This window comes from Cavia porcellus, unplaced genomic scaffold (assembly GCF_034190915.1).
Source record: "Cavia porcellus strain 051 isolate PalLab524CR breed Dunkin Hartley unplaced genomic scaffold, mCavPor4.1 scaffold_8, whole genome shotgun sequence".
Taxonomy (NCBI): domain Eukaryota; kingdom Metazoa; phylum Chordata; class Mammalia; order Rodentia; family Caviidae; genus Cavia; species Cavia porcellus.
Window position 1 is genome coordinate 82806446 of NW_026947491.1, and position 288358 is coordinate 83094803.

Here is a 288358-nt window from a genome sequence, read left to right on the forward strand (position 1 = left end):
TTTTAATGCTGCATGCATTAGAAAAATCCACCTAGGCACCAAATAAACGTTCTGTGGGCATACTGATCTAATGAGAATGCTGGTAGATACAAGTGCATTTCCATTTGCATTTTAATTATATGAACATTCCTGCTGCTCACAAATTCGTTTCGCTAATAAGCTGATCGTTTCCTGTATTATGCAGTGCTGATCAAAGCATCCCATTCATAAAATGTTTGAATATGTAAAGAAAGTAAGGTCCTAAGGAATTATTCTCACAGATATAGAGGTAATAAGCAGGAGGGAAATGTCAAATGGCTCCAGGAACTATCAGTGATGAGTTCTGAACATTAAGGGCAAATAAAAAGTCTTATTTGCATGATTTCTATATCGGAGTGGCCATTGTTCAGTAAAAGCAAATCACCTGGCTTTTTCTTGAGCAATCTTAGATTTTTGAACTGACTTCCTTTTAGGCTTTTTCATAAACAAATAACTCGAAAAGTCTCTAAGGAGGGTAGAGGCCAGTTCCTCATTTCAGGTCTATGTAGGAGCTTACACCAGCAAGAAGGGTTCCTTGCTAAGGGTGTGGAAACTGCTCTCAGCCCTCACCTGGCAGCTGGCTCTGTGGCTCTGCAGACCCCGTGGGTGGTCAGGACCCATCTGGACAATGTCGCTCTCAGAGGCAGACCATTCTACAGGTATTAAAGAGGTTCACCTGCTTTCTGGACTTCCCTCTTGCTCTTTTGGTTTGTTTAGATCCTGTTGCTACCAGTTTTGCTTGGTCCTGTTCAGCTGGTCTTTCCAGGTCTGATTAGAATTCGTGAATCATTAATCTATGTGGTTTAATTCCTCATACACTGAGATCCTTCCCCAACAGCGGGGGTGGGGGATTACTGGATTCTAAAAGTTTGGGAGATAGAAGGCTGGTGATTCTTTTCTGTAATGATCTCATATTGATCTAACCCCAGTCTTTTAGAGAATTCACAGAAGATTTGGCATGGACACATTTACTTAACTTTGGAGTTTTCACCAGATCCACGAGCCTCCCGGGAGCCAGCCACTCAGAGTTCCTAAAAGAAACCTGTGAGTGTTTTATAAGTGCTGCATGGTGGCAGAGGGAGGACAAATGGCTCACATAGCAATTGAGCCTGGAAAAGAAACTACATCTATTTACTCCAAAGCTTAAGCCCTTCCTACTTCTTTGCAGACAAGCTCCCAAAGCCCTGCTGCATTTAGATTTTCTCTCCGGTTCAGCGGTGAGTCATGTTGGCAGTTACTATTACCTTGGCTTGGCTGTAGTTATTATTGTCATGGTTTCAGTATCCCAAACACTGGCCAGTAAATAACACTTACTGACCTTTAAGTCCTGTCAACCATAAATAACCTCCTACCAGTGGTCAGATGCCTGGGTCGGGATGACTGACCAGAACACCAAAAGCTGTATCCCAACCCCACACAGGAGGAGGAAGGAGGCCAAAAGGACAGAAAAGAAACCAAGGACTGAGAATTCTCATGCAACTATTATGCATGAGCTTATTGAATTGCTTTAACATTGTCACTGCCTAGAACTTGGATAATTCTCTAATGCAGAAACACAATAGAATTCTTGGGTGTGTACAGGTGTGAAAGTACCTGTAACTCTGGTCCTCTGCTCAGTCATTTGTTTGTTAAGGGAATGAGGAACTGGCACCACCAGAAGCAGCCAGAGGTTCAGAACCTGGAGAGATCGAATGGGCCTGCACTAATCAGTGGTCAGAATGGGACTTTTCGTTTTCCGGGAAAACTGGTACCAGTCTGTGTAACAGCAACCAGAAATCACCAATCTCAAAATAAACCTGGTTACTGCCTCGCTTTCACCTAATTGGCTTAAGAGCCACTCCAGAGGTCAGAAAGCCTACTTTTAGGAGTCATTGGGTGAACCATGCAGGTGTGACCTTGCTCCTTGGTCCCCTGATCCATTCCTCTCTGGTACTTTTCCTTTGCTCTGCTTCCTGGTCAGCATGAACCTAGCAGCTTTGCCCCACCACGCTCTCCTGCCATGTCGATGTCATTTCAGATGCAACCAACCATGGACAGAATCCTCTGAAACCATTAGCCAAAGAAACCTCTTCAGGGTTAATTTGCAGACATCATGCCATTTATCCCAGTGACTGGAAAACTGACTGTAATCAGTGCCTCTTTTCTCCAACCCCTGAAAATGTATTTCATGTGTTCTAGTTTGGCCTGTAAAGCTCTTTGATGCTTGGGTCCTCAGCTCAAAATGCTAAGGCAAAGGCAACATTAAGGACTTCAGAATTCTTCTGGAAATAAGAACTGAATTGACTTCTATTGGTCTCTAAGTAATTCCTTAAACAACTGTCTGGTCTAAACTCCAGTGCTTTTCATCTCATTTGACCATAAAACAAGGTGAGAGTCAAGGAGAAATATAAGAGATTGTGTAGTTTCCAAAATCAATATCACAACAATGTTTTAATAATGCTAGAACATTGTATTTCTCTTCTTACACATAAGGGTATACCTGACAGACTATGAATTGTTTCTGCACAAAACTGTTGGACTTCTATGTCTGAAACAGAAATGAATAAACAATTAAAAAGGAGAATGCAAGCAAATGCACAAAAGATAATGAGAAGTAATACACCAATTACCACATTCTCCATAGAATTAAAATAAACATAGTATAAGCTCTGTATTCAGCACAGCACTATAAAGGATGACAATGATGTCAGGTCATGAGGAAAGCATTTGTTAGTTATCAGCATTTGCTATTATCATGTTGAAGAAATCAACAATGCATTGTAGAACACATTCTATTAAAAAAGTATGCCAATGCAATCCAAATAATGTGCACTAAAAAAGAATCCTGTTGCTATCATTAAATTTCAATTATCCAAATATATTTATTGCTATGTTGGTCAGCTTTTCAGTGCTGGGACCTAACTTAGAGGAGGAAGGGTTTGTTTTTGCTCATGGTTTCAGAGGGTTCAGTCCATGGTAAGCTGGCTCCAAAGGGAAACATCATGGCTGCAGGAATGCTGTTCAGCTCATGGTGATCAGAAGCAGAGTTTATGGGAACAAATGCGTACACTATCCCTGACCCTCCAACTGGACCCCAACTTTATAGCAGTACGTTAAACTATGAACATCAGTCAGTTAGCCCACAGATGAGGATAGCATGATTCTATCACCTTTCCCAGGGCATCTTAATTCAATCAAGTTGATGATTGACTCACAATTCTCAAAAGGTTCTAGATTGCTGTATTTTACTTTGGAATGATAGCCTTGCTAAAACTGTTATTGGAGGTCCCAGAACATGTGATCAACTGCTTGTTTGTCATCCACAAACAAGGGTCTAAAATGCCTTCCCCATGGCCCATGGCGGTGGGAGACAGTTATGCGGTCCATTCCACAGTTCTGCCCTCATCTATAAATAATCAGGTGTTGCCTCTCATGCAATAATTGATGTGATGCATAAGGATTTATATTCCCACACATAAATAGCTTGTTCATGTAGGAAACTAAAAAATAAAAGAATTACCATCAGTCATTTCCATCAATCAAACTGTTGGATGGTAGACTCAACTTTGCTTGAGCATGAGAAGGGCTTAGTTGGGAGGTAACTGTCTATGTGTTAATTCCAGAAAACACCCCAAGTCTTGAGAGGCAGGAAGATGAGGAGATTTTGATCTCTTTAAACACAAAAATCATTTTTTTCTAATATATGTAGAGATTGATATTCTCTAAAATGTCTTTTGCCAAATACTTCAACTATCTTAGAAGGCATGTCTTGATTATAATTTAAACTTTCAGAGAAGAGGCTTTGTTTTCTTTCTTCATGCATCTCTGGAATGTATCAAAGTACTTCAGCATGTTCCTAAAACAGAGTATAATAAATACTTGATGCATACTTGATCATTTTAAAGGGAATAATCAAAATATGGTTAAGGAATGTCACTTCCAAGAAGTCTCTTAAGTCACTAAGTTTTAAATCTTTTTTGTTTGGGGCTGGAAGGGTTATGAAGTAGATAGCAAATATATCTCAGTGTGCTATTTTAGATGGGAAGGCTGGAATCGTGTATAGTAATTATTTTCAAAATATAAAGGATGGCAATGAAAGTTGGGCTCTACCTATCTCCCCTGAAGAGCTACAAGTTTTTCTTTAAAATTTCAGATACCTTTTCCTCATCTCTGTCCCCTTTACTTTGAATTTCACAGGCTGCTGCTCCTCACTGAAGATGCAGCGACCTGTTTGTCATTCTCCTTTGGGAAAAGACAGAGAAGTGCCGGAAGAAGAACAGCTCTGCCGTGCTGAAGATGACCAACCTCAGCACGGGCCACAGGACAGCAACTCAGACGGGGTCTCCTGCAAGCTTCTCGAAATGGATCCTCTTAGCCCTGTGCAGAAGGCAGTGTCTGACCCACAGGGGCAGACCCAAGGCTGTGGGTCTCCCCAGCAACCTCTGAGCCTGTCCAAGAACCAGGGAACCCTCCTGCAGTTTGACCGGCAGGCCCCTGGCCGCATTTCCACCTCTCCCACGCTGCGGAGGTTAAGGGGCAGTGGCCGGGGGACTTCGTCTTCACTTCCTCAGCGAGAGGCCTTGCTGGAGCCCATCTGGGGAAGCGGGAGAGTCCTTGCAGGCTCCCCAGGTCACCTGCCCAAGAGTCCACTGGGAAACCCAAATGAATGTCCACACACTCTCTATTCCTTGAAACCCCCTTCAGGACCACCTGCAGACCTTAAAGGGGCCCTCAACACAGCCAACTCCGTGGAGCTCCAAACCAAGTCCCCTGATGAGGACCCCCTTTCGGTACCTCAACACATCAGTGAGACATCTCTTTGCCAGCCCTCTCTTCCACGACAAGAAGGCCACAGACTTCCCAGCCCCATCTCACAGCACCCAAGAGCTCAGGTAACCTACCCTACGACTCTTATCTTGCATTTGGTGGACTACAAAGTAAGTAGGTCTCAAGGTTTCCCCCTTCCGCTAAAGGCCATGGGGTCCTTTAGATATAAGATGGCACAGAATGACACATCTGAGGGGACACACCCTTCCCTTAGGAAGTACAGACTCTCGGATAAAGGAAATTCACCATTTGGGGGAAGGAAAATGGGGGTCTCACTTAACTGTGGGTTTCCCTTTATTCAGAAAAAAGTCTAGAACATTTTAGATAGAAGAGTTCATTGTTCCCACTTTCAAAATACCTGCTTTATAATTGTGGTGGCTTTGAGCAAGACTAAAACAAATATTTTTAAATTTTATTTCAGGGAGAAGAATCACATGGCTCCAGGTATGTTTGTATGCACAGATAATCTCCGATTTGATGACATACATTGACCATTTACACCTTTATTTGTGTTCTGATAAAGCACATCTGATGGAGTATTAATCGGTACTATTTGTTCAACAGCACCCAAGTCACTCTTCCCTCTCATGGGTGTGAGAGTCATTTCAGGTGTCTCCTTTCAGAGCACAGCACTTTGCCAGGCCTTTGGGGACAGGCAACAACAGTCAACTGCTTTTATGGTTTTCATTCTGAATTGTCAATGCTTTGGTCCTGTGGCCTGATTAACATCCATTTAGTAATAAGTTTTGTCTGATAAAGATAATGGGTAGGCTAGAACACTTCAATAGCTTTTCAAACAGAAATTCAAAGGGCAATGATAAAAGGAACAAGATGTCCTATTGGAATTACGCCTGACCTTTAAAATGTCTTTCATGGTAGCCTGTGCCCTTATCTAGCAATTAGTGGATTGTGCCATGTTGGAAACCAGCTCTTTCTGCACAGCCCTCTAGCTGAGACAGCAGATTTGCCTTGTCTCCTAGGAAGGAAGTGTTTCTATGGCATAAACGGAAAAATCCTTGTCCAGTTGCATCCATCTGATTTGTAGGATTGTTGAGAAAGCCCTAATTTCATTTGAATATTCACAGAAGAATCCTAGGAAAATGGTCACTCTTTATTAGTGGAACTCGATCCTCAAGCCACAGTTTGCTCTTTGCAATAATATGGTGATATCTGCTCATGCAGTCTTGTTGATTTTAACTCTGCTTCACTTAAATGTATGAACAAAGGTAGAGAATATTGCAGAGCCATCAGAAAATGCAAATTATTTTGTATCAGTTAGATATTGCTGTATAACAAACATTCCCAAGCTCTTGAAGTAGCAACCAGCTATTGCTTTTTATAAGACTGTGTGTTCCCTCACACTAACTCAAGCTAGGGCTCAGCTGGGTAGTTCTCACCGTCTCCTTTATGGTTTTCCTGGGGCCAAAAGGCTGCCCAGTGCCTCAGAAGAACCAAGATTCAAAAGCACAGGTGAACACATGAGTGATCACCTGGAGCCTGGGTTCTGTGTCTGGTCCTGAGTTTTATAAATAAAAGCAAGCCACATAGTAGAACTCAGGGTCAGGGAATTATGTGTCAACAACAGTTTGGGAGCATTTTTATGTGGCAAACGATGGGGACACAAGCTTGGTAGAGTGTGGAACTACTGGAACCAAACTTCCATAGGTGTGGGGTGGAATGAAACTCTAAAATAGGTGTGTAAGAAGATGTGTTAGACAAAGAGCAACAGAGTAGCTGAGAGATGATGTTATTGATTAGAGTCAGATCATGCAGGTTGAATAGGATTTTTAGGATTTCTTTTCCTTTCTCTAGTAGCACGCATCATGAAGGCACTGAGTGGATGAATAGGGTCCGATGAATGCCATGGGCTTCAGATGGCAGTAGGGTTGGCAGGTTAGGCTGTGATGAAGGTGGTGGAGTTAAAAAGCGACATATCAGCATAATGTGCATTCAGGAGGGACAGTCACCTGGGTCTGGTTGTGAGGTGAAGGGAAGGACATTGAAAAGAATGATCACACAGCTAAGGTGAGCAACGCGTCTATTCTTTAACCTGGTGAGAGGTGGGGGAAGAACCCTTTGTCCTGCTGTCATTCCCTCTCCCTCTATAGTATGTGCACGAACTGTACTCCAAATGTTCCTCTCCTCTACGCTAAAATATGCCCTTGGGGAAGAACAATCTTTACAATGCATTATTAGTAAAGTGTGAAGGACTTTCGACCTCAGCAATGTGTACTCTGTTCTTTTGAAGTAGAGCCCTACTGTTCTATCTTTTGGGTTTCCCTGCACCTTGTGAGGCCCCACCATATGTAAAATAGTACATTGTGTTCTTTTTCATTCATTCATCTGCTCCTAGAATCAAAACCTTCCCAAGGACAGAGGTTACTTATTTACCTTTGAAACTCCAGCTCTAGAAACCTATCTAGACTCTACTTCAAAAAATATTTATTGATGCAAAAGATGGATGGACAAAGAAAGATACAGACCTGGCAGAATGCTTAGACTACAATGTCCTCTAACCGTGCCCGGTGCATTTGCATTTTGCACAAGGAGAAGGCTAGTGGCCAAGCAGAAAAGCTGTGTTGCTGGATTTTAAGCATCAGAAAGTAAGTGAGAGAGATTTTATGGGTAGTAAGGTCTTCCCAGCGCATACTAAAACTACTTTCCCAGAAAGCTGCTTCCTTCCCTGGCAGTTCAACTGGGAAGCTAAGAAGGGAAATATACATACTAACCTTTAGTTCTCAAAAGGAAATAGGAAGAACATTAACTATATCCAAATTAGCAAGTGAGGCAGCATTAGGGTGAAAACCAAATGACAATGTATCTAAGAGTCTCTTTTAAGAAAGAAACCAAATAAAAATATCAATGAAACCTCCCAGGAAGTCAGATCCACCCAGGTGACCATTTGTGGGCAGCACAGCATGGACATAAAACCTGCTGGAGCCAAACAGCTGGGTTTGAATTCAGTGTCCACTTCCTGGCAATTATGGTCTCAGGCAATTCCCTGAATGGCTAGAAATGTGTGTTTTCATCCAAGAAGTGAAGATACAAATAGCATTCATCTCATTAATCTTCTGTACTGTTTAAGCCGTGAAGTGCAAATAGTATCTATTATTTTTTTTTTAGAGATACTATTCAAACATCCATTCACTGATTCAGCACTTCCCCTATGCAGTCAGTGATTTCTAAGATACTCAGAGTTAAATGCTTGATTCCAGGAAACTCATCTGATTATGTCCCAACATTAAGCTGAATACAATTTTCTGCCTTCCATGGGTTTTTACTTAAAACCTGTGATGTACTAAGCACTGGATAAAAACTCCAGAAAATACTAGAAAGGGAGAAGATTCTCTACAAAGTTTTTAAAAACTTACTGGGAAAGTATTAAGTCGAAACTGATAGACATAGCCCTAATTACTCCAAAGAGAAAGCTACAGCCTCTGAGAACCCAGCTGGAGCGGGCACAGCTGGAGGAATAGAGTAAAAGTTGGAGGGAAGCTGAAGTTTTCATCAGTGTGTGCATGTTCATTAAGGAATTTCCACTGTCTAGCACAGTGTCTGGCACATATTAGGTGATCAATGAATGTCTAAAGAACAAACAACAAAAATGAACCAGACATGGTGGTGCACGCACTCTGGTTATACTCTGGTTATACTAGCACTCAGGAGGACAGAAGTCTGAGCCCAGCCTGGGCAACTTAGTGAAATACTATCTCAAAATTAAAAAAGACAGTGGATGGATCTTAGTGCAAAAAGTCTGGATTCAATCCCCAGTATCACACACACAAAACAAAGAAAAATAGTTTGGTTGGCTAAGTTGAGACACGTCTTGTAGGAAAAACTCTGATTTGCACAACTCCTGCCCCTTTTGTAAAAAATATTTTCTCCTCGAGATACTTATGTGTCACCTTCCAGCTTTTATCTTTCTTACTGTCTGATGCTTATCTCTTGAATATACCTGGGATCTGTGGAGATTCACTGTTGTGGAACCCCGTTAAGTAATATTTTGACTCCTGTCCAAAAGACATAGTAACCTAGAAAGAGGGTGGAGCTCTGTGCTTTGGACACAAGTATCTTCAAAGTCCAATAAGTCGCAGCACAAGGTATTTGCACACATGGGTGAGACCCGCTGAATTCCAACGGGTGCAGGAGGCACGCAGGTCCCACCGGTTTGCATATCCAGTAGCCACCAGGTGTGAGGTTCCAGGCTGTAACAGGGAAGGAGCTCCTCACCTTTTCTGCTAGGTTTCCATCAAATGGAACATTATGGTCAGAAGCTGGACTAGAAATGATAGCCAATCACACAGAAGTATGTTGCTCTCAATCTTCTGAGACTCCCGAGACAAAGATATATTCCAAAGTTAACCAAAAAAGCTATAGTTTCATGATTGATATTAAAGTTGTCATTTCTCTGTTACTAACAAGAACATTTTTAAAAGCTTGTTATTGATTCTTAATTCGTTCCCCCTAAGTAATCAACTCATCATTAAAAGCAAACATTTAAAAGTGCACTATATTGCTTGCATAAGTTACAACCTGAGTCTTAAAATAGAATGCCTACTTTTCCTGGTCACCCAGTTGCTGACAAGTGTCTGCTAGAAAAGGCCACATTCTATGAGCTTTCACTCTCAGTCGAGAATTACAGTTTCCGAGGAATAAGTTGGGGAAAAAATATTGGGCAACATCTACAGCTGAAGGAAGACAAATTTCCAGATTATGGTGGACTTGATGTCATTTTTATTCCATTAAGACCACGTGTCACCTCAGGGAAGTTGCTACTGACCTCCTATATTCACTAATAGTTTTCACTGTTGTCCCTTAAAAAATATACCTGGTAATTTAAGGTCAGTGGTTCACAGTTTAAATCAGCTATAGCCAAAAAGTCTTTCAAGATGCAAATGGTCTATGAGTCATATTTCTAAAGGGGAAACTCAAGCCGGGTGTGGTGGCCCACTTCTGAGCCAAGAGGATCCTTACAAGTTGGAGACCAGTCTGAGTTACAAAGTGAGCTCGAGGCCTTGTAGTGGCCTTGATCTGCATAGTGAGACCTTGTCTCAAAAAGACCTAAATAAATAAATAAAGGGGGAGTTATTCATCGTCAAGTATTTGTGCCAAGTAAGCTATCACCACATAACCCCCATACCACCCCCTGGCCACTGAAGGAGGAAACGAGAGTGGTCCTCCATCAGGATCCTGCATTCGCAGGGATGGAAAAGGTCTCACCCATCACACTCATTTGCCACCTAGGGAAACAGGAATCCAAGGAGGCAAAATGCCAAGGCCCCTGGTGATGAAGGTCACAGGTGGGAATCTAGTCCCTTTGCCACTCCGTAGAATGACCTCAGGATTAGCTCCCTGTGGCTACCATAATTAATTGCTGAGCCACATCTCTGAGGGGTCTAGGGAGGGCCTTCCTAGCTTCTTCATCCAGGCATCACATGGTTTGTGGCTGTGTCACCTCAGTCTGTCTCTCTGTCTTCACGTGGCCTTCTGTCTTCTCTAAGTCTCTGCTCCAGCTATCTCTTCTCAAGACCTCCATCCCTGAACCTCTTCTCCTCCTGGTCCTTAATCTCATTACATCCCCTAAGGACAGTTTTACAAATAAAACTCCAGGGATTAGATGTGAGCATTACCTTTTGGGGGGCAGCCTTTCAACTCATCATACCTCCCTTTTAATAAAGTAGACTCCAATTTGGAGAAGAAACAGTGATTTAGAACCAACATTGTACCTTGCAGTGATGGCCAGTAAGTACCTTTTGCTTTCTCCTGTTCACAAATCTTTCTAGAGTCAGACCCGCCTATTGAATTCTGAATTGTCTTTCTGACACTCACTAAACCAACAGGCCCTTAGAAGACCTCCTCACTCATCTTTTGAAGCCTCAGCGTCCTTTGATCTAAACAGAGTAGGAATTTCCACTTTCTACAGTGGTGATAATGTATGAAAGATGCTTAACAGCATATGGCAGAAAACTCAGAGCCCAGTGAAGAAGGTCAGCTAATTTTAAATTAGATTAAGATTCACCAAGGCCAATCTATAGTTTACGAAACCTGTGCATTTGGTGTCCACTGGGGGACACATTTCCAACAGCCCGTGACTCCTCCTCCAACACCAACACATAGGAGCAGCCTCATTGCTAAGTGTTGAGTCATGGGTGCAGGGCCCCCTGGGGAGGGAGGGGAATTCCCCAGATTCTCTGAATTGTTGCTGACCCAGCCCACACAATGGTTCTGCCAGTCTGCAGCACAGGATGGAATACAGAGCCATTCTGGTACCAGAAGGGAGACAGAGTTATCCTAGCAACCATGGGACCAGTCCCTTCGGATTTGACCGGCTTGGGGCCTCGCACCTCAGGGTTAGTGTATGTGTGGCTTGTATTGTGGTTTCTGAGAGGGGCTGGGGGTAGGCCAGGGCAAGGGAGTGGGCTCCGGCGGGCTGCAAAGTGTGGGTACCTCCTGGGTCCAGAAATTTGTCCTAATGCAAAATGTTAATAACCAAGGATCAAGCAAAGAAAAAAAAAGTGAATGCATTTCTGAAAAATATTTGTTTTTCCAAACAAATGAAGGACCGTATAGTTCTATGGTCACTCTACTGACACAGCAACACTGGCTGCCAGCAACACTCCAAATGTTTTGCACTTATTATGTGCTTATTTCCTTATAAGGGCATCAGATATGTGAACATGCTATTTCCTGCCCTTTTTCACTCCATGCAGACACCACCTTATCGTTGTCCATCATGAATTCATTGTGGTCACTTTCAGTGCATGATCAACCCAGAACTGAACATGTGATCCAGCACACATGCCACATTTTAGAAGAAGCAACCCTAATATTTAGAACAGCATACACAAAACACCAACATGGAATCAACACACACACACACACACACACACACACACACACACACACACCTAGGACACCTAAAGTCAAAGGCACAGAGAGCTCATTACAACTATTTGGGTTAGTATTGCTAGTCCAGTGTTTGATCAACTCCACGAGGCAGACCCGGGTGCTTTTCAGAGTGCCCAGAAATCCAATTGCTGCAGGCATGATGCTGTAAGGCTATATTTTCTGTTCCAGTCCCTTTCTCTTCATGTTACTGGGTATAGATACTGTTTCTCATTGCTTTCGTGGGTGTCTATAGGGTTACAACTGTGATTCTTCATAACTTTATTAACCCGTGCTGCTTTTTGATGAATAAAAACATTTCATGCCCACAGAGATCCTTTTATGCCCTCCTGGGGGCATTCCTACCTCCCCATAATGACCATCACTAGATTTTGACCATCAAGGACAAAAGTCAAGGTCATGGCTCAGCCTTCGTGCAATCGGGGTGTCTTCTCTCCTCTCCATACGTGCAAAGGCAACTCCAGTCCCGACCGTGTCATCCCAAATGGATACCTTATGTTGGAAGCCATCCCAGACAAGGCAGCAATGGGTCTGATAATTTAACCACCTATAGTGCAAGAGAGGAAAGGCGGGTGGACCAAGTTGTATTCTGTTTTTTTGTATGCATATAACTATTCATTTGTGATCCAAAATGTAGAATCAATTCACTTGGGGACCATCAGTATTTTATTCTATAGATCAACATGTCTATTCATTCAACAAATTTATGAATACCTGCACTATGTTAGATTCTGTGCTAAGTGATTAGATCCTGTAATATACAAGACCCAAGAGGTACCTTGAATGAAGTCATTATAAGAGAAGAGGTAAGGGAGATGAGGAGAGGAAAAAGGGTTAACCTTTCATTAATGGATCAGAAAAGAACATCTAGGCTGGACTTTAGTGATAAATCAATGTGCCCAGCAGACTAAGCAGAGCAGAGGAGGCAGATGGGATCTACCTGAACCAGGGCACGGAAGTGTGACGTGCAGAGCGGTTACAGAACAGCATGCAGCTCACTACTGCTGGAGCACACATTCTGCAGGAGAGCTTGTCAGGGAATGGTGGTGATCACTCAAAGCTTGTGTAGGTTTGGTTAGGGTTCCATTTACTTCACAAATGTTTGCTGAGTGCCCACTAAATGGAGATTTAGATCAGAAGCTAGGAGTTTAGGATCCTAGAGGAAATAAGGCTTATAAAATCAATCACTTTCCGGAAAGGAGGATAATATCAGAGAACTATTTCATTCATTCATGTTCGTCAGTTAACAACAGATTGAAAGAACCAGAGAAAGGAAAGGTAAAACATGATAAAAGCACACAGGACAGAGAACTGAATGCAACTGAACCCAGTTTTACTTTTCTCCTTGTATTTCTTTTGAAGCTACTTAAGATAGATGCCCAGGGGCCTGGGTCTCATGGACAAGTAGGAGAGTAGGCTGGCAGGGCTAGGAAGGGGCAAAGTATCGCCAGTTAGGGAAACTACATGCAAAGCACTGCTTTGTGCAGAGAACTGCAATCCAATCCCGACTTCTGGAGAATAAACTGCAAAGTAAAAACTATCAGGAAGACCAATAAGGCTAGACCACAGCAGGCATGAGTATATTGATCTTGCTGAGGATGAAGAGCCACTGAAGTGTCTTAAGCACCAGGAAAGCAAGGTCAGACTTAAATTTTGAATAACTTAGTGCTCTTCCTTGTACAAGATGAGATTGAGCAGATAGAGCTGAAGGTGAAGAATTAAATTAAGAGGTGATTGTACTGGTACAGACAAGAGGTGCAGGCAGTTAGCAGCCACGTCCGTGGGACCCAGGGAAGGAGGAGGACCTGCTAAACCCCTACTCTGACCTCTCTCCTTTCCTCATGAGCACAGATTCTATGAGCACAGGCGGAGTTCCGTGGTGTTGAACTTACCTGGACTAGAGGTGTTCCCCGGGGACCTCCTGGTGTCCGATGGAGCTGCTGATTACCTGTGTCATCCACTTCTGCTGCTGAATTCAGGTCCGTTCATTTGGCCTATGTTCATTATATGTCTGCTATGGTCATCACTAGTCATAAGCAAGAGCAATTCTCCAGATATTTAATGACTAAGCGACCGCCACACTGATGTGTTAGGACCAATGCCTTAGCAATTGGAACAGGCACAAGGCATGAATCATCTGAGCCAGCTGACTACTTACCAACCTCAGTGGCTTTCCGTTTACAGAGATGGATAAGGAATGGGTATCGCCTGAATGATCCCTTGTAAAAGTATTTATCCCAGGCCCAGGACCTTGCATAGGTGCTCCATGATGGTCACTGTTTTGATCAGAGTGCCTTTGCTGGCTGGTGGGCAGCTTTTCTATAATCATTGTGTGTCTCATCTTTCACACACTCCTGGTCTGCAGTCTCACACTGATGCCTTCAGCCAAGACGGCAACATGTGGAGGAGGCTGAGGGGGGACATGAGTGTCTGTCGGAGAAGTAACCCCAGGCTGGGCTCTCCACTGAAAAAGGGCAGTGTTGGTGTTCACGAGCTTTCATGCTGAGGGTAGCTGAATTGAAGATTTTGAGACCCAAACGAAAACACAAATATTATCCATATTGTTGGTTTTTAAACCGATTGTTCTTGGTGGGGTCCATTTTATAAAAGAATCCTTATTCAGAAATTCGGTAAGACCCATGTTTAGGGCACCTTTAAAAACTTCGGACACCTGAAAAAACCATCAAGCCCATTTCCTATCCACCTGTGTGCCAAGTGAGGCCAAGGAAAAAACGATCTAGTGTCAGCCACTTGTCTCAGAGGTGTGCAATCTTAATTCTTGACTAATAGCACGCCGTCCATCTCCCCAGCCTGAATCCATCCCTCACAGAAATCAGAGCTAGTTACAAGCTCAGGGTAAACCTAGTGTAGGTGTAGGGGGGTGTCTTCTAGCCAATTTTATAACAAGCCCTTTGAGGTGATTGATGCCAGCTGAAGTTTAATAAGTGCTGTTCTGAGAATAAGGTCATACTGCAGGGTGACATTTCTACATTATACCAGCTGGCTTTTGAGCTGGGCACGTAGCATCATGGTAGACACCACTGAGCCCTCTGTGCCTTCTTCTCAAGGCATTTAGAACAGAGGTCTGATGGTCCCAATGCAGTGATGTGTCTGCTCTTTTCTGTGTGTATGAGACTCCTGCAGATATTGTTGAAATAGAGATTTTGATTTAGCAAACATATTTAAAACAGATAATGAATGGCTGTCGATTTTATAAAGACTCATTTAAATCTTCTTCAGAATACTTGTAGAGCATTCTCCAGGCTCCAAAATTGTCCTCAAAGTAAGAAAAACAGGAGGAAGAAACTTGCCAAGGACAAGACAAGTTTGATTAGATGTGATAATTTACTACTGATCATTTGATGGCTAAGGGTGGCGAATGTGATTGGTCCCGCAGGGAGAGTTCCCCTTTATAAAACTCAATAATGTGGTCAAAGCAAACAACAGGATAACCACTTAGGCTGATTAGGATGGGTCCCAGACTGCAGTAGAAAAAGTCCTTAAACACATTCTTTGCATTCAGTGCTGCCCAAGTAATTACTTCTGTCTGATTGAAGCATTACAGACAGTCTCAGGAAATGTGACAGACAGAGACTTCCAGGACATCGATTTATACAGTGAGTGGCCAGAGTTTCCCATATAACCTAAGAGCTTTTTTTTTTTTTTTTTTTTTTTGTAACATAAAAAATACATAATTTAAAAAAGAATTTAATCTCTTTATTACTAGGTATGACTGAGTAATGACTTCCTTCTCAACTCAAAGCAGCTCCTGAGGTCTAAGCAGTACAGTAGCAGTGAACACATGTTGTGGCCCCTTATTTCAGGAGTCTGTGAACCAAATCTGGACTGGGTTGATACAAGCTCCAAGTCTAAGTGTGGTCACTCTGCTGACATTGCATGTGAGGGATAGTTTACGGTAGAACAAAGCAAAAATAAGGAACCAGTCCTTTCATCCCAAAGTGATTTGACTCTGTCTTAAGCAGATTACTCAACATCATTGTTATTTATAGATTTTTCTCCAGGAAGTGAGGAAAAGAAGGCTACTACTACCCCCATAGAGAAACAGAACAGGATCACCTTCAGGCAGCAGAAGATACACAGCCTTCAGGTTACCACCTGGTGCCATTCACTCATCTGCAAAAATATACTCATTCTGTGCATTAAAGTGGGGGAGGGGCGGTTATTGCTTGGCTTATTTGCAGAAAAGGAGACTTCATAAATCACTGCAATGATCTATCACCAGTTACTCTTAGGGTCTTGATTACTTTTCTTTCATGGCTAAGACAAAATACCTGACACCCAAAATGAAGGAAGGGAAAGTTTATGTAGCTCTCAGTTTTTGGAGATTTCAATCCATATTCAGTAGGCTCCAAGCACAGTGACATGGCTCAGAGGCAAATGTTCATGCTCATGGTGGCTGTAGCAGGTATGAGAAGCGACCAGAGCAAAGTGTGCAAAAGGGTAAAGCACGCCTCCTTCCTTCCTTGTATTGTACACCAGCTACCTGCCTGTGGGCAGGTCACACCACCAATCCCAACTCAAACAATGAGTCAATCACAAATGCTGGACTCAGCTGCCTTCAAAAGGCCCACTCGCCATGACCACATGAGGCTTTGGGGGGACACCTAGACCTAAACCATAGCACTAAGTAGCATTATATTTTGTTTCACCCACCAGAATCCAAAAAACCAAGATGGCCTTTCTCCAAGAAAGGAGTGGTAAGTGTTACACATTGCAATTTTTCTCGTAATTAGGACTTCTATGGCTAAGAAAGTAAGACGTAGCTGAAGAGCCTCTTCATTCAGCTTCATCTTTTCAGATACCACGTGAAGTATAAGCGACATCATCACATAGTATTGACTACGGAACGTGCCAAATGGTGCCATTTGATGTAGCAAAACAGCTAATTGCCAGTGGCTAGTGAGTTCTGCAAAACAAACAAAGCAATTCTAACAAAGTTATGCGTTTATAACTTACTGAAGCTCACTGAGCAGCTCACACATGGAGGAAAACTTGAACAAGTGTGCGTTCCAAATTGCAGGCAATGCCATGTATATTAGGGATGTTGAAAAATTAATGAGATGTTACAGAAAGAGATTCTACAAATACGCATCCACTTCTGGGAAAGTCAGTTGGATTAGTTCTGGTAGGTTTTTAAAATTCATTCTCGGTTCCATCAATTATTGAAGAGTATTGAATCTAAAGCAGGGGTCCTCGAGTCTTTGCTATCTAGGACTAGGGTGGTCTATCCTGAACCGAGCCTTTTCTGTGGGCTTGCTAAATGCAGAGGAGGGAATGTTCACAGTCACAGTCGGCTCTGCACTCCCATTTCCTAGAAGAACTGATTCCTGTTCTCCCAGCAGGACAATTATGATTCCTCCACACTGTGGCCAGCAGGGGCAGCAGAGCCCTGTGGGAAGCTATTGTCCCTGGGTCTCAAAATCTGGCCCCCATGGCCTCTTCAATCAGTTCACTGACAATTGTAATGGCTCTATGGACAGAGATATCTCAAAAATTTGAGTAGCTAAATTAAAAGTCCTGCAAGGTTCCAACCCTAGCTGCTTGGCTTCTGCTTCATGACCTTGGCCAGATGAATCCACTCCATCAAGTCCAGAATTTTTCCTGTCGAGGGTGAGAAATCATCATGGCAGCCTCACAGGAAGTTGTGATGACTACATCGTAGTACATATGAAGCTTCCCCCAGACCTTGGCCCTGGGAAACATTCAATTATATTAGCAGTAATACTGCTAGTGTTTTTTAAATTGGGGTTTGATAAAACTACTGATTCTCATAGCTACGCATAGGACTGACTTTCACATATTTTTTCAAAAGTAAAAAGTTGGTGTGGAACACAATCTAAACAATATGAACTCTGAATCATTAGTTGTTAGTAACATGGTAACATCGCCACAAGGTCTGTTGCCCATCAGGCATTCAGAGACCTACCATGATTTTGCACTGGGGGGCCTCAGATGGGGCAGCCCCTCCTGGGCACCTTCCTCCTCAGAAGGTTTGATCCTGCACTAGTCTTGCCTGAGAACCCTGGTGGCGGTCTTTCTTCCCCGACTCTCTCCCGTAAGCTCCTCCAGGGGTGGGGAGCTGTAGAGCTGCAAAGGGAAGGATTTAGCAGGCAAGGCGAAGGACTTAGCCAAGGGAGGAGTAGCCAACGGGAGTAGCCAGGGGAGGAACAGCTTACAAGTTGTCAGTAGCAGTCTATTTTTTCCCCACAAACAACCAACTTGCTCTTTTGTGGTGGAAACACACAAGGGAAGAACATTCCAGAGCCTTATAGAAAATGATGTGCGCAGAGTAGATGCATCCTCCTTATCATCGTGCTAGTCATAATACAGAGCACCATGTCAGCACCTGCGTAAATGGTTTTCCTACTGTACTGTTTAGGGAAAAATGACAAGGAAAAAAATTTGTTGATGTTCAGCAGAGACATAATTATTTTTGACTATATTTGATCTGTTGTAGGTTGAATCCATGAGTTGAAATCTGGATACAGAGGGTTGACTCTAGTAAATGACAAAACATTTTCAGCAAATGTTCAGAGCAAAAGGAAGGAAAATCCATTTCTTTAAGCCCCATTTTCTTAGGGATGTGGTATCTGGTTCCTTTAAAAGGGATACATTTACTTTCCTTACCTTCTTAGCCTTACTTATAAAGTAATTACTTATAAAGTAATTCATATTTTTAATTCACTTCTAAGTTGTATTTTCCCAATCTACTATAGATTTTTCCTTTTTGTGTCTTCCTTGCCTTTCCTTTCTTGCAAATGAGCAATATTAGTAACAAAGGTTCTGTGCATGAGTGTGTGTGTGTGTGTGTGTGTGTGTGTGTGTGTGTGTGTACGCACGTGTGTATGGCCACAGTACTGGGCACCATCTCTGTTTACAGTGTTTACATGTGTCCTCCTTTGTATGTGATGACTTACACACTGATGAACAAATTCTTGCCCTCTAACAAGGTCACATTAACCCCATTTAACCTACAGGGAAATGGGTTCAGAGACGCAGAATCATTTACCTGCAATCACATGGCTTATGAGCAACAGTGGACAGGGATTTGTCCCCAGCAGTCTCTGGCAGTCTGGCTGCGAGTCAGTCTGCACTAGCCCAGACCTTGTGCCACTCCACTGTCCCCATAACCAGACCGGATATTCCTCCCTCCTTTCCGACATCAGAACCCCAGAAGATCTCATCTCCTGTCACCTATTCAGTAGCATAGCTTTGTCACCTGATCCAAATTACGTCTACATAGCCAGAGCCTGCAGCTTCACTGCAGTGCGAGTCACCAGTTCCCCCTGCAGTGCCATCGCACTTGCCTCCTCCTTAATGGAACCAGCCATGGCTCCTCACTTTTCCTCATTCCCTCCCATACACTCGCAGGTTCCCTTCAAATACTCTCATTGCCTTTTCTGATCAATGGCACCACAGTGGAAGCAACAGGGTCCTAATGCATCTGTCCTCTGAGGAGTTAATGTGACCCCTGGCAAACCAGCAGGCAGGTTCAATCTGGGGAAAGCCACCGGAGCGCCCTCCAGAGGATGGTACTGGCAGCCACCTTCCCACCATTCCAACTCCCCTTCCTTTGTCCTGGCTTGTGGCTTTTCAAAGTGGCTTCTGGGTTTTTATTGCCACAACACGCAGTCACTATGGTTTCAGACATCCACAAAAGGCATATGTCCCAGTTACCGTAGGAGGTCTCCAGCCGGCTCCAAGATTCCTTTACTACTGTGGAGGCTAAGAGTCTATGAAAGGTCGCCTCTGTCTGTGCCACAAGCAACCAGGGACTGGCACATTGGGAAGCCCAGAAAGGGTCTCACTGGGGCTCACTGGGGTCCTGCCCCAGGATCGCACAGTCTGCTCCTTCTTCTGCTCATTAACAAAATACTGGTTAACTTGCCCCAAACCCTGTGGATTCTCACCAGCATCACCCTCCCTCATGCAACAGAGCAAGCTGAAAGGTCATTTGTGATAAACGTTCCACTGAGATGCAGCCAAGGTGACCTTTAGGAAGCCTGACCCATTGTTACAGGATAGCTTGTTCCTGGTATCTTTGTTAACTTGAACTCCAAATGGGTGTTTTCAGGACATGCAGTAGAACACTAATGAATCCACCCCAAACTGCTCACAATACGTTACATTTAGAAAGCTAGTCACAGGAGGATATATCAATGTGATAGCATTTAAAAATGAATTACAAATATGATTAGAGAAATGTTTGCAATGGGTTGCCTGAGGTTCAGGATTAGGAGTGGCTTTCATTTTTGCTATTTTTGTTTGTTTCTCAATATCCTGTAATAACTGTATAACATGTCATACAATTTTTAAAACCCATGTTATTAAGAATAAAGACTATAATGGAAATAAATGGATGGTTCCATAAAAAAGCTAGAATTTCTGGAATATTCTGGCACTTTTTAGCAGAGAATTGCTATGTTGGGCAAGTCTCATTAGCACTGTGGGTTTTACTTAGTCAGCTGCTCAGAGGTTGAACTAGTCATTGAGTCATTTTCTTGTGTTAATGTTCTGGGATCCACAGTTTGGAAAAGTTAAAGCTGCTGAGGAGGTAACTGCTTCTCAGGGTGGATACTAGAGGTGGAGTCCATCTATTTGCTCTATGTCCAGTCTGTGCCTTGGGCTTGCTTGTCTATCTGCTTTTAGTAAGATGAGAGGTTTGGGCTAGAACACCCCCATGATCCTCTGTTTCTGCCATGCTCTGGTCCCGGGGGTGGGACTGTAATGTGGAATGGTCTTGGAACAGCTTGTGGCATAGTGGTTGAGTCTGTTAGTGGTTTGGTCTCTTTTTTATGCACGTCAGAGAATCCACAGAAGATGCTGCTACAACTGTGTCTCTAAAGAACTCATGCCATTTCTTAACCATCTTTAAGCAGGGCAAAGACAAACACAAGTACATAACCGATCTGGAAAACTGCCTGTCTTCAGTGAAGATTGCAGACTTCCGGGACTATGACTTCTGCAGCCTGAAGGTACCACATAGTTTACTAGGTGATCTATTCACGGTGGAAGAGAGCTTTCCTGTGCTTCTTGTTTTGCTTATTTGTCCCTATGGGTCCTTATTTTAAATTGCCCTATTACTGTCTACTTCATAATCACAGCCAGGTGCAGGGAAAGATCTCTGCCAGGGCTGGGCAGGACACGGGGCCCTGGAAAAGCCACCATATGTGAAATGAGGTGATGACTGTGAGTGTGTGTTGTAGGTCACAAAGCCCTCTAAACATATTAATACCGTCAAGAGCACACAGTGACATTCACACCCCTAACAATCCACACTGATGGTGATCTCTTAAAACGATACGGCCAGGTGACATCGTAATTATAGTTTGTGTAAGTTCCCACCATGTTGGTCACACAACTATGAAATCAGCCAGTGGTGTGTATCTCAGACCACGTCCTCATGGTTACGGGACAAATGAGTATATTCACCAGCCCTCGATTTCCTTACCTAAAAAGGAAGTCATTTTGGATAAAATAATGTCTGAGGGTATTGTGATATATTAGTAATTAATTTCAACAAGCTTTTGACACAGGACCCTGGTATCAGACTTTCCTGTTCTAGATGTAAAGTTCCTTCAGCCCGAAGATAGATTAAAAAGACCCACATGATTGTCAAGCATGATTCCCTGTAACATGGGTTTGAGTTTCTATTGATTTTAAACTCTCATGCTTTGCACCCGGAGGAGCTGGCATTCCTGAGCCACAAGGGCGGTGGTTTGGGCAACTGTGGGGAGGGGTGACGCCAACAGGGAGCCCGGGATTCCTGCCAGGCTGTGAGCCAAAGCAAACAGTAGATAGGTCAAGCCACTGAAGTGGAAATGTTTTGTGCTCTCTTTTCTCCTCGTGTGCAGGATAAGACCTGGAATGAAGTCATGGAAACACATCAGAAAGTCCCCACTGATCAATTAGACTCGAGAAAGCAGCAAGAGGCTGTGTGGGAACTTTTCACGAGTGAATGCACTTATTTCTTGGACCATTTATTAGTTCTTAAAATGGTAATGCTGGTTTTCATTTTTATGCAGCATGAAAAAAATAGCAATTTAGTTCTTTAAGGACTTCTTTTTCTCTTCCAAGTCAGAAAAGAATCTTTCTCTCCTTTAAGAGGATCTTGAAGAAATTTTCATTTATTACCTATTTTGTGGTTTCTTGCTATTATTTGTCTCTTCATTCTTTTTCTTAAACATAGCCTCCCAGGACTAAATGAGATCTTACAGTCCTGATGAGCTCCTCTGCTTCATGTCTGCTGTCCAAACCTCTTCTGTCTCCCTCTCGCCTGTATTTCTAAGCTCCTACATCAGGGCCACCCTCATGGCAGCCCATTCCATCTTGGCCACTTCCCCTGCTGGACTTCTTGGTCCCTCATCAACAAAGCCAGGTGAATGCTTAGTAACAGCGGCCTCAAGTTTCTGGGGCTGCCACGCTTACTTAATGCATTACCTTCTGATCGCACAGGGGTAGATTAGTGACGCCCTCCATATTCATAGGGCTCTGCCCCTTGATTCTTTAGAGAATTCCTTATACAGTAACCACAGTGCAAGGGAAGGAAGGCAGCAGCTTCCTTCTTAGAATGCAGGACAACATTGCCATGTGTTCCTAAAATTGCCCAAAACCCTTTTGTTTTTTAATTTTAATTTGTATTTTGATTAGTATATGTTTGCAATATGTAGTGATTATACTCATCAGAGGGAGTTGATTCATGTACACAAAGTATCTTAAGTCTCTTTTCATTCCCCTTCCTTCCTTGCATTTCTTGGTCCCCTTCCAATTTAAGAAAGATCTATCTCTTTATTTCCTATTATCTATCCTTTATTTGGTTCTTTAAAGAAGCCATATGATATTAAGCTTATGTGTCTGATTTATTTCATTCAAAACATTATGATCACAAGGTCCTTTTGTATCCAAGATATTCACAGCTAAAATTCATTGTTCGGGAAGACCTGGCTCCAAGCCCTAGATCTGCCACTGACTTGTTTGTGGCTTTTACAAAGTCGTCTGCCATATCCTAAACAGACAAGGGGTTGGCCAACATTTCCTGCTAGGGTCCATGTTTTAGTCTGTTTTGTATTGCAGTAAGGCAATACCCCAGACTTTGTAAAGAAAAGAGATTTGCTTCATGGTTCCGAAGGCTGAGAAGTTCAAGAGAAGGTGAAATTAGTAGCTAATTTCAACAAGCTTTTCTCACAGGTGAGAACCTTCCTGTTGCATCGTAAGGCTATGGAAGGCATCATATGCAAAAGAGGTCCCCAAAAGAGTGACATGTTATAACAAGCCTCGTTTTAAGATCATGAACCCACTCATGGCCTCATCGTCTCCCAGGAGGCACTCCCTCTACCCACCCTTTAACCCTGTTGCTTTGGGAACTGAGTTCCTAACTCATGCATCTTGATAGGACACAGCCAAGCCACTGCAATGTGGATAGTAAATAGTTTAGGCTTTGTAGACTGTATGTCTTTGTTGCAGTTACTCAACTCTACCATTGTAGTACAAAACAGCCATAGATAATCCATAAAGGGACGTGCATTACTTTGTCACCATATAACATAAGTTATAAAAATAGGTAGCTGTGAAGATACACAGCCCACAGGCTGTAGCTTGACAATCCCTGTACTAAACCATAAGAAGGGGAATGATAATACCATCTCTGGCTATCTTCTTTAATCATTGTGATGATCAAATAAATTTTCTTTGCTCTCTATTGAATGTCATGCAAGTGTTACTTGCTGTAGGATTTATTGTCTGACACTAGGTACTAAGTACCTTGCTTAGCTAAAGTTAGAGCATGGAGACAGCCTATGAAAAAATTGAAAGTCTCTATCAGTTAGGATGCTTATAAGAACATCCCAACTGATTTCTTATAACAGAAAACTAACTTAAATAATACAGGACTTCATGGGGCCCATGTGACCCGAAAGTCCAGTGGTGGGGAGAACTCATGTGATTTCATCAAGGGGCTCAAACTCAAGGAGAAAATTTCTTTCTGTGTTTCATCCCTGGCTTCTGTGCATTAGCCTCATCTTGCAACCAGGTGGCTACTGCTCTTAACCTCATAGAGAGAAAGGAGAGGGAAGACAGAGACACAACAGAGAAAAGAAGATCTTACTTAGCAAAGTAGCTTAGTTCCTCTGGACCACATACTCCAGCTCGCTGAGGGAAGAACAGCAACTGGCTTAAGGCCAGCAAGGCACAGCCCTGGGGCAAAATCCCCTTGACCCATGAGACAGATGCTACCCAGGGAGGCGGAGATACTGAGGGAGAAGCCAGGCTGTGGTTAGGATGTAAGAGTCCTGAAGCTGGTGTTCACGAATGAATGAGCCCCCCGGAGCACTGAGCTGTACTGTCTCCCTCATCCCCCAAAATGGTCACTGAACTCTCCGCCCACTGTGAGCTGCCTCGGTTTTTCAAACTAACATTTTCTGTTTCCGAACAGCCCAAATTGAATTTATTCCCTCATACTCCTGCTGTGTGCCTGCACAGCTCTGGATGTTCCCTGGGTGGGAGGTCAGAAGGTGAGAGGATGGGAAAATAAAGAGATGAAAGCTGAGCTCGAGTAGAGCCCTCTCTCCTGATGGGAGAAAAGGAACAGCTCACCACTGCAGCATGTTTAGTTATACACTCAAGGAGGACGTCAATTTCAACCCTTCTGCCTAGCAACCTGTTTGCCTAGCTGGCTTGGGCACCTTGCCTTCTGTGAACTGCAACAGCTTGTTTATGTGGCTGGCTTTGGGCTCTCTGTGTTCTCAGAGATGGTCTTGCTTTAGCCCCACATGTGTGTTTGATCTCCAGCTTCAGCCACTCCCCACACACCCCTAGAGTATTTAATAACATATGCACCTTCCACGGCACAAGCAATAGGAGTCTCCCAAAGTTGCTTGTGAATCCAAAACTCATAAGTCACATAGTAAAATAAATATATATGTAGACTCAGTAATTTTTTTAAAAACATAAGCAAAGAATTTCTACATAGCCATGAATTTCACAGGGAAAAGAATATTTCTCTTAAATTGTCCCAGGTGAGCTGTTACAATGAGTTCTGGTTTTCTTTACAATTAACTACTTCAAATGGTTGGATTTGAATGACAGATTCTCAGATGCCCAAGACTGTGTAGATTTGGGAAGCTCTAAGTCAGTGATACTCAACACATAGCTTCAGACCAGCCAACCTGGAGCCACTATGCACAACCTGAAAGGCTCCCTCCCAGACTGACTGGGAGTGATCACATATGTGGGGCTAGAGCAACCCTGAGATGATGCAGCACCAGAGGTGAACCCTGTGAACAAGTCGTTGGGACTAAAGCAAAGCCAGTCCAGCAGGCACCTGACCTTGGTGCTCCTCTCTGCTTCCCACAGAGAGCTCTGAGACTGTTTTGCTTTCAGTGTTCTCAGCAAAACACCGAGACCTTGCGCTTTTGGCCCTTCACATGCTTCCCACCTTTTTGCTGTGTACAAGATCAGACCGTGCTGGGTTGTTGCTGCCTCTCCATCAGAAAGGTCAGGTCCCGCCTGGTCCCAGCTTTCCTTTTAATATGTGTGTAGTTTATCTCCCATTGCCCCCTCTCAGGACCTCAGTGGCTGCACAGGTTGAGCCAGCTTGTGGAATCACAAACTCTGGAGTCAGACCCAGCAAGCCTTGCTTTAAACAAGGCCCCCTGAAGACACTGATTCATGTTTCAGCGCCATTCATGGCACCAATTAAATAATGTAGGAGTGGGAGTTGGAGGTCGGTGGTCTAAAGTCCACCTAAAATCCTTGGAATAGTTGGTTCCTTAGTCCCTTCAAATGCTTCTATCTTATACAGTAGTACTTTGGTTCATGAATGACTGTTTGCAAAAAACTCTATGTGAGAAACTATACACTGGATGACAAACATGACTATGTCATCTTCCCCGGAATCATGGAACAAATTACGTTTGTGAACTGAGGTGCCACTACATATACAAAGTATTTGCTTTTCAATTCATTACTGTCTCTTCAGTTTATAGAAATGAGGAGCAGGTTGTTTGTATAAATTGCAGTTCTTTCTTGACTTGCTTTGTAGTAGTTCCCCTGATGTGTGAAAGCATCAGATCAAGGAATAATAACCAAGACTCCCTCAGTGTTTTCACTGATATTTAACACCTTTATCTGAATGGAATCTTATTATCAGTTATGAGATGTTAACTCACTAATTTCTACTTTTAACTCCCTGAAAGTCAAGGCCATTTGGGTTTTTGCAGAGGGAGAAATAAATGAGAACATAGCATGAGGATGTTTTTGCTGTCAAGCTGGTGCTCTTGGCTAAGAGAGAATCTTTGGGGTCTCCCCAGCCCCATGAAGCCCAGAATGCCCATTTGGACAAATTAATTTCAGCAGGAATGCTGCTAGGACTCACATAACAACACCTTTGTGCTAACGAGCACATTTCCAGTGTGTTCTGTGAAACTTAAATGTCAGATTTGTACTGACTGCTACATTATTTTGTAAAGTTATACCCAGGAAGTTTATGTCTAATGTCTTTGCACAGGGCGTGCTTCAGAACTTAAAAACAAAAAATAATGTGTGTTTATTTTTTTAAAGATTTTTATGAATACACTAAAATATCTGCAAATTCACGAGTATCTTCTGGATGTAGATTTATGGAGACTCTTTGCCAACTTGGAGGAGCTAACTCAGGTGAGCTAAAATAGGAAGATCCTGGCAATCGTGTTTCAAAATTTGAGGATCATGAAAACTGATGCTGGGTGTTACCTGAGACTGTGTCCATATTGGAGTATAGGATATAACTTGCTCCATGCTGTGTCTGACGTTACCTTATGATCAGGAGTTCAGGTTTATAAGGAGAGCACCTGAGCACCTATTGATATCTTCCCAGGATATTACAGATATTAGCTAACCCTCATTTTTAATTTTCCATGGGTATTTAAGGAAGATGTATTCCCCAGAACTGTCTTCATAAATGCTTATTTTTAAATGAATGTTCTTTTTTTTACGTATATTATAAATAAGCTTATCTTTGTTCTCAAAAGGAAGGAAGAAAGGTAACATAATTTGTTTATGAAAGTATTATGCAAAATACATACTGGAGAGTGGAGGGAAATAATCTTTGAATTTTGCTAGCAGATACTTTGAAGTGGGAAGTGTCTGTAAGACTGGCATTTGAGGCCATCAAATGTTTCTTCCCTGGCCATGAGTGTGTACCCACTCCTTCTCTCTTTCTCTCTGGTCCTAGACAAGCCTTGGCTTCGTGAACAGTCTTTTCAGCATCATCAAGGGCTATGTAGACACATCTGAGTCCTCGCCACTGATGGATTTTATTTCTGTGCTCACAAAGGTAAAACCCTTCTGGCGGAGCTCAGCTTCATGCTTTGAATCCACCTTCCCCCAAGATGCTCCTTGATAGCTACTTGATTTCCTAGTTGTTGTTGTTGTTGTTACTGTCTTTGTGGTTTCTCCCAGGAAATTTCTACCTCCACCCTCCCACCCAGGAACCTTCCTTTTCACCAGTCAACATTTTGAAAGCTAACTTGCAGATTCTGTTTTCCCACTGTCACATCTCCTGTAGACTGTCAGCACAGAAATCTGCATGCATGGAAAAGCCATTTCCAAGCCTGTTTTTCAAATGAGTTCAATTTAAAGCAATATTCATGGCAATCGCTCAGCATTCACTAATTACATGGTTCAGTTGTTTTAAAGAAAGGTGTCGTCTCTCACAAAGGGGCAAAATACACTTTCAAATCCACCTGTGCCTTTGATAATATTTCTGTTCATTAAATGAAAAGTGGAAAATCTAAAGCCCTGGTTTGATAAATGCTACTTTTCTCTTGAGTAGATATTTGGATGTCCTCCTCTACCTTTTTTTTTTTTAACTTTTTCAATTCAATCTCTGTCTAGTCTCATTTAGCAAGAGTTGAATTTTTATACTACATTTTTAAAAAGCCTAGATTGATATTTATTGAGCATTTCAATGGACAAAATCAGACAAGACCCTGCCATTGAGGGATTTTCAACTTATTGAAATTAAGTTGAAATTAAGGGATTAATACAATAATGAGACTAATGATTGGCTCATTATTAATAATATTAATTCATATATGAATATAATATTCATAATAATGAAATTGAGAAGAATACCGCAGGGAAAAAAAGAACATAGATCCTATAAACACACAACAAACAAGAGCTCCCAGGCTGAGCGGAAGGCGAGGAGTCACTGGCAGGAAAGGTGTCCCTGGACAATGTTCCCCAAGTGCGTTATGAAGAAGCAGAAGCTTCATGCAAAACTTAGCATGGAATTGGGTGGGAAGCTGAGAAGTCCCTTAGTGAACTTTACAAACATGTATAAACTTTAAAAGCTTTGGAAAACAAGAAAAAGAATGTAACGTTTGGGAAATTGCTAAAATCTCAGAAAATACTTAAATTCAGGGTTGAGTATTGTACAGGAGAAGTCCACCACCCAGACCATAAAAGCAGAGGCCCAGAGAAGCAAAGCCCAGCACTTCAACTTCCACAGTGTTCATTCCCATTTCAGCGATTAACAGAAGTTACCTGGCCAAGCTGACCTGCAGAGGAGGGGGACATGTAACTTTCTGCAGGAAGGGGAGACACAGGAACAGCAAACAGGCCACCGCAGTGCCACCCGCTCAAAGAATGGGATCTCCCACAGTCACACACGAGCTGTGTGTGGACGTCCCAGCAAATGCAACTGAGGCTTGGAGAGGTCACATGATGTGGCAGAGGTCCGACAGCTCATGGGTGCTGGAAATAGATTTCTAAACCAGACCATCAGTTACTCGGCTCTGGCCTCTCAGCAGTGGGCCCCTAGGGATGGCGTGTCTCAGGCACTGCAGGGCTCTGAGGGAGCAAGCTCTTTCCACCTTTAAGTTCTCCTCTCTGCCCAGCTTTCAACTCACACCCTCCAAAATAAACTCGTATCATCTTCTTTCAAATTACTTCTTCAGGAAGCCAAAAATTCAGTGTTCTCAGAGGTCCTATAATAACATATTTTTCTAGGTTTGTGTTACATCTGATTTCTTTACTGTCTTATCCTTTAGTGGCCTTTTAGGCTGGCTCTGCTTCCTCTGCTCACTGTTACTCTAATATTCCAGTAAGTGTGCTTCCTCCTCTGATTCTATCTCATCATGATACAACTGGAAATTCCTTCATGGGACCTATGACATTCGATTAACCAATAAGTCGATAGACTTGTGGGTACAGGGCTTAGTAACATGGTAGACACTGGGATCCTAAAGAAAGTGTCTGCCACTACTGAGCTAGAAGTGCTGTTGGGGAGGACAGAACAACCACCCTTCCCCCTCAAAAAATTTCACTGAATTGGGAGCATGTTGTACAATGTGCCATTTGATCATTAAATGTATTAATATATACAGAAAAAATGACAAGTGGTCTTATTTTAAAAGGAATTTGAGGCAACTTCCAAATGTGTAGTCATCATGACAACTTCAATAAGAATACTGAAGAAAGGAATGTAGATTGGGGAAGACTACTAAAGAAAAGGCACGCCACCAAACACAGAACTCTTCACTGAATTTGGAACAGTCCTATATTTGTAAGCAGGCAGAACAATCAAGATTACCTGTTTACAGCCACCACCATAGCTCCTGCATGGTCACGGTGGCTCCTCCATTTTTCTTTCAGTGATGAACATGAAGGGAAAGAGGAAGGCAGTCAGGGCTCTCTGCTTCCCCTAACTTCTGTCCGTTTGTCTCTCTGCAGTATTTCCGTGGAAGCCTCTGCCAGAGCCACCAGATGTACTGCCTGAACTACTCTGCTGCTCTGTTTTATCTGGAGACCCTGAGGCAGAGAGAGGACTTTGGCATTTACTTAAAAGTAAAGTACCAGTTTATTCTCTTTTGTAGTTTTCCTAACACTCTTTGGGTGCAACAGATACTGAGAATTCTTAGGCCCAAATGAAATTGGAAGAAGAAAAGTAATGACTGATAATGCATTTTTAACTATAACATTGAATTTTCTCATATACACACCTTCCACTGCAGTCGGGAATTTTGATTGGTGCACATCTTCTATGGTAAAGCAGCCGAATCCCACTCCAGGAACACACACTGTGGGGTGGACACAATGGGTTTTTAAAGGAAGCAGAAGTGGCACTTTACCCAGTGGACCGGAGCAAGGTGCCGGTGGAGCAGAAGAAGCATTTTTTATGGGTTGTAAGAGGAGTCGGTGGAGGGAAGGGGGTCAGACAGATGTGTCTTCTTTTGATTGGTTGGTGGGTCTCATTGCTGGGCTGTGGGCCGGTTGCCACTTGGGGGGGTTTTCATTTTGCCTCGTTACTTTTGATTATTGTTTGTGCTCAACGGAGCATACATCTCTCCTGGTAAGAAATTTTTACTTTCTCAGTTTTGGGCCTCTTCCTCTTTCAGGGAGGGGAGGAGAGGCCTTATCATCACAAACTATTTGTTATTGTATATACATAAGTATGGGATTAGAGGGGGGTGAAAATAGGGTGGGGTGGTTTCGTCTGGCTGCTTCTTGCTGAACAGGGTGACGGTGGGGTCTCATGTTGAGGGGCAGGTTGATAAGTTAGTCTTTCTGTAAGAAACATAAGATTAAAATTTCAGGTAGTTAGTTTTTGAACAAGTTTTTGTGCGAATGACATTAGACATGGGGCCACCAGCAAAACAAGCCCTATGATTATCCAGGGGCTTAGAAAGGGAATTAACCATGGGCTCAGGGAGTTCTAGAAGCTAACTGGAGGGTGATTTGTTTGCCCCCCGGAATCAACTCATTCTTAGAGTTGGTGGATTTTTTTCCTGGATGAGTTCCAATTGCTTAACATAATAACAACAATCTTCCTGTAGGAATAGGCAGGTACCTCCCCTCTCAGCAATTAAATAGTCTATGGCCCTACAGTTTTGTAGGGTGACACAAGCTAACTGTTGAGGTTGTCTATTTAATGCCTGGATAGCCTCAGCAATGTGGGCAAAATCGCCCTTTAGTTTATTATTCATGGTGTAGGGGATCCTTAGGGATGTTCTTAGGCCTGCACCTCCCAGAGCAGCTCCAAAAAGGGCTGTACGTTGCATGAATGCAGCATGTATCACTCGGACAGGTCTGAGGTTGCTATGAGAGAAAAAAGAGGCTTGGAACTCATTGCCAGTGAAGATTTTGAAGTTAGGTGCCAGCTGAACAGAAGCACTTGGTTGGTGTTGTGGAAAACAGTGGTAAATGGATTGGCCACAGGGGAGGAGGTTGGTTTGAGCATAGTCATTTGAACAGGACTCACGGGTAGGGTCACAGTATGATTGCAAGGAGGGCCTGCAGTGGTGTGATCAGGAGTGGCCTTTACCCATGAGAGGTTAAAATCAAAGGGGAGACTTAGCAGTTGAACATCTGGGATATCGGGGCGGGGGGGGGGGGATGTTGTCCATGAAGGAACATTTGCAGAGAACTGAGAAGTTATCAGTTGGGAAAGCCACCACTGGGGACTCCTAGAGTGAGAGGCACATCCAGCAGTTGAGTTCTGAGTGGCTGACACTCGACCTGAGTGTTTACAGGGTGGAAGTTGTCAGGGTGGTGAGGCTCAGTGAGGAGGAATGATGTGGGAGAGGGAGGAGTGGGCATCTCTGGTGGCCCTGGTGAGATGTATGAAACCATCCCAACAGCTATGGTGGCTCCAGACAGCTAGGGTAATCTGCTGTTCCCAGGCTTGTGACTCTGGATTTATAATAGTTAGGCTGAGGGGATTGGTATTGGGGGCACTATGGGGGAGGCTGGAGTTTAGATACAGTAATGATCGCTTTATAAGTTTTGGCAGTGTCACATGGTAAGTAGACATAAAAATTTGTAGGTGTGGTGTTAGGATTATTTGATGACCAAAGGAGTATGATTGATTTATGCATTGGTATGTTTATCATAGAGATTGGCAAATTGTAAGGAGAAAAATCACTGTAAGAATGTAATCTCTGTTGGGGACTAGAAATTTGGGTCTTGTAGGAGTTGGTCCAAATCCTATTGCATTAACCAGGAGTGCCATCTTTATTGTATCCTGTGTGAATGGTGCCCCCTGGAACTAATGGAACATAATGTAGGTGGTGCCCCTGAATTATACAACAGGAGGCTCAGGGTCCCAAAAGCACTAGAGCAAGGAATTTCTGCTGGGGTCCTTTGTATTTGCAAATGAGCAAAGCAGTTACCATTTTTCCCTTATTTTTTCAGCTCCTTTGACTTGCCTCTCCCTCTGGACCGTTCTTTAGTGTGAACCGTATCATTTCAGTACTGTCCTTTTGAATGACCCAGGGAAAATGGCCCAAGCCTTCCCAGAAACCTGGCTCTTTCCTGCATTTCCAGAAACCCCTGCCAGAGCTTCTCCTCAGAGACTTGAAAGCAAAGTCTCATTGGTTCCTGTGATTCAGCTGGGACTCCAGAGGCCTTTGCTGGGGCCATGATGTGTCTGGAAGCCCTGGTGGGTGTGGTGGGGATAAGCAAAGAGGAATGGGAGGGAAAAAGCCAGACCCTGCTTCTGCAGCGTCAGCCTCCCAAAGTCCTCTTTGCTACTCACACTGAATCCAGAAAGCTCATGAGATTTCCACACACACAGAATAATCACATGGCAAATGTTCTCCTTGGAAGCTGAGAGGTAAGAGTCTCAGCTAAGCCCCAAACCAGAGAGAATAAGGTACATTTCTCTCCCTTCCAAGCTTAGAGATTAATTTAACAAGGTCCAGCCATCATTTTCAAACGACTGTGGAAAATCCTCCTTAAAATAGGCTGATACAGAAGGTGGTTTATCCATATATGAAACATGCATAGTTTCCAAGGCCTTGATAAAGGATGCAAGGCTATTGGGACGACAGCATGATACTCCCGATGTTTTTAATGCCCAGTGATTTATAACACACTTCATCAAACATCTCTGCATTCTTAGCGCAGAGCTATGAAGTTGACTATATTGTTTCCATATGTCCCTGAAGCTCAGAAAGGTTATATGACATTTTCCAGGCCACGTAACCAATAAATGGTAAACATAGAACCAAATAAAGGTCTCTAGGCAAAGATAGATATGTTTAGCCCTTTTAAAACTACCATGTGTAAATATGTATTGAAAAATCACATGGTACCCCATAAATATGTATAGTTTTATGCATCAGTTAAAATTAATTTTAAAAATATTTTAAGCCCAGTACTCTTTACAGCAACACTGCTTGCAAATCCTCAGAGCTGCCTCCCATTGCCAGGCAATTGTTGGCCTCATGAAGCCACAGAGAGGGGTGAGGGGGTGACTTGGGAGGAGGCGAATAGGAATCTGATTTCCACATCCCCACCGCAGGGAACAAAAGCATCCTCACAAGCACTAAGCAGCTGAATGTTAAGTCCTCCCAGTGAGCCAGACACTGTGTTCCAGGTTGGACATCTGTGATCTCTTTGTCACCACAAAAACTATGAAGCAATATGATCCCCATTTTCTAGGCTCTTCAACAAATTAGGCAACTTGCTATAAAATGGTTGCTCTGAGGCATAGGAAAAGTTCAAATTCAGGCCTCCCTGAAGCTGATATTGAGTCTCCATCTATACCTTGCTATAAATACCTTTCGTGGAGATCTTAGACTGTGTCAAGTTATGGGCTGCCAAACATGAGACTTTTAATACACTGGAATGAATTTGCTTCCACATTGTGGGAAGCTGGGTGTTATGAATGTAGAGGAATCGCCCTGGTGAATCTTGCTGGAAGTAAGATTCTTCCCACTAATTTACAATCTATGAGAGGGATACAGAAGGAGAGACTGAGGATTTTGTACCAGGACTCAGTGCAGCTCAACTAAATAGTAGCTAAGAATGCTAAAACTCCGACTTGGTGTTTGAGATGCCCCAGTCAGTCCTATGAACTTGGTGTGGGTTATCTCATTAAAATTTCTCATCAATACAGTGGAGTAGTAATTCTTATTGTCTACATTTGGCAGATAAGCTTTGGAGAGGTTAAGTAAATTTCCCAAGATTCTCAGCATACTGGCTTCTCAGTCAAATGTTGTGTTCCAGCAAGACAGATTTATTAGCAGAACATTTATTTGTACCCCTAACTCCCCTTAAGCATACTGGGTATTTATTATAAAATAAATGTAGCCTTCATTGATCTGGACCCATCACTGAAAAGGCCTTTTATGTCTAGTCTCTCTGTTCAAGTTGTTCTTTGATTTCTCTAATGGAGCTGAAAAAATGAAGCCAATTGAAAGATGAAAGAAAAATGTACAGCTTTGCCTTTGTAGTTATCAGCCAATTTTTTCCAGTTTTCTAAGGCTTCCAAGGCACTAAAATCTTCTGATATTATCCCCTGAATCCTTATGCAAATTATTTACCACTGATGGATGGTTGCATGATTGATATCTAAAGAATTTGGGTATTTTTAATGTCACCCTGACTACCAATGAGTGGTAGAAGTCAGAGCTCTTCCTTCCAACTGTGAATTTGGGACAGGGGCCTGGGACTGTGTGTTTTGAGGGGATCCCTAACTGCTATTGAGAAATCAGTTCCAGACGCTCCCCAGCCATCCCAGAGGATCCGAGGCGGCCTAGAAATCAGCCAGTGAAGCCCTCCCCCTCCCCACTCGCACTTCTTCCCACCTTCACCATCCAGCCTCCCCAGCTGTAGCTCCTGCTTCCGTCTCCATCAACTCCCCTGAAGATGCAAGACAACATGGAGGTCCTCTAGTGCCCGCCACCACTTCACTGAAGAGGAGTCTGGGATCCAGAGGAGAGACGGTGGCCCATGCAGCCAGGCTCCTGAGCTCCATGCACCATGCCTCTGGGCTCACTGGCGTGACCCACTCTGTGTGTGTAGGGAGTGGAGAAGAGTGTACTTAGCAGAATCCCTGTGAACAAGAGCCCTGAATGTTTTCAAAAGAAACATTCTGGTAAAGCTGTTAGGGTGGTAGGGTTAGATATCCTATCCACTTACCTCTGGACGCAGTCAGCTGTGAAAGACAAGTGTATATAGTTAAGCAGAAGGCTAGGAGGAAAAAGACTGGGTTTGCAGAGGGAAAAGAGAGAGAGAAAGAACTGCCAGCAAGGTTGGGTTCTGTGCGGGCACTTCACTGGGTTGTTGACTACCACTTTCTTGTATCCTCACGCGGTGGAAACCGCTAGAGTTCTTTGAGCTCTGTTTTCCCAAAGAAGAGAACGGAGCCAGCAAATCAGGGGGAGGGATGTTGAACCCATTCCTGTAACCTCAGATCTTCACAATGAATATATACATTCACAAAACATTTGGCAGTCAAGGGTTTACAGTGGAAACTAACACAGGAAACAAACCAAGGTTTGAACCAAAATTCATGTTGAAATGTAATCCTCAGTGTCAGATATTTGAGGTGCGCCCAGATGGGACTGGTTCAGGATGGGACTGGCTCAGGATGGGACTGCCTCATGATGGGACTGGCTCAGGATGGGACTGGCTCATGATGGGACTGGCTCAGGATGGGACTGGCTCAGGATGGCACTGGCTCAGGATGGGACTGGCTCAGGATGGGACTGGCTTATGATGGGACTGGTTCAGGATGGGACTGGCTCAGGATGGCACTGGCTCAGGATGGGACTGCCTCATGATGGACTGGCTCGGGACAGGACTGGCTCAGGATGGGACTGGCTCATGATGGGATTGGCTCATGATGGGATTGGCTCATGATGGGACTGGCTCATGATGGGACTGGCTCGGGACAGGACTGGCTCAGGATGGGATTGGCTCAGGAATGCTCTACGTGAAGGAATGAATCCACATACAGGTTAACGGATTAATGGGCTGTCACAAGAGTGGCACTGCTATAAAAGCGAGCCTTCTTTGACTTGCCTGCTCTGTGTCACCGTGGGATGCCCTACACTACTTTTGAACTCTAAGGAGAGCCCTCACCTCTAAGAAAGTTGTTGCTATGTTAAGCAGGGTCAGTCACAAAGAAAATTATTGAAATAAATAATAAATGAGAAATTCTCATGGAATGCAGATCAAAAAGCCAAAGGAACATGAAAAGAGAAGAAAAAGAGAGACAGACGTAAAGGACCTGTCCAGGAGATACAATCTACACATAAACACAGTAATGTCTCGGTTCGTGCACACTTCCATTCAGTTTGCGAATAGAAGCATCCAGCAAAATTTTACTTCAGTTCACAAACTCTGCTTTAGGTAGTGAACGTGACCTGGATCATACTCGCCAAGGTACTACTGAGCCTAAACAGAGGACAAAGCAAATAAAACTGAAGCAATAATTAAGGAATGAATTGAAGAAAATTTCCAGAGTTGGGGAATGAAGGAGGCTTGCAAATGAAAATGATTTACATGCTACCTTCACGCTTTAATGAGAAGAAAGCAACACTTAGGCATGTCCTGATGACTGAGCTCAGGTTTTGCTCTTGCAATTCTCAATGCCAATGGAAAAACATCTACAGAGTTTTAAGGGAAAATAATTTTAAACCAGGAATTATATACTCTGTCAAGTTAGTATGGAAGACATTCTCAGATACTAAGGAGTTAAGAATATATATTAACCAAGAACCTTCTCTGAGAATTTTGCTAAGTCATTTTCTTAAATCAGCAGAAAAAGTTAAAAGTAGGGAGACAATTATATAACACATTTTATGTTAATCATTAAAACTAGTTAAAAAGCATGACATCTAAAATTTTTACATATAGGATAATAAATCTAAATACAAAATAGATTTATAAGATAGTTCTAAAAATATTAGTTTATTTAGTTTTAAAATGTGATAGTGCATGCCAAATAGTCAATGCATTGGACAGATAAATACTGTTTTATTTTTGCCATGTTAAAAAAGATAAAAGATACACGCTGTTAAGTCAAATGTATGTTACATAGATAAAATTGTTTTGTCACTGTGGACAGGAAAAAGACAGTAAAGACACTCTGTTAATCTGACAAAACTGGAAAATGGTACAGTTTTGTTTCCCTCAAAAAAGAAGAGTAGCAAGTTTGTAATATTAATGTTGATAATGTAAGGAGAAATTTTCCAAAGCACTGATTGGACAGGGCTGGGTATGTTTGAAATACTAAATAGGGAAAACCATATGAGTCAGTTCATCATGCAGTTGTGGACAAAAATAAAATATAGACATTCCAGTTTCCTGAACTGAAAAGAAGTGGAAAACCTAAGAAAAGGTAGAAAAAGAAAAACATCAAGGAAGCATTAAAATTTCCATAAAAGTGCTGACAGAAATACAGGTGAATTAAACTCATAAGCTGGTTAAATTCCCAATTAATAAGCTCCAGATTGAATTTAAAAATCAATCTCTGATCTGAAATAGTCACAGTCGTGGAAAACAGAGATTAAAAAGGTTTAAAGATCATAGAAACTCTTTAGGTCACAGGAATGGAGAGCAACATTTCTTTTAGCAGAAATAATATTACAAGGTATTTCACATTTAAGAGACTACGTGACCCTCATATGTAAGATTTTTGTTCAGTATCTTGATGTGGGTGACATTTTTACTGCTGTAAATGATAGACATATATATATATATATTTTAAAACTCATTTAAAATTTGTGCATTGTATTTAAAATCCTTCAAATAAAGGGAACACTGAAAAACTGTTTCTCTCTTCTTTCCTATTTGTTGTATATCACTTACACTGACTCATCTCCTTCAACTTCTATTTTCTGTTCTCTTTTCTTTTTTCATTTGATCATTACCCTGATTCTTTGCAGCAAAGCAGTGTCAATGAGCGAACTCACCCACAAAACTTTTGCCTTTTCCCTTCAACATGCCCTGCACTTATTCTCACAGCTCCTAAATGTATCAGAACTAGGGCAGCAGCAAAGCTGGGGAGAACAGTAACCTCCCTCTAGAGCCAGGGTAAACAGGCTGGACCTCACAGTCAGACATCTTTCACTACCATGCAGGGAACACACACTGGGGAAGCACAGTTGAATGAGTTACTCCTGCACATCTAAATTTTGATGTGTTTCCCCCTTCAGGAGGGCTGAGTTGTCGTGTTACAAGGCAAAACATCTGAGAAAAGATTTTGCAATTCCATTAATTGAAAAAATTCAATCATACTTCTTAGTTACGTCTAAGAACCCAGTGTCAGACCCTGAATTTGGCACTGGTAGATAGATTTGCTAAAAAAGTTTAACATGGAATTTTCAAAAATCAAAGGTTATTTCATAGCTGATGAGTGATCCCAGCGAGCTCACAGGTGCATCCTGTTGTTACTGAGTAAAATCTAAGAAATTCTCAAGTCCCCCTTCTTAGTGCTAGATAAGAGAGGTGCTGTGCTGACCTGTCTGCTTCCTCTTTCCCCAGTGGTGTGAGCAAAATGAGCAGTGCCGACGGCTTCACCTGCCTGAGCTCCTGGTGGCCCCACTGCACAGGCTTACCCGGTATCCCTTGCTGCTGAAGAACATCTGGAAAAGGAGTACAGACTCTACTGAGAAAATCATGATCTACTCCATCAAGGAGAAGGTGGAGAAGTCTCTTCGTAAGTCCCTGATACGTGAGCTTAGCTAGAAAGTCGGGGAGCCCTGTAGTTCCCCTCTAGGCTTCCACTGTAGAAGGTAATTCCATTGACTTGAGGTCATGACCTGGAAATAGGATCTATATCCGAGTTCATTATAAACCAAACACACATAAAACAATGGGTTCCAATAACATCCTGGCAAATGATGGTAACTCTAATATCAAGTTTACACAGGACGTGGCTCTGTCTCAAGGGTTTCAAAAGTGAGTTCAGACAGGAAAGGTCCTGCTTCCCAGATGATTGACGTTGCTTTTTTTGTTGACTTCTATTCTGAACCCACACACAAGGGAAATGGGAGTAAACACCATGGAAAGCCTATCCAGAGGATCAATTACCATTCATCATTTTTCACTGAAATCCAGGTCTAATGTTATGCCAATTGCAAACTTTAAAACTGAATTGTGAGAAAGAAAACTGAGCAAACCCTATGATGACTTAAGTTACTTGTGTAGCTCTGTATAACTGAAATTCGAATGAAGAAGTCCATGATACCTGTCCACAAGGTAAGCTTTCTGGTGGCCATCAAGGGGCACAGCTCAAAATGGTAGTTTTCAGCTGTACAGAAAGTATTGGTGTTTCTTTGCAGACTTAGAAGTTAAATAACAATGTCCTGTGGGAGTATTTCCTCTTTTTCTACTTTTTATTCAAATTCCTAAGAATGACCAAAGAGATTAAAATTAACTTTATCAAGTGAATAAGAACCAAATTCAATTACAGACCAACTTTTTGAAATTTCTAAAATAATTCTCAGGATTGTTTTAGAACTCATTTAGATGTTTGTGAAGAAGACAAAAGCAAGTCCTCTTGAGACTTCTAGATAAAAGATGGATTCTCACTGTGGAAGGAGGATACCTAAGTGGCCTTTCTTTAAGTCTGCTTTCTTAAAGATGACAAATTCTCAGAAGTTCAACTAGATATATGGTTTCATAGGGCTGTTTTCAAAATTCATTTCAAAACCTCAGCAGTAACCTGCTACCGGGAAGTGAACGAAAATCTTCCAAGGACAGTCTGAATTCTTACCAAAAATAAACAATTATTGTTACATGAAAATAGTGCATGCTATATGATCAGGAAAAGAAACCAATGTTTTTCCTTTCTCTACTAAAAGGCTCTGTGAGGCATATAATATAAAAAATTAAAGCTGAACACTTCATTAGTATTTTTTCTCTGCAAGAAAAAAAACTACAAGAAATTGATTTCAAATTAGTGAGTTTTCTCAGATATTACACAGAGAGCAATATGTCAAATGAACTATAATTATGGTTCATCTCCAGGGACCGTCAGTATCTTTAAATGATTATTGTGGATGTTGCTTAAATTTATACCGCAGTGTTACATGCATTTAAAACCGTGTTGGACATGTCTTATTTTTCAGGGGATCTTGAAGGAAAAGTGAAATGGTTGGACAATTTCCAAAAATTTAGACATCTACAGGAGATTATAGTGTGGCCTCCACTCTGGGACAGAGATAAAAGGTTTTTCATTCCAGAGGTATGAAAAAGATCAATGAGATTTATGTCCTTTTCTGGAAGCGGGCATCAGGTAGAAATATAATAATCTTAGGAAGTCCCCAGCTGTCCACTTGAGGAATAAATCTAGTTTTATGAGCAGGAGGAAAAGCCTCGTGCATATGGCTCTGTGTGTGGGGAGGCTGAGGTTCTGATCCCGTTTTTACGATGGTCCATTTGAGAGGTTTGCCCTCTTTTTCCCAATCCTATGTCTATTTTCTAGGACAGTGTTTCTAAATATCTTGAAATTTCTAGTTGCTGTTGACTGCCCCAGCTCCTTGCAAATGCTGTTTTCAATCACTAACATCATCTCTTACTTTCTCCCTTGTTTTGCAAGTATCTGAGACACATTTTTAAAGAACACATGGCAGAAACCATCCTGTCACCAACCAACAGGCACCTTCTCTATGAAGGGAAACTAACTCTTGCAGGTAAATAATGGCTTGCTTAAAAAAAATACCAGTGTCTTTGCTACCTTATAACTTGTTCAAATGCTGCTACTTGAAGGGCAGAAGGAATTGTGTTCACTTAGGTGCAAGGTGATAGGACACGTGAACCAGAGAGCCTCCAGCTGAAGAGATTCACAGTGTAGCCATGTGCCCTCCAACTTCTCTCTGTAAAATGGAGAGGCAGCTCATAAAACTATTGCTAAAGCAAAATGGTGTACCTGAAGAACTTAGCTCAAAGTCTCGTGTGTAGTAAACACCCACTGACACCTGTTGAATGACACAATCTGTATTGGTCAAAGGCCAGCAAAGAGGAGACATGCACAATAGAGCAACAAATCAAGTTTGAAAGTGGTGGGACTTGCACTTAGGAGAGCTGGGTATGAATTTGATGGGGCAGGGTTGATAGTGTTAGAAGAAATATGATGTGGGAAAATCCCCAAGCCGAGGCAGAGAGCTGAGGGGTATGGTTCAGGGGTAGAGCTCCTGCTTAGCACGTGCCAGGGCTTGGGTTCAATGCCCAACACACACAGAAACAAACCAAAAGCAAAACAACAACAGGAGGGGTCTATAGCCAACGTGGGCTTTGGGACATTAAGTTTGAATTCCCTTAATTTCCTCTCTAAATGCTGTGACGATGATGACGAAGCCTTACATATGTGATGTTTCCAGACTTCTGCTGATGTTAAACACCACACTGTTTTAATCAAATAAGCATATTTTCCCATTCCCTGAAGGAGCTATTTTCATAACTTTTGGAATTCAGGATGCATACCCTTCACAAATACACGGCTCTCTGAGGACTGGTGTGTGTCAGTGTCACAGTGAGTAGGGTGTAGACAGACAGGATGACCCCACAGCTGTGATACCTAACGGTCACCCACTGCTCAAGCCACTGCCGTGGTAAAATACAGCAGTATCGTGCTCCATGCTGCATGCGGTGCAGGGCCCAGGAACAAAGACTAAGCAGAGATAAATCCACACAAACGTATGCAGGGCAGTCTGTGTGGCCCTTATTGGATCCTAATTCCAGACTCAGTGGCCATTAGTAAAGCAGAATGGAATCGCCTGGTGAAAGCTTCCCACTGGGCTGTGTAGTCGCAGGCTAGCGGGAAAGTAAGTGTGATTTTCAGCTTTCACTCTTCCTCCGCAGTCACTGCGTTTGAGAATACCCTATTTCTTTTCTCTGCCACTATCAGTTTCTACCTCTACCTTATTTTAAATCTCGTTTACTATTGACTACGCACCTGCTCCCCCTAGAATCAAAGCTTTTTAAAAGTAGAAAAACCATCTTAACATTCAATGTGCAGCAGATCTCACTGCCGATTGCTTGGTGGAACACTTGGACCTTCCTAAATGGTGACTAAAATAATCATCCTTTCCCAGAATAAAGTCACAAGGAAGGTGCTGGTAGCCTGTATGTTAAAAATGAAACACTTGAAATTAACAAATGAACTAAGAACTACTTCATTTTGACAACAATCATTAAGCTGTACAAGTAGCAGGGGGTGGCAAAATAAATGTAACAGGTTTTGAAGGTTGCTGTGGACTGAATGGTCACCATCAGCCTATTCTCATATCGAACAGCCCACCCCAGTGTGGCTGTATTAGTAGTAAGGAAATTATTGGGGTAAAACAAGGTCATAAAGTGGTCTAATTCGTTTGTGTCCTCATAAAACAAAATAGCAGAACTGACCAAATGCCTTTTATCTGATAAATGTGTAGATGAGTCAAGAGGCAAAATCCTGCAAGTTCTGTTACCTGATGGATTTTTAACTCAGCCTGGTTGAAAACAAAACACCTGATCTGAAGTCACTTAAATTTAACCATTATTTTTCCAATTTCAGAGAAAGAAAATGAGGAAATAGATACCTTACCTAATATTTGATTTCTCTCCTGCTACTTGTTTTCTTTCTTAAGGACATTTTTCTTTCTTTTCTTAGTTGCTGAAGTAACTAGCAAAAGAAGTATCAGAAAACTTTGTAAACCCCAAGGCCCATGGAGAATATTTAAACATTTGCAGATGCATTGTAAGACATAAGAAATAAGTAGCCTGCCTGACTGTTTTGGTCAACTATTGCCGCTAACCAAAATACAATGAGTTGGGTGGTTCAAAGAGCAGACATTATTTCTCACAGAAGGGAGGCAAGAAATCTCAAATTGGGGTCCTGTTGGTTTCTGGCAAGGGCTCCTTTCCTTACGTACAGGTATTACTCACCTCTGTCCTGACATAACAGAATGACTCATGGTGACATTTCCCACAAGGGCACTAATCCTGTTGGATTGGGCTCGTGCCCATTACCTTGTTGTACCTTATCTGCTTTCTTTCTCTAAATATTGCCATACTGGGGATTAGGGCCTCAACATATGAACTGAGAACATACAGTTTAGCCTAAGAAATTGCCAGAGGCCTTTTCTCTGATGAATGTGTAAATGAGTCAAGTTCTGTTACCTGATGCATTTGTCCTCAGCTCAGTTGAAAGTGCTATAAATACCATGTGAGCTACCGTAGATCCACTAGAAATCCATCACAAATACAAAGTCTTTCAAGTTGGATGCTTGAACTCTAACCAAGCCTGTGCTTTAGGAAAAAATCAATTCAACCTTGACACAGTTTTTCTTACCCACCACTTAGGGATTCCTTGTTTTGTTTTCTAAAGGATCTTTACTCTATAAAATGAAAGATCAGTTTACCTTGGAAGACCCTGTTTTACCTTCTCCTTCTTTCCTATTTCCTTTCTTTCCAGAAAGCACAAGATTTCTAGATGTTTATCTGTTTCTCTTTGATGACTTCCTCTTAGTTACAAAAACCAAGCGCAACAGAAAGGTAAGATGCTGTTGTTTCTCGAAGTTTCTCAATGAGTTTGACTGTACTTCTAAACAAGCTCTGTTAACACTATGAACATCTTTATAGTACTTCCAAATGGATCTCACAGTCTAAAAATGAAACAAAATAAATAACAAGCAAATTATATTTCTCAAGCATACCAAGGGAGATGTATATTTTTAAAACTAGTCTATGTGTCTTCAAGGTGAGTCCAAGAAACAATGGCCTTTATGCCTCACTTGCCTACACAAAGAACCCCCAAAATGTCTTTGTCCATATTGACTCTTCCAACTTGGTCAGCACAAGGAGTGGCCAGTGTCACACCCACACCACAAGGTGGTCTCCATCGCTCACACTGATCTGAGACATGGTGACTTGGGGGCAGAGCTGGAGGAAGCCCTGATTGTTCAGTGTCCAGCTGCATAAGGACCTCAAGAGCCTGACAAATGCACAGCTCATATCACAGACAAAGTGAGTCAGTTTTGTGACTAGAGTCACAAAACCTCTGCAAGGATTAGGGGTTTTTCATTAAAATTAAGTATTATCATTACCATTATTATTGTTGTTTTGTTTTTAAGAGCACATTAAGCCATTGGTCTGACAGTCCACATGAGGCTCTCTTTCTACTCTCTGATTGGGAGTCTGCTCTGGTGGTAATTGAGAGTAGTAATCAGCAGGCTCACACGCCTGCCCTTGCTGGTGGGAGGAGGAACTACAGTTGCTCTTAAGCCTTCAGAGATACCTGATATTATTTTATTCCTTTGTTTTTTTTATCAAATAACTAGCCTTACACAGATAACATCATCAGTTAAGTGCCTTATATCTTTTAATAAGCTAAGATTTTAGATGAAAAATTGGTTAGTTGAGATAAATAATGTTTTAAAAAGCTCTTAGCAATAAAATAAACACTTATTAATCTATGAATAGCTAGCTGATGAGTGGTCTGGGAGCGAGTGGGTGTTGCAGAATATAGAAAGTCATCATTACAGGATTTGCATGGTCTCCCGTTTTAAATTACTCAGACTTCCATGTTTTAATAAGACAAACTCTGAGAAATCTTTACCTCCTTTGAAAACCTTGATGCCAGCACAACCCACCTCCACTTCAAAAGCAGTGCAACCCAGAGCCCGTGGGTTGATGACAGCCCATATTGATTGCATAATCAGGTAACATTCTGGTTTCCTGCTTCACAACTTGATTTCCAAGTAAGGAATGCCATCAATTTGCATTCCTCTTTGCTATTTGGTGTACAATACCATGCAAGTCACAATATTCTACACCGTTTTCAAATAACTCTGGTCTTCTATACTCAAAACAATTTCAATTATTTACTAGTTATAGAGTATAGATTCTATGTACAGATTCATATGAGATCCCACACAGAGAATGGGCCAAAATAAGGCTCCTTTTTCTCATTCATCCAGCTCAGTACTAGAGTGGAATTAAGACACCAGGGATGAGGATCTTCCCAATAATCTGATAGTGGTTAAAATATTTTCCAATTATGGATGCCAGTCATTCTTTATTCAAGTAATTAGAATTAGAGATCCCAAACACTTTGCCTTAAATCACTATACTTTGAGGACACGCATTGCAATATCCCAAAAGAATAGTGAGCTGGACATCAAGAGACTTGTTTCTGAGAACCCATTTGCTTAAGGATGCACTTGGGGTTTATGCACCAGCTTTATTTTCCTGTACTGCATTATTTTCCTCTTTGATTTCAGAAACCTGGAGGCTCTGACACTGGCTTACTGTGTCCTTCACTTACTCCTGAGCTGCAAACCATAATAAAAGAGGGTGGTTCTTGTACAGTACTTGATCAACCCATTCCACTAGATAGATTGGTAGTCAAAAGCATTGACCCACTCCACGTGTCAGGTATGTGTCTGCTTCCATCACTCAGATCCTCTGTTGGTCATCACAGTTTTACACTGAGATTTTTTTTTTTTTGGTAGAAGGACATAAATCCAATGTAATGCCTTCATGAAAGACAAGTCTGTGTTTTCGTGTGTTACGTATCATTCACTCTGAATTAGTTATGGTACCCAGCACTTGGATTACCCCATTCTGTCATCCCTTGCTATGTCACTTTAGGCTCAGGCATAACAATAAGTGTTCAGTGAATTTTCATAAGAAGTAAATGAAGTAGTACAAATGATAGCTGTTATTAGTATTTTTATTCTACTAGCATTATTAGTACTATTGTTGTTGGTAAAGCATGATACATTATGAACATATAAGATTCTTCATTACAATCACACTATAGGAAGGAATATGCCAGAAACAAATAGGTACACATAGATGGACCCAGACATATTAAAGCAGTTTAAGTAATGAGTAACTAAATGAATATACAAATAAAGAGCAAACACCTATATAGTTATGTTATATACCCAAGTAATGGATGCAGCTTCTCTCCCTTGAAGCAGAGGGAGTCCACTAAGGGAAGCCTGTGCTCAGAGACAGTTTCTGTTCTGTCTACTTTCAGTACGATTTGCTGAAGGGTTACACAGGCAGGTAGGCTGTAGTCTTTTGTGTCTGATTTGGCCAGGATCAACTACAGTCTAGAGAGGCTGTATAAGTAAGTTTTCCATCATTATAACTAAAGCCCTGAAGTACTTGACTTATGAAGAGAAAAAGTATGTTTTGGCTCACAATTTTGGAGCTTGTGGTCTCTAATGGGCTGGCCCAGTTGTTTTAATCCTGTGGTTAGGCAGAACCTCAGGGAAGGAGTACCTGGTAGAAGCAAAACTGCTCACCTCATTGTCAGGAAAGAGACAGACAGACAGACAGACACATAGACAGATAGAGACAGAGTCCCATAATCTTTTTTAAAGGCGTATCCTCTGCAACCTAAATATTTCCACCAGGCTCCACCTCCTCCAACCTGGAGACCAAACCTTTACTACCTGGGTCTTTAGAGGACATTCAACATCCAAATATTGCATAGGCCAAGGCCTGAGTAGTTTTAGAATCAAGACTAAAACGAGTTTTTTCCTAGGCTTTTCTAGCCTGTGTACCCACTTACAGTGCGAGCTTACTCCCTGCTTGGGAGATGGACAAGTAGTGTCAGAAAGTAAGGGCTCGGGCTTGGGCTCGGGGCTAGGGATTTAGCTCAGCGGCATAAGCGCCTTGATCCCTGGTACTGATAAAAACAAAAAAGACATAAAAAAAGAAGGGCTCTGTAGGTGGAGGCTTGGAACCACTTCCATGCTGTGATTTGCCTACTTTTTCATGAGGGAAGATTATGTCAGAGGGCACTCCATGCTAGGGGTGTACTATCCCACTACAGAAGCTTTGAAGATTCTGGCATCAGGAGTAGAAGTTGCCCTAACTCCACTAGGAGAGGGCCAGCAGCTTGGCTGAGGGATTGGTTTAGTCATAGCCCTGTCACCTCAAGAACTGGACCTTATGGAAAATCTGACATCACTGGATTACCTTGGGGGACCTTTGTTTCTTCCCTGTTCCTTTTCTAAAAATCAATGAAAATATCTTTCCAAAAAACTACACTTTCACTGTATTTTCTGATTTGTAGCTAGAATGTCTTGTTCCTTTTTAGGAAATGGTTTTCTTGTTCCCTGGGTCTGTCAACTGTTTGCATGTAGTGTATGACGCAAAATAGCAATAAAGTGGCAAAGAGAAGGTGGGGACAAAAAGAGGCCAAGCATTGGAAAGACTGAGCCCTAATCCCAGACCGTGGCCAAGTCACATGCAAATTCCATCTGGTTCCTAGTTCTCTATTTGTAAGCAGGAATTAGTTGACCTATCTCATATGATTGCTATGTGGCTTAAATGACACAAAACAGAAATTAAAAAAAAAAAAAAACCAGCCTGGAGCCCAGTACCTAGTAAAAGCCTTAAAAATTAGCAACTATATTAGAAAGTCAGAAGAAAAAAACCCAGTTATTCCCATTTTTATTATTTCCTTATAGTACTTTACAGAGCTGACCATGCCAGGTCATTTGTTTATGGAGTCCCTTATGCCCATTTTATAATCCTAACAAGTGAGCGCCAAGCAGAACCCCAGATTCAACGTTTGAGGAAAATGGATCCAAACACCAGCCAAGAACAACATGATCTTTAAAGCCTTGTGTGCTGTAGGAGGTTTATACGAGAAAAAACTCAGGGAGTAAAACAAAACCCAGCCAGCTTTTTCCCAAACTCATTTTGATAGGTTTAGTCTTTTATCCCAGGAAACTGGACAGTGTTTTATGATTTGACATGGACTAACCTGTTGTAGTAGAATTTAGGAATTATGAAGTTCAAACTCTTTCGAGTATAACCTGTGATATTAATAATGTGCAGTTAATAAAGTCTTACATTCACTTTGATTCTGAAATGCAGCCTGATCTGCCTCGAATCAGAGTTAAATTCACAAACTCCAACAAAACAATGACTGCAGAAGCACCAGGAATAAAAGGCATTCGCTGTCTCTCTTCTCCCCGGGCTTGGTTTGGTTTTTTTTGGTTTGTCTGTTTGATTCTGAACATTAAGAATTTCAGAAAGACTATTGGCTGCAGAATTTTATTTCTTGTATGAATAAATCAAGACAGTTACTTCATTTTTAGAATTCCTGTTTTAAAAAAAAGGAATCCACTCCCTAGTACTCCTGTCATTTCTGAGATCAGCCAGAAACCAAAAGAGCAGATTTGTTTCTTTTGTAAACACAGAAACCATGCATTTCTTTCTGTTTTGTTTTGCTACACAGTTCACATAATTTGGAGAGTAATGCATTTTATTTCATAATTGTATTTCCTAGCTTTCCTTGGCCTATTCAGGTGATTTTGAATTTTTTTTTTTTTTTTTTTTTTTTTTTTGGTACTGGGGATCAAACTCACGACTTCATGTTTGCCAAGCAGGCACTTGTGCCACTGAGCTAAACCCCCAGCCCTGATTTTTACCACCCTTTTTTAATCACCCTTTAATTATATAAGCATTCTTTTGATGTAATTTTCACTTAAATACAAAAATGAACATTTAAAGAGTAGTGGAGACCAAAAAAAAGAATGCATTGTCATCCTTATTTTCATTTTTAATTACCTTTTCACACGTATACACACAACTACCCAGCCATGCCTAGACTGTGTTGTGTGGAGCCCATTTTCCATCACTTGAACTGCATTTCGTCAGCTACCAGAAGTCACTTGTAGGAGAGAGGGTTTTTGTATGAAAGGGGGCTGTTTGGACACAGGGGCAGAATCAGCCTTGGAGTCAGAACCCACCTAGGTGATCTAGGTAAACCGCTCACCCTCGTTAACGACAGCCACCTAAATAGGGTTCTTGTGCTATGATACTCGTGGAATTTCCTATTAAATAATCTGGCTTTTTGTCTGTGTAATATCTTTGTCTAGCCTTTGGACTGAGAAATGCGTTTCTTCTACAACATGAAAACAGATACCGACAGTGTATAGCGGCATTCTTACTACAAGCCCAGACAGAAAACATCAAAGTATGTATCTTAATTTTGTAGATCTCTGATTCTTCAGAGTTTACTTACAGAGGGAAAAATTCCAAGCTTCTCAAATAACGGTGTAGTATTAGGAGATTTAATGTAAGTCCTGACCCGCTTTAGGAAGGAGTGCAACTGGTCGGTAGCGAAGGGTGCTCTCGCCCACCCATGCTCAGAAATCTCAGGGGTGACAGTTTCCTCACGCTTGCCCAGTTGCACAGCCTTTCCCACTTCTTCCTGGTGCAGAAAGTCAAGAGCTGCCTCTGAGTTCCACAGTTTCTGTAGGAAAAAGGGAAAGAATTGCTTAGGATTACATGATTCACTTTTAAGGTTAGCCACTCATTTCCCAGCATGGAAATAACGTGCCACCCGCACGACTGATACCAGGCAATGAGCTTGTGGACGACGCCAAGTCCGCTCTTCAAGTCTGGAGAATATGCCATTGTTTTCACAGCTATGGACTTGAAAGAGCAGCTGCCTGGCTCTGGCTACTCTATTTAGCAGTTTCTGTTTTTGTCTTTCCCCTTGTCGTCTTCTATCCCAGCAACAATATGGCCAGAGAATAAACGCATTGTTCCGTTACTCTTAAGAACTCAATTTCCTGGGTCATCTCCCTTGGAATCTGTTTTTCAAATTATACCACCGGTCAAGAATTTCTGTTTCTTAATGTGAATTCAAGAAATCCAGCTTTCAAACTGATTATCAGTGTTCATTTTTCTAATTAGTTATTGACTACTATGACCGTTTAGCCAACTGACACACTACTCACATCTAATCTGTTTACATTTTCCTAGCTGTGAGTCACCAGAAAGAAAATGAGAAACATATGCAAATGTTTTCCTAGTCTTTAGTTTTAGAGAGCAAGCCAAAAAGCATAATGGGAAATTAATTCAAATGAGAAATTATCAGTTTAACATTCTATTTACACATTTTTCTTTTCTAACAGAAAGCATGGATAGCACAAATAACGGCAGCAATCTCTTGCTTCACCAAGAATCAGGAAACCAAGAAAATATCTTTATTCACATTGCCTGCAGAATCTTCTGAAATTTAGGAACTTAAAACAAGTGGCATACCTTTTTAAGAGGTTTGAGTTTAAAGCATTTTCATTTAAATTCGTGATAAACTTGAAATGTGCTTTTTAAAGGCATTCCAGAATTTGAGAATTTGAGCTAGTGAAGCCCTTAGTACAGCGGAATGATGACGGCAACAAATTTGAGCTCCGAGGATTTCTTTACAAGCACGGACTGATATCCAACACGGTCTTCTACCGCTTCAGACTTGTATGGAGCACAAGTGAAGAACGGTGCTGTCATAATTTGTAAATAGTGAATGGCTGAAAAGCAGAGTACCAGAAAGATTGGGCAGTGCTTGCGTCCAATATGAATTCTAGCATTTTACTCTGTAAGTATCTATCAAATAATGAAACTGACTTTTCTACATTGCTTATAACGCAATCTTACTGCTGTATAGACCTACCTCAAACACAGTAAGTTTTGATATACAAAGTTTGTGGCTCTTTTAACCTATTAATAAATAAGGTCATTTTAATAGCAGTTTTAGAATTTCTATTTTCAATGTTTATATATCTTAGATATATTTATAATAATCTAATTTGCATAAGATTAGATTTCAGTTTTTAAGAGAACAATATTTTTCCAGATTTACCAGTTAATAGTTTAACATGGAGCTGTTCATAAGAACAGTATAATCATTTTATCTGACAGAACTTAAAGCATCATTAAACTCTATCAAGATAAGCTACCTGTTATCAATGCAACTGAAGAATCTGTGCTTACGGTTAAACTTTATTCAGTGGAAACCCACAAATGTCCAAGTCATAGTGCTTTCTGCAGTTTCCACAGTGCAAGGAACAAGTTTATCGAATTTGGCTGCAAGACAACTGAAATTTTAAATGGTTTCTTTAATTAAGTTGAAGAACTAGACAGAGAGGATGAAGGTTGGGGAAGCCAGCTGTACAGTAAGTTTTTTAAAGTGGGCACAAATTTCACCATGTGAACAAGGCATATGGGCAAGTGCAGTAGAAAAGACAGGGAGACACTCCTAGCATGGAGAGCAGTCTCTGGACAGTAGTGTCAGGCACGTCTTAGGGGTAAGTAAAAGAAAAGGTGAATCTGGAAAGTACTAACTACTGTTCACAGCTAAGAATAAATGTCAGGGGAGGGAGGCACAAAAGAAGAGAACAGAGTTCAAGTGAGTTCCTATAGACAGTATCTGGAGAGAACTGAAAGCAGTTATGTCTAGGACAAGGCACAGAGATGTTTGTAAAAGATTTCTAACGAAATTTTGGTTAACATCAATATTTTCAGGAAAAAAAAGTTAACAATCATCTTGCAGGGTCTTTGAGCTACGAATCAACCTGGGAGGAAGGCAGTGACTAGCACTAGGTGATTGCTCAACTAAAGATTCCTTTAGCTCCATGAGTCTAGTAATCACATATTTATACATATAAGGATCTAGTGTCACTCTTACATCTTATTAAATAGACAAAAAGAACTTAAGGGATGTAAAATGTTCAAGAATAGGTCACCAACTGGAATACTGGAAGGCTCATAAAATAGCGTAGCTGATACACAATGTTTACTACATGTTTGGGGATATGCATAATAACTTTTCAGTGGGAAAGAAATTAGAATGAAATATGGGAGGAAATTCTGGGACTCTAGTGCCCAAGGAGACGGGGGGGGGGATAAAAGAACAATGGTATACTGGCTTTCAAAAAGTATCAAGTAGATATATGGGGATTAAACTTACACAGTGAAAAGAGGGACTAATTTGATAGCTTTAATACTTTTTTAAAGTTTACAATATTGCATACAGTGAAAAGAGAATGAATGTGTGAAGCAAAATGGTGGTAATAATTTCTTAAGATCATGAATAATAAGTATCCTAAACTGAAGAACATGAAAACATAATCATTGTCTATATCCAAATGCAAAGTTCTAATATTCTATAAATTAAGTCATGGAAAATGGTTAAGATCTTGTCTCTTTTTCAAGTAGCCAAAATAATTTGTTCACAGAACACATCTATTAGAAAGAACTGTTTTAATATCATCTTTAACATTAAAAAACAAATGAAACAATTCAGTAAGGATCCTTCCATTGTTCTTTATACAGATTTAAATGCTGTCAGGTAATTTGTCATATTTATAATCAATAACCTTCTAATCATTGAGGTTAGAAATTACAGTATTTACTGAGCTAAACTCTCACAAAGTAAGGCACAACTACATGATCACACATAGTAAACACAATACAAACAACGAACCCAAAAACTAAATGAAAAAATACTCATGCAAAAGTATATACAGAAGCTATGACCTCATGATCCAGTTTGAAGAAGTACAGGATGCCATACAAATGACTGCATCATGTCACAGTAAGCTCACTTCTACATGAAAAGAACTTAGTGATTTCCAATTCCATTATACAATTTTACATAAATTTAGTAAGTGTATGCACAATATTCACATCTGCAACAATAACAAACTGATCATTAAAATTCAGGCAAAGGGCAATTAAGACATGGTAATGTGTGGCACATTATAATTACAGAATATCATTCATCAAGCTCATGTCTCGGAATAGTAAATGGATGGTGCATTTAAATCTTATGGATCAAATCATCCACCATTTTATAGCCAAAGTGCATTAAAAAAAAAACTGCTATAGTCAAACAGGTCGTGAATATCAAAATATATAATCAGAATTTGCTTTCCACTTAAAAGCTAAATATTTTTATGCAAATGCAAGGTTAAAAAAAAGTGACTTTAAAGATCTCAAAACTATATAAAATAATCATAAACACTTTTTAAAGAGATGGGAAAATAACAAATTTGGCAGTTACTATTTAACATTACTGTAAGGAAACTATTAAAGTAGCTAATTCCACTTTAAGAGGTAGTTGAACAAAATGTTATTTGTATACTGTATTGAGGTTTTGTGTTTGTTTCCTGCTTTCTTTCTTTCTTCAAAAGAAACAAATCCTATGCCAGCAGCATTGTCTTCTTTCTGTTAAAAATACTTTATTGTACACTAACCAGCAAGACTGGATTTTTAACTCACATTTCTATGCTGAGGTTTGCAGTTCACTAAGACTTGATGCCAATGTTCCGCACCAGAACTAAGAACTGCCAGCTCTGTCTCACTGACAAAATGATAGTACCAGCAAACACCTAAAATGTAGAGCCAATAGGAACCCAAAAGAGGACTATTTAATCAGAGGGGAAAACAACACCAAGGTTCAGTTTCAAAACACATTCAGCTGGTAAGTTACTAGCAAAACTGTTTGGTTTCACTTATTTTATCCATATAGTAGCCAATGGTAGATAGACTATTTGCAATCTATGAAACGAGATGAGACAAAAATGAGAAAAATAGCTCAACCATGGTTTTATTTATTTTCTTCACAATGTTTTTGTGAATGTGTGTAGGAACTGGGGTAGGGGGCAGAATACAGTGCATCCCAGGAGAAGAAGCAAAGAAACATTCTCACCCAGAATTCTCCTAAAGTTCTACTGCCTTAAAACTAACAAAAAAATGGTGGTGCTGTGGGTTTTGCTAACAAGTTCATTAAGTTACTTGAATGTAAAAGTATAAACTTAATACTATTTGAAAGCACTTATGATATAAAAATCCATGAATAGCTCTGTTTATATTACCCAAGTATTATTTTGATAGAAATTGCATTTATTTATTACATATGCTCAAAGATGTATGTTTATCTAAGTCCAGAAATTTAATTAATGTCCTTAACAGCTACTGCCAACAGGGTTTACTTTTAAAATAATTAAACCAGTATGTGGCAATCATTTTACCTATGTTCTAGATATTATGTAAATGTGACTGTTTCATTTCAGTGTGATATTTGAAAGCAAGTGTATATTATGTTATTATAAATGAAATATTAACTCTCATCCTCTGCTATTAAGTGAATGCAGTGAATGAATGTATTACTTTAAAGTTTCTTTTCTAGAAAGATAAATTAAAATTAATAAATGCTGCTTTTAGATGTTTTCCAGTTTTCAAAGTAATAAGACTATGAAATATTAAAATTCAATTTCACTGTTCACCATACGAGTAGGTTCTTAATTATCCTTAAGGTGCTTGGCAAATCTGTTTCAGTGTTCACTGTAACATGAGGGCTCCTAAATACATCTTTCTTAGGTGATACACTAGTCTCTAGCTGTTACTTAAAGATAATGTCAAGCATATTTTTTGCAGATAACATTTCCAGTTAATATAGAACTCTAACCTAGAACCATTTTAAGAGTAAGTCATTTTTAACAATTTTCTAAAATTCTTTGCTGTTAGGTAAAATTAAAATATAAAATAGAATATTTTATCTTTTCTATCACTTTACATTTTGTTTTCAAGGATAAGACTATAGCAATGTCTAACTTTAAGACCCATATTGATAAAAACAATTACAGTGAAGCTGAGCTATGCTTGGGAAGATCAAACCAAGTAAAAGAAAAGAGGCAGATCTTTTAAAAATACAAACTCAGATTCCTGGAGATGCAGACAAAGGTAAGAGTATTAAGGTTATAACATGAAGGCTAATCTCAGAAGATTTCTCATTAACAAGAAAGTAAGAATTAGACCACTATACAATTTCTATTCTTCCTCCTCCAACTGAGAAAGTAAGAGGTTTTAAAGGAATTTTAATGGACAGTATGTGGAAGTTTAAAACTGAGATAAAAGAGACACAAAGAAAAAGAAAAATTAACCCTAATCTTTGAAACATAACCCTGGGGTTCCCACAAAGTAAGCAAACTGATTTTATAGAGGGTTTTATAAAATGTACTGAGGAATTTAATCAATACTGTTAAAACAAAAGCCATATTTGAACTGATGATTAATATATACTTTAACATAAACTATATTTAGAACACCCAAGTAGTAAATTTGTAACAAAACAGTATAATTGAGCTACACACCTATATAGAAAAGAAAAAGAAAGTGTTACAGTCCTGTGCATGATTCCACAGAGAGAATATTTAATATAACTAATGTTATTGTGCAACAAAAGCAAGTGATAACATCATTCATGTTCACTTTTGTACATACAATTTGGGAGAAAGAAGTAAGCTATGGAATTGTATTCATCATTTGTGAACAATGAAATTATATTTAAAAAAATACATTGCTATTTTCTGTCCAAAGTTTATTTACATTTCATTGACTAAGTCGGAGTTGGCATGAAAGCTATCTCAGGGGTTAAATGGAAAAAGGTAATGAAGATGAATCCAAGCCTCACAAAAATAGAAGACTTTTACTTGATATTGATAACATTCCAAAATATACGAACTCTAATTTGGTCTAGAATTGCAGCCGAAGTCCAAATCAAACAGTCCCAAGACCTCTCCTAAGCACACGTGTTGAAAATCTGGCGTAGCGTAACACAGTTGTATGCCATGGCGACCCGTTACCCTTGCAAGTCATTGAAACATGAATCACAGACGCGCACGGGCTTCTTGGAGGAAGGCGTTAAGGCATTCTTGGCTGAACACTCAGCACAGAAGATGTTTCCACACTGTCGGCAATGATGCTACAGATGACAAAAATCAAACAATTTCAAGCTTAAAAACTGTACCAAAAGCATCACAGAATTAGATGAATATTACAAACTAAACAGTATACTAGTAGTATACAGGTACGCCAACTTTCCAGTGGTTACTCTAATATTTAATGACACAATATTTCAAGACATAAACTTCAACCTCTTGTTGCATTCGATTTGAACACTCCCTATATATAAATATCATGCTAAACATTTTATGTGACTCTTACCATGAAATTCTCAAGGATCCAAGAAGGCACTGTGAAGTGTTAAAGCATCCCTAGCAAATGTGAAACTATTCTAATTTACCAACGATCTCAGGGATGCCTTCAGCCGGAATTTTAAAATGATGGTATTATTTAAAATAGATTTCTTGAATACTCTCTGCCTTTTTCTTCCTTCCAAAGCACCTAAAGTTGACTAAAACACATGAGTTTATTATCTACACACTGGTTCAGAAAACAGCTGTCCCCGAATAGGAAAAGTCATTTACAGAAAAGAAACGACTGAGTTGAAAACACATATGCTAACTAGGAACTAGACTGCATGAAGTTTACTTCTTATACATAGATGGAAACTAAAATTTACCTCTAAGTAGAAATTTTTTTTTAAAAACCTGTCAAATGCAGAACAATTTTGCCAGTTAAAGACTGGTGACTGAGGAATCAGAAACGCAACCTGGGAACAGAACCACTCACCCGTCTCACTGTGACTGAAAAGCACTTCCCGCAGGCCATGCAGTTTTGTACTTCGTTGTCCTCAGCCCATTTTCTATTCAGTGCTTGTGTGTGCTTGATCTGTTTAAAAAAAAAAGTTTCAACAAATTACACAACATTTTAAAGAATAATGGATTTCTACTAAGATGTCAGATATTTATAAAATTTTACCTAGATGCAACACTGAATAAAAATTTAAAACACAGAAATATCGTAACTTGTTCAATTTCCATTTGTCAAAAATAGTAGCATTTATAAATCTCAATAACAAAGGAAAGCTAACTAAGATTTAATTCCTAAGATGTGTTAGTAATTTCTAGCCTTTGATGATTTCCCCTCCATTCTAACTCTAAGAAGTGTTTCTCCCGGATTCTGAGAACACAGACTGCTGCTTCTTCCAACGCACACTGACTTGGTATTCTTGAAATTTCTAATTCTTTCCCTGTACAGACAGCTTATGAATGACATGGCTCTCAAACTAATCTCTGTGACCCTGAAACAAACGAGAGGCTCTGTTGGTTTTATTTTACTGTTTTTGATTTGCAGTTGCATAATGAAGAACTTTGCAGATGCCAGGCAATGGCTCTTTAACTACACCACTATCCCTGGAGGTTTTCCTTAAAAGGTGAAAATATGCTTTTTACTAAGAGGTCAGTTTTAGAGTATGAAACCGCCTTGAGTCACCAGGGGACTGACCTGCAGGGACTGGTTCTCCCTGCCCAGCTCCTGCACCGCTGCAGTCGTGTTATCCAGCTTTCTTTGCAACTCTAACACTTTGGTCTGAAGTTTTTCTATTTCACCTTCTCCTTTAAGACATCTGGAATAAACAGTGAAAAAATTCATTTTTAAATAAATCATAAAGACCCTCTGGGAAACAACTAAATGAACATTAGTAATTTTAAATATACATTAATTTCCATACATTACTTTAAGGGTCAAATTTGAGATGGTTATTTAAATATGCACTGAAATTACCTATTTTCTCTTCTAAAAATGTGGAGTATGACAAATCTTTATCCCTTATAACAAAAATAAACTGACTTTACTAAACAATTACCTTTCTAGCAGTGCTCTCCTTTCATCCTGATTATTCTGAACCGTGGCTTCTAAGACTGCAATTTCACCCCGTAAGTCATCCGTTTGCTTCTCAAGTTCGCTAACTCTCCGTTGACTGGACTGCCACTCCTTCTTTACAGTGCCCAAGTTTTCATTCAATGCTGTAATCTGCATGGTAAGTTTGGCCTCATTTTCTTCATGTTTCTTCATTCCTGCTTCCTTTTCTTTTATTTCCGAATGCTGAGAAAAGAAAGAGTAGAAAGAAAACCTATTACAAAAGTAGTGTGAAATAAATGAGTTAATTATTGAATTTGAAATATCAGAATATCAGAATAATTATTGAACTTAAAATATCAGAATATACTGCTTCTTTAAGAAAAGAGACAGGGAAATGTTTCATTGTGCCCTAATAAAACCAGTTCCTCACGAGCTGTCTAATTTGAATGGGCACCAATACATCGCTTCAATAACACTGAAGTGATGGTCCGGGGATTGCAGGATACCCTAGAGATAAAACTGGCATTTCTTATGTCTTTCACTACATTCTTTAATCTCTCTATGAAGCTGCTGAAGAACAATACAAGGCCTTTGAGTCACTGAACTAAAAAAGGGAAGTTTTCAACTAAAACATTCAGCCATCAAGTTATCTGGGACTATTTGGAGTTAATTCAATAAAGGAAAGCCAGATGCTTCCCCCTTGGCATACACAACTCAGGGAAGGAAAAGCAGACTTTTGTTGCTGTAATTCCAAACTGAAATTTCCATTCCCCTTCACCAGCATTCACTTGGACCAAACAAATGAGCTTAACATGATTAGATTTTATGTGATTTATCTCAGTCTATCTGATCATGGGTTTATTTGGGTCCAGCAATAAAAATGTTTTAAAATTATATTTTAATTGAATCTTCACTTGTGTAAGTCAAAATACGATTACAGAATACTTCTCATCACACTTCAGCTATTTAAGCAAATCAGGTTTTCTTTCTTTAGAATTAAAATGTTAAAAAAGCATTCCAGCTGTAACTTCTAGGTAGAAAAAAGCTTTCTGATTTAAAGAAGACTGATTTAAACCGCTGTTATGAAACCCTGCACTGACCATTTGAGCTTCCTTCTCACTAAACTCCTTCTTGAGGTCATCTTCTTCCTTCTTCAGCTGCTCTTTCAGCGTCTGCTGGTTTCTCTTCTCCTGCTCAAGAGTCGCCTTCAGGGAATCTACTTTCCCTTGAAGTTCTAACTTCTGTTGAATCAAAAGCTGTTTGGAATCCTTGAGATTTGTTATCTCCTATTGAAAAGGCCAAGATACAAATTATCCTTAATGGTAAATATTTCAAAAAGTAGCTGAAGTTCATGCAATTTACACATCAAAGAATTCGATCCTTGTGTGAGTCTCCAAATTCAGGAAACAAGAGGTTAAAAAGTACATCTATTTATTTCCCGCTCGGTTAGCATTTAATCCCAGTGATATGTGGGGTGCACATGTTTTGATTCTACTAACAATATATGGAAAAAAATCTCTACTCCCTTCTTTTCCCTTTCTCCCTTAACAAGCATTCGGCAGTCATCATTTTGGTATCAGACACTGTGTTATGTACTGAGGATATAGGGCATATGTGTGTGTGTATTCGCTGCTCTCAGGAACTCACATTCCAGAGGAACAGAAGGACAGGACATAATAAATTATGATGCAAAATGTTAGGTACAATGATAGATATAAAAGGTCTGAGCACTTTCAAGAGAGAATCTAGTTTTTTTTCTGAGAAAATAACATTTTTTAAAGCAAATGATAAAAAGTCTTCAATTGATGTCTTATAATTGATACAGTACAAAAATATTGAAAAAAGCAGAATATCTTTAAAATGTTAAATTTTTACATACCTACAGGCATAATTTTCTAAAGAACATCAATCTTTATTACCATTTTGATGAAATCTAAACTCTTACTTTGCTTTATTTAGTAATCTGAAAACAAAAGTAGCATTGCTTCAATGTGCGTATAGATACGTCGAATAGTATTCTGGCAAAACTATTCGTTAAAAACAATTGGCCTAGCATAGAGCATGTTCCCTATCAATCTCTTCACAATATATGTTTAAAGGACAATGATACAGCATAAAAGGGAAGAAAATGATTTATCTTAACATACCTTTATACTTTCTTGTTTGTGGGACTTCAGTTCTTCAGTTAATTTAGTGATTTCTTTTTCTTGTCTACACTTAATTTCCTCTATCTCTGCCAATTTAGATTTTTCGTTCAGTAGTTCTTTTTCTTTCATTGACTGTGGAGAAATAATGACTTATTAAACAATAATTTTAAAGCTGTTGAAAATAAAAGCAATGCACATACTAACTAAGTGCTTTGACCTGATGATCTTTAAGTCTGGCACTCTAAAACTCAGAATTTAAATCAGAAAAACAAACACACCTTTTCTTTTTGCGTATCTTGTAATGCTTTACTCTGTTCTTTCAACTGTTGCTCTTTCTTTGCCGACTCCTGCTCCCAAGCAGCTTTGGCAGTCTTTAGTTCTTGAATCAATTTATTTTGGTTTCCAATTTGATTTCTGTTTGAAATCAAGTCTTCTTGTGCTAGAGAAAGCTTCTCTTCTACAGACTTAAAAAAAATTCCTAATTACTCTATGTCATTTTAAGCAAATTTCAACAAAAAACCCAGCTAATATAAGTATTACAGAAAGTAAGACACCGTAACGTATCATTTAACAATGAGGACAAGTGCCAGGCATCGCCGTTTGCTCGTTTTGTCATCTGAACATCACACAGTGAACTTACCCAAAGCCAGATGGCCCATCTACTCCACACCTGCTGCAGACCTGTGCAGCGTATTACTGTACTGAATACTATTGGGAGCTATAAGACAATGCTAAGTACTGCGGTCAACACACCTAAACATACAAAAGGTCCAGGAAAAATCTAGGAAACTGGAGTTGCTCACTTCCATGATAATTTTTGAGACCACTATTGCCTATGCAGTCTGTCACCAACTGAAACATGTGGCACATAACTGTATTATATAAAGACAGTACGTTATGCCTTTCAGTAACTCATGCAGAAAAATGCTGGAACAATAACTCCTATGCCTATGTAGAAATATTAATGATACAAAATATTTAGAAATATTAATTCTAAAACTTCTAGAGGTAATCTAAAACTTTATTGAGTGCTCATCACACTTTTAACACTAGCAAGGTGTTGCGAGGAATGTTATATCAGTATAAGCCATATCTGATACACTCTGAAAACATATGGAGAAAAGAGATCAGGAGATATAAAACAAAACAATTCTAAAAGAGACACAGTAAAAAATAAATAAAAGACACAATATATGTGTGTGTATATGCATATATACATATAGCATGCTCTATGATATGCCTTGTCATGCTACAACTTTAAAAAATAAGTTTATTCCTTACCAGTAACTCAATTTAGAATTATTTCTGATATAAATTAAATTTTTAAATGGCTATCAGTAGAACACTAAACCCCTTCAAGCTTATTTTTTTTTTCACCTAAAGTTATCTAGTTCGTTATCAACCAGACAACTGTTTACTGTGTACACTGCTAAGGCATAACAGGAGAGTATAAGATGGCCCTTAACCTACAGGAGTAAGCTCAGTAAGCTACAAACCAGGATAATCATGTAAACAGAAACTGCACAGGTGGTAGAATACCTATGTGCCAAATGCACAGGAAACAATGAGTGCAGTACCCTCTGTGGAGTATGGTTTACAGAAGGCTCCAGAATACCTGAGAACTGACCTGTGTGTCACAAAGGGTGAGAGCAATTTTACATGAACAGAGTAACACTTGCGAAGCCTGGTTGTTACCGTTTAAATATGAAGGTTCTCATAAGGACTATGCACTAAAGGCTGGCTGCCAGCTGACAAGCTCTTGAAAACGGACTGCATCATGAGCGTTCCAACCCCATCAGTGGATTGGCCCACTGACAGATCCATACTGTGCAGGCATTACTGCGAGATGACGGAAACAGGAGACGGGGCCAACTTGAAGGGACCAGGTCACAGGACATGACCGTGGGGTCTGTATTGTGTTCTCAGTGCCTTCTTCTAGGTCTTTCCCCATCTCTGCTGACTGCCTACCGTTAGATAAAGAGACTTCCTCTACCACACCTTTTAACTATGATATTTCTGTTTTGTCACTCACCTAAAAAGAATGGAGTCAGCTGACCCTGAATTGGAACCTCTCAAACTTGAGCCAAAGTAAATCTTTCCCCCTTTAAATTGTTATCTCAGGTGCTTTGTCAGAGCAATGAAATGCTGAATAACACATTAATTAGTCTATTGGTCTATGGCAACCACTGCTAGTTTAACTGTGGTCCTAATCTAATATTAAAGAATACCAAGGCTTACTACAGCCTTAGTATCCTAATACTAAACAATAGTATCCTAATATTCCACAATAATTCTAAATGGTCCAAAAAAACATGGTTTATAAATTTTTAAACTCACAGCCTATATGATTAGTTCTTAATGGTCAAACTTAAATTGGACTGCTTCATGAAGTCCTTCTCGAAGCTGACTGCAGGAACTGCTCTTTCTTGCCTCTGAACACCCATCTATGCTGTCCATGGTGCACTGCCATGCATTTTAGGTGTTCTTTTTATATTTCTTACTATAGACTGCTGCTTTACCTTTCTTGTTGTAGATGCTAACTTTGTTCAGCGTTATCTTCCTTTGGGTAACCTCCCTCTTCTAGCCCATGCTTTTGCTGGAATTACCATTAAAGTATTCATTCCCATTGCAATAGAAGTGTATCCCTGAGTGAACTACCAACTTTGACACCGATTTCTCCCATCACATTACAGCACTCCAGCAAAAGAGAAGTTTCACAGTGTTTTGGGTTAGCCATCATTTTTTGTCTATTCAGCAAGCATTCTCATTCTTCTTTCAAAATAAAACCTCTAAAATTTTAGTTATTACTTTTTCTTGATGTCTGATAAAATGGCATGAGATGTGGTATTAGACTATAAAGATTTATATTTAGTTCCAACTTACTACCCTAGAATTTTCACATCACTGAGTATAAAATCTGGGGACCGGGGGTGTAGCTCAGAAGCACAAATGCCTGCCTGGCAGGCTCAAGGTCATGAGTTCAATCCCCGACATCAAAAACAAACAAACAAACAAAAAAACAAAAAACCAAACAAACAATCTGACTTGTACCTTTTCTTAACAACAAAGACCAGCACAGAATATAACAAACATGGAATATTCAGTCAATAAAGTATTTCATAAATGCTCCAGCAGATGGGGCTAAAGCACAGAGCAGATAGGCTGCCTTCCATCTCACTAGTGTCCAAGTGTAAGCTCAATGTCCATCCAGAGCAGGCAGGCTTGGCTTAGTAGGCATCAGTTTAGAGACGCTTCTCAATCTCTGCTTCTCTTTTATAAGTAACATATAACGTCACTGCCACTAAAGAAAAATAATGGTTGATGACTATCTCTTATTTTGGTCTATAAATGCCATTTAAACTTCTTAGAATTTAGACTTTTTAAAAAAATTAATTTACTAAGTAGCTCATAGACATCTCATTTTAGAAGCATTAATACAGAATTTATAAAAAGTTTATTTTGTAAAAAAAAATCATCTAGTGGACTGGTGGTGAATGAAAGTACAGAAGGCTCTAAATAAGAACAAAGATCTAACCATGGTTCTATTATTGGATAGCACTGGGTCTATCCTCACCTGTCAAAGTTGGCTGTCAAATTATGGTAGCCATTGTTGATTTCCTATTGTCTGGTTTTGAAGACTCACAATGATTTCATTCTTTTGTTTTTATTGATTTACACTATTTTTTTTATTGCATGTAAAGGTATGGACAACTATTTTGAGGAAAACAAGAGACATTATGTTAGCCACTATTGATTTCCTCTTGTCTTGTTTTGAAATCTTGAGTTTACATTGTTCTGTTCTGATCTGCTTTGCTCTGCATTGTTTTATTTTATTCTCTTTGGAAAAAAAGCAAGCAAGCAAGCAGGCTGCCAAAAACAGGGCTTACCTGAGGCCTCTTGGTTATAAAATGCTACGCCAACCTGTCCCTCTGCTTTCTCTTCTTGTTCATGTTTACATTTGAATTATTTTTTCATGTATGAAATTATTAGTGTACAATAGAACTAAAGGTGAAAAATTATTGTTGACTTAGTGAAAGTTCACTTAAGAACTGTAAGTCCTATTTCTAGCTTAAACTTTGGGTAAATGATGTATCAGTATGAAAAGAGTGATTTCTAGAGGACCATTACCATCAATCAGTACAATTCAGCTTTTCTATCATGAAAATATCCTTCAAATTTACCCATGTTTTGCAATCCTTACTGTTATTACCAGCCCAAACCATCACCATTTTGCACCTGGACTACATAAAGTGTCCTCTACATTCTTCCATGTGCCCACACACCACTGCTTCCTCCAGAGCCAGCCCTTTGCCTGAAATACAAATCTCAGGAGCACCCTTCCATGGTTCCTCACTGCCTTTCGGTTAAGTCCAGATTCCTCCACAAGTGTGAAGGAAATGATAATTTAACACCACTTAAATGCTGAGTGTATTTCTTATAAATATGGTTTCCTATTTTTCCTGCTAATTTTAACCTTCTTTTATCTCTCTGTACAGTATGTTACAGTGTACACTACTATTGGCACTATGAAACTGTTTACCCAATTTTCATACTTCTTTGTCAAATTATCATTAACTCCCTCGCTTCCCTTGCAGCTTACTATGCATTCGGCCCCTTTATTTGACCTCTGTCCCTCATTAATCTCTTCTTTCCATGTTCTTTAACGTTAATCCTAGTGCTAACCAAATGAATCAGATTCTGATTACTCAAATTTATGAAGAGAGATTATGTCTTAACTAATCTCCTCCTCCTCCTCAATCCAAGCTTCTTTACACCACTCTAGGTGGTTTCCTAAGAGTTTTCTTCCTTTTGTCTCTCTGGCAAGACTCTTCACTTTTTCCTCAAATATAAAATTCAGCTGCCTTTACTCCTGCAGCCTAACTTCCATACAGAGACCAGCATCCACCAAGGCCACTGTGCCCTCTTTTGCCCACTCCCATGGAGGCAACTTTTCTCCAAAGCGCCCCAGAGCAAAATGATCTTGCTTGATACGCTCTGCACAAACTGCACACATGCTTCAGGACCTTGGCAAGTACTATATCCTTCATAAAACCATCCCTGAAAGAGCCTATGAAAAAAATACATACATTGTGTTTATAAAACATTTTAATATTGTGATTCTCAGTAGAATTCATCAATAGTATACCTTACAATAAACAAAAATCCCAAACACAAGAAAGAGACAGAAAGCATGGTATTTCACCTCTGCGAGGCGGGCAGGGAAGGGGGCAAGGACTGGCTGGATCTTTTGTGAGAAAACATCAATATTCCATTGCCTTAAAGAATGGATACCTTAATGTTATATTAACAATAGCTTAACCTTTTTCCATACCCATCATTTAATGTGATGGTTTATCTAATCAATAGTGTAACCCAAAGCAAAATTTCTATACATTGTTAGATAATTAAAGTTAACTGAATTTCAGATATAATCTCCTAATTTTAATCAGCAGGCCTTCCAGGAATGTTGGGAAGTTGACATATTTTGAAAACTAAGTCAGTACTGTCTGACAAGTCACAATACGTGGTTTATTTAAAACTCCTTAATTCTAACAATTGCCCAATTTTGAGATTATTTTCAAATAAAGACATCAAAATCCCTTGATAAGTTAATGATGTAACAATTAACACATGCACCAAATTACAGAGATAACATTTGCCCAAATTTTTGTACATCAGTATTTTCTTACAATAAAAAACACTTTTTTAAAAAAAATATGCTAATCCAAAAGTAACAATTTAGTACTAAAAATATCATACATCACAAAAATACCATTCCCTTGTCCATAAGGGCACAAACAAATCATTTAAGGAATGTCTACAAACAACTTGCTGAGTTTATGTGACATAGTACAGCTTACTTTACCTTAAGATCTTGCCTTGTGGCTAAAAGTTCAGATTCCTTCCCGTAGAAGTCAGATTGAAGCTGTTTTAGATTCTCCTGGGATGTCTCACAGGTATTCTGTAACTCTGCTATCTTCTCTTTCTCTGCTGCGAGCTCCTGGGCTGCTTGCACTGACTGCTGCTGTAGTTTATTCTCAAGCTCTGCCTGAAACATATATTGTTTATTTAAAACAACATGCATATAAAAACCCAGTTACAGATACAAAATGAAATTCACACAACTAAGAAGATTCTGAAAACAAGCTGAAGTACTTTTATGCCCTAAAATTCCACTTTGATAGTTACTTGCTTTATACTTAAAGTGAAAGAATTACAAAATTCAACACACCTCAATTTTAACTATAAAATGCAAAACCAAGTGAAGAAAATAAAAAGCTCTTCTCTGGAAAGTGCCAGGTACAAAGTTTCAGGAGATAGACGCTAACGATAGTCTGATGGCAGATGAAGCATTGGGTGTCTCAGAAGACATATTTTAAGCCTAAACTAAGAGAAACTTCATGAAAGAAATTAAGACGTCATTAGTATGTTGTGTTGACATAGACAGCTTGTACTCTTGGAAGTTTAAGAATACCCCATGAAGTTTATTAATAACAAGATAAGCAAAAAGTCTCACAAAGGTCCAAACTTTTCTACATTCTACATTTCCTTAGTTTTCAAGATTTGGAAGACACATAGACATTATGATATAGTTAAAATATATGAAAAACAAGCAGGCAATGTGGTGGCACTTGGGAGGCTGAGGCAAGAGGACTGCCATGAATTTGACACCAGCCTGGACTACGTAGTGAGTTTCAAAGCCAGTCTAGACTACATAGTAAGACCTTGTCTCAAAACAAATCAAGAGAGAGAGAGACAGAGAGAGAGAGACAGAGACAGAGAGAGAGAGAGAGAGAGAGAGAGAGACAGAGCAGAGAGAGAGAGAGAGAGAGAGAGACAGAGAGAGAGAGAGAGAAGCACAGCATAGCACAGCACTTACATGGGCTTTAAACTAAACACACTACCTGTCACAGAAGTGGAGAGTAGAATAATGGCCACCAGAGTTAGGAAGGGTAAGGATATAACGGGTAAAAACAGGCTGGATAAGGGAAGCAAACTACAACTAGACAGGAGGAATAAATTCCAGCGCTTCATAATACCACAGAGGGACTCTAGTTTACAATAGTTTATTATATATTTTATAAAAAACTAGAGGAGTTTGAAATTTCCCAACATGAAGACATGACAAATGTTTAAGCAGACAGGAATGCTAATTGCTCTGTGATCATTAAATCTTGCATACATGTGCACAATTACTACACTATACCTCATCTATACTGTATTATAATTACTGTATCAATTAAAACTTTTAAAAATGAAATAAACACTAGTCCAGTGAAACTGCTATTGAGTTTCAAATACTTTGTTACTGAGTTTCAAATCTTATATTGTACACACACTCCTTCAAAGATCTCAACTAGGGCCAGTTTTAAGCATTTCTTACAAACAGTTCTAAAATTTATCTCTAGTTGAACAATAAACCGATACCTATTTCAAGCAGAACACTTAAATTTCTGGCAGCAACCCTATACATTAAAGAGCTGCTACTTTTGCCAATAAATGACATCACCAACTATCTACATGCTTTGCACAGGGTGGCTACATCTTGGCTAGGCTGGAATCTTCACCAGTGATCTATCGAATGTTTGCTAATACTGACACAGATTCTGGTGCTGTCTCCCTGGGAAAGCAGCATGGCTTTGTCACACTGGGAACAACAGTGTCTCCAGACCTAAGCTGAGTGAGCACCTGAGCTCATGTGAGACTTCTCTTCTGATCATGGCTTTCCCTTTTTCTGAATTTCACTGGCCCAGTCTTTCCGTTCAGAGGTTAGTCTGGTAGCTAGCATCTCGGTCACCTCTTAGGAGGGCATGCAAGCTGACCTCAGTGAGTGCCACAAAGCTCTCCAGGAAGGCTGCATCTTCACACTTCCAGTTTCCATTCTGTTTTCATACTTGTTTTCTCATTTAGTTATAAGCTATTTGAGATTAGGAAGTCATATCCTACAACAGGGCAATCCCAGAAAATACTGACTATGGACCCAACACTTCCGAACACTGTCCTCAGTGTCAAGAAGTATGCCCCTGATTTTGGCACCTAGGTACTTGTACAAAAATGAACTACCAACAAGAACACTGTCTCTAAATCTCCATTCTTTGAGAATCACCTACTAAACCTGAATGAAATCTTAATTTTAATGACTATTATAATGTCAAGGGAAAGTGCAATAGTTATATATTTTTTAGTTAAATTATGATGCTATAAAAATGAATTTCTTCATAAACACATGGAAATTAAGTAACACTCTGCTGACCAATGAATGGGTCACAGAAGAAATCAGACAATTTTTACAACACAACAATACAATGTGCCAGAACTTACTTAACAGAATAAAAGCAGTCTTAAGAGGAAAATTTGTAGTAGTAAATACCCATGTCAGGAAAACAGAGCAGATGTATATAAATAACTTAATATCGAACCTCAAACTTCTAGAAAAAGAAGAGCAGGCTAAGCCAAAAGCTCATACGAGGGAGGAAATGATAAAGATCGGAGCAGAAATTAACATATAGGAGACTAAAAACAACACAAAAAAATCAGTGAATCAGAGTTGGTTCTTTGAAAGATTAAATAAAATTGACAAGCCCTTAGCCAACTTTATCAAGAAAAAAAAAGAAATAACTCAAACACACTCAATTAGGAATGAAAAGAGTAAAATTACAACAGACCCTGCATAAATTCAGATCATCTACAGCTACTTTGAAAACCTGAACTCTAATAAAATGGAAAATACAGAAAAAATGGACAAATTCCTAGATACATACAAAATACCAAACTTGAATCAAGAAGATATAAAAATCCTAAGTAATCCAATGTCAAAACATGAAATTGAAAATGTAAATAAAAACCTGTCAGCAAGGAACAGCCCAGACCCTGATGGATTCACTGTTGAATTCTACAAGAAATTTAGAGAAGACCTAACCCTACTTCTCAAACTCTTTAATGAAACTGAAAGGGAAGCAATACTCCCAGATTCATTCCTTGAAGCAAGCATTCTCCTGATACCAAAACCAGAGGAGAACTCAACTAAGAAAGACAATTACAGGCCAATTTCCCTAATAAATGTAGATGCATTTAGTGGAGTTTTGGGGGTCTTCTATGTAGTATGTCATGTCATTAGATCAATAAGCTACCAGCAAGCTCAACACTGCAAATCATCAAGATTATACACCATGAGCAAGTGGGATTCATCCCAGGGATGCAGGGATCGTTTACCATATGTAAATCAGTAAGTGCAACACACATTAACAGAGTCAAGGACAAAAATCACTTGATCATCTCAATAGATGCTGAAAAATGACAAGTCAAAAATCCATCCATGATAAAAACTCTACAGAAAATTGGAATAGATGGTCTTAATCTCAATCTGATAAAAGCCATCTATGACAAACCAACAGCCAACATTATACTAAATGGACAAAAGCTGAAAGCTTTGTCTCTAAAATCAGGAACAAGACAAGGACGTCTACTGTTTCCACTCTTACTCAACATAGTGCTGGAAACTTTAGCCAGAGCCATTAGACAAGAGAAAGAAATAAAGAAAGGAAAGGAAGAAGTTAAACTATTGTTAGTTGCAGATGACATGACACTACATAGAAGACCCCAAAAACTCCTCTACCAATTTTTTTGGTAGAGTTAAAAAGCAAATTCAATAGCACAGCTGGATACAAAGTCTACACTCAAAAATCAATAGCCTTCCTGTATACAAATAATAAACTCACTGAGAGAGAAATTAGGGAAACAACAATTTTCACAAAAGCATCCAAAAAATGAAATACATAGGAATCAATCTAATGAAGAATGTAAGACTTCTATATTGAAAACTACAGTATTCTGAAAAAGGAGACTGAAGACAATATTAGAAAATGAAGAGGTATCCTGTGCTCTTGGGTAGGAAGCATCAACATTGTGAAAACGGCCATACTCTGAAAACTATTATACAGATTCAATGCAATCTCAATCAAAATTTCAATAGTATATCCCACAGAATTAGAGAAAACAATCCTAAAAGTCATCTGGAATCAGAAGGGACCTAAAATAGCAAGGGCAATTCTGGGCAACAAAGACAAGATAGGAGCATCACAATCCCTGACTTGAAATTACCCTACAAAGCTACTGTAATAAAAACAGTACTAGAAAAAAATATCCAAACATCAGTGGAACAGATTAGAAGAAGCAGAAACAACTTCAGACACAATGAGCCACCTTATCTTTGACAAAGATGCCAAACACATTCACTGGAAGAAAGATAGCCTCTTCAATAACCTTGTGCTGGAAAAACTGGCTCTATACATGCCAAAAATTAAAACTAGACCCATATCTTTCACCATGCACTAAGCTAAAATCAGAATGGATCAAAGATCTTAACTTAAAACTGAACATTAAATGTGCTGGAAGACAGAGTGGGTAAAACTCTTGAAGAGATTGGTGTAGGCAAAGACCCTGATTGCACAGGAATTATCACAAAGAATCAAAAACTGGGATCTCAACCTACTGAAAAGCCTTTGCACAGCAAGAGAAACCAACCACAGAGTGAAGAGACAACCCATAATGTGGGAGAAAATGTTTTCCAGCTGTTCCTCAAAGGATTAGTATCAAGAACATATAAAGAACTCGAAAAAAAGACAGTCTTCCCAGATTTAAAGACCCAGCCCAAAAATGGACATCTGAGATGAACACACACTTCTCAAGTGAAGAAATACAAACAGCAAATAAATTTGTGAAAAAATGTTCAACATCACTGGTGACTTGAGAGATGCAAATTAAAACAACACTAAGATTCCATCTCACCTCAGAAAGAACAGCTATCATAAAGAAATCAACCAATAACAAATGCTGGAAGAGCTATAGGGAAAAAAGAATCTTTTTCCACTGTTGGTGGGAGTGTAGACTGGTACAACACTATAGATATCAGTGTGGAGATTTCTCAAAAAACTAAGACTAGAGATCCTATTCAACCAAGCTATTCCTCTTCCAAGTAAAAAAAAAAAAAAAAAAAAAAAAAAACACCACACCACAGTGATATATGTGCACCCATATTTACAGCAGCACAGTTTGTAATAGCTAGATCTTGGAAACAACCTAAATGCCTATTGACCGAGGACTGGATAAAACATGGTATTTTAATGCAATAGAGTACTACTCAGCTATAAACAAGGATAAACTGGAGACTTTTATAGGTAAATGCATGCAACTTAAGATCTTACGCATAAGCAAAATAAGTAAGGCACACCTGTAAACATTGTCTCAGTAATTGAGAAGCTGAAATATGTATATGTGCATGAGTATACTGATATGCAGATACATATATATGTATATAAAAAAGATAGTTAAGATAGTTACACTGCTTTCTCCAAGTTCACTGAAGAGAAAGATTTGTGCTGATATTGTTCAAACAATTGAATGCAGATGTCTTGTGCTCTGGGTGAATGATTTGCAGGCAACAATGAGCAATACATGTACCACTGCTGCCCCCCAACTGACATGTTTGAAATTTCAGGGTTTTTTTTTTTTCTTTTTTTCTCTTTGAAATAAAATGGATTTGAAAAAAAAATGAAGTTCTTGGAAATATTTGTATGTGAAGATATCAAAGTGTGTGACATAATACGCATTATGATAATTACATCCTGGTTTTTTATTATACATAACACACAGTCAATTCTTGCTTATGTTATTAGGAAACTATGCCTTTGTAATACAGAATAATAGTTATAAAACACTGATCAACATACAAGGTGTACTGATGTTTTTCTAATTTGAATTTCTTTTACTCTAGTAGTTTGAATAAATTATGCATTTAATAGATTAGAAACCATTCTGATGCAGCTAAAAATATCAAATACAGTAAAAGCAATGTGACTCTACTAGTGGCCGTGATAGTGTATGCCTATAAACCTAGCAGTCAGATGCTGAGGCAGAAGGACTGTTACAGGCTTGAGGCCAGCCTGGATTATACAGTGAGTTCAAAATCAGCCCAAACTATTTAGGGAGGCCCTGTTGAATGAGTGAGAGAGAGAGAGAGAGAGAGAGAGAGGAGAGAGGAGAGAGAGGAGAGAGAGAGGAGAGAGAGAGAGAGAGAGAGAGAGAGAGAGAGAGAGAGGAGAGAGGAGAGAGAGGAGAGAAAGAGAGTGAAACAGAGAAATCTGACACTACTGAATTTTTAAAATATATACTACTTTGTGATGTTTGTTATTTTTCCCTTAATAAGAATCATTTGTTTTGAATTCCTTTAAAATTTTTCTAGTACACTACATATACTGCTTGAATAACTGCCTTAACATGAAATATTATTTAAATGTTATTTCATGAAAATGTACTTTCATTTTATTATACAAACCATTAGTACCATAAATTTAAGAGTTCCCCGACAACAAAGTTGTGGTGGAGAGAAATTCAGGTTTGCGAAGACTGCAGATCGGTAAGTAGCAAGTTAAACAACCTCTCTGAGAAAAACAGCTCAGATGCTAGAATTTACCACATCGGAGAAGACTGGATAAAAGGAGAGGGATTCTCATGACCCAGGAAGAAACTAAGGGAAAAAAAAAGAATGAAAAAGAAAAACATGGACCAAGGCTGGAACCAGACACTCTCTGACCCAAGCCAGTCCAACTCACGGTCGTGGCACTCTCACTGGAGCCGGTCAGAATCACGGTCATGGCACCCTCACTGGAGCTGAGGTTGCCCTCAAGTCGGGTGTTGGTGAGTGCAACAGAGAACAGAGCCAGTGTGGAGACCTGCACTAACCCGCAGTGACTGTTTGGAATTTGGTTCTCCCGTGAGACGGGGGTGACCGAATGGATGACATACTGGAATCAGGCAGGACAGGCCTGAACAAGGAACGGCAGTGACTTCAGTTGGCTGCTTCCTGCCCAGAGCAGATTGGTGGGATCTGGTTGGGCTGGGTCATGCCCCTGGCCAGGACCCAATTGCCAGGAACGAAATTTTCTCCAAAGATGTCCCGAACTGATTACATCTGCACAGCACACACTGAAGGCCCCCACTGGTTGACTGGCTCAGAGGGGAGGGGCCGGCTACACTGCTCCTGCTTGCACCTCAGTGACCAACAGCAAACTGGAAAGGGCAGAGATCCCAAGCCAACATGGTTCAGAAGAACCATAACCAATAGGGAAAGGGGCTGGGAGCTCCACCATATACCTGTATGGAAGAAACCAGAAACATGACAAGACAAAGAAACAACAAAAAGCCTGCAGCCCCCAACCCAGGGAAAATATGTCCAGGAGAGGTAAATACAGAAGATATCAAGAGCAGCAAACATGCAATATCAGACACAGCATCAACTGACATAAAGAAATATCTTTGTGACATTATAGACGAACTCAAAGCTGAAATTCTAATACAAGTAAAGCAAGATATAAGAAGATCAATAAAATAAATGCTAAGCACCTCTCAACAAGACACAGATGGAAGAAAGGAGGAACACAGAAAAAGGAAAGAAACCTTTGATGAAGAATATAAAAAAATAGAATACATGCAACAGATTCAAAGAGATTACTAGGAAATTAAAAACTCCATTGTAAGCTGGCAAAACTGCCTGAAAGAAACTAAAGATAGATTAATAAAACTTGAAGATAGGTTTGCATTGCGTGATCATGAAAAGAAAGATTTCTTAAAAATAACAAGGAACCAGAAAGCAACAATACAAAGGCTAGAAGAAGACAAGAGAATCTATAACTTAATAACAAATGTGAGTGAAGAATCAGGGGTAAACACAAAGGAAATACAAAGACTATTTGCAGAAATAATTAAGGAAAACTCCCCAAGCATAGGAAAAGGAAATGATATTCAGATGTATGAGACATACAGAACTTCAGCCAGCTACAACCAAAACAGATTTATACCCAGACATATAATAATCAAGATCCCAGAAATCCATCACAAGACAGAATATTAAAAGCCATCAAAGAAAAGAAACAGATCACCTATAAAGGAAAACCCATCAAAATCACAACAGACTTTTCAACACAAACCATCAAATCAAGAAGAGCTTGGAGCAAAGTATTCCAAGCCCTAAAAGAAAATAACCTCCAACTCAAGATTGATGTACCCTGTAAAATTAATAGAGAAACAAGATGCTTCCATAACAAAGAGGAACCGTGGGAGTTAGTAACCACCAATCCAACCCTACAAAAAATACTGAAGGACATTCTAGAGAAAGGAAAAAAAAAAAAAAAAAAAAAAAACACCAGGATTTCAGGAATAGTAGCAGAGAGGCATTGGAATGAAGGAGAAAAGTAGAAAACCAATGGCAGAAAAATAGCATAGCAGAAATGAAGCAGAGAAGGTTGACTATAATCTCTAACATAGATGGCTTTGATACACTAACAAAAAGAAACACAGGCAGAGTAGATCAGAAGATAGGGTCCATGGAGATGCTCTGTATAGGAAACATAATTAACCTGAAAGAGGATTTATGGACCAAAACTCAAATATGAGAAAACAATACTCTATGCAACAGAGAACCAGAGAGAAATAGGGGCAGCTCGTCCAGCAGCTGCAGACAGATTGGAAAGACATGACACTTTTGTGCAGTGAAGAATCACTCAGCTATAAGGAAGGAAAACCTTGAGGCTTTAGTAGGTAAATGAATACAACTTAAGATCAAGCCGAGGGGTAAAAAAGCTCAGAACCACTTAGCTAAATAGCGAGTTGCCCCCCTAATCTAAAAACTAAAGGAACTAGTGGGACCTAACATGTACAATACACCCTATGAAAGCGAAAGGGGAGGAACTGTCTACAAAGGAAGGCAGAGGACATTGTTAATAGTGTATCAGGATTTAAAATCCACATTATTCTCATCGCTCTGTTTAGTTTGATTGTATTCTGTCAGTCTGTCTACTTGTATTAGATTTGAGGGCACAGACAGCTATTCCAAAAATAGCAGGATATATTACAGTAACCATCTTTAATTTTCTTTTTTCATTTCGTGTTTTTCTAGGAATTTGTTTTGTCCTGTTTTGTTTCTCCCTCTAACTTAATTTGATACTTACACTGTCTTATTATGACTGATCTTATTTGCATCTGGTTTATTAGATTGCTGTTTTGTCTTGACTGATTTTATTTGAATCTGTTATGATTGATAATATCAAGTCTGAGAGTATAGGCAACTACACTGAAGATGACAAGATTCACTAGGATACCCAATCTGCTTTGACTATTACCTACTTTTGAAGTCTTATAATGCCTCCAACGTTTTGTTTTTATTAATACTGTTATGTACTGACTGATATGTTCAATTTTACTATGCCTGATGATATAGACAGTTCTACTGAAGATAACAAGAAACATCATAGTAACCATTGTAGATCACCTTGTATTGTGGTTTTATATGTCTTTTTTTGTTTTGTATTTTTCAAGGAATTTGTTTTGTTGTTTTGTTTTTCCCTCTAATACAGAAAGGATATATTTACATGTAGAGACATGCATGCGTAGAACTTCTACACAGTTTGAGAAATGATTATAAAGCATGAAGAAATAAACAACTACTTTGAAGAAAAGAGACACTACAGCACCCAGTGCTGATTCTATAGCGTCATGATGTGAAAGCTAGAAATACTATTATTCTTTGTTCAGGGTGATCTTAGTCTGTTTTGTTTTGTTTAATTTCAACATACGTGAAGGTATGGACAGCTATTGTGAAGAGAATGAATGACATTACAACAGCCATTGTTGACTTCCTTATTGTCTGGTCTTGAAGACCTAAAATGCCTTCCTCATCCTGTTCTGATCAGTTTTATACTATGTTGTTTTGTATGAAATCACTGTATGTGAAAATATGAACAACTACTTGGAAGAAAACAAGAGACAATATGATAAACGGTGAAGATCTCTGGCTCCCTTGCTTTGAAAATCTGTGTCTCTTACATTGTTTTCTTATGTTCTGTTTTGTTCTTTTTTGTTATGTTTAATTTTACCCTCTTTAAAATAAAATTTTTAAAAAATTCAGGTTTGCATAATCACATGATCAACATAAATTAGAAAATTTTTGAGCTCATATAAACATTCTTGATACAACTTATCTGTTTCAATCATATTACCTTAATTGCCAACATTTTCTTCCTGTGAAAAACAAATTTCTTACTAATACCTTCTGTGAAAGAGCAGTTTTAACTTCTCCTTGAAGTGCTTCTATTTGCTTTTTCTTCTGTTCAGTCAATTGCTTTAGCTCTTTTATGTTTCCTTGAAGTTGTTGCTGTTCTTTTTCTTTTTGTTTTAAAGTATTTTGGGCCTGTAAAACTTGTTCCTTAATTGAACTGAGTTCCAAAGTCAACTGATGAGAAGCCTAAAAGCAAAGAAATCTGTTTGGCATTCCTTTATTCATTCAATATACATTTACTGAGTACCTGCCAGTGCCAGCCATTACTCACCGTAGAAAGTACTGGGTCTGTCAGTCACAGTGATCCGCAATTTAACAAAAGAGAAATAGTCAGCACTCACGCTACCTTCACAATTGGCACCATTCACTGTTACATGACATGCAAATTAATCTTCATTATTTGTTTAATCCTGCCTTCCCTTTCAGTACTTATTTACTTGTTGTCTTTTTCAGACAGAGGATCACTATGAAATTCAGGCTGGCCTTAAACTCATTTTGTAGCCCAGACTCATTTCGAACTTGCAACAATCCTCCTGCTGCAGCCTCCCAAGTGCTGGGATTACAGAATGTATGCCACCACACCCGGCTTACAATTATGTATTTAGAGAGAGTAGAAAATGAACTAGATCAGTATGGCCTTGTATCACACAAAATAGGAATATCAGCATCAAAGTTCATACTGCTGAACTAACTATTCACTTTCTAGAATATTCCCAAATGCTATTAAGTCTGTTGGTCACAGTTAATCAGAAACAACAGCTAAACTCTAAGTATGATAAAAATAAAATGCCTTTTAGAAATCATTTTAGTGTAAGTCTATGACACTAAATTATACTACGTAACAGTTACCCTTACTGAGATGTATTTTACTACTTTGTTTTTACATTCTACTAGGACATGCTTCCATTCATACAAAAGTCACACTGAGGTTCTTTTGGGGCCAAGGAAAACCATTATTTTCTAACTTTCCAGGCAAAGTCATATATTCACTATTTATGTATATTTTATTAATAATCTAGAATTACATTTTAGCATCTGACCATACTAGACTACTTTTTGAAATCTTTTTGGCACTATATCCAGATGTCTCAGCTTATCACAATGCACAAATATTTCTGGGCAAAACAGAAGAAGTTTAACAATAAGCATGATCATATTACAACCAATGGTAAAACCATACCTAATATATGACCACTTCATTTTGTTACAGGCAGCATGCTGAACACTTTATATTAATCCACTTATTTCTCATGATAACTTTACAGTAGATTCTATTATTAGCCCCATTTTGTTGTCGAAGAAATTGGAGTACCAGGAGACTAAGTCATCTATCAAATATGTCCGAGTGGGATAACTAATAAATAGCATTGAAAGGATACAAATTTGGACAATTTTGGTTCATAGTCTGGGCACTAAGCCACTATAACATGGTCATGAACATGGCTGGCAGCTACAGTCCAAATGTTCTGTTTCAATGAACAATTAAAACACACTGACATCAAACATTTGCCAGGACTATACTTGGTTGATTTATCAAGTTAGATTTTCTAGAAAGTTATATGTCTAGACTGCAATATAACAAGTATATCCTCAAATGGTAAGACTTACATATCATATTCATGCATTTTCTCATTTGCTTGTGTGTTTTAGATGGAGAGCAATGGAAATGTCTATTATAAAATCATTATCAAATATATCACTTATATAAATGTCCATCAAATAAATAGCCCTTAAAAGGTCATTTCTATGGAAAGCTTATTTAAATATTTTTCAATTATAATCAGGTTCTTTAACCTAGATCTTCTAATTATAATGCTGTGACTCAATTTTCTGTTATTAAATATATTTTCTTATTTGTAGCTTTTATTTAAAATGGGCTTAAATTATTTTAGTGGTAAGATACAGATAAATATATATATTTATATGTATTATACATACATATGTTATATACAGATTTTTTTCATTCCATTCCAGTTTGGGGAAATAAATCTCTCTTACCTATCAGGATAAAATGTTTTAAAATGTAAAGATCTATTATAGTTTACATATTTATATTACAGAAAAGATAAAACGTTACCTCCTTCTCTTTTTCAAGTGACTTCTTCAGTTCATTCTTTTCTCTTTGTGTGCTTTCTGTTTGCACCTGAATTTGATGCTTTAATTCTTTGCAAGTTTTTTCCTAAAAAAAGGAGAGAAACCATAGTATAGAGAAACTATTTGTAATAACTTAAAAGTTTGTTTATAAACTTAGCGAGATAAACACAAATAAGTTACATAAATAAATTAAAATCACTGATGAGTCAAAATGGGTCAGGATCACCCACTTGGGGTATAATGGCAAATACCTATAATCCCAGTACCCAGGAGCCTGAGGCAGGAGGATCGCCACAAGCTGGAGATCAACCTGGGCTACCTGGTGAGTGCAAGGCCAGCCTGAAATACACAGTAAGTACAAGACCAGCCTTAAGTACACCGTAGGACACTCTAAAAAAACCAAGAACGAACAAATGAATGAATGAATGAATGAATGAATGGATGGAAAAGAAAAGCAAGGCAAGGCACATACAGGACTACGCTATATTTGCTAAGGCTTTCTTTAATCAACTAATAGTCACAATAAAATACAGCTGGATACAGTGCTTGCCCAACATGTGAGAGGCTCTGGGTTCCTTATCCAATAATCAAAAAAGTGTTTTAGAAACGCTTTGGAATACTCTGGAAATCGTATTCTTAGGCCACATAATTATTCACCATTAATAAACTTGTCAAAAAATAGAACTATGAGCTACAAGAAAATGAAAAAAAAAAAACAAGAATGGTGACACACACCTGTAATCCCAGCACTCAGGAGGCTAAGGCAAAAGGGTCACCACAAGTTTGAGGCCAGCCTTAGCTACATAGTGAGTTCACGGCCAGCCTAAAATAAACTGAATAGTGAGATCCGGTCAAAAAAAAAAAAAAAGAGGAGGAGGAGGGCTAGGCATGCATGCCTGTAATCTCAGCACTTGAGAGGCTGAGGCAAGAGGGTCACCATGAGATGGAGACCTCCCTGGGCCACAAGGGGTTCAAGACCAACTTGAACTACATAGAGAGGGCCTGTCTCAAAACAAAAGAAGATCTGAAAAAAAAAATGTTAAAGCAAAATTTCTAAAAGATTTTCATACAGGATGCAAACAGTAAATTCATCCCAAAAAACTCAATTTATTTTAAAGGAAACAATCACTTCTACCTAAGAAAGTAAACAAAGAGGGTGGGAAGGGACCAGAAAGGGAAGCAAAAAGCACTAAAATGTGCTATGCATATGATCAGTTTCCCACTGAGAATGTAATCACTATGGACCACACTAAACTTTACTAGTTTTTAGAAAAATGTAAATATAAACAACTAACCAAATCTAATATAGCAGCTTTTCCTCTCTGATTCTCCTTTTCAAATTCACTTTTGGAGTTTTTCAAAGAATCAGATACTTTTGATAATCTGTCTTTTGCTGTAGCAAGTTCTGTCATTAGTGTTTCTTTTTCCATTTTTACTTCCTTTAGTTCCGTTTGTGCTGTCTGAAGTTTGTTATTCAATTCCTCTTGCTGCATCTTCGCATCTTGACTGAACTTTTCAAGTTCTTGTTTCAGGATAGCATTTTCCTCCTCTTGCTTGGTAAACATTTGCTTAATACTTTCAAGGTTTTCAGATTTTTTCAGTAGATCCAATTTTGTGCTGGATACTCTAAGTATTTAAGAAATAATTTTTAAATGCATAATTTCCTACTCAAAGATGATCTGAAATAATTATGGGTTTTGAAACATTTGTTTTGTTCAGAATAATTTAATTCCATAAAATCACAGCAGAAAAATGTCTTAGAACATCTGATTAAATCACTTAACAGGTATAAAAGGTTTTTTCAAATCAAGTAAGTTAATAATAAAACCAAAACCAACTAAGCCTCCTAACATAATACATTCTTTTCCATGATAACAGATCTCAAAACTATATTGCAGGCTGAATGGCTACAACAGCCATAAAAGGTTTTACATAAATCCAAAATAACTCATTTATTATGTAAGTTTCCAAGTACAAAAAGAACTCTGCTTCTCCCTTGAAAACATAAAACATGTTAGGTATTTGATAAGTCTTAAACATTAAAACATTTAAAGTTAATATAAGAAAAAGTAAGAAAATAAAAAATGCTATATTTCAAAAATAGAGGAAAGGCAAATGATTTGTTTTTGTTCTAAAATATAGCAGATTATATGTGAATTTTTTATCATTTGTCCCTTGATATTGGTTGCATACATCAGAATGAGTAAGCTACAAGAATGAGAAAGATACAACTTTTAAAAAGTTAAAATATTTTTTGTAAAAAATTAAATTATGCATACAGTAAAGATACACATTAAATTATGCATATAGTAAAGATACACATTAAAAATTAACCATTTTAATGTCTAAACCAGATATAAGTGATAATATTTCTAGAATGCACATGATTTACAATCAGTATAAATGTATAACATATAAACTCAACAAAGTTAGAACATTGGGTAAAGACATATGAGTCCACGAAGTTGAGTATTAGAAAATCCTGAGTATCAGATTTTATTTATATCTTGAGATCTTCCAAGTTTTAGAACCACATACATGTTTATGGGACTGTGTTAAAATTTTTTTTAAAACACTGAAACTCAACAGGTTCATGGCACAGTATATCACCCTAATTTTGAAAATCTAAAGAGAAGGTATATTATCATTTTGTCATTTAAATATGGCTAAAAAAATTAAGGGGCTGGGAGTGTTGCTCAATGGTAGAGCACTAGATTCCAGCACAAAACAAAAACAAAATTAAAAAGTTCTAAAACAGCTTGAAAATTTGGACTATATTCATCTCACCAAATTACTTAAATTACCCAAATGATTAAAAAATCTTAAAATTATATGACTCAAAAAAGGTGAAAGAGAAATACACGTTTACAATGTCACTATGAAACATTTATCAAAAATAAGAAGTAACTAAACTTAGAAATAAAGCAACAAACAGAGCCAGAAATTTTAATGTCTTTCACAGAAACTGATACAGCAATCAGAAGAAAAAAGGATCCAAAAGAATACCTGACCAGCCACTATTTAGGACATAGATGTGGCACATGGAAAACAAATCATACACTGGACCTTACAAATGATCTAATTTCAAAAGTATGAATTTTACCAACCATGTTTTCTGACCACAGTAGAATTGAATAAGAAAGCAGTAACATCTAGAAGAGCCTCAAACACTTGAAAAGTAAACAATATACTTTAACATAGTACTTTGATACATGAGTGTGTCAAATAAGAAACCATAAAGAAAATTAGATCATCTTAGCACTTAAGAGGCTGAGGCAAGAAGATTGCTACAAGTTCCAGGCCAGCCTGGGCTATACAGTAAGTCTTAGACAGCCTGAACTGCATAGCCAGACCTTGGGGGTGGGGGGGAGTAGAGAGCATGTATACTAACATTCAGAGTAACAAAATACATCACAAGATGGGTACTGAAGGAAGGGGTTGAGTGCATGAAAATACATGCAAAGACACAAGTGGTCTCTGAGAAAGGGGATTCAGTACCCTGTTAATTGGGCCAAACCCTAAGTTCAGAGGTGAGTTTTAATGAAACTCCAAATATGTTTACATGAAATAAGAGAAGAGATGCAGCCTTCCTTCCTATGCAGTGATCTAGAAATCTAAGAAGACCTCAGGGGAGATACGTTCTCACGAAGAATACAGAAAAAAGATTTTAACGATTTCCTGGCGGAAGAACGTGAGAGTGTTGAATGATTTCTAAACTGCAATTAAAACACAGAATGGAAACAGGCCCGTTGGAAATGGAAAGAACTTGGGTCCACAGGGCCCTTGCGGAGGAAAGCAAAGGGGGATCTCCATGAACTGATGGTTTTGAGTAGGTGATGTAAAGGAACAGATGTGCTCCAAATACCTAGGCATTGGAAACTGCAGTGAGAAGGAATCCCACTTAATGCAAAATACACCTCTATAGCCTCCAATTCAAATTACCAGAACTTAGTTACCAAATATGAGGACAAAACCAATGTTTATCACAACATCTCAGAGTTCATCAGAAGGTACGAAACAGTTTCATCATCATCAGCTCTGAAAGATTTATATCATCTCGCTGAGAGAGGCTTTTCTGAGGCTCTGTTTCCACCGTTACTACTGAAAAGATCAAAAACCATAAGCTGCACCAGGCAAGTCCATCAACTAAGTCAGGGTGGGCTACTTGGAGTACAAAGATAACTCATTCCATGAACACGTTCAAATGGATGGGGTGAAACTGTTCTGGTTCTGGTTCTGATGAATGAAGAGGTCACTGAGTATCTCACAACAGGAATAAAATCAGCCTCAACCTCGGGAAGGACACGCTGAGCTGCAAACTAATTCTTCCTGGGCCCTGAAGTAATGTCACTGCTCAGCATTCTATCACTCAGGATGGACACAGAGCCACACAAACCCACCTCAGAGGGCTGAGGTTTTTCGCAGCAATTAATGTTCCGAACATACTGGAAGCTAATCCCCCTTACTCACAGGGCTCCCCTGGGCCCTGAGTACTCTGGCGCCAATTAGAAAACAGGTATCATTCTTCCAAGATAATTTACTGCTACCTAAAGAAACCCGACATCTAACATTGATGGATGTAAAAGGAGTGAGGAACTGAGGGAAAAACAATAAAAACAGACACGATACAAGGTAGCCACAGGGAAACCTTCACATTAAAAGGCTGTTTTAAAAAAACTAAACCCAAAGTCAACCAAAGGAAAATATATAGGTATATAGAAAAATGAATGAAATAGAAAACTGAACAAAAGTCAACTAATTCTAAAGCTTTTTATAAGTCTTATAAAATTGATAAATCTCTAGATTCATTAAGAAACATGACAAATCACCACTATTAATAAAACAATGGATGCTATTATAGATCCTACAGACATCTGAAGTATAATATTATGCCAATAAATTGGAAGTTTGGATGAAACAGACAAATACATTGCAAGAATACAAATTACCAAGCTGACTCAAGAAAAACTGAAAAATTAAAATACTGTATCCATGCTTAATTTATTTAAAATTAATTCTAGGTAAAGCAACTGAAAGAGAATTTCAGATCCAGCTTGTTTACTGATAAATTTTACTAATCATTTAAGAAGTAAATAATATTCATCACATACAAACTCTCAAAAATAGAAGAGGAGGAAATAATTCCTTTGTATGGCCAGTAATTCTAATAAAACATAACAATGATATTAAAAGAACATTACAAATAAATAGTCTTAATGAATGCTTGAAAAATTCTTAATAAAGTAGAGCTGTCCTTTAATACCCACAGAGAACTGGTTTTGAGACTCTCACAAATATCAAAATCTGCAAATGCTCATCTAAAATGATAAATTTTTTAAAACCTGTGCATATTTTTCTGCACCCTTCAAATAATCTCTAGATTACTTATGCTACCTTATATAATATAAATGTTGTATTTATGCTCTATTATTTAGATAATAATGACAAAGAAAAGGTCAAAATATGTTCAGTATAACCAGCTTTTTTTTTCTGAATATACTGGATCCTCAGTGTGTTGATTCCACAGATGTATAACCCACAGACTGGAGGGGCCACTGTATTACTAAATCAAAAGAGCAACATACAAATAGAATACAACATGGTCAACTGGAATTCATCACATAAAGCAAAGTTGGTTTACTATGAGAACTATCAGTCAATTCACCAAACTAACAGATCAAAGAAAAAATGCATGATCGTATCACCAGATACAGAAAAAAAGAAGCTGATAAAATTCAAGCAAAAAAATTTTTAAAAATTTTTAAAAAATTAGGTGTAGATGGGAACATCACCAGTCTAATACGGTAAATCTAAGGAAAATTTCTATAGCTAACCCCAGACTTCATGAAACACTTATTATTTCCTGGCTAAAACTGTCAACAGTGCAATAATAAAATTTACATTCAAAACTTTACTGGAGGTCCTAGCCAACAATAACAAAGACATAAAAGGCCTAAATAGATCATGCCTCAAATAAATAAATAAATATAAAAATAAAGAAAGCAAAGTGGATACTTCTTCTTCTTGAACATTAATTACCTGACCCAAATTTTATAAAACTAAGTTTTCAGTCTTTACAGTGAAATTAACCCTAGCCACATTAAGATGACTTATTTTTCATTCACATTAATTTCAGAAATTTGTAATGTCAATAAAAGAAGCACTTAACTCATTATGGACAGTAACAAGATTGAAATCTTAAGGAAATTTTAATGCTAGTTCATAATCCCCTTCTTTAATGTTTAAGTGAGAGTTTAGCTTACATTTCTTTCTCGATTTCAAGTTGTTTACTCAATTCTGTGGTCTTAAGCTCTAAATCTGTGCTTAGCTGTCTTTGCTGTTGAAGGTCCTGCAAAGCTTGTTCTTTGCTTGTTTTAACTTCAAGAATTTTGGTTTCTAGTTTCTATGGAAGAAATATAATATAGCAGCCATTTTAATGTTATTGATTATCAACTTACTATTAAATATTAAACACAGATAACTTTTACTTATATTCAAATTGGCATTGATGTAACACAAAAATAATTATAAAAATGTATGTTGTAATAAAAAACTCAATCTAAAACCATCACTGAAAAGATATTATTTATTTTAGAATCTTTCAAAAGGACCTAGCATAGAGTCTGGCATGGTGGTACTTGCCTATTAATCCCAGCACTCGGGAGGCTGAGGCAGGAGGACTCTGGCAAGTTCGAGACCACGTGGGCTATGAAGTCAACTCAAGGCCAGCCTGAACTACAAAGTGAGATCTTGTCTCAAAAAGACCAAAAAAAAAAAAAAAAAAAAAAAAAAAAAAAAAAAAAAAAAAAAGGACCTAGCGTAGAATTTATATGTAATAAACAGGCTTTGCACAGTATAGTCAGTCACCATTTCAATATTAATCCTGAACAGGAGAATAAACTTAAATATTCATTACTAGAGGAAAAATCATTCACCCAAGTTTGAAAAAAAATATGTAACCAGTCACTCATGCATCCACTGAAAATATCTTTATATTCACAATTAACAACACTAAGGTAGTTATAAGATACTTAAAATGGAACTGTCCAGTAATCCTTCTCATTATCCGCTGACTCTAAAAAAGCCAATTAAATTCTTGATTTTGTTTCATAATCTTAACTTAGGTATTACTGTTGCTTTTCAGTGTAGTATACATCTCATACATATCCATGTAGTTATGTATTATTATAAATTTACAAGATCAAACTGCTAAATATGTTTGAAAATCTAAAAGCAGTACATCTTCTTGCACAGTCATAATGACTTTGCACACTTAACTGTTTTATGAATCACCTGGTACATATGGCTTCTATAAAACCAATTTTAAAAATTCTCATGAAAGATTTTTGATGTAATAAATTAATTCTACAATTTTTATATGAAATATATAGAAGACTTTTAAACTAGTAATTATAAAAAGTGAAAGAGCTAGCAGTCATAATAGACACTCAATTCTAAGTAACAATTATTTTTAAGTAAGTCCCCCATCTCAATTGTCATTTCTTTATTAAAGTAGTATTCCACTGTTATCAACCATACGTAATTTGTCTTACTATTATTGTTGGCCCTAACCATAAATCACAAATCAAATTATAAAAGATTCTTTGCTCATGTTATATTGGTATGGATATGTATGTGTACATATTCATGATTCTATGATCCATATACCCAGGCTTCATCTAATTGTGGAACTGACAGTGGCATTAATTAAAAGAAAAAATACTTAGGTCAGATCCTTCTCTGATACTGTCTAGTTTAGATTTAAAATGCTCCCCAAAATTCTCATGTGAGTCGAAGGTGATTGGACCGTGGTGACGTTTGACTCATCAGTAAATTCATCCACTGATGAGCTCATATCTGAACATGCTGTTAGGAGGCAGAGCCTGGTTGGAGGTTGCCACTGTGTCACCAGAAGGATGGGGTCTTGTTCCTGGCGCCTTGCTTCTCTCTCTGCTTCTAGGTTGCAATTAGTTAAGCATCTTTACCTCTGCCAAGCCTCTCTGCCAACATTTCTGCCTTGAAGCCAGCTGACCACGGACTAAAACCATGAGGTAAAAAAGCCTCTCCACTTTTAAGTTGTGAATGATGGGTATTTTGTCTCAGCTAAGAGAAGGTAACTAAACAGGTAGATGCAATCCAGTGGCGGTGAACCTGTAACACACACGCCTCAGAGGGCTGTATCACTGAAAGCTCTAAAAGGTTCGTATCACTGGTCTAATCATTGTATCTCTGTAGTAAAATACCACCACTTGAAATTATAATAAAGTAAGATTCAGTTTACCACTAAAATGTGTTAAATCAGAAGCAAAATCCAAAGAGTATAAATGTATAGTTTTTTAAAGATTATAATATCTCAAATATTATACTAGAAAGAGGGGCATGGAAAAAGGAAAGAACACAAGAAAATTTACAACAGTTAAAAAAATAGTGAATCTCTTATAATTGCCTGATTGGCTGTTCCTGAAAATATTGTGAAATCTGTATGTTTTATAGCTATCATTTCACAAAAGACACCCATTGATGAAGAAGTTAAAAATAAAGATAAATTTCAAAATTCAGATAAAAAGACAAGTAAATTCTTTCAAGTTCTATAAAGCAACTTGATCTTTGTTAGTTAAAAATCTGATTTCAAGCAGATCATTACAAATCCAAATGCTAAGAGTAGAAAATGTCTAAATTCAACTTTTATACAAACCTTAATTTGACCTTCTAACCCTTCAGTTTTTTGTTCTAAAGAAAGGTGTTTCTCTTTATACTCTTTAAGGTGACTTTCCAATTGATTGCAATGTTCCTGCTTCTCTTGTAACTTTGCAGTGACCTGATCCAACTGCATAATGACTTTATTTAACTCCTACAGAAAAAGCACAATTGAAGAAAACTTTATAAAATTTACTATGCTGTAGTTCTCAAATGTTCAGTCAAAGTAAAACTGAAAAATCTGTAATTTCACTTAGCTATGTGGAGTAAGACTGAGTAAGTTCGATGATATGTCAGAGGACCAGAACTGGAGTTTTATACATGTGGTGTAAGATACCAATTTTATGAGTACAACACTTAAATAGCTTTTATTGTTCATCTGCAGTGCTGTGTATCAAACCCAGGGCCAAATGCATGTGAGGCAAGCACTCCACTTAGTGACACCCACAGACCAATTAAACAACTTTTTAGTATTTTTCAAAAGTTATTCTAGGAGTCAAAACACTGACTACTAAATTGCTTAATAATAAAATAACTTTCACACCGTAACTAAATGTTTTAAATGTTCAAAACACTGTTTAAAAACAGTATTTTCAAGACACTGCAGTAATCATACCGTAATATCTGTTCAATTCATTTGGAATATACGATAGCACATAATAAACAAAAATTACTTGCAAACCCATCACCCATGAATAATCATGGTAACATAGTGATAACTTTTCTTAAGGTACTTTCTATATGCTAGTTTCTATTTTTTTTAACTTCTAAAATAAAAATAGTATCTCACTTTATATACTACTTTAACCTTTGTTTTTGTGTATAAAATTTTCAGATTTTTCTAAAATATAACATTTCCATTTTATTAAGGTAGCACATTTTTTAAATAAATGTGCTTTAGATTCTTAGACTAGTATTACATTTTTTCATTAACAGAGATGCAAAGAGAATCTGTACAACTACGATAAGATTAAAAATGAGCTAAAGAAATGAAATAACGCTGAAGTTCTTAAACTATGTTACTAGCCACCTCCCTACTTGCTCCCACCCAAAAGACCCTACTGTCTGAATTTGTAATCAATTCCTAAGGAACGTAGACATTTCCTAATACAGTTTTGAACATGCATAAAAGTTAAATATACCTTATATGAAGTGCTTAGGATTAGAAATATTTCCAATTTCAGATTTTCTCAAATTTTGGAGATCTGCACACACAGGTTGAACACCTGTAATTGCAAACCCAACCTTCTAAAAGCTCTGAGATCTATCTGAATCAGTGGTGGGGAACCTGTGGCAGGAACCTGTGCTGCAGCAGACACAGCATCCTCTCTGTCAGCAGGTGAGCCAAGTCATTCCAGGGCAGAGCATCAGATAATAGTTATTTTTTCTAAACTAAAACCTCAGTATTCAGGTTTAATTGCAGTGTTGGTACTGTGCAATAAATAAGTGGGTTTTGGGTCGCAGTTTGGGCAGTTGGTCTCTAAAAGATTCGCCATCCCTGACCTAGAGAATGCTCAAAAAGTTTTAGAGTCTGGTGCATTTCAGACTTCATAATTATAGATTAATAAGGGACTGTATATTTTTTGCCAGTTCACTTATTTGTTACTTAAAACTGATTTAAATAACAAAAATATTAACACTTTATTAGACATATCCTAGAAAATACTGTACCTTTTTGCTATTTGTTTTACAATTTTATTAATATTTTAACAAATTTTAAACTTTCAGATATTTCTTAATAATAATCTATTATATTTACCGACTCTGATCTCATGCTTAGAAAATACTTTCCAAGTATATTTAGCAATCTTGTACTTTAAAAGCAAATTGTAGAACTACACATATTGTGTGATTCCATGTGCATAAAGAAAATACCACTGTACATGTACATAAACATACATATACTTCTCAACGCTTATAAAAGTTTGGTAGGATAGATACCAAATTTAGTAACAAAAATTCCATTTAAGGAGAAAATTGAGATAAGAATAAAATTTAAATCTTTTTTTAAAAAACTTTTGTTTTGCCTTTTCATTTGAAATGCATCTATTTTAATTTTTTAAAATGGACCAATAGTAAGCATTATTTCTTGATTAAGAAGTAAATTCTAAAAAGTCCTCTACCTGACAAAAAGACTATCTATACACACTTTGATCTTCATCCTGAACTTGAACCTTCTGTTGTATCTTAAGCACTGAGAAAAGTAACTTCCATATACTCCTTCAGTCTCCCACTTTCTCCTACCCCAAAGAAAGGGAGCAATGCTGAGGACTGCATGGAATGCACATTGCTCTTTCTCTGTTTCAAGTGATAAGAAGATCTGGGTCCCGCCCATTTTACCTACTAAAAACAAGAATGCAGATCTCAGTCTTCCCCCAGTACCGTTGCTTGATAGGATAAGGCAATAATTAGGAGTAACTGTTTCACCTCCATATCAAAACCTCATCCAAGGAAGAAATACAATACAATATCAGGAAGCCAGATCTAACCACATCTAAAAAATAGTCGAGAGTTATCAAAAACATAGTTGATATTTTTTCCTCCATCTGTCTAATTCCCACATCTACTGGTCAATTTGTTCAGAACTCAGGGAACAAATTAAGGAGATAAGCAAATGTATCATAAGATTATACAAATTTAGATATCAGTTTTACATTTTTACAATTATTTATATATGAAAGCACGAGGTTATGATATGAAATTGCATCAACTTCTCTACCTGCTGTTTATCTTGTAAAGCATTTTGAGCTGTGTCCAAATGATTCTGAAGATCTGCTCTTTGAGCAGTTTTTGCTGCTTCTGCTGATAACAGTAATTCGGTTTTGGCTTTAATCTGTAACAAAAATTTATAAATTGTTACTTTCTATGTTTAACTGTTGACTTACCCATGCTTAAGTGTGCACTGCTTTTGTCACAAAACTATTTAAAAAATAAATCTGTTGGCTAAAATAAGAAGGAATTAGTATGTTTTATGTACATGTATCTATACAAGGAATATAAATGTTATGTACTGCAAACATGTACTAATAAAAAATACCTCAAGAATGTGTGAAAGAAAAGACCCCAATAATGTTTAGATAAGCAATGTGAAGATGTTTCTATATGACATTGACATTATAGTATCCCTTTGGTCAAGAAAGAAATGCAGTATTTTTTTAACTCTCAACGGCCACTGTATTTTTCAGAAGGGAATATGTGGAGTCTACCAACATTACAATAAGCAATAACTATGCCAAAGAAAGTACTGGCTCAAAAACAATAAAAAATTCTAGATTCTAAGAACTCAAACACTCAGACAAACCAGAACCAGAACTGTTTGAAATGTACTATTCCCTGATAACTTCTGACCTAAGAGATTTTACTTCTGATGCTCATAAAGTCAAAAAATTATTCATTTAAAAATTCAAGGCTTTCAACAATAAGACTTAAATCTAATGAAGAGTTCTACTTTATTACCAAAAGTACTATAATATTTTTCTAAATAACTTATTTTTTCTGATAGGTTTTCACTATGTAGCCCAGACTGGTCTTGAACTATCCATCCTCCTGTCTCAGTCTCCCAAATCCTGGGATTACAGGCATGTGTCACTATGCCTAAATATTTAAATAACTGTTAAAACTCATTTCTAGTAAGTAAAGCAGAAAGAAAAAATATTTAAAATTAAAGCATTTTGAGAAAGGGGTAAAAAAGGGGAAGACAGTCTTTTAGCTAGCTGAAGAAGGGATCAATGGAAATTTAAAATATATACCACATGGGGTAATTTTAAGCAAAAGAAAAAAACAGTATTTCTCAACTACTTATCTCTCACAGAAACAATGGTTGTATCAAGATACATATATCTACACTGAATTAAAACTGAAACCTAAAGAAACCTACATAAAAGAATAGGAAATAAATCTACACTAACCAACAAATATATATTAGAGATTATGAAGAAGTTATTTTTATGAATTCAGCTTCATTTACATATGGCATTTTATCCGAGGAACTAAAAATTGGTATTTTACTATAGATAGTTGCTTATAATCTTTTAGTATAGTGTACTTCATGACATGTTTCCCAAAGTGATATAGTACAGAAACATTTGGAGGGATTACATAATAGCTCTCTGGTTTGCACTATTTTAAAAATTCTTTTGAGGAAGAAAATATGCAGCCACTCATAGCCCATCTTCCACAATCCTTAACAGGCAGTAAAGTTTAGCCTAAGTGCCAATCATTGCAATTGTTGTATTTTATGTACTAAACCCCTTAAAACTACCTAAGAGCACTAGGAGCATTCTCATGATACACAGAAGTATAATTTACCTTGGTGATGTCCTCACCATAGTGACTAGGAAGTATCTTGGAAGCAGGGATCAAAAGTATGTTATAGAAATCAAAACTGGCAAACAGCTTAAAAGTCATTTTATATAATTAAAAGACCATGTAGTGAGAACTGCCTTTGTTTAATATATTTTTTAAAAAGCCAACTTCAATATTCTTTAGCTAAGCACTTCTGGTTGATACTTTTATTAATAATACCATTTAAATAAGTAGGTTTTTAAATCAGAATCCCAATTCTTGAAAGATAAAAAAACCGTACTTTATGAAGCAATACTAATTCATACAGAAATACAGCAGTAATCAGGCATGGTGACACATGTCTGCAATCTCAGCACTCAGGAAGCTGAAGCAATAGGATGTTGAGCTTGAGTCCTGGGCTACACAATAAGACTGTATCACAAAAGGTGCAGGTTTATAAATGAATGTATCACAAGGCAGGCATGGCAGTGCCAGTAAGCCTGAAATCCAGCATTTGGGAGGTTGAGGCAGAGGGCTCAAAAGTTCAAGGCCAGCTGCCAAGCTGAGTACAAAGCAAGAACCTTGTCTCAAAGAAAAAAAAAAAAAAGAGCAATTTTATGAAAGAAGAATTTCAAAAGCTGAAAATATCTTAAAGGACTATGAAACAACAAAGAGTTTTCAAATACTATTACAATACAATAGACTTTTCAAAGACAATTACAAAAGAAGAGATGGTTGTAAATGTATAAAAGAAGCAATGGTAGTAAGAAACATTGCTTAATCTAACTAAACTAGTTCTCAAATTGCAGTGGCACAGAAATCTCTCTAAAAGGATCTTGCAATGCAAAAAGAATCAAAGGTTATTTTAACCCACTCATTCATATCCCCTCCTCCCACTCCTTACCTCAGTCCTTCCCTTTCCTCTCTTAAGCTGGACATGCACATTATCAGGTTTTCACATAAACTATCTGACAAATATTTGTATTTAAAAAGAAAAAAATGAGGGCTGGGCATTTAGCTCAGCGGCATAAGCACCTGCCTTGCAAGCACAAGGTCATGAGTTTGATCCCCAGTCCCAAAAAAAAAAAAAAAAAAAGGAAAAGAAAAAGAAAAAGAAAAAAATGTAGTCTCTCCAAGTTATACTATTAGTTATTTGATTACAATTCTTATTTCCAGTGAGATAATTCTCCTAAAAGCTTATAAATGTTTCTATAAATTTTTATAATACAGAACTTAAAAACTCAATGATGAAAATGAAAAAAGAAATGTCTTTTTTCCCATACCACAACTGATTCATTGAGCAAGACTGCTCCACAGATTTGTGAAAGAATATAATTAAAATACATAATGGTAACACATATCTGTTTTTAATCAAATCTGTGAAGATTTTAGAAATAAAAATTATAAAACTATTTAATGTAGAAATCTAACGGTATAATACAGTATCCAACTAATTTGCACTTCCAAAGCAATAACTAGGACTTAATCAAGACAAAGAAAAGTTGTGCTGGGGATTTAGCTCAGCAGCATAAGTGCCTGCCTTGCAAGCGCGCAGTCGTGAGTTTGATCCCCAGTATCGATTAAAAAATAAATAAATAAATAAATAAGACAAAGAAAAGTTAAATAATCCACTGATTTTAGATGTAGTTTATTTAGAGACAGAGAGAGAAGAGAAAGGGAGAGAAAGAGAAAAAATGCCTGTGAAAAGGACATAGTTCAATAAATTATCTAGACATTTTATCTGACTGTAGTACTAGTTTTTTCTATTAATAAGTAAGGCAAAAAGAAAGAATTCAAAACATTCAATACTCTAAAATCAGTGTTTTACTTATACAAATACATTAAACAGCATTTTAATATATTACCTGAATGTCGAGCTGGGAGACCTTCTCTTTGCTTTCATTCAACTGACTATTTAATTCACTGACGCTGGTTTCAAGGGAAAGGACACGGTCCTGTGCAGCTCTGAGATGCGCCTTCTGCTCTTGGACCTGGTCATGTAAATTCTCTTGGGCTTGTTTATGACTTTCTGACTGATTCTTCAGCTTCTCTGTTAACTGAGTTACCTATTATAGAAGTATGACTTTATGTTCACAAATGGTATAACAAAATTAAGAAACCCAAACTTAAGCCCATTAGAATAGAAAACTGTTTTATGATGGTGATTTCAATTTTTTTCCAAGTACAAATTGTTCCAATCTTCCCAAGAGTAAACACAGCATCTCAAATCACAAGATATAACATCTAATTTAAAGACTCTCATTTTAACATGATCAGTATTCAACTATAATTTACATTCTATAAAACTCATCAAATTTAAGTATACAGTGAGATCTGATAAGGGTGCACACTCATCACCACAATCAAAACAGAGAATATTTTCATCACTTCAGAATATTCCCGCACACCCCTTAGCAGTCAGTCCACCTCCCATCTTTCCCCCACGTAATCACTGATTTGACTGAAGAACCACAGCTACTTATATATCCTGGATACTTCTAAATGACCAAATAGATATCATTACAATATTTTCTCCTGGTCTGTGTCTCTGCTTTTGTCTTCATAATAGTGTCTTCTTTGTGTGTGGTGGTTTTGTTTAGTTGATGATAGTGGGGATTGAAATCAGGGCCTTGCTCACGCCAGTCAAGAGTTCCTCTACTACCACTGTGCTACGTCCCCAGGCTCTCTAAATTTAGCAACGAAGTCTCAGTAAGTTGCCCAGGCAGGGCTCAAACTTGCAATCCTCCTGCTTCAATCTAGCTGGAATTACAGTGTGCATCACCACCCCAGCTCATCTTGGTAACTTTTGAAGAGCGTGTATTCTTTTAACTCCGGTGAGATCTAATCAGATCTTCCTTTGATATACCTCACTAGTATTTTCAACTTTTTAACTCTTTAATTCTATGGATTTATACTTCTAAGCAAATATAAAACATTTTAGCCACCATTTCTATAAACGTTCCTCCCCTTCTTCCTATGACATTATGATAGCCTACACGATATTGTTCCATGGGTCACTAGAACACTCTTCTTTCCTAACCACCTCCCACAAAACTTCTCTCTCTGCTTCACATTAGACAGTTTTACCCACTTTCTCTTCATATTCATTGACGTTTTTCCCACTTAAATAAACTTTTTTAGTTCAGGTGTTTTAAGACTTTTATTTCTAGAAGTTCCATTTGTTTTTTTTTAATCACTGCTACTTCCATCTCTGTTGTTACACTGTATCTTTTACCCTCTCACAGGTATATATCAAGGGATTTGTTAAAGTATTTGATGATTCCATCATCTTTCATTTTAGGGTCTGTTTTCATTGGATGATTTTTATCTTGATTATGATGCACATTTTTCTACTTCTTCAGAAAAGTAGTAGTCTTTTGTTATTTACCATGACCAGCCTGAAATTCACTGTCTTCTTCCAAAGAATGCTGAGTTCTACACCAGTAGGTAGTTAATGTACTGTATTGTGGCTCACCTGGGTCCTTTCAATGCTTGTTTTCCTATTCCGATAAGCCAGATGTGTGACAGCTTTAACACGGGGGCTAGGTTAGTCTTAGTGACTTCTAAGGTGTGACAAGTCTAGAATTTCTACTGAATTCCCCAAGTGTTCAAATACGCTTTTCTCTAGTTGGCTGGCAGGTGAGTATCTCATAGGCATATGTGAGCTCTGGTAATTCTTCAGCCTGCAGCTCATTACTGTTCATTGCCTGCAGAATCTCATCTTAAAAGTGCAAAGCGTTTTAACAAAGCCTCCCATGGAACCCCATGAAGATGCACAGCACTTTTTCTCTCCAGTGACTCTTTTGTCAAGTGTCCGGCCCTAAAAACTTGAATTACCTTAATCTTAATCTTCAGTATCTCAGTTTAATTAATCTCTCACTCCTCAGTTCAATGAGATTACTGCTCTTTTGAATTCCCCCAACCTATACCACAGTCCGAAAGAATGTCTCTAGGTCAAAAATTTGAGCAGTCCAAAGTTTCACCTCCCTGGTTTCTCTTCTCTTCAGAATCATATTCTGCCTTGCCTGTTGTCCAATGGCTGACAACAGTAATTTTATGTATTTTTTCAAACTTTTCCAGGTTTTTACAGCAGGAGGGCTAAATAAGCACCAGTTACTCCACCATAATCAAAACCAAGAAGTATACGGATTTATTTTAATTTATTCTACTTAAAACATGAGTCACATTTGTATCATACATAATGTCAAGTTGTAGCTGACCAAAAGGCTACCTAAGACATTCCAAAAGAATTCCAAAACTAAATTGGACGTGTAGGGGAAAATACATTATTAACTCCCAAAAATGTGATCTAACCTACTGATACTTTGTTCTAAATTTGTGCTTAGATAACAATGATTATCTTACTTTTCCAAAAAGCAACTGCAAACTATTATTTTTAGTTTCAAAATACATTAATCTAAATTTTGTTTCTCTTAAACTACATCACTTGATTAGTACCTTTGCTTATTAATATATATAGCTTTTCACTTCTTTTTTATAACATAACAAAACACCATCAGGCAAGTACATCTCTATTTTTCCAATGAGCCAGGCAAGGTGAGCTGATTTACACATAGCCCATAGGTAATAAGTTACTTCCTGGGATATGAACTGAGAGTTTTATCTGTCAAACCATGTTAACTAAGCTTCACTATAGGATGGACCGAACCTCTAAGGTATATGAGACAGTATCTGTCAAAAATATATAGCATTCAAAACAGAAGAAAAAGAGTCAGGATGATGAATGCTTTAAATAAAGCATTTAATAAGATTCAGAAAGATAAAAGTAAATTTTAGAAACATAATACACTTGACAAGCTTACTTGCTCCTGTAGTGTATGATTTTTTTCTTGCAGTTGGTTAAGAACTGCAGTCTCTCCTTCACCAGCTTGGATTTTGGCGTAGAGATCCTCTCTTTCCTTTTCTAATAATGAAATGTTTTCTTTACTCTTCTGTAATAAGGCTTCAAGGTTCTGTATCTTTTGGTCCTTATCACCAATTTGACGTAGGACTTGTTCCAAATCATTCTGTAAAGAATTGAAAACTCCTATTTTAAGGACAGAGAACTTTAAGAAGTTATTCTTCAAACACAAAATGAGTGATAATGAATTTCATCATTCAACCTTTTAGTCATATTTTTAAAACTAATTGTTACATTTTAACATGCCAAATTTAATTGGAAATACATATTTGATGATATAAATCTGTATTAGTGATAAGAATTTAACAACAATGAAAACTTGTAATTGATAGCTTTCTTCTCCTAAAACTCTGTCCTCACCTCCTACTGCTCTTCTACTCATCTCAGACACACGGGCCTCCCTCTCTCTCCATCACAGCAGGCACGCTCGCTAAGAACCTTCTGCCTAGACACCTGCCTCCTGCCCCGTGCTTCACTCCTGCCTCCTCAGTCTGCCCGAATGTCACCTTCTCAGGCCTTTCAAAACCACAGCCTTCCCCAATATTTCACCTCCTGGTTGTTTTTTTCTTTCATTTATCTCACACACTAAATAATGTACTATTTCTTCACATTCATCCACCTTCCTCCGCTTCCTGTTAGAATGTGTGCTGTACAAAGGTAAGAACTTTCATCTCTTGTATTCACTGATGTCAGATAACTGACACACATTCTAAAATATTCACTGAATAAAAAATGATTCATGTGTATACTTTTGTGTGAAAAATGATTAACACTGTAACACATATACTTTTGCAGATTCATTTTAATCCTTTACAAGGACTCCTTTATCAATAAATTAAGACCCCTTCTTTTACTTTACCAAAGACCTTAAGGTTACTTAGAGCACAATGCAATAGCTCGTATTCAGAACAAGACCCACTTTCACCAGCTATCAGATTTCATATACTTTGCTTCTCCCTCAGTCTTTTAAAGAAAATGTCTGCCCAGAACAAGGCCCTGGATAGCCCATACCACCTTGCTGAGACAACCAGCAGCTGCCTTGTACCCTCAATGATTTGTGCCAGTATTGAAATAATCACAGTCACTCTCAAAAATGCTTCTTATCCCTCTAAGCATCAGTCACGACATGATGAAAAGCAACCAAGCTCCCTCTCGGCTTCTTTTCTTGCCACCAATAGCCCTCTCTCTGCACTTAACTATTCTTCTGGAATTACAATTCTAGGCAGACAATTTTCCCCCCCTGGAGGAGTTACTCAGTTTCCAAGCCTTAATTAAAGTTTGGTTTTCCCTTTACAGAATCTAATTTCACTCTCTCTATTCAGGAAGCCTTATTCCACTGGGCAAACAGGAGACGGGCCTTTTCCTGGATTTCCCTGCCACCACTCTCGCCCTCAGGTAATGTTGGGAATGCTGTTCTTACTTATCCTGCCTTCTGTCTTCACTAATATCATCTACATGTCCCTACCTCACTCACTGAACACTTGAGGCCTGCTTTAGTTCTCAGTCCTAATTTCTACCAATTTCCTGGGAAATACAAAATACACAGAGAATTAGGAGCACAGCCTCAAAATATGTATCATCTTATTTCCCGGACTTTACTCCATTCCATATTTCAGTAACTCACATGTAAGATCTCACAATAACCTGAAATAGTTTCAGCTAAAAATTTTTCAATTATCTTACGCTGTGACCAAATTTCCTGAGTAGCCTCTAATTTTATGATCTCATCTTGGTATCAGAGACCTCAATTTCCTTCAGCTTATTCACTATACTCGACTTTTCTTCTTTAACCACATACATGGATATGATCTAACTTTAAATATTTTTCCAATCACATTTCCCATTTCCTTTCACCTCAGAATTTCCACGACAACCACCCCTGAAAGCACAATTCTAGATCAATGTTTCCTTCTGTCGTTTCTATTCCTATAGCTGTAGGTACTGTTAGAATAAAAGCAAAAGCTTCATAACTTCGTGCCATTATGTATTTCTGATTCCAGTCTCCATTCCATACACAGTCATTTTTCTCCACTCACTCACTCAAATGATAGCCTCACCTTCAGACATTATCCTTAACATCTACTTCAAAGCTTCAATATGCTCTCCAAGTTCTCGATCTTTGCTTGCCTGATATTTAGCTATTACTATCTCCAACTTGATCCTGAAGCATAAAACTTTCAGAAACGATTCATTCTGATTTTCCATTCTCTTACCTATAGAATCATATCTATGTGTCTCCATATTTATGTCTTTTGCTCTAGTCTGAGCGAAGTTTAGGCAGAGTATAACCCACCACATGAGTGACAGCATAGCTTCTTGTTACCAATTTACATCAGTCACTTCTCATCCAGTATGAGACTAACCGCCTCTTTACCAGCCTCTTTGTCTTAGGCTACAAACACATTTAGACCTCTTTTTCTAAAAACTACTCCTGTCAGTTTCTGCCTAGTGTTTATACACTCACGTTTAAATTTCAAAAGTAATTTACACTTATATTCCTAACTCTCTCATTTCTCATTTTCTCATCAGTAAAAAATCAGATTTTCATATACATCTCTCTCCCTCACACACATTCTCATATGTCTTGCTTTATGTTGAACAGAGTTACTAATTTCTTTTAATCTAATGAATAGGTTGCATCACCCTCACCACCCACATGAAATTAACCCCTTATGTACTTTAAGTCTAGCAAAACCTAACAGTTGAATTCACACTAGCTTCACTATCCTTGTCCTTGCAACTTGCACCTGGTATACACTTCTGTCACCCATCTTTGCACTCCCAACTCTCTAGTCAGGGGCTCAATCTATCACTTCCGAGAGATTTCCACTTTTCCAGACTACCCAGGTTAAGTACCACCTGTGTCACCATGATAATTTCATGTGCATATACCCATTGAAACTATTCTCACTGTAAATCTCTTTTAATTAGTTAAAGAGGGTTGGGAATATAGCTCAATGCAAAGGCCTCCAACACCACACACATAAAATTAAACATAATTAAGTGAGGAATAAGAAAGTAAGCATGTTCAAATGAGTCCCTTGCTCTCCCCTTAGCTGGAGAGACAACCTGTACGGGAAGGTGAAACCATACCATTTCCATCTTTGTCTGCAGATCAATCGATTTTAACTTGGGAGTCCAGGGTAAGAAAGCCTATCTGCTTGGTGACCTACACCAAGTCCTCATGCTTGTTTCACTACCCCACTTCTTTCCTACCATTTACAGTAAAGTCCCACTTGCCTACATTTTGTCAAACACCTTCTCATTCTCTTTGAACCCTCTCCAGACAGGCTGTCATCCCACTTCTCTATTCAAATTGCTCCTACTAGTGTCATCAAGACCTCTACGCTGCCAAGTCCAACAGGACTCTCTCTGTTCATCTTGCCGGGCCTCCATACTTCTGATTGTCATGGCCCGAATCATTGGAGTCACTCTTGATCTATCTCTACATCCATCTATCCACACACCAGCCAGCTTTCCCTTTAAAATAGACTAGAATCTGTCCACTTCTCAGTACCTGCACTGTTTTCACTTCAGTCCACAATAGTCTTTATCTGGATTAAAGCAGTAATCTGTTCATGTGTCTGCTGCAACTCAGGTACCAATATGGTCTAGTCCCAACAGAGCAGCTTGGAGGAATGCTGCGCAACTGCAAGTCAGATCATACAACTGCTTTGCTCAGAGCCTTGTGTGGCCTCTCATCTTACTCAAAAAAGGAAGTACAGTAAATCCCTAAGCTTACCTATGAAGTTCTACACGTTCTGACCCTCTGTGATCTTTCTGACTGTGTCCTTTTTAATTCTTATCATTTGCACTGAGGTAAGCACCAACTTCCTGTTATTTCTCTCCCTTGCTCCACCCTCAGGACCCTTAATGTCCTATTTATGCCTCGATTTATCCTCTCCCTTCCTTCAAGGCTTTCGTCTTCCCAGAAAGGCCTCCCCTGGCCATTCTACCTACCACCGCTGTTCAAGCTGCAGCCCCTCCCTCCCTTCCCACCCCCATCTCTACAGTGCACGTCCCCATACAGCACATCTGTATTTTACCTGTTTACCTTGGTGATCGTTTTCCTCCCTCATTATGCTCCAAGATAGCAGACCCCCACAGTCTGTTCTGTTTGCTGCTATAGTTACAAAATCATTTCTTTGGATTAAACGTAAATACTTTCTGACTGAATAGAACACATACATAAACCCAGTATTTTTATTTCTATAGGTCTGATTATCATGCTACACTGCATGCCACACTTCAAACTCAAAAAAAGAACAATCCCTAATTGCTGGATTCCTAGCCATTTTCCGCAGACCCAGAGTTATCTTCTTATACACGTGGGGGCTGCCATTCCCGAAGGACAGGCACCCTGCCGCCTCCTCTCAGTGCTGAGCAGTGTCTGGTACTCAGTGAGCTGACCAAAGAACACAGGGATACATGAATATCAAAGTCAAGTTCACTTGAAACATCTGCATAGCCTGCCCTCACCAAAACAAAAAACTTCTTTAACTCTTCTAAAATATACTGTAGAGCCTGTATAAATTTAACTGAATCAATTATATTTTCACACCTAATACTTCAATGTTCAGATGATAGTTAAAAAAAAAAGACATGGCCAAAAAATACTAAATTTTACTGTAGGATATAAAAAATGTACTTTTTAAAACTAGGCTAACTAAACCAGGAAATTTTATTTAAATACTTTTAAAGTAAGGTATTTGATAAGTAACAAGTAATTACTTATCAACAATTCAAATAAAATTTTAACTAGATATTTTAATAAATATATTAACATAAATTTTTTAAGGACATTTAATAGTTAAATATTTTATATAAGTTGGGAAGGTTGTTGGTTGGGTTTGGTTGGGTTTAGTTTTGAGACAGGGTCTTGCTAGACAGTTTAGGCTATTTTAGAACTCAATATGTAGCGCAGGCTGACCTAAACCTGTGGTAATCCTCCTGCTTCAGCCTCCCGAGTGCTGGGATTACACGTGTGTGTCACCATGCCTAGCTTACAAATTTTGCTTAAAATTAACAAATTTTCATAACAAGTGATATATAACTTGTCACCATATTAAAAGAATTTTCTTCTTATCTGACACTGAAAACTATCAAAATTCTTTATAGTCTGTTACTTTATTACCTATTTCGTTTTACCACATTAGAATAATCCTTTGATTTTATTTTTGTTAACAAGGTTAATTATTCAAGCATTTACCTGAGCTTCTCGTAGTTTTGCTGTAGTGCTTTGTTGAAGAGCTTGTTGTTCTTGATGCTGTTGTTTTGTTTTATCTAACTGATGTTGCAACTCTGTGGAATTTGTTACTTTTTCCTTCAACTTAAAAAGAAAAAGTAGCACCTCATTACTTGTAGAATGTTAACCTCATAATGAATAAACTATCCTCTAACAAATACAATCCTGAAAAGAATGCAAATCTTTTTCCTGGTTGGCATTTAGATCATTATTATTTTTTATATTAATATGACCGAACAATTAACTACATACAATTTATTTGTAATGATCATCTACAATTAGTTCTAAAAGAAAATCTATTGCTGAAGCTTCAGACTTGAACCCTGAATATTTGTTCAATTCAAATAAAAGACATAATTTAATAAGTTTTATTTTAAGTGTATAATATAAACCACTTCAAGCATCAACAATTTTATTAGGACAGCATTCTATCAACCACGTGCTTAACTTTTAAAGATGAAAATCTTTAGCTCCAAATTCTAAGTTACAGTACAGCTCCTCATCACTCATAATCCTCACCAACTAGCCCCTGCTCACTGCTCCTCAGTAAGCTGCCCTTCCGAGCTAAGAAGACTCTAGCAGCCTTTCAGATGCAACTCTGGCATTTTTCCTGACACTAACAAAAATACTCCCCTTTTTGCATTTTTCTTGAGAACTTTACTTAATACAATCACAATGAAATGCAGTAACTTAATGTAGTTTGTAAGTAGGATGTTTTAAGGAAGAGAAATAAATACAATTTAAAGTGCAAAAAGTCTAATTAATGTTCTTGACATTAAGGTTATGAATCATAACCATATTTAAAATGTCTGGAGCCTGTTAATAAATCTGCTAAAATCAGTCCATCTAAATGCCACCTTACCTGTTCCTCCAAACGAGAAAGTTTGAGTTGTAAGTCAGCTACTTGTTGTTCTTTATCCATCAGCTTTTCACTTGAAAGCTGTCTCTGCTCCTTCAGTCGACCATGAGCTTCTCCTAGCTGGCGTTCAGTCTCCAAAAGTTTGCTATGTAACTGAAAAAATAAAGTATGCACATTTATGTACACGTGTGTAAACACACTACTACTACCTACTGTGCCAAAAAATACTTTATTTTTCAGCACTATAAGTGCGCTATCTAAAGGGGGTGGATGGAGTGAGAAAAAAAGAGAAATCAAGATGTATCATGTGCAAGTACAAATTCCCTCTGATGCATGTGGTCATTATGTATAACTAAATTTTAACAATAAACTTTTAAAAATGTGTATACTATCTTAATGTTCATGATACTTTGGGTAAATCTAGGATCTTACATAATTTAAACAGCAGTTGAATTTTAAGTTACAATCATATGCTTGATTCAGCAGCCTATATAATAACATAATTAATCACATAAAATTATAACTAAGCATGATAGATTTTATTTTTGTTTCATTGATTTTAAAAAAGCAAAGGGGACCAGGATCTTGTTTGTGAATAGTGTTGGACGCATCTGAGGAACTTAGCAGAACTTAAAACTTAAGATATTCAAGATACATTCAGACCTATTTCACAGTATTTTTTAAAGAGTTAAAAAGAAAAAGTTTTCAGTTTTTCATAGGTAAAAAAGCACTATAATTTACTTCTTACATTTGGTTATTATACAGATTTCAAATATTCAAATGGCATGTAACTTCTAAATAAAAGAGAAAACAGCATAATTTTCAAAAATACATGTTAGCCAATACTTATTAACTAACTTCAGAGATACTCAGGGGCCGGGAACAGCGCAGTGGCAGAACACCTGCCTGTCACACACAAGGCCCTGGGACAATTCCCAGCACCATCCCTCCAACAAATGCCCTCCAGGTAAAAGTAAAGGAGAAACACATCATGCAGCTAAGAGCCATCATTTTCTCACAGTACTTTCTCTGATATCACCAGAAATAACAGCTTTTTTTTCCCCTACAAGTCTTTATTAAAAAAAAATCACTCTGTACTCATCTCAGAATGCCTGCACCAATGCTAGGAGTGAAGGATAAAAGACTGGCAAGGAGCTGAGGACCCAGGACATTTGGTCTTGTAACATGAAAGCAGGAAACTGCGTCAGTAAAATTATGTTACACATCATTAACAAATATTTCATACAACTGCTTGCAGTCAGTGATTCAAGTTAAATCTGAACACATTAAAAGTCTTTGTGCTGTATTTTTCTGTACTCTGTACATTTTATAAATATAAGTATATACTTATATGTTTGTACACAAATTTTTCAATAAAAACTGACAATTGGCAAGAAAGGACAAAGTTCTGTAAGAAAACTGAACACTCATTATTTCCTTGCACAGTAAAACAATCTGTGACTATCGGAATATGCACCATTCCTAATAACTAAAACATCCTTGCCACTTATCATCCTTCTGAAGCAATTCTGAAAGCCTTCTTTCATGTCTTTACCAAGCGTGATCAAAACCACTAAGAATGCTCCGCCAAGGGCCATCCAGTGCATTATGGCTTGTATCTAGATGTCCCCCCCAAAAAGCTTCATCCACTCCCCCATGGGGGTAGCTGGTTCTAGGGTGTACAATACTGGGATGGAAGGTGCATGGTACAGGGTTAGCCCACTAACTGGTTTAGACAGTTCTGGGGGTGGCTAATGGGACAGCCCATCTCAAGTACAGGTGGCACCACCCGACAGGCACGTAGCCCAGATGCGATCAAAGGCAGAGGGAGTTCTGACCACGCTGCTGCTCGCTTCTCCTCCTGTTCTGTCATGGACTGATTTTCCTGTCTTGCCTCTTGGCCATGCTGCCCTGCCATGGAAACCACCATCCATGGACTGAAATCTCTATAAACTGTGAGCTGAAATAAACCTTTCCTCTTTTATCTTGTGGATATTGGGTATTTTAAACCAGCAATGAGAAAGTAATTAAGACACAATGGAAGGCAGAAATGTAAAACATTACAGTGTGTCCTCATCCACCTTATTCACCAGAAATATAGTAGAGAATAAATTAAATGACAGGAAAGAACTGAGGAGGAAGCCCAACAAGACCACTAGGGCAGGACGTGCCATATAAAGAAACATTACAGACAGCAAAACAGGATCATAAACCTATCATAGTAAGATTTCTTTTAAGCTGTTACTCTGCAGCTACATGAAGATAACTCTGATGGGGTGATTAAAGGAAGAGAGATCAGTCAGTGTGTCAGACTGACCTAAAGGTGTAACTGAAAGGATGGAGCAATGAAAACAGAGTAGGAAGCCAGCTGTGGTGGTGCACACCTGTAATCCTAGCACTTGGGAGGCTGAGGCAGAAGGATTGCTGCTACATAGCAAGTTCTAGGCCCCTGGACTACACAGCAAAACCTTATCTCAAGGAAAAAAAAAAAAGAAAGAAAGAAAAGAAAAGAAAAAGAAAACAGAGAAGGAAAAGACAAATTTCAGCAAATACTAATATTCCCAACTATTCTGATCCAGTGCCTCACAGAACTCATAATCTAAACCAGAAATGGTAGGGAAACTCTAATCCCAGCACACTAGGAGGCTGAGGCAGGAGGATTTCAAATTCAAGTCCAGCCTGGGCAATTTAGTGACTCAGTGGGACCCGGATACAAAACTAAACAAATAAACAAAATAAAAAGTCTTGAGGATATAGATCAGAGTGAAATCCCAAGACTCAATCACCAGCACCAGGGTAAAAAACAAAAGAACTCATAGCCTAACTTCAAAAATTAATGTCAATACATTTGAAGTATTTAATTCCTGAAACATGATTAAAGGTTAATAAAGTACTCTCATAATTAGTATTATCATTAATAAAGTAAAAAGTCATAAATCTAATTACAATAAAACATCATTGTCACTTAAATTACTAAACAATGGCTGAGAACTTTAACCTCCACCAAATTTCCGTTTGATTAAATTTTAGTGTTATCTAAAACCAATAATTAAAGTAGACATTTAAAAATTAAGCTAATAGAAAAATGAAATCCCATCAAGTTTCATCTGAAAGATACTATTCACCTATTAAAAACAGTTTTTCTAGAATTAATTTTTTCTACTTTTAAAATGCTTGATTTTCATACTGTTGACTATATAGTAATTGTATTTGAAAAAGATGATAACAAAAAGAAAAAAACTAAAATTTTTAAAATGAGAATGGCAACAAGTGACTTATAATAACTAAAACCTAGTAAATGCCTACAATTGCCAAGTATCATTCTAAGCAGGGTGTGTGTGGTCCACTGCTCTAAAAAGTTCTTTTTGGTTCTTGAAGACAGGGTCTCAAGATCATGCTACACAAGCCTCTGGAGTGCCACCACACCTATTTCTAAGCAATTTATATGATTTAACTCATAAATTATTCACAACAATACTCTTAAGACTAATACTATTATTTTTCTTAAGGAACATTAAAGTTAAAGGACACAAGATCTGGTAACACTACTGATGTAAAAAATTAGAGTTAATTTAAGCCTTTATAACTTTTAAAAACATAAACCATATCACGATCAAACCACCATCAGCACTGCACACAGGACACAGAGGCAGGACACAGTGAGTGCGAGGCAGGCCTCTTACCTGATTAACCTCACTCTGGAGCTGTAGCCCATGCTGCTCCTTCTCTTCTCTTTGTTGCTGCAGCTGCTTAAACTCTGCCTTCAGATGCTGGTATCTGGTCTCCACTTCGGACAACTCTTCTTTCAGCTTCTGGGCAGCCTCTCCTTTTTCACTGAGCTCTGCCTGTGCCCGCTGCAGAGAAGTCTCCGACGCAGACAGTCTGGACTGCAGCTGCTGGCAGTCGAGGTCTTTCTGATGAAGGCTGGCTTGAACATTCTTTCTGCTCACAGACTCTTCATTATGCTTTTCCTCTAACTGGGTATAATCTACTTCTTTCTTCAGTAATTTTTCCGTCAAGTTCTGAAAAGTCCATTTAACAATTTATTTCTTTTTCTAATACATTTAAGTACTCCATTTATTCAATCTTTGGAGCACAAGTTTCCTATTAAATGTTTTAGTCAATATTATAAAATAAAACAGTAAAGAATTACTACATACTAACATGATTTTACTACTGATCTATATGATTAAACTTAGTAATGTAGTGCAACATGAAAATTGCTAAATAAGAAAATGCTACACAAAATGAAAATATTAAAATCTACTAATTCTGTGGAGTATGCAATACATTTATATACTTTCATTTGAGTTTTAAAAATTACAAGTATCTTTCTTCCAACAGGAATTATTTTGAATACTAATCTACTATGTCAATTCTGATGCTGCTTTGCAATTGCACGGTTGGTAAGAGCTTCAGCATAACATTAACCACTGCCCTGGTAAGCCTGATCCTACTGATTACATTTTTTTCTTCTCTTTTTGGTAAGACCACTGTATAGTCACAAGCTAAGATTAATTTGAATTTCTTTCTAGGTATACAAAAAGATACCACATATCCACCATCTTACATTTGATTAGTTTACTCAATACTATCAAATGTAAATTACAACAATAACACCTTCAATCAAAGATCTGAATCAACTAGCCTAAAGCAAAGTGATGCTGTTACTACTAACATCGAACACTGTAAGTCAACATACTTACATGTAAAATAAGGAACAAAATTTTAACTTATTGTCTATCAGCAAATTAGCCAGGATAAGAAACTACTGAAGTATGTAATGCATCAATCAGTAAATATTTATCATTTGTAGTCTGCAGGAAGGGGGTAATACAGGAACACAGACAAAGCTTCTGTTCCTTAAACTATAAAATAAATGAGATGCACACACCAAGGAAAAACATCTACGAAAAAAAAGATCACACAAGCAAAAATGGACTAGCCAGGTGTGGTGGCACAATGCCTATAATCCCAGCACTTGGAAGATGAGCAGGAGGAACACTGTGAGTTCAAGGCCAGCCTGGGCTGCAAAGTGAGCTGAAAACTAGTTTGAGTAGCATAGAGAAACCCTGTCTCAAAAATACTAAAAATGGATTAGAAAGTGCTGCAAAGTCAGGCGTGGTGACTCCTACCTGCAATGTCAGCACTGAGAAGGCTGAGGCAGGAGGACTGTTCAAAGTTTGAGCCATCCTGACCTATATAGTGAGTTCAAGGCCACCCTAAACTAGCAAAGTCTTGTCTCAAAAAAAAAAAAAAAGGTGGAGGAACACAGTAGTTCCGTGGTTAGCACCTGATTCACATTTAAGAGGCTCTGGGTTCAATTTTCAGCCTCCTCAAAAAAATTAATAGAAAAAAAATTTTTTTGTACTGGGAATCAAACTTAGAACCTTGCACTTGCCAGACAGGCACTTGCACCACTGAGCCATATTCCCAGCCCTTAGAAAAATTTTAAGTATACAACTTTAAAAAAAATAAGCAAAATCAAGTGGGCTGACTAGTGAGATCCTTGAAACTAACAGTTTGAGCTTGGTTTTAAAAGTGATAAAAGGAATTAAGGAATAAATACATACGATGCATGCCATCTGCTCTACATTATATGTGTATGATATATGGGGGAGAGAGAGACAGACAGACAGACAGACAGACACAAGAGGAGGAAACAAGTTGCAGCTGAGGAAGCAGCATATCCTGTCACCTCATGAGGAATAGTCAGTCTCAACACTCATTTGGGAAAGGTAGCAGTAAAGGTTCTTGAACATTTGTCTGAGAAGTGAGTAAATTATCAAGTAATAATACATTACAGAAAAGCAATGCCCAGACCAACAATTTAAGTATGTGTGAGAGGAAAAGGATGAGAGACAATCTTAAAGGTAAGAAGAGCAGCCAGACATGGTGGTGCACGCCTGGATCCCAGGAGTCAGAGGCTGAAGAAAGAGGGCTATCCCAAGCTCGAGGCCGGTCTGCTACACAGTAAGTTCAAGGCATAGCAAAACCCTAATAAATACATAAATGAGTAAATAAATAAATAAATAAATGTAGTAAGAGCAAAGAAAATCTTGCAGCAAAATTAACCAACAGATGTATGCTCTGATCAAGCAGCAAACAAAAAAAGAGGCAGAGCCAAAAAACTAGAAAAAAAAGTATCCTTCAGTTTCAACTATGAAAAACCTTTTTATAAACATTTGTGGTACTAATTAGTAACATTAAGTATTCCTTAACATAATTTTACATTTGTTTTGTTTAGGAAAACAGCAGTTAGTTTAGCATTCATAAGCTATATTAAGTCTATTCATTCACCTGTAAATGATTTTAGAGAAAATTCTAAGTCAATGTATTTCATTATACAAGCCACAAAATACACTAAGAATTTGAGAAGCATGCAATTTTTAAATATGGCATGAAAATTAAGACTATCGATGTGTTAATGAGCATAATTTCCTAAACAGGCTAACTTATAAAGCTACCAAGTAATCCCATACTTCCTAAACACCCTTCAGAAAGCTTCACTCTAAGAAGCAAAAATACATGGCATGTAACTAGGACTGTTTAAAATTTACTGGACTAAAAAATTACTCAAAATTATGTTTTATTACATATATAATTAAAATTTTCCAAACTCTTAAACCACTGTACTTTTAAAAAATGTAATCAACTTACATTATATAATTTTATAAGAAAAGGAAAACGACATTAGTATTACAAACGTTTCATTCTTAGTATGGTCTTCCATGAAATCTGAAGCAAAATATAGACAACACATGGTTTTGATGTTTTTAAAGTATAATAGAATCCATCATAAAAAATATTATTTTTAGTTATCCATACTAATGCTTACAAAAAAACTGAGATACATGCTATCATCCTCATTTACAGATGAGGAAGCTGCAGTTGACATGGGTAGGGAACACAGTCATAGGCTATGACTCCAAACACAATAAATTTTTAACAACACAATTTAGTCAAATTAGGTCACTGCCCCTAAAATATTGTCCCTATTCAAATTTAAATTATAAAATAAATGTTATAGCTATCTCACAACCTAATTATCATTTGGATAAGGAAAATCCCTTCCAAACATGCACTCACCAATTTGCTTTCTCAACACATTTTCTTACAGTGACAATGTGCCTATGTGCTTCGCTTACTATTAATTTATTACCTGTCTAGGTATGAGAATGAATGAAAAAGAACGAGAATTTTACAGACAGCTCTCTGACTCCTTAGATATGATTTAGGGAATAATGCTAGAGGGAAAACAGCCTGCACATCTTCAGTGTAGATGAGTTCTTTCTTCTGATCTGCAGTTGCTGCCAGTGTGGATGTGGGAGCTGCAGGGGTGCCAGGCCAACCACATTACATCAGTGCTGACACACAGCTGTGTAGTAACTACTTACCACGGCAGCTCCTGGGGTGACCACTGAATATCTCAGAACTGAGACTACTGGGAACAAATGAGTGACAAGTGGCACTCAAAAATACCTCCATCTCTTACAATGACCTGCTTTACGTCAGTAGCCTGAAACAGTCTGTACAATTGTGTGTGGAATTTATATGAAAAAAGTTCATTAAACTGAGATTTAAGATTTTAAGTCATGTTTGTTAGGAAGTTTCCAACAATTTTCTTATTTTAAAATTTCAAAGTCTTCTACTCTGAACAGGAACTTTTAAGATTATGATACACTGAATGTTAACTATTGTTTAAGAAATTTTATGTTTTATAAAATTTTTAAAATCTGCCTTAAAGCTAAACACCCTAAGATTAGCACGACAGTAATTCTCTTTCCCACCTACACCACCACATTCCTGTCTACCTTGATCATGCTTATACCCAGAAAGCTGCCCAAGGCACTTTACACAGTCGTCTTCAAAAGACTGTGTACAGGAACTTCCACAGGCCAAAGCACTGGAGATTACAACTGTCACCAGGCAGGGCTATTAAAGATGTGGGTGAAGAGAAGAGGGCGTCCACAGCAAGGATAGTAAGAACAGGCAGATACAACCCTGCTTTCTCAGAGTGGTGATCAACTCCCAGTTGATCTATGGGAGAAAAACTATGAAGTGTTTTAATTGTGTAAGACACTACTAACGTTAGTATAAGGTGCATTATTCCTCAATCTTAAAAAAGTTTTCATTTTATCAATTATATCTTTTTTATTGATTTATTAATAATATCTAAACCAGTATTAAAAATAGGTATCAGATATAAATCACATACACTAAGATTTAGACAGTAGACATGAATGGAAAGTGGGATAATCTGCTTTAAGTTTTTCACACCTTATTGCATTTCAGGTTGCATTTCTGAAAGCATTTCATGGTCACCCATAACACACTGATAAAACCAGAACTCAGGGCTAAATGCTAAAGTATTTTATAGTTTTTATATATCTTCAGTTTTTAATGTTTTATTTAAAGAAAAAAAAACAGAAACGGGAGAAATAATACATAATTTCAAGAAAATAAACAGTAAGAAATCACTAGTTGATAAATTACAAATTGTCCTCTTAGAAATAGTTGTTCAAGTTACAAAAGTAAAGTATATAAAGTGGACATTCAAACAGTGAGACTGCAAACACTTCTGTTCAACTATCCAACAAAAACTTAGTAATATGATTATCAATCCTACACATTTAAACATACATGCAGTTATATCCTATAGAGCACTTTCTTTTCCTCTCTTTTGTACAATGACAATTACACATTTTATATTTTATTTCTCCTACATTTATTACTTTTTACATTAGAGACATAATGTGACATTTATAAATATGATTATTTATTTCACTAATGAGGATAGCCTCAAGTTGTCTCCATTTGCCAACGAAGGCCTCGAGATCATCCTTCTATATAGCTGAGTAATATTCCACTGTATAAACATATCACATCTTTTTTATCCACTCTGTGGTTGATGGGCATCTTGGTTGTTTCCAAGATTTAGCTATTACAAATTGTGCTGCTATGAACTTGGGTACACATATATCACTGTGATATGATCTTTTCAGTTTTTCTGGGAAAATACCCAGGAGGGGAATAGCTAGATTGAATGGAACTTCCAATCCTAGTCTTCTGAGCATTCTCCATACTGATTTCCATAGTGGTTGCACAGTCTACACTCCCACCAACAGTGGAGCACTGTTCCTTTTGCCCCACAGCCTAGCCAACATTTGTTATCAGTTGATTCCTTGATGGCAGCTATTCTTTCCGGAGTAAGATGAATCTCAATGCTATCATAATTTGTATTTCTCAAATATCCATATCACACTACGTCTTATTCATCTTATTTTTTATCCAAGAAATAGTCATATTACTTCCTTTAAAGTGTGCATACACATAACTGTGTTTGAGTATATATAATTGATCCCCCATATTTTTAGGATCCCCAACTCTCGTAGTTAACGATTTTAAGGAAAATAAATTCATACAGGTCACATAATTTAAAGTATTATTTATAATGGTCTCCCAACGAGTCAAATACAAAGAAAGTGCAGTAAATCTGCCCCCACAATAAAGACCTAGAGAATTCAACCAAGGGCCTAGATCCCATGGCAATGTCCTACATAAGTTCAGCTGAAGACCTAGAGTCCACAACAGTTACTCATGCAAGTCTATTTCATGGATCTCCACTGGAAAGGCCTAAAGGTCAGCAGTGGAGGCTAGAACATCTGTGTCAGCAGGATAAAGGATCTGTGCCAGTAAGTTAAGGGTTTTGCACTAGAGTCAGGAAGCAATGCTCAAAGAACCAGGGCTCCCCAGAAAAGTATCAGAGCCATCCTCAGCAACAATGAGGTCCCAAGCTTCTCCAATGATGAGAACAACTAAGTTCCTACCAAGAAGCCAGTGTGACCAGCTTCTCCTAAAGACTGAATAGCACACATCTTCCCCTCCAGAGCAGAAAGCAATGCTCAAACTAAGGACCAGCGCTCCCCCAAAGTGAACTGCAGCCACTCTCAGCAACAACATCCCAAGCTTCTCTGCCAGTAAAGCCAAGTTTATATCAGGAAAGCGAACAAGACAAGCTCCCCCAGAAGAACCAACAGCCCCACACAATAACTCTTAGGAGAACCCACAGTGCTGCTCTCTTCCTCTCCACTTTTCCTTTTTATGCTGGCAACAGTCCTAAGTGGATCCTCTAGGCTTAGCACCACGTTGATTCAGTTCAGCTAGTGTTTAAATTGACCATCAGTTTTCAATCCACCATGCCAAGCCAAAAGCGCATTGATGATATTTGGGGGGAAAAAATACAATAAAAACCAATACAGTATCAGGGATATAGCTCAGCAGCATAAGCACCTGCCTGGCAAGCACAAGGTCCTGAGTTTGATACAAAAAAAAAAAAAAAAAAAGACAAAGTAAAAGCTAATAGAAATTAAAATCACAGTAGCTACATAATATTTATATTGCATTAAATATTATAAGAAATCCAGAGAGATTTGAAGTACAGTATACAGGAGAATGTGTGTAAGTTTTATGCAGATACAAATTCATTCCTTACACAGAAACTCAGCATCCAAGGATTCTGCTCTAGGGTAGCGATCTTAGAACCAATCTCCTGCATATGCTAAGGGACACCTGCAGATACAATTTTTGTGAATCCACATTTCAGCTATTCACATCAAATTATGTCCTTTGTTAGTAGCTTCATGTTTCAAACTGTATCATAGATTAAACACGCCTAAACTGTAAGCAAACTGCTATTCTACATACCCTTCTAGAAATTGACTCTGTATTCAAAGAAATTAAAAATCAAATTAAGAAAGACAAAACTAAATTATTCAGTAGAAATTTTCTACATATAGTTTGGCAGGTGAAAGAAAAAAGGGAAATGTGCAGAGGTTTACTATAGAAAGGCATAACTACAGAGCAAGAGTAAATTTTAAAAATTAGAACTGATGGAGAGAAGGGTAGTGGTAAACTACTATAATTACTTTAGACAACATTTTGAGGTCACCTAGTAAATTTGAGTATGTGTGTACTCTGCAATTCTGCAATTTTACTTGGAAATATTGTAACACAGAGAAATTCTTCCATGAATACATACGGTTTATGTATTAATGTTCATAGTTGTAATATCTGTAGTAGCAAGAACAAAGAACGCTGGGGAAAAACAGGAAGTGTAAATGGACCATTTCTGCTGTATTTCAAAGTACAATACAGTTATAGGAAAAAGCACTCATGTAATTGAATTATAACTAAACTAGCCATTTTTTTCTGGACTACTACTCTTTCTGGAAAGAATGAGGAACTATACCATTCAAATTTTGAGTAGAAATTCAGTGAATACAAAAATAGGAAAAATTCAAGTTTGCTTTCTTTTTTCTTTTTCTTTTTCTTCCTGTACCACAGAGTTAATACAGTAACCTGTGGATACTATCCCCAGCAAGCTTTCAAATGAAGCTTACATCCACACAGACCTAACAGCTTACTCATAATTAAAAGCCTACCTTAAGACTTATGATGATACTGATGGATGTGTTTTTTTTTTTTTTAATTGTGCAATGAAACATGTCCACATTTGGAAGACGGGAATAGCTCAGTGAGCCAGTATCTTCTGTGTGATTAATCATGTTGCTACAAAGTCACACACCAGAGAAGACCCACTCAAATGGCAAGACAGACAATGAACTTTAATGTTACAGGGTACAAAAAAACCATTGTTACAGTTTCAGGTAATACACTCTAACATTTGAGAAACTATCACTCACCAAAATTTACTATAGTGCCAAATAAAGATACAATTATCTAACCAGGCTATTAAAATGTTTGTCCACTTTCCAACTATGTATGTATGAGAATGAATTTTCTTCACCTACCTCAATAATATCACAGAAGATTGAATATAGAAACACATATGAGAAGCTGCCCTATATTAATTCAGATATTAAGGAGGTTTGCAAAAACATTACCACTATTCTTGAACTTTTGTGCTCTGCAAAATCTGTCATTTTTCACTTGAAATGTTATTTAATGGCTTAATGTTTATAATACTTCTTACATTTGTTTTAATTTCAATTACAGTAAATAACTATAGATATAAACACTCCTCTCCAGATCCCTGAAAATAAGCTCTTTGGAGTCATTAATAATTTTGAAAATATAAAGAAAATAGCTAGTCAAGGGCACAAGAAAAAATTACCCTCAATTTTAGCAGCAGCAACTTAGTATCTATTATCTTAAGATCAGCAGCTTAACTGGGTGGTTCTGCCTCAGGGACTCTCCTGAGGTTGTAATAAGCTGTTGAGCAGAGCTACAGGTCCTGAATATTGGCTGCAATTAGAGAATGTGCTTCCAAGCTCATTCATATGGCTGTTGGCAAGAGGCTTAATATTTACAGTCAATTACATTTCTCTTTTTTTCCTACTATTATTTTCTTTTCCTTCATAACTTTTCTCTTACTGTAGTTTATCAAAGTATTAGGTTTAATCAGCTCTTTGAATAAAATAGTTTAATATATCCTATTTCTTCACCACCAAAAAAGATAGAGGGGTAAAAACATCATTTATCATTTGGAGCCCCTGCTCCAAAATGCAACATTAATTACTGCTCATATATAAAGAACCAAAACAGAAAGCACTAACATTAAAACAAATTTAAGAATAACATTGGAGGTCTTCAAAATTACCCAGCTACACAACTGTGTAGTACTGACATAAAGACAGACCGACCAGCGCAGTAGAGAGCTCAGAAACAAACCTTCCCATATAACGTAGCTATGGCCTTAATAGCTTTGTCTCCCCAAAACAGGTTGAAATTGTAACCTCAACGAGATGGTATAAGGAGTGGGACTTTGAGACTTATTAGGTCACCAGGATAAGACCCTCAGGAATGAGATTAGTAGCTTCATCAAAATAAGTCTTGAGGCTGGGGACAGTAGGACAAACACTGCAGATTTGACCCCCAGTACCATCTACGTGGGTTAAACCTTAAGAATGCTAAGATTCAAAGTCAGTCACAAAAAGATAGGATGGTAAAAGCCGCAGAAAATTGTTTTTAAAAACACTTGCCAAGAGCTTGGGAAAGCGACAAATGGGCAGTTGTACAATGAGTAAATTTCAGTTTTACAAGACAAAAAGAAGTCTAGAGATTGGTTTGTACTACTATGTAAATATATTTAACAATACACACACAGCATAAGTCACCTTGTGCTAGCATACAAATAAAATATACAGAGTTGAAATGTAAGATAAATTAAATCATCTGAAATGTAAGATAAATTAAATCAATTTATCATATAATACAACTTAAAATTCTCACCTGATTTTTGTATGTTAATTCACTGACTGAACTTTTGAGCTTTTGTAGTTCCTGCACATATACAGCAACTTCCTGAGGGCCTTTGGCAAGTTCACTCCGTAGCTGGCTTATTGTGGCCTTTAAAAAAATAGAATAAAACTTAGGGCAAACTAAAAGGAAATAGAAGCAACAAAAACGTTAAGATCACATAATTTTTTGCTGTTTTTGCATTTACACTGAAATATTTGTAACTTTGAACTTTACTTTCTCCTACTACTTACTGAAATTTCACATCCTTGTCTTTAGCTTAAAATTTTTAAAATTTATCAAAAACGTAGTTTCACTTAATAACACAGAAAACATTGGTATCTTATTTTACCTGTTTGAACTAAGCATCAAACTGCAAATTTCAATTTATTGGTTTAGAAACTCTATACCTAAACCTTTGTGAATTTAAAGAGAGTAAGCAAGCAATGTCTACATTTTTTCTCAGTTTCTAATGTATACACTTTTCCTTTTAAAACATGTGGTATGGTGGTACATGCCTGTAATCCCAGCACTTGGGAGGCTGAGGCAGGAGAATTCTTGTGAGTACAAGACCGGCCTGAGCTGCAGAGTGGTAGCAAGGCCAGCCTGAACTGCACAGTGAGATCCTTGCTCAGAAAGACTACATAAATAAATAAAACAAAACAAAACATATATATGCAATCATACAGTACAATTTGATCTTGGTGAGTCACTTTTCTGAATGCAATAAAAATATATTTGTCTAAAGAAGCTATCAAAATAAAACTTCAGTTTCAGTAAGTTAGGTCACTCCATGGGTATAGTAGCTAGCCATGAATTTGCTTTACATTTTTTTCTTCTTATAAATGAAAATTAATGTTTATTATTAAAACAATTAATCATTAAAAAATATATAAGAGAAAGCCACGTAAGCAATCATCTTGGAAATACAGACTTCTATACTGCACATAAAAGCTCAACTACTGGAAAGTCTAGTTACTGCTTTTTAGGTGTGATTCCGTGAAAATGACACTAACAAAAAGCATTTCTATTTCTAATATTGCTTGCTGGATTTTTTATATCCTTGAAGTTAGTTATTTTCATTGCCTATATTTTCATTACTGAATAAACTTTATAATATGGACAAGAAATAAATTTAAGAAGCATATCAATAGATACATATTACAAATAAAGTGTTCCATCTTCAAAGAAGAAACATTTAGAAGGCAACTAATTTATTATGACAATAATCCCATTACTCAATAGATTTTTACTGCTTTTCTCATAAAAACTTTTCCAAGACTATGAATAGCTTGTTTTTTAAGATATATCTTCATCCATTTATAGTAGCTTTGGTTTTCAATTTTGGAAACCACCTAGTAAGTAAGGTAAATGAATGAAATAAATGAGCAAATAACTAGGCTTATCTTAATAACCAAAATTAATGAAACAAGTTTTTTAGTGTTTTCCAAACTGATTTAAAGTTAACAGAAATTCCAAAAGTGTTTCAGGCCCAGTACTTGGGAGGCTGAAGCAGGAGGATCACTGATAGTTCAGAACTACCCTGGCTACAAAGTGAGCTCAAGGCCAGCCTAAACTGATAGTGAGATACCATTTCAAAAAGACACACACACAAAAAAAAATGTTTTAGGAAAGGCAACATGTCTGAGAAGCGATAGCCTCACCTTCTAAGGAAACAATCATTTAAATGTATGGATTCTGGTACTATGAAAGGCAATCTATCAAATAGTTTTATAGTCACATCTTATACATAGTGTTTCAATATTATACTTATAAACATATGAAGATATTCATATAATACTTAAATCTATGTATATACTGTGGCAAACAGAATGTCCACTTCATTGGCTCTGGGGTTCACTCTGGAGACTGGTAGAGCACACCGCAGGATGTCGGGGTGAAATCAGGGGCGCGCCCCTCAGCTCCTCACCTGGCCCTTTCCCCGGCTCTGCCTGCAGGCCGCCATGAACTCAGCATCTCTGCTCCATCGTACCCTTTTACCAGGATATTTCTGCCTCAGAACCGACTGGTCATGGGTTGAATTCCCTGACACCAAAAGCCAAATTTTCACTTTAGGAAAAACTCCCAAGTAGTATCTCTGCTCCTGTCACACTGATGCTCCTCACCAGGTAACAGTGCAAACTCCCCAGAACTTCCTCCCCGGGGTCCTCACTCCCACCCGGTGCGGTGCGTACCCAAATTCTCGCCTACTTCGTTCTCCTCACTGGTATCTTGCTTGAGCTTTTCCCTGACCCTTTATATGAAACCATCTCCATTACTCCCTACTCCACTATAGCCCATATCCTGGTTCTATTTCTTCACAGCATTTATATTGCCTGGCTTCAATTCATGATTGGTTTATTTACATACTGTTACTGCCACTTAGTATGCATTAAAAAATACCTTCTAACGGGATGTGTGATTATACTTCCGAGACTAATGCATATTTACTCACAATAGTAATATATTAGATGCTACAGTTTGCATTTTCCTGATGCTAGGCTACTCAATGCACTTTTACTGAAACTTTGAAATTACAAACATAAGCAACAGTACTTCAAAACTAACATTCTGTTGGTGCTTTAGAATCACAGTTATTGTTTTAATGTCTAGAAAACAATCATTGAAAAGTGATTGAAAATTTTTTTCATTAACAAACAAAAATGAGCATGTGTTAAGTTCTGAATTTGCATTAAAACACAAAACTGCCACATGACAATAGAAGGTGGTTTACTAGGGATAATATTAATATTAATATTAAAAAGCCTTCCAAATACACATTACCTCAAATCTTAGCATCTCCGTTAGAAAGCAGAAAAAAAATAAAATGATGGATGAAAGGTGGAAGACAAGGCTGACAAAAGTATACACTGAGCACACAATAAAAACATTCAAACATACCTAGGAATTTAATCCCTTAATTACCATACTTTAAGATACTGGAATATTGTTTAAAACCTATGCATAAGTATAATCATACTTATCCCATGCCTACATAGTTTTGATATTAAAACTAGGATTCAAATACATTTACTTGGAATACAAATAAAAATTCCTTAAAATTCATCTTCATTAAAGCCCACATCAAAGATAGTTGATTAAAGTTTTGATATTTTCAATGATGCAGATTTTTAGAAATAAAATTTTAACATTTAAATCCTCAATTCCAAACACATAAGACAATTTATTAAGTACTTTTAGGATGAAAAAATACACTTCCAGCAACATAGACTAAAAAGTCAATGAATTAACAAAGTATACATCCAATGAAACTAATTAACATAAAGATGTATGTAATAATGTACCTCAGGTTATACATCTTCAGCCCCAACTAGAAATAGCAATCAAATAAATTCTCTCATCTTTAGCTTCCTTAATCCCTTTTACTATGTTTTGCTTCTGATACCAATATTTAGATTCAGTAAATGTAACATCTATAATAAATTTTTTTCTAGTAGGCTGTCTAACTGGGAAATTTACCAACACACTTAGCTGAAAATAAGTAGAAGTAAATTTCAATAAACTAACAAAATCCCTAACAATCAGGGAAAGTAGGAGCTAAAAAACAAATGGAATTATGAACAAACAAGTGAGATAAAGGAATTAGAAATTTTTTCATATGGGAATAAGTGTAAGACACAACTCAAAAATATTTAAAGCTATTAAAAAGATACAAATATTACAACATTTAATTTGGCAAAATAAAAAATAGTTAAGTATGAGAAAAAGATTAACAGTGCAATCAATTTACTTATAAAGCAATCACCAGGCCATCTAAAATAAAAAAGCAACATGCTGCAGAGAAAGGCATATGGGTTTTGGATAAGACCTGGGTTAAAATACTAGCTTCTTTAAAAAAAAAAAATTAACTTCTTGGGGAAAAAAAAGTACTAGTTTCTTAACGTAAGTACATTACCTTGAACAAGTTACTTAAATCTCACTTGGCCTCAGATCTCTCGTATGTAAAACAGAATACTTAACTTATAGGATATAAGAAAAAATTAAAATCACATACTTAAAGTGTCTAGCATAGTATCCCTAGTTTTCCTCCAAAAAGTTTTTTCTAATAGCAGTAAACTGCTGTTTCTTAAACTTATTAAAAATATTTTAACACCACCTAGTCACTGTATATCTACTGATTAAGTAGAGAATAAATGTTATTCTTATTTCATTAAAATATAGTGAAATATTAAATTACCTATTCAATTAACAATATGTTTTTAAGTGTATTTCAAAATACTTGAAAATTTTTATGAAAACTTGAGTGATACTGACATGTAAAACCAAGATTTCTAAGTCATTTTCCTTCCTTTCCAGAAACATCTTTTCTGGGAGGAAATAAAGTAATCTCCTATACTGAGCTCTGCTTACAGGAGAACAATGGAAGTAGACAATAAATTCTTTTACCCCCAATATTGTATCACTCTAGTCATAACTTTTTCACATTAAATTATCTTCTTTTACATTACATTACAGATATTATAATTTAAATGAACAAAACCATAAGTTTATAAAATCTTCTAAGTTAAAACTACAGTAATTTGACTGGGTGTTTTAGAGATAGTCTCCCTCTAATTCAGGCTGGCCTGGAGCTCAGGGATCCTGCTGGCTCAGCCTTGAGTGCTGCGCTTGTAAGGGTGAATCAGCCCTAGCTTAACTATGTGATTGTTAAACAATATCAAATTATGTTCTCATTACCAAGCTATATTATGGTGCTGCACATATTTTTCACATGCAAGTTAAAATGTAAATTCCTTTTCCTTCTTAACATGTTTAACAAGTATGTGTATGTCTCAATAACTCATCTGAAGAAGGTCGGAGAGAGCTACACTTTAAGACAGTAGATACATTCTAGCCAGACATGGAGGGCTTGCCTATGACCACAGCACTCTAGGGGGCTGAGGCAAACCAATGGAAAGTCAAAGCCCAGTCTAGGCAACCTAAAAATAGAAAAGGCTGTAGATGTAGCTCAATACCAAGACCCTCAACTGTTTTTTTTTTTTTTTTTTTTTTTTTTGGTAAGACCACCAGTATGTTGATTCAACTTTAGTCACCATATTATTTTTATTTTTAATTTCAAATAACATTTAAAGGAACTTTCAAATCAAAACTTTTTTAAATCTGAGAAATACCAGTAGGCTAGCAGATCTAATCAAAAGTAATTCTTGTAACTAATAACTAGTAGAAATAAATAACTGGATTCATCCAGGTTAAACACCATCTATATGGCACTTATCTTCATCAGACTTCCTTTCTTCAGATCCTGACAATACATTCATAACTAGTGATACCACTAGAACTTTTAATTAACTTTGATAAGTTCATGAATCTCTCAAAATTATTTGAAAAACTGTGGAAGTATGTGTTATTAGACTATTAAGTGTAACATTTCCTCATGACAAGACATTGGAGAGCTGGGTTTGATAGCACAAACCTCTAATCCCAGCACTTAGCAGGCCGGGGCGAGAGGAGCACCCTGAGTTCAGGGCCAATCTGTACTGCATAGTGAGACCCAGTTTCAAAAAAAAAAGACATTGGGAAAATAATAAAGAATGAAATGGCTTCATGTGGTGGTACATGCCTGTACTCCTGGCATTCTGGGAGTTGAGGCAAGAGGATCACAAGTTTGAGCACAAGCTGGCCAACATAGCAAGCCTGTTTCAAAAATAAAAAACAAACCCGACATGGCGATGCACACCTGTAATCCGAGTACTTCGGAGACTGAGTCAGGAGAATCGCCACAAGTTTGAAGACAGCCTCGGCTGTATAGTAAGCCTGAACTATACAACAAGACCATATCTCAAAATAAATAAATAAAAGAAATCAAAATAAAATAAAAGGCTGATAAGGCAGCACAGTGAGAAGGCCTGATTTTAATCCTCAACACCCTTCAATTAAAATGTTATAGAGTATTTTTATGGATAATTTGCTCATTTATTAGTATCTATGACTAGAATACTTTTTATATCAGCCGCTAAAAATCTTTAAATCAGAAAAACAAATTGAATTGTCACCAAAATAAGAAAATATGAAACACAGATCCACTTCCCATAACAGTTATAGACTACAAATAATAGTCATAACAAAATATATTCTATAATGTAGCAAGAAAAGACAAAAGCCAGCAATTTAAGCAATACATTTATTACATATTTTAAACTTTGTCATATATTGACATAATTATACATATAAAGAATTTACAAGCCAAAGTAATAGGCCTGAGATTGTTTGCTTTTTAGGAAAATATGAACAGTCATCAAATAGCTCCGGTGGAAAGTAATAATTTATTCTTTGTAACTTTTGAGAAAACTAGAAGGCATGTGATTTACAGGGAAATGTGTTAATTCAATAGAATAACTGACTTCAAAAGAAATACACGCAAGCTATATCCTTTAGCAAGAAATGTGGGTCACATCAGGGTTGCTATAAAGAGGAGTCTTGGATGGGGTGCTACACTGGATCACTTTAAGATTTTTTTAAAAGTAAAAAAAAAAGATTTCTTTAAACTACATAATTCAGTGCCTATCAATTAGAAATAAGCTCATTAGAAAAAAAATATTTCCTAAATATTTTACTAGTAACATTGTAGAAAATAATACCATTCTTCCTTTACTCTTGAGATAAACTCAATTGCCATTTATCAACTACCCTTGAATAAATTTAACTTTACATCTCTCCATGTTGACTGCCAAAAGTTTAAGGAAACCCTAGACTACATAGTGAGTTCAAGGCCTGATTGAACTGCATAGCAAAACCATGTCTCAAAAACATATAAAATAAAACAAAATAAAATAAAATAAAATAAAATAAAATAAAATGTCTCCACATACATATCATTTATTAAACCACTTATTATGCAAGCTTTCCAAGTATCCTATTTTATAAAGCAAAAGTAAATACTGTCAGACCACAATGACTATGAACAATGACTCAGATCATTAAAACAAAGACAAAGGGAGGGCAGTAAAAAGAACAAAGATCCAACAGGTACACGTACAACTCCCTACAACGAATGTGTTCATTATATGTTGTAAACATAGCAACAAAAAAAAGGCGCTAAGATAATTTCTGAATCTTGGCTTTACTCAATAATAAGGTACTACCGATCACAGTTCATTACCTCTGAGTTAGCATGTTCGGCTTGTAACTTTTTGCACTCATCTTTGAGTTTTTCAGATTCTCTCTCACGCTCCAAGGTCATATTATCCATTAGTGTCTGAACTTGGACCAGTTCTTTCTTCAGCACAGCAACATCTTCTATCCCAGGTCTCTGAAGCTGTGAAGCCACACATTTCAATTAAACACTACAGTGGAAAACCAAATGGAGGAAGGGATGGAAAGGACAGATGGTGCACTGGAATTTGTGGCAAGCTGCATGTACTTGATTCGTGTATTCATATATTCACTGAGTACTGAACAAAGGAAAGAAACTCAAGGACAGATCAGAGGCTTGTGAGCCTGGGGAGAGTGCTGAAGCACGGTAGAAGCACAAAAGATAGAAATTCACCTGGAAGCAGGTGGATTCATAGAACAAAAGTGCAAGGAACGTCAGGATCCACAGGGTATGTGGAAAATACTCAGAAAGACGAATTTAGACAGAAACAACTAAGTTGTCAAGGTAGTGTTATGTATCATACTCCACTTTTATAAAAGATCTCATGTAGTATGTATGTGTAGGTGACATCGTACAGGGAACTTTCTACTTCCTCCTGTTTACTCTATTTTAACATTTATTCAAAGTATGTATTCCCTCTTAATTTAAAATGGTATAAAAGTAATTCCAGTAAATGGTTGCTAAATTACCAGTTCAGTCTTCAAATCCTGAATTACAGTTGCTGTTTTGTTTAATTCATCTGTTAAATGTGTCACTTTTTGTTCAGCAGCTTCCCGAAGGCTCCTTTCTTCATCATATTTTGACTTTACATCTAATTAAAGATAGTTATATAAATACTTGCTTCGTGAAATTAACTATAAGGAAAGAAAGTTTCATAAATTCTTGTATATTATTCTGCATATCCATTCTTCCCTCTAATTCACATTCCTCAAATAACTATAGATATACACAATAAAATTATACTTCTGATTAGATCATATGAACCTTAATTACATTTTTGTCACCATAAATTCTACTCACTAAGAAGGAGAGGGAAAGAAAGAGAAATGGGAAGGGAAGGAATAATAAGAATTAAGATGTGTTATGTACCAACTCCTCATGATGAATGCAATCATTATGCACTACCAACACACTAATAGAGATTTTAAAACTTAAATTCCACCCAACACTAAGCATCTAATGAGCATTTCAATGTACAATTGATCACACACAATATTTTACCTAAAAGAAAACAGTTTTTAAAAACACAACATGAGCTGGGCATGGTAGCACATGCCTGTAATCCCAGCACTCACGAGACTGAGCTAGGAGGATCACCATGTGTTTGAGCCCAGCTGGGGCTATATAGGGAGTTTAAGGCCAGTCTGAACTATATAGCAAGACCTTGTCTTTAAAAAAATAAATAATAAATGAATACGGTATCACTGTGGGCGAGCCTACAATCCTAGCACTCGGTAGACTGAGATAGGAAGACTGCTGCAAATTTGAGGCTAATCAGGGCTATGCAGTGAGTTCAAGGCCAGCCTGAACTATGTAGTGAGACTGCATCTCAAAAAGAAAAAAAAATGCAGTACATGTAATTGAAATCATAACCAAATGTTAAATCTCTACTATATTACATAATTAATTTATTTAACATGTTATTTTTTAATCCTTAAGCATACCATAAAAGAAAATTATCTTTTAAAATTTTAAAAAGACTCTACAGAGGAAAAAAACAATGCTTTGAAAAGAAGTAAAAGGAGAAAAAATAATTTATGAAGCTTCTAAATCATTAAATTCCCTTAATCATCACCACAGTCTATAATACCTTACTAGACTGAAATACTAGATTTTTTACCCCAAGGATAATTACTGATAAAAATATCACAAGACTGATTTATTGGCTAAAAATTATGATTCAGTTTACCTGCAATTTCAGTAGCAAGTTGGGCTGCTTTCTGTTCAAATAAATCTTTCATTTGCTTAATATTAAAATTTTCTGTCTGAGCTTCCTCTAACTGTTGTTCCAAAGACTGCAGTTCTACAAAACAAAACAAAAAAAAAAAATTGCAGCAGTTATTTAAATACAATGTCAAAGTCATAGACTCAATTGTTATTACGTATAATCATTGTAGCAGTAAAAACAATCCACATGAGTCCATTATCCAACTACAAATATACTACTTTCACATTTCAAAAGTTAAGCACATCTTGGCCAGGTGGCACAAACCTAAAATCCCAGCACTTGGGAGGCTGAGGCAAGAGGATTGCCTCAAGTTCAATCTGGGCTACACTCAAGGCCAACCTGAACTGCACAGCAGCACCTTGTCTCAAAAAAAAAAAAAAAAACAGAGAGAGAGAACTAAGCATATGTTATGCATTTAAGGCACAAATCATTATTTATAAATATAAATTAACATTTTAAGTAACTCCAAATAACTATTTTTAAAAGTTATTCTAACTTCATATTTCATGGTTATTTTCCTATATCTATCAAATAACCAAAAAGAAATATATTCTGCTCTTTATTCTCTTTTTAAAAAGAGATTCCTTAGGCAGGAATGGTAGTGCATGCTGTATCACAGCACTCTGGAGGCTGAGACAGGAGGACTGCTGTGAGTTCAAGACCAGCCTGGGCTACATAAGCAAATTAAAGGCCACCCTGTACCACATAGCGAGACCCTGGCTCAAAATTTAAATAAATAAAAAAGAGATTTCTTAAATGTAACAGCTAATCTCAAAATACAATTTTGATTATTCATTGTGCCTTTCTTACACAGTTATGCAGATGCTAGTAAATTCCATCAACTTATTTCAAAGGATAAAGACTATATAATTCATTAATATGGAATTAAATTTTCATTAAACAATCATATATATAGTTCAGTTCTAACTTCAGAATACAAAGAACCAAAACAAAAAGCCCAAGATTTTAGTTAACTAATGGAATTATGATGTGCACAGGTAATTTTCTAATTCTAGAATATGACCATCATTACTGTTTTAGAGTCATAAAGTAAAACTACAAACAAAATTCCTTTAACAGGCATCAAAGAAAATCTAGTATGAAAAATAAGACAAAAATGAAAAAGAACATGTTTTAAATTACCTGCTGATGAGTCAGCCACCAATCCATCAGGTTTAGCTTCCTAAATAAAGAAAAAAAGATACAAACAAATAAAGGAAGATGACAATACCATACAGTTGCCAACCTTAAAGTCTGAATGTCAGGCTCTGAAAATTTAAGCTTTGAAAGAATCAGATCAGCTGGGTATCGTAGCACACTTCTGCAATCCCATCACTTGGGAGGCTGAGGCAGGAGGATCCTGCAAATTTGAGACCAACCTGACAGCCAGCCTAAACTGCATAGTGAGATCCTGTCTCAAAAAAAAAAAAAAAAAAAGTTAGATCAAGTAGCAAAATTTTGGTGGAAATTAAAGTTTGGTATTTATTTTTCTGGATCCTAAAGTGCCACTAGGCAGATGAAATGATGATTTAAATGCAGTTTACCAGTCAGTACTAAAGAAGAGTATTTTTATATTAATGCACATAAAACTCTTTATTATGGATCTTACAGTAGATGGCATCCTAAATCCCGTAGTGCCATAATGAGTAGCAGAATGTCCCTTCCCCTTAAGAATGTGACATCAAACCTTATCATGCCCCATATGTGAGCCACTGATCACAGCTAATGACTTCAAACTGAGTTTGACAGCCACTGCGACTTGAGCCAAAGCCAACAGCGGTCAGTGTGTTGATGCTTCTGGGAAATTCACAACTCCAGCAAGGACAGGGCCAAACCCTGCTAGCCTCTAAACTTCAAGTCTCATCCACCACTGTCTGCACACTCTCCAGGGACAAGGGTTCCTAATGTCACAGCTCTTCAGGGTCGGAAAGTGCCAGTCTGTAAAGGTTCACCTCAGACCTTAATAATCAAGCTCCGTCTTCTTCCCCCAGAGCCTGCTTCCACCAGAAATCAGCAATTAGACTTGAATGGTGTCTGAGCTTGGTCACTGTGTGGTTAATGTACCTCGTGTAGTGCATTCCCTATGAGATTTGTCATGTTACCCAGTAGCTCTTTAGGCACTGTGAGCCTAAGAAAAATTTCTCTGTCAGACAATGAACCATCTAATTTGTGAAATCAGGCCTTCATCATTCCAATATTGTAACTGTATCAAGTACCTATAATATTGAAAATTAGCATAAGCAAAAACATGCCACTGAACTATTACCATGTCAAAAAAATAAAAAGGCTTTCAGGATGGAGGCGTAACTCAGTGGTGCTATAGAATATGTCTATAGTCTTAGCACTTGGACAGGAGAGGAAAGAGGATGCAAGTGAGTGCCAGGCCAGCTGGGTTACACAGTGAGATACTGTCACAAAACACAACAGATTAAAAGGTTACAAAGAGAAAAAGGTAAGAGTAACTCCTGATTCACCCAGAGCAATTTCCAATGCTGTGAGCTCCATTTATGGCAGTGCCCTCTATATATGCACCACTGTTTATCTTTCATATTGTATTTTTACTGTACCTTTTCTTTGTTCACACACACCAACACCAGCAACCTCCAGCTCTTAGTAGAGTAACGCAATGCAGAGGTGTGCACCCATAAGCAACGGGCTATGCCAGAAAGCCTGGGTGTCCAGGAGGCTATACCACCTAGGGTTATGTAACTAAAATTTATAATGTTTGCACAATAATAAAATTCCCTAACAACAGATTTTTTACAATGTACTCCCATACTAAGAGACACAGGACTATATGTGTATACATGTGGTATACATTTTTAATTCAACTCTTTAGAAACCTAATATTAGCAATAGAACAGTTTTCCCATATTTTCAGATATTCTTCACTAATATAAACTGTTAACATTTCTTTCCCTACCAATATATGTTAGTTCCAATTCACAAACAAATTATTTGTTTTGAAGGCATTCACTATTATTTGAATCTATATTTTTTAACCATTTATGTATACTGCCAGAAAAATAGCATAACACAAGTCTGTATTTTAAAAAATGGGTAGATGAATCTTTTTTTTTTTGTCTTTTTCCTTTTTATCGGTACAAGGGATCGAACTCACAACTGCCTGCTTGTGAGGCAGGCGCTTATGCCGCTGAGCTAAATCCCCAGCCCAGTAGATGATTCCTAATGGAATATCTTTCAAAAGTTACATCTTTCTTTCAGTATGACTGTTTCCATTCATTAGAACTACAAAGAATTTACAAGGAAACAAGTTAGCAAACTATTTGTAACAGGCTAGTTACAGTCATAAAGGTATCATACTTAATTTTCAGCCATAAAAATAAACAACTAATACACATGCATCAAGTATGTAAAAAGCAGTTACTTGCTGTTGCAGCCCTTGATATTTTTCTAATTCTTTCTTTAATTCTTCTGAGTACCATTTTTCTTCCTAATGAAAAAAGTTTTAATTAGTAAACTGTAAAAGACACTTTATGTGTAACACTGAAAATAAATAAGTACAATCAATTTTATTCTTACCTTAAGTGAAGCCTGTAGGTCTTGGACTTCTTGGCGGAGTAGTGTTACATCATCTCTAAACATGGATGAGGAGGAATAACAGTTAATGCCCTTGAATTCTCTACCATGTCTCTTAATAAATAATATTAAAACATTCCTAAAGATTTCCTGTATAGTCAGATAGATAGATAGATAGATAGATAGATAAATAGACAGATCTTAAAAATAATTCTATTCCTAAAGCTCATGATTTGTAAATAACATTTTCTCATGGAAATAATCAAATAACTGAATGTCAAGTAAGTACCTGAAACAAAATGTCTTCTAATAATTTACTAATAGTAAGTATCAATGGCTTCTTGCTGAAGTTACCTTCTGGAGTTTTTTGGGGCTTTTTGGTACCGGGGATCAAACTCATGACCTCATGCTTGCCAGGCAGGCACTTATGCCACTGAGCTAAATCCTAGCCCTTCCTGATGCGGTTAACATCAAATCTAAACTCATCACCAAGGACTCCAACATCTGTACAACCCATCTGGTTTCTATCTTACAACTCTTTCTCCTCATTCACGCAGCTTTAGCAACACTGGCTTGTTCCTATTCTGAAATGACATGCTCTGTCCTGATGGAGAATCTTCTCCTATTCTGTTCCCCTTATCTAGGACTCCAGAGTGACCAAAAAAAAAAAAAAAAAAAAAAAAAAAAAGTTAAGTAGACCATGCAAGGTTTGAATGTAGGAGAGAAACTTCAGGAAAAAAACATTTAGGATTATCATTCTGCATGTCAAAAGCATCTTCCCTGCTGGATTAAAACATGGCCTCCCCTTGCTCCATGTCACTACCAATGGCAGACATGACAGAAGATACAAGATACATGACAAGAAGATGCAAGGCATGGTGGGACACACCTGCAACCCCAGCCTGTGGGAGGCTGAAGCAACAGGAATGCAGGTTCTAGGCCAGACTTGGGTAATTTAGTGAGAGCCTGTCTCAAAAAGCAAAAATACCCCTGAATAACAGGCTTTGAAATTTTATTGTAGTTTTTTTTCTTCTATTTTCTTTCTTTTTAATGTTTGAATAAAGTGGATTTGAAGAAAAAAAATCTAGAGACACATGCCGCTCAGTGGCAGAGCTCCTGTCCACCCATGCAGAGCTGGGTTGTATCCCCAATAGTGAGAAAAAGAAAAAAATCAACAAAAGATATATAGAGATATATAGATAAACATTTCTATATTGTCTATCAACTACGAGGTTAATATAGGCATAACACTTTTACTTAATAATTTTTTATGCTACAGCAGATATATCAACTGAGAATTGTTTTTTTTTAAAGCATGAAAAAAATTTTAAGTAGAACAAAATAAAAATTTATTCCTTAGTGGAAATAAAAAATTAATGTTTTCACCAACAGCAGAAGAAAGCCAAAATTACATTTTTGAAGTCTGCTCTAAGTAGCTGCATATTTTAGCTTAATTTTAGCTTTAAAAGTGTTCAAAGCTGGACGTGGTGGTGCACGCTTCTAATCCCAGCACTCAGGAGGCTGAGGCAGGATGACATCCATGAGTCCTAGGCCAGCTGGGGTACATGGTGAGTTCTAGCTAGTTTAAATTACAGAGCATGACCCTGTCTCTCTCTTTCAATCAGTCAATCAATCAATTCATCAAACTAAATTACCAGGAATGTGGTCAATTTAAATTACCAGGAAGCACAATATGTGTGCTCATTATTCTGGCGATTATGAGTTTTTAAATTTAAATTAAATTTTAATTTCTGACTAAACTTATTATTTGAACAACTTACTATAAAATTATGCTCTTTACATAATTTTATAGCTTAAATACAACCTATGTACCATGTTGTAGATGAGACAGTTGCTGATCACTGACTGGTAATGATAAGGGAAAAACGCTAGCTAAATTAATTCTGATGAAGTAAGATTTGCACTGATACTATTTTCAGGAACAAGTCATGACTAAACAATGGTGTCATGTGCACACCCACAACAGTATCGCCCTTGGAAACCATCATGCTATACCGCTTCAAAGCAAGCTCAGCCTCTCCATGACTTGAATCACTGCCAGCATCATGGACAGCCTGGTAGTGTTTGAAAAGCTCATCAGCAGATCCAAGAGATTTCATACACTGGGGACATATGAAGCCCTGCAGAAAGAGAAGAAAACCATTCCAAGATATGATTTAAGGTTGCAAAATAACACTTCACATATTATGAAATACAATCAACTGTCTTATTCACATCAATGGTGCCACTGAGTTGCTTCTAATTTATAGTGGCAAGCCCCAATTATAGTACTGTCTGCCTATTCTGGCTGAAGTTTACAAAATGTAAATATAACCCCTGCAACAATTTTTTAGGTGGAATAACTAAATGAGTAGAATATTAAACACTGAGTCTACTAGATCTAGTCTGTAAGTTAATTGACAAGATTTTCCATCATAATCTTCTTCTCTCTAGATATCTCCAGTAGCAAAATAATATCTGCTCCAATCTACTGCATAGGAATGCTACGAAAAAAACTTAAGACAAAATCTGATCACTGAGGAAAAAAGTAACATATATCATTCTTTATCAGCAGACAGTTTAAATAACTATAATGGTAAAGAAGTATACTTAGGGCCTGGGGATTTAGCTCAGCGGCATAAGCACCTGCCTGACAAGCGCTAGGTCGTGAGTTCAATCCCCGCTACCGCCAAAAAAAAAAAAAAAAGAAGAAGTATACTTAGTAAATTTCCTTGCTAAGGTTAACACAGTAAAAGCCTAAAATTAATATATAGTCCCCTATAACATAAAATCTTCTAATTTATTCTACAGTTATTATGTGGTTAAAACTGGCAACTACACTACTATGCAATGAAATGCTGATACAGTATCATGCTTTACAAATTAGAATTGCAACTCATTAAAGAATCACAAAAATAATTTTTAGTGGCAATTTTTTAGTTATACAATAGAACATAATAGAGTTTATCTTATGTAGCAGGATAAATAATATTGTATTAACTTTAAGTGATAACCAAAAACATTACAGTAACTGCTATCAAAAATACTTGAGAAGAGCTCACAGTCTGAGAGATGCAGTACAGAAGGGTAATAATCATTTCTTTTTATTGAATCTATACTACATGACAGGTACTTTCCCTATACAATCTCATTTAAATCAGCCCATTTATTATTAGGTAAGTACTATATTTTATAGAAGAGGAAATTAAACCTCAGAAAAGTTAAATACTTTTCAAAGCCACAAGCATAACTAAACCACAATATAGGCAGGTTTGTTGGGACAAATCACATGATCTTTCCAGAATGCTACACTGTTCCTTGAATTCACTGGCTTAGCCTTCAAAAATGACTTCCTTAAATTAAATCTTTTTATCTGCTAAGGTTTTAGTAATTATTTGACAAATAATTATCATTTCAAGTGTAAAAATAGTTATATGAAAAACATAAAATATTAAATACAGTCTCCTTCAAAGAATGGAGAAAACAGAATATATACATACTAAAAATATTTTTGTGAAACTGAATTAATGGTTATCCTCATAGCACTAAAGTTTACATTGCATGGGTATGAGACTACAAACTAAATAAGCAATTTTTTGTCCTATAGAAAATTAGTCTACTTCTATATCCTTCAAGTAGTAGTAATACTCAAAACATTATATACTATTTTAATATAATTTACCTAATACATAAAAGAAATGTTTCTCTAAATTTTTCTTTAAATTACTTATAGTCAAAACTTTTTATGGACAATAAAAAAGTTCACCAAATTTTGAATATGTACAAACATTGTACAGGAAAGGGCTTTGGAGGAGGCTTATTCCAAACTTTGCTTTTAAAAATACTACCAAAAAAGAATTAAGATATATTATGTACAGGTACAAATTCCCTATGACAAATGCAATCAATATATTTGACAAATATATAACAATTAAAATGTAAATTAAAAAAACTGAGAAGAGCTGGGTGTTGTGGCACACACATGCAATGCTAGCACTTGGGAGCTGAGACAGGAGTTTGAGGACAGCCTGGGCTACAAAGTGAGTTCAAGGACAGCCTGAACTTCATAGGGAGACCCTGTCTCAAAAAGAAAAATTAATAAAATAAAATAAAATAAAACGGAAAGTGAAAAACATACAAAAAATATTACCAGATGCTAATTATGAGAACAGCTCCAGCCCCTACTAGCCTATCTTTCATGCTAACCCACAAGAATATTCTTACACAATCTATTCTGCAGAAACACATCATATGCTTAAGAACATTTAAATTAATGTATTACATCAACAATAACAATACAGTTGGTGGACTGGAAATGTAGTTCAGTGCAAGAGTGCTTGCCTAGAAGGTACAGGGCCCTCAATTCAATCCTTAGTCCTATACCCCCTCAAAAGAAAAAGTTATTACTAAAACTCTGATGAAGTCATTAAAGATGGCTCTTCAACTAATTCAAAGTAACAAGAAATAAATTTGTTTTGCTTTTATCAAGTACATGACCATTCAATTCTAAAATGTACTTTTTTACAGATACAAAGATAAAAAACGGAATGTGAAAGTGGCGTTTGAATGTCTTTCTACATGAAAGCAACAAGAAAACACATTATAATTTTGAAGGACCCATGGAAAGTTTTATGAAACAATATATATAGAAATGCTCATCTCCTCATCCTATTAAAAATTCCTTTAAAGACCACTTTTGCCCAAGATTCCATATTGACCTCCTCTTCTGACTCAACGTCCCCCAACAGAGGAAGCAAGTGGTCTCCACAGTGCTTTGCACACTACTAGCTGCCAAACTTGTAAACTTGTAACAAAACTCTCTCCAGGACTCTTCTGCATCTCTACATCTCCACCTGCATCATACCGGCATTTTAAACACTATAAACTCAAGACTCAATTTATTTTCCAAACTTCTTTTCCCCTTCACCATCCTTCTTTCAGCCAAACTAGAATCTTAAAAATCATGCTGAACTACTCATCCTTTTGTTTTATTTTTAACCTTAATTATTCTCCCTTTTCACTTATTAATTTCCTCCTCAGTGCAGCTGGCCTTGTTTAGACGTGAATATCTCTTGCCCAGGCCTCTACCACAGCATTCCACATTGCACACCGATGCACAGCCTCCTTTCTCCCTTAGGAACCTTCCACACAGCCGCCAGAGGAGCCTTTTATCATCGAGTCATACAGGTTCCTGCATGAGCATTCGCCTATGACTTGTGCAGTCTGATGCCTGGACACTGCCCATACGCAGCATGCTCTGACAATACCCAAGTACCTGTGCTGCCCAGAACACACCACAGCATCTCAAATTCCTGTGCCTTTGCACATAATGCTTGTGTTTTGTCCCCAGCACCCACATTACCTGGTCAAGTTCCTTCATTCTAACAACAATACATTGTATCTTTTCCTCTCCATTTCCTAGCAGAGGAGGTGATGCCTTCAGCACATGATTTTCTACACTGTGGATTTTTACTAAAATATGAATGAAACTGACACTGCAGAGGTTGGTGAAAAAGTAGATCTTTAACAGCTTACAGATTATAAAACCTTCCAAGAACAAAATGAGTCAACCAATAAGTACACTGAGCCTCTACAAATAAGTAAAACTCTGTTCCTTCACTAGGTACTCACTGATTACTGGGAATAACAATAGGAGCACATACATATTACCAGATGATGCTAAGTGTAAGTAGATACAAAGAACATGTGGCGATGAGTTATTGCACTCTGCCTGTGTCAGCAGTTAATGTCTTACAAAAATTACACATACACATATGTATATTTTATGTGTCTCATCCATATGACTGTTGCTACACACTGTATATAAATGTATGTGCATGTGCACTCTGGAATTAGGTACTTAACAATGAGTAGGACTGGACCTGCCATTCTAAACCAGATATCTCAAGACTATAATCTCAGCACTTGGGAGGCTGAGGCAAGGAGAATGGCCAGGAATTCCAGGCAAGTCTGGGCTAAACAGTGAGTTCAAGACCATCTTGAACAACATATTGAAAGACTCTGTCTCAAAAAACCCCAATAAATAATAAATAAATAAATTAAAATAAAAAGTAAAAAAGAAAAGCATTCTAAATAAAAGTAAAAGCATTAATAAAGGTGGAGGAAGTGAAAATAATCATGCCCATGGGTGAAACAAAGATCTTAGGAACCAGAGGGCAGGGAAGGGGCACAGCAGGTAAATAACGCAACAATCCCCTATGAAACTACTAAACTGAGCAAAACAAGATTAGGGATGTGCCTTTGGACACTAGAATAATGCCAGCAGACTCCAGAGGTACCAGTTGATCCGCACTGTCTTCTGGATGAATGAATGTTCTACCTTGTATGTCATCTAGCCAGTGGTGTGCCTTCTTCAGAACCACTGCTGTTTATTATCATAATGGTTCTATGTTATGCTTAACGTGGCGTTTTCATCATCTCTGCCTGGTAACTGTTGCACAACACTGGCTGATGTGCTTCTAATGGAACAGCACATGAACATCTGCATTTAACCCTTCATTCCTCTTTTGTGTCTCAACTTCTGCTACAACTAGAAAGTAAATTCCACTATCCCTCAGAAAATCTACATCCCTATTATATTACAACTTGCTTTTTAACTGTTGTCTCTATTTCTTGAGTTTTGGCACTACTTAAAAAGCTAACGATCAGCTATGCCATACCTTTTTAAAACAGCTAAATATTACCAGGTTAATAGCTCAAAAAGAACTGATCTATTCCTAAAGAGAAATTTCAGAAATCAGTAATATAGGTTCATTATAGAAATATTACTTAGAATTTGCATGTTTAAATAAAACTTAAATTTGGAGTATTTCTGATAAAAATAATTTTTGTAAGATACATATACTTCCTTACCTCCTTAAATCAGTAATATTAAATCTCTGCTTGAAGTCTCCGAAACATAAATATTAATCATTGAATAAGCATTTTCCACTCTATGAATTCTGGCCAGACTCTTCATTCCTGTACCTATATTTTATGGTTTTTCCTGTACCTTATTTTGCATTTCAATAATCATTTCTAAAGATTGCTACTATTCTATTTCTAGGAATGCTGGCCTGCTATAGATGGGAAGGGCAGATTAAGAAGAAAAAAATTTATTAAGACTATAACATTCACTTTAATAGTAGTAAAGCAAGCTTAGAGTGAGTGCCTGAGGGGTATTCCATTAGTTCATGGACTCTATGATCTAATTCTCACATAAGAGACTTTTCTGTTTGTTTCCAAACTACATTCAAGGGGACAAATCTTACTACGTAAATTCTAGAGGACTGTCAGTTAAGAAATAAAAAAAAGCAAGCTACCTTAATTTCCCTTAACATTCCAAATTTGTCATCAACTTTTAAAACATAATTTAAAATTAAAAACAATGAATTCCTGGGGCTGGGGATTTAGCTCAGCAGCACAAGTACCTGCCTAGCAAGGGCTAGGTTGTGAGTTCAATCCCCAGTACCAAAAAAAAAAAAAAAAAAACCATTAAATTCCTTACTCCTAAAGTTCAGTTCTCTGTAATCCTTTTTTCAGATCCAACTGCAGCTAACACTCAGCTTAACTTGACACTTCAGGTATTTCTGCTCAACCAGTTACAAGGAAAGCTCCTTCACACATGGCCAGTGGGGCAGACTGTTCCTTTTGCTTTTGGCTTATGCATAAGGAAGAACTGACCCACTAGTCCTAGAAGGAACACAGCTGGTGACCTGGTAAACAGATTTCTAAGAATCCTTTATGTCTTCATCTTCGCTTTTACTCTTGTGACTGTTGTAATTGGTGTCATCCTATATGCACCGATTGTCCTCTTAGCCAAAAGAATGTTTGTTTCCTGGGAAGTTTTTTCTGAGTCCCATTTATTTTGAATTAACCCTTATAATCCTTTGGTACATACTATCTACCACAGAAATTTCCTGGGGAAGACAGTATTTACCCTTTTCTCTCCTTCCTCTATTAAAACATCTGCTACATAAAAGTTAATCCATTGATTTTCTAAAAAGTAATTGTGTGGAGTCCCAGGAGCCAAACGTGCGTGAGTTGAATCCCAGCGCACAGGGAAGCTTTGCAACATCGTTCCAAGGTTCCAAGGTGGTAGGACCAAGCCCAGCGGCCCAAATCACAGGAGGAGGGGGGAGCCCTAGCTGGGCCATGCCCAGTGACCTCCAAGCCACGAGCAGGGGCCTGAATTCAGTCCCGGGAGCCTAACGTGCAAGAGTTGAATCCCAACACACAGGGAAGCTTTGCAACATTGCTCCAAGGCTCCAAGGCAGTTAAGTCCATGCCCAACATCCCAAATCACTGGAGAAAGCACGGGAGGTCCAAGGGGCCTAACTGGGCCATGCCCAGTGACCTCCAAGCAGCTAGCAATTGCCTGCAGTCTGCTCCAGGAGCCAAAATTGGGCCAGGTGATTCTCAACACACGGGGAAAGCCTTGGAAATTGCCGGAAACCTGGAAATATAGGGAAATGACAAAATGAAAGAGCAAAATGCAATCTCAAACTTCCTGCCCAACCCAAGCAAGCCTAGGAAACATGGACACAGAAGAAAATGTAAGCCATACACCTTCAATTCCTGAAATTATAACAACTGAAGTAAAGAAACAACTCAGGGAAGCTATAAAAGAACTAAGATCAGAAATAATCTCCCAGATAAAAGAAATGATAAATGTATTGAAAGAAATGCTGAACACATCTAAAGAAGACATAGTTAAAGAGGAACAATGCAAAAAGATGGAAACTCTGAATGAACAAAATAACAAGCAGATTCAAAGATATACAGGAAATCAAAAATTCCTTCAAAAGTTAATAAAACCACCTCAGCGAAAGTGAAGATAGCATTTCAGACCTCAAAGACAAGATTTCAGCTAGTGAACAGGAAAGGAAAGATCTTTTAAAAATAACAAGGAATCAGGAAATAACAATTCAATAGCTGCAGGATGATGCAAAGAAAAACAACATAAGATTGATAGGTATAAACAAAAAAGGTGACAACACAAGTGATATCAACAAGAGGCTATTTACAAAATAATAGCTGAAAATTTCCAATATGAGAATGGAAACTGACATATAGATCAGTGAAGCACATAGAACTCCAAATAGCCATTAACAAAAGAAAACTACATCCAGACATATAATAATCAACATCCCAGAAATCCAACATAAGAACAGAATATTAAAAGCTGCTATAGAAAAGAGACAGATCACCTATAAAGGAAAGCCTATTAGAATCAAGGCAGACTTCTCAACACAAACAATGAAGTCAAGGGCATGGAGTGAGGTATTTCAGACCCTAAAAGAAAATGACTTCCAACCTAGATTGATGTACCCTGCAAAAGTGTCCTTCAAAATGGATGGAGAAATAAGATACTTCCACAACAAAGAACAGCTGAAGAACTTCATGACTACTAACCAACCCTGCAAAGAATACTGAAAGACATTCTAGAAACACAATGGGAAAAAAAACCACTAAGCAAGGTAAACAATTAAATAGAGTGGAAAGGTAAAGAATCAACAGCAGACAGATAACATGTCAAAAGTAAACCAATATAGATCAGTAATAACCATTAATGTAAATGGCCTCAACTCACCAATTACAAGAAACAGATGGGCAGAATGGATCAAGAAACAACATCCAACCATATGCTGTATACAGGAAACCCATCTAACACAAAAGGACACTCATAGACTAACAGACAAAGGATAGAAAACAATACTCCATGCAACAGGATTCCAAAAAGAAGCAAGGGTAACTATTCTGTTTATAGACAATGTGAACTTCAAACCAAAAATGATCCAAAGAGATAAAGAAGATCACTACATACTAATTAGGGGAAAACTTCAAGAGGAAGAGATAACAATCTTAAATATACATATGCACCAAATTTGGGGGCACCCAGCTATACAAAACAAATATTAACAGAAATGAAAAATCAAATAAGCAATAACACAATTATAACAGGAGACCTTAATATGCAATTGACACAAAGGGACAGATCAACTAGACTGAAAATCAGCAAAGAAATAACAGACTGAATCACACCTGTGAACAAATGGACTTGGTGGATGTATACAGACTGATCCACCAAACAACATCAGATATACATTCTTCTCAGCAGTACATGGAATAGTCTCTAAAACAGACCATATACTAGCCCACAGAACACACTTAAGTAAATGCAAAAGAATTGAAATTATCCCATGCATGTTATCAGATCATAGCACCATGAAACTAGAAATTAATGACAAAAAAACCTGCAAAAACCCCACAAACACATGGAAATTGAATAATATACTCCTGAGCAATCAGTGGGTCACAGAGAAAATTAAACAATATCTACAAGCAATATCTACAAGAAAATACAAATACATCTTACCAGAACCTGAGGGACGCAATGAAAGCAGTCCTCAGAGGAAAATTCATTGCAGTGAATTCCCACATCAGGAAAACAGAACAAACACAAATTAACAACCTGATGCTACACCTCAAACATCTAGAAAAAGAAGAGTAAGTCAAGCAAGTTGACTTAAAAAAGCCAAAAGAAGAGAGGAAATTATAAAGGTCAGAGCAAAAAATCAATTCAATAGAGACTAAGAAAGCAATACAAAGAATCAGTGACTCAAAAAGTTGGTTCTTTGAAACAATAAATAAAATTGACAGGCCTCTAACCAATCTTATTTAAAAAAGGAAAGGAAAAACTCAAATTCATACAATAAAAAATGAAAAGGGTGAAATCACTACAGACCTTGTAGAAATACAAAAGATAATCAATACCTATTTCGAAAACCTCTACTCTCATAGGCTTGATAATGCAGAGGAAATGGACAGATTCCTAGCAACATATGAACTACCAAAGCTGGGTCAAGAAGATGTAAAACTGCTGAATAACCCAATTGCAATTAATGAAATTGAAAATGCAATTAAATCCTTACTAACAAAGAAGAGCCCAGGCTCAGATGGATTCACTGTGGAATTCTACAGGAAATTCAAAGATTTAATACCTATACTCCTCAAACTCTTTAATGAAACTGAAAGGGAAGCAATTCTCCCTAACTCATTCCTGGAAACAAATATTACTCTAATATCAAAACCTAAGAAAGACCAAACCAAAAAAGAGAACTACAGGCCAATCTCTCTAATGAACATAGATGCAAAAATTCTCAATAAAATATTGACAAACAGAATGCAGCAAATCATCAAGAAGCCATGACCAAGTGGAATTCATCCCAGGAATGCAGGGATGGTTCAACATATGCAAATAAATAAATGTAATCCACCATATCAACAGAGCCAAAAATAGGGACCACATGATCATTTCTATAGATGCAGAAAAACTTTTGATAAGGTCCAACATTCATTCATGATAAGAACCTTACAGAAAATTGGAATAAATGGTCTTCACCTCAATATGATAAAGGCCATCTTATGACAAACCAATAGCTAGCATCATATTAAACTGCCAAAAACTGAAATCCTTTATCCTAAAATCAGGAACAAGCCAAGGATGTCCCTTATCACCACTCCTATTCAATACAGTGCTGCCAATTCTAGTCAGAGCAATTAGACAAGAGAGAGAAATAAAAAGAGTAAGGATAGGAAAAAAAGAAGTTAAATTATCATTATTTGCAGATGGCATAATACTCTACATAGAAGACGAACAAAACTGCAATGAAAGACTCCTAGGTATAATAAAATAAATTCAGTAATATAGCTGGATACAAAGCCAACACTCAAAAATCAATAGCATTCCTATACACTAACAACAAAATCACTGAGAGGGAAATAAGAGAAGCCACACTCATCATAATAGCATCCAAAAAAATGAAATAGGAATTAATCTAACAAAAGAAGTAAAAGATCTATTCGGGGAAAATTATAATACCCTGAAAAAGAATTGAAGGCCTCAGAAAATGTAAAGACATCCCTTGTTCACAGATAGGAAAAACAAATATTGTGAACATGGCCATTCTCCCAAAATTGTTATACAGATTCAATGCAATCCCAATCAAAATACCACTAGCATACCTCATAGATCTAGAGAAATCACTCCTAAAATTCATCTGGAACCAGGAGAGACTTACAATAGTAAAGGCAATTCTAAGCAACAAAGGCAAGGCAGGAGGCATCACATCCCTGACTTGAAGTTATACTACCAAAGCTACTATAATAAAATCAGCATGGTGCTGGAATAAAAACAGACCTGAAGATCAATGGAATGGACTAACAGATACAACCACAACTACAAACACACTCAGCCACCTCACCTTATCTTTGCTAAAAGGGCCAAACATGTCCACTGGAAGAAAGATAGTCTCTAACAAATGATGCTGGAAAACTTGGCTCTCCATATGCCGAAAACTAGACCCATGCTGATCATCATGTACTACACTAAAGTCTAAATGGATCAAAGATCTAAATACGAAAACAGAAACACTAAATCTGTTGGGAGACAAAGTAGGTAGAAATCTTGAAGACATAGGGGTAGGTAGAGAATTCATGAACAAGAATCAAACTGCACAAGAAATACTTCACAGAATCAATAACTAGGATCATGTCCTATTAAAGAGTTTTTGCACATCGAAAGAAATCTCCAGCACAGTGAAAAGAAAGCCTACATACTGGGGAAAAATCTTAGTGAACTATCCCTCAGACAAAAGACTTCTGTTTAGAACATAAAAAGACTTTTAAAAAATCAGATCTCCAAAATTCAAAGACCCCTTCCAAAAATGGGCATCTGAGATGAATACATAGTTCTCAGATGAAGAAATACAAATGGCACATAAATATATGAAAAATGTTCACTGGTCATTAGAAAAATGCAAATTAAAACAACACTGAGATTCCATCTCATTCCAGAAAGAATGGCCAGGATAAAGAAAACTACCAACAACAAATGCTGGAGAGGCTGCATGGAAAAAGGAACTCTCCTGACTGTTGGTGGGAGTGCAGACTGGTGCAATCACTGTGGAGATCAGTCTGGAGGTTCCTCAAAAAGCTGGGATTGGAAGCCCCATTTGACCCAGCTATTCCACTTCTGGGCATATTCCCAGAAGAATGTGCACCCATATTTATAGCAGCACAATTTGTAATAGCCAGATCTTGGAAAAAACCTAAATGCCCATCAACTGAGGAATGAATTAAAAAGATGTGATATTTTTCTACAATGGAATACTACTCAGCTATTAAGAATGATCACATTGAGATATTTATAAGTAAATGGATGCAACTCGAGACCACAATCATAAGTGAAATAAATCAAACTCACATGTATAAATACTTTATAGTCTCTCCCTATTGCAAGGAATTGCAAGAGTACAAAAAACTGAATAAATACAGTGAAAGGATAAGAATCTCCTTACAGAGGAAAAAATAGTATCTCAGCGAAAATGAGGAAAAATAAAAATAAAAGGAAAGGAAAATAAAAAATATCTAAAATTATATAAACACACTTAGGATAGTTAAGATGATTGTGCTACAAATTCTGTAAGTTCTTGGAACAAAATAGTTAACCTTTATAGGATTCGAACAATTGTGCATATTATTGTACGGTGATCTGAGGAATTTTTGAAGATCATTATGGAAAACAACCACCTCAGTTATGCTCCTACCACCTTGTTTTGAAGGCCTATATTGTCAGTGTTACTGGCTCTTTGCTATTGTTGTTTATGTATCTTCTTTGTTTCGTGTTTTTCTAGGAATTTGTTTTATATTGTTTTGTTTCAGAAAGGATAGGTATACATGTAGAGACTTATACATGCACAGAACTTCTCCTAAACAGTTTATGAGAATCAATTATACAATGCATGATGAAATGAACACCTACTTTGAAGAAAAGGAGACACCAAAGTATCCAGTGCTGATTCCACAGTGTCATGCTGTGAGATCCAGAAATACTATATTATCCTTTGTTCAGAGTGATTTTAGTCTGTTTTAATTTCAACATACATGAGTATGGATAGCTATTTTGAAGAGACTGAGCGACATTATGGCACCCACTGTTGACTTCCCTATTATCTGGTCTTAAAGACCTTCATCATCCTGTTCTGAGCAGTCTAATACTATTTTGTTTTGCATGAATTCACTGTGTGTGAAGGTATGGACAACTATTTAGAAGAATATAAGAGACAATATGATAGACAGTGAAGAGCTCCTGTCTTGCTTTTAAAGCTGCATCTCTTATATTGTTTTCTTCTGATCTGTTTTGTTCTGTTTTGTTATGTTTAATTTTACCCTCTTTAAAATAAAATTTTTAAAAAAGTTATTTTGTGTAATTGTTTTCTCATATATGTAAGAGCTTCACAAAAAACTAGGTCATATTTTCAATCTTTCACAGTAAAAAAATTTATTCTTCTACAAGTTTTTTAAAACAATCAAAAAAATGTGTTTCTCATTGCTTTTTATAATGCCATAGTGACTTACAAAGGAAACAAATATATCGAGATCATCTGAGAAATTCTTTCCAGCCTCAAAATTCTTTCCCTCACTCACTCCCATCCTGGGACTCAGAGTACAGCAGTCCCATGCTATTGAGAAATGTTTTCAGATGACACACTGTTACTAATGAGAAGTGTCATCATGTTGCTTTCTCAGATCTGGAGAGTTAAAACAAAGTGAGACACTTTATTGTCCCAAACTGTTTATGTGCAAGGATAACTTCGTATGCAAAATTGTCTTTTTAAGTAAAAATAAACCATTTTAACCTAAAACATTCTATAATTAATTAATAAATATTAACAATATAATAAAGATATAACTTATACATGTTGAAATAATTACCATTCACTTTATGTTTCAAATTTCATGGCAAAAATATTGACAAACTTTTACATTTATTTATAGATTTATAAAAGACAGCTGCAAACAGTAAGAAAAATGAAGCAGACTACCCAAGAGCCTCTTTTCCTTATAGAACCTTCCTTTTAAGCATGCATAATTAATGTAATCTACATTCCCTGAAGCATCAAAAGAAACCAACACCAAGGCAGGGAAAAACAAAGCTATTTTGAGCAACCCATAACCAAGCTGCTAAAACAAAATATATAAGACCCACAGTGGCACTGGAGTCATTAAGAAGGTCCTGTCCTCTTGTTTCATTTTCAGCGTGAACTTTGTGGTAATGCTCCGACAAATCAATAGCAGTTATACATCTTTTCATACATAAGGGGCAGATGAAACCCTGTGAAATAACAACTTTTAGAAGGATATACAAAATATAGACAATGCCAACAGACAAAACAAGAGCAAAATTAATATACTGGCTGTTAGTAAATGCAAATGAAACTTTCAACTAGGAACTGTACAAAGGGTAAAAGACCTATCCAAAGGCAGACTTCTAAAACTAGCTCCTATCCTGATAATATAAATTTGTACTGATTTGACTTTTTAAATTGCCTTGTTGCATTGCTAGGAATATTGTTTTGCTTAAAATACAGGGGTTTTTGCTTTTGTTTTTGTTTTGTAATGCAGGTTTGCCTTGGGCTCATTAGGTGGCCTCAAACTTGCAATGATTCTCCTGCCTCAGCCTCCCAAGTGCTTTAGACATGAAAAAATTTTGTTTATAACATTTTGTCCTTACTTATCTAAGACCCATAATTGCCAGTTGGTTTTTATTTTAGAAACTGCTTGGAGGGACAATAAATACCTTTTTGTGATACAGTGTTCTCAACAAGGAAATTACTTTAATGAAATCAACTTTTAATATGTATGTATTCTGTTAGCCTAAGGACTCATTCTAGCCTATATTCACAATTTCCTGCAGATGATCTTCCCTTTCACTTTTCTGAACCAAGCAAACCAGATGAAAACACTCTCTCAAATTCTCTACACCTACCAATATCTGTATTCTAAAATATGAACTTTTACACTGATCAATAGCTTGAAGTTTTGGCACTTAAGAATAACACAAAGGGGCCGGGGGTTTAGCTCAGTGGCACAAGTGCCTGCCTGGCAAGCGCACAACTGTGACAAAAAAAAAAAGGATAACAAAAAAATGAAAGAATAAGGAAATAGAGAAAGCAAATGAAATTAAGAGGTAAAGACAAAAGGTTATAATAGGTTATAAAGACAAAAGGCCAAAATATCATGCATTGTAGTGTCATAAGGAGACGTCAAACTAGGCTTCAAAAAACTAATTATATATGACCTTCCAGAAATAATTTTGTTAAGTGTCACGTTCCACATCTCTAAAATGGGGCCAATTTCTTCTAGAGGTTTGTGGGCACAAAATGCTTAATATTGTGCCTGAAACTTTGTAAGTACTCAATAAATATTAATCTTCAGGAGATGCATGCTTAGAAGTTAAAGGAAATGAAATTTTTAAAAAATGATTTAGAAACTAGAAGAAAATATAGCAATGAAAAGGCTATATTGGTCAGGAAGGCTAAAGAGAAATTAAGTAGAAAGACTATGACAAGAAAGATCCTGAAAAAGACAGACAATTGTGGTAAAGAACGGGGAGACAGAGCTTTACCGTTTCAGTTAAGACCATTCTGCCTGACGATAAAGTAGATGGTACTGCCATGAAATTGAATACTGTAGTTAAAAAGGTAATAATGATCCTTAACAATGGAAACTCAAGGAACTGAGGGGTTAAACCAGTGACAGTGAACCTTTTAGAGACTGAGGTCCCAAACTGCAATCCAAAACCCACCTATGTATCACAACGTGCCAACAGTGCAATCAAACCTGAACCCTGAGGTTCTGGTTTAGAAAAAAAACACTGTTATCCAATGTTCGGCTGCTGGGGTGACTTGGCTCACGTGCCGCGGCCGGCAGCACTCAGGCCTCAGGTTCACCATCACTGGGCAGGGCTATTCCTGTCACCAAAGTCACTCAGGGTTACGGGAAGGAAGCAGAACAAGACTACTACCAAGGTTGCAAAGTGGGAGGCAAGGCAGGTAGCAATTAAGAGCTTGGCTTAAGCTCCAATCAGATTCATGCCACTCCTGACAGAATTGTGACCTTAACTTTCTCATCTGTTTCGGGGAATAACAATAACACCTACTTCTTACAGATCTCATGACAATTAAAAGAGATAATACATGTAAAATGCTTATCATGTATCCCATACAATGAAAATATTCAATAAATGTTATCATTATTATCATTATTCCTTTTGTTAATAACCCTTAAAAGATCATTCAGTAATGAAAGTCAGGAACATAAACTCATTTTTTTTAAACTGATGAGAGTTGTCCCAGATAAACCATAATCTCAAGGTTGAACTTGAACTATGAATAATACTTCTTTAGAAGATTATGTTTGGTTGTTTGGTTGGTTGGCTGGGGGTTTTGTCTTTTTTATGCAGTTCAGGCTGGTCTTGAATTCACTTCATAACCCAGGCTGGTCTTGAACTTGCAAGGATCCTCCTGCCTCAGCCTCCCAAGTGCTGAGATATAGGCCTGCGCCACCACGTCCAGCTGTGTTTTCTTTTTGTCACCACAGCTTTATGGTATATTTCGTCTTACTCCTTTGTCCACTGCACGCTTCCACACCCAGTCATGCAATCTGATTCAGAAAGTATTTAGCATGATTACTCTACTCTAGCTGCAATGCTATAGTGCTGAGAATACAATGGAAAATGAGACAAACTCCCCACTCTCAGAAGCCTACAGGCTTTTTGAGAAAGTCACTAATATTTTTTTAAATTACATTTTATATCCCACTAATCAGAAAATCCTATTAGATCTACATTCAAAATACATACATAATCTCAGCACCTGTACTCTCACCATTCTAATCCAAACTTGCATTACTTGTAAGAGGATCACTGCAATAGCCTCCTAACCATGTCTCTGCTTCTACTCTGAACCTTCTTACAACCTACCTTCAACGCAGCCTCGAGTGTTCCCAACAAAACACATGGACCAGCCTTGTCATTTCCCTACTCAAACTGTCCACTGGCTTGCTACCTCACTAGGAGTGAAAACTAAGGTCTGTGTAATAGTCTGCATGGCCCCTCAGGAATGGGCCTACCTTCCTCACTGAGCCAGTCTCCCCACTCCCCAGGCCGGAGCTATGCCGGCCTCCTGGCTGCTTTCAACCCACAGAGCCACTCCTGCCCCAGAGGCTTCCCACTTACTACACTTCTGGAACATCAAGCGCCCAAAAAACCCACATGACTCGCCTCCTTGAGTTCTCTCTGAGCTGTTCACCTCTCAGAGATGTCTTCACTGATGACGACATAATTGGAGCCACCCCAACACTTCCCATGCCTCCTTTCTGCTTTTTCTCTTAATACTAATTGTCAACCCTGGAATATTTTTAGTATGTTTTGGCTTTTGCCTGTTTCCACTCCTTGAATGCAACATCCACCAGAATGAAGATTTGGTTTTTTAGATCACTTTACTTTATTTTATGCTGTATCTCCAGCATCCAGAATATCAGCTGACATCCAGCAAATGAATGAATCTCAATCATTACCAAAAAGAGAACAGATACAAATTTCACACCAGCAGAAGGAATTAAGAAGGACATTTACTGGAAAAAGCATTATCTGCAATAAGCCCTAAAGGGGAGGCTGGGGATTTAGCTCAGAGGCATAAGCACCTGTCTTGCAAGCAGTCGGTCCTGGGTTCGATCCCTGGTACCGATAAAAAAACAAAAACAAAAAGCCCTAAAGCATATCAGATGTAAGCCAGGACAAAAAATACTGAGAGCAAGAGCAATGCTACAGTCTGGGTATTTGTGCTCCCAACACACACACAAACATGCAGAGACACACATGCACACATGCAAATCCCCACACTCAAATCTTAACCCTCAAAGCAATGGAACTAGGATGCAAATCCCCACACTCAAATCTTAACCCTCAAAGCAATGGAACTAGGAGGTGTGGCCTCTGGGGAGAGAAGGGGGTCATGGAGGCAAAGTCCTCATGGATAGGATCAGTTTCTCTTTAAAACAGGCCCAAAGCAGCTCTCTCATCTTTCTATCTGTGAAAATCTGAGACAGCACACCTGCTGTTTCCTTGATTTTAGACTTCCTATCACCAGAACTTCAAGAAATAGGTATTTGTTGTCTTCAACAGTCCAAATTAAGATAAATAGGTAAAGAATAAAGATGAGCTTATGCAAAACCCTAAAGGTAAGAGAAAACTTGGCACACTGTAAAAGCAGAGGAAATTCAATATGCTTGAGGATGACAGAGAAAATAAAAAATTATAATGTTCTGGAAATGTAGCTAGCTCAGTAGTAGAGTACCTGCCTAGAGTTAGAGAGACCCTCCCTGGTTTAATCTCTAGCACTACAATAAGCAAACCAATCAATCAATTAAGCTCTAAAAGTAGAAATCAAATCACAAAAAATAATTAACTTTTTAGGTAACACAGTTATAGAATTTGGACCTTAATCTAAAAAAAATTGGAGGACGGTCAGATGTGATGGCACTTTCCTGTAATCCCAGCTACAGAGGCTGAGGCAGAGGATCTCTGTGTGAGTTCCAGGCCAGCCTGAACTACACAGGGAGACCCTGTCTCAAAAAAACATACAACAGGGGGAGCGGAGGTGGAAGATAGGCTTTGTGGTATCAGCACGGTGAGATAGATGGTCCCTGTTCCAGTATGAGCATATGACTGGATTATTTAAATAATTCTTTGAACTAACAGGGACCTAAAACCACTACTCACGGATAAACAGCGACTTTGTCTGGACCCTGCAAATGAGAGTTGTTTAAAGGGTCTTACCAGTTAGAGCAGAGTTTGCTCTAGAGCGGGTTTGGCCATTTAATACCCTCCTTCAGGTTTCACCAGACATCAAGGAACACTATGTGACCTTGGCTTTAGGTATGATATTGAGTAGAATTGTCTAGACTTGGATGTTTCTTTTCAAAGGCTTTTACCACTGAAAATAAAGATACCTACACATTTCTCTCAGTTAGCTTAAGGATGTTTTAGTCCAAAGCTCCTAAAAAATACTTTAGTTTTATGTATGTTAAAACATCAAGAGTAAACAAGGGATGGTGGTGCACACCTATAATCCCAACAACACAGGAAGCTGAGGCAGGAGGATCACCATGAGTTTGAGGCCAGCTTGTGCTACATAGTCAGTTGAAGCCCAAACTATACAGCAAAAAAAAAAAAAAAAAAAGCCCAAAAGGAAACACAAAAAAAGAAGAGTAAAATGTATGATCTCCAAATCAGCATAAGACTCCACAAGCAACCCAGCAGTGTACTCTACTGCCTGCAGGTTAATTACCAAGGGAACTAGCAAAAGGAGAAAAATGAACAATGAAAAAGGCAGAACCAAAGCAGAAGACTATAGAATCACAGAAACACAAAGTGGTACAGTAAGAAAAAGAAGCCCAAACCAATGCAAAAAGAGAGAAGGAGAGAGGGAGGGGAGTTAACCTGCTGTTTTTTTTTTTTTTTAAGCCAAACAAAAGGAACAAAAACACTGAAAATGAAAACAAAGAAAAAGGTACACAAAATGCTAATCAAAAGAAAGGTAGTGTCATTACATTATTATTGGACACAATGACAAGAAGTTCAGTTCACCAAAAAGACATAAACGATCCCAGGAGACAGAAACCAGGGACTATAAATCATGTATGAGAGAAATTTAGCTTGGAAGCAAAGCAAACAATACATCATACCCACAGAGAAGAAATATTTTATTTTTTCCATTTATTTTATTCTTCTGTTTATATATCTACACACAGCATATTTGTATGTTGATGGAAATAATTCACAATCAAGTTAAAACTAAATTGGCAAGAAACAGACAATAATTAAGGAATCAGACAGAATAGAATCCAGAGGACTGGAGAAAAGATCGAAACATTACAGGCAAAGATACTTGCCAAATTCTCTGCACTAAAACAAGAAAGCACAGATACAAGGATGATTTTAGTGATCTAATAAGCACATTTATCCGATGGCTTGTATTCTCTTGGAAGATAACTGGGGGAAGGTAAGAAGAGGGTAAAAGATATAGCAGTCTTGAGGACAGAGAGAAAATAAAATAACTGTCTCATAAAGTAAAAATGAAAAAAAAAAAAATCAGGCCACCAAAATTCAAAGACACAATCCAAAAATGGGCATCTAAGATGTATATATACTTCTCAGATGAAGAAATGTAAGTGGCAAATAAATATATGAAAAAACGTTCAGCATGATTGGTCATTTGAGAAATGCAAATTAAAATAACACTGTGATTCCATCTCACTTCAGAAAGAATGGCGAAGATCAAGAAATCAACTAATAACAAATGCTGGAGGGAACGTGGGGAGAAAGGAACTCTTTTGCACTGTTTGTAGGAATGTAGGCTGGTGCAACCACTATGGAAATCAGTGTGGAGTTCCTCAAAAAGCTAGAATTAAAGATTCCATTTGACCAGCTATCCTACTTCTGGGCATTTTCCCAGAAGAATTGACAACATCATACACCACCATGATATACATGTACCCATGTTTATAGCAGAACAATTTGTAATAGCCAAATCTTGGAAATAACCCAAATGCCCTTCACATGAGAAATGGATAAAAAACATGTGGTATTTTTATGCAATGGAGTACTACTCAGCTTAAAAGAGTGCACTGAGGCTTTTATAAGTAAATGGATATGACAAGATCGTACTCATAAGTCAAATAAATCAAACTCACAGGTGTAAATACCGTATTGTCTCCCTAGGGTATGAAACTGAAACAGCAAATATGATTCAAAATCTATTAATAAATGTATAAGGGTTAGAAACTGCTCAAAGGGGAAAAAAAGTAACTGGGATAGAAGAAAGGAAGAAAGAAGAAATGAAAAAGGAAAAAGACATACATTTATATATATACACGTTAGATAGCTAAGATGACTGTACTACTCATTCTATTAGTTTTTGAAAAAGCACAGTTAATATCATATGATTAGATCAATTTTGCTTGTCTATATCTAGTAATCTAAGCAACCCTTTGAAGGTAACAATATGCAATATTACATCCATCACTAAATTCCTGTCATCTTGTTTTGAAAACCTAAACTGTTATTGCTTTGGGTTTGTTGCTATTGTTTCTTGTCTCTTTTGCTTTTTGTTTTTCTTTTCTGTGTATTTTTTTCTTTTAAAAACAGAAATGTACTGGCATGGTGATGCAATCTTGTAATCTCAGTATGTGGGAGGCTGAGGCAGCAGGATCACTGATAGAGGCCAGCCTGGGATACATAGTGAGTTTATGGCCAGCCAGAACTACAGAGCGAGACCCTGTGTCAAAACACACTCAAAAAATAAAATAAAATATGCACCTTTTATCAATCTCACAACTAAATAAATACAAGTAATACAAGAAAATTATGATGTAAAAGTCACATTCTAATTGGTAACAATGACTTATAAGAACTTCCTTTACACACACAAGTTTGTCACCAGTCATTACTACAAATGTTTGTTAATTTTCCTTAAACAATAGTGAATTTTATCAACAAATTCATTATTTTCATACCTCTGAAGAGCTTTCATTATTGACATCCACTGTGTTTATAGGAGTTGCAGATGAATCTAAATCAGAACCTTGGGAGCCAACTCTTCCAGGAGTCTGAAACACAGAAGGTAGAAAAAAAAAATCAAACCAGATATTAACAATATATCCACAAGCATTAAGTAATATAACCTTCTCACACAGGAAAAGCAGATGTCTTCACAATAATAACAAACAGTACTAACTGTATCTTTTATGGAAGACTGTGTCTACTATTGAAAAAAATCAAGTTCTCTATAAGCAATCTCTTTCTTTTTAAAATTTACTTCTAAATACAATGTTTTGCAGTCTTCAACAGACTTTCACAAAAGGTATTATTAATTACAATGACATCTCTGAGAAAGACAAGGTATCTCTACAGAGAAGAACAAATTTAAAGCAGCTAAGTGACTGCACTGTCTTTTTGTTTTGTTTTGTCTTCGGTTTTGCTTTTTTTTTTTAATTGGAATAGAACTCTGAACCCCACATTGCCCAGCAGGCACTGGCTATATCACTAGTCAAGTGACTGTACTGTGAACAACAACAAAATAAAGAAGAACTAAAATTAAAATGCTGGTATTCTGATTCCTCTTGCATGTCTCTTTTTACTACATGAACTCAAACTACAATGATTTGAGTAGTGCTAAGAAACCATCGGCCCAAATTATCCAGTCACCATTCATCTACCACTTAGGCCAAACATTACCACCGTTAAACATTCCACACATACACACAGAGCAGAGCTTACTATCTAACATTATCATTCATTAATATCTAGGATATCTAGGCGGTTTTAAACAAATGAGAACACTGGATAAAAGGAAATGCAAAGCACAAGGCCTGACTCAATGCTCTTCATCAAAACTATATATGGTTCATGTTAGCACACCTCTCCCTTCAACAAAAGAGAACAAGGCACAGAAAGTTAACTTGCCCAAAGCATATGGCTGATGAGTGGAAAAGTGCTACATGGATCTTAGTCATTCCACACTGCTTCTTTGCTAGGTGTCATGGTTTATGTCGGTGGCCCCCAGGCCCTATGCATTTGTGATTGGTTCATTGTCTAGAGCTTGGATTGATGGTGTCAGTGCTAACCCATATAGGGGTGGAGGCAACATTACAATGTAATGGCAGCAAGAAGGTGTGTCTCTCTCTCTTGCCAGTTTCTGCCTTGCTGCTTGCAGCCACCATAAACCCACCATGCTACCCTGCCTTGGGGCCAACTAAATATAGACTAAAACCTCCAAAAACTGTAAAAAACAAACTTTTTCTTTCCCAGCTTTGGGCGTCAGGTATTTTGTCTCAGCGATGAGTAAAAAGTAACTAAGGCAAAATTTGGTACCAGGAGTGGGATCGTTTGCAGTGACTATACCTGACCATGTTTTTCGAAAGGCTTTAAAAATGTCTTGTGGACAGAGTCTAAAAAGGTTCAGACATGTCACCTAGATGCATTGAGCTGGGGGAACTTAGGCTGTTCTGTAGAGAAGATTCTAGTCAGAACTCAAGAGACCAAAAGGCTGATAAAAAGCCTCATGGTAAAAACCAGGCTGGGGAGGTTTCTGCTGAAAAAAAGACTACATTGGTTGTGAGACTCCCCACAATGTGTGTTACGGCTTGGCAGAAAGTTTGTCTGCATTTTGCTCATGCCCAGAGACTTTGCCTGAGACTGAGACTAAGGGCAATGGACTGATTAATCTGGCAAAAAGAAATGTCAAGGCAGTCAAATGTTGAGGGTGTGACATGGCTTTTGTTTAGCCAGCTTTATGTTGCAAATCGAGAGCAAAGAGCTCAGGAGGATAATTTACAACGCTGTGAGTTTGGCAAAAAAACATAAAATAAAATAAAAACCTCCAGTAAAGCTATAAATTATAAAGATAGAGCTGACACTTGGATTGCTTTAAAAAAAAAAAAAAAACAGATAAAAAAGATGCCCAGGGGGCATCCCCAAAAGCAGATCTCCATCCTTTACAGGCTAAAAACTGCAAAAGTAAAAAAAATTGCTCAAAAAAAAAGCTACAGAACACCATGCTCCAAAATGGCAATAAAGGCCACATGAGGTTCCAAAATGATGGTAGCCACATGAGGTTCCAAAATGGCAACAACATAAAAAAAACTTTTCTTCACAATTAGGTTCACAGACCCCAGAGATCTAGGTAATCAAACCCTACAGCCAAAAAAAAAAAAAAAAAAAAAAAAAAAAAAAAAAAAAAAAAAAAGCCTGGCTACTGCTCCAGCTGAAAACAAACCTTGGCAGCATCCACATTGGTGCTGATTTAGGTGCAAAAAAAGTACACAAATTCTGAGGATAAAATGGCTTTCACCTCAATTACCAAGGGCCTGGGAGGCCAAGCATTGTGCCCCTGAGAGGGCAATTTATAAAGATATAAAGACAAAGATATAATAGAGACCCCCAAAATTTAAAAAAGCCAAAAACATAGATCATCCAAAAAAAGCTACAAAAAGTGAGCAGAAAGGGTTTTTTAAAAAAGCTGTGAAAGCTAAAATCCCTAAAAAAGCCAAGGGGGGAAAAATCACCCAAGCCTTTTAGAGCTTACAACCAGACTGATTCAAATGCTGATTATAAAAACTCTAGACTTAATGTTCACCCTGCTAGATGTTAGACTTGCTTTGTTTCCAATGCTTTATATGCCCCTGTTTGTAACTTTTAAAATGATAATGTTTATCCTGTACCTTTACATTTCAAAAATGTTTAACCTTGTTAACATTTATGTTAACATAAATGTTAAACAGGGGGTTACAATTAAGAGTTAGAGATCTTAAAGGAGACTTGAAACTTAGACTTTTCAGCAATGTTTAAACTCTTAAGACTTTGACAACTCTTAAAGACAGACTAAATGTCTTTTATATAAAAGATGTACATGAGTCCTGGGAGCCAAAGGTAAAATGTCATGGTTTATGTCAGTGGCCCCCAGGCCTCATGCATTTGAATTGTGCACTTGTGATTCATTCATTGTCTAGTGCTTGGATTGATGGTGTCAGTGCTACACCCACTTAAGGACATACATACAATGTAATGGCAGGAAGAAGGTGTGTCTCTCTCTTTTGCCGGTTTCTGCCTTGCTGCTTGCAGCCACCATGAACTGCCACCCCACCATGGCACCCTGCCTAGCCAACTAAATATAGACTAAAACCTCCAAAACCTGTAAAAAATAAGCCTTTCCTTCCCCAGCTTTGGGCATCAGGTATTTTGTCTCCGGGATGCGTAAAAGTAACTAAGACACTAGGTATCTCCACTGAATGTTCCACAAACACCAGAGGCTGAGAACAACTCTGTACACATCTGTCTCAATAGGGCTATCCCCCACAGCACCATTAAATATTCAACCTAAACACCAAATAATGTGAACTGATACTATTTTGATTCATCAATTAAAATAGTATTAAAATTAAAATTGCATTAAATGGAAAAACATACACACTGGTTAAAATTACATGTTAGAACTATTTATATAAGAAAAAAGAATAAAAATAGGGGCTGGGGATATAGCTCAGTGGCATAAGCACCTGCCTGGCAAGCATGAGGTCATGAGTTCAATCGCTGGTACCAAAAAAAAAAAAAGAAGAAGAAAAATGAATATTCCAAAATGCAAATAATGATTTCTATGATAAGACAGGATTATGGAGGTTCAGGGGTTTTTGTTTTTTTGTTTTTTGTTTTTAAATTTTATTTTGAAAGTATACAGCAGAACAAAACAGAATAAAGCCAACTAAGATCATACAGTGAAATTGGTACAGAACTTCACAGCAGGTTATCAGGATAACAGTAATAGGTATCACAGTATATTTTGTTATCTTTATAATAGTTGTTCTTTCAATCATGTATATCAAATTGAGATAAAATATAGAACACTATAGCACTTATCAAAACAGAATACTGAATAGAGCAGTACCATTAATCAGAAGAGAGCAAAAAAGTAATAAAAATATTTGCCTTCAAAGAGATGGTAGAAGGAAGTCCCCCTTATTTGCTATGGTCAACTTCCCAGGAGATGCTCAGATTTCTGCTTCCCATTTGCTAATGGGCGGTGGGGTGGGGGGTAAGGGGGATAAGGGAAGTGGGATATTTGACTCTAGGCCGTGCATCAAAAGGTTCACTATTGCTTAGCAGGGAGGCAGGCTGGTTGTTTGGTTTCACAGGGTCCTAAGTTCCAACACGGTGTGGCTCTCAGGAGCTGCTGCTGGTTCTCCCCCTGGAAGGGCTGCAGTCTGCCACACTGCCACCGCTTACCAGGGAGGGGAGGTGCTTGTTTGGCTTCCCAGAGTCCTAAGTTCCAATATGGCACAGATCTCAGGAGCTGCTGCTGGTTCTCCCCCTAGAAGGGCCGCAGTCTCGGGTTTTTGTTTTTGCTCAACTTTTTTTCAGAACTTTTTTTTCAGAACTTTAATCATAGCAAATTTAATTTTACATTGAAAAAAGTATATTTTAAACATATTTCTCCAATTGGATAGCCCATATTTTTATTTCCTTACACAGATACTTTGCACAGTTTACATTTTATACTATTTATATTATTTTTATATGAATTAAAAAACTGAGATAAATAGAAAACAGTAGCAGTTAAGTAAGGCTACAAAAAAACTCCCAAACTTTTCTCATAAAAGGAATTTAATTCTGAACAAGCCCAATCTGAAAATCTGAAACACTTGTAGTGATACTCTATTGTAGTTCTATATGATCCTCACAAGAGCTCTGGCTTCTATGAGTCTCACTAAAGGTTGACAAGGAAGAAACATTTGCTGGTGTTTTCAACACAGGTCGCTAGAGAACAGCACAGGTACATTTGAGAGGGGACAGGTTTCTTACTAACAAGTGACAAGCAGGACACCAATCAAATACTAGTTGCAGATGGAGGAAGTTATAGCTATATCCTGGACAAGAACAGTGGCAGCCATAACACCCTGACACTTGTCCAAATCAAACAGAAAGTAGCATAATTTTGATTATGTACTTAAGATAAGAATGCAAAATAAATCTCTGACAAAAACGGAAACGAAAAGAGCTGGACATGAGTCTCCACTTTGTTGTCCATATCAGTAGACACGGCCAAAATGACAACCTTGTATGGCTTCCTCTTTTGGAGAAAAAGGTGTCAACCAAATACATGAGTAAAATAACATGTGCATATTTTGTAAACTACAGATCCAGAGCCAATCCCACTTCAGTCAAGTGGAAAGGCCACAGGGAGTAATCCCAATCACACCACTGGCTAGCTAAACACCTCAAAGTTAAGATACTCTTTAGGCTTAGGGATCTTAGCATAAAAGTAGTTCTCTGTCTTTGACAACTAAGATGCCAAGTATCAGGAGCAATGACATACTCTAACTACGAGACTAAGCCAGTTGGGCTGGCAGTACAGCTCAGAGGCACAGGCCCTGTCTGGCAAGCATGTGGTCGTGACTTCAATTCCTGGTACCGAAAAAAGCAAAGCAAAAGAAAAAAGAAAGAAACTAAGCCAATGAAATTTATGCTTTGTATGTTGAGTATGTAATGATACACAAAATCTTCAGTGACATTTTGGTGGGTACAAACTGAAAAATTTCTAGGCTTTGTCACTAAGGATTTTTTTTTTTTTTTTGATCCACTATGCTGACCTCAGACAGTTTTTCAGAAACAAGAGACTTGCAATGAAAGAACCGAGAGTTAAGAATTAAGATCCCCAACTCTTCTCAGTGATGCATCCTTAGCTATCACAGACACACAGGGATACTGATCTAAAATTTCTACAAGGTCGAGGGTATAGCTCAGTGGCACAACTGTTTGCCTGGCAAGCACAAGGTCCTGAGTTTGATTCCTAGTACCAGAGAAATAAAAACAAATTTTCCTACTCTGGTTTATTTAAAGCAGTTTAATGGCCTCCAGAAATAGTTTCCAGCTTGATGTTCTTCTCTATGGGACCCCTGACTTCCCAGGAGAGTGTAGAGGAGCAGGGACTGGCTTCCACAACCCCTTTAAATACTACCAACATTTAACTTTCTATAACTTTCTAAAGATATCTAGAATGTAATATTACTATATTAGCTTAATAACCACAAAATTTTTATACATTATTTTATCATTCTATATGGCTCCAAAATACAACATAAACTTCTTACCCAAAATGATCACTCAAGACCTAAGTGTATAATATAAGCTAGACCTGGATTTGATTATATATCCCTGGATATGGCAAAGAGTAAATGGTGATAAAGTTAAGAAGCGCATTTATGTTATGTACTTAAAGAACCTGTATAAAACTATAAACTATTTTTTGATCCATTAACACATTGACAGTATCACACTATAATGATTTTGAAAACTACTGACCCTATTATACACAGTTACATTAGGTAGAATATTATAGGCAGTCAGACAAGGCTAGGCCCTCGAGGCAGTCCACACAGAAGATAATAGTTAAAACTGTGGCTAGAGACACATCTGAAGATTAAAGTCACAATGGCCAGATTTGTACACTTTCCTAAATGGAAATTCCGGTTCCACCTCTTGAGATTTTTCATAGAAATAAACCATTATCTCATTAGAGGTGGGCAATCCTCTCCCATTCACTAAGACTCAAACTAAGACGACTAAGACTAAAAATAGCATTACAAAACCATAGATTACTGACCAAAGTTAATGATGTCATCCATATACCCTTGCTACCATTAGATCAATATCAGCCAAACTGCTACACTTATAATCTTATGGTTGCTTATAGTTTTGACCTCCATTGTACCTATCTCGTAATTTTGCTCTGTAAAACTTTCTCAGAGAAGTGGGCTGGTTGGCAAACTACAGGGGACATCTCGTCTCTAAGGAGCCATTCCTAGTCCCCATTCCTATTTCCCAATATTCCTGCCCCCCATTTCTATTCCCCAATAAATTTTCCTACTCTTAATCTCTGCTGTTCCTTAGAATTCGTTCTTCAACTTCAGGGAACATCAAGTCAGCATATCTGACATCTAGCAGGTTAGAAGTTACATTTTTTTCTCCTAAATCCTACACCGAAAAGCCATGGAAGCAAAATCTGTACACCCAAAGAACTATATTTTTCTCATTTCCTTTTCTTTTTTTCAGATTCCAAGTAGCTGGTCATCTAAAATTACCTTACCTAAGAGGAAACAGACAACTTTATAAATTTTCTGAAATAATCTTCATAAACAAAAATAAATAAGCCCAAGAGGACAGGGGAGTAAAAGAAGAGACAAAAATAAAAAGCAGGAAAATTATCGTAAGATCTGAGCTGTTGATGCCCAATTTTTAAACATACTCCCCTAATTATTGTTACCTAAGAATATCTTATTCTGTTCTTTATTTCAGTAAGAAGTCATATTATAATGACACTGACCCTGAAGAATCAAACTAAAGCATCCCAGCTTTTTTACTTATTAAAGTTTTACTTGCAAAAAAAGATTAAGAATCATTTGTGCTAAAAATTTTAAGTAACAAATATCCTGAAATTTTACTTTTAGAAAAATTATAATACATGTGTCTTTTACGGTAAACAAAAAATAATGCAATAATACATTAACTGTTTAATGGTTTCTTCAAGAGATACAATATATATTTATTGTTTCCCATGAAGAATGAAAAACTGCAAGGACAAACACTCATACACTGAGAATGAAGACAGTGTAAGAGAAACAGGGATTGTCTACAATCCTTGACTGAAGAAACTAAACTAATGTATATAAAAATAGGGAGGAAGTAATTTAGAAAACACAATGCTAAAGGGACGGATCTGAGTAAAAGTACAACTTTTTGTAAGAAGAAATCAATGAACAAAATTTTGCTGCTTTGGTTTTTTGAGACAAGGTCTCATTCTGTAGCTCAGGTTGCATTTGATTTGCCTAAGTAGAACTTCTGAAGAACAGGTACAGGGAAGAACTTGATGAAGGAAACCCCAATCACACAGGAAATACTGCACAGAATTAATAACTGGGATACTATCAGATTAAAAAGGTTTTATAAAGCAAAAGAAACCACCGAAACAGTTAAGAGACCATCCATAGAATGGGGAAAAAATTTTGCCAGCTATTTCCCAAAGGACTAATATCTAGAATAAATGAAAAATTCAAAAAAATCAGACCCACCCAATTTAAAGATCCAATCCAAAAATGGGCACCTGAAATGAGACTCTTTTCAGATGCAGTATAAATACTAAGACAATATATGAAAGAATGTTCAGCATCACTAGTCATTGAAGAGATGCACACCAAAACAAGCATGAGATTCCATCTCACTCCAGAAAGAATGGCTATTATCAAGAAATCAGTTGGGGGTGGTGGCACATGCTGGTTAGCCCCAGCACTCAGGAGGCTGAGGCAAGAGAATCACTGCGAGTTCGAGGCCCGCATGGGCTACACAGTGAGTTCAAGACCAGCCTGAACTACACAGGAAAATCCTGTCTCAAAAACAATAGAAAATAAAGGAAAAAAATCAACAAGTAACAAATGCCAGTGGGGATATGGGGAAAAGGAATCCTTCCCCACTGTTGGTGAGAGGGTGGATTAGTGCAAACAGTGTGGAAATTGGCATGGAGATTTCTTTCTTTTTTTTTTTTTTTTTTTTTTTTGTCTTTTCCTTTTTATCGGTACCAGAGATCAAACTCACGACTGCCTACTTGCAAGGCAGGCGCTTATGCCGCTGAGCTAAATCCCCAGCCCCTGAGATTTCTTAAAAAACTGAAACTAGAGGCTGAATTTGATCCCACTACTCCTCTTCTTTGTATTTTCCCAAAAGAATTTAAAACTTCATGCCACAGTGATACAGGCACAGTCAAGTTCATAACACCACTATTCGTAATAGCTAAATCTTGGAAACAGCCCAAGTGCACATCACTGGTAAATAGGATAAAGAAGATATATTTTTAATACAATGAAGTACTATTCTGCAATAAAGGATAAACTTGAGACATTTCTAGGTAACTACATAGACCTTCAGATCACACTCTTAAGTGAAATAAATGAGACACACGTTTAAACGTGGCATTGTTTTTCCTATGTGAGAAACCAAAAAGGTAAATGAGAACCAAAATGTATAACGAATACTGGAAGATAGAAAGAAAATATAAAAAATGGAAAGGGAAACAAAGGAGCGGAAAAAAAAACAGAGAATAGATGGAAAAATGGAAACAAAGCTTTTGCAGATAAAGAAGGGAAGAAAGGTAGAAGGGAAGTGAGGAGAGTGGGAAACAAAGAAGAATCGAGATCTATTATGTATAGCTCCAAATTCCCTATGATGAATGTGATCATTATGCATATCTAAAATGTACGAATAAAATTAATTTTTAAAAACATGTAAAATGGGCATGGTGGTGTACACGAATAATCCTAGCACTCAGAAGGCTGAGACAAAAGATGGCCATGAGTTCAAGGTCAGCCTGAATTACAATGAGATTCTCAAAAAATAAATTAATTAATAAAACACTTGAGCAGAACTTCTAGGAAAGGCTGAAAGGACATTCCAAGCAATGCGTTGCTTACAAAAATGAAAAATTATAAGCAACATGTATTTTCAAAACAAGGAGTTAACTAAAAGCCCGGTATTTAGCTCACTGGCATAGCGCTTACCTGGCAAGTGGGAGACCCTGAATTCAATCCCCAGTAAGACAAAAAAAAAGTTAACTATGATATAAACTATTCAATATATCTGGCAACAAAAATAGCAAAAGTGCAAGTTACATTTAAAAAATAAGACCATGCAGTATAATTCTGAAATTTTTGAAAGACAAAGTAGAAAAACTGAATTTACTATCACTTTACTCATGTAAACACAGAAATTAAAAAGTAATCATAAATACTAATGCGGAAAACAGGCCAAACAGAAAGAAACAGCACCAAGAAGGTTTAGCAGACGTACACTGTAAGGCTATCAGTTACACAAAGGCAGTAAAGAACACCTCACATTACACTGCAAGGCCACCAGCCACACAAAGACAGTAAAAACAGAGGTCACACAAAGAAAGGAATGTTCGGTTACCAGGTTGCCCAGATACATCCGCCGAGTTTGGCGGGCATTCTTCGTGGCCTCTCAGGCAGGTTTTTGTTTAAAATCTTAAATTTCCCTTTAGGATCACGTAGGACTGATGAGCTTCATGGTCAGGATGATTAATTCTACTTTCTACCCCTGTTAGTGACTGCTGCTGCTGCTCTAGTGTTACTAAAAGAACGAGATTTGTTGGCATGCTTTTACTAACTACTCACCAACTTCCTTGCAAAACTTTTGCTAGTATTGTCAAATTATATTTTAAATTTTCCAGATTTATAAAATATAATTTTTCACTGAGATGACAGAAAGATTCAGAGAACTGTAGTATAGTCATTAGTACCTAGTGGCTGAAACTTGCAGACCAACTAGAAGGAACCCAACTAAAAGAAAACCATTTCTTCATTCACTGTTGGTCTACAGCAGATGTGCAGGTCTGCCACATCAAGCCACTCAACACTCTGTGGATTCCAACTGCATGTCCTATAATTTAATACAAATGACACTAGAAGGAAGTTGTACCAATCCCACATATTAAGTGATCAGTACAAGACTGATGCCAAAAGCAAGTAGCAGCTCCCCAGAATACCCACATTTCTGCCCAACTTGCCTACAAATCAGGGTTCCTACTACCTATTTCAGATTTAATATTTGTTGCAATGGTTCAAAGCACCCAGAGGAACATTTTACTGATGTTTACTATTTTATAGTAAACATATAAGGATACAAATGGATACAAATGAAACAAAGTATAGAGGACGAGGTTTGGGGGGATCCCAATACAAGAATCCCTGGCTCAGTAGAATTCAGGGTATGCAATACTTGCACAAAGTGGATATGTTCAACATCTCAGAAGCTCTCCAAACTCCATCATTTGAAGTTTTTATGGAGGTTCCATTCTGTAGAGGCATGACTGGTCAAATCATTGGCCATCAGGGTTTAAATCAATCACTACCCCCTCCTCCATTCCTAAAGGTTGGAAGGTTAGCTATAAGTCCCAAACCTCATGGCCAGGGGTATAGCTCAGAAGCATGGTATCTGCTTGACAACCGCAAGGTCTTGAGTTCAATTCCTGGTTCCAAAATAAATAAATAAATGTTCCAAACCCCTAGTCTGGCAGGGATATAGCTCAGTTAGCACAGTGTCTGCCTGGCATGCACAAAATCCTGAGTTTGATTTCCGGCATCATAAAATAAAATAAAACAGCCAGGCATGGTGGTGCACTCCAGTAATCTCAGCACTCGGAAGGCTGAAGATCATTGCGAGTTTGAGACCAGTCTGAGTTACGAAGTGAGCTCAAGGCCAGCCTAAACTACATAGCGAGACCCTGTCTCAAAAAGACCAAAAAAAAAAAAAAAAAAGAAAGAAAGAAAGAAAGAGAAAATAAAATAAAATTATTTTTCAAACCTCTAATCTTGTTAGTTTCTTTGGCAACCAGTCCCCAACCTGAAGCTGTCAAAGAATTACCAAGAATCTTCTCATTAGCACATATTAAGGGAAAGGTAAATGCAGTTATTATGAATAGTAGCTTCTCTAATCCTTTTACCAGAAAATTCAAAGGTTTTAGGAGCTCTATACCACAAACCAGGAAGATCAAACACATATTTCTTATTGTAATAAAATATCATATTGACAGTTAAAATTATGAAATAAAGAATATATATAATATTCAAAATATTTACTTCACATAAGAACAGATATCTGCAACATACAAAATATGCTAGATTGCTAATAATGTTTAAGTAGATTCATAATATATAAAAGATCAACAAAAAGCAGCATTAATCTGATAATATCAGATAATGATCAATTAATCTGATAATCATATGATATCAGATATCAAAGAGTCAAACAGTTTGAGATAAAACATCTTACTGGCAAAAAAAAAAAGCTGTCCTTGCTTACTATATACAATACCTTAAAATGAAAATCAGTTGTTTTTAATCAACTAAATCTTCCTTGAAATAAATGATCTACTTTAGACAACGTATTGAATATAATTTAAATAATCTATATCAGAATCACAATCATACATACCACTATGTAAAAACATAGTTGTCAGAATCAAAATGAAATCACTTGTGTCAACTCTAAGAGATAAATAAATACTGCCAGGACAGGAAGGAAGGGCTATCACACACAACTGCCTAGCGGTAATGGTCACAAAGACTGCCAGCACCACAACCTTGCACAAAGACCACCACAACCTCATACAAAAACCACTCCTGCAAAAACGTTTGCCTAGCAAATTCTCATTCAACCTTGGACTGCTTCCACACAATGTTAATCCGTGGAATTAAGATTTACTGTTTCAAAGTATTTTATGTTACCCTCCTCATTTTTGCCTTTGAAAATTTTACTCTGCCTCAACTTCTTTAAATATGCTCATAGTTTACTATGACACACATATTCCCATTGCAAAGTTTTCTGTCAAGATTCTTTGAAGACTCTTTCTAGTCATCATTCAGATTGGAAACTAGCATTAAAAAAAGTAGCTGTATCTTCCAACTGTGAAAATTTAGAACATAAAATTATAAAATTTCAGAAGCAACACAGGAGAAAGGCAACATAAGATCAGGTATAGTTATGACTTTTGTTTTTAGAAATAACACTTAAGCCGTAGCCCATGAAAAAAAAGAAGTGATAAGGTAAATTTTCTGCTCTCTGAAATAGAATACCAAGCAAATTTAAAGACAACAACCCAATTTAAAAAACAAGCAAATGGACACTTCACCAAAAAAGATACACATATGGCAAATAAGCGTATGAGAAGATGATTGAGGAGGATGTGATGACACACCTCTGAAGCCCCAGGTCTCCTATAATCCCAGCACTCTGGAGGCTAAGGCAGGAAAATCACCTCAAATTCAAAACTATCTTGGGCTACACAATAAGTTCAAGACCAATCTAACCTACATGATGAGACCCTGTCTCAAAAAATAAACACAAACAAAAAAAAGATACATTACAGAGTTTGTCATACCTTAGACAGCTGTAACCAGGGGCTGTCTTGAGAGGGGCTTACTGTTTGGGAATGAGCTAGTCTGAGGATCAGAAGTTACAGAACAATCTGATCTGTACCTGGGGGTACCTGCTGCCACAATGACTTGGTGGGAAACACCAATGAGCTACTAATGTGGAGAGGAGAAAGATTAGTCACAGACCCTAGAAGTTTAAGCAGCGGGACACTTGACCCATAGAGAACACAGTGGTGAGAAGCTAAACTCTTTGCATATAGTTTTTTGAGGAAGCTGAAGTCTTAAAGTACCAGGATCAAGCTCAGCAGATTACTTGGTTCTTTTCAAGGAATTCCAACACAGAACTTAGTGGTAAGGCTGCTTTTGTCAATCTCTGACATACTCAGGGATACACACTGTGGAGGCACACGCTGGCAGCCTCTGAGGCACAAATACCAAATCACTGATGAAGGTAAACCCAAGTTGAAAGCAAACAAAAGTATGTACATTTGTATCTAACAAAGCAGACTTCAAAATAAAATTAGACCATGACAAAGAATGCCACTATATATTGGTAATGGGAACATTCTCCCAAGAAGGTAGAATTGTAAATACATATGTGCCAAACATAGTGTACCCAATTTCACAAAACAAACACAGTTAACATAAAGGGACACATAGATTCCAATAGAATAATTTAGGTGAGTTCAATATTCCAGTCTTACAGTCATCCAGACTGGGGGAAAAAAAGAAGAGTGAGAGAAACATCAGAGCTAACCTATAAGAGAGATCAAGCAGATTTAATAAATATCCACAGAACATTTCATCCGACTAGAAAATGCACATTCTTTTCAGCAGCTCATAGAATGTTCTCCAAAACAGATCATATTTTAAGCCACAAAGCAAGTCCTAACATACACCAAAAAATAATCTCTTTCATTTTATCACATCACAATAGAATGAAACTAGAACCTAATATTAAGGCCACATATGGTGATGCATGCCTGTAATCCTAGCACTCAGGAGCTGAGGGATGAGGACAGCCAAGAGTCTGAGGCCTGCCTAGACTACACTGTGAGTTAAAGGCTAGCCTGAACCTCATAGTAGGACCTTCTGTCAAAAAAAAGTAACAAATCAGCATTAACAGAAACCACAGAAACTACACACACACATGGAGACTGAATGATTTACTTTTGTGGACTTATGGGTCACTGAAGAAAGCAAAAAGGAGGAAATCTAGAGTTTCTAAAACCAAATGAAAATAAAAATGTAATATACCAAAACCTCTGGGATTCAGCAAAAGCACTTTTAGAGCTATGAGTGTCTATGTCAAAAGTGATCTCAAATAAATATCCTAATGATGTATCCCTAGATTCTGGAGAAACAAGAACAAACCAAAACCATACCAATAGAAGGAAAAAAATAATAAAAATCAGAGCTCAAATCAATGAGATGGACTAAAAGAACAATTTGTAGAATAAAACACAGAGTTGGTCCTTTGGAAAGACAAACAAGATTGCTAAACCCTCAGCCAAACTAACCAAAATAAAAAGCAATCTCCAAATAAATACAAGTGATGAAAAGGAGGATGTTACAACAGATACTACCAAAATCCAAAGGATTATTAGAGACTACTTTGAAAACCTAAATTCTAATAAGCTGGAGAATCCAGAAGAAACGATAAATCTTTAGACACCAATGATCTGCTAAAACTGAACCAAGAAAATGTAAAAATGCTAACAGATCAATAACAAGTAATGAGATGAGCAGTAATAAAAATGTCTCCCAACAAAGAAAAGCTCAGGACCAGACAGGTTCACTGCTGAATGTTACAGACCTATAAAGAACTGACACTAATCCTCCACCAACTATTCCATGAATTAGAAAGGAAATAAATACCTTCAAATTCATTCTATAAGACCAACATCATCTTGATATCAAAACTGAGAAAGTCACAACAAAAAAAGTAAATTACAGACCAATATCCTTGATGAATACAGATGCAAAACTCCTTAATGAAACACTTTCAAACCAAATTCAGTATCACATTTTAAAAACTCATACAACATTGGGGCTGGAGGTTTAGCTCAGCCGCATAAGCGCCTGACTTGCAAGCAGGCAGTCGCGAGTTCGATCCCCGGTACCGATAAAAAGGAAAAAGACAAAAAAAAAAAAATTCATAAAACATCAAATCAAATTGATTTCATTCCAGGAATATAAAAATAATTCACGATACACAAAACAATAAACCTAACACATCATAAAGAGAATTAAGAATTAAATCATAATTATCTCAATTAATGCAGAAAAAAATCTTTGAAAAAATTCAATCTCCCTTTATAATAAAATCTCTAAATAAATGAAGAATTGAAGAATCATTCTTTTTTTTATGTAACAGACCCATGGCCAACACCATTCTAAATAGAGAAAAATTGAAAGCATTTTCTATAAAATCAGGAACGAGGCGAGGATGTTTGTTCACTTTCTTCATTCCTGTTCAACATAGTTATTAAAATGTTAGTCAGAGAAATTAGGCAACAGAAGGCACTAAAAGTGATACAAACAAAACAGGAAGAAGTCAAATTATGCTTGAATGAAGAAGATATGATCCTATATTTAGAAGACCCTAAAGACTCCAACATAAGACATTTACAGCCATCAAATAATTTCAGCAGGGGCTGGGGATTTAGCTCAGCGGCATAAGCGCCTGCCTTGCAAGCAGGCAGTCGTAAGTTTGATCCCCGGTACCGATAACTTTTCCATACATCAATAGTGGACTAGCAGACAAAGAAACTGGGAAAACAATTCTACTCACTATAGCTTCAAAAAGTAAACAAAAAACTACCTAAAAAACAATCAACCAAAGGAGTAAAAGATATCTGCAATGAAAATACACTAAACAGACCAATAACAAGCTGTTAACAAGCTGTCATGTTCATGACACTGAAGATACTGGAGACACCTTTAGGAGATGCAAAACCTCCCATATTCATGGGTGGCAGAATAACATTGTTAAGTGATCCTACTACTTCAAATCTACAAATTCAAAGCAATCCCCACCAAAATAGTTTCAATGACATTCTTCACAAAACTAGAAAAAAACAATCCTAAAATGCATCTGGAAACACAAAAGACCCAGTGTTGGGAGCCGCGGCCGACACCGGTCGCCTTACTTGGCGGACGTAGGGCCTGTGGGTGGGAGCGGAGCCTGAGCTAGATTGCCCCTCCCATCGAGTGAGCCAAGTTGGCGCCTGCTTCCTGCCCCCTAATTGTGCTGGCGACTTAAACAACCCGCTCTGTAAGATAGTCTGCCTAGCAACAGCTGATGTTAGCCAGTCAGCCCGCATCGCGCGCTTTAAACTGATTGGCTACTGTTGCCCTATAAAAGTAAATGCCTCTCCCGCCACGAGGAGGAAGCACAGAGAGAGATAGAGAAAGTCCACCGGCGAGAAAGGGCTGGTGACAGAGCGGAGGCCTCGCGGGGCCCACGCGGAGACAAATAAAGGCAAGGTTGCACACCGCCAGACTTTGTCGTGTGTCTTTCCTGCAGGCCGGGAGCGACCCCGACAACCCAGAATAGCCAAAGCAATCCTAACCAACAAGAGCTAAGATAAAGGCATCACAACACTCAAATTCAAATTATACTATAAAGCCACAAAAAAACAGCATGATAGTGGCACAGAAACAGACACACTGACCAACAGAAGAGAATTAAAGTTGTAGAAGCATATTTATGCACCTAAGACATCTAATTCCTAACAAAGAAGCCAAAAATATACAGTAGAGAAGAGATACCCATGGTCAGTCATAGAGGTGCTTACCTACAATCCCATGACTCAGGAAGCTGAGGCAGGAGGATCACCATAAATTCAAGACTAGACTGGGCTATATATATATTGAGTTCAAGGCCAGCCTGAGATATATAGTGAGACCCTGTCTCAAAAATAACCAGAAGTCTCAAAAAATAAAAACAAAACAAAACAAAAGGAAAGATAGCCTCTTTAACAAACGGTGCTTGGAAAAAAAACTAGACATCCACCTGTAGAAGACTGAAACTAGATCCTCATTCCCTACCTAATCAAAAATCAACTCAAAATGGATCAAATACCTAGGTATAAGCCCTAAAATACGTGAGGCAATAGGAAAACACTTCTTCAATAGGACTCCAACAGCAAATTCTTCATACGAGTTTGCATTTTTCCCTCAACAGTTTGGAGATCTTTAAATATCAGCACTTTCAGAACTACTTTTATTGTTATATTTTTAATAACTACATTGTATTCCATCACACAGATTATCAAAGTTTACTTTAACTGGTCCCCTAATGAAGGACATTTAGTTCTTTTCCAATTTTGCTATTATAAACAATGCTGTGAGTAGCATGCTTATAACCTATTTATAAATTTGTCATTAAGTAACTTTCTAGCAGCATTTCAGAGAAGAATTACAATTTTGTACTCAGACACACACTCACCAATAGTATTTGAGAATGCTGTTTTTCTAACACTCTTTGGCCAACAAATATTGTCACAGAACAGAAACATCCTATTTTACACGCTCACAACCAGACGTGGCAATTGTCACTTAGCAGGTTTTTTTGTTGATACTGTTTTTATCAGTAAACACTAATTTTATAAAATATAAGGCTTCTTCATCTGATAGTCTCTATTCTACTTTCATGTCAGTGTGCATGAGTGGAGATTCCCCATATTAGAGAAAACACATTATATTTGTCTTTCTGAGTCTGGCTTACTCTGCTGAACATGTCATTTCCTGTTTTCTTGAAAATAACATAATTTTATTCCTCTCTATGGATGAAAAATGCTTTACTGTGAATGTACACATTTTCATTTTTCATTTACCCACTGACAGGTACTTTGACTCATTCCATATCTCAGCTACTGTGAATTACACTGCTGTAACACCAGTGGCTAGGAATCTCTGTGGCATTCTGACTTTAATTTTACCAGCAGTGTAGAGAGGTTCTTTTTTCCCTACATTTTTGCCTGTTTTTAAAATTTTTTCCATAGTCTTTATTAGTGTACATATATACACACATGTACACTGACTACAGAGATTAATGGGTTTCATGTTTGAATATGTGTATGTTCAGATATCTACAGACAGACACAAAAACATACCAAAATTAAAACTTACAGCTTAGCTTTGTGAAATCTTTTTTTTTTTTTTTTTTGTCTTAACATCACTACAGGGCCAGGTATAGTGGTACACACCTATAATCCTAGCATTTGGAAGACTGAGGCAGGAGGTTCAAGTCCAGCCTGAGCTATAGATCATGAATTCAAGTCTGGAATTAGCTACACAAATAAAACCTTGCCTCCAAAAACAACCAAAGAACAAAAATAAGTTACTACAGAATCACGGAAAGCTGTGGGTAATGTTAACAGGACACAAACAGGCCATGCTCAAAATCCTAGCAAATAGATTTCAAAACCTATTATGCAGCACTTTATAATCTGACAAACTTTACAGGCATGGGCACTTCATATGAAAATATGTAAAATATTTTCAAAGAAGTACAACACAGGACTGAGGGTGTAGCTCGATGGTAAAGAGCTTGCCTTGCACGTAAGGTCTGGGTTCAACCACCAAGTGCTCACCACACACACACACACACACACACACACACACACACACAAGAAAATGAGTAAATCAACATCCAGACTTAAAATATCATTCCTGTGGTTATAATACAAAAATCTCTCAGAAAGACTATCCAAATAGTAGATGACAGACAGACAGGTTTTCAAGGAAAACACCAGTATGAGAAAACAGGAAGTAGTATGAAAACACTGGGAAAAATGCCATCCACTTTTCTTTTTATACCTTTTGTATTCTGAATCCTAAATTTCAATTCTTAGCCACAAACTTCATAAAAAATTTTGTCTCTTAACTCCTTTTATGCCTGCTCTAAATCTTCAACCTTGAAAATGAATACTCTTCATTCAAACTGAATTGCCATTACAACCTTACCACCCTGAAACTAACATAATAATTCATTTTTGCTAATTACCTTTTTCATCCTCAGTGGTTTTTTTTTTCATTTCTACACTTTCTTAAAACTGAAGATACCCTAATCGGTATCAAGTAGAAGTAGAACACTTACTCAAGCTTTTGCAGTATGAACTTGACCTAGAAAACACGGTTCCAGAGAAGTCTCCATATAATTCTGTAGGTGTTTTTCAATCCATCACAGAACTGTACAATAATAAGCTTGTTAACAAACATACCACATTTAACTCATAACCTATTTTACATCAGCATTCAGTTAAATACAGTTCCTGCTTTCAGAACTGTGGGAATTCTAGCTAGAGTCATCTACAACTTTAATGAGCAAGCAAGCATAGCCACCTACATTGTTAAATTATTAATGCTTAATTGAATACAAACTATTAAGTTTGTTTCTCAAAGTGCTCTCTAAGAGATTATACCTATTGCATCTGATCCAGCCCCTCTCCAAAATTTCTCAAGTGCTAAGACACTACAGACTTCTACCTCCTGAGTCTCTCCTGCCTAACCTACAAACACACAATACTACACTGTGCAGGAAAAATGTATCAGAACCATGCACTTATCTAAGTGCAACCTGATCTTGTTTTCATGAGGGCAGATCAAGTATGCTAAAAGCAAAGGTCCACCTAAATCTTAAGTTTAGTGATTCAGTATGTAGAAGCTAGAATCACAAAAGCTACACTCAACATCCAATTTAGGCATTTAGAAGTCTCTGGAATTTAGCTAACTTTTTTAAATCTAAAATTCCCATTTGTAAAGTGGCACTAATATCAGCTTCAGCCTGGCATAGTGGCACATGCCTGTAAACCTACCACTCAGGAGGCTGAGGCAAGAGGATCACCAGGAATTCAAGATCAGTCTGGATTACATATTAAGCTCATGACCAGCCTGAATTACACAGCAAATCCTAGTCTCAAATATTATCAGCTTCACATGTTAAAAAAATTAAGCAATAAATGTGAAGTGTTTAAATCAGAACCTACCATTTTGATAGATATATTATGAATTACAGACAGATCATTAGGTACAACTCCTCCCCCTGCAAAGAAAACCTAGAATCAAATTCAAAAGCTGCAAGACACTCACAAATTATCTGCTCCAATTGCATCACCTCGAAGATGAAGAAACGAAGCTCTAAAAAGAATAACTGGCTTGGCTGATGTCACTCTGCCATATAACTGCTAGCTGTTATCTCTGGTGCCTAACTGCACTAAAACTTAGGCTTTACAGTTTCAATTCATAATCTCTCCAGTCTTAACATGTTTCTTCTTCATCTCTCTAATAGCACTCAACATACTTAATTTTTCTGATTTCAGCTTCACTGATTAACTACAAAGACAGGCTAAGATCATAGGTCCTTCCAACTCCAAAACTTTCACATCAAAATTCATTTTTACCCTGAAGTGGCTAACTTAAAAATATGTCCTCAAAAAAGTCAAATATATCAAAAATCTTTACATATTCTTAGTCCTCTTAAGGTCATTTCAAAACTCTAAAACTTAAGTTTCTGCTTAGAAACAGTTAAATAAAAGTAATTATCTCTCAAATGCAATCAAGTTGGGGGAGGCATTCTAGTCAGTATAAGACCAAGAAAATTATAACAAACTATAGTAGTAACTCAACTGGGTTTATAGACATCACACAATAACGATATTAAGTGAAAGAGCAAAGATTTTTAAAAACATGCAATGTACAATTAAAATTGATCTGCACATTTTAGGCACAGCTAAAGTACATGATGTTTTGATTCATCAAATATGGACAGACAAACAAAATGCACACCAAAATAAGGATTCAAAATCTAGTCGCATGAAGTCATTTTTTTCTTTTTGTCTTGAAAAACTACAAGAGGGAAAGGCAATGACAATAAAATGCTCTGAACTGGATGTGGTGGTACAGGCTACAAGATTACAGATCCCAACACTCTGAAAAGCTGAGGGCAGAAGGATCACAAGTTTAAATCCCACCTATGTAATTTACCCATTTAGTGACAACTTGTCTCAAAATAAAATAATAAAAAGGGCTCAGGATGTAGTTCAAGATTAAGGTCTTCGATTCAGTCACCAGTATTTAAAAAAATGAAAGAGCAGGGAGGGGCAGGGAGGTCATTTCAGATTCTTCTCTTAGGGCTTGAGAGATGACACATTGTACATGGCACAAGCTAAGGTGAAAGACATGTAAGTCCATGCGTCAAACGGTCGCTCGTGTCCCGAGTACACTAAGTAGCAGTGCAGAGAAGGACGGATGCACAGAAGCAAAGACAAGGCGGCGGTCCACCTGAATGTGAGACAGGGAGAGCTCTTCTCCTGACACCAACACTATAGAGACACAACTCAGTACCTAACAACTCCCATGTCTACACTGCTTTGAAACCTTATAGTAAATCCTCCTTTCAATTTCAACTGATTTGAGGAGGCTTATAATCTTTGAAAATGACGTTATTAAACATGATCCAAGGATGATAGATTTCATTCATATCTCATTACTTTGTAATTTGTTTTCTTCATAGTTCTTTGAAAAGTAGTCTGTGTTCCCTGTTCCCATATTCTTATTTCCCAGTTATTTACTTCGCCCCTTGACTTGAAACTGAAACAGGTATGACCTGACTATCCTACCGGGTGGCCATTCTCAGTCTCTGTGTGCCTTGACTTCTCTTCAATGTTTACACATAATATTTGCCTCCACTTTCTCCTGCATGCAGGACTTGTATCTCCACCTGCCCACAGACCTTCTCCACTGGACTACCTACATCTCTAGTTCACTGGCATTTTCCTCCCCAACTTCTTTCTCCTTCTCCTCCATCCTTAACCTCAGTCCATCCCATCATCCTCTGGGCTATCCAAATGACTCACAAATCAAGAAGTAATATCCAGCTGAGTGTGGAAGTGCACACCTATAATCCTAGCACTCAGGATGCTGAGGCAGGAGGATCACTTGCTACATAGCAAGACCCAGTCTCCCAAAGAAAGAAAGAAAGAAAGAAAGAAAAGCAATCCAGATAGATTTCTTGAAAATCTATCTATTCTCTATGCTCAAACACACTGTCTGAATTCAAACTTTCATTATTTCCTAATCCAGTAGTGGCAAACTTATGGCACGTGTTTTTTTTTTTTTTTTTTTTTTAAAGACAAAAGATGCTAATGTACAAGTTGTTTTTTTCTGCACTAAAAGCTTCAGTATTCAGGTTTAACTGCACTGTTGGCACCGTGTGGTAAATAAGTGCGTTTGGGGCTACAGTTTGGCCACTGAATCTCTAAAAGGTTTGTCATTACTGAAATAGACCTACAGTCAGAAGTCCAGAAATTTTCATTCAGTGGAGTGGCTCACTCAACAGTTCTTTTCTTTTTTTTCTTTTTTAATGGCTGAGCTTTGTAGGTCAGTGATAGAGCACCCTGGGTTCAATCCCCAGCATCCCCAGTTAAAAAAGAATCTTTTAAAGGTTCTAAATGATTGTAATATGGAACAATTTTGGGTAGTATAATTTTAATAGTACTTAAAATTTCCACATTTTCTATCTAATTTTTCCCTTAATGAAGTCATTTTTCTCTACATAACTACCAGATAGTCACATAAGTAAACATATTATTGAACCACCAAGAATCAAATACACCAAGTACTCTAGATATACTAAGAAAAGATTTCCACCCTAACGAGTTCATAGTCTATAAAGGGAGAAGTCAAACAAACAAATTAGAAAAGCAATGTGATACATTTTCTAAAAATATGCAGCATAATAGCTATTATACAGTATTTGTTAAATGTCAGTACAGTGTTATATATCCTAACTAGATGCCCCCCAAAGCCACATGTGCTCATAGGAGGGCTTGTGGAAGTGACTGGATCATGACTGGGAGACAGGGATTAGTCCACTGATTGGTTTAGCATAGTTCTGGGGGTGGATGAGCCACTGAAGAGGGAAGAACCATCCTGTGTGTGGGTGCACCAACCAACAGCCTTGTACAGGCCTGGATAAAATATAAAGTGACAGAAGGCAGGCTTGCTGCTTCACTGCCTCCTGCCTACCCTGCCATGGACTGTTTCTCCTCTGCCATCACCCTGTGCATGATGCCCTGTCTTTCAGCCAGCCTACAATTAACTGAAACCTTTGCAAACTATAAGCTAAACAAACCTTTCCTCCTTTAACTTGAGGGAATATTTTGTCCCATCAATGAGAACCTAACTAAAACATACAGTGAATGCTTTATGAACTATAATCCACTTAATCTTTCCTAACACTGTGAAGCAGATCAATGAATGGATCAAACTACACATAAAGCAACTAGGTCTCAGAAAGCTTGAAATTTTACATAAGACTTTATCTTGGTAAGTGGAAAACGAAAGGCTTAAGTGAGGATCTAATTCTAAAGCCCATTTTCTTCATTAATATGAGGTGATCTGAGAGAAGCAAAAACAGCAGGAAAATAATTTCTAGTGTAACCTGAACTGGGCCACAGCCAACTGAGAGAATAGGATAAGATGTGCAAAGCACAATTAGTGAGGAATGCCAATATCAGTGCATGTACAGAGAGATGTGGCGATGAGATCTGTCTTGGTTACTTTTCTCTTGTTGTTGAGACAAAATACCTGATACCCAGAGTGAAACAAGGAAAGGTTTATTTATCTTACAGTTTTCGGAGGTTTCAGTGCATACTCAGCTGGCTCCAAGGCAGGGTGACGTGGCTGAAGGGCACTCATTTATGGTGGCCACAAATAACAACAGAGAAAGGACAAAAGAGAAAAAAACATAACTTCTTTCTTTCCTTATTCTGTATGCCATCTCTACCCCTGAGCGGGTGCAGCACTCACACTGCTAATCCTAGTGCTAGACAATGAACCAATCACAAATGCTAGATTCAGCTGCCTCCATGACTGCAATGAGGCTTTATGGGGCTACCTAGACACAAACCATAACAAGACCAAAGCTAGTATAAACCAAGCTAGTGTAAAGGGACCAGAGCATTTAAAGGGCTTGTGTTCCAAGATAAAAAGTCCAGAAATGTCCTACTGACACCGAGTAGTCACTACCAGACTTTAGGTAAAAGAATGATTTCAATTCATTTACACAGATTTTAAGTAAAATATTGATTTTAACTGATTTGTTGGTTTGGTTTGGTTTGGTTTGGTTTTGGGTTTGGTTGAGTCAGTGGCTCATTTTGTAGTGCAGGCTGGCTTTGAACTCACTAAGCAGACCAGGCTGGCTTTGAACTCACTAAGCAGATTCACAGTGATCCTCCTGCCTCAGCCTCCCAAGTACTGGGATTACAAGCATGCACTACCACGCCAGGTTCAATTTGCTTTTAATAAAAATTAGCTAGGGAAAATATTTTTGGAAAGTTTGCCTTATTGCAAATTTGATCATTTAAAACCTTTCTGTGGTTTCTCACTATCAGTAAGAACCAAAGCAATTCACACTAGCTTCCTAGCCTCGCCTTTAAAACTATTCTTATCCATATGCAAAAATTCTCAATTCTCGGTCCTCCTATTCTGTGCTACACTATCCCAAATTCTGGCATTTACACTAGTTCTGTCTCAAAATGGCCTTCACGCTCCTGACATTCCTTGTCTTCATCACTTTCAGTCTCCATAATGCCCTTTAACAATCACCACTGCCTGTTCTCCCCTACTCCAACCCTGTCTCCAACATGAAAGGCATTACTTTTTCTTTTGTGCTGGCAAATTCTTCCTCTGTGTCTCTAGTATGACATTTATCACATGTTTTGTTATTATTTAAGTGCCTGTCTCTTCTATTAAAGCTCAAGATTTTATCTCTAACCCTGGTCACAGTAGTTAGCAAAGAACAAATGTTCATCATTATGTTAAATAAATGCCTATATCTATATTCTAAGTCGTCATTTACAAAGACAGAAAGACAGAATTTTTTTTAAAAATGTCAGTCTGGTTTTTGTTGTTATAAGAGAACACCTGAGGTTGAGGAATTTATTTTTTATTAGGGGGGTTATTTGCTCATGGATCTAGAAGCCTAAAATCAGGCATTGGCATCTGATGAGGGACTCCTTTTGTTCCACACATGGAAGAAGATACAGATGACTGTGAAAGACAGTCACATGGCAAACCAGACCAAGAGGAAATACCAAGCTCACTCCATTCCAATTCAATCTTGCAAGACCTAATCTTGTCTCAAAATAACCCTGTCTCTTGAAAAAAGCAATCTAGCCAGGTATAGTGGTTCATATGTGTAATTCCAGCCCTCAGGAAGCTGAGATAGAGCTATATCCAGCATCCTTTTTATTTATTTTGAGACACAGGCTCACTAAATTGCCCAGGCTAGGCTTGAACTTGCCATTGCTCAGTCTGTTCTCTCAGTAGCTGGGATTAGAGGTTAATATGTATTAAGTAGTAAGGGGGCACAATAATTATGTAGTGGAGAAACTGAGCAACACCTTAACCAGATACTGAAAACTAGTATCATTGACTGGGAACCACCGCCTGTGAGCTGAAGCCCACTACAGCAAACTCTATCTAGCTATGCAGCCGTGGAACTTTGCTCTGAATCTGGCAGGACCCTACCTTGCATCCCCAACCAGTATAGGACCTTTGGGTCTTCACTTGGGTCCTGGCTAGTCACTGCCCAGAGAACCCCACGTAGCCCAGAGCTGCCACACATTGAGCGGTACGAGTTGAAGCTTTCCATAGCAAACTCCACCTAGCCATGCAGCCTTCCTATGCTACTTGGAACCTGGTAGGGCCCCACCCAGAGACCCCAAGAAGTCAGGGAGCTTTGGTGTGCCACGTGGTGAGAGCTGAAGGCTTTCTCAGTGTACTCCACAAACCAGTCAGCCTTAGTACACCACTCAGAGCCTGGGAGGGGCCTGCCCAATGACCTCAGGCAGCCAGGGAGCTTTGGTGAGCCAAGTGGGGTGTGCTGAAGGTCCCCCCAATGCACACACTCCCACCTAGGGAGCCTTTGGGTACCACTAGGGACCGGTAAGGACAGCCTAACAGCCCCAACTCAACTGGGAAAACTTCCTGCAGTACAGACAGACATCCTCAACCCAAGAAGCAACTGAGACCTCACATTTGGCTTCCCCAGGGGAATACAGGAAAATGACAAAATGAAAGAGCAAAATGTAATCTTAAACCTCTAGCCCATCCCAAAAAAGCCTAGGCGACATGAACATAGAAAAAAGTGTAAGCCATACATCTGAAACTTCTGAAATGATACCAACTGAAGTAAAGAAGCAACTCCATGAAGCTGTAAAGGAACTCAGATCATAAATAATCTTCCAGGTAAAAGAAGAAATGATAAACATAATAAAAGAAATGCTGGGGCTGGGGATTTAGCTCAGCGGCATAAGCACCTGCCTTTCAAGCAGGTGGTCGTGAGTTCAATCCTTGGTACCGATAAAAATGAAAAAGACAAAAAAAGAAAGAAATGCTGGATACATCTAAAGAACATATAGTTAAAAAATTTATGAGCACTGCAAAAAGATGGAACACTGTAAGAAGCACTAGAATACATGAAACAGATTCAAGGAGATATCCAGAAAATCAGAAATTCCATGGCAAAACCACCTGAATGAATGTGAAGACTTTCATACCTAGAAGACAAGATCGCAGCTAGTGAACAAGAAAAAAAGATCTTTTTAAAATAACGAGGAATCAGGAAATAACTATTCAATAATGACAAGATGATACAAAGAAAAACAATATAAGATTGATAGGTACAACAAAAAGGCAAAATGATATCATAAGACTATTTACAGAAGTAATAGCAGAAAATTCCCAAACACGGGAAAGGAAACTGATACACAGATAAGTGAAGCATATAGACAAAATCAATCTATATCCAGACATATAATAAACAACATCCCAGAAATTCAATATAAGAACAGAATATTAAAAGCTGTTAAAGAGACAGATTACCTATAAAGGAAAGCCCATCAGAATCACAGGACACTTCTCAACACAAACAATGAAGTCAAGAAGACATGAAGTATTTCAAATCCTAAAGGAAAACAACTTCCAACCCAGATTGATGTACCCTGCAAAACTGTTCTTCAAATTGATCGAGAAATAAACGTACTTCCACAACAAAGAACAGGTGAAGAACTTCATGACCACCAAACCAACCCCGCAAAGAATGCCAAAAGATATGCTAGATAAACATAAAAATAACTACAACTCCAAGAACACCAACAGAAAAAAGCCACTAAGCCAGGCAGACAATTAAACAGAGCGGAAAGGTGAAGAACCAACAGCAGAAAAATAACGACAAAAATGAGCCAATATATATCAGTTATAACCGTTAATGTAAATGGCCTCAATTCACCAAAACTAGTATCACCTGGGGATGTACCTCAAGTGGTAGTACACTTGCCTAGCAATACATAAGGCCTGGGTTCAATATCCAGCATCACAAATAATAATAACAACAACAACAACAACCACCACCACCTGTGAAGGAAAAAAAAACATCATGAATCTCCCAATGTGATCATCTCTAAGTATGATTATCTCTAAAGGATACAACATCCCCTAGCAATAATTTTTCCAAGAATGTAAAATCTCAATCCAATCACAAGGAAACTAAAGATAACATGAGTCACTCTATAGTTTAAAAAAAAAAAAGTAGGAAAATATCATAGTTTGAACGTATCCTCCATGGCAGTATTAGAAAGCAGGACCTAATTAGGTCATGAAGAGTTTGCCTTAATGGACTTACATAATGGCTGCCTGAGTGGGTTCACTGTGGGGAAAGTGAGTTGTTATACAGTTTGGCCCTCTTCTTTCTCCCTCACTCTTGCTTCCATGTGCACCATGACATGACATCACACACAAGAAGGTCCTCACCAGATATGAGCCTTTGATCCTGGACTTCCCAGCCTCTGGAACCATAAGAAATAGGTTTCTCCTTGTTATAAATTACCGAATTTGGGGTACCGCGCTACAGCAACACAAAACAGGCTAACAATTTGAAGACAAAACAGTCTTCAAAACTGTCATAAAATACAAGTAAATACTGTAAAAGTGTTACAGATTAAAAGTCACATTACAACTAAATATAATGTCTATGTCATGACTTGTACTTAAGATCTCCCCTCAAAGCCTCACATGGTCAGAAGGGGAATTTCTCAAAGGTAGGTGGATCTACAGTGTGTGACACTGAGACTAAGTATGTGATGCTGGGATTAAGGGTGGGTGATTACTAAATTAGTCCACTGATTGGTTTGGCATAGTCTGGGTATGGATAACAGGAAGGCCCACCCTGGTGTGAGTGCTACCTATCCTGTGGGAAGAATATAAGAGACAGAGAGAGGATTGTTCTAATTACTTACTGCTGGCTGCTCTCTGCCTACCCTGTTTGCCATGGACTGCCATGCCTCCACTGTGATGTCCCTTTGTCATGCCACCTTGCCTTGGAGCCAGGCAAATATGGACTGACACCTCTACAAACTATAAGCAAAATAAACCTTTCCTTCTTTGAGTGTCAAGTATTTTTGTCTCAGCAATAAGAAAAATAACCAAGACAGTCTATTACTTTTTTTTTTTTTTGAGAGTCTCACTATATGGTTCAGACTGGCCTTGAACTCACTATGTAACCCAGGTTGACCCTGAACATGCAATGATCTTCCTGCTCCAGCTTTTAGAGTTCTGAAATTACAGGCATGTGCCACCATGCCCAGTATAAATTTATGAAGTTAACAACTATATTCTAAGAAAATAGTCTTATATTGCAATGAAGTATTAAGGGCTGATCCTAAAATGGCTCAAAAAATACAAAAAGAGAGCAAGTGAAAACAAGAGAATGAGAAAGGAGGAAGAAAGAAGAGATAAGAAAAGAAAGTGAGCAAATAATAAAGCAAATAGGGCAAAATTTTAACAGTAGGTGAATCTGAATAAAAATATAAAAATGTTCTTTGCATTAATTTTGCAACATTTTATAAGCTTCAAATTACTTCTAAACAAGTAAAATACATTTATTCAGCTATTTTTGTACTATCCAATACAGTGCCCTAGCTATGAGGCTTCTGACCCACTGATATATAGTGAACACAAAAATGAACCATTACTATAAAATATACACATTTCAAAGATTTAATGCAAAAGAATAAAATATCTCAATAAATTTTATATTGACTGGATGTAGAAATATTTTAAACATATTGGGTAATTGAAATAATATTTTTACAACTAACTTTACTTTCTCCTTTTTACTTTTTTAAAATATGACTACTGGAAATCTGAACTTCCATGCATGACTCATGTTTACATTGGACAGAGCTGAACTAGACAGTCAAGCAAAACCAGTGTTGGGCTTCACAGGACTCTGCAAATTTCTCAATTTCATATTGCTGTAAGAACAACTCTATCTCTAAAAACCACTTGAGTTTAAGTAACTTAAAGATAGAGAGGGTGTCTATCCACTGCTATATTCCCAGTGTTTAGTATTATACTGGTATCAAGTGTTACAAATAGTTGTTAAAAGACACTATACTTAAGAAAGAAGGGAGATCAGAAACAATGAACTCATTCCCATTTCTCAATCTTTGCTTGCACAACTCTCTCCTGCCATGAAACTTTTTCTCTTCCTCTCTGAATCCTCACATTCTTCAAAACCCCATCTCTGGCCAGTTTCCCTCAAGGTTACTCCCCACTGGCAGTGATTCATTCCAACTCCTTCTCCTCTGCAGTGTAGTCTTCCCTGTAGGGAGAGTTTCCTCCAGAACTTCACATATAAGCTCCTTGAGCAGAACTTGGGTCTCCTTACTTAAGCGGTCTCTTTCACAGCAACTAGCAGAGTATTAGCCATACCAGTCAGCTAAGCAATGGGGGAGGAAGGGGTGTACGGTGCCAAGATAAGGGAAAGGATTTAAAGCCACAAAAATTTGACTGTAGTCTCCAGTAGTCTTTGACATATACCAACCACACTGTCTTAGATAAATCACTTAATGGATAAATCACCATCTTTCTACTTGATTTTGAAACTTTCTACTTCACTTTTAAAATCAGACCAACCTGATGAACATAAAAGAAAGCCTTCTCTTTCTGTAATTCTGGAATAATTGAATCCTGTCTTTAGTTATGTGCTTATATTCACTAGTAAAAGCAAATTTAACATACGACTCTTAAATTATAAGAAACAAAAGTCAAAGTTCACAAACCAGCCAAGATACTAAATATTGACCACTTTTCTGGCCATTAAGCATTTTAAATTCAAGTTTTTCTTCAAGAACTATTAAGCAAAATATTCTATCCACATATACTGGAGCTATCTCAATACAATTATTGTTTTCCCAGATCTCAAGTCTCAAGAGTGGCATCTTTCTAATGAAGAAGAGAGGGAAGAATGGATGAGAGGAAGGAAGGACAAACAAGAGAAACAAAAACCAAATTTCTGTAAAGTACCCTGAAAATTTATTGGCAATGTTCAGACTCTGCATTATAATATAAATGTATTATCCTTCTACTTTCAAAAATATTATTTAGCCAGGTGTGATGATCACACCTGTAATCTCAGCACCTGGGAGGCTGAAGCAGGAGATCCCTGTGAGTTTGAGGGCAGCCTGGGTTACATGCAGAGTTCAAGGCCAGCCTGTCTCAAAAAATCAATCAATAAATAAATAATACATTATTCTAAAGACACTATTAAAATGAGAAGATAATCTGAAAACAAAATGTTAAAAAAAATAACTTTAAAGCATGGAGACCATTTCAAACAACCATTTAAATCAGCAATTATAGTTTTAACCTGTATTTTAATACCAATGCTGAGAAATAAGGTTATCAAGAAAGGTACATTAAATTGGTTAAATACTTGTTAGTATGGTGTTGAACTACTAACCTAAATTAAAAACGGTAAAATAGTACTAATTAAATGTAAAATACTTGGAGTATATATGAGCTATAGAGTTAAGAGAATACATATTTAGATTCTAAACTAATGATGCAAAACACATTAAATGGTAAAATACTTGTTAGTATACGCTACCCATAGAGTTAGTAAAATATATATTCTAATTTCTAAGCTAGTAAAGCAAACCACAAGATCTCTAAGACTTTTAACAAACTGTGCCCATTAAATGCTGAGCATTAACACTGACTCATCACAAGATAAAAGTCAAAGCCCTTCAAAAGGACTCTAGATCTTATCCTAATTAAGTCTCTAGCTACCAGGGCAGTCTCATTTCCCACAAATCTCTGGATATCATCTCACTTCCTAAATTTAAGTGCTCACCCTCCTAATACTACCTGCCCCTTTTATGACTCCATACCTTTGCCATTTACTGTTCCTTCACCTGCCCTGCCCTTCCTTCTTTGGCTGTAAATACATCCTCCCCATGAAGAATTCCTGATTTCATCTACACTCTCCCACTACGTGCCTCCCAGGGCACTTTTCGCTCTGCTACCAGGTATTATAATTAAGCTTGAATGTCCACTTCCCCACCCAGGCTGTGAGTTCCAAATGGGAGGACCCTAGACCTTACTGAGCTGTTTCCCAGTCCTTACCATAATGCCTGGCATTTACTAAACTCAATGTTTAAATATACTGAATAGAAGAAAGTTAATGCAGAGAAACACTTTCCTGTTAAAGAATGCATATATTTAATGCAAGGGTTCTCAACTATGAGCAATTTTGTCCCAAGGAGACAGCCGGTGATAGTTTTAGTTGTCACAGTAGGGAGGAAGAGATTTGAGTGACTGCAACTAGCAATGCTCAGGGCAGCTCCAACAACAAATTATCTGGTCACAAGCAACAATGCCAAAATTAAACTCAGTCATCAACTTATTACTTATACGATGATTCAATAACACATCTGAGCAATAATCACAATAAATTCCGACTTAGTAGTTTCACCTGAAACTTTAACAGTGATATGGATGCACTAGCACTAAAAATAACCTCTGTATCCTCAGTGCTTAACTTTAAATCAAAGGTCCTAGAATGCATCCTGTATTTCTCAAAAACTGTAACTACCAGAAGCTATAATATTTTCTTAAACTTTAAAGCAAACCACAGGCAAAGTAAGTTTCACTTGTGGAACTATGACACAGTCTGAGACATGAGGTAATCAGTTCCTTAGGTCTGATAAAAGAAGGATCGCAAGTAAATCAGGCACAGATGTCTTTACTGTTTAACAAAGGAACTGAAGGAGACAGTAGAAGGCATGCCCTTCCTTCTGCCAAATCACTGCTTATCGGGATTTTGAAAAACTAAGAAAACACTGTGGGGGAAAAAACTCAAACCTTGTCACAAGGGTTCAGATCAGGAGCTGTTTCTCCCCTTAGAAATGACAAGTTCCACATGACTTTAACATGAGAAAAACGCTGCACATTAACTCGCAGCAGGGCGTGGGGCCATTGAGCACTCTGGGAAATTGAGGCCAGAGGATCCCAAGTTCGAGCCCGGCCTGAACAGTTTAAAAGGTGTTGAGGACCTAACTCTCTGTGAAGGCCCTGAATCTTGGATCTGTAGCGCTGCAAAATAGAGTTCACTAACTCTTAACAGGCTACGAGAGTTTACGTTATCCTAGGAACTGATTCCTAAACAACACACCCCCTGCTTTCCAGTGCTTTCTAGTTCTAAGATTTTTCCAGATTCCGGATTAGCAACAGTACTAGCAGAAACCAAAGAGGCACATGCCATTTGATAACACTTAATGAAGGTAGACTCACTCACGCATAGCTAAAATAAGGTCCTGGGGCTCAGAAGGGGAAAACGCACTTTTAATTTAAGAAAAAAAGAAAGTTTCCAGCGGTGACAGCAGCTCCCTTCTCAGCTGACTTTCCGGTACGTGTCAGCCCCACGGCGGGCCCATGCCAGGCGGCTCCCGCCCTCGGCGCTGTCCAGGGCCACGCGTGCAGGTGCGCGGGGCCGGGCCGGACCGGGGCCAGACCGGGGCCGAGCCGGACCGGGCCCGGAGGAGGTGTGCAGCCCGCGGGGTCCTGGCTGGGGCGCCGCCTTCGCACGCCCGCTCGCGGAGCGGGAGGCCGCGCGGGCGCCACACCCTCTGGCCCCGGCCACAGCCCCGCGCAGTCACCGGGTGCCTGCGCCGGACGACCAGGCCTCAGCCCGGCTGCGGGGCCTACAGCAGGAAGGCGCCGCCCTCCGCCCTGAGGCCCGCCGCCCCGCGCCGCTCTCGCTCACGTGTCGCCGGACGACGGCTTCACCCTTACCCTCTGCAAAATCCTCCTCAACATGGCTCACGCCGCCGGCGCCGCCGCCGCCCAGACGCTCGGGACCCCGTGCGGGCTCCTCACTGCTCGCGGGCCCGGGGGGCACAGGGCAGCAAGTCGGGCGAGGCTGTGGCGGCGGCCGCGAAGGGTGCCCCGACTTTCCCACAGGCGGTGAGACGGAGAGAGCGCGAGCGCGACGGCGACGCGGTAGCCTGCGAGCGCCCGCCCGCCGGGCCGCCCCCGTAACTGACAGCGGGGCGGGCCCGCCCGCGGCCGCCGAGGGGCGGAGCCGAGGACGCCCCGCCCCCTCAGGCCTGTCCACCGCGGGGGGGCGGGGCAAAAGGGGCCGTCCCCGAGTCTGCGGCCAATCGGAAGCGGCAATGGCGTGGGCGGCTGCGTGACCGACAGACGACGGGACGCTGGCTCGGCGGCTCCTTCCGGCGATCTGGGGACGCCGGGCCGCGGAGCTCACGCCCGGGCTCCGTCAGAAGGCCGCGCCCGCGTGCTGCTGGCGTTCTCGCCTCCGGGGCCGGGGAGCCTTGGGGTCCTGGGTGTTGGCGGGAGGAGGGGGCGCCTACGTGTTGCTCCCGGCGGCGGCGATTCAGCCCGTTTTTAAAATCTGTCAGTGCGCCCCTTCCTGTGGCCGCTCCGGTTTGCCTGGGGACACCGCAGGGAGCTCGAGCCAGATCCAGATTTGTGCAGTGACAGCTCAGCCTAAGCCCACAAGGGAGGGAAACGCAGAGCTACGTCCTTAGTTGGGCTGCGGGGCTGCCTCTGCTTTTCCAAACCCTTCCGCCTTCCTGCTTCTCAACACCACCACAGGCAGTAAAGAACCGGGCAAAGGGACGAGCAGGAGCTGGAATCTGAATTGGCAGAAGTTTGGGGTTGTCCTTTTGGACCGTGATAATGTTACCGGGCTGGTGTCGTTAACGTGTGGCATTTTCCGAAGCCCATGCTTAGCCTCTTAGGAGGAATGTGAAGCCCTATTCTTTTAATAGATATATCAGTAAACCGTCATGAATGCCTGTGTTTTACAGATTCAGAAAAAAAGATCGCAGATTATCACGTGTCCAAACAAGACTTGGAACTGACCTCGAGGCAGAAGGTAACTGTTTAAACTTGAAAATCAAAGCTCGTGTGCCCTCCCATTTTGCCAAGAGACTGACCTTTCACCCTGGGCTGGAAGGGCTCGGGGAGAAGGCTTCATGTTGCTGAAATAAGGAAGGAGAAGGAATAACGGGATTAACCTTCCCCAGGCTGGTCGAAGCACACACGGAAGTCTATGAAGTTTATTAGAAAAATACGCTGAACACTTGTGGCAGACTGTTATTTTCAAATGAGTTAATGTGAAAGTATTTTCTAAACTGTAAAAGATTATATAATATGTATTTCTATCCCACGTATATGTTATGTTTTTACTCGACATTCGCCTCTGTACTGCCCACAACTAATACATTAATTGTTATTGATAAGGCACTTACAGAGCAAACCCTTTTCCATCTTCTTAGACACAAGCTTTATTTTCAGGCAATATGAGACACAGTCTCAATGACACAGGATGATAAAAGTGGATTGTTTTGTTTTTGAGAATTTACTTTAAAGCTCTTTATTAGTGGCATGCGCCATGCCCCTCTTCCTGGAATTCTTACATAGAGTCTTTTCATTAATATAGTAGGCTCTACTGCTTATTTAGACAGGTTGTTCAGAAATCTTTGTACTCCCCTGCAGTTTATAATTCCATCACTGGACTGGAGAACTTAATTACTCCTAAAGAAAATAAGCAGTGGTAGAGACATAATCATGTAAGAATGCCCTTCACTAATCTTAAACATAGCAATCGTGCTTGTCCTAGTCATTTGTGACCGCTAATTCCTCCTCATTCACCTCACCTTTAAATTAACATTCCCACAATCATGGCTTCTTTGACCCCCACCAAGACCTCCAATCCACAGATTCTTTTACTTTCTTTAAATCAGTTCCCACCTGCATACTTCAAAACCCCCTCTTGAAATGCATGAGCTAACTTGAAGTTTCCCCTTGTAGACATGCTTGATTCTCCACTTACATTTTTCACCTAGCATAGTCTGAGACTGCTGTGCTACACAGGAGCAGCTGCTTATCACTAGAGATGCGCATGTATAACAGGGCTATGGAGCTCCTTTCACATGTACAGCTGCAAAACTCAGGTCCTTGACATGCACGAAAGAGGAAGAATAGAAAGGAAGTGGGGAATGGAAGACACGGGAAAGAAAGGGAGAGAGAAAGAAGGAAAGGAAAGAGGGAGGAAAGAAGGGAGGGAGAAAAAGACAAGTTTCTGACAAGCTTTTTGGTTGTACAATAATTAGTTAAGTCTTCCAAAGCATATGGACCCTTTTGCTCAGAGTGCAGTGATTTAAAATGTACTTACTTTCTTTGACTTTTCTTCCCACCAAAAGATAGAATCTAATTCCCCTCCCCTTGAAAGTGGGCAGGACTTAGTGGCCTGTTTCAAATGACTAGAATGTGGTGGAGCTGACAGGGCATGACTTTTGAAACCAGCATAGAGCTGTTTAACAAAAATGCGTGGAATGTTTTAATATCTCAGTATGCCTCCCAAAATGTCTTTTTTGGAAAATCACGTGCAATAAATAAATTTCATTAGTTCCTTATTGTGACTGTAAAGAGATACACAATTTTAAGTAAAAGTAGCTTTTTTTATTAATGTTATTTGTATTGACAAAATACTTACATGTTTGTCAGGTAATGTGATGATTTCAAGTCCATGTCATGGGTAATGATCAAATCAAGGATACTCATTGTTTCTTTATGACGTACACTCAAAATCCACCCTTCTATTTTGAGATATACAATACATTCTCATGAACTCTGTTTACCCTGATGTGCTGTAGAACTCCAGAATGTATTCTTCCTGTGTACCTTTATGACTATACCTGTTGACCAACCACCCTCTTCTTCCTCCCCTCATCTGTCATCTCTATAGTTCTATTCTAAAATTTTAATAGACCAATTGTTTTTTTTTTAGATTGCAAAGATTGTGGCCACATGGTGTTTATTTGTCTAGACCTGCACACTTTTTAAGACGGTATGTTTCTGTTAGCTGGGTGTGGTGGTACAGGTCTGTAATCCCAGCACTCTGGAAAACTGAGGCAGGAGGATCACAAGTAGATGCTTGGCTTGCACAAGGTAGCAACTTAGTGAGACCTTGTTTCAAGATAAAAAATAGAAAAGGTGTTGAAGGTGTTGCTCAGTAGGAAGGCCCTGAGTTCAAGCCCCGATATCAAAAATAAATTAATAAGAATGTATCTATCTCTTGTTTCCCTTTCTTAATATTAAAAAGTTAACTGCTCTGCCCAATTATGTGATTGAGAGAAAGACTCTAGTCTGGTTCTCAACATATAACATAACAAAAGGAAGTCACGCCCAATTGTGTAGAAAGTTTAGATCTACATCTCCTACTTCCTTACGCTATATCATATCATATATAAATGGGTGAAGTCTCCAATGTCGAGGTCCTCTCTATAATAGAACCTTACAATTTCCCTTGCTGCAGTCAACCCAGTTGCAGCAACAAGAAGGCCAATCTGGAAAAACACAGTGGCAGGATTTACAGTGGTACAGTAAAGCAGGCGCTAAAACACATACAGCGGCCCCCTGGACCATCCGGTCGTCCGTCAGAGTCATTCAACTTTGAACAGACTTTGCAGCATGCACCCAGAAGAGTGACGGCTATCACTGATTTTAATGATTTTGGCTAAGCAAGATGGGCTACACCCGGGCTTAGAATTACTATAATCATCTATCACCCCACATTTGCAAAGGATTTTCAGTCACAGTGATTTTTGTTGGCCTGTTATCTATTTGCTGGTGATCTCCAAGGCCAGCATAGATCTCTTCTGAATATTAAACCTGACTCTTCAACAGTCTGTATTGAGCGAATCCATTTAGATCTCTCAGGTTCAGTGCAAAACGTCTCATCTTGAAGTAGAATGCATCATCTCCCCTCTCTGTACACCATTCCTTCCCTTTCCTACAAACTTCTAGGATGCTATCCAAGCGGCTGCCACCACCACGCCCAAATCAGAAATCTGAAGACCGGCTTTATCTGTTCACTTTTTGCTTCTACTCATATCCAAGTAATGAGCCCATCTGATAAATTCTATCTCACTACACTCCATTTTTTGTACCACTTCTTTTTAACCCAGATGACTAACTCTCCTCTCTCCTTTTGATCTCACATCCCTCCAACTCATTCTCCACTTTGTAATCAAAATAATCTGGCTGAGCCAGACCTGGTGGTGTGTGCCTATAATGCTAGCACTAGCGAGACTGAGGCAGGAAGATTGCTGTGAGTTGAGGGCCACCCTGGCCTACGGGGTAAGTTCAAAGCCAGCCTAGACTGCAGAGTAAGACCCTGTCTCCAAACAAAATAAGATCAAAAAAAGAATATATGTTGTTAAAGCACAAATCTGATCTTCACTACTCTGCTTAAAATTCTCTCCGAGCTCCCTATTTCCAGGACACACACCCAAACTCCTTATTGTGATGTTTCAAGGATTCCGTGTGCTCTTATCCCAGATATGGTCCTATTCTCATTTCTTGACATTATTTCTTTACACTGTGCACGTCAGGCATGCTGAATTACCACAGTGTTCTGAACTCATCGCAGTCTCTCCCTCACCCTGAACCATTATATATGAGAGGGGTGATCAGATAGTATAGTGAATGTTAAAATAAAAAAGAACTAATCACAGTAAAAGATGCATTGCCGAGAATGGTGGGGCAAGCAGGTTCAAAGCGAGGGAGGATAAAGCAAGAGGAATTAATGACAATGTACTTTCATTGTAATAATTATTTAAATATTCACCTAATTCTTTGATCACCCTTTGCTGATAAAACATTTACAGAAATTTCTGTCTAATGAAAATGTTATGGTGTGTCCTGGTCTGCCTTATTCGTGGGAAGTGATACTGTGTGATTTGTGCTCTTCCCCTTAGTCAATTTCAGGACCCCTCCACAGTCTAACTAAAGACACAAAGGACGACTCCGGAACTGTTTCAGAAAGTAGCCAGAACAATGGCTAAGTACATTCTAGCTGAGGGAAACTGTTTTGAGAAGGATTATTGGCAATGTATCTTTACTGTCATCCTTAAAAATTGTTACTCATCCTATTTTTGATCATACCACATATGCCATTTCCATATGCTGGAGCATTCCTGCATTCAGCCTCTCTTTACCAGGCTAAGTGTTACTCATCCCCAAGCCTTCCAGTCCCAAGCTAAGCTACATGGTCTAGGTACACTTACATTAGCTACTCAACCCTATTATAAAATAGAAAAGGCCTTGGATCACAGACACAAAACATTGACCACACAAGGAGTTCGTCACTGTGGTTCAACATGCAACCGCCTCTTCCTCTTCATCCAAAAGCGTCCTCCCAGCAGTGTTTGATGGCAAATATTATCCTTCAAGTTTGAATCTCATGTAATTTTGTCTTTAAAGAACGAAGGCACTGGTGCCATTTTTGCAGCCATGAGAATTTTAAGGCCCATTATAAATTAGTGAAATGGCCATTCAATCTATAAAACTGGACACAGCGAGACTGCCAAGAGAAGACCTTAGTTTCAGCATGCTGACAAAAACTCAGGTTTTGAGCCTACAAAATTAAGACTCCCAAGACTGCACTGTAGTAAATTTTCCAATGTCAGTGAACTTCCTGAAGGCTCTTGATAGCCAGCCAGCTGGCCCTCACAGGTGACATAATTAGAATGATGAGCTGCACAGAACTTAGAGCCACAGCATTTGCATCCCTCCTAGTGAGTGGAAACTCAGCAGTGGGAGACACCAGAATCCGTCTAGTTCAAACAGTATATTGCGTACAGCCAGGGATTACTTAAAATAACCTGAAATTTTAAATTAGTATATTGTAGTTAGGGCTCAAATACTCAAATGACCTTTGTAAAATGCTGATCTGAAAGTGTCTTGCCAGCGCACAGCCCAGAGGATGGAGATGATAATACATTTAAGGTACCATGGTTATTTTTAATAGTTAAATTATTGTTTTGTACAAAGATATTCTGGGTGAAAGAACCCCTCCCCCCTTTTCTGTATCTATTATACTAAGAGTGAGAGTTTTGTTTATTAAAGGAGAAAACTCTACTTTATAACGCATGCTAATAATCCCTTTTTTTATTTTTCTGTGATGGCACAAACCTGTTAAGCCCAGCACTCAGGAGGATGAGGCAGGAGGAGCGCCCAGCCTGAAGTGAGTTCGAGCCCAGCCTGAAGTGCATGGTGAGACCTTGTCTCAAAAAGAGAAAAAAGAAAAAAAAATCCCTTTTTATGTTAGCACTTCTAAATGATATTAAAAGAAAATTAATATCAACATTAGGAAGATAGCCTGGGGATTTAGCTCACTGGCATAAGTGCCTGCCTGGAAAGTGCACAGTTGTGAGTTTGATCCCTGGTACAAAAAAAAGACATTAAGAAGATAACAAAAATAACACTATACACAATTTAAAACCTTGTCAGTATAATGCTTATTTGGCTAAAATGAAATAAAAGCAGAGTTTATTGACGGATTTGGGGAAACAATTATATGATCATTCCCTTCGCTAAATAAAAATTTAAAAACATCCTTGAGAAAGTACATCTTTTCTTGTTTTTCTTCCCTGTGCCTCTTTCCCAGGCTCTGGGGCAGTGTGGTGTTCCAGAAAGATGCCTGACCTGCCCATTTTATTTGAAATACACAAGAAACTGCACAGTGTGTGCGGGTTGGTTGTTCAGTTCTTTGTTTTGGTTTTTTAGACAAAGTCTCACTCTATAGTTCAGGCTGTCCTTGAACTCATGGCAATGATCTTGTCTCAGTGTTGGGATCGCAGGCATGCACTAGACATGGTGTAACATGAAGCAGTAAGAAGAAATGCTAGTGGATAATTTAGATTTGTGATAGGTAAAGTAGGAGGGGAAAGTATTTAAATCCTCTTTTACTGTGTGGTGTCATGTATAACCAACATACTGGAGCAATGAGAAAGACAGAAAGAGACAGAGACAGAGAAAGAGAGGAGGGAGGTGCTGGACATGCTGAGCTGCATCCTCGTCCAACCCATACAACTGAAAGGAAGCAAATAACTATTTTGTTCCTCCATATTGACAAACTGGCCTAATTTAAAGTACTGTGAGCTAGAATAGAAAAAAAAAAATGGACCATTGTATCTTTTCCACTGACTTGGAAAGCTAAAGAGCCTTGGAAAGTTCTGGTCATTTTTAAAGACGTAAGACATTTGGCTCTACTGAGTCATTTTTCAAGCCTGCATAGTAGTTACAGACCTTATTAGAAAATTGGCTCGAATGAATGTGCTAACAGTTTAAAGGGAACCACGTCTATTTTTGTTATGTTTCAGTTTGTTATATTTTTAAACTGCCAGCATGGTTTTTCTATTTGGAGAATTATTAGTTACTACAGCTTGGGATAAGTACAAATCCTCTAAATAAATGCTTGCCAGATGTTTCCTTTGTGTTATAACTTGCATAGTCCAGTGATCATTTATCTTACTATGTTTCTTTTTTCAAACAAGAGAAATACCATTCGTTATGTAGCTTTGACTGGACAATAAAATTTTCCATAGTTGTAAAATGTTCTGTAGTTCAGTAAGATAAACATAAAATACAGAATTATTTTAATGTGAAAGTAAAACTGTTCAATGTTGAGAAACATTATCCTAGGGAATGCTGCAAACATTAGCTGTTTCTTTGTATTTTGAGACAGGATATAATTCAGGCAGGCCTTGAACTCACTATGTAGTTCACACAGTGGCCTCAGATTCCCAGCAATCCTGCCTCAGCCTCCCAAGTGCTAGAATTACAGGTGTGCACCACCATGCCTGACTTGATATGATTTTTAAAGTAGTTTAGACAATGGTAGGTGTTTGCAATGGTTACTTTCTTGCTGCATACCTTTACATACTGTAATTTTTGCCTGCTAAAGTAAGATAACTAAATAGAGACCTTGTAGCTCAGATTCATTGCACACTTGGTACCACTGTTCTAAACTGTTTACTTATCTATCAGTCTTACATTATTTGTTATTCCTCACAACAGTCCCATGAGATAGAAAGCACAGATTTGGAAGTAGTAAATAACTTGCTGGAACCAAAAAATGATTGAGCCAAGATTTGAAAGCAGGCGGCCTGATTTCAGAGCTTGTCCTGTTAAGAATTTCAAATCTATGGGGCTGGGGATTTAGCTCAGCGGCAAAAGCGCCTGCCTTGCAAGCAGGCAGTCGTGAGTTCGATCCCTGGTACCGATAAAAACGACAAAAACGAAAAAGACAAAAAAAAAAAAACAAGTAAGAATTTCAAATCTATGAATATCTAACGTGCTACTTATGCAAGTATTATTTTGTGAGGTTGCTTTATTTACTTATTTACCTGTATATTTTTAAAACATTTCCAGTTTTCATCACATATAACTGTGTGGTTTCATAATCTCCATTCCTAATGCATTCATTAACATTAGATTGTTCAATCAGTTCATAAGCCGAGCACAGTGGCACACTCCTGTGATCTCAAACTCAGGAGGCTGAGGCAGGAGGATTGCTCTAAGGAATGGCAGGAGGCAAAGGCCAGCAGAGAGTACCAGGTCAGTGTGAAGGCACCATGGCATAGAATTTACTCTGCCTGGGGGCAGGCAGACAGAGGGTGAAAAGATTGTCTGTGGGGAGCAAAGAGAAGCAGGCTTTTTGATAGGGCTCAAGAGGCAAGGGACACTAGGTGGGAAGATCTTAGTAAACATCTGTCTTAGTTACTTTTTGCTCATCGCTGAGACAAAATACCTGAAGCACATACTGAGTACTCAAAAATATGTCTGGAAACGAGAAATGGGTCAAAATAAAGAAGGCTGTAGTTCACCGTGGCTTTAAAAACACAAATCATTTCTTTGAGAAATGGGCACAGTGTAAAGAGGACAAACTCAAAGTAAATGAAAAGAATCAGTTGCCTGAAGGACAGTCACACTCTAGTATCAGAATCTCCTGTCCCTCCCTTGCTGGAGAGATCAATAGTGTAAGAGGAATTAATGGGACATCAATTAAGGTTCTATTAGGAAGTCAGGATGATGCCACTGAAATAGGAAGCACAAAGAGAATCTGCTGAGTTATTGCCACCTGTGTTTCTGAAGGACCAGGGTCTTTCAGAAACATCCGCCAGCTGTCTGGGACCCTGCCAGAGCCTGAGCAGAGAGGCCATCAGCTGAAGGACATATGGACCCTGTAGAGATACCGCGTGAACACTGCATAGATTGGGTCCTAACAAGTATGTAGTCTCCGTTAGAGTATTCTGGCGCAATGGAGAAGCAAAAGTACAAAATGAACAGTTTTATTGAGTTGAGGACAACCCACGGTGGCTGGGCATCTCCTTCACCCAGGTACAGAGAGGCATAGTTGTAGAACCTCTGATTGAAGTGGCACATGGGGTGGATATTGAAGACGTGTGAGGAACCCACTGGAATTCTCTGTGCATGCAAACAGGCTGGGGAGTTGCGATTAGGGCTGAAGAGGAAGCAGGAAGTGGTAAGCATTCCTGCTTTGGCCTTCCACCACATTAGACTCCAGCCATAACTGTACAGTGATTTATACTAGGGCAAAACTCTTTCAGTCTCCAACAGGGGAGAGATTACATTGCCTACACAAAGGTAAAGGCTCCCTTCTAAGTCTCTTAAAAGGCCTTCTACAGAGAACCCTTGTGGGTATCCTACTCAGAATCCCTCCCAGCTAATGATGGCTTTACTTCCTTGCTTTTGTCTCTTTTATTTTCTTGTCTTTATAGCTTTTTGGAACATCACTCTGGCCTTCTGATGACATAACTAGGAGCTTGACAAGGATTCCAGAAGAAGGTAAGAGAAATCTTTGTTTTCCTATGCCCTTTCCTTTGGCTTTACAGCTTTCTGTTAAAACAATATCAAGACCCCATTGACTAATTAGTCAACCTGGCAATTAACCCGCTGCTGATCTTGATCTCTCAAGGGATGGGTTTCACTGATGTGGGCCGAGCCAATGTTGATCCCTGTCTAACTAACATGCATGGAGGGAGCTCCAGTACCAGTCTTGTCTCAGATTTCCTTCCTGATTTCATCCTTCTGTTGGCAAGAAAGTGATCTCCATCCTTGTGCTCTTAGCTCTCTGTGGCTGGCACTCCTTAGACATATTGCTTCTTTAACTTGGTACAAGCACTAGAGGGAACAGACCATTTCTTTTTTTTTTTTTTTTTTTTTTATCTTTTTGAGACATAGTTTCACTATGCAGTTCAGGCTAGCCTTGAACTTACTTTGTAGCCCAGGATGACCTTGAATTTGCAGAGATCCTCCTGCCTCGACCTCTCGATTGTGGAATTACACTGCATACTGCCCTGTTAAAACACCTTTTTCTATCATGACTTCCATTCTTGGCAAGTCATACCAAAAAGTAAGAAGGATTCTACATCTTTTTGTCTCATCTTAATTGTCTGGTTACGCTCTTGTGGGCCAGGGTCAGATAGATAAAAGCCATTAATGTTTCAACCTTTTCAAAAAACTCCCATAAAATGATGACTAGGTCGTGGGACAGAGCATTTTAGGCTCACCAGGCTCAAGACAACTCCCATGCATCATCAAGGTTTATATTTTATGTCCATGCAACAGAACAGTAAAATGTCCTTGTCATCATGTTTCTCTGAACTCTGAATGGTTTGCCCTGATTGCTTCTGAGCTCTGAGAGTTTTTCATTTATCTCCCTTCTGAGCCACATTCTTCCTGTCAAATTCCTCGTCTTCCAACACTGTCACCTGTCAAATTGATCTCTAAGCTTCCTAAATGTCAGATAACTGGTGACTTTAAATAAGACCACAGCTTTCATTTCTAAGGTCAATAGGGAAAATGACTCTTGAGTGGTATGCAGTCCTGACAGATAGCACAGTTGGGATCAACTCCTCTCTAGAGATACCAGGCTTGGCAGACTTCAGGAAGTTAACAAGAGCCCACTGGGACAAACCTTGGCTGATAAATTAAATTTTAGATTTCAATTTGTTAGTGTCTTTTTTTCTTTCCCAATTGACATTCTTAAAATATTTCTTGTACATTGGCATAATTCTTAAACTACAGTTACAGGGTTAACTTGCTCTTCTACTGCTTTCTGCTTGGGCTAAGACAAGGATGCTACTTGAAGCCACTTAGAGGTCTGTTGGTCAGCCAGCCCTAATTAAAGGTAAATACCTGTACACTCACTCTAGAGCAAAAGGAAAAAACTATACTCAGGGCTGGGGATTTAGCTCAGCAGTATAAGCGCCTGCCTGGCAAGCAAAAGATCATGAGTTTGATCCCAGGTACAAAAAAAAAATTTTTTTAAAGTATACTTAGAACATTTTAAAATCGAAACAACTGCTAGACTCATTACAGAAAGGAATGAGTAATATGAAAAATACATTTAAAAGTTGTAAACATATAATTTTTGTAGGGGAAGATTTTATATGATAAAATCTCCTACCAAGATAAGGAAAAAAGGGTATTGGCAAAACTAAAAGGTTCAAGTGTGTCAAGAAAGGTTTATGTAGGATAAAATTTATTTTTAAAATGTCTGGTTGTTTTAAGATTTTTACTCTTATTGGTTTAGTTGAGCCTGGTCTGTTATGTTCCTTCTGAACCTCCTTGTTGCTCAGAGGTGGCCACAGGGCTGTAACACTGACTCTCAAATCTACAGTCAGGCTGAACGTGGAGGCTCGTACCTGTAATCCCAACCTTCAGGAGAATGAGGCAGGAGGATTGCCATGGGTTTGAGGCAAGCTTGGGCTACATAAGCAAGTTCAAGGCCAGCCTGTAGTACACAGTGAAGCCTTTTCTCAAAAAAAAAACAGAAATCTTCAATCACTGCTCCCCAGGTCCCAAGTCCCTTCTATAGTCTGACTGTCAGCAGTGGGCCTTCTTTATTGCCTCCTGTGCTGGGGATGCAAACACAAGGGATACTGACACTGAGTGAAATGTCCTGTCTTCTTAGCTGGAGGTGATGTAAGGGTGCACATCCTAGAAACAGCCTGACATGCAGATGACCACCTAGGTCTAGTTGAAAGCTCTGGTTTGGTTCAGGTTTGATGGTAAATGTAGTTCTAAAAACATAAACATGTTACATAGCTGTATGCCTAGCTTCATAGGTGCCAGGACTGTCTCACCTTAGACTTGACTGGCCTTTGGCACATAACAGAGGGTTTTAAAAACCTTGATTTTCAATTTTACTTACAGAGGTATTTCAGTTCTTCTTGATAAAGGGAATCCAACTTTTGACCACAAACAAAGGACTTCATGGACACAAGAGAAGGCAAAATGTGTGTTGATTAAAATGACTGCTCTGGGGGCTGGGGATTTAGCTCAGCGGCATAAGCACCTGCCTTGCAAGCAAGCAGTCATGAGTTCGATCCCCAGTACTGATAAAAAGGAAAAAGACCAAAAAAAAAAAAAAAAATGACTGCTCTGATAGCTCACCCCATCTTGATCCCAGTTTGTAGGTGCTAGCACCTAGGATCTCATAGTGGCTAAGTGATGCCTTGGTGGGCAGTACTTCAACTGAGAAAATAAGAGATCCTTTTTCTCCCTCTGATGTTTTTCAAAAAAATAAAAACAAAGAGAAAGAAAATAAAAGAAAAGAAAAAAATCTTGGTCTCAGGTCTCATCACTCCTTAAAAACTAGGACTACTAGCACCCCTCAGAAACTAGGACTCCTTTGACTCTCAGACCCCTCAAAATCACCACTAACTTTTTGCACCCACACTGGCACTCTATCCAGAGACAAAATGAGAAGAGGGCCTCAACCCCAGTTCTACAATTAGAAAAATAGTCCCTTAAAACATCTCTAATTCTCTAACCCTAATGGCACAGGGCTCTTCCTGGGCTTCTTAGATTCTGTGTCTATACTGTCTCCTTCCAGTATATATGGGACTACAATGAAAAAGGTACAAGCTCCTCACTGAGAACAAACTAATGGTGTCTACAAATACTCTCTCTTAGCTGGGGACTTAGATCAGTGTTGTAAGCGCCTGCCTGGCAAGCGTACAGTCATGAGTTCAATCCCTGGTACCAAAAACAGATAAACTCGAAAACCTCTCCTATTTCTCCTTTTGTTTAAAAAATACTATAGCTGTATGAAAACATTTGATCTATGTTAAACTAAAGGACTCCAAAAATTGTACCCAGGATTATCTCTCTCCCAATATTTGGGCCTTGTACTCAATAAGACCTTGTCTTCCTGTTTTCTCTTTTCACTTTTATCTCCCAAAACATTACATGTTCAACCCCCCCCCCCACCATCAAAGCCTTCCCTCTGTACACAAATGACAGGTTTTCTGGGGCCAAACCTTCCTCCATAAGCCCATGGACACCCTGGGACCCCAGTATCTCCCCCACCTTTAAGTTTGCCCAGGTACAGTGCAAAACCACTGTCTCTCTCTCTCAGAAGAACTGACCTCTATTTCCTCTGTAGGAAACTCTTACATCATATTTACCCTTTCTCATAGAAAGGAGGATGTACTGTCACCAGCAACTCCCTGACATTAGATTCTTTAGCTAATCTACCTCCCCAACATCTAAACCCATCTCTAATCTGGCTCCTTCCCAGAAAAGTCACTCAGTCTAGATTCAAGAGGTCCCTCCTTAAATCCTTATGGGGGGAGCCTGGACTCTTACAGGAAACTTTATACAGTACTGACACTCTTGCTGCTCCTCTGCATTCTCCTCGGATCACTCAGTCTCTTTGTTTGCTTTGTTTCCTCTCAACTAGAGGCTATTAAATTTCTGATGGCCATGCAGTCAGAACCCACCAGGGAGATCCCACCTGACTTCTATCACAGGACCTGTACTTTTAAATATTATACTCCTGCAGTGTTTTAATGTGAAAGATTGATAACGTTTGACATTCTAGGAACTAGAACAATTCTGTATGTTTAAAGTATTATAAAGAGATAATAAATGTGAATGTAAGAAAAATAGTTCCAAATTACTTGCCAAAGGGTTAGCAAAACACTTTCAGTTCTGCAGAGCTGATTTCCAACTTAGTATACTGATTTCCAACTTTAATATAACAAGACAAACTATAACATAACAGTCATTTAAAATGGAAAGGAAATCTGATTAGGTTAATACTGTCACTTACTTGTTGCTTTGCTAAATGGCTTGGGCTGGGTGCTTTGCTAAATGTTTACACCCATATCTTATTAAGTTTTGACTGTAACAATAGGAAGCATTGCCATTATGTTCACTTAGCAGAAAATGGGGTTTGTAAGAATTGAGTGACCTGTCTAAGGTCACACAGCAGACAAAAGATGTACCCAGCATTTTACTAGGTTAACTTCATTACATTCTCAGCAGTGAGAAGAGTCTTACAGCTATGAAAAATGTTCAGTCCGGTCTAAATAAAACTTTATTTTCTTACCCAATTCAAACTGCCTGTGCTCTGCTCCCTGATTTGTCCCTCTCCTACTACAGCTGGCAAACAGGGACAAGAACAGAGGACATGGAACATGGTCAGACATTTTATTCCCTTTCTTGGTCAATCTCTGCTGTTTCTTTGCTCCATGTGAGACAGGTTAGGGTGGGGGGAAACCAGCTGAGCAATGGGGCAGGACCTGTGGATCAGGGACACTCAGATCACAGGCCCAGAATACAATTCCCAAAGGCTGCACCTGGGGTCAATCAGAAAGTCCTGTCTTCAGTTCTTCATTTATATCTGGCTTGAAACTGAGCAGACCATTGATAGGACAGTTTAGGTTTGATGTCAGGCCAATGAGCTTCTGACAGGACAGTGGTCCCCAATGCTTTATTTGCAGAGGAGAAAAGTAATCTAGGACAAGGGGGTGTAAAAACTCCTGGCGTTTAACCCTGTGGCTGCTGGAAGACTTTTCTCACTGGCCTGCTCTGACTCTGAAGAATGTATATCTTTTTTGCCCTCAGTAAATGTAAATCCTCACTCACTACCTTTTTTAGGTATCTTATCCAGTTCTTTGCTCAGGACACCAAAAATCTGAAGAGAGTTTCTCTGGGACCCAAGAGGCCCGAAACACATGGCAGACATTGCACACCCTTGCCTGGCCGATTGGTGGAAGGATAACTCATTCCTATGGCAGACTTCCCTCCTTGCCTTCATGCAAGGGGTGGCTTTAGGCTGCCCTGGTCTGAAGATTTTCTAGACCCTTCAAGCTGCAGTGAGACCCTTGTCAGGTTCACCCCAAAACTCACTTGCCTTCTACCTCTATAGTAACACAGGCAGCAATCTTACACATCCCTCCAGCCCCGTAAGCATCTGGCCATGGAGTAAAGCCCAGCATCCTTTCAGGCTCGCGCCCCAAGTTTACTAACTGCTTCCTTTCACTTGTCCTGGTCCCTTGTGGAAAAGGGAAGGGATGCTACCATGCTTCCTCTTCTTGCGAAGGGTCCCTGGAGATGCCTCCGCCTTGATGAATCTCTGGCCTTACCCGTGATAGGCTGTTGGGAGTGATGGTTGCTGGTCAGAAAAATGAGCTCTACAGACGTTGAGTCCCTCTTTAAAATGTGGGGCAGCTTCTCACCCATCGGTGCCACGGCTAGATTTATTCTAAAACGTTAGATAACAGGAACATCCTAATCTAGATCCATACAAAAATTTTTAAGATTTATTCTTTAAAAAGTAGTGTTGCTAATATATAGGATTTTTTGTGTATTTTAAAATGAATAATTTGGAGAAATTCACATTTAAATACTCGCTGGACATTTTTTTTTTCTTGTATTAGCAGAGTTAAGTAAACATCACACACAACAGCTAACAAATTCTTGTCTCATTCCTTCAAGAAGGCTGGAGTGGGCTATCAAATACTACCTCTAACAGAAGTAAGAATGAAAATATTTCTAAAAACAGCAGAAGATAAGGAGACAGAAATATATCAACTAAATTATTTACAAATCAATGGAAAAATGAAGATACCATCTTCTTTAGCATTTCAGTATTTGAATTTAGATCTGTCTACTTGTTTATTTCCCATGTTTTATTGACTACAGCCTGTTCCATTGTAATTGATGTGTGGAAGTCTGCGTATATTTTTTAATTAATGGACTTAATTACAATTGCTGGGTAGAGAACCACATAGTCAATACCTCAGTAAACTAGAATTAGAAAATGAAAAGAAGGCCTCCTGACTCATGAAGAAGTCACCAGAGAACATTTTTATTTTGCTCCCAGATAAAGTAGGAGCAAATAATAAACTAAAAACTGCCTGGTGATGAATCAGTATCTATGTTTAAGTGTGAAGGGGGAAAATACCTCTACTGTTGCTTCGAGATGAGCTAAAATAGACTTTTAAAGTGAGCTGGATGCTTCTGAGTATGTACGATAACGAATCGACTAACTCATGGTAAACTTTCTCTAGACAGAGCTGGTCAAGTGTGCCTCCATCTAAGTGTTGCAATTCAAAATATGTGCACCTCGCAGAGCTCCAGCCTCACACTAGGACAGATACTTGTGGGGGAAAAGAAGGGAGGGAGAAATGGAAAAAGGAAAGGGAGGAGGAAGAAGTGGAAAGGAAGAAAAGGAAATTGTTTTTTATTACTTCATCAGCTGAGTAAATTGGCTAATGATCTTTTCATGGTGTGGTTAAAATGTTGATTTTAAGGGTAATTATGCAAACGAAGTAAAAGTAAGAGTTTAATAAAAACCACAGAATGGTAATAATTGAAAGATGAAAACATAATGTGAATTTGAAAAAGAAATGTTGAGCAGTTAAGGTTTTGTGTTACTGTTTTTTTTTTAAACTCTGGCAGCGTTAATTAACCTGGTAGTATTCCAGAATAGCAAGCTCTTGATTGTTCTTTCAGAAATCCCATTTTCCGAGCCATTTGAATTTAATTACAAATGTAGTTAAACACAATGACACACTAATTAATAGAAAGCAGACTTTCTTCCATGAAGAAATTTCATGTGGACTGTGAGGAGATGGGAAGAGGCCCTGGGTGGTGGAGAGCAGGAGAGAAAGGGAAGTAAAAATTACATGTCTGTGTAGCCATGTATGTGTGCCTCGGAATGTATTCTAATAAAAAGAGCAATGCAACGGACGTTACAGTTGAGAGGGCCGAGAGTAGTCGAGGGTCGTGTGCAGGACCGGGAAAGGCTGCAAGGCACCCTCCCAGTGTGCAGTAAGGGGCTACATTTATGGGAGATCACTGGACAGGACCAGGAACAAAGGATGGGCAAAGGGAAAAAGATGAAGGAAAAAGAGACTCATTCAAAGGCGGAAAAGGGCTCCAGCGTGACAGGAAAATAAAAAGGGCTTCCGTTACTTCCAGGGTCAGACACCGCTGACCCCAGGCACCTCCCACTGTCGCTGTCTGACGTCAGCAATCTGCACGACCTTGTCAATTTAAACTGGGTGACTGATGACTTTGCGTTCCCCCATGTTGAAGAATGAATTCTAACCAAGGGAGGAGGTTAAGCTTAGGAAAACTTGTTGGGGAGTAGGCATAGCTCCTGAGGGACAGAAAGGGCCCCAAATGGATCCCCAATGAAGAATGAAGCCACTCCTTTGAGGTTTTAAAAAGCAGAATTACAAGGAGTGTACAATGTGGGTGAAAACTATAATCAACCAATAAGATTATAAGTATAGCCACTTGCCTGATATTGCAAGGGTGTATGGATGACATCATTAACCTGGGTCAGTAATCTAGTTTTAGTCTTGCGTTTAGTCTTAGTAGTACTGGTATTAGTTTTAGTACGGTTCTGATGTGTTCTCATCTTCGGCACTGACTCCCTCCAAGGCCTGGCCCTGTCTGACTGCTCATAAAATGTCTACCGAAGTTAGCTGTCTATAATACTGGGGTGGGGGGTCCCACATGGAACTGGCATCTTTTTTCTCTCTGTAGCACAGGAGAGACTGTGCAAAGTGCCACACAATATTCACAAAGTTCATTCTGTACAAACTCAGCTCAGGGTTTCATGCAAGTCAAAGACTGAAGTCAGGAACCTCAAGGATGAATTTAGGTGAGTTTTCATTGAAAAGAAGGAGAAGGACAAGACAAACGCCACCAAGCAGAAAGACTCCTGGTTTCTCGAGGAAGGAAATCCAAAAAGTCGAATTTCCACAAGTCCTGTGGGTTCAGAATTTTTTATGCATAAGTAGAGCACGGGAATTGCTCAGTTGTTTACTGACCACCAGTCAGAGGGCTCTGTGGGTTTACAGTGACCAATCAGAACTCAGGCTCCCTAACCCATTTGTTCAGTGTGCGAGTTTAAAGGAAACAGGTTGTAAAGAAAAATTAGTGATCTTGCATTTGAAATTTCTGGAATTTCAGGAGCTTAGTAGAGAGGGGCTGCAATTCCCATTAGTAGAGTGGGGGGCTACTTTTTTTTGGTACTAGAGATTGAACTCATGACTAATGCTTGCCAGGCAGGCACTTACACTGCTGAGTTAAATCCCAGCCCCTGCCTACTCTTATTTTAATTCTTATCAATATAGCTGATCACCCAACTCTATCTCAGGTCCTTTCCCTAGCATAAGGTAACTAAATAAATTATCTCTTCACATTACTATGTTGATAATTAAAACTTTTTGTTCACAGAATACAGACTCTATTAAGAATTCAGATTCATTTAAGAATCCCTGCTGAATGGCCTTCCTTCCTTCCTTCCTTCCTTCCTTGCGTGCTTCCTTTTTAAGGAAGAGGTTTATCTTGGCTCATATGAACAGGCCTTCTTGTGTACCTGGTTAAGGTCTGTGTCAGACATGACATTTAAATTGAACAAAATACATGTAATCTTGAATTTAAGAAGGATACCATCTTCCAAAGAAGAGAATTATTACAAATAAATCAACAGAGAAAGCAGGAGATTGCAAAAATCTTCTGAAAGAAGAAAAAAAAAAAAAAATAAACCAATTTTCCAGAACCCATAGCAGTAGGGAGGCAGACTCCCACTGAGGGTTTAGCAAACTTCTCTAAGGAGCTTGTGCTTAATCAAGCCCAGGTCCAGGAGTTATTCAGGCTGTTCTTGTTTGAGAAGAGAATTGTTCCTACCAAATAGGACAGTGTGTAACATGTAGGGGCCACTGGGCCTGGAATGGGCAGGGCAAGGGGAAAGTGACAAGGTAGGGCTGAGGCCAGAGATCAGGGCGTGGCTGGGTTTGTTTCTGTGGACTGCTAAGAGGCTTTGCCTTCACTAATGTGGATGGGCATCATCCAGTCTACGGAAGGCTCAAATAGAACGAAGAAAGACAGGGAAAAACGTGAACTCGCACCCTTCCTGAGCTGGGACATCCAGCTCTTAGACACTGGAGCTCCTGGTTCTCAGGTCTTTTGACTTTAGGATTTATATCAGGGCCTGCTACAGTTCTCAGGCCTTTGTCTTCAGGCTAATCTACATGGCAGGCTTTCCTGGTTTTCCATATTGCAGTAGCTCCCATAAGGCTTCTTGGCCTCTAAAATCAAGAGCAAGTTCCTATAATAAATGTCCACTTGTGTACGCATATGTCTGATCAGTTCTGTCCCTGGAAAACCCCAGCTGATACTTAGTCTTCCGTTTGTGCTCATTCTCAGTGCCTGGCTCTCCCTGGACCAGGTCTAAGTCATTCCAGCCTGACTGTCTCTCCCCTGAACTCAGAATCTCTGTAGAGTAATTAACAAAAACCGTTTGAAGGAATTCATCTCAGCTTGGGAAATTAAAATGATAGCTTGCATTCCAGCGCCTAATGCTATCCTGGTTCCAGCCCTGATTTCAGGTCTCAGACTCTAGGTTTTCATTTTTCATCTCAGTGAAAGCCCCACAGGAGATTCGCATTTTCCTTAAAATGACCATCATGAGCCTCAGCCATTTGCATTAGAGAAAAATCAGCATAATTGAATGAAAATCTTTTTAGCTCTAAACAGTGATCACACTTTGGTCTCGAGTTGTAACGAATCTCTCATTAGATGAATTTCTTGTCCATTTCCAACTCTATGACATCTTTAATGTTTTCTTTATGTCACAAAACTGACTTGACAGTTGGAATGCACTTCCTGAGCTGGAAAATTTGAAATCCTTAGCCACAGTTTTCTCTCTGTGTCTTTTTATCAGTCTTCCTAGGAAAAAGAGAAAACTGGTATAGTTCGTCTTTGTTTTATTTGATTGACATTTTTGGTTTTACACATTCTGCTATTCTCCCTTCTTTCAAACAGTGGTTCCCAAAATGTGTTCTACAGAACACCAACTCCACAAGATGTTTCCCAGTAAAAAGTCTCAATTGCTACATAAAGATGAATGGAAATAAAGAATTTGCCCCTCTCTCAGGGTTTCAGAGAACACTGCAGCATCCTAGGATTAGAAGAACTTTACAAAAAGCGCTGTCTAGTCCAGGCTGGCCTTGAATTCACTATGTAGCCCAGGTTGGCCTCAGAATCACAACAATTCTCCAGCCTCAGCCTCCTGAGTGCTGGGATTACAGGCATGAATCATCATGCCCAGCCCAGTGCTTGCAAAACATATCCAAGAACTAGGATTTTGTGGAATTCAAATTCAAGCGGCATTTTTTTCCTTGTCTCTGTGCTGTCTGTTAACATTCCAAGCAGTAGGGTAATCTTTTCCTTTCTTTTCTCCTGCTTCAAATATACCTTAAACATTCTTTTTAAGAATTTTGAAGGCTTCGGTCTGTCCCAGATTGTGCCACTCTTCGGGATTTAGTCGAAATTTGATTCTTTTTTCCTTTATTTTTTGGGGGTTTTTGTTTTGTTTTGTTTTTGAGATAGAATTTCTCTATATAGTACAGGCTGACCAACTTGCTTACGTAACTCAGGCTGGCCTCAAACTCACCGCAATCCTCCTGTCTCGGCCTTCTGAGTGCTGGAATTACAGGCATGCATCACTACACCCGGGTAGGTTTAATTCTTGAAATACCTCTTAATGACATGTTACCACACTCTGAGAGCAGCCACAGTGTTTATGCTTCATTTTTTTATTCAATTCTTTATGCATGCATCTTTTGATTGTCCCTGAATTTAGGAATGAGTTTCAGTGCTGAAACCCCGCATTTTGCTCAGGTTGGTATTTGCTGGCATATGCACACACAAACATGTAGAAAAAACATGTTTTGCTCTAAGGTTGCTTCAGAGATATCACACACACACATACGAACACACACACACACACACACACACACACACACACACGGTCCCTGAAGTACAGTAAAACCTTGGATTGCAAATAACTTGTTCTGCGAGCATTCCATAAGATAAACATTTCCAATAAACTTTAACTTGGTAAATGAGCTGTGCTTTACAATTTGAGTAGTGGACGATGTCAAATGTCACAGGATCACATCTGAGCCAATAGTTCTCTCTCTCTCTTGCTCTCTCTCACTCTTGTTGCTCTCTTTCTCGCTGCTGGATTGTGGGTGATCATTTCCCAGCAGCGAGAGGTCATGGAGTAGCTTCCTGTTAAAGTTAAGTGAAAAGAAAAAGACTCCACGGAGCCAGTGGCTAGCAGGGACTCCGTGAGGGAGGTGAAAGTCGGCCTCCACAATAGCCCTCCTCACTCTTGTCTCTCTCACACCAGCCATGAGAGTTTCCAAAGGAAAGTGCAGGTTGCTTTTCTTTGTATCTTTTATTTTCTTTATTATTTGGTATTATGGTACAGTACTATAATCATTTGTATATGAATATTTTTGGGCTGTAGGGTTATGGAAAGAATCCATTTCTTATGGGGAAATTTGATTTTATATACAAGCACTTCCGATTCCAAGCACGTTTCCAAAAGGAATTATGCTCAGAAATCAAAATTTTGCTGTATTATGTTAGAAATAGGAACAAACTGACTTCTTCGCCATTAATGTAGCTTTTTAAAAAACACAGTACTCTATAATTTAATTGTATTACTCTAAAAACACATTGCTTAGATGTTTCATGACTGTGTCTTTGGTTTTCTCTAGTAGCTCATGGAGGTCACTTTAGAGCATTTTGAGTTTCTTAATCTCATGTTTATGTGTGAGGGGGTGTGTGGGGTTGGGGTTCGAACAGAGGACCTTACACGCGCTAGATGAGCACTCTGCCACTGATCTTTATCTCACCCTCTGTCATTTTTCATAGCATTGAATAACAAAAATACAACACAAAATTTAAGTCACCAATAATATTTGTTGTTAAACCAACTATTCATTCTCCTGACACCTGTCCAGGTAATTGCAAACTTTTTGCACGGTTGTAGTAAGTATTCTTGTGCTTATTAGATGGGTATGAAATGATGCCACTTATATCATCATACCACTTACGATTTTTTTTTCTTTTTCTTTTTTTGAGACAGGGTCTCACTATGCAATTCAGGTTGGCCTTTGAGCTCACTTTGTAGACAAACCTGATCTTGAATTTGCAACAATCCTACCTCAACCTTCCAAGTGCTGGGATTACAGGCATGCACCACCACACCTGGCTGGTCTATTCTTACATTCCCCCTTGATGGTAGGGAGGTTAGGCATGGCACTAGAAATTAATTTGTACTTCTTTTCCACAAAATCCAGTACAGGACTGCCTGAGGCACACCCTCAGCAAGTAGCTGATCCTACTTACCACAGTCATGTTTCTTGGTGTCATAACACTGACCTCAGTTCTTGCCTTTAAGTTGATATCAGTTTTACACAGGCTTGGGTTCTAGAAGCACTGATTTTGCTGTCCATGATCCCCATCATGGGTCCACTGAGTTATAACACTCCTAAATCTCACTGTGGGTGTCTATCAGCACTGGATGCAATTCATCAAATATGCGCTGCCTCTCTAACACTTCAGGATTGCTGGCCAGCAGCTCGGGGTTTGGAGCCATGTCCCTGTCCTTATCACATTCCTGGGTGGGACTCCAGACTCTGCTTCTTCCCCTAAGGCAGACACTGAGCCCCTCAGGTTCTAGGCTCCTTGCCGGGTCCCCTTCTTTAGTTGTTGACCTTGCAATTAAATGTTTGGATTGCTTTGAAATTTTAAGGAAGTAAAACTTGTTTTGCTTCTGTGAAAGCTGCTTCTTGGAGGACAGACAATGGTGATGTCACAAGTTTTTACTAACAGAAGAAGGGGGATTCGATTCTCTCTTATGCAACCTCTCCTTCCCTCTGCAGTTAGATATTTGTTTAAAATGATTTTGATGATGCTAGGCAAGCAACTAGGTGAAATTTTAGACAAGGAAAAACCTCAATGTGTTTTCATGATTTAGGCTAGCCTATGGAGCATATTGCTTCTGTTTGGAAATTCTGTGGCACTTGACTTACAAAAGAGGCCATTCAGGAGGACAGTGGCGTGGACAGAAAGGGCCACAGAACATGACAGCACAAAGGAGCAAGTGATTTTCTGCCAAGCTCACTGCAGGTACCCTGCCATGGCCCCGTTCTGTAATGGAAGAGAAAAGCAACGCAGGTCTCTAACTCTGCTCCTCCTTCGTGTTCCTCTGCCCCCCACGCTGCTCTCACTCCCTTCCCCGACCTCTGCGTTCCAGGTTATAACTGTCCTGTCTGGTGCTGTTCATCTAGGGACACATTACACAGGTTCCAAAATGCCCAGAAAAGAAGCCACTGTCCCTGTAGGAAATGTTATTCTGTGTTGTTACTAGGAACACATCATTTAAAAGCTCTAAGTGTTTTCATAACATATCTTAGAAAGGAAAAGAAAAGATCAAGTTGCACATTGGGAAGCTTTTCAGCAAGGGTATTATCACAGCAAATCACTAGCTGTGTTTTATTGCCTTAGCAGAACAAATGAATAAAAATGTTTTTCTTTCCATGAAATCACAGCCCTGCCCGGAGAGATTCTGAAATCTGACTTGGTTGCTAGTGGCAAGATTCTGACCACTAACCTTGCACTATGAGCTTTTTCATATTTTTGGGTTGTATCATAAAAACTCACAGATGTATAATTACTGCTTTGGGTCTGGCTTGAAAAACAATTTTTCCTGGCCACTGAGGAACCCATTGTTACAGAGCTGGAATTTTCCCCAAGGCTCCTGTACTGAAGATTTTGCCCTTCACTCATGGTGCCATCTGGAGGTCATGAGAAATCTGCGAGAACTCAGTCTGTTCCCCTCCCTCTTTCCTGACCTAGGTAAGGTGAGCAGCTGTCATCTGCCACACCCTTCCTATATGGTGCCTCTGCCTTGTCACCAATTTTAAAGCAGTGAAGCCAGCTTACCATGGCTGAAAACTCTGCAACACTGAGCCAAAACAAACCTTTCCTCCTCCTAACTGGTTTTCTTGGGTATTTTGTCATAGTAACAGAATGCTGATGAATACATTCATATTTCTGGATAAGGGTCTACGCTGACCCTTATGCAGGTGTAGGTGAGTGTTTTCAAAATGCCTCACAAGCAAGAACCAAGTTTAGTAGTCTATGGACACAGACCTATCATTCTTTTTCAACTCTCTTTAATTCATCTGGTAATATTAAGAGAAAGTTTTCATTTTATACTCTTAAAATTTGTCATCTCTAGCCTTATAAATGGAGAGAAACAGAGAAAGAGAGAACCTTAGAGAGAGAGACCCTGAGGCTCAGAGAATTCAATGGGCTCCCACCTTACTGGAATTTAACTATTAGGTTTTTCTTGTGATTGGTTTTACAACTATGTTATATTTCTTGCAAATGACCCTCAGATAGAACAATGGTGAAGTATAGGGCAGCTTGCTTCAGAGGGAGACAGAGACAGAATGCGATGGAACCCCGAAGCCAGTCATGTTATTGCCTATCTCAAAAGACATCCCATCACTTCACTATATTCTCTTCGTTAGAGGCAGGTCACTAAGTTCAGCTGATGCAAGGACATGGACACTAATACAGAGATCATATAGAGCCTCTCAGAGGTGCCTACCATAGGGACACATTGCAAGCACCCCTTTTCCTAACGTTCCCAGTGGGTAATGTGCTCCACCAGGCTAGGTGGAACATCTAGTGCATCTCGGGTAATCCTAGCACTGGACATGGTGCCTGAGACTCAAAACTGATTGATGGGGGCTGGGGATTTAGCTCAGTGGCATAAGCACCTGCATGGCCAGCACGAGGTCATGAGTTCGGTCCCAGTACCCCCCCAAAAAAGTATGAAACTGATTGATGCTTCCTGGAAGGAAATAAAATTGGAAGAAAGGAAGGAGAGTAGGGAGAAAGGAAAGAAGGGGGAAGGAAGAGGAGAAGAAGGAAAGAGAAGGCTGAAACAGGAGGATCTCTATGAGTGTGAGGCCAGCCTGCACTACAAAACAAGACCCTAGCTAAAAAAAAAGACCACACACACACACACACACACCAAAACAAATAGACATCCCAAGGTCCATATATTCCTCTATCCGAAGAGGGCTAAGTCCCACAGACCTTGAATGAATGTCCTCGCTATTTCACAGACATTTTGAGGACGCATAACTTTTCCTATCCAATCAAGCAACGGAAGGTCTGGAGCATTTTAAGTCCCGAACGGCCTCCCTCACTGCAGCCAGATGGAGCCGAGCTGCCCAGCCTGGTGTAGGCCACGCGGTGGCTCAGCACATCTACTTTCCTTGTGATTATTGTTACTTGGCTGTGGGATTTCCAGCTGTGTCTGTTATACTCAAACACCATTTGTCTCTGACTTGCTGCAGAAAACATCATTAATGCATTTGGTCCACAGTTGCTCTTTTTTCCCCATTAATCTGTGTGAATAAAAGCAGTGAATAACACCCATACAAAGCAATTTGGCTCACAAAAATAAACAGCCTTCCATAGACAGAACGTAATCATTCAGGTGACCCAGCAAACGCTCCCATGGCTTTCGTCACTGAGATGAAAGCCATGAGGTGATCCGCTGTGCTCACCAAGTGCTCTTTGCTGTGACAAGCTGCCGGCCACGGGCCCAAGAGCAACAGGGCCAGTCAACTGTGGATTAAACTCTCCAAAACTGTGAGCCCAGACAAACTTCTCCGCTTTATAACTTGGTTATCTCAGGTACTTGTCATAGTAGCAGAGGTCTGACACAGATGTGCCACATTCAGCGTGCAAAATTGCAGCTCATCCTTCTCCCCGAGCTGTTCCTCAGTGGTCTCAGGGCTGCAACAGAGCTTGCATCTCCACAGTAGAGGACTCCAGGCACTGCTGCCCCTTCGTGGGTGACTAGCTGTGTTATTTTGCAGCTCAGCCGTTCATCATCCTGCTCAGACTATACTGGGAGCAAGACGGTGGGTGCTGTCTCTTTATGGGGGGACTTCCATTTCCCCGGAAGCTCAGTTATACTCAGAGTAAGACAAAGGTATCGGTTCTAGTCCTAGAAGCTTGTGGCTGAGTTTCTGTTCTCTAAAGAAACATCTCCTGTTTTCTAAGAATTAGCAAGATTATCCTGGTCTAATCATCTTACTTGGATCTTCTTTTCTCCTCCTTCTCCCCCTCCTCCTCCTTCTCTCTGAGTGCTGGGATTACAGGTGTACACCACCATGCCTGCCTCTTTTCAGAACTAGAGATTGAACTCTGGGCCTTTCCACCAAGGTACATCCCCAGGCCTTCTTAACTTTTTGTTTTTGAGATGGGGTCTCCTGAAGTCACCAAGTTCCCCAGATGGCCTTGAACTTGCAGTCCTCCTGCCTCAGCCTCCTGAGTGCTGGGATGACAGGAGAGCACAGTACACCCTGTGAAAGCCTACTTTTCACAAAGGCAGGTGTAGTGATGCTGCTTTGGCATGGTGACAATCCTCCTATACACAGCGTTCATCCATTCAGCAGTTATAGTTAAGATGATCTTCTTTATAGACACCAACCATAACTCATCATCTGTACCAGCTTTGTGTTCTGCTTAGCTTCTGGGAAATACAAACATAGACCAAATATGTTCATGGAAGGCCTCTGAAAAACCACACCCAATTCAGGGAAATGAACCTAATTAGTACATTAAGGATTTGCAAATTGACCAGTAAGTTGAATTTAGGCACTATAAGTAAATATAGTTTATTCCATGATATAGAATTTATTTTTTCATTAATACCAAACAGTTAGTCATGCGTGCTGGTGCACGTCTGTCATCCCAGCTCCTGGGGAGGCAGAGGCAGGAGACCTGGGAGTTCCGGGTCAGCCCGAGCGTCTGCCTCCTCCTTCACAACTCAAGCACTGTTTTGTGTTCCACTCACTGTATCAGGCTGTGCTGGTGCACACCTGTAAATCCTGCACTCGGGAGGCTGAGACAGGAGGATTGCTGTGAATTTGAGACCTGCCTGGGCTACACAATGAGACCCTGTCTCAGAATAAAAAGTAAACACAAATAAAAACAAACCCACTGTGACCAGAACTCTCGCAGGCTGTTCAATGTCGGGGGACCTTCACCCCTCATGGAGAAGAAGGACAGCAACAAGTGTCCCGAAGATGGAACTTGTGTGCAGCACTGGCCACTCTGCGTGGACAGAGAAACTGTGTGCTCTGAGGACCCCGGAGGTCACCCACAAACTAGACACTCCCGTCCCAGCCGCCAAGCCCCACGCTGTCACCAGCCTGGCCCTGTGGGCTGTCACCGCCAAGGACCTCATGGCTAAGAATAAGGGGATAGTGGCAGTTTACTTTCCTTTGGGGGACCTGTGTGGGGTGCCTGGCGGGGGGGACAAGCAAGCACAGTGCTCAGCAGCCTGGGGCCAGAGAGCCAGTGCTCACTGGGTCTCCCCTGCCCGAGGATCTGCCTCAAATCACCTCACCCTGCACCTCTGCCATGGTGGTCTGTTACACAGGCTGCCACCCAGCACTGTGAGTGGGGCCAGAAATACATTATTCAGAAAAAAATACGAAATAAAACAACCATTGTGCTCCATTATTCTTAAGCTTCTTTTCCTCTATTTTCAGAGTACTTATTATCTGAAAAAATATGCGGCTTTACGGTTTTTTTTTTTTTTTAAACATTTGTGGTATTTGGGGTGGACCCCAGGGCCTTGGGTGAGCCAGGCAAGTGCCCTACACCAAGCTACATCCTCAGCCATGCTTTCTTTTTAAAATCCAGCAGTCAGTAGCTGGACACGGTGTTACACGCCAGTAATGCCAGTACTCAGGAAGCTGAAGCAGAAGAGTTTCCCTAAGCTTAAGGCCAGCTTGAACGACATAGTGAAATCCTGTCTCAGAAAAGTAAATAAATAAAACCTGTAAGTTAGTATTTTCTCTTCATCAGAATACAAGCTCCCCAGAAACGGGGATCTCTCCTTGGGTTAGAATTTACCATAGTGGTTGGGCCCTAGTAGACACTGCACGAATGTTTGCTGAATGAATGAATGAATACAGTGTATGGGAACTGAAGAACATGAATTTTTCCCATAGTGCATAGGGGAAAAGACAGAAACTAAATCTTCCTTTCCTTATTAAAGTTTTATTCTTCCAATAAAGGGAAGCAACAAATTAATCAACAGAGAAAAGAAGCTAAACCTTGGCTTTTGCACTTCCTGCTCATTTAAGGAATTTTCACGTGTAGGGTTGTTTTCTTTTTGTTTGTTTTGTTTTGTGCTTTTTGAGACAAGGTCTCACCATGGAGCCCAGGCTGGCCTGGGATGTAGTTACTCGCGCTTGCCTACAGAGGGCGCTAGTTTCCTTCAAATAACTGAAAGAAGGGCGTGTACATCCTGGGAAGAGATTGCAACGCCAGCCGGAAGGCAGCCTAGTGACAGCTGATGGTAAATTCTCAGGGCCACGTTTTGCTTCTGCAGTTAACCCAAGTTAAAAAGAACCGAAGAACCGAAGTTAAAAAGAAAAAGAAAAAGCCTGGCATGGTGGTGCACGCCTGCAATTCTAATGCTCAGGAGGCTGAAGCAAGAGGATCGCCCTGAGTTCGAGGCCAGCCTGGACTACATAGTGAGAACTTGTCTCTTGCCGATAGATAGATAAATAGATAGACGGGTAGATAGATGATTGATAGATAGATAGATGGCAAACAATCTAGGAAGACACCAGAGACCTTCAAAGAGCTCCCCTAAGGGAAAGAAGGGCCAACATTTTCAGGTGCTGGCGGAAGGCAGGCTGAGAGACACACCGAGACCAGGCAGAAGGAGCCAGACTGGGGCTGGAGCCAGGGAGGCTGCAAAGCTGAGGCCTGGGGCTCTCGGGTCCTGCTGGGTTCCAGCCACACTTCCCTCAGGAACTGGGAACTTGGACCCTGCTGAGAGCCTGTCCGGGAACCCAGAGGGACATCAACTTCAGCAGGCTGCTGTTACCAGCAGCTGAGCTATTTAGAAATAGCTTAAGCAGTCAGACAGGGCTGGGCCCTCTGAGGAGCCAGAGCAGAAGTTCAGATACCCTGCAGCCTAGTAAGCGACAATCACCTGCTGTGGGCCAGATCTCAAGACAAAAGGCAGAGCAAATACAACCACACCCTAAGGATCCACAGCCCAGGTGGTTCTCTCTCACCCTGGGGAAGTCAGGAGTCAGCATCCCACCCACTACAGGAAGAGTCCCTGCTGTTCAGCATGCCCCATGACTACCTGATTAGCTCCTAATTTAATCAGTTTTACCTGAGCGATTAATCTTATTGGTTGACCACAGTTCTGTCCCACCTCATGCCCACCTTGCAAATTCCCATTTTCCCCAACCTTTGACACATCTAACCTCATGATTTTACTCTATAAAAGCCCCCAGAAAAGTCAGGGTCCCTGGCAACCTGCTCAGGACCCCTTCTGTCCCTCAGACAGAAAGAAGGTTTCTTTCTGTCAGTAAGTATATTCTACTCCTCCCCTCCATTGTTCCTAAAATTCATTCTTTGATTTTGGGGGACACGAACTTGAAATGGAGTTTCCTTCCCCTATATCAGTGCTTCCTACCAGAAAAAGATTCGGGGTTCCAGAGCACCTTGCACAGCCCGAAGAGCTGCTTGAGTCTGAAATAAAGGGAGCATGTTTTGTTTTGTTTTGAGGTACAGTCTTGTAATGTAACTCAGCCTAGCCCTGAATTCACTGTCCAGTCCAGGTTGGCCTTGAACTCACAGCAGTTCTCCTGCCTCAGCCTCCCCAGTGCTAGGATCACAGGCGTGGGCCACCTCACCTGGCTCTCCTGAGAGCTTTCCTATGAGCAATGGGGAGGTGGTTTGCATAGCCCAGAGCTTGCCTCCCAGCAGAGATTCAGGGCCCACTCAGCCAGCATCTTGCAGGGATGAGATCTGGGTTTCTCAAGGAAAAACATAACTAAAAACCCCACGAGGGTTGAGACACATCTCATCTCCACACGTGGTGATTCCATGTGGGTTTGGTCCTTGCTCTTGTCAGCCCAAGGTCAGTTTGTCATGAGGTCCAGTGGCTAAACTTCAAACAAAAATCAATAAAGGGCGAGGAATGCATCTCTGGGAGCAATTGGCTTCCTCCTTCAACTGAATTGTGAGGTCACTCAGATCAGTGCTTTGGCAGGGTAAAGCAAGCAGCTATTTTACCATGGAACAGGCTCAATGAAATGATTCACTTGACGACGTAATTTCAGTCTGAGATTTTATTTATTTATTCTTAGCAGTGTCTTGCTATGTAGTCCAGACTGGCCTCAACCTTACAGCAGTCCTCCTGCCTCAGCCTCCTGAGTGCTATGATTACAAGAGTGTGCCACCACACCTGCTTAGCAGACCAGCTTTGAGGACTCTGTTCCCTTATGGAAAAGTAGAGACAGAATTTCTGGACTCTGTCAAGAGAAGACAGAAGATGTACGGGATGTCCCAATTTTTTTTTTTAAACGGAATAACTGAAAGAGTTTTGCCCTAGAATAAGTTAAACGATATAATGGTGGTGGGGGGCAGGATCAAGTGAACTTGAGGTCACTTCCTCCTTCCCCTATTGCAGCTTCTTTTTCCTTTCCCAAAGCATGCAAAAGTAGTTCCAGTCAGCTCCTTGCATGTCATCAATGCCTGCCCTAAGCGCCACCCCGCCCACCCCGTCAGAGGTTACATGTATATTCATGCCCCACCTCCCTGTCAGAGGAAGCCAGGCCCCTATGGTCATGGACTCCTCTCCATCCCCTTAGAATAAAGGCTACTTTTTACTTTATATTTCGCTCTTTTATCATGCCAAAAACTCTAACAATAACTAATTTTATAAAGTGTTTTCAACACTGTTTAGACTAAAGGAAATGTGGGACTGATCTGACCCAGGAAGAGCTATTGGCAATGTGTGGGAGCGAGTGGGCAGAAACAAACCTCGAGCCAGTCTGGTGGGGCACACTATCCTGGCCCTCTGGGAGGCTGACAAATTTGAGCTCAACCATGACAATAGTGATGCAGCAAGGCCAGGTCTCAGATCTTTTAAAAATAAATAAATGAAGGATTGGAGATGTGGCTCAGTGGGAGGCCCTGGGTTCCATCCCCAGTGCAGGGAGGGGAAAGGCCCCTGAAGGTGACCGCATCCTGGATGCAGCTGGTGGATGCAGACAGGCCCGATGCTTGCTTCCCAGAATCCAGCATCTCCTAACTCCTTACAAAAGCCTCTGCACAGCTCCTGGTTAGCAGCCCTGACACCCTGGTTCAACTCGGCAGGGCCGGAGGTCGCCCAGCGCCAGTTTGTGAAGGGACTGAGAGCCCGGCTTCTCCAGGGACTTCCCTCCCAGGCCTCGAGTTAACCTGGAGCTTAGCAGGGAGAGACGGATCCCAAAGCCTTCCTGGGAGCAGAGCAAAGCGGGGCATCGGCTGGGGGCAGCGCTGGCCAGGCAGCACCGAGGGCTGTGCTAATCTGGGGAGACGCGATTCCATGCCATGGAAATAGGGACCCAGGCGCCGGGAGGGGACCCGGCTTCTGGCCAGCTCGGGCTTCCAGTCCCAGGTGGACCCATCCATCCTCCATGGGAGGGAGGGGAGGACGGAGCCACGGCAGCGGGCGTGGTCTCCAAAGGCCGTGCTGAGAGCGGTGACCCCAGCCGCACGGCGGGCCCAGGTGAGCAGGTGCAGGACTGCAGATCCTGGGGGTCAGGCCTGGTCCCCAAAGACCCTGGAAACGGGGTTAGTTCAGGTCTAGGAGCTAAGCAGAAGTGACAGTTTCATTTTAATTCTACTGTTTTATACTCTTATTCAGCTCTCTAGCTGATGGGACCAACTTATTTATTGAGACAAGATCTCACTGTGTGGTCCAGGCTGGCCTCAGAGGCCTAATGATCCTCCTGCCTCAGCCTCCCTAGGGGTGAGATCACAGACCTGCACAGCCACACTCAGCAAGGGGTCATACTTGTCACACTCCGTGAACACAAAGGATGGCGTCCTTTGTAGGGGTGCTGGGCAGCGGGGATGCTCCTAAGTTAACCTAAGCTTCCTGTTTCATCAGTGCCCCCTTTTTTGGAGCTGTTTGAACCAGAATGCGTTATCTTCTCACTTTCGGAACTATGGAGGGTTGTCTTTGATGTGGATGTAAAAAGGGTCACCCCAACACACTGGTTAGTACATCCCTGAAAGTTTAAAATAACTACCACATTACCCATGTTAACAGCAGTGCAATTCATAGCAGCTAAATCTCAGAGGCAGCCTGTGTGTCCACCGGGAGAGGGATGGGTGAAGAACCTGTGGTATTAACAGCCAGTGGAGTACAACTCTGCCATGAAGAATAAACTTGAGTCATTTGCAGGAAAACAAATGCACTTTGCAACCATCAGACACACAAGCTTCGGTGTCTCAAGGTTTCTCTTATACCAGAAACACAAAATATCAACAAAGAGTGAAATAAAAGACAGATGATACAAAATCAGAAATAGGTCTTTCACAGAAGGGCAGCAAGAGATGGAGGGGGATGACAAGGGAATTGAGGTGCGTTAGCTCTGGGCACTGTCTCCACACAAGGAATGTAAGCATCATGTACTGCAAATGCAGGCTACTAAGAAGGAAAACAAAGAATGAACAAAAATACAGTAACAAACACAAGCAACATCATACCAGCACTCGGAAGGCTGAGGCAGGAGGATTTCAAGTTCAAGGCCAGCCTAAGCAGGACAGCAAGACCTTATCTCAAATGAAGAAACAAACAAAAAGCTTTTCCATTTCAGCATGTAATCATATAAAAAGTGCTGAGCTTTTAAATATTGTTTTGCATCATAAAAATCTTAAACCCAGACACATTTGATCATTTGATCTTCAAAAACAAGGCCAAAAACATAAAATTGAGGAAGATAGCCTCTTTCATAAAGTGGCGCTGGGAAAATTGGATGTCCACATGCAGAAGAGTGCACGTATCTCACCACGTGCTAAACTGAAGTCAGCATGGATCAAAGACATGCATGTTGGAAATAATCTGCTGAAAATAACATAGGTGTAACTCTGGGAGTCATAGAGGTAGGCAAGGACTTTCTGAACAGATCCGCAGCGGCAAGTGAGTAATACTGAGAATCAGCAACCGAAGCCCACAAATTAAAATCTTCTGCACAACAAATGAAACAACCAACAGAATGAGACAGCAAGCCGAGTGGGAAAATATTTTGCCAGCTATTCCTCAAATACAGATAACATCTAGGTTATATAAAGAGCTCAAAATAGTTAGACCACTTCAAACAAAAGACCCAGTTAGAAATGGGCAATGGAAATGATAGATGTTTCTCAGAAGAAGTACAGGTGGCCAATAAATACACACACACACACACACACACACACACACACACACAAATATTCAATGACCCTGGTCATCAGAGAAAAACTAAAATAGCTTAATACCATCTGCTATGGTTTGTGTCTAGGTGTCCCCCGAGCCTCATGCAGTCATGTAGGTGGGCTTTTTCAGAGGAGGCTGGATCTGGGGTTTTCTTATTACTAAGTTAGTCCACTGATCAGTTTGACATAGTTCTGGGTGGGATTCAGGTGCCTCACCCGGCTGTGAGAGCCGCTGGGTACAATATAAGAATAGAGAGACGTTGCTGTGGGTGTTTGTCGCTTGCTCACTACTTTGCAGGTTTCCTGCCCTCTGCCCACCATGGACCACTCTGCCTCTGCCATGTCCCTCTGCCATGCCACGACCCTGCCTAGGAGCCAGTCACCGATGAACTAAAATCTCTACAAATTCTAAGCTGAATAAACCTTCCTTCTTTTAAGTTTGGGTGTCAGGTATTTTGTCCCAGCAATGGGAAAAAGTAACTCGGACACTGTCTTACTCCAGAAAGGATGGCCAGTATCAAGAAACAGAATAACAACCAATGCTGCTGCGGTTACAGGGAAAAAGGAACTCCTTAACACGGTCGGTGTACTAAGGGAATGAACATTAGTACAACTGCTATGGAGATCATTCCTCATGAAATTAAAACTAAAAATAGAAATTCCATTAGACCCAGATATTCCCCTTCTAAGAATTTCCCCAAAACAGTTAAAATCATCATATTCCAGTGATTCATGCATGCTCATGTTTACAGCAGCATAACTCATAATGGCTAAATCTTGGAAACAGCCCATATGTTCTTCAACAGAAGAATCGGTAAGGAAAATGTGGTATGTACGCATGACGGAATACTACTCGGCTATAAAGAAAAATAAATGAGTCGTCTGTAGGAAAATGGAAACAGCTCGAGAACACAATTTTAAGTGAAATGGATCACACACACAAGTTTAAATATTGCATGGTTTCTCTTATATGAGAAACCCAAAATATATATAAAGAGCAAAATAAAAGGTGGATACTAGGACGTAGGGAGAGCTTTTTCAAAGAGGAACAGAAACGAGATGGAGAAAGCATGGAGGAAGAGGAAAGGAAGGGGGAAACCTGAACACATGTTTTGTACTTGTGCAAATTCCTCGTTATAAATGTGATCATTATGTTCTGCACAGGAGTACTAATTTAAAAACACATCAGTAATAAAAAATAAAAATGTCCTAAAGCCCACATGTGTATTATATACTTCTGGCACACTTTCATCTGGATTTGCTGCAGAAAGGAATCAGCAAATACAACCTCCAAAAATGCCAACTGGATCCAAGGATTACTTTGAGCTGAAAGCAGCTGACAACAGACAAGGGAAGAGTTTCTCACTCTCCTCCTCTCTACCTAAAAGCAGGGCACAAATTCCGCTTTGTGAGGGCCCCACCCTCCACGCCGCCCCATGCCAGGAAGGGCAGCACAAGCCTGAGCCCTGGGGTCAACGCCGAGATGTTTGTGGATGAACAAGCCTCACTAACGTGACCCCGGTCTTGTTGGGTCCCCATGTATTCTCCAGTCATCTCCCGGGATTTACCATCCCTTGAGCCCAAAAACACTTTTCTTTGTTAAAATGGTAGATAAGCCCCCAGGTCTAACTGCCCTTTGGGGTTCCACTTGCTTCATTCATAGGAAATATCAGTGAAGCTAAGCATGTGCCTTTTCCATCTCAATGTCCTCTGTCCAGTTCTCTTGCAAGGCTCCAGGGACTGAACTAAGAAAGGGATAATTTTTTTCTCTCAACCCTGCAATTTTAAGCAATCCCCAGTCTCACTTCGGTTACTGGCTGTGGGTTAAACAATGCAGCTCTAAGAAAATGATACATGATACACATCATTTCTAATGTATACTTTGATTCTTGCATAATTTCATTTTTGTCCATTACTACAGAAGCTCAACAGATCACCTTTTAGCAACTAAGAGCGCTTAATACCTTACCCAAGTTCACAGCACCTCATTTTTACTTTCTTGGTGATTCTTGAGCTATGAAAAAGGTCAGTCCTTCCCCAACTTCCTTCATTCTTTGGTCCCGAGAATGTCACTACTAGTAGCTTTCCAAAGTAGGAGAAGAAAAACAGTCAATCTCAAGTCAAAAATTATAGTGGCACACGCCTATAATCCCAGCACTCAGGAGGCTGAGGCAGGAGGATCACCACGAGCTGGAGGCCAGTCTGGGCTACACAGTGCGTGCAAAGCCAGCCTGACCTGGAGAGCAAGACACTGTCTCAAAAAACCCCAAACAAACAAAAAGAAAATTACATGTGGTTTTAATTTAAAAGCAAGTAAACAAAACAAAACTTCAGTCCAAGAAGAACCAGATTTGGACCTCGGCAGCATTTTCCAGTCTGTCATCAGTGATTATTCTTAGCGATGCTTTACTCTGGACCAAGGCAGGGAACCCTTCAGAGTCCACGTGACACAGCCGCAGGGTCTGAAGTCAGTCACAGCTGCAGGACTGTGCTGCCAATGGGAAATGCCCCATTGCGTGGTTTTAATTATCTCACATCTTGGAAACAATGCATGGGTTTGATTAAAGCATAATTTGATTTGTTACACTCTAATCCAGGGCTTGTGTCTGGGCACTTTCTATTTTTCCAAAAATATAAAAACGTGTGCTCATCCCTTTGGATATCCTTTCTAAAACTTATACAAGTGCTCAGTGCCTAAAATCCAAGACTAGACTATGTAACAGTCACTGCACCACCCTCACCGTTCCCTCTGCCCGTGCACCTTCCCTTCCCCCTCAGCTCCTGAGACAGAGTATTTTTCTCTTTAACTCATCTTCGCCCCCAATGGATGTGTTTTCCACTGTTCCCTTCTTAGCAAAGGAGACAAAATTCCCCACCAACAGGGCCAGCAGATCAGTGAAAAGTTTGATGAATGACTGCATGAGCAAGTGGATGATTGTCTCACCCAAGGATGCAGCAGACAAGCGGGTGTCTGGGGTGGGGACCGACACCTAGTTCCAGGTGGACCTTGAGCACCAGCTGGACTCACAGAGAGACTGTCATGTCTTCTCCGGAAGTTTGGTCAAAAATAAACTTGCAGAAGATCAGGCTATCTGGAGCCGCTGGAAGGGTCCCAAAGGGACCAGAGGTGTGACAGGACCTGAGCGGCTCTGCTTTCCTTACTCCGTGGTGTCACAGCCTCAGAATTCCCAGCGGGCAACTCTGCAGGTCAGCACCACCCAGCTCTCCACCCTCCACCCTGGAGCTGTGAGGACAGAGTCACCCCACTGTGAGGCTTCCAGCCTCTCCTCCCGCTCGGACCCCGCCCCAGGGTTGTAATTATGTCCCAAACCTCCACTCAGACCACAGCTTTGGGAAGTCTAGCCTGGAAAGCACATGCCTCCTTTTTCCATGTTTCTGCAAAGCTATGTGGGTGGATGGATTCTTGCAAGATTAAGAACCAGTGTGAGGGCCAGGGAGACAGCTCAGCAGCACAGCGCCTGCCTGGCAAAGTGTGAGACCGTGAGTTCAAGAGAGAGAGAAAGAACCAATATGCACAGTGTGTAGTGGAGTACTACTCTGCCAGGAAGAGAGAGAAACTTGAGGCCTTCATAGATAATTGGATGCAACTGGCAACCATAATATTAAGTGAAGTAAGCCGGCCACACAAGCTTAAATATCACATGGTTTCTTTCAGATGAGAAACTCTGAGACAGAGAGACAGAGAGAGAGAGCGATAGAAGATAAATCTTTTCAAATGGATGGAAGAACAAGAAACAGAGGGAAGAGGGAAGAGGAGAAGGAAAGGGGATCGGAAAAAGAATTCAAGGAGAAAAGGCTGACACTTGAGCTTTGCACACGGGAGGAGCCGGCTGTTGGAAGGAGCAGGAGGGGGAGCAGGGTGGACGATGGAAGACGAGAATTAAGAGGCGCTGTGTACGCGGGCCAGACCCCCTCGGTGCAGGTGAGCATATGGACTGCACACATACAGTAGTAGTTTTTTAAAAAACACGAGTTTGCCAAGTAGACCTGCACGCCGGGAATCGGGAAGCCGCGCCACCATCACAAAAGGTCCGCAGATGTGAACCAGGATGCGAACCCACAGTGCCCGAAGGCCACGGCCCCGCTGAGCCGCTCTGCAGCACAGGCGCCCACAGCCCCGTCCGGCCGGGGCTCCCTCCTCCCCTCGTGGAGCTGCGAAGCTCCGGGCTTTGCTAAGCAGAGGGATGGGAGGACTGTGCCACGCTGGCACAGGGCATGGCCTTCAGGTCCTCAGACCACTCACACGGCTGCCTGGGGGCACCGAGGGCACCATGGGGTGCCCTTACAGAACCAAAAATGTCATTACTGAACCCCCAAATCACGAGCAAACCGGCCACAGTGGTATTCTTTCTTTTGTTTGGAATCCTAATTAGATCACTTATAGCAGTGATTTCCCTCCCTAGGAAGTTTTCTCATTCTGCTTTGGCTGTGTTCTTCTGATCAAAGAGACAGAGAATGAGAACAAATCTCTTTTTCAGTAAGATTATGATCAGTTGCATTTTTCCTCCCATAATTTAATTAATGTAAAAAAGCCAGATGATTTATTCCGTGTTATCTAATAAAGGAGCCAGCACTCAAGAAAGAAATAGCGCAGTGTGTGACTGATTTCACTGTAAGAGTGTTTCAGAGTCAAAAATCACAGCCACGCAATTCACCACATTACTGGGACAAAATCACAGGGTTTTCTCTTCCCTATGCAGAAAAATACATTTAAATTAATTGTGAGGAGATCAAGAGATGGAGAGGGGAGTAGAAGGGAGGGAAGGGTCCAGAAAGAGAATTAAGATGTGTTATGCCCTGCGCCGCTGCCCAGGACGGATGTAATTTTTATTTATGTGTACTAATAAACTTCAAAATTACTATCTTTATTACTGTACAATACTTTCCAGTTAACTGTGAACATTTGGACAATTACTTGCATAATAAGCATTCTTACGTTGAGTACCATTTTGTTTGTTTCCAATGCTACTGTTTTATATGTAATACAGTTGGCTGCAAAGGGGATGAGTGACCCCTTGGGCGATGGTGAGCCTGTGGCTGGGGCACAGCCGGCTATTTATAATCACTGAACGCTCTAAAAGGTTCACCATCACTGCTCTAGGGAGTAAAGAAATAGGGAAAATAACTAATTGTGAAATCTTGAAGAGGAAGTTTAGAAAATCAGAAGTTGAAAAAAGATTTTTATTTACTTAAAAAACGTTTTTTTGACCCGGAGTCTCACTATGCAGTTCTGGCTGGCCTTGAATTCACTACGTAGCCCAGGCTGGCCTCAAACTTGGGGTGATCTTCCTCCTTCAGACTCCCAAGTGCTGGGGTTACAGGTGCATACTACCCATACCACAAAAAGATTTCTTTGTTTCTTTGTCTCTTTTTTTTTTTTGGTACCAGGAATTGAGCTTAGGACCTTGCACTTGCCAGGCAGGTACTTATGCCACTGAGCTATATCCCTGACCCCCAAGAAATCATTTCTTAGCCTGCCAAAAAATGAGCAGCAAATTTAGTATTTATTGGAAAAATATTGGAATTTCTACTATAAGGTTGAGAATAAGATTGGACGCCTTTTACATCACTCTTACTTTCCATATGATACTCGAAGTTTTAACCAATAAAGCAAATCAAAAGAAAGACAGAATATAAAAATAAGAAAAGTAGTGAGAATTTTTTAAAAAACCCTGTTTTCATTGCCTATAGATGATGAAATATTCACAGAAAACTCCTAAGTGATTCAGCAAGAAACAAAAGCAATAAACAAACAAATAAAAAAACCCTAGGAATTAACCCAACAGGAACACACAAAACTTGCAGGAAATCTCCAAAATTCTATGAAAGTAGTATTTTCCCAACTTTAATGCACATTCAAATCACCTAGAAATCTTGTTTACAGACTCTGGTTCTGTAGCTCTGGAGAAGGGAAGAGTGTTTGAAAATCACACTGGGGATAACCCTGGTCTGAGGTCCAGACTTCTGAGGACCACGATCTCGGATAAAAATAAACGGAGGACATAGGACATAGTCAGAGCATAAGCATCTGCCTGGCAAACGCAAGGTCCTGACTCAATTCCCAGTACCAAAAAACAAACAAACAAATAAACAAACAAAAAATAGAGACAGAAGATGTGTTCAATGTGGAGACATCTTACCATCATAAAGATTCTATTTCTCTCCAAGCTCATGTATGATTTTAATTTAATTCCAACCAAAATCCCAAAAGAATTTGGGGCAGGAGATATTTACTCAGTATACACATGGCAGGGTAGAAAAGAACCGAGAGAAAGGGTAATTTTGCCATCATAGTATGAAGTTAACTTATTTACTTATTACTGGTATTTCTTATACCAGGAACAGAACTCACAGCCTTGAGCTTGCCAGGCAAGCACTGTGCCGCTGAGCTGTATCCCCGGCCCTGTGAAACACGTTTAAATCAAATTTACAACAGGCCATCAGCTTGGACCAAGCCCCTGCACTGGGCTCAACAAGACAATCCGAAATGGAGTCACTCCTGTAGCACACCACAGCTAAGTGTTCATCTCATCTCCAGAGAAATCCAGAGCCAGAAAGATGGTAGCCAAATCCCCAGACAAGTCAGTTTAAACAGCCAGCATGATAAAGAAGTCCCTTCTGCTTGAACGTTTAGAAAGAAAGCAACTTTGAAATGATTGTGGATTCTGTTTCTGCTTTCTTTAGACTTTTATGTCCTTGAATTCTTCCAGTCTTCTGTACAGAGCCCCTGCAAATAAGAGCTGGTGAAGACCTTGGAATTACATCTGCCGTAATTCTGTCTTTCGGTAGACATCTAACAAAACCAAGGGGATGTTCAGAGGCTACCAACAACTTGGCAATGGCACCGGAACAGACAATAAAATTATTGAGAACAGAGAGCCCAGAAAGAGCCCTCATGAGCTTGATTTATGACGGAGATGGATGGCATCAGGATACTGGAGAGGAGAAATCACTTGATGAACAGGGGAAATTGGCTTAGCATATGGAGACAATAAAAGTTAAGTTAGAACTCTTAACACACTCAGGGCAAAATGCCTGTGTGGTTTATGTTTCTTGTGGGAATTGATCTTGGGCTTGTGACTCAGAGGCAGAAAGCCAAGGAGAGACAAACTTTCATGCAGGTTGGCTTCCTATATAAGCACATGAGATCGACCACTGTTTGCCTCCTAAAATCAATCTCTCATCTCTCTCTCTCTCTCTCTCTCTCTCTCTCTCTCTCTCTCTCTGTCTCCCTATGTCTCTCCTCTATGTGAATCCCCATTCAACTCAGGATCTTTCTTATTTATTTGTTGTATTTTAGTTTTTGAGAAAGGGTCTCTCTGGGTCATTAAGTTGCCCAAGTTGGGTTCAGTCCTCTCTCTCAGCCTTGCATTCACAGGAATTCCTCAGTAGTCCTCACAATGAGCCAGTCCTGGTGTACAGAACTTAGCACATGGCATTGTGCATTGTTGAAGAAAAAAACCCACTTTTTGGTCTTCATAAACATTTTACTGCAAAATTGGAAAAACCCACACATGGAACTGATAAACACACCCAACTTTTGGTTATTAAATCCATCATATCAGCAGCTGTATTTTGATTTTCATATCTTTGCTTTTATTCAAGTTCACAATGAAAATATTTGAGTAAGTCAAGGTCAGGAGCACAGCTCTCAGATAAATAATTAAGAAATTTTGCACAAAACTGAATAGAGACTCATGGAGTGATTGACAATGCCCGGCCAAGTCACTTCCCGACCCCTTTGCTCTGCATCCCCTGTATCCCTGCCGTCTATACTATAGACGAGGTCTCTGGGCTTGGCCTCTATGTGTACCTAGGAGAAGTACAAGAATGTGGTCTTCATACTGAAGCTCGAGAATGCAGCCTTGGCTTGTGTGGACCTCAGTAGCACGGCACCTGCTGGGCAGGCACAAGGTCATGAGTTTGATTCCTGACACACACACAAGAAAGAAAGAAAGAAAGAAAGAAAGAAAGAAAGAAAGAAAGAAAGAAAGAAAGAAAGAAAAAAAAAAAAAGAAAAGAATTTAGCCTTGAGTCATGATTCCTCCTGGCATAGTACTGGCCTTCAACCAAAGGCTACCAGAACAACTTTTACCATGTGGCCTTCTCCTAAGTTACTGCCTCAAATAACTGATATTTTCCCCCAATCCCTGTTATTTTATGACCAAGGAACCTTCAAGTTTAAAAAAAAAAATTCTTTAGGATTTTTTCATTTATTTCCCATACATCCCCCTACAGACTTTATTATGCCCCACTAACACCAATTAAGTCTTAACCTGTGGATTCTCCCATGGGGACAATTCCAACCTGTCCACATGCAGCTCTCATCTGCACCCCCTGGCCCCTTGTGTGTTTAGGGTGCCCCACCGTTTATATCAGACGCTGTCATCCTCCTTCACCCTATTTGCTTGCCCACTTCCATTACCCGTTTGGTATCTGTCACAGTGACTTTGTTTCATTTAATTTTTGTAAATTGACAAAACTGAATGCATTCATGGAGTACAAAGTGATAGACTTTGTGAATATATGTGTTGTAGTCAGGGGTTGTACACAGAGAACAATTCAGATCAGGACATGGAGTTTATAATATTTTTATAATGGTCACCGGGAGTTAACACCGGAAAATGCAGGAAATTTATTCACAACACCAAAGACATAGATTATTTAGTCAAGGGTCTAAACCCCACGGCAATGTCCCACATGAATCCAGATGAAAATCCAGAGCTCAGGACAATGCCTCTCATGAGTCCAACTGGAGGTCCAGAGCCCACAAGAAGGACTCATGCCAGTCTTTTCGTGCCGGGAAGACCCAAGGGTCAGCGGTAGAAGCCAGAAAGTCTATGCCAGCAGGATGAAGGAGCTGTGCTAGTGGGATGAGGATTCTACGCTGGAGCCGAGAAGTGACACTCACAACAAAGACCAGGGCTATCCTGAAAGGTACCACGGCCATCCTCAGCGACATGGAGGCCCCGAGTTCTTCTGACGACAAGCACAGTCAGGTACATGCCAGGAAGCATCGTGACGAGTTCATCCTGGAGACCAAGCAGCACATGTCTTCCCCTCTGGAGCCAGGAAGCAATGCTCGATGTGAGGACCAAGGCTTCTCCAGGAGAACCAACAGCTCAGACAGCAACTCGTAGGAGAGCCCACAATGCCTCCTTAACGCCTCAACCCTCCACACCTCTCTTCTTCTCCACCTATTTATCCTGGCAACCCTCCTCAGGTGGAGCATCTTCTCTCAATGCCATGCTGATGTAATCCAGCTGGCGTTAAGTTGACCACCAGTTCTCAAACCATAACAATATGAAATAATGAAATCAACCCAATCGACATGGCTATTACCTCAAATCATCACCATCATCATCTGAGTGTGCGTGGTCCTGCAGAGGCTATGCATTTAGTTAGCCAAGTGCTCTGCCACTGAGTTATGTCCCTAGACAGTATTTATCATCTTTATGGTGAAAACATTCGAAATTTACTTTCTTAGAAATTGTTAAATGCACAGCATACTATTATTAATTATAATCATCCTGACGTCCGATGCATACGAACAACAACAAAACCTTTACATGTCGTCTGTCCTTTGACCATGCCCCGTCCTCCCACCTCCCAGCCTCTGGGCGTCGCTGTTCTGTTCTCTGTTGCTATGAGTTTGACTGTCTCAGCTTCCTCTTCTAAGGTAGAACTTGCAGTATGCATGTGTCTTTCTATGCTTGCGTTATTTCACTTAGCACAACGTTCTCTAATTTCGTATGTTGTCACAAGTGACAGAATTTCTTTCTTTTTCAAAGCTTCTTCCCATCTCTAAAGTGCCATGCCCTATTGACAAGTCTTGTTCCCCCTAGCATCCTGTCTTTCTTCAATAGTACATCTTTGCCTCAATATTTTCTCATGTCGTTGACCAAAATAGTATAAGCCATTTTATCAGATGTTTGCTGAAGTCTAGTATTTGAGGTCTGTGACTTTCCCTGACATCTAATCTGCTGATGCTATCCAAAATGAAATGTTTATCTTGGCACACAAGGCCTTAGTAAATTTAAAGTAGATCCTATCATTTACTGTTCCTTTCTGTAAATGCTAGCATGTAAAATACTGTTCTATTGTTCCAGATGGCTTTTACCTAGACAGGGAGATTAGAAAGTCAAGCTACAGCAAAATTCTGGACCAGAAAAGCCATCAAGTTATAGTCATGAATCTATAAACAATAAGGAAATCTGACTATTTTATGTAACAAGAAATCCTGGGGGAGAATGGCTTCAGGCTGGTAGATTCCGCAGCTCAGTAACATCCTTGAAGACCCACTTTTTTTCTCACATTATATTTTATTCCAAAGAACTGGGCCATCTGCCTCTCCAAACCAAACATCAGAAAGCTGGAACAGATCCACATTTAGTCCTGAAGCACATGGGAGAGAGATGGGCAGCTCCCCCAAACTGGCTCTTTATCAGACTGGAGTCATCGGGCAGAGCTCTCACCTGGTGGCTTCAGACAGAAGTGACTGCTCCCTGGGTGGCAGGGTGAGACTGTGTGAAGACTGTTACTCCTGAAAATCCACGGGGTAGCGTGGGCTCTGATCTGTGCAAAATAGCTTGGAGCAGGACTGTGTCCCAAACAAAAGGGTAAATTAAGCTGTGGCTAAAATTCCCTGCCCACTGTTTAATGCTGCGATTCCGTTCTCATTGTTCTCATCGAGGAAACTGCTTACGGTTTGGAACTGTGCACATCAGCAGGGCTCGAGCTGCCTGCAAACGCACACAACTGCTGATCCCCGAGCATTTCCCCGAATAGCACATTTGTGGAAAACTGAGTCACAGGGATTCTAGGTACTGTGCATCCATAATTGGAACAGTTTTTTCAATGTCTTGTCATGGTCATTTCTCTGTAAATAAACCAACGATAATAAAACAATTAGAGTTGGACAAAGCAAAATAGGCTTTCCCTTTTTTCCACTAGAAATGTGTCTTGTGTTTATTTTGAGCTGAAGGCAGATGACTATGTTAAATAAGGCAACAAATCAAATGCAGATGTTAGGGATGCAAAGGCTGACCTGCCTCATTTAGTCGAGGGAGGGGACATTCTCATGCCACTCAGGAACCATTCAAATAAAATACAGTCCCCTGTGACTTCCTCCAGGTGACTCACGTGCAGCCAGAGCTCACTAGAGGAGGGAAGGGGAGGTTCAGTGGAAGAAAGAGGTGCTCACAGTATGATTACCTGTAGATTCATAAATTATCAGCCAAGCTTCTGTCTTCCCTGGAAAGAAAAACTCACACAGGTCACTGAGTTCAAGCGATACTATGTGAGGGGGAAATACAACCATTAAAACCCAGAAACTAATTGGATTTGGAGAGCAAGAAAGAAGCGCTGAAGATAATGTTAAGATTTTGCAAATTAGGGGCTGGGGATTTAGCTCAGCGGCATAAGTGTCTGCCTTGCAAGCAGGCAGTCAAGGGCTTGATCCCTGGTAGCGATAAAAAAAAAAAAAAAAAAAAAAAAAAGATTTTGCAAATAACGCTGAGCATCGACAGCAGGATAGATATAAGTTGAGTGCTTAGTGCGATTATTGTATTTTACTCCTCTCAGTGGTTCTATTGATTACTATTGTTTACCTCATTTTGCAACTAAGAAACCGGAAGCTTCATGGAGTACATTCACTTAATGGCAGAGGTGAGATTGAAATCTACATCACAATTCCCAATTTATCAGCGCACCCTTGTTTCTGGTGGGAAACAGGAACAGGAGAAGCTTCTGTTACAAACATGACATTTTGAATATGGGCCGCACTTCCAGTGGAAGAGGGTTTGCAGACTGTAGGAAACGTGACCCACAGTTCTAGGAATGGCTCAGGACAGAGGACGGAGCTGAGAGTGGTTTGTTGAGCAATGCGAGCTCAGAGAGGAGCCTGCTCTGGTGGGAAGTAAGTTCTGCTGGTTCTGCTGGTTCTGCTAGTTCCGGGTTGTGTGGGCATCGAGGTGCCCCTGGAGCATGAGGAACTGAAGAGCAGTGGACTCACCACAGGTGCGGTTTACAGTGTGACGCTGGGCACACCGCTTAAGCACTGTGGTCCTTGGTACAGCAAAGTGTTTTGTAGCTCAGAAGTTCACAACAAGGGAGCTTAGAATGAGTAAGAGAGGAATGGGGCTGGGGATTTAGCTCAGCGGCAAAGCACCTGCCTTGCAAGCAAGTGGTCATGAGTTCGATCCCCGGTACAGGTTTAAAAAAAGGAATGAACAAGAGAAAAAAGAGGGAGGAACCAACCGAGTTCCTGCTGCAACAGTCAACTGGGTGCTGAACTGTGAGCGAGGAGAGGTAGATGACAGAGGTCACTTTTCTACCCTGAGAATTTAGGGAAATTTTGGCCATTAACCAGGGTAGCGTGGTGCTGCCAAAGAGTTGGGGACAAATGATAATGAGCTTTGTTTTACATGTGCCAGTTTTGAGGTGTCACCCACAAGATATTTCTTTGGTCATCGGTCACTAAATTATCATTACTAACTTGTTGGGGCTTAGACAATGGTGTCCCAAAGCGTGGGACTTAATATGATGAGGACTTGGAACTAAAACACAAAGTCATCCCAGAGCTGATCTCTCTGACCTCCTCTCGCCCCCTTTCCCTTTGTCCTCTTTCTCCCCAAAATGCGGTGAAAGCTTCCCCTGGAGGCCCCTGAGCTGACTGGGGGAGACCCCGCTAGGAGAAATATAATTGCCTTTGGTCCCTTCTCTGTAATCTCATCAGACAGGGAGGACGGCTCAGTTGGTGACAAACCCGAGCCCACCCTGTCTACATCTACTCTTTCTCCTTATGCCGTTCCTCTCCTGCATGAAGAAAAAGGGATCTCAGCTTGCAGTCCCATTAGGTTACTTCCTTTCCACTCTTGTGACACCGAATGCCTGTCATCCATTGCTATGCCTTGTTTTCACTTTTTATCTGTTTTGCATTGTTTCTTTGGCAGTAGTTGGGATTGAACCCAGGGCCTTTGCACTGACTACATGCCCAGTCCTTTTTATTATTTTGAGGCAGGGTCTTACCAAATCACTAAATTGTCCAAGCTGCGCTCCAACTCACCATTTCCCTGCCTTGGCCTCCCAAAGTGCTGCGATTACAGAGCTGAGCCTCTACACCCACCTTCTTGTTTCTTGTTACTTACGATAGTGTCAGTCCATTTCTCTGACTCAAATGTCAGATCTCAACAGGGGAACATGAAAAGGCTTTATTGTCCGCCCAGTGGATACACACGGAGCAGATTTGAGGGTAACGGGTGGCAGCCAGGCGATTCCTTGAGTACCCTTTGCGATCCCCTGCCAAGTCTCCATAGCAACAGGCCTCCTGGCTGTCAGGCTGCCTCAGGTGGGTCAGCCGGTTTTCTCTGCTCCCGACAAAGCACAAAGCACTGCCCATGTTTTCTGAGTGACCTGCACAGGTGTCAGGGTGCTTTCCTGGCCGGTTTAGTTTCTCTCCTTCCTCTGCACTGCCTTCCTGACAGACCTGTTCCCTGGCATTTCTCCCTCGGATCCTCCTTCCCTTCCTCCTTGTTCTGGACCAGCCCTCGGCATGGCTTTCCTCCCTTCCCACGGCCTGCACGGTGTTCCTGGCATCCTGCCGAGGCTCCCCGAAAAGCTCCTGCTTCCTTAGTCACTGAGCAAGGATTCCACTCTGCAGTCTCCTCACCCTCCTCCTCTCTCCTGTCCTCATCGTCCTTGTTAACAGGACGTCACGTGCTGATTGTTCTTCCTGAATCTGCTCCCGGGTGGTTACAGTCGTCCTGGGGTCCTGCTGCCCTCACTCAAGGCCCGGGGTTTGGAATGAGGGCTACTGGCCTGAATTCTGCAGCCAACCTCCTGAAGCCATGACGGAAGCAAGGTGAACCCTGGGTTATTCCACATCAAAGTTCTCACCACCACAGGCATCCAGCCTTCTCGGCTAAACTAGTTTCCGCTTTCCTACCTTTGACCAGTTTCCTTGAGTCATGAAGCAGAGCTCTGTCTGCAATCATCTCCTCTCATTCACCCCCAGCCAAGCAGACCGCGCATCGCATTCTCCGGAGCCAGGTATGCAGAAGGCTTTGACCTGCCTTGTGGTCAGTTCCTTTCCTGTTCATCTCAGCCTGAGATGGCTGAGGAAGGTGATTTCACATACTACGAAAGGGAACTACTTACTACAAGAGACTATGAAGCACAGACAATTTTATATGCACAAAGAAACCAAGGTGTACATTCTTGGAACCATTAAATAAAGGTACACTATTGTGCATGATGACCGAGTGTCCCTAAGAGAAATAAAAACTGAACTACAGGAACCCGTGAAGGGGTGTAGACACCAAGGTGTCATGGGATTAGCTGGGGAGAGATGGGATTTGGAGTGAGGACAGCTCTATGTATCAATATTAAATTAAAGCCAAGAGAGAGGCTGAGGCAGGGGGATCTCTGGGAGCTTCGGACCAGCCTAGGCTACATAGTGAGTTCAAGGTCAGCCTGAGTTACAGAGCAAGACCCTGTCTCAAAAAAAAAAAAATTATTAGAATGCAGACATATACAAATTTTTGTCTTTTTCCCAAATATTTTTTTTATTTAAAGAGAGAAGAAAAAAAAAGAAAGGACATTAAAAAAAAAACAATGCCGTAAAACGGTACAAATAATACAGTATTTCTAGAAAAAAAAGTATACAGTACGAAATAGGTTACATATTATCGTCCCAGAAACAGTTGTCCATATCACTAAATTAAAGCATACAAAGTGAACATTCATACAGTGAAATTGGAGACAGTTCCGTTCAATGATCCAACAAAAGCTGTTATGTGGTTTTCCATCCTACACTCTAGAACATACCTGCGGTTATATCCCTTAGTCCACCTTACTTTCCTCTCCTTTTTACAGTAACAATTAGACTTTTAGGGTTTTATTATTCTCACGGTTCTTATTACTTTTTTGAAGAGAATAAAACCAAATGTGGCTAAGCAAAACAGAGTCAGTTAGAACAGAAGGGTGGGCATAGCACGTGATGCAAAAATAGAATACCTGGTATTCTATTTCCCAAATATTTTGTTTATGGTGAAGGCTTAAGAGATAGGGAAATACACAGCAAAACAGAGGGGCACTTAATACACAGACCAAGAATTTCAAGAATTCCAAAAATGCCAGGTAAGGAGATGTGGAAGATAGACTTGAGTTTGAGGCCAGCCCAGGCTACACAGTGAGTTCGAGGCCAGCCTGAACTGCATGGGAAGACCCTGTCTTTAAAAGGAGGAGGAGGAGGAGAGGAACTAGAAGCCCCAGGAGAGGTCAGTTGGCATAGACTGAAGGCCTCTGCGCCAGGCCTTGGACACAGTGGATTCAAAGGCTCGGAGTCAGCAGGAGGAAGCAGTGTGGTGAACAGGATGGCTAGGCAGGAAGAGCGTCCATGGGAGGATGAGAGGAGGTGAGACGGGAGAGGACACACCGGTCAGAAAGGACTTTCAGGGCGCATGGGGAGAGGCATAGGAAGGGTTCTTAGGCAGAATTAGAGCACACACTCAGAAAGAGCAGAGCCGAGCCCTCAGGGGATGTGCGCACAACGGTGGGGGGTTTATATGTGTTCATCCTTGGCGGTGGCCGTAGGAGGAGGATGCGGGATGTTTTGCCTAAAGCCACTCTTTGAACCCATTGAATCTGTTTCTTCATCTTAAGGTCAGGTTGGGCCCTTTGCTTTACCAGCTAGATTAACTTGTGGACTTTGAGGATCTTTAAGGGATTTGGGTGTGATGGATCTGAAAGGCAAACAAACAAACAACAAGCCCTGAGTAAAGCTATGGAGAACAGGTACAGCCAGAGGCTGGGAGTCCGCAGTGCAGGGTCAGCTGGTAGTGACACAGCAGGGCGCTGGGCACAGTGAGGCAGAGCGAACACACTGAAGAGCACTTGCTCTTAGAACAATCTGTTACTGATCCATGAAGAAGGCCCCATCCTCAGCACTACGTGCTGGGGGCTCAGTTTCCAACCCATGAAATTGGGGGCACATTTGAACCACAGAAATTGTGATCTCGTTGCTATAGTTCAGAAAATAAAGAAACTCAGCATAGCACAAAGTGGGGTGTTGAAAACATCTTAGCACTAAAGAAACTGAGGTGGGAGGATCGCTTTGAGTTGGAGGCCAGCCTGGCTTACACAAGCGAGTTCAAGGCCAGCCTACACTACACAGTGAGACCCTGCCTCAAAAAATTAAACTAAATAAAGGATACTGTTTATGGATAAATCAGCCTTCCAAAGGGCTGGCATGGTGTGGCCTGCGCCTGTTGTCCCAGCACGAGGGAGGCTGAACCAGGAAGATCACCTGAGCCCAGGAGCTGAAAACCAGCCTGGATAACACAGCAAGACCTAGCTTGGAAAACCAAGGAAAAAAGAATCAAAAGGCTAAAAATTTAAGGTGAGTGGTCTGCAATCCAGCTTCAGTTTCCAAACCCAGATGCCTTTCCTCTTTTAATCTCCTATATTTGTTTTCGTTTCTTGAGCTGAGGTCTCACCATCTCAAGCTCTGACTTCCCAGCAATGCTGAATGGTGTGTGGACCGCGACCATCTCACCTCCTTGTCTTTTTCTCTCTGTTCCTCTCGCCCCGGTCATCAGTCTTGGTGAGCCCCTTAGGCGGTTTTTGTTTTAGTTTTTCTTTTTGTTGTTGTTCTTTTCCTGTGCATTTTGACCACTTAGTTATGCAGCTCTGGTTACCATCACCCTGCATGGAAGGTCTTTTTGGGGGACACTGTTACCCGTTCTGTCACTTGGTTCTCACAGAAACACGACAAGTTAAATGTTATCTTACCTTAGAGAATCGAGGGCACAGGCAGGGTGAATTACTTGCCAAACTTGTACAACCAGCAATGAACAGAGATAAGAATCACTTAAATTTTCCAAGTGAGCATTCTAACATAGTCTTCTCTATTTCAATATTTGATTTGCAATGATTTCCCAGTGACCTCGAGATTTAAAAAAAACTTTGTTATGATTTACAATGACTGGCATCGTAATTCCTTTTTTCTCTCTTGACACAACCAGTCCCAGAGGTCCATCCCCAGAGCCCAAAGATGCTGGCCCTTGTCGATGTCGCTCCCGGCCGGCAGGAAGGACACACGACAAAGTCTGGCAGTGGACAACCTTTTCTTTTATTTTCCTTCTCCGTACAGCCTGCCCTGGGATCGCTCCCAGCCGAAGCCTCCTTTGGTCCGCTCCCCGCGGCTCCTTCTAGGCTTCTACTTCCGGGCTTCTTCTTCTCCCCCAGGGGTGGCACCAGTATATATACGGATACAGTGTCCAATCATGTTAAAGTAAGCAAGGCAAGCTGATTGGCTAACATCATCAGTTGCCAGGCAGACTATATTGTTGAGCGGGTTGCTTACGCGGTAAGCAGGAAACTAACGTGCTCGATGGGAGGGGTAATCTACCTCAGGCTTTACTCTTTACTACAGGCCTCACGTCCGCCAAGTGAGGCGACCGGGCTCGGGGCTGCGGCTCCCAACAGGCCCTTCCAGTAGTTTCCAGATTTTGAAACAATGATCACAAATAGTTACAAAGCTTATGTAGTGAATTTCTTCTTCTTTTTTTTTTATTTAGAGAAAAATGCAAAACAGAAAAAAGGGTAAAAATAATACAGAATTTCAAACAAAAAATAACAGTAACAAATCACTAGTTGATAAATTACATATCATTATTTTACAAGTAATTGCTCAAGTTATAAAATCAAACCATAAAAAGTGGCAATCAAACAATGACAGTACAAACCATTCTGTTTGATAAACTAACAAAAACTTAGTAGTATGGTTATCTGTCTTGCACACTTAAACATACTACAAGTTGTTCTTTCCTTTAGAGCCTTTTTTCCCTTTCATTATTATAGTATCTTTATATATTTTGGAATGAACAATCAGAGAAAGCAAACGAGTGGATTAGCACACATATTTTATAGACACATACAGGACACCCAGAGAGTGAGTTCTCAGAACCGGCTTCCTACGGCAGCTCACATACTGTCTTCTACAAAGCATGGTAAATGTTTATTGCACTGACAGTGCAAAGGCAAAGGGCTTTGACTATGGCCAGCGGCTTAAAGAGCAAACAAACGGCAGATAAAGGCAGTTAGTTATCAAAGCCTGGCAATACCACTTCCTCAAGGATGTCTACACGCGATGAGGGTCTGAAGTAGTCTTTGGTGGTTAACCTTTGCTCTCTCTGGTGTGTGTGCGTGTGTACGCCTGCAGGAAGGCTCCATAAATAAGTGCCCTATTTTTCACAGGACTAGAGGAAAACCAGACACCTCGCCTGCATTCTGCCTTCTCATCTCTGGCTCAAGGATCCTTCACCGTGTGGGAGAAACATATCCTGGTTTCCCACAGAGCCTTCCAAAGTGTCATTCAGAGCCGGGTAGGGTGGTGCCTGCAGTGCCAGCACTTGGGAAGCTGAGGGAGGGTCACTGTCATGGGTTCAAGGCCAGCCTGGGCTACGCAGTGACACCCTGTCTCAAAACAAACAGACAAAAAGTAAAAACGAGTGTCGTTTGGTGTGGCCTGGGTTTGTCCTCTCTCAGCTTCACTCCAGTTCTCCAGTGTCCCCACCCCCTCGGAGGCTCCAAAGCTTGGGGCTGCTGCCCTGAACGGAGGCCTTAGGAGCCATTGCTGAGAGCTCCTGCTCTTTTTTTTTTTTTTTTTTTTTTTTTTGTCTTTTTCCTTTTTATTGGTACCAGGGATCAAACTCATGACTGCCTGCTTGCAAGGCAGGCGCTTATGCCGCTGAGCTAAATCCCCAGCCCCCTGATCTTTCTTTGGGCTGCACTTGGCTTCATCACAAAGGGGCCATGAGGTCTTTATGTTGCTAACTTTCTCAGGCTTCCTCACCAGTGTAAAACCCTGAAGTCAGAATGCCATCTCCCCAAAGTTTTGCCCAGAGAAAATGTGAATTAAAAGCCCTGCAGACGTCTTTACCCAGCAATGGAGATGAAAATTACCAAGTTCCTTAACTAGGACTCCATCTGCTCTACCGATGAGTATGATTATTCACACGTTCTCTCTTTATGGCATTTATCTTGACGTCTCGTCAGTGATAAATGGTGCAAAGGTTCTGATTTTTAACGCCTTTAAATATCATCTGAAGGTACTTTCCGGCCGAAAAGTTCCATAATTCTGAGTATCAGTTTCATATCAGGCAGGATCAGAGGCTTAGTCAATATTATTTTTTCCACAGTGAAACTGTGTAAGGCAGATTTTACTTAAGCTAACAAATGTGTATCCTTCACAGTGGAAGAATAAATAAAAGTATAAATTGTGAATATCCTAACGCTGTCTTCCTGCTAAAAGTATTAACCTCTTCTATTCTTTAGAAGAACTCAACAATTTTAACTTGAAATGTCAAAAAGTTTTGTTGTCTTGAAGTGGATTTTTTTGCAAATTTATTTTCTAATCTCCAAACTCTATCTTCTTTCTCAGAACATTCTCAGTGCTATGCTCTCACGTATAAATGAACCTGAAACAGCTGGTTCTTATTCTGTTCTCTGACCTCACTGAGATGGCCCTATTTCCTAAATCACTATTATTTACAAAGAAAATTAATGTCAAATATTTTTCCACTTAAAAGAAATGATACTAATCAAGAATTTGCTGTTTACTCAGCTATAAGGAGTTACCCCAACTTGAGACCTTACAGTTTTTTTCAATCTACTCATTTATAATAAAGATTAAAATGAAATTAAATTGTGGGAATTGGAGCACATTGTATCTAACTAAGTAGCCTTCGTTAAATCATTTCTAAATATCAGACACCATGATTTCAGGTAATCATGAGGCTAAAGCAGGAGGATTGTAAGTTCAAAGCCTCCCTGAGCACTTTAGTGAGTCCCTAGCTCAGAATAAAAATAAAAAGGGCTAGGGTTTCTACTCACTGTTAGAATATTCCTGGGTTCCACTCCCAGTACTGCAAGAGAAAGAAAGAAAGAAAGAAAGAAAGAAAGAAAGAAAGAAAGAAAGAAAGAAAGAAAGAAAGAAAGAGAGAGAAATAAAGGAAGAAAGGAAGGAAAGAAAAAAAAAAAACCCAGCAGTAAAAACTCTGATATGAGTAAAGTTGGAATGTGCAAGTGACCTAATGGGAATGAATTTTCAAAACCGGCTAGGGCTCCACGCCGCACATTTCAGCCTCCAGGCCGAGCTACCTCTCCCACGTTCGCTGTTGACACAAATACCTGCTGTGGGCGAGACACAGCCTCTACAAACGGTCTCATTCTGCAACTATGGGTGTCAGGGAAATCGGTTTCCCTCTGCAGCTCCCTGAAATGCAGACGGCACAGAACCAAGGAAGGGATGGATCTGCTTCCCAGTGAGGCAAGATTCCATGCATCTGAGTTGGGGCAGGGATTGAAATGAGAGAAATAATCCCATGCCTATTTTTACCTCCTTGGAAAACCCTGGAGCGGAGTAGAAGGCAGGCTCGCACAATGTTTCCCAGGTAGGGTAGAGAATTCATGAGGAGATGATTTTCACACTTGAGCGGAGTGCCCCTCTTACTTATCTAACGGAAGGGAAAGCGTTTACTACGGTCAGAAACGTGTTCTCATGTTTTTCTTTGATTCAAAACATAAGAAACCACCCAACCACTACTGCATAATTTGCAACTTCCACTAATGCATTGGACTCATCTGATAACAAGAGCAAAAATATTATAGCAAATGCACAGAGTCAACAAATGCAAACAACTCCGACAGAAACTTTTATGGCATATTACTCAGTGAAAAGTACTCACTCCCCAGAACAGTGACCTCTGGTGCCCTGAGCTATCCTGCGTCCAGTTCCCCTGATTTCAGTTCTTTTCAGATCTGGTGTTGATAAGACAATCTAGTAAAGAAGCAGTAGAAGAAACTCAAACTTCACCAAGCAAAGTTTATGAAACACAACTACTGTCACAATTTCTGAGTTTATAATTTACACAGAATTTCCAAATGTTTTTTGTCTCTTTATTCCTCTGTATTTTAGATTGATAACATTCTTAGATTAGCGGTTCCCAGACATAAATTTTCAGGACAGTAAATCTTCCTGAAACCGTTATGAAAGCCAGTGCAGAGCTGCCAAACCGTTCATTTTGCCAACAGCAACAATAACAAAAGCTACCATTTCTATCATTTCAGAAAGGAAAGGTTTTTTTCAATACCAAAAATGTAGAAAGTGCCTAATTTCTGAACAAAAGAGACCTCTTCCCAAGAAATACTATTTGTTAGCCACAGATAATTTTAAAGGATATCTTTAAAGTAAGAGACAAATGCAGAAACATTTACAACATTAGTATTTATTTTATAACACAATGTATGTTATGTTTCCTTGGTAAAAACTTATATTTGATTTTAAAGCACCATGTACATTTGACACATTGATATCATATTTATTCAAACATTTATTTCAGTGGTACATTGTCCACCATTTTTATTTCAGATGTTTTTGTATGGTATTTTTAAGCTGTTTTTGTATATTTGCACAGTGATGGTACTGACTTGCATTTCTCTTTGTGATTAATGTGACTGAATATATTTTTCAGTGCTTGTTTGTTTCACTGGAGAAGTCTCTGCATGTCTTGTCAATTTTCAAATTGAAGGTCTTTTGGTTTGTTTGTTTGTCTGTTTTGTTTTTCAATGCTGAACTCAAGAATGCTTCATATGCTCTGGAGCCCAGTCTTTGTTAGGCTGTCAGATATGCAATTCACAAGCATTGCTCCCACTGTCTTTAATTTATCATTCAAAAATGGGTTGCATATCTATTTGATGTCATATCCAAGAACTCTTCACAAGGTCCACAGTCTAAAGACTTCCTCCTTAGGGGCTGCAGATTTAGCTAAGTGGTACAAATGCCTTGGTCCTGAGTTCAGTTCCTGGTAAGACCTGCTCCTGTGTTATCTTCTAAAAGTTTTATTTGCACACATAACCGTTTTGAGTTAATTTTTATAAAGGATGGGATTTAAATGGAAGGTTTGTCTGTGAACAGCCAGTGAGTCAAGAATACTTTTAAGCCGCTATGGAAAGCCACGGGCTCTGCTGAATGGCGATGTAAATGAAGATGGGAAGAGGCTTAGAGAACATTCTTTGGAAGGCTCCACTCACAAAGGAAAATCAGGGTGGCTGCAAAGCAGATCAGCTGAAGCCTGGGGAGAAGGCAGTGGTTGGAGTTTCAGATAGGAAATGTCACTGGTGATGTAAGCAAAGGTGAAAGAAAGGACACGAAGGTGGGTGGAGCTGGGGAAGGGGGAGTTCAGAAGTTAAGGAACTGGTGTAGGGGCGTCACCTGTAGAGCTCAGGTTGCAGAGTGACGCAGGGGTGGGGTGGGGGAAGCACGTGCATCAGGGCTTAGGTGTTCTTCAAATGAGCAGGAGAGAGCAAGGTCAAAGACACAGGTCCAGAGTGAGAAAAAGGAGGAAGAACGCTTAACAACCAACAACGAGGAGCCGGAGGATGCCGTTTCTACTTCTCAGTCTTAGGGTAGAAACTTGCGTTTTTCAGAAAGGAAAAAGTAAAACAAAACAAAACAAAGCATACAACTACTCAACACTTGAAGAAGCAACGGGGAAGAAATATCCTCACAAAACTTCTCGGTGTGTACTTGTGATGCAAACAAGAGAAAATATCCAAGAAATTTTGCATCATTGGAGCCAAGCACAAGCAGCTGAAAGGAAGTTCTGTTTCAGGATCTCAGAAAGACCGTTGATCCGGCCGCGGATCAATCTGTGGGGTGTACCTGGAGGGGGAACGGGGATTAGTAGAACAGGAGGGAGACAAAGAGAGATGGAGACAAGTTGAGGAGTCCAAACAAGCCTCGTTTATTCAGGAAGTGGTCGGATTCTTTATAGGCCAAGGGCAGGCTGGTGGGACAGGAAGAGGCTACGGGGAGGTTTCTGATAGGTCATCGTCACCTCCGGTATGTGATGTAAGCAGGAGAGGATTATGGTTAATGTAGGCAGGTGTATCATATGCCCATAGGAGAGAGGTGGGGAGGCAGCAATGGGGCGGTCACACCGCTCCCTACAACCATCACCAGGGGGAAGAAGGCTTTGACTGAGATGCTGGAGCACAGCTGAAGTGACAGAGATGGGTTTGGACATCAGGAGACTCCGAGGGACACAAAGTTGGACCCGGAAAGTAAGAGTGAAAGTTCATACCTGATCAGAGCAGAGAGTGAGCAAACATTCAGGGCACGAGAGGAGATAAGTATGAGGAAAAACACTTACAAAACTATGTGCTTCAGGTCAGTGGACAAAGACTGTGCAGAGCAAGTGAATATGTGTCTTGGTCCATTTTCTATTGCCATAAGTATATACCACAGGTGGGGAGATTTATAAAAAATAAAGGTTTACTTTGCTCATATTTAGAAGGTTGGAAGGTTCAAGAGTATGACTCTGGCATAAGATGAGGGATTTCTTGTTGCGTCCTAACGTGGCAGAGGGTTCATATGACAAGACAGACCAGGCCTGCTGATGCAGGTCTCTTTCTCTCCTTGTTAAGACACTAACACCATCTTGGGGATCCCCACCCTCATACACTTATCTAATTCTAATTTTCTCCCACTAATATATGAGTTTGGGTTTTAAGTTTCCAACACATGAACTTTTAGGGCATACATTTAAAGCACAATGTTTGATCCCTGTTTTTCTCAAAATGACTTATGATTCTATCTATATGCACCATAGTATCCTAACATATGCCTTTACCTATATACTGTATGTCCACTTTAGTAGCAAATAAATATAGGAACACACACGTGTTAGCCAAGAAAAGTCAGTTCAGTGGCTACAAAATAGAATGCAATTAGACATCTCTTTTAAGGCTGTGTTTTCAGGCTCTGGCTTTGTTCAAGTCTTTATCTCACCATTTCCTATCTCTTTCTCTTTTGGTCTATTTCCATTTTTCATCATGTTTTGACAGGTGAGGGAGCTCATGAAAAAGGACCCAACAAAAATACAAGAAGGCCACCTTTGCTCCTCATCCAGGACAGCACAACCCTCCCTTTCCTTCTTGCAACAAAGCAGGAAAAACACACCCTCCTACCACCTCTCCGCTGAGCCAAGTGACGATGTCGGTGGTGCAATTGTTTTGCTTACTGGGAGGGATTCTGAGTGCGGTCAGTAGGTCACCTGCCCTCTCTGCCCACGATCAGTTCCCTGCTGCCCGAACCCCCAGGAGTTTCCGTGTTAGAATTCTTCAGGCTTCAGCCAGCACAAACATGTCACAGCAAGAGGGACGATGATTGTATTTGCACACACAACTAGGTTAGGCACAGCTTTATTTGATCCTTATTTTTTAAGAGGAGAAAAAAGCTTTATTATTACATTACAACCAAAGGAATTTAGCCCTTAACTTGCAGTTTCCTTCCTCTTGATAATATAAACCCTCCATTTCCAATGAAGAGGGAAGACTATGGAATTTGCTTCTCCACCTTCATTCCTAGGGTGAGGTAATTTAGTAACACCACCTTTGGAAACAGGTTTATACCAACTAAAATAACAGAAGGGGGTGTTTGCAATATGGGGGCAGAAGGCAGAAACTCCTGGCAAAATAATACTGAGAAATACATGATCAGAAGGCATCAGTATCTATACGAGAAAGGGGGGGACAGATCTTTCCAGTGCTTCACCCCTGGGCCACACCATGTGGCTTCATGCTCCACCAGTGGGCAGAATGATAGGAAGTGGCTCCTCTGCAACTGCTTGAGCATCTGTGTCCCCCACAAACTTATGTTGAAATCTTAACCCCCAAAGAGATGGTATTGAGAGGTAGGGTCTTTGGAGGTCATGGAGGAGGCAATTTTATGAACGGGATTCATGTCCTTATAAAAGACCACAGAAAAATCCTACCCACCAGGTGTGGTTGGAGGGAAATCACAGCTGGCCCCAAAGAAGCCAGCTGGCTCCAGCCACTGGGTCTGCAGGTAGCTTGCTCCTAAACTCCCCAGCCTTCAGAACCATGAAGAACATGTTTCTGCTGGTCTGTAAGCCACATGGTTTATGGTAATTTTTGTACTGGGCCTCAAGAAACAAAAAACACTCTTGCACTGCTGGGCTCCATGGGGGATTGTGAACAGGGACACCAGAAGGGAGTGGGGAAGCCAAAGTCTGTCTGAAAACAAAGGAAAAGTCCTCCCTATCCCCCTCAAATAGAAGAATCCTCTTGGACTGATGTCTACCCATGGGAAAGGCCCAAGCACAGCTGTGCACCATCTTCTGAACCCTGTGAGCCCATCCGACCATCAAACAGCAGGGCTGGTTTTGTTCATCAAATAGTGTACTTGTTTTCTGTGCTGTGTAACGAACACTTAGCAGTTTAAAACCACACACATTGATTATCTCACTGTTTTTCTGGGTAAGGGCTCCAGACACAGCTCCGTTAGATTCTCTTCAGCAGGCTGCCAATCGAGGCTGAGTTCCCATCAGTGGGTGGGTGGGAGAAGGATCTGCCTCCAAACCCACCACATTGTTGAATTTGTTTCCTTGCTATTATAGGATTCATAGCAACTCACTTCTAAATCGGCTGGTGCTTCAGAGACCTTGTAGTGAGTTGGTTAGGAGGCACTTACATGACCTAACATCACTATGTTACAGAAAACCAGCATCAAACCAAATGGACAGTTCTTTGCACCAAGGAATATAGAAGGCAACTAGTTTATTATGCCAGCAGGTGATGAGAATCTCAGTTCCAAATCATCAGCCCTGAAGCAGTTTGGGGTTCGGTTTATTTATTTATTTTTTATAAAAGATTTTATTTAAAGAGAAAAAAGAAGCAACACAGAAAAAAGGGCAGAAGTAATACAGAATTTAAAAAAAACAGATAGTAAGAAATCGCTAGTTGATAGATTACATATGGTCATCTTAGAAGTCACTGTTCAAGTTACAAATTAAAGCATACAAAGTGGACATTTAAACAGTGAGACTGCATACAGTTCTGTTCAATGATCCAACAAAAACTTAGTAATATGGTTATCTGTTTTACACACTTAGACATACATGTGGTTATATCCTTTAGAGCACTTTCTTTTCCTCTCTTTTTTATCATAACAATTACACATTTTGGGTTTTATTACTCCTACAGTTCCTATTACTTTGTTTGGAAAGAATAAAACCAAATGTGACAAAGCAAAATGGAGTCAGTTAAAACAAGAATAGATATAGTATATGATGTACAAATAAAATACAAGGTGATCAACAATGGCTACTATAATGCCTCTTGCTATCTTCAAAAGAATTGCCCCCATATCTTAAAGAGGGTAAGATTAAACATACCAAAACATACCAAAACAGATCATAAGGAAACAATTTTAAGAAAGACTGATTTCAAAGCAAGCCCACTGGAGATCTTAACTGTCTTATTGTCTCTAGTTTTCTTCCAAATAGTTGTCCCCATCTTCACACACAGTGAATGCATACTGAACATTATAGAACTAATCTGATCATAACAGGGTGATGAAGGCTTTTTAAGTCTTCAAGACCTGACATTGGAGAAGTCAATAGTGACTGCCATGATGTCCCTCATTCTCTTCATAGTAGCTGTCCTTATCTTTACATACGCTGAAATTGAACGTAAGAGACTAGACTAATATCACTCTGAATAGTGAATAAGAGTTTTGCTAGATTTTATATCATAATGTTACAGAATTAGCACTGGGTTTCTTAGTGTCTCTTCTTCTTCAGAGTATCTGTTTGTTACATCGTGCATTATATAATCTGTTCCTGTAAACTGTTTAGAAATTCTCCCCATGTGTGAATCTCAACATGTATATCTATCCTTTCTGTATTATAAAGAAAAACAGAACATAAGACAAAAAAACAAATTCTTAGGAAAACATGAAATGAAAAAGACATATAAAACCACATTATTAGGTGATCTATAGTAGTTACTGTGCTTTCTGTTGTTATTTTCAATAGAGTTGTCCACCTCATCAGACATACTATAATTGAACATAGCATTACATAGCTATTTTAATAAAAACACAACTTTGGAGACATTGTAGGACTTCAAAAGCAGTTAATAATCAAACCGGAATGGGTATCTTACTACATCTTGTCATCTTCAGAGTGGTTGCCTCTATTCTTAGAATCCATATTATCAAGCATACCAAATTCAAATAAAATCAGTCAAGGCAAAACAGCAGTTTAACAAGCCAGCTTGTCAGTCATAGTAAGACAATGTAAGTAATACAGGGCTTCAGTTTAAGTTACTAGGAAATTAAAGATAGTTACCATGGTATAGCTTGCTATTTTGGGGATAGCTATCTATGCCCTCATAGTATGAATAGACTGATCTGAACAAAATAAAATCAAACTAAGCAGAGCCATAAGATTACTGTGACTTGTAAATCCCGATACACTATTAACAATGTTCTCTGCCCTTCTTTTTTAGGCAATTCCTCACCTGTCCCTTTCTCAGGATGCTTTGTATATTTTGGGTCCCTCTAACTCTAGTTTTTAGACTAAGGGGGCAACCCGTTATCTATCTGAGTGGTGCTGAACCTTTTTACCCCTGAGCTTGACCTTGAGCTGTACTCTTTTACTTACTAAAGCCACAAGGTTTTCCTTCCTTCTAGCTTTGTAGTTCTACACTACACAAAAGTGTCATGACTTTCCAACCTATCTGCAGCTGCTGGATGAGTTGCCCCTATTTCTCTCTGGTTCCCTGTCAGAGCTTCATTTTCTCTTCTTTGACTTTTAGTTTATTAACCTTCTTTCAGGTTGAATATATTTCCTATTCAGAGCATCTCAATGGATCCTGCCTCCTAATCTACTCTGCCTGTGTTTCTTTTTGTTACTGTATCCAGGCTATCTATGTTAAAAATTATAGCTCACCTTCTCTGCCTCAACTCTGCTATTCTATTTTTCTGCTATTATTTGTTCATTTTTCTCCTTCATTCCACTGTGCTCCTGAGGCCTCTCTGCCGCTGTTGCTGGAATCCTGGTATTTTTTATTTTTTTCAATCTCTGTCTCTAGAATATCCTTCAGTATTTTCTGTAGGGTTGGGTTGGTGGCCATGAACTCCCACAGTTCCTCTTTGTCTTGGAAACATCTTGTTTCTCCATTAATTTTGAGAGAGAGATTTTCAGGGTACATTAATCTTGGTTGGAGGTTAATTTTTTTCAGGGCTTGGACTATTTTCCCCCAGGCTCTTCTCGATTTAATAGTTTGTGTTGATAAGTCTGTGGTTATTTTGATGATTTGTCCTTTGTAGGTGATCTGCTTCTTTTCTCTGGCCACTTTTCTGTTCTTGTGGTAGATTTCTGGAATCTTGATTATTATATGTCTGGATGTAGATCTGTTTTGGTTGTAGTTGGCTGGAGTTTGGTACGCTTCGTTTATCTGGATATCATTTCTTTTTCCTATGCTTGGGAAGTTTTCCTTAATTATTTCTGTGAATAGTCTTTCTGATTCATTTGTGGTTACTCCATCTTCTTTGCTTATACTTTTTATTCTTAAGTTATAGATCCTCTTGTCATCTTCTAGCCTTTGAATTGTTATTTTTTGGTTCCTTTTATTTTTAATAGATCTTTTCTTTCACGATCACACATTGTAAATCTCTCTTCACATTTCGAAAGGCTAACTTTTGTTTCTGTCAAGGCATTTTGCCAGCATTCAATGGAGTTTTTAGTTTCCTGGTAATCTCTTTGGATCTGTTTCATGTATTCTAGATTTTGTTTACATTCTTCACCAAAGGTTTCTCTGCCTTTTCTGGGCTCCTCCCTTCTTCCCACTGTGTTTTCTTGAGAGGGGATTAGCATTTCTTTAATTATCCTTTTTATTTCTTGTCTCACTTGGGTTAGAATTTCAGTTTTAAGTTCATCTATGAAGTCACAAATGTAATTCTTTATGTCTGCTGATGTTATGGCTAACATTGCACGATTGCTGGACTGATTCTCTTCTGTATTTACCTCTCCTGGGCTTATTTTTCCAGGGTCAGTGACTAGAAGTTTTGTCTTATCATTGCTCTTGTCATGTTTCTGGTTTCTTTCAGACAGGTGTGTGGAGGAGGTCTCAGGCCATCTCTGTATTGCTTACAGTTTTTCTAAAGCATGCTGGAGGCTTGCTGCTCTCTCCAGTTTGCTGATATCTGAGGTGGTGCAGGGATGCTGCAGGTTGACCCCTCCCCTCTGAGGCAGTCAACCTGCAAGTGCCTTCAGCACTTTACACTGTGCTGTGGTAGATGTCACAGGGTCGGAACAATTTCGTCCCTGGCTATTGGTTCCTGACTGGCAGCGTAGTTCAGCCCAAGCTGCTCCCACCAGTCCTCTCTGGGCCAGGGGCGGTTGACTGATGCCATCCCGGCACCGGGCTCTGCCCTACTCCAAGATGTCTTCCGGTCAGCCTCCTGCGCCGTGGGACCCAATTTCCAGCACTCACCCAGAGCCAATAAAGCTCTCTACCTTGGCTCCACTCCACACTGCCCTGTGTCCTCCTGCCAAGGGCCCGGGACTCACCAACTCCTGTTATTGGCAGCTACGGCTTTGGCACAACCTTGAATCATCTGACTCCAGGGCACACCCAGCACAGCGCGGAAGGGGTCTCGGTAAGCGTGTAGGGCTTTATCCCTCCAACTGTGCTTTTACTTCCTCTTCCGAATTTTATTTTTCTTTCGGTTGCCTCCTGGGTTAGTGAGAATTGTTCTCCAACCGACTAGCCCTCTCCATGTTGTCAGATTCTAGCATCTGGGGGGTTTTCCCCGGAGAGGTTCTCTATCCAGCTTCCTAGCAAGCCGCCATTTTTTCTGAGTTCAGTTTAACTACAGTTTGCAAGCAGAAAGTACAGTACATCATTGGTTGCATGGATTGAATGAAGTCATATACCATTGGGTAAACTAACTACAGATACATTTGCTTAAAAGGAATTGTTTATCTTAACAGGAGCACCCTGGAGATGAAGGGAGAGGGTTCAAGTAGAGAAAGCAGAGTTAAAAAGTATCTTTGACCAGGTTACTTCTCCCCAACCAAAAGCATTGAAGCCAGTTAGAAGCAGTTATTTTCTAGATTAAGGAAAACACAAGCTGAGAAGTGTCAGATTGGCCCAGTGCATTAGCAGAAGAAAGACAGCTGGACCAGACAGTCAAGGCTGGCTGTATTTAGTATGCCGTTGTGTGACAGGTAGCAAGGCCTAGGCAGAGGCTACTTCTTGATTTTAACTTCCTATACCAGGCTGTAAGTTTGTTCTTCTCTAACTCTGTCTTTACTAATGATATAATTGTCACACCCTGCTACCTTTGCATTGTTCCCATAGTAAGAAGCCAGTCCCAGGTCCTGCTCATATTGGTCAAGGGGTTATGGGAAGGTGTGACCAGTTTGGCACCATGCTCCACACACGCACCTCACAGCCTGTCTGTTTCCGTTCATCTCTCCCCAGCCCAGAAATGCAAAGGTGTACCTGAGGCTCACAGAGACATCATTCAGCAAAGAACCAAAACCCAAGTGCAGGTATTTTATATTTTCACCATAGTCATACACTCTAACCAGAAGATAAAGCAAAGCTAAGAGCTTTTCTTAGTGGTCAATGGCATGAGAGGCTTTAGGCCTACAAGCATCGGTTTCAACCCCTGATCTATGATTTACTAAGCTTCAGTTCCCATTTTTAATATTTTAATATTGCCTTTTCTACTTAATAAAGCAAGAAGAGGCAATCTGCAGGTGCCTGCACAGAAGTGTTCAATCAGGACGTTCACCACTGAATCCAGGAAGGAGCCTGAGGTGCTTGAAGCCAGGTGGAGGTTTTACAGCACGCTCCAAACACAGAGAACTTAATCTCTGGAGTCAGGGACTCTGCTGAGGTGGAGAGTTTGGCATCAGTTTGGCTCTATGCAGAGGATCCTCCAACAGGAGTCCCCAGCCCACCTTCTCCTGCATCCTCACTATAGAAACTGCTTTTGTGACGTGCAGTGCCGGCTCCCTGTGGACCTCCCTGCTGCACACTGGAGTCCTCAGGGAAGACAGCCCACCCCAGATGTCTCCATCTATCTGGCTTTCTGGGTGGACACCTGAGGTCCTACCTGACCATCTTAGCAATGCTTCCTGTCTGCTAGACGTAGAACCTGGTTCCAGGATGAATTCGCCCCATTACTCACTTAGTAAACCATTACACAACGCTTACCATGTGTCAGGCCTGGGCTAGTTTTGGAGGAAGGAGAGCGATCAATACTGAACCCTTCCACAAACAGAGTGTCGGCTAACACATGGGCAGACACATGCCAGCCCAGTCATACCGACCCTGGGCTCTGGGCAGGAATCCGGTTGGTGCCATCTGCCCATCCTTCACTGAAAGGTCAACGTTCAAGAGACCCCGCACCTTCTCCACAGCTCCATCCCATCAAGACCCATGCCTCCTGCCTCCGGCACACAGTCTCACACTGCCCATGTGTGTCCATCTCTCCCCGCAGTTTATGGCTCATTTGTTCACGTAATGAGCAGTTTTCATGTACTCTGTACATTTCACCAGCCACGTTTGCATTCCTCGGTGTGTCTCAGTTTCAGGTTCCAACCAACTTAACTTTCTGTTCCTCAGTTTACCCCAGAATCCTGAGGGGTTTTTGCACCAGGGTCATTGCTTTCCAGAGCTCATAGCTTTGCCTTGATTTGGCTCACCGCCAGCAGCTGATATCCGGAGTGTTTGCTCTTTCCAAAGAGCTGTTGGTTGCACCCTGCACATAGGTGAGCAGAGGGCAGGGAACCATGCTGAGGTGTGCAATCTGCACAGGCCACCTCCCTGCACAATCCAGGCTCCTTCCTGCACACCTGGCTTCTCACAGCGCAGAGGGTGCACATATGTCTCTCGCCACACATCAGTACCTTTTAATCCTAAAGCTGACACATCTCATAATAAATATATTGAGCAATGACCATGTACAAGGGATTAAATATGCTATATTACTTAAACCTAGCTGCCTTTTTTTTTTTTCTTTTTTTGTACCAGGAATCAAACTCAAGACCTTGCACTTGCCGGGCAGGTGCTGTGACCCTGGGCTACATCCCCAGCCCCTCACAGCCATCTTTCGATGGAACTGGAATTAGGGTTTAAGAGCTCAGGAATCTGAGATGTAGAAATGTAGCTGCTCAAGGCCACAGGATCAGTAAATAGTGTGGGATTCATGGGAGTTGTCACCCACGTGTGAAGAGGGATGTGTGGACTTGAGAACCAAAGTAACCCACTTAATATTTTGTTCACAGTCAGCCCTGGCCCCGAGCCCAAGGGAACAACAAGGTTAGATCAACGGTCATAAAGTCCAATAGACAGCCAATGCCCACATAGAAGGGTACCCACAGCGTGGCCCCCATATGGCTAAGTACTGGACCTCAGAGGAAGCTGATGTGGACTGCCCACAACAAAAGAGAGGCTAAGATTCCAGTAATCTAGAGAGCATAGACGACTTTCAGAAAGCTCTCAGGATTGATGGGTAAGTGAATTTATTTTGAGCAAAGCTCGTAATTCTGTGAGTCTGAGGTCCCTAACCCTGATGGAGACCCTCGGCTGCGAAGGGCACTCATCAAAGACACTAGTCTCGTGTTTACACCAGGAAGAACTGCTGATTCCACAGCAGCCTTCGAAACTACCCTGCTCACACAGATTATAATGGGCCTGAATGTAAGTCTTCAAATAAAGGGGAAGAATTGAAATGTGTGCGTCTAGCCGGTTATCTCACTGAGGCACTTCCAAGAAGCCTTTCCTTTGATCATTTTGACTTCACATCTGTAAGAAAGGTGGACAGATTACTCACGGAAATGACTCAGAAACCTCAGGCTGGTGGAGGCTTCTGTTTGACTCATTACAGGACAATAGGAAGGATGAAGGAGGGCATTGCATGCTGGCTCCTAAAACTTCCATCAGGAAATGACACACATCTCCCTCTACTCATTGACCAAAGCAAGTAACCACGTCCACTTAACTTTAATGGAAATGGGGGCCATTATACTAGCATATGCCGGGATGTAGGTAACACTTTGTGACACTGCCTGAGAGTTAACAGAAAAGTCAAATGATAAGAAGATATTCGAAGAAGCCGGCTGTAGGAATGTACACATCTAATCGAAGCACTCCAGGAGGCTGAGGCAGGGGGATTGCAAGTGTGAGGCCAGCCCAGGGAACTCAGCAAGACCCAGTCTCAAATTTAAAAATAAGAAAAGACTGGGGATGTAGCTCAGGGCAAGGACCTTGGCTCAATCCTCAGCAACACCCCTCTCCAACAAAAGGTCCTAGGGAATAAATCACTTACGAGTTTTATCACATTCCTAGAGTAATTTCTCAAATGGTTTGTCTTCACAGAGAAGAGACAGGCATTGCGAATTTTTAGGAAAACAAAAAAAGGTGTTCTGATTTGACTGATCTTCAAAGAAAAATGATATTGAAAGTGTATGCACTATATGAAATGCAGATGCAATTTTCTACCCATATGCCATTGTGGATTGGGTGAGAAAGTTAAGAAAACTCATCATAGGATTCTGCAGAGATAAACTATTGAAATTCAGACAGTTCCATGAACTTTTTTGCCCTTCAATTTACCTGTTACATTGGTACAACCATTTATAGCACCCAACAATCTAAAAATGACAACTTATCTTTCCCATATTTTGTTACAACAAAATATTAGAAACAGGCCAATTTGATTAACAAAATGATTTAGCTCCATTTCTGGAAGTTCAAGGGCATGGTTTTGGCACCATCTCAGTTCCAGTGAGGAACTCATGGCATCATGGCGGCAAGGATGCAAGTGGGAGAGGTCACATGACCTAACAGGAAGCCAGAGCGAGGAGGCGGGGTTAAGCCTTAGACTTTCTACTAGGCTCCACCTCTTAAAGGACCCACCACCTCTTAGCATCACCACATCAAGCTTCCAACTCATGAACATTTATTTGGGGGGCACACAAAAACCACATTATTTCCTAAAACAAATATTTATTTGGGAAAACTATTACATTCACTATATGACTTTGCATACTAGGGATACAATGATAAGACATGGTTCTTACCCTTAAGGCACCCATTAATACAGATAATGGGGAAGAAGAAGCAGGAATCAGAAACTTACAGAACACTGTGAAGGCACAGTTGTAGAAATATGCAATGGATATTGTGGGAAAGCTGTTAGAACTGGTATTTCTGAGGTCCACCACTTGCTTTGGAAGGAACCAATGTGCTGTGTCAGCTACATAGTGAACATGGGCACCACTGAGAGCTGTGCAAGGTGCACACCTCGGGGATAACGGTCCCCTTGCAGCTTCCTTGGATTTGTGAGGCTTTCAGGAAGGTGGTCTGAGCCTCAGGTGCTTCTGTCTAAGTCCCTGTCTGGACAGGTGACAGGTTTGCCAGCAGCTGGCCAACATTTACGTTCTCTGAAATATTTTCATTATATACTGACTTGTTTATATTAATATTGGTGAATGGGAATCTCTAATTCACTGAACACTTTTTTTTCAATAACCATCAGTTATATGGCTAGTCTAAGACAGTTCTGATCACAGTGAAGGCCCAGATAAATATGTCATTTTCCTTGGCCTCAAAAATCTTTTAAACTAGCTGAAGAAGAAAAACAAAAACACATAAATTGACTAAAGAACGATTAAATGTTAACCTGTATAGCACCTGTTTAAAGCCATCTTAGCTGTGAAGCCTAGAAGATCAGCCTGCAGTGGGGGTTCATATTCATCTTGCATGGCAAAGACCGTGGCTCAAACCTCAGCAACACCTCTCCCCTGAGGAATATTTGGATAAGGAAGTTGATGCTGTAGTCTCTTTCCTTTGCTGCCAAGGAAACAGACCTCTGTCACACCTGTCCCTGTGTGATTATGCAAATAGGGTGACTCAACTCAAAAAAGGTAGTGAATGTGGCCATCCTATCCCCACCTGCTCCAGATCTACTCAGCACATTGCAGTACCCTATGTCACTCACCCCGCCTCATCAAGATCCTCTTAGAGCAAGTCCTTCTGCTGTTACCTTAGAGAGGTTAAGAATGTGAGCGAGTTCACTACCTCTCAAAGTGTGGTCCTGACTAATAACATGAGCTTTAAATGTGCAAACCCTTGGGCCCTGTCCCATCCTGATTGGCACAGTGTCTGTGGACAGGACCCAATAACCTGCGGCTTAACAAGCCTCCTTGGGGACCGAGACACAGTGATGTTCAAGAATCACCGGGATTGGTCAGACATCCTGGAGTCACTTGTTGGCTCTCTGCCTTGAGCAAATGGTTAATCTTGCTAAATCTCAAAAGTGTGTAACAGCAACACCCGACTTCATAGGGTTATTGTGACAAATGGATGAATTAATGCCAGTAAAACCCTTACCGTAATCCTTCATGAGCACTTGGTGAATTCCCACGTGACAAACATTCCTTTGATTGTGCCTCATTTTTGTCCCACAATGTGGCTGGTAAATCTTACTCAGAGACTTACTGTTTCATTCCTTCTCATGACCTGTATCACCGCCACCTTTGATAGCATTGTCGTCTCCATGCTTTGCCCTGCATATTTGTTTCTTTTAATAGCATAAGATTTTCTATTCTAACCATTTAAATTTTTCTGCTCAATGGTCCTGAGTACGTTCAAGCTATGCAATCATCACCACCTCCAGGAGGTTTCCCATCTTCCCACAATGAAACCCTGTCCTCAGTGAATGTGAATTCTTTATTTCTCTGTCTCTTCTCACCCTTGGAAATCAACATCCTACCTTTTGGCTCTATGAATTTGACCACTCTGGGCATCTTATAAATACAATGGTATTTATCATTTTTGTAATTGACTGTCTTCACTTCTTACAATGTGCTCCAGATTCATCCATGTGTCAGCATGAGTCAGAAAGTCTTTTCTTTTTACAGCTTGCTAATGGTGTACTGTGTGTATGTACTAGGGTTTTGTTTTTTTCCATTCATCATCAACGTACCCTTGGAGCACTTTGCCTTCTGACCACAGCAGACACTCCAAGTGCTGCAAACACAGGTATATAAATATCCCCGGGTTCCTGTCTACAATTCTTCGGTGTATGTACTTAGAAGTGGATTTCTGGTTGTCCCCTAACACTGACAGTCCCCCTTTTTCTCTAGAAAAGCCTCAGTCTCCTGCCTTCTCTGTCCAGCTGGCCTAGCCCTACCTATGAAGACCAGTACGTCCCCTGTTTCCTAGACAAAATTATAGCTTTGCCTTGTATTCTTTGAAAACTTGAAACCTAAGTAAAATGCTATACTTCCTCGAAAACCTACATCTGTTTCTTCTTCCCTAGATTCCATTCCATCGCCATGAGTAAGTCTGCAGCTCCATCTACAAATCCAAAATACTCAAAGGAAAAAAAAAAAAGACATTTTTTTTTCCAGTTTCATGTGTGACAGGGAGCAGGGACCTGAGAACAAAGAAAGATTACAGGGTAGACCGTCTGCTACGAACACTTCCTTGTCTTCCCGTTGTGTCCAACCAAACACGCAGTGTCATTACCTCTGACTGTGGTCATCAGTTCTGTTTCAGGCATACTTTATTTTGACTGGGAGCATTGTCTTCGGAAACACTACAATTTCCTGGAGAGACTGCAAATCAGCAGTCTTGCCTAAAATCATATGTGGCCATTATCTTTCCTCAGCTGGAAAGTTGTACAAAGACAGTATGTCATTGTGAACTGGGAGATCTTTTTTTTTTTTTTTTTGTCTGCCTTCTGGCTGAACGATAAGGTAAGGCAATTAAATACCCAACATTTATAACAGACATATTTAACTTCCCTGATAGGTCCTGCAGAAGAAGTCAAGAAACACCGCAATAATAGACTTTAACTAGAGGTTGTGGGATTTAGACCTCAAAACTGTTAGCATAAATACAATGTTGAGGCAATAGACAATGTATTCAGTCACTACTCAAAACCGCCCTGAGCTGGAATGTTTAGAGTAGGATCATTCTGTGAGGTCTACAAGAAATGACCACCAGACATCAATTTGTGCAACATGCTTGATTCTGAACGGTCTGGAACCCTCTAGGAGGCAGTGTTGTGTAGAGGAGAGATGCGTCCAAACTCAAGCTTCCTGGGCTGCTGGCAGCTCCTCTTACAAACTCTACTCTTGAGCAAACGACTGAGGTTCTTTAGGACTTGGTTTCTTCACTTGAAAAACAAAGTCAGTACCAGCACCTGCAAGGGATTGCCTGCCACTCAGAGATCATCAGTAGCACCTAAAAAATAAAAGCATCAAAACGTCATTGAAAAAAGCAGGTGCCATTAGGACACTTTCTTGAAAAATGAACTAAGCATTGTGCAAATTATAAAACTATGATGTATTTAACCAAATTTAGTTTATGTTTCAACTGTGTGGTTATTTTTAGGAAAGAGAACAACTGGTTACTTAGATGCTTGTTAAAATTTTCAAATGAAATTGTATGATAGTACTGCATACCATCCTTCATTTTATACTCAACTGTATTTTAATAGGATAAATACATGATGCATATATATATTTTAGACCTATTCTGAGACTTCATCAAGGCTGCAAGTACCTGCATGTTTCCTAAAAGTCGAATTCTCCCTTTTAAAGTGCTCACCACCGCTCCCGTCACAGTTCCTCCCTCACTAACAGGTTGGCTCATGTCAAATCCTCGCTGCCAAAGGCTTTGAAAGTGATTCTAATTGCTGTCCTGTGTTCCATTCTGCCGTGTCACGAAATCCCAATGCTGGCAAATCGTGCTTTCCCCTTAGCAATCCGCTTGCTTTACATTTTCACTGTACAATCGTGTGTTGTGCACATCTGACCATCAATGAGGTAAGCCCAACAGAGAGGCCAGCTAACTGGCCGGCGGAGAAATGGGAGTAAAACATGGAGAGATTCACGGATGGAGATTGATCTTAATGAATGGTCAGCTCGTTGCGGTGATTTTTACTCCCAACACCCTCCTAACTACAGGGATTTGGGAAATGAGTGCATAGAGGGTAGAAACCATTTTTGTCCTTGTGTGGTTACCATCCACCTCGGGTCTCAGCACCGGGCCCAGCGAGCACAAGTGCTTCCTTATTAATCTATTTGTTGTTGTTGTTTTTGTTTTGGGTCCCATGTGCTTTAGTTGTCGATAAATATTCCCACTTCACTTAAGAGGACCTACATGCTCAAGTGTTAAAGACACTGAAACACACAGCAATAATAAGAAGCACAGCAGTGTGTTTACACAGACAAATACATACAATCAACCCTCTGCAAATTTGACATCTGCAGTTTGACTGACTGCAGATGGAAAACTTCTCTTCAAATGTCTAGACTGAATGCGTATAAGCATTTTTATTGTCGTTTTTCCCAAAACAATGCAATACAACAACCACTATTTACATAGCATTTCCGTGGTATTAGATAGTATCAGGCATCCAGAGATGGTTAGGACGTGACAGACGTGTGTGGGTGACTTGCAAACACCACACTATTCAGGGAATCTGAGCATCCGTGGGAGTCCTGGAGTCAATCTCCATCAATCAACACCCATGAAGGCAGGCCTTTCCTTCGAGGTGCTCTGTCTCCTCCCGGTACCCCTTAGCCCCAGCTGCTGTGCTGTTTGCACATGCGCATTTGCCTGTCTCCTATCGCTAGAACCTACATTCTGCAGACAGAGAGCGCCAGGAGCAGGGGCTGATTCGCGGCGGATGCTCAGCAAGTATTTGCTGAACGGTTGAGGTCTGCGAGACTCCTTCATCCGCCTCATTCCAGGGCAGAAGTCCCCGAGCATCATCAACACAATCGCGCAGCGAGGGGTCCCCACACCCCAAGAGCTGAATGGGACTCAGCAACACTCCCTGGACGCCACAGCGAGCCAAAGGCAGCTCAGAGGGAACCACTGCAGAGCCGGAGCCCCTGCAAACTCAGCCCTCGCTGGCCCTAGACAGGGCCCCACGCTGAGTCAGTTCAGGAGGAGCAGCCAGGGCTGTCCGGCAGGGCTCCGCAGGTTTCTCTGCGAGACCCTAGGATGACACAGCTGTGTGGGCATTTCCTAAGCTGCACCCCTTGGAGCATCGGTGCTTTCTACGGTGTCACCAATACGGCAGGTGGCCAAGGCGCGCTTACTGTGCGGTTAAGGCTACATTTTCCGATGCAAAACCTGAGATGCTACCTGGAAAAAGACCCAAAGTGTCCCCTTTATAACGCTCATATTTGTATTAAAATAATAATGGCTTACATATTGGGTTACATAAAATATGTTATTAAAATAGTAGGGGCGGCTAGGCCTGTTTGGGGGTAGACAGTCTATGTGGATTATTAATACTCCTACTCCATTTTACTGTGAAACTACAACTGTTCTAAAAACTAGAGGGGGGGAAGACAAAGAGAAAATATAAAATAAAATAAAAACTAAAGCCCAAGCCTGGTGTAGTGGTGCACATCTGTAATCCCCACAGAGGATTGGGAGATGGGAGACTGAGGCAGGAGGATCACAGCAAGTTTGAGGCCAGCCTGAGCTACAGAGTGAGAGCCTGTCTCAAAAACAAAAACAAGAATAAAAATTAAAATGAAAATGCAAAACTAAAAACCTAGAACCTATTCATACACAAATGAATAAAAATTTTTATTGAAAAGTAAGTCTTGCCGGGCACGGTGGCCCATACTTGTAACCCAGCACTCGGGAGGCTGAGGTAGGAGGATCACTGCGAGTTCGAGATCAGCCTGGGCTACAAAGTGAGCTCAAGGCCAGCCTGAACTGCATAGAGAGTCTTTGTCTCAAAAAGACAAAAAAAAAAAAAAAAAAAAAAAGAAAAGAAAAGAAAGAAAAATTAAGTTTCTATTTCTTTTCAGTTTTTAAAATGTGATTATTAGAACATTTTAAATTATATATGCAATTAAAGATATGATGCATAAGATTTGAGGGTTTTTTTTTTTTATGATGGTGGTACAGGGGATGGAACCCAGGGTTGCCTGTGCCTTGAGCTACATACATTCCCAGCTTTTTTCTTTATGTTTTGTTTTAGGGTCTGTTATAGTTGATACATTGTGCCAATTTGAGAAGTTTAGAAGTTTAACTAAGAGACTCAGCAGGGAGCCAGGGTTCTTTCTTTGTAAACATCCTCATCTTCTGCTAGAGCAGGGCACAGGGATTTTGTGAGAGCATCACCAGCCTTGGAGAGGGTGTGGCCGGTGAATAACACAAGGGAGGAGGACAGGCTTGCTCTACCCCCACTCTCCTTTTGCTCTGGCTGCTTTTGTTGGTTGCTGCCTTGAAGTGTTGCCCGGTACCATGCCACCCTGCCTTGGAGCCAGTGAGTATGGACTGGAACCTCCACAAACAGTGAGCTAAGTCAACCTGTTCTTCCTTCATCTGGGTATTGGTATTTTGTCCCAGTAATGAGAGAAAAGTAACCAACTCATTCAATCACTGACTTGCCCAGGCTGAGCTTAGGCTTGTGATCCTCCTGCTTCATCCATCGCAGTCCATGGGATAGTTCTGTTTGACATGTTTCTGTGGCTCCTTCACGACCTGTAGGAAGAAGACGGTTCTCTCCCCACACTGCACCATCCCTGCCCTGTGTCAGGGTGTTGTCACCCAAGTATATGAACCTGTCCAAGTGACCTTGTCTAAATGCATCTGGGAATGGGATCTCTTTTCCACGAGGATCTGTTCACACCTTGCACTTCTGAGAAAGGCATTTTGAAAAACAAGATTCTAGATTTTCTGTAAAATCTTCTTGGATTCCATTAATTTCTGAAGGTAGCCATGGGTGAGTGTCTAGATATTTGTTCAGATGGGAGAGTTTTGGGGAGAAAGCCGTGCTCCTCACTAGCACCTGCTGGGAAAGATCTCAGCTAAGACAAGGAGACCAAAGCCCGCAGCAGAGCTATGGAGGAGAGGAGCTCAGGCTCAGAAGGCCCCTAGAGGAAGCCAGCCCGGGCTCACCGCTGCTTGGAGGCCAGGACGGAGTGTGCAGTGAGTGACAGAGCCCTTGAAGGGGACCAGGCAGCATGAGAGTCCAAGAAAAAGGTGTAAGTGCCTGGAGGGCTGCGGAGATTCACAGCTGAGAGCCCACACGATGGGCCCACGCTTGCTGCTCGCCTGCAGGCTCCAGGGAGCAGCTGAGGAGAAGCCTGTATGTGTTTATCCAGCCAGATACAGCAGCGAAGCCGCAGCCTGCTGCCCGTTTTGTGTGGATGATAAGAAACCTATTTCGGGTCCTGGCATTTCTCTTGTGTTTCAGATAGGGTGTCCCAAGTCGAGTGCCATCTGGCCTAGGATTTCTGGGGTTGCATGGTAAGTAGAAATTTCTTCCAGATAAGCCTCAAAAACTCTCTTGACTGCTTACTAATGTCCCCTTTTCCCCATGCAGCTGCAAAAGTACTGCTTTGTAGACCTGCTTTCTGTAAACTAAAGTATTGCGGGGTGTGGTGGCACGTGTCTATAATCTCAGCAGTCTGGGAGGTTGCAGGATGAGGATCACAAGTTTTAGGTCAGCCTGAGCAACACAGTGAGACCTTGTCTCAAAATAAAAAATAGGGAACTCTTTTTTTTTTTTCTTGAGATGGGTCTCACCATGTAACCCAAGCTGCCCTCAAACTTATAGTGATCCTCCTGACTCAGCTTCCCTAGTGCTGGGAATACAAGTATGTGCCACCACGCCCACCTTCAAAATAAAAAATAAAAAGAATTGGATGTGTAGCTTAGTGTGAAGGACACGGGTTCAACCCCCACCACAGGAAAACAAATAAGACAAAGCAAAACAAGATGCACACACACAAAAATTCCCAAAACATCAATAAAAAGCCTCAAGCATCTATTCTAGAGTAACATTTTTATATAGTTTTATTGAGGTATAATTTATTGACAAGAAATTAGCCTAATTCAAGTTCAGCCTGAGCAATTAGTGAGATTTTACCTCAAACTAAAATTTTTAAAGGTGTGGAAATTTAACGTATAGCATTCTGGGTTCAATCCTCAGAAATGAAAGAAAAAAGAGGGACTCACCAATTTGAAATCTGAACGAGTTTTAGTAAATGTGTACAGCCATGCCACCGTGGCCCACAGTCATATTTTGGAACTCTTTCATCACCCTCAAATTTTTCTTAGACTCTTTGCAGCCAGTATCCAGCCCTCCCCAAAGCCCTGATGTGTTTGTTTTCTCTATGGCTTTGTCTTTTAAAAATCTGTCACATAAAATTTCACATAAATGGAATAATATAGTATTGCATAAGATATTTAATTTCTGACTTCATTTCCTTACTTGAGGTGGATTCGTGAACAACAATCTAGGAATCCAAGCAGCCAAATTTGTAAAGCTGAAATTTAATGAACTGAGCTCAGGACCACGTGTATATAGACCACCGTTTCAGAGTCCAAACAAGTGGCACTGAACTGGAAAGCTACAGAGCTTTTAAAAGAGAGAATCACAAAAGACATCCTGTTGGAAACAATTTAGCTAGAATCTTACATTAATTTTTGTTTGACACCTGTATCCTGCTTCTTTTGTTAAGCAGGTTAATTTTTCTCCTGTAGGTATAGTTCATTCTGTTTTTCTCATGGGATTTACACCCTGAGTAATTTTCCATTTTCCTGGGTCAAATACAGGGCATTAGTTAAATGCAGGGCTCAAGATGGTGTCAGTTATGCCAACCTACAACAGCTGTGATGCTTTTGAGAGTCATCCATGATGTCACATCTGTACTCCATTCCTATTAGTTAATTTCTATTATTCATCAATTTCTTTGTATGCACAGTGGGGCCATTTCCAATGTGTGGCTATTGTGAAATATAGTATATAATTAGTATATATAAAATGATACAATTAATATACAAGCATAAATATTAGTACCAGTCCTTCAGTGGACATGTATTTTCATTTCTTTTTGGTAATACTCAAGAATAGAATCCCTGGGTCATATAATATATTTAACATTTTAAGAAACTTCATTTTTTTTTTTTCTATTTTTCTAAATTTTTTTTTTTTTTTTATTTAAGAGGAAAAAGAGAAAAACACAAAACAAACCAAAGCGGCGTAAGGGTACACGCAATACAGAACTACAAAACAAAACAAAACAAAAAACCATAACAGTAAGAAATTACCTGCTAGTAGATTACACACTATTTTCTTGAAAATAGTTCCTCAAATCACAGTATCAAAGAACACAAGGTGGACATTCAAACAGGGAGACTGCAAACAGCTGTGTTCAACGTTCCAAAAACATTGATAAAGTCAGCTATTTAACACCCCCAAACACACTTGCTGTTATATCCGTTAGAGCTCTTTTTCTTTTTTTTTTTTCCCTCTCTTTTTTACAACAAAATTTACACATCTTGGATTTTATTACTCCTTAGTGCTTATTACTTTCTTTGGGGGGGGGAAGAATACAGTCAAATATGGCAAAACAAAGCTGTCAGTCAATACCAAGGATAGACATAGCACATGGTGTAGAACAGAGTACAAGTTTATCAACAATGGTTATCAACGTTGTCCCTTGTTTCCTTAAAAAGAATTGTCTATCTTATTAGATATTATAAAGTTGGACAAAACAGTAGAGAACAAGACCAATAAAACTTAGGCATTGTAAACATTACAGGACTTCCAAAGAAGACAATAGTCAAACCAGAATGGGTATCTTAGTGAATCTTATTGTCTTCAAAGTAGTTGCCTATGTCTTCAAACTTGATACTATCATATAGAATGGAACAGAGTCTAATCAGTCAAAACAAGATCGTGGGAGTACTACAGGACTTCAAAACAAGTTAATAGGAAATCGAAAAGAGTTACTATTTATATATCCTAATTTTTTTGAATTTTTTCTTTAATTAAGACAAACATAAGAAATGACTAAATAATTTTTTTTGAAACAATAAGGGGGAGATTGAGATAAAACAGGACATAACAATATAACAATAGAGGTCACAGCATGACTGTTTCAATAACCTAGTACTTCACCACTTTATAACCTGACTTAATAGTAGTTACCATAGTGTCTTTTTCCTTGAAATATTTGGGTAAAACTTCATATACTCTAGCTTCAAATATTTTCATATCAAGAAGCCCAGAATAAAGCCTTTCTAATTAATGAGTGAAAACTTTATAAGGCTTCAAGGCCACCTAATGGGGAATCATGATTACCACATATTTTTATATATTTGAATCATTACTTACATTAGGGAAACTATTCGGTATTCACACATGCGAGATTGATTTATTTCACTTATGAGTATGGACTCAAGCTGTGCCCATTTATTGATAAATATCTCAATGTGATCCTTCTTTATAGCTGAATAATACTCCATTGTATAGAAATACCACAACTTTTTTATCCATTCCTCAGTTGATGGGCACTTGGGTTGTTTCCAAGATCTGGCGATTACAAATTGTGCTGCTATAAACATAGGTGCACATATATCACTGTGGTATGATGCTTTCAGTTCTTCTGGGAATATGCCTAGAAGTGGAATAGCTGGAATAAATGGGATTTCCAGTCCCAACTTTTTGAGAAATCTCCAGACAGATCTCCACAAAGGCTGTACCAGTCTACACTCCCACCAGCAGTGCAGGAGAGTTCCTTTTTCCCCACAGCCTCTCCAGCATTTGTTGTCGGTTTTCTTGATCCTGGCCATTCTTTCAGGAGTGAGATGGTATCTCAGTGTGGTTTTAATTTGCATTTCTCTAATGACCAATGATGATGAACATTTTTTCATGTATTTATTTGCCATTTGCATTTCTTCATCTGAGAATTGCATATTCATCTCAGATGCCCATTTTTGGATTGGATCTTTGAATTTCGGAGGTCTGAGTTTCTTTAATTCTTTGTATGTTTTAGACAAGAGGCCCTTGTCTGAGAGAGAGTTCACTAAAATCTTTTCCCAGTTTGTGGGTTTTCTTTTCACTATGCTGGAGATTTCTTTTGACATGCAGAAACTTTTTAATAAGAAGTGGTCCCAGTTATTGATTCTGGGAAGTATTTCCCGTGCGGTTTGAGTCCTGTTCATGAATTCTTTACCTACTCCTATGTCTCCAAGGTTTCTACCTATTTTGTCTTCCAATAGATTTAGTGTTTCTGTTTTAATATTCAGATCTTTGACCCATTTAGATTTTAATTTAGTACATGGTGATAGACATGGGTCTAGCTTTAGTTTTCGGCAAATGGAGAGCCAGTTTTTCCAGCACCATTTATTAAAGAGACTGTCGTTCTTCCAGTGAACCTGCTTGGCTCCTTTATCAAAAATAAGGTGGTTGAGTGTGTTCGTAGTTGTGGTTGTATCTTCTAATCTATTCCACTGATCTTCGGCTCTGTTTTGATTCCAATACCATGTTGATTTTACTACTGTTGCTTTGTAGTATAACTTCAAGTCAGGGATTGTGATGCCTCCTGCTTTGTCTTTGCTGCTTAGAATTGCCTTTGCGATTCTAGGTCTCTTCTGGTTCCAGATGAAATTTAGGAGTGATTTCTCTAGATCTATAAGGTATGTTGATGGTATTTCTATTGGGATTGCATTGAATCTGTATAACAGTTTTGGGAGAATGGCCATTTTCACAATGTTTGTTCTTCCTATCCATGAGCAAGGGATGTCTTTCCATTTTCTGAGATCATCTTCAATTTCCTTTTTCAGTGTATTATAATTTTCACTGTATAAGTCTTTCACTTCTTTCGTAAGAGTAATTCCTAAATATTTCATTTTTTTGCTTGCTAATGTGAATAGTCCAGTTTCTCTTATTTCCCTCTCTGTAATTTTGTTGTTCGTGTATAGGAATGCTATTGATTTCTGAGTATTGATTTTTGTATCCAGCCACATTACTGAATTTATTTATTGTATCTAAGAGTATTTCAATGGAGTTTAGGGGGTCTTCTATGTAGAGTATCATGTCATCTGCAAACAATGATAATTTAACTTCTTCTTTTCCTATCTTTACCCCTTTTATTTCTCTTTCTTGCCTAATTGCTCTGGCTAGTACTTCCAGTACTATATTAAATAGGAGTGGTGATAAAGGACATCCTTGTCTTGTACCCGATTTTAAAGTAAAGGCTTTCAATTTTTGGCCATTTATTATGATGCTGGCTGTTCGTTTGTCATAAATGGCCTTTATTATATTGAGGTAAAGACCATTTATTCCAATTTTCTGTAAAGTTCTTATCATGAATAAGTGTTGGACCTTATCGAAGGCTTTTTCTGCATCTATAGAGATGATCATGTGATTCTTATTTTTGGCTTTATTGATATGGTGGATTACATTTATTGATTTGCGTATGTTGAACCATCCTTGCATTCCTGGGATGAATCCCACCTGGTCATGGTGTATAATCTTCTTGATGATTTGCTGGATCCTATTTGCCAATATTTTATTGAGGATTTTTGCATCTGTGTTCATTAGGGAGATCGGTCTATAGTTCTCTTTTATAGTTGGGTCTTTCTCAGGTTTTGGTACTAGAGTAATATTTGCTTCCAGGAATGACTTAGGAAGGATTGCTTCCCTTTCAATTTCATTGAATAGTCTGAGGAGTGTCGGCATTAGGTCTTCTTTATATTTCTTGTAGAATTCTGCAGTGAATCCATCTGGGCCTGGGCTCTTCTTGGTGGGCAAGGACCTAATTACATTCTCAATTTCATTAGCAGAGATTGGGTTATTCAACAGTTTTATATCCTCTTGATCTAGCTTTGGTACTTCATATGCTTCTAAGAATCTGTCTATTTCTTCTGTGTTATCAAACTTTTGAGAGTAGAGGTTTTCGAAATAGGTGTTGATGATCCTCTGTATTTCTATTGGGTCTGTAGTGATTTCTCCTTTTTCATTTCTTATTGCATGAATTTGAGCTTTTTCTTTCCTTTTTTTAATAAGGTTGGCTAGGGGCTTATCTATTTTATTTATTCTTTCAAAGAACCAACTCTTTGATTCGTTGATTCTTTGGATTGTTTTCTTAGTCTCTATTGCATTGATTTCTGCTCTGATTTTTATAATTTCCTCTCTTCTTTTGGCTTTGGGCTTGACTTGCTCTTCTTTTTCTAGCTGTTTGAGGTGTAGCATCAAGTTATTTATTTGTATTCGTTCTGTTTTCCTGATGTGGGAACTCAGTGCAATAAATTTTCCTCTCAGAACGGCTTTCATTGCATCCCACAGATTCCGGTAAGTTGTATCTGCATTTTCATTTTCTTTTAGGTATTGTTTAATTTCTTCTTTAATTTCTTCTGTGACCCACTGATTACTCAAGAGTGTGTTATTTAGTTTCCATGTGTTTGCGGAATTTTTGCAGTATCCTTTGTCATTAATTTCTAATTTCAGAGCGCTATGATCCGATAATATGCAAGGGATGATTTCAACTCTTTTGCATTTGCTTAAATATGTTCTGTGAGCTAATATATGGTCTATTTTAGAAAATGATCCATGTACTGCTGAGAAGAATGTGTATTCTGATGTTGTTGGGTGGAACATTCTGTATATGTCTATCAAACCCATTTGTTCACAGGTGTGATTCAGTTCTGTTATTTCTTTGCTCATTTTCTGTCTGGTTGATCTGTCCCTTGGTGTCAGTGGTGTATTAAGGTCTCCTGTTACAATTGTGTTACTGATAATTTGAGTTTTCATTTCTGTTAATAATTGTTTTATATAACTGGGTGCTCTGGAGTTTGGTGCGTATATATTTAAGATAGTTATCTCTTCCTCTTGGAGTTTTCCCCTTACGAGTATGTAGTGACCTTCTTTGTCCTTTATGGTCATTGTTGGTTTAAAGTTCACGTTGTCTGCAAACAGAATGGCTACTCCTGCCTTTTTTTGGATTCCTGCTGCATGAAGAATTGTTTTCCATCCTTTGACTTTCAGTCTGTGAGTATCTTTCTGGGTTAGATGGGTTTCCTGTAAACAGCATATGGTTGGATTTTGTTTCTTGATCCATTCTGCTAGTCTGTTTCTTTTGATTGGTGCATTGAGACCATTTACATTAATGGTTATTACTGTTAAATGCTGGTTAATTGTAGGAATGTTATCTCTCTGCTGTTGCATCTTTATCTTTCGGTTCTGTTTAATTATTTGCTTTGCTTAGTGGTTTTTTCCTTTGTGTATCTAAACTGTCTTTCAATATTTTTTGCAGGGTTGATTTGGTGTTCATGAAGTTCTTCAGCTGTTCTTTGTCATGGAAGTATCGTATTGCACCATCTATTTTGAATGATAGTTTTGCAGGATATATCAGTCTTGGTTGGAAATCATTTTGCTTTAGGATCTGGAATACTTCACTCCATGCTCTTCTTGACTTTATCGTTTGTGCTGAGAAGTCTGCTGTGATTCTGATAGGTTTTCCTTTATAAGTGATTTGTCTTTTCTCTCTGACAGCTTTTAATAATCTATTCTTGTGTTGGATTTCTGGGATGGTGACTATTATATGTCTGGATGTAGTTTTATTTTGGTTATGACTGTTTGGAGTTCTATATGCTTCACTGATCCTGATGTCAGTTTCTGATCTCATGCTTGGGAAATTTTCAGCTATTACTTCTCTAAATATCCTCCTGACATCCTTCATGTTGTCTCCCTCTCTTTCATTAATCCCTATCATTCTTATGTTATTCTTCTTTGCATCGTCTTGCAGTTGTTGAATTGTTGTTTCCTGGTTCCTTGTTATTTTCAAAAGATCTTTCCTTTCCTGTTCACTAGCTGCAATCCTGTCTTCAAGGTCTGAAATTCTATCTTCACTTTCATTAAGGCGGTTTTTACAACTTTCAGTGGAGTTTTTTATTTCCTGTATATCTCTGTGCATCTGCATTATGTATTCTGTTTGTTTCTTATATTGCTCGTCTAGGGATTCTATCTTTTTGTTTAGTTCCTCCAATTTTTTATCTGTGTTTTCTTTAGATATATTTAGAATCTCTTTCATTTCTTTTATCATTTCTTCTTTTATCTGGGAGATTATTTCAAGTTTGAATTTCTTTAAAGCTTCCTGGAGTTGCTTGTCAATTTCAGTGGCTATTGTGTCCGATGTATGAGGTGGATGGGATATATTTTCTTCTATATACATCGCTCCTAGGGTTTCTTGAGATGGGCTGGAGGTTTGAGGTTGTAATTTGGTCTTTCGTTTTGTCATTTTCCTATATTTCTGTGTTTCAAGTGTTATTTGAAAGCTTCCTCAGGATCTGTTGAAAATCCCCTTCTATGTTTGGAGCTACTGGGACTCTGGCGCCGCGCCACTCCAAGCCATTAGGCCTACAGAACCAGTGGCCCTCCTCTGCCTGCTCAGAACTCCGCAGTTCCAGACAAGCTGGGCCTCAGGGACACTGTGTGCCCACTTGCCCCTTGGAAGCTCCACAGTTCTTCAATCGCAGCTGGGTTAGGGTACTCACCACAGGCCGCAGTGCTTCAGGAACCTGTGGACCCTCCCTGGTTGCAGAGATATCCACAGTCCTCCAGACACGCAGAGAGGCCAGTGAGGGCACCCCAGATCTGCCCAGCTCCTCCTCTGCAGACCTATGGCCAGGCGCGGCTGCTAAACAGGCTGGGCTAGGCTGGTAGTGTGGGGCAGCCCACCTATCGGGCGCTCAGCAGGTCTCCAAATGAAGCCGGGAATGGGGAGGCTGATGTGGAAGCCTCAAACCCACCTCTCTCCTTCACTGCACCTGGAAGCCTGAGGGAACTCCAGCAGTCTGGGCGCAGAAATCCAGAGTCCTCCAGACACGCAGAGAGGCCAGTGAGGGCACCCCAGATCTGCCCAGCTCCTCCTCTGCAGACCTGTGGCCAGGCGCGACAGCTAAACAGGCTGGACTAGGCTGGTAGTGTGGGCCAGCCCACCTATCGGGAGCTCAGCAGGTCTCCAAATGAAGCCGGGAATGGGGAGGCTGATGTGGAAGCCTCAAACCCACCTCTCTCCTTCACTGCACCTGGAAGCCTGAGGGAACTCCAGCAGTCTGGGCGCAGAAATCCAGAGTCCTCCAGACATGCAGAGAGGCCAGTGAGGGCACCCCAGATCTGCCCAGCTCCTCCTCTGCAGACCTGTGGCCAGGCGCAGCTGCTAAACAGGCTGGGCTAGGCTGGTTGTGTGGGCCAGCCCACCTATCGGGAGCTCAGCAGGTCTCCAAATGAAGCCGGGAATGGGGAGGCTGATGTGGAAGCCTCAAACCCACCTCTCTCCTTCACTGCACCTGGAAGCCTGAGGGAACTCCAGCAGTCTGGGCGCAGAAATCCAGAGTCCTCCAGACACGCAGAGAGGCCAGTGAGGGCACTGAGGGCACCCCAGATCTGCCCAGCCCCTCCTCTGCAGACCTGTGGCCAGGCGCGGCAGCTAAACAGGCTGGGCTAGGCTGGTAGTGTGGGCCAGCCCACCTATCGGGAGCTCAGCAGGTCTCCAAATGAAGCCGGGAATGGGGAGGCTGATGTGGAAGCCTCAAACCCACCTCTCTCCTTCACTGCACCTGGAAGCCTGAGGGAACTCCAGCAGTCTGGGCGCAGAAATCCAGAGTCCTCCAGACATGCAGAGAGGCCAGTGAGGGCACCCCAGATCTGCCCAGCTCCTCCTCTGCAGACCTGTCAAGAAACTTCATTTTTCAAAACAAAATTTTTTTCTAATTCTACCAGCAGTGCATGAGACTTCCAGTTGCTCCATAGCCTCACCAACACTTGTTATTGTTAGTATTTTTAATATTAGCTATTCTAGTGTGGCCCTTGTAGTATTTTACTGTGAATGTGCTACTAAGTAGCATTTCCTTGGTTCCCAGTGATGCTTTTTGACTATGCATATATTTCCTTGTGCAGTATCTATTCAAATATTTTCCTCACTTTAGCATTGAATTATCTTGTTACGGCATTGAAAGAGAGATTTTGTGTATGTGCATACAAGTCCTTTGTCACAGATGTGCCTTACAAATATTTTCTCTTAATTTGATTACCTTTTATTTACTTAATTTTTGACAAGCTAATGTTTTTGGCTTTATCTAGTTTTATTACTTTTTTCCTTTTTCTTCATTTTATTTCTTTGAGACAAGGGGTATTTCAGGCTGACCTTGAACTTACTATGTAGCCCAGGCTGGCCTCAAATTTGTGGTGATGCTCTTGTCTCAGCCTCCAGAGTGCTGGGATTATGGGAGGCGCCACCAAGGCCAGATAGGTTTTGTTTGCTTTGCTTTTTGAGACAGGATCTCTCTATGTAGTTCAGGCTGGCCTTGAGCTCACAGCAGTGCTGCTGTCTCAGCCTCCCAAGTGATGAGGGTATAGGTATGTGCCACCACACCCAGCAGGGTACATTCTCTCTATATATATATAATTGCTCCAGTGTGACTTACTGAAGACCATCTTTTCCCCCCACTGGCAGTTTATCAAAATTTAACTGACCATGTAAATGTGGGTCCAGTTCTAGATTCTCAACTCAGGGAATTAATCCGTATGCCTACCTTTATACCACTATCACACTGTGTTAATTATTGTAGCTTTCATAGTATTTCATAAAATCTCATAGTGTGAATCTTGACCATGTTCTTTTTTAGTCATTTTGGCTGTTCCAGATTCCTTACATATGCTGCATTTTAAATTGTGCCTTAATGACTGGTAAATGTAACACACACACACACACACACACACACACACACACACACACATGTTTTTGGTAGCAGAAATCGAACTCATGACCTTGCACTTGCCAGGCAAGTGCTATGCTGCTGAGCTATATCCCCAGCCCCTTATCATGCATAATTTTATACTGATTTTATATTCAAAGAAAGCACAGGCTCATAGCAAATGTGCCTGGCTTCACATGCACAGGTTGGGTTCCCATCTTGCGGTGGTCACATCTCATTTCCCTCCTGAAATGCCAGCTCCACAGAAGCAGGAACTGTGTGTGTCTCCTTGGCCTCTCAATTCCATGAGATACAGCACCCATGGCAGCTTTTCAACAAATGTCCACAGGGCACAGGTGGAAATCAGGCCCATGAGACACTCGGTCACTCACCTCTGTCGGTACAAAGGGCAGAACTGTAGGCACAAATTGCTTCCAGATTCGTCGTTGAGTAGATTTTTGAGAGGAGACAGGAAAAGGATATCGCCCTCCAGGGATCTCTCCAAGTCTGAAGCGTTGTCAGCTACAGCAGTTCAGCTGGGGTCTGTCTGCTGCTGACCCCCAGGGTCCGTCCTGGCCAGGACAGACCCTGCAGGTCAGCAGCAGACAGAACGCAGGCATACGGATTAATTCCCTGTTCTGGGAAGAAAGGAAACTTGAAGTAGGAGGTAGATAAAAGCGCTATTAGAAAGTTTCTTAAAAGGGAATTTGTTTTGCAACGTAACTGGCTGTAGTTTGCAGCCACTAAACGCCCACATATTTAGTCTTTGTCTGAAACACTTTGTGATATGCGGAGGGCTCCTCAGATGAGTCCCCAGGGCCAAACCACAGCATACGGGAGCCATTTCCTTCCTGACACGGTGCTGAGAAAACAGAGAACAGGCACTGGAGCCAGGATGGACCAGGGTCAGCAGCAGACAGACCCCAGCTGAACTGCAGTAGCTGACAATATTTTGGTCTTGGAGAGATCCTTGGAGGGCGATGCCCTGCAGACCTTTTCTCCTACAGTTTAATTCAGGAAGGAATACCAAGTAGAGCATGATGGCACATGTTTATGATCTAGCACCCAAGAGGCAGAGGCAGGAGGATTGCTGTGAGTTCAAAGCCAGCCTGAACTCCATAGCAAGACTCTTTCCCAAAACAGAACAAGATAGAAAGAACATCGTCTTGTATAAAGAAAAAAAAAAAAAAAAAAAAAAAAAAAAAACACATGAGTTACAAGCCTTCTCTTTAAACCTGCAAGGCGAGGTGTCGGAAAGTAGTAATGATCTAGTAGGAGACTGAGAAGGGAAGGGACTGCAGGACAAGGTAGCTCAGCCCAAGGCAGGGTGGCTCCAGCCTGCAACCTCTAATTCACGTGGCGGGGAATCTTCTTAAATGCCGAGTGCACATGTGCGCTCAACAGCAGCGAAATTGTCATTGATTACTATGCCATCTCCCTTAGACCAAATTCTCCCCCAAATAAACACATGCCCCTTCCACCGAAATTAATGGGTGTCACTCACAGATAACTGAGAGGGGACTGTGGTTCTGTGAGCTCACGTGGCCCTGTGAACACTCCGATTTACAGGTAGTTATTAAGTGAGATTTCTACCAGGCGCAGTCACCGATAGGGAAGAAATTAAATCTCTTTAGCTGCTGGGGTGATTATACATTGCCCTGCCTCGGCTTTCTCCCAGATCCTGCAGGGGGAGGCCTGACCGCCCGTGCTCATGTGTGGTTCCTTCCCTCGGTTTAAATGTCACTTTCTCTGAACTAGAATGAGCCTCCCTGGGAAAGCATCACCTCGTGCCTGCTGCCAGTTCCAAGCTGAGAGGTGGCGTCTGTCTTTCCTTGCAGCTGTGGATATCTCGATAAGAACACAGGTCCCGCAGCCAGCAGCCTGATTCCAAATCTGTGCTCTGTTACTCACTCTCGGTGTGATCTTGGGCAAATCACTCGTCCTTCCTGAGCTTTGGTGTCCCCATCGGTAAGACCGAAATGATAATTTTGTGCTACTTACTTCATGCAACTGTTCTGAGCTATGAGTCAATGAGATCAAGCCATGAAATAGCATGGCCTATATTAAGCCCTCCATAAAAATGAAATAAAATAGCAGCTAATAGTGTTAATCTCTTTCGTGAGCAAATAGAGACCACTGTTGTCATTTTTCCAGTTAGTAAAATGACAACATGAAAATAATAACTATTATTGAAAGCTTACTGAGAACCAGGAACTCTGCTGGGTGTTTTTTGTACAGTGGGTGAATTAAGAAGTATAGCCATGCATACCCACTGGGTTTTCTGCATTTCTCCGGGTTTATTAGTATGCATTACTATTCAGCTGCTCATTGGAGCGGTCTAAGTATGGTGGCAAATAAATGTGTCAGTCAGAGTTCTGGAAGGACATGAAGAGTGTGCCCAGGGGTTGACTGAAGAAAGAACAGTGAAATGACTTCGTTGTAGTTAAAGAAATCAACAGGAAATCATGGAGCAAAAAGACCAACACAAGATCATCGAGCTGCAGAGACCAGCAACAGTGGAGAGCTGTTGGCTCTGTGGACTTGAATGGGCAAGGGCTTATTGGCCATATGTGTTTCTTTTTTAGAGCACTATTTCCACAAGTCCTTTGCTCATTTTAAAGTCAAGTTGTTTGGTGGTTTTGTCATTGAGTTGTAGGGGTTCTTTATATATGCTGGCTATTTTTTCCAGCTAGTAAAAATCTTACAAGATTTGGAAATATTTTCTCCATTTCATGCATGGACTTCCACTTTGCTGATAATGACTTTTGATGCACAAAAATTTTTAGACAAAGTCTTGCTATGTAGTTCATGCTGGCCTTGAACTCACAGTGACCCTCAGGCCTCAGCCTCCTGATTGCTGAGATTATCAATGTGCCTCGCATACCTCTTACTATTAACCTGTTTCAATTTGAAGACAGAAGAACTACTCAGATTGCTTATTATTCAGGGAATAAATACATGAGTTCCTCTGAGCATAAGATGCAAGGACACAGTGGGGTAAGATAGTGGAAAGAAAGAAGTATAGCCATGTTTTGTTTGAAGAACAAGAATTTAGGCCAGGATTACTGTTTTACATAGTATGTCAGGTAGAATCAATTTCACAAATTACCAAATCCTATCTGCTTTTAAAAAATGTAACCATGTAATGAAACACTCCTTATGAAGACTTTAAATCCAAATTTGGGTCCTGGATCCTCTGTTTGTCCCCTGCAGGCTCCAGGCAAAGCGCTGACAGCTCTGATCTTGGACGTCCGATCCATAACAAGGATGGGGACAGGGTGGTAAAAACAACTGGGCTGAAGACTAGGAAAGGGTTAGTTTTGTAGCAGAGAACATAGGAAGAAAAGTGAACCAGAATGGCGTGATCATAGGAGTAACCTGAGTCTTTAGCAGTGTATACAGAAATTGAAACAGTTCACAAATGGTATGCAAATTGTCAGGAACAAAAATCCGCACTGTCCCTCACAATGGAAAACTCATTCCTAGGGCTGTCGCTGTACAAGTGTTTTGATTGTGCGTAGCTCAGGCAGGGCAAAAGGTCTGGTGATCCCTATATTTCACTCAATTCCACTTTCCAACTAAAAAAAGATCAAGATAGACTATAACAGGAAGCATCTGGTAAGGATGATAGTAATTAAAAGCATGGCCAATTCAAGACAAGTCCGTGATGCATGGCTCACAAAGTCACTTCCCAAGTGTGATGGCCAGTCCAGCTGTCTGCCAGGGTGTGGGCACGTGATGGTGGGAGTTGTAAAGCTGACAAACATTGCATGCAAGCAAGCTAGCTGCGTGGAAAAACTCAACATACCCAACACAAATACGTTTGTAATTTCAGAATCTTTACTGAACTCACCTATTTACCAGTAAGTTGACCAAAGTATATAATAGTGGAAATCAAGGAAGTCTGGGATAAAAGAAACTGCATTTTTTATTCATTCAGCCCTCATTAGGTGGATCATTTGGGCCTTGAGAAGGCCAAGGAGCACATCAGAAACACAGCTGCAGTAACCTGGATCTGTAGTGTCTACTGCAGGCCCATGTGTTAAAGGCTTGGTCCTTAGCTTGGTGCTAATGGAACATGGTGCAAGCATTTCAGAGAGGGGGCCTAGTAAGGAACGGGGCTGTCATTAAGGTTGTGTCCTCATAGGGCTTGTGAAATACCACTCTCTCTGTCTCTGTGTCTCTCTCTTCTCTCCCTTAGTTCCCTCCTGCCGTGAGGGTGGGATGTCCTCTACCAAGCCCTCTCACCATGATGCATGGTCTCACCGCAGGACTAAAAGCAGTAAACACCAGCCATGGTGGACTGGAACTTCCAGAACTGAGCCAAACCAACTTTTCCTCTTTTTAAGACAATTGTCTCAGGTGTTTTGCTACAGTAGTGGAAAGCTGCCTGTAGCAATTGCAGTCAAACAATGACCCAGTCAGATATTCATTTTAGCTCTCAATACATGCCAGATACAACTTACTGCTTATGAGAGAGACATAAATAGTTAAACAGGCCCCTAAGGAGCTTATAGTCTGTTTGTTACTCAATAAATAAATATTGGTGATCAAATATTAGAAACTGAAGCAATGTAAATGACTATCATCATTAGAAAGATGGAAAATGTTCTTGTGTGTTGTTGATAATAAGTGCAATCTTTCCACTGCTGTGGTCTCAAGATTTATTTTGCTTTATCTAAAGCCCATTGGCCTTTATCAGAGGTGTGTCCATTAACACACACAAGATAAGTCACAGTGAGGCTAGTGCCACGAATCTGTGATGACAAAACCAGAGTTTCCAGTTTCCTTGGCTGTAAGTGTGGATAAGCACAAACCATAATTCTGTCATAAGCGCAAGCCTCGGGAATTTGTGCATGGGTTAACAAGTCAAAGCACCTGTAAAACTCTGCACCCCAAGAGTCAGTTCAGACTTTTAAATATTTTACACCTGCTACAAAAATAGCAGCCTCAAAAAGAAAATCAGATACAATGAATAATTCACAGCATGGATACTCTGGTGTGGGCAGGAGTTGGGAGATATTTGCTTTTATGGGCTGAAATCTTAAGTTATAACACCAGCTGCTTTCTGCACTGGCAAACAGAGGACCATAAGCCAGGACAGCTGCAGGGTTTATATCAATGCATTGGTCATCAGTAGAGCTCTGGGAGGGACACAGGGTTGCAGTGGGTTTTCTCATATTTTTTTTCCTATGTCATTCTTCTTTTTTCTTATGTAATCTGTAAACAGATGGTTACATGTGCAACATCACAGAAACTGGGGACAACTTTTACAATAACATAGAAGTGCTCTTGCTGTTCTACCAAAAACCAGCTGACCTGTGCCTTTAACCTTGATGTTTCTGTCTTCACCTGTCTTCAGAGAGCCTGGAGGGACAAGGGGGAAGCATGTGGAAATGAGTGGATGGGTGTGTTAATCATATTTTTAAATTTTCCAGTGTTGGGAACCCAGGGTGAGACCACTCTTCCCAGAAGTAGGCAGTTCCTGAAGATAATAAGTTGCCTACATGAACACCTTTACAAAACCAACCAAATGTTCCAGCCAACATTACACCACCATCTTCTCTACCTACAGCTCATCCAACAAGCCAGTATCGTTTCTGCTCCAGAACAGTCAAGAACCAAGTTTCAGGCAGCCAGGGGCCACCCTTCAAGCTCACAGCCCCCTGGAATTACTCAAACCAGCTACCCCCAAACCTCTCTGCCGTGCTGCCCTTCATACAGACAGAGGCTTCAGCCTAAAGTCCCCTCATTCTTTACCGACTCCTGAGCAAACCTGGGGCTCCAGTGCAATGTGACATTCCTTCTCCTCCCAGGAGACAGAAGCCATGGCTTCTTTCATGGCATCACTCTGTCAGCTCCATAAATTAAAGCCCCGAAGGCACAAACAAGGCAGTGAGCTTTTGTAGCCATTTTTAGGAACGTGGCAGCTTGGCTTCCATCCTGGTTCAGAGACCACCCGCTGTCACTCCAGCATCACAGTGACTGTAACACATAGAACCAGGCTTTGTATTTTCACGTCTTCTCCTCCCATGTGACAGCGATGCCGGGGAGAAGCACAGTCTCGTGTTGACCTTCTAGAGCTGCACTAAAGTCTGCTGAAGGAGTGGAATGCAGATCCGCAGAGGCCTGAGGAAGTGGAACCTTGCTCTTCAGCTCCTCTGACCGTACCAGCATGGCACGGATGAGGAAAACAGCTGGGTTGTTGATGTACAGTGTCTGACTCTGTGCCCGGTGTTTTATATGCGCTGTTCCATCAAGACCTCATGGCTAAGCTATAGGTAAGTGCTATTATTATCCCGTTTTAGAGAAGAGAATGTTTCTGCTACACAACACACATTTTTGGTAGGCGTTCAGAAGCAAGGCCAGCTCCGGGCAATGTGTGAAACCCCTACACTCTTGGTTTCTGGTGACTCTTCTTTCTACATGCCAGAGCTCTCACTAGCTCTCCGATGACCAGGTCACTAACAACAACCTCTGTGCTGTGTTCCAGGTTCCAAGTCATTTCTTTGTGTCTCTATACCCTTCCGAATTCTTTGAAATCCATCAAAATCTCAGTTCAAACAGGTTCTAGCACTGACCTCAGCTTTCAGCTTTGTGAACCTGAGCCCCGCTGTGCACATCTGTAAGGTGGTTCTAGTAACCCTGACTTTCTCAGCTCTCTTTTGTAAAGATAAAATAACACATAGTTGGGGCTCTGTCGTGATGATAGCTCGGCCACCTTTCCATATATGTAATTTAGGAGTAAAGTAATAATACTAGCTTCTGAAGCTACAGAAAAGGAGCATATTATATGATACACATATTTTACAAACATGGCCTACCACATGTGCTGGGAATTCAAACAGTATACAGAACGTTCTGTTAAAATTAGACAGCAGAATAAAGAAAAATTGAACAATAGATCTAGTAAGAGGTTGTAGTCGGCAGTTTTGTCAAAGGCTTGCGAGCTCTCGTGCTATATAACTATAGAAAGATTATTTGTTAATAAATTCTGCAGAAATGCAATAGGAAAAAAGAGTAAGGTATGTGCATGCTTGTAATCTCAGCACTTAAGAGGCTTGGGAAGGAGGAGGACAAGTTTGGGTCCAACCAAACTACATAGACCCTATGTAAAAACACAGGAAAGAAAGAGGGGAGGGGAGGGGAAGAGAGGGGAGGGGAGAGGAGAGGAGGGGAGGGGAGAGGAGGGGAGGGGAGTGGAGGGGAGGGGACAGGAGAGGAGGGGAGAGGAGGGGAGGGGAGAGGAGAGAACAGAGGAGGGGAGAGGAGGGGAGGGAGAGGGGAGAAACACACAAAAAATAGAAAACACTAAGTCAAGCATCATAAAACAAAAATCTTCATCTCTGCTCAGCTGTGTATCAGTCCCACGACCTTGGATACGCCCTTCAGCTGCTATGGACGTAAATCTTGCCCTCTGTGTAAGGAGAGCGTTGGACCAGATCTCTTCCAGTCGTACCATTTTGAATTAGTGGCTCTGCCGTTGTCCCGCCCCTTGCTCTCTGAAGATACTGTTGCCACAATAGTGAGTGTTGCCCCCAAGTAACATCACGTAGCGAAGTCCAGTCACGCACAGGAATTCTGGGCACTGTGACTGTGAATTCTAATCCCTCTTGGTTGTGCCATCCTTGACTAACCTTGAGCAGGGTACCTAATTTCAGCTAACTGCCTCAGATGCCTCACCAGACAAAAAATCTGCAGGGATTTCCAGGTAACGGTCAGTGCCTTACATGCCACAAACTGCCCTCCAGATGTCCCCGGAAAGCCTTCTTTGGGGCCACTATGGAAAGTCATAAAAACAGGACTTTTCCTTAGATAATTCTCAGCTGTAATGTGTTTCTCCCTCAAACATAGTAGCCCTGTTTTCACCCTAGTCAACTCAAAAGTCATCTTTCAAGAGAGGCCAAATTTACGCAAAGCTTCAAAAAGGTGGAAATTTTGTCTAATCTTTGACAAACTCAAGGCTTACAAAGAGAGTTGGTATCATTGTATCATAGAACCAGCATAATTTTATTGGGCATAAACAAAATGTGGATACCAAATATCTCATCAAATAGTTTTGAGAGATGCAATAAGATTGTAACTATAATCCCTCCCTTACATTTAACAGAAAGAAGTCCACATAGCAATGATGGTGCGTGTCGTGTGTGTCAGGTGCTGTGCTAAGGGCTTTGCATTCCATATCTGGCAGAATGCTTTCAGCTCCATGTAAATGTATCTAACTTTTATTTTTTTATCTTTAAAACCATTTGAATTTGCAAGATACAATTATCTCTACTGTTTTGGAGAAACAGAAGCTAACTTTTCATTTTCAACTATGAGAAGCTCTTGGTTACAAAATGTGTGTCCGACACACTGCAGACCTGTTAGCAGTCCATGGGGGAGAGGGCTACCACATGGTCACAGCTGGCGGCCCAGTCACATTTACCACCCCTATAAAACTGTACCCTTCACGCTGTTTCCTTCTTTGATGAACTCCAGGTATGGTACTGCCTCACTCAGGAGGGTGGAAGTTAGTAAGAAACCCACTCCAGAGTTAAAAGCTGTCACAAAATCATTTGCAAGGAGGTGCCTCACTTTCTGGGCTTGATGGAATAGTTTTACTAAGAAAAAGTTTCCTGAAATAATTCTTCATCTTGCCACGAGTGAACCTTTCTCACCTGGTGGCAGCATATGTGATTTCAGTAGCCAATTCAATGTCACGTCCATGACCACATCCCAGCCCATCAAATCTTGCCATATGTTATGGTTCGTGTCTGGATGTCCCCCAAAGCCTTATGCGGTCATGGGGGCAGGTTTCTAGAGTTTGTGACTGATTCATGGTCCAGTGCTGGGATTATGGGTGTGGCCTACAAACAATATAACTTACTATGCTCCTTTCTTTTTGCTCTTGCTGTCTTTTACTGCTATGAACTCCCCTGCCATGTCCCATCCTACCTTGGAGCCAGCTGAGTATGGACTGAAACTTCCACAACCTGGGAGCTAAATACACCCTTCTTTCCTTAACTTTATATATTGAGTATTTTATCTCAGCAACAAGAGGAAAGTAACCAAAACACTGTATTTGATGCCCCTTCTGATGTGTGCAATGCATGGTGTCAGGCATGAATAAGAGGTGTGAGGCAGGGATGCTTCAGTCACTTTGGCTCCTGCAGGCTCAAAAAAGCCAGCAACTTTGGAGCAGGGAGATCATACTTCACTGGATAATTCAGGTATAAGATATTCCTTCAGAATTCCTACACATAGTTGGCTTACATCTGTCAGACTGGGAAGCATAAATGGTTTAATTGGATCTGCACAGAGGTAAAATCTTTGGGGTCATGTCCAGCCAATATACCAAATATAACTGCTGTATTATCCACACATTTGGTTAGGATTCCTGGCACAGCCATTGAATTCACCAGGGGAGTGAGACCACAGTGTGAAACTAAGCCATATCTGGGTTTAAAACCAACAAGTCCTCAGTGGGCAGCAGGATTTAGGGTTTATCCCCCTGTGTCTAGTCCTAATGCCACAAAGCACATGAACTCTGATACTGGATTTGCTTTTCCCTTTAGCAGAGCTCCCTGATCCAACAATTTCTGACATACTTCAGCATTAAAAGGAGGCACATAACTTTCTAGCAGATTGGATGCACTTGTTGTCTCAATATTAGGCTGCTAAAGTTGTTTTGATTGCCATGGCAATGCCATCTATATCCCCAAGTGACAGACATTTCTTATATCTTTTTTTTTTTTTCCTGATTCATCCGCTTGCTTTCTGGCTACCTCAGTAACCTAAGCATTCTGAAACTGGGTCTTCTGGATAAGAGTGAGACATTTCCAACAGAGCTCTGGTCTAATTTGGCCTTGTTTCAGTGTCCTACAAACATCTTGTAGAGCCCGCCTCAGTATGGTTCTTGGGCTCAGTCAGCTACCCGGAACCAAGTGGCAAGGAGGAAAAAGTCAGTGGCAGCCACCAGCACTAGCGGGGACAGCCATCTTTGATCATCACTGGACTCTTCCAAACATACCTGACTCTCAAACAATAGAGGTATCCTGTCTTGCACAACAGCTAGCTGAATAAGACTCCTTCCAGGCCTGGTTGATTGAGCAGCATAACAGCACAGTGGAAGATTCATCTTCTAATACTGCCATTTTCGGTGTGCGTGCAACATCTCCACTCATGGTCTCACAATGGCTGCAATTGCTCCAGGCATCATGTAGGTATTTCAACATATCACAAAATTGATTTCCTGTATTTCTCACAATGCTGTTTAATTTCTAGTTTGCATCCTATTTTCCCAAACTGATGGCGCATGCCTGATTCTTCTTTGTGTCTTCATGCCTAACTCTAAACCATGCACGTAACAGGTACTCAATCCCTAGTAGGCCAATTACAGAGAAGGTCTGGCGCGCTGGGCAGGCACATGCAGATGGCAACACTGCCCAAGACGTGGAGGGCAGAACTCCTAGCGCATCTTCCCTGCTTACTATGCCTGGAGCTCTCTGAGCTGGGCGTGGTGGTTGTATTCACAGTGTGTTCCTCCCCTCTGGCCGTGCTGACTGGGCCAAAATTAATATCTAATCAAGGTAAGCCAATAAGATTGATGCTAAGATATTAAGACAAGCTCTTAAGGTGGCTGTGTGTGTCACGTGTGAACCTAAAAAAAGGTGAAGCAGAAGAGAGCAGAGTGGGTTTCTGGGCTTCTGTCTGCAGCTTCCACCCCTTCTGAGCCTCGCATGTACATGGTCTCTGCCACGAAGCCCTGAATCTCTCTCTTCCCTCCTTCCCTCCCTCCCTCTCTCCCTCCCTCCCTTCCTTCCTTCCTTCCTTCCTTCCTTCCTTTCTTCTTTCTTCTAGATTGTACTGAAGCATCTTTAGTTGGCTTAAAGGCATTTCAACCAGACTCTTGAATCCAAATCAACTTGCCTCCGGGTTTTCTGTTGAAGCAACTGGTGAAATGATGTCCCATTCTGATATTCCAAGAAAAACCAGGCTTTTGGAGATCTCAGGTGAATGCACAGCACCTAGACCTCTGCTTGGTGCCAGATATTCTTCAGGGTTTGAGATGGAAACGCCACAGGCTGCTTCTTACGCTCTGGTCCCTGATCCGTAGGGTCATCAAAGTAGTACGAATCTGATGCCACCAAACCACAGTGTTCTTATAAGAAAGATCTCCGGCTTAAGACATTAGAGAACCAACTCCCACTGCAAGGAGGAGCGATTCACCAAGTAAAAGATGGGAACGCTTGGGAGCAGGACTCTCACTCCTGCTGGGGATTTCTCTGCACAAGGCAAAGCCCTGCAAGGGGCAAAGAACCTTTCAAAATCACATTTATCACGTGGCCCTTTACACCTCAGTTTGGAGGCAAAACTCTTTCCCAATATGTTTTTGTTACTTTTTACTCCACGGCACATGACTGGCTCTTTAGCATACACTGAAAAGCAGTGTCTGAAGAAATAAATACATTTCCCCCTCCCAAAAAACCCTCTTTTAATCTTGGATGAAAGAGCAGCCCTGGCTGAAAAAGAAGGACAGGTGGAGAAGGACAGGAGAAGCAGGGAAATGGGTGCGGATCCTGATTTTCTCTCCTGCAACTTTGATATCTCTATGCTGACTCCAGTTGGTGAATCATTAACACATGTGAGGCAAGAAAGACCACCCCTCCCCTCCCTAGAGCTGTGACCATCACACCCTGCCCAAGGCATTGGGAGCCCCACTCACCCAGCCCCTCCACTACCTTACTGCTTGTTTTTGATACAAGATTTCACTTTGTGGTTCAAGCTGGCCTCCAACTTGCAGCGATTCTCCTGCCTCAGCCTCCCCAGTACTAGGATTAAAGGCTTGTGCCACCACATTCAGCACCCCCTCAGTGCTTCTTGATCCCTTTGTTCACCCTGTGCTCTGTCTCAGGTTCCCTCAGGAGAGGGAATTCAGCAACTCTCACCACGCAAAAAGAAATTTCTCCAACTCACTGTGTGATTAGGACACAACCCTGAAATTTATTTACTATAAAAGCAAAGCCAGGGAAGCCAATTTCCCCAGGATTATTGGACAAAAGCACCTCTTCAGACACTCAGCCAATTGAGTGTCCACAGCAGCAACATGAAGGACTTTGGTAGCGCTGCTGGGGTAACAGGGCTGGGGGCCACCGGGAGGAGACACTCACAGTTTTCCCTTAACAAACAGCAAACCAAATGAGAAGCATTTCCCGGTGCCTACTGGCATTTGAAGTGTCTTTAGTAGGAATCAAATATTTCTGAAGAAGCTACTGTATAATTTTGGTTAAAAGTTCATTTATTCATTTCAATTAAGCAATTGGTCTGAAAGTTTTCAAAACATGTGTGATCTCTGATTTCACAATTCTGCTTCTAGGAACTTATTTCTGGTAAACAATCAGAAAAATATACAAGCGTTAGAGCTGGGGGTGAGGGATACAGCACTTTCCTAGCATGTGCAACGCTCTGGGGTTTGAACCCTCATTACCACCGCCACCAAAAATACAAAGGTACATCTTTAAAATTTCATTATGTGTGTGTGGGGGCGAGGATTGGACCAAAGCCCTTCTCACTGAGCTACATCCCCAGCTTTTTACTTATTTTTATTTTTTGACTAAGTAGCTAAGTTATCTAGGCTGACCTTAGACTTCCAATCTTCCTGCCTCAGCCTCCCAGAGTGCTGGGGTTCATTATAGCGTTAAAATTCTTTGGTATTACACCAACTGCACAAATGTAAGGAGAGTAACATGATCCAGCTTTTTTGATCATCAATATTTTGCCCAAGTTGCTTCACGTAATTCCCCACATTCTTTTCTCTCTCTGTTTTTTTTTCTCTTGTTGTTTTTGCTGGAATATTTTAAAGCACATATCATCCTGGTGTTCAACTCTTAAATATTTCAGTTTGAATCTCTGAAAGATAAAGATTTGTTCCCCCCGCCCCTTTTTCTACTTTTAGTCAGACTTATAGAACTATTCAGGAAGAATTTTTTAAAATTAACAGTATTCTAATGTCATTTTTTCAGTCATCCAAGTAACCAATCATTTCTAAAATTATCTAATACCCATTTGTGCACAGTTTTAAAACGTTAAGATTGTCTTTTTCACAGTTTTTTCAAATCTAGATCCATAGACGGTTTGGTTGGTGTATCTCTGCAGCTTCTGTAATCTGGAACAAGTTCTTTACTTTTTATGATTCCATTCATGTGTTGAAGAAATCAAATCATGACCATAGAGTTTCTCATATTCTGGGTGCTTTCTTTTGTTTTGAGATAAGCTCTCACTGTGCAATCCAGGCTGGTCTTGAACTCACACTGATCCTCCTGCCTCAGCCTCCTGAGTACTGTGAATATAGATGTGTGCCACGACAGCTGGTAGAGATTTTTATATTCTACATTTGCCCAGCTGTAGCCTCCTTGTGTCTTTTAATATGTTCCACTGTCCCCCGAAAACTAGCAGGTAGATCTAGGGTCTCAACTGAATCCAGCATTTTTATTTATTTATGTTTGTCTATTTGAGACAGGGCCTCTCTATGCAGTTTAGGCTGGTCTTGAGTGCACTTTGTAGCCCAGCTGGTCTTAAACTCACAACTATCCTCCTGCCTCAGCCTTCTGAGGGCTGAGATTACAGGCATGCCCCCTCCCCCAGTTTTTCCCCCAGTTTTGATATTATTTAAAAACATCCTATTATGTCTCTACTTTTTAAATTTGTCATTGCTTCTTCTATAATGAGTTTTGCGATCACTAGTTTTTATTTAAAAAAATAAAAGTTTTACTATAATAACATCCATAATCTTCATCTAGATTTACGAATTGCTAGCATTTTGCTGTGTGCTTTATCACTGTTGTGGACTTATTTTTGCCATTCTTTTCAAATCAGCATATAGATCTCACAAATTCACCTTTTAGTACTTGAGTCTCTGTTCCCTAAAAACAAGGAGACTCTCCTCATTGTTGTAATTACTAGATTCAGTAAATTCTTTTTTTTTCTTTTTTTTTTTATTTAAAGAGAAAGAAACAAAAAAATGGAGAAAAAAAAGAGGGTAGAAATAATACAGAATTACAGAAAAATAAACAGTAAGAAATCACCAGTTGATAAGTTACATATTGTCATCTTAGAAATAGTTGTTCAGGTAACAAAATTAAAGTATATAAAGTGACATTCAAATAGTGACACTGCCAACAGTTCTGCTCAATGATCCAACAAAACTTAGTAATATAGTTATCAGTCCTACACACTTGTTTTTTATCTTAAAGAGGGTAAGATTAAACATATCAAAACAGAACAAAACAGTTCAAAAAGAAACAGTTTAAAGAAATACAGATTTTAAAGCAAGTCCACTGGAGATCTTCACTGTCTATCTTATTGTCTCTAATTTTCTTCCAAATAGTTGTCCCCATCTTCACACACATTTAATACATACTGCATATTATAGAACTAATCAAATCATTACAGGATGATGAAGGCTTTTTAGGTCTCCAAGATCTGACATTGGGGAAGACAAAATAACTACCATAGTGTCTCTCATTCTCTTTGTAGTAGCTGTCCTTATCATTATACATGCTGAAGTTGAACCTAAGAGACTAGACTAATATCACTCTGATCAGTGAATAATAGTATTGCTAGATTTTATATTATAATGCTACAGAATTAACATTGGGTTTCTTAGTGTCTCTTCTTCTTCAGAGTATCTGTTCATTACATCTTGCATTATATAATCTGCTCCCATAAATAGTTTAAAAAATTCTTCCCATGTGTGAATTTCTACATGTATATCTATCCTCTCTGTATTATAGGGAAAAACAGATCATAACAAGACAGCAAAACAAATTCTTAGAAAAACATGCAATGAAAAAGACACATAAGACCACAATATTAGGTGATCTACCATAGTTACTATGCTTTCTTTTGTTATTTTCAATAGACTTGTCCACATCATCAGGCTTAATATAGTTAAGCATAGTATTACATAGCTAGTTTTATAAAAACACAACTTTGAAAACATTGTAGGACCTGAGAGCGGTTATTAATCAAAACCAGTATGGATATCTTTTACATCTTGCCATCTTCAGAGTAGTTGCCTCTAATTTTAGACTTGATACTATCAAGCAGACCAAATTCGAATAAAACCAGTCAAAACTGCGGTCTAACAAACCAGATTCAAATAAGATCAGTCATAGTAAGACAATGTAAGTAAAACAGAGTTTCAGTTTAAGTTAATAGGAAATTAAGGATAGTTACCATGGTATAACCTACTATTTTTGGGTTAGACGTCTGTGCCCTCAAATCTGATATGAGTGGACAGACTGGAACGAAATAAAATCAAACTAAACAGAGTGATAAGACTGCTATCCTGACACACTATTAACAATGACCTCTGCCTTCCCTTTTTGGGCTATTTTTCACCTTTCCCCTTCTCAGGATGCTTTGTATGTTTTGGGTCTCACTAGCCCCTTTAGTTTTTAGATTAGGGGGCCAGTCCATTGTCTATCCGAGTGTTGCTGAACCTTTCTGCCCCTGAACTTGATCTTGAGCTGTACTCCTTTACTCACTAAAGTCACAAGCTCTTCCTTCCATCCAGCTGTGTAGTTCTACACTGCCCAAAAGTGTCATAGCTTTCCAGTCTATCTGCGGCTGCTGGACGAGTTGTCCCTATTTCTCTCCCTATTTCTCTCTGGTTTCCTGTCACATATAGCTTTGCTTTCTCATCTTTGACTTTCAGTTTATTAACCCTCCTTCGGGCTGAGTGTATTTCCCATTCAGAGCATCTCGATGGAGCCTCTCTCCTAGTCTACTCTGCCTGTTTTTTTATTTTAGTGTATCAAGGCTATCTATATTAAAGATTATAGCTTATTGTCTCTGCCTCATGTCTGCTACTCCACTTTACTACTATAATTTGTCACCTTACTCCCTCATTCCACTGTCTGCCCTGTTCATTGAGGCCTCTCTGTCACTGTTGCTGGGATCCTGGGATCCCTTCCTCTCTCTCTCTGGAATGTCCTTCAGTACTCTCAGTAGGGTTGGGTTGGTGGCCATGAACACCCACAGTTCCTCCTTGTCTTGAAAACATCTTATTTCTCCATTAATTTTGAGAGAGTTTTTCTGGGTACATCAGTCTTGGTTGCAAATTATTTTCTTTCAGGGCCTGGATAATTTCTCCCCAGGCTCTTCTCAATTTGAGAGTTTGTGTTGATAAGTCTGTTGTTATTTTGATAATTTTCCCATTGTAGGTAATCCGCTTCTTTTCCCTGGCTCCTTTTAGTGTTCTGTTCTTTTGGTGAATTTCTGGAATCTTGATTATTATATGTCTGGGTGTAGATCTGTTTTGGTTGTAGGTGGCTGGAGTTCTGTATGCCTCATTTATCATTTCTTGTTCCTATGCTTGGAAAGTTTTCCTTTAATATATCTGTGAATATTCTTTGTAGTTCATTTTTGGTTACTCCTGCTCCCTTGCTCAAGTGCCTTATTCTTAAGTTATGTATCCTTTTGTTATCTTCTTGCCTTTGAATTGTTTCTTTCTGGTTCCTCGTTATTTTTAAGAGGTCTTTTGTTTCATAATCATATATCATAAATCTCTCTTCAAGTTTCAAAAGGCTAACTTTAGTTTCTGTCAGGGCATTCTGCCAGGTTTCAATGGAGTTTTTAGTTTCCTGGTAATCTCTTTGGATCTGTTTCATGTATTCTAGGTTATGTTTAAATTCTTCATCAGAGGTTTCTCTTTCTTTTCTGATTTCCTCTGTTCTTCCATCTGTGTTCTCTTGGGAGGGACTTATCATTTCTTTAATCAATCTCTTTATATCTTGCCTCACTTGGATCAGAAGTACAGTTTTAAGTTGTTATGAGGTCGTGAAGGTATTTCTTTATATCGGCTGATGCTGTGTCTAGTATTGGATGGTTACCGTGCTGGTTCTCTTCTGTATTTACTTTTCCTGGGCTTATTTTCCCAGGTTTGGCAGCTGGAGATTTTTTTTTTCCTATCTCTTGTCATGTTTCTGGTTTCTTTCAGACTGGTGTGTCCTAGGGGTCTCTGGCCCTCTCTGTATTGCTTAGGGTCTTTCCAAAGTGTGCTGATTGGAGTTTTTGCTGCCCTCCCCAATTTGCTGTTATCTGAAGTATGGGCAAGGATGCAGGGACGGTGCAGGCCAGCCTCCAGCCTCTGTACCAGTCAATCCGCAAGTTAGGCTGTACCTTGTGGACATCATAGAGTCACAACAACTTTGTATCTGTTTGTTGGGTCCCAACCAGAGGTGTAGTTCAGCCCCAGCAGACCCTGCCAGTTCTCTCTGCATCAGGCGTGGCTGACTGATGTCAGTGCGGTGCAGGGCTCTGCCCAAACTCAAGCTGTCCTCCATCAGACCTCTTTGTGCCAGGGATGACTATCTGATATCACCTCAATGCCGGGCTCTGCCCAACTCCAAGATGTCCTCCACCAGTCCTCTCTGTGTCACTGATGCCGCTGTGGTGCTGGGCTCTGCCCAATTCCAAGATATCCTCCAGCCAGTGACAGCAGCTGTGGGACCCAGTTCCTAGTACTCACTGGGACTCAATGCAGATCTTCCTTTTGGGTTCACTGCACACTGCATCACGTGTCTTCACTGGGTCCCCAGCACAGTGTTGATTGGTCAGAAAACTGCAGTGTCTGGCTTTGGAGCCCAGGAGCTTCATGCAGTCTCCTCCAGCATGGCCAGGTGGCTTTGGCTGCTTCACAGGGCCCCAGTTCTCAATTTCCAGCAGTCGCCAAGAGCCAATATGGCTTTTCCCCTTGGATCCACTGCTCACTGTGCCACTTCCTCCCATTAAGGGTCCGGGATTCACCATCGGCAGCCACAGTCTCAGCGCAACCTCGGATGTCCCGGTGCGCCTAGCACAGCACAGAACAGGGCTCAGTGAGTACATCGGGCTTCAGCTCTCCACCTGTGCTTTTCCTTCCTCTTCCTAGTTTTATTTTTCCCTTTGGTTGCCGCCTTGGTTAATAAGAATCATTATCCATTCATCTGGCTCTCTCCATGTTGTCATATTCTAGCATCTGATCTGATTTCTCCACAGAGACTCTGTACCCAGCCCCCTAGCAAGCTGCCATTTTTTCCTCTCCTATTCAGTAAGTTCAATTTGCATTCAATATCATTTAACACAAAATTCAACAAAAACTTTTCCAATTATTCCCCAAACAAACATTATATTTTTTTTCAGTCCAGGAACACACACTGCAATAGAATTGCATCTGCAAATTTTCTTCCTCCAAAGGAAGAAAACTTTCCTGCTAGGTTTATTCCTGGACATTCTTTTGTGATGAAGAGTGTATCTTTCCCTCCTCTTCCCACTAGTGGCTCAGATTGCCTGGAATGAAAAACACTAAAATTAGCCATCTGCAAATGAAGTCACACTGCTAAGCCTTCTCTGTCAAGGTCCTGTCTCCAAGGTTGTATTGAGAATGAGGTGCAGAGGTGTAGAGAAGCAGCTTCCAACAATCTGCATCCGGGCAGAGGATAATCAGCATCTTGTTCTCAACTAATAGAGTTGTGTCCAGTTTTACTCATTTTGAGCACTATAGGAAGAATGTGGGCAGATGGCCAAGAAAAGAGGCCTGAGGCAGCCTAGGAGAGGGTTACAGAACAGTGCAAAGGAAGACAAAAGGCAGAGGGATAGATGGGGGAGGGCGGGGAGCACAAGAAAGAGAGAGTTCAGAATCTGTCACGGAACCCGGCATACTTGGAACTGCAGCATGCATTTTTGTAAACATGGATGCAGTCTGTGCCTCAGTACCTTCACTGTGCTGTGGTTATCCTAAAAAAGTAAACAGATACTAAGCTTACCTCTGGTCTTGGAGTACATCCCCCTGATAATACTGACCATGAGCCACGCTCCAGAGCAGCCGGATCAGAATTGGAGTGGAGATGTCAGACCTAGACATTTCTTTCCATATTTCTTCAAGTGACCACGGTGACTAGCCAGGACGAGGAATTGCTGGTCTGTACTTAAGGCTTCCAGCCCATCTGGCAGGACAGGCGCAGAGTGGTTATTGCCGGTGCCTCCCTAACCTACACAAAGCTCTTGGCGGGAACTCTAACTAGTTGCTTACCTATCCCTCCCACTCCTGATGACATTGGCAGGAAGGATGGCGACATTCACTCACTCACATACATTGACACCGCCCTGAGCCTGTTCTCTGTTCCCAACCAATGCACTTAGAGACAGGCTACCCCTCCGACGGAAATTCACACAGAACGTCGACCGGTAGTGAGAGTCTCCCTAAGCGTGGAAACCCATGGGTGAAGACAATAAAGGGTTAACTTTAAGTGGGAAAGAGAATGGAACCTACAGCACAACTCTTGGAACTTTTTTCCCTCCAGTGACAAGGGCCACTGACACAGCCAGAAATGACCATGGGCTTGACTTTAACTCTGGATTATCTGAGAATGTTTGCTTATGTTTTTCTCTACCTTCCTTTTTGATCTCCCAAACTTCCAGAAGAGTCAAAATAAGAAAATCACAGTGATATAATATTTCACTTGAACCACCGAGAAGCCATTGGGTATTCTCCAGGGAGTCAAGGTGCCATCCAGTGTGGAGTTTAATGCTCGGTCCTGTTTAATCCTGAACTATTCCCTGTACACCAGGGACGTGCAAAGATTATGGTATGGATTTGAGCACTCATGAAAGTATTCAAGTTATGAAAATGTAAGAAGTATTTTCGGTCAGAAACCTCCGCTCACCCCAGTCCTCTCTCTGCCCCTCAGGCCCTCTGCTCTTCCAGCCCCGGGGTCCCCACCTTGTTGCGCACCAGCCCCCTCGTCCTCATCCCGATGGGACACAGTCTTCCTTCCCGTCTTTGCCTATACTTAGGTCCTCGGTAGGGACACATTTGCAGAAAAGGATTTTCAGTGAACTGACTTCTCAATTAATATTTAACTTAGTAATGGTACAAATTTTAAAACTTTTTTTAAACTTTCAATCTAAACTATGATTCGATAAAACTAGGAAAACAAGAAAATCACTTTTTTTTTTTTTTTTTTTTTTTTTGAGACAGGGTCTCACTGCGCAGTTTAGGCTGACCTTAAACTCACTGTATAGCCCAGGCTTGGCCTCAGACTCTCAGTAATCTTCCTGCCTCAGTCTCCCGAATGCTGGGATTATAGGCATATGCCACCTCATCTAGTTTAAGAAAACCACTTTCAAACTTTCTCTGATAAACAAGAAACTCCAGTTAGCAGATTAAACTGTTTAAATAATCAATGTCATTTACAATTTAATCAGCTAAATAGTCTTAATTCTAATCTGCATTTATAAATATATTCATGTTACAATGTTCATCTCCATCCCCCCCCCCCTCCGTTACTATACTCAAATGCTTTACAGGACAAATTTTTAATCAAAACAAGCAAGAACTTTTCTAGCATTTAAAGGTCTCTTTTCATTCTAATCAAATAAACTTCAAAATATCACAGGAGGAATTCTCTTAAATATTCCAATTCTGTTTACAAACTTCACCTCTTTCTTACTCTCCAATATAACATCCAAAGGTTGAAATAAGCTACACTTTATATTGACATCACAATCTTTTCAGATCAGCACATGCCAAATTCTCTGGGAATAGCAGACATACTGGTCCTTTCTAGAGCAGCCTAATTTGGGTAGATGGAATTCAGTAACCTCTAGCCTAGACTGGATTCAGCTAATCTTTTCACTGCCTGATTGAATCCTGCATTCTTTTCATATTCCTGTCTTGCTCTATCCACAAAAGCCCCCATCGGTGCAGAGACTATCAGCCTTTCTTTGGTCCAGAATTTAACTGAATCATAGTGACCCCTTAAAGCTGGTGTGCCAGCACC

At 39.6% G+C, this 288358-nt stretch overlaps 2 protein-coding genes, 1 long non-coding RNA gene and 1 pseudogene across 20 annotated transcripts; 2 read left to right on the top strand and 2 right to left on the bottom strand.

Annotated features, from left to right (window-relative positions):
• The first annotated feature begins 273 nt into the window (after positions 1–273).
• On the top strand, positions 274–50005 carry Plekhg7 (pleckstrin homology and RhoGEF domain containing G7). 4 transcript variants are annotated; one of them, XM_023567691.2, is made up of 18 exons: positions 280–677; positions 948–1062; positions 4195–4889; positions 5246–5268; positions 13582–13709; positions 16408–16448; positions 20628–20726; positions 21606–21749; positions 26308–26403; positions 26960–27061; positions 29464–29577; positions 38008–38182; positions 39597–39712; positions 40067–40160; positions 42923–43002; positions 44730–44883; positions 48357–48454; positions 49401–50005. In XM_023567691.2, the coding sequence occupies exons 3-18, from the start codon at positions 4215–4217 to the stop codon at positions 49506–49508; spliced, it is 2247 nt and encodes a 748-aa protein (XP_023423459.2). In that variant the 5' UTR covers positions 280–677; positions 948–1062; positions 4195–4214; the 3' UTR covers positions 49509–50005. The 4 variants fall into 4 exon arrangements, with proteins under 4 accessions (XP_063111365.1, XP_023423459.2, XP_023423460.2 ...); XM_023567692.2 differs by having other exon boundaries at positions 20631–20726; XM_063255294.1 differs by lacking the exon at positions 280–677 and having other exon boundaries at positions 870–1062.
• A 1500-nt stretch (positions 50006–51505) lies between these two features.
• On the bottom strand, positions 51506–182747 carry Eea1 (early endosome antigen 1). Of its 4 annotated transcripts, none has more exons than XM_063255291.1 (30): positions 182577–182747; positions 149451–149543; positions 142081–142206; positions 129045–129169; positions 127032–127086; positions 126877–126942; positions 124632–124671; positions 123450–123563; positions 122230–122351; positions 121547–121702; positions 114421–114537; positions 104850–105188; positions 101170–101319; positions 100272–100391; positions 94965–95168; positions 92007–92207; positions 88577–88690; positions 85856–86011; positions 83424–83563; positions 78456–78786; positions 77144–77245; positions 75058–75252; positions 64822–65004; positions 59234–59419; positions 58956–59087; positions 57909–58094; positions 56813–57051; positions 56452–56572; positions 55738–55836; positions 51506–55027 (listed from the first exon to the last, which is right to left on the bottom strand). In XM_063255291.1, the coding sequence occupies exons 1-30, from the start codon at positions 182598–182600 to the stop codon at positions 54905–54907; spliced, it is 4359 nt and encodes a 1452-aa protein (XP_063111361.1). In that variant the 5' UTR covers positions 182601–182747; the 3' UTR covers positions 51506–54904. The 4 variants fall into 4 exon arrangements, with proteins under 4 accessions (XP_063111361.1, XP_063111360.1, XP_063111363.1 ...); XM_063255290.1 differs by lacking the exon at positions 182577–182747 and adding an exon at positions 177252–177311; XM_063255293.1 differs by lacking the exon at positions 142081–142206.
• Positions 182748–182984: 237 nt separating this feature from the next.
• On the top strand, positions 182985–198685 carry LOC106028925 (uncharacterized). 12 transcript variants are annotated; one of them, XR_010049413.1, is made up of 4 exons: positions 182985–188867; positions 192398–192464; positions 193707–193809; positions 194838–198685. It is a non-coding gene; the product is annotated as an uncharacterized LOC106028925 (long non-coding RNA). The 12 variants fall into 12 exon arrangements; XR_010049418.1 differs by having other exon boundaries at positions 182985–185658; positions 188795–188867; positions 193707–198685; XR_010049421.1 differs by having other exon boundaries at positions 182985–185658; positions 188795–188838; positions 193707–198685.
• Positions 198686–275167: 76482 nt separating this feature from the next.
• LOC100727251 (glutamyl-tRNA(Gln) amidotransferase subunit A, mitochondrial-like) lies at positions 275168–287328 on the bottom strand (annotated as a pseudogene).
• Between the last annotated feature and the right edge of the window lie 1030 nt (positions 287329–288358).

Coding starts and splice junctions, on each gene's coding strand:
- Eea1 (XM_063255290.1), bottom strand. CDS start 177,296: ATGGTTCCAGAGGCTGGGAAGTCCAGGATCAAAGGCTCATATCTG. Junction 114,538..121,546: donor CCGAACATGCTAACTCAGAG/GTAATGAACTGT, acceptor ATTTTTTTAAAG/GCCACAATAAGCCAGCTACG. Junction 100,392..101,169: donor TTTCTCGTTTGGAGGAACAG/GTAAGGTGGCAT, acceptor TTTCTTTTTAAG/TTGAAGGAAAAAGTAACAAA.
- Plekhg7 (XM_023567691.2), top strand. CDS start 4,215: ATGCAGCGACCTGTTTGTCATTCTCCTTTGGGAAAAGACAGAGAAGTG. Junction 5,269..13,581: donor GAAGAATCACATGGCTCCAG/GTATGTTTGTAT, acceptor TCATGAGCACAG/ATTCTATGAGCACAGGCGGA. Junction 40,161..42,922: donor AGGGAAACTAACTCTTGCAG/GTAAATAATGGC, acceptor CTTTCTTTCCAG/AAAGCACAAGATTTCTAGAT.